Source organism: Anomaloglossus baeobatrachus (assembly GCF_048569485.1).
Source record: "Anomaloglossus baeobatrachus isolate aAnoBae1 chromosome 9 unlocalized genomic scaffold, aAnoBae1.hap1 SUPER_9_unloc_3, whole genome shotgun sequence".
Taxonomy (NCBI): Eukaryota; Metazoa; Chordata; class Amphibia; order Anura; family Aromobatidae; genus Anomaloglossus; species Anomaloglossus baeobatrachus.
In genome coordinates this window covers 1,264-289,621 of record NW_027441821.1, presented here as the reverse complement: position 1 = coordinate 289,621, position 288,358 = coordinate 1,264, and the positions used below count along the sequence as shown (strand labels likewise).

Genomic DNA, 288,358 nt, shown 5'->3' with positions numbered 1-288,358 from the left:
TGCCCTCAATGCCCCACCAGCCTGTGCCCTCAGTGCCCCCCAGTGCTGCCAGCCTGTGCCCTCAGCGCCCCCCTGTGCTGCCAGCCTGTGCCCTCAGCGCCCCCCAGCACCACGCCAGCCTGTACCCTCAGCGCCCTGCCAGCCTGTGCCCTCAGTGCTCCTCCAGTGCTGCAAGCCTGTGCCCTCAGCGCCCCGCCAGCCTGTGCCCTCAGCACCCCCCAGCACCACGCCAGCCTTTTCCCTCAGCGCCCCACCAGCCTGTGCCCTTCAGTGCCCCCCAGTGCTGCTAGCCTGTGGCCTCAGCGCCCCACCAGCCTGTGCCCTCAGCGCCACCCAGCACCACGCCAGCCTGTGCCCTCAGTGCCCCCCCACACTGCTGCCAGCATGTGCCCTCAGCGCCCCCCCGCAGTGCTGCCAGCCTGTGCCCTCTGCGCCCCCCGCAGTGCTGCCAGCTTATGCCCTCAGCACCCTCCAGTGTTGCCAGCTTGGGCCCTCAGTGTCTTCCAGCATTGCCAGCCTGTGCGCTAAGCATCCCTAGGGCCAGTATGTATGCCCCACAGGCCACCACTGTCAGTATCTATGCTCCACATGCCCCAGTAATGTGTATGCCCTCTACTGACCCCAGTAATGTCTATGCCACTTACTGACCTCAGTAATGTGTGTGCCCCCACTGACCCCAGTAATGTTTATGCCCCTAGTAATGTGTATGCCCCCCACTGACCCCAGTAATGTTTATGCCCCTAGTTTAGTGTATGCCCCCCCCACGGACCACAGTAATGTGTATGCCCCCCCCCCCCCCCCACTGACCTCAGTAATGTGTATGCCCCCCCACTGACCCCAGTAATGTGTATGCCACCCAAGTAACATGGATGCCCCCAGTGATGTCTATGCACCCTCAGTAATGTGTATACCCCCTGGTGACCCCAGTAACATATATGCCCCACCCAGGGCTGTCTATGCCCCGTGTGCTGTATTTGCCCCCAGCCATCATGCAGTGCGGCCTTCAAAGCCACATGCCCTGGAGGAGCTGGACGAAGACAAGCGGGGGAGGTGAGTAAGGCTGCTGCCAGCTTCCCCATATTAATACCTCTAATGTGTCTGTATGTATGATGTGTGTATGACTGTGTATAGATTTACGTCTGTTTATGTGAATTTTGTGAATTTTTCTTCAAATATATATCTATAACCTGGGGCCAGCCCTGCTGCTGGGTGTTAGTGACATAGAGGGGTAGAAGAAGTGGCCTGATGCTTCTAAGGACCCGTGCACACCTTCAGGGAGGACAGGAGATGCTGCATCCAGGACCCTGAACATGGGCAGCTGTGGTCTCCTGTGGAGAGCACTCGTAGCCCTGCAGGAGAGGACATGCTGCATCCAGGACCCTGAACATGGGCAGCTGTGGTCTACTGTGGAGAGCACTCGTAGCCCTGCAGGAGAGGACCTGCTGCATCCAGGACCCTGAACATGGGCAGCTGTGGTCTACTGTGGAGAGCACTCGTAGCCCTGCAGGAGAGGACCTGCTGCATCCAGGACCCTGAACATGGGCAGCTGTGGTCTCCTGTGGAGAGCACTCGTAGCCCTGCAGGAGAGGACATGCTGCATCCAGGACCCTGAACATGGGCAGCTGTGGTCTACTGTGGAGAGCACTCGTAGCCCTGCAGGAGAGGACCTGCTGCATCCAGGACCCTGAACATGGGCAGCTGTGGTCTCCTGTGGAGAGCACTCGTAGCCCTGCAGGAGAGGACATGCTGCATCCGGGACCCTGAACATGGGCAGCTGTGGTCTCCTGTGGAGAGCACTCGTAGCCCTGCAGGAGAGGACATGCTGCGGCCAGGACCCTGAACATGGGCAGCTGTGGTCTACTGTGGAGAGCACTCGTAGCCCTGCAGGAGAGGACATGCTGCGGCCAGCCTTGCAGAGCTGCTGGGTCATGGCTGCACTCCCAGTTCAGCTCTGGGCACAACAAATAATCCCTCACTGAGCCCCAGATCCCAAAAATGAAACTGTTACGGGTCACAGAAAATAGCAACAAAAGCAACTTTTTCTCTACAAATTTCCTTTTTTCCCTGTAGGTTTGGTAGCGGTGTACTCATGCTGACGTGGGGAATAATACTGCCAGCCCAGTTTTACCATATAGTGCGCATTAAAAAAAAACCCACAACATTGTGGAATTGCGCTTTTTTTGCAATTTCAACTCACTTTGAATTTTTCCCCATTTTGCAGTACAATATGGGGCACAATGAATGTTATTCTAAAATAAAACTCGTCCCGCACAGCCCTCATATGCCTATATTGATGGAAAAATAAAAAAAGTTATGGTACTTGGCAGAAAGGGAGGAAAAAACGGAAAACAGCCCAGCTATAGAGAGCTTAAAGGGGTTGTCCAGGCTTGAGGTCACTATCTACCTGCAGACTGTGGAGTCTTGATAGTGTCGCACCATTGTGATCACATGTCCAGCAGGCATAGCGCATAGTGCTGGCACTGGCAGGATTCAAAAGTCTGACTTTAAGGCTATGTGCGCACATTGCGTTTTTTCCCGCGTTAACGCTGCGTTTTGAACTGCAGTGTTTCAGTGCCAAATTGCATGCGTTCTGCATCCCCAGGAAAGTCACTCTCTCTGTCTCTCTCTCTGTCCGTCGGTCAGTCTCGCTCTCTCTCTCTCTGTCCATCGGTCGGTCTCTCCCCCCTCTCTATCATACTCACCGATCACAGGCGTGGCGCTGCACGGATGTCACACTGTTCCGGCGGCTTTTCCTCTTTTGAAAATGCCAGCCGCTCATTATTCCATCTCATATTCCCTGCTTTCCCCGCCCACCTGCACCTATGATTGGTTGCAGTCAGACACGCCCCCACGCTGAATGACAGCTGTCTTACTGCAACCAATCACAGCCGCCGGTGGGCGGGTCTATATTGTGCAGTAAAAAAAATAAATAATTAAAAAAAAAACTACGTGCGGTCCCCCTCCAATTTTGATACCAGCCAGGGTAAAGCCACACGGCTGAAGGCTGGTATTCTCTGGATGGGGAGCTCCACGTTATGAGGAGCCCCCCATCCTAACAATATCAGCCAGCAGCCGTCTGAAATTGCCGCATCCATTAGATGCGACAGTCCCGGGACTCTCCCCGGCTCATCCCGAATTGCCCTGGTGTGGTGGAAATCGGGGTAATAAGGAGTTAATGGCAGCCCATAGTTATCCCCGAGAACTTCCATGATTAACCTGTAAGTTAAAGAAAATAAACACATACACCCGAAAAAATCCTTTATTTGGAATAAAAGACAAAAAAACACCCTCTTTCACCACTTTATTAATCCCCAAATACCCTTCCAGGTCCGACGTAACCCATGTGAGGTCCCGCGACGCATCCAGCTCTGCTACATGAAGCTGACAGGAGCGGCTACAGACCACGATTGCTCTCTGTCAGCTCCACGCAGCAACTGAAGTGAGCCGCACGATCAGCGATGACGTCACTCAGGTTACCCGCGGCCACCGCTGGATTCTCCAACTGTGACAGCAAGTTGCCCAAGTGACTGAAGTGAGCTGCGCAATCAGCGATGACATCACAGGTGAGTTGCGGTCTCAGGTGGAGGACTCCAGCTGGCCGCGGGTAACCTGAGTGATGGCACTGCTGATCGCGCTGCTCACTTCAGTCACTCAGGGGATTTGCAGTCACCGGTGAGTCCTTCACGGGTGACCGCTAACCAGGATGTGACACACCGCGGGGTGACAATGAAGTCAGGTGAAGTTCATCCGAGTTCATTCTCATCGTGCGACTCTGTCTGCTGTCAGCGGGCATGTAGCAGAGCTGAATTGACTGGGGAACACACTGTCAAAAATGCATGTAAAACGCATGGAAAATGCATCCAAAATGCATGCGTTTTGAATGCATTTTTTTTTGACAAACACAGTGTTTACATTTGTCCTGTCTGCCAGAGGGTGCGTTCTTTTCCGCACTGCGCACATACCAAGCGGAGGTCACACTGGCATGTCACATGTGATGCGATATGCTAATGACCCTTGGCTCCTGCTGTGCTGTGAGCGTGAGCCATTACACTGTGATCTGATCCTGCGATCGGATCACAGCTGAGGAGGAGAGGGAGAGATTAAGGATGTCAGGCGTTCAGTTGGGATGAGCCCTGGGCCTTGCTGTCTTTTTAAAGGCGGCCGGATCAGCGGACGAGAGCACCCACTCACCCCCGTGTCTCCACAATTGGAACAATCAAAACAGTAAAGGGTGCTTTACACGCTGCGACATCGCTAACGATATATCGTCGGGGTCACGTCGTTAGTAACGCACATCCGGCGCCGCTAGCAATATCGCAGCGTGTGACACCAAGTAACAACGATCAACAATCGCAAAAACGTCAAAAATCGTTGATCGTTGACACGTCGCTCCTTTTCATAATATCGTTGCTACTGCAGGTACGATGTTGTTCGTCATTCCTGCGGCAGCACATATCGCTATGTGTGACACTGCAGGAACGACGAACATCTCCTTACCTGCGTCCACCGGCAATGAGGAAGGAAGGAGGTGGGAGGCATGTTCCGGCCGCTCATCTCCTCCCCTCCTCTGCTATTGGGCGGCCGCTTAGTGACGCCGCAGTGACGTCGCTATGACGCCGAACGCACCTCCCCCTTGAAGGAGGGATTGTTCAGCGGTCACAGCGACGTCGCAGAACAGGTATGTGCGTGTGACGCTGCCATAGCGATAATGTTCGCTACAACAGCAAACACCAAATGTCGCACGAACGACGGGGGCGGGTGCTATTGCGCTCGACATCGCTAGTGTGACGCCCTGCACTAGCCATGTCGTCCTAGGTAGTCCCATGCACACACACCCCCTCCCTAAAAAGGTGACAGCAGCCAAACTTAAAAACCTTGTCACCACCCTCCAGGTTTGATGTCCACACCAGGGGGGGTGGAGCCAGGTGGTTGGCTCCGCCCACCGAGGAGTTCACAGGTCTGGAGGTGGGAAAAAGACACAAGTTCAGTGTAGTAGATTAGCCTTGACAGTGAAGGAGATAGGTCAAGTTCAAGGGCAGACCTGTGACCAGGCCTGCCAATAGACTACTCAGGTGGCTGGGTTGGAGCCCAGTCACCTCTGGCAAGGAGGCAGATGGTGGTGGCCGCCTGCAGGAGCTGGGATTACAGCCGGTGGAACCGTAGGGACCGGGGTCGGGCAGTGGCCCGCCGGTACCGAACCGGGGAACCGATTGGAAACCGGAGCACCAGGAGGGGTACTCAGACCCAGTACGAAGCCCCGAACCGACAGGGCCGAGTCAAATCAACAGATTGAGGGCTGGACTTAAGGACCTATCCCACACAAGACCCGTTAGAAGACAACAGCCCAACCATACAGGGTAAAGCCACCGCCAAGGCATAGAGACCCAAAGGGCCAGCGTCTGCGGGCAAACTGGGCTCCACCAGCAACCCCAGAAGCGACTACCGTTGCTTAGGCATAGGAGTCAAACATTCATACAAAGAGGTGCAGGAGAAAGGCGGAAGCCACCAACCTATTCAGGGAGAAGCTGCGGGCCCCGTTCATCATCCCGTTTGGTTTACCACCATTGTGTCATAGTGAGTATACCAGTGCCTTCGGGCCGCGCACTGCTCCGCACCGCACCAGCATATGCCTGCACCCGCTCCCCCATCTCAGCACCTCCCTGGGGCCCCCGGGACCATCACTCCCCTACCCACGGAGGGGTCAACACAAAGCTGCGCAACATCGTCCCCGGGAGGCCTAGTTAACGGCAGCGGTGGTGTCCATCCATTCACCACAACCCGTGGGTGGCGTCACGAACTTACATCCCTTACAAACCACCGTGGCCCCTGGCCGTGGAACTTCCCCGTCAAGTCCCTGCATGTAGCGCCAACCCCCTTGCAGAGCGACGTGAGCCCCGGGTCCGTGAGGAGCTCAAGCCACCCACCGTACGAGCACGGATCCAAGCGGCTCAGCGGTTGCAGCCGAGCCCGCGGGGCGGTACACTAGCGATCTAGCGATGTTGCAGCGTGTAAAGCACCCTTAAGTCGCCTATATTCAATAATTCCTCCCATTAACCAAAAGCACAGTATTATTACAGATATTGTATCCAAGGGTATGTGCGCACTAGGCGTTTTTTTCACGCTGCGTTTTTATGTGCGTTTTTGTCTAAAAAACGCACCCGCGGCTAAAAAAACGCGGCAAAAACGCATGCGTTTTTGCCGCGATTTGGTGCGTTTTTTGCTGCGTTTTTGCTCACTGCGTTTTTAATCAGTGCACAATGCCATTAAAGATTGTTGATGAAAAAAAAAAAAAAAAAGGTCTGATGTCATTTCCTTCTTCAAAATGTTCATTGTATGCAGGAGAGCAGACAGCTGCAGAACTAGTGTATGCAGGAGAGCAGACAGCAGCTGCAGAACTACAAGTCTCAGCATCCTCCATTCACTAGTGTATGCAGGAGAGCAGACAGCAGCTGCAGAACTACAAGTCTCAGCATCCTCCATTCACTAGTGTATGCAGGAGAGCAGACAGCAGCTGCAGAACTACAAGTCTCAGCATCCTCCATTCACTAGTGTATGCAGGAGAGCAGACAGAAGCTGCAGAACTACAAGGCTCAGCATCCTCCTTCCAGGACTGTATGCAGTTTTTTGCCCAAAAAGAAAAAAAAAATGACATGGGCTTCGCCATATTTTTGTATGCTAGCCGGGTACAGCAGGCAGGTACGGGCTGCCCCCAACCCCCAGCTGCCTATTTGTACCCGGCTGGGAACCAAAAATATAGAGAAGCCCTTTTTTTTAATTATTTCATGAAATAATTAAAAAAAAAAAAATGACGTGGGCTTCGCCTAATTTTTGAGTCCAGCCGGGTACAACTAGGCAGCTGGGGATTGGAATCCACAGTGCAGGGTGCCCATGCTTTCTGGGCACCCCCACTGCGAATTGCAGTCCGCAGCCACCCCAGAAAATGGCGCTTTCATAGAAGCGCCATCTTCTGGCGCTGTATCCAACTCTTCCAGCTGCCCTGAAGCCGGGTGGCTAGCCGGGTAATAATGGAGTTAGGGCTAGCTGTATATTATCAGCTGGCCCTAAGCCCGAAATTCATGGTGTCACGCCAATATTAGACATGGCCACCATGAATTTCTAGTACAGATAAAAAAAAACCACAACACACAGAAAAATATTTTTATTAGAAATAAAACACAACACAATTAGTGACTCCATCTTTATTGAAATAAAGAACCCCCCTCCGCAGTAATCCTGGGTTAGGGTCCCGCGCCGTCCAATCAGGATCCAATATCATCTGATCGGTTTGCTGGAAGGCAAAGCGATCAGATGATGTGTCAGGATCAAGTGCCTGAATTCCATCACACATCAGCTGATTGTATAAAAGCCGATTATACAATCAGCTGATGCATCAGTAGAAAAAAAAAAAAAAAAAAATAATACTCACTTATGTGCTGTGCTGATTACCGGCAGCTCCTGGAGCGATCGATTGGACAGGAGTCTGATCCCGTCCGATCGCTGCAAGAGCTGCCGGTAATCAGCTGATGAAGTCCCCTGACGGCAGGATCAGCTGATAGCCGGCCGGGCGCCCGCGTCACCGCGATCACCTGATGCGTCAGGTGACTGCATCAGGTGATCCACCGCCAGGTCCTGCAAGCAAGGTCCTGCCCCGGGGAGACTGCACACAGCCAGAGCGGCGGGACCGGGAGGAGATGGGAGCGGGCATGGCACCGGGACCCTGCAGACAGGTGAGTATATATGACATTTTTTTTTTTCTACTGTTCACTTTGATTTTCGCCGCTGCCTCCACCTCCCGCCCAGACATGGCGCCGCACGGAGCTGACATGCACAGGACGGGAGGTGGAAGCAGCGGTGACGGTACCGGGAGGATTCATGCTTCTGTGTTTACCAACAGAAGGAATCCTCTTCCTGTACACGTCACTGTAGTACCCACCCCTTGTGTTTATAGCTGCGGCTATATGCATTTTTCATTGCGTTTTTAACATCTCATTGAATTCAATGGGTGAAAAACGCAGTGAAAAACGCAGAAATAATTGACATGCTGCGTTTTTGTGGTCACCACAAAAACGCAGCTAAAGAAAAACGCTGTGTGCGGACAGCACTTATGAAAACCCATTGACATTGCTGGGGAAGCAATGTCACTGCGTTTTCAGCACAAAAACGCGGTAAAAAACGCCGCTAAAAACGCGGCAAAAACGCCTAGTGCGCACAAGGCCTAACAGTTTCATTTTTGGGATCTGGGGCTCAGTGAGGGATTATTTGTTGTGCCCAGAGCTGAACTGGGAGTGCAGCCATGACCCAGCAGCTCTGCCAGGCTGGCCGCAGCATGTCCTCTCCTGCAGGGCTACGAGTGCTCTCCACAGTAGACCACAGCTGCCCATGTTCAGGGTCCTGGATGCAGCAGGTCCTCTCCTGCAGGGCTATGAGTGCTCTCCACAGTAGACCACAGCTGCCCATGTTCAGGGTCCTGGCCGCAGCATGTCCCCTCCTGCAGGGCTACGAGTGCTCTCCACAGGAGACCACAGCTGCCCATGTTCAGGGTCCTGGCCGCAGCATGTCCCCTCCTGCAGGGCTATGAGTGCTCTCCACAGTAGACCACAGCTGCCCATGTTCAGGGTCCTGGCCGCAGCATGTCCCCTCCTGCAGGGCTACGAGTGCTCTCCACAGTAGACCACAGCTGCCCATGTTCAGGGTCCTGGATGCAGCAGGTCCTCTCCTGCAGGGCTACGAGTGCTCTCCACAGTAGACCACAGCTGCCCATGTTCAGGGTCCTGGATGCAGCATGTCCTCTCCTGCAGGGCTACGAGTGCTCTCCACAGTAGACCACAGCTGCCCATGTTCAGGGTCCTGGATGCAGCAGGTCCTCTCCTGCAGGGCTACGAGTGCTCTCCACAGGAGACCACAGCTGCCCATGTTCAGGGTCCCGGATGCAGCGTGTCCTGTCCTCCCTGAAGGTGTGCACGGGTCCTTAGAAGCATCAGGCCACTTCTTCTACCCCTCTATGTCACTAACACCCAGCAGCAGGGCTGGCCCCAGGTTATAGATATATATTTGAAGAAAAATTCACAAAATTCACATAAACAGACGTAAATCTATACACAGTCATACACACATCATACATACAGACACATTAGAGGTATTAATATGGGGAAGCTGGCAGCAGCCTTACTCACCTCCCCCGCTTGTCTTCGTCCAGCTCCTCCAGGGCATGTGGCTTTGAAGGCCGCACTGCATGATGGCTGGGGGCAAATACAGCACACGGGGCATAGACAGCCCTGGGTGGGGCATATATGTTACTGGGGTCACCAGGGGGTATACACATTACTGGGGGTGCATAGACATCACTGGGGGCATCCATGTTACTTGGGTGGCATACACATTACTGGGGTCAGTGGGGGGGCATACACATTACTGAGGTCAGTGGGGGGGGGCATACACATTACTGTGGTCCGTGAGGGGGGCATACACTAAACTAGGGGCATAAACATTACTGGGGTCAGTGGGGGGCATACACATTACTAGGGGCATAAACATTAGTGGGGTCAGTGGGGGGGCATACACATTACTGAGGTCAGTGGGGGGGGCATACACATTACTGTGGTCCGTGGTGGGTGCATACACTAAACTAGGGGCATAAACATTACTGGGGTCAGTGGGGGGCATACACATTACTAGGGGCATAAACATTACTGGGGTCAGTGGGGGGCATACACATTACTAGGGGCATAAACATTACTGGGGTCAGTGGGGGGCATACACATTACTAGGGGCATAAACATTACTGGGGTCAGTGGGGGGCATACACATTACTAGGGGCATAAACATTACTGGGGTCAGTGGGGGCACACACATTACTGGGGTCAGTAGAGGGCATACACATTACTGGGGTCAGTGGGGGCACACACATTACTGGGGTCAGTGGGGGCACACACATTACTGAGGTCAGTAAGTGGCATAGACATTACTGGAGTCAGTAGAGGGCATACACATTACTGGGGCATGTGGAGCATAGATACTGACAGTGGTGGCCTGTGGGGCATACATACTGGCCCTAGGGATGCTTAGCGCACAGGCTGGCAATGCTGGAAGACACTGAGGGCCCAAGCTGGCAACACTGGAGGGTGCTGAGGGCATAAGCTGGCAGCACTGCGGGGGGCGCAGAGGGCACAGGCTGGCAGCACTGCGGGGGGGCGCTGAGGGCACATGCTGGCAGCAGTGTGGGGGGGCACTGAGGGCACAGGCTGGCGTGGTGCTGGGTGGCGCTGAGGGCACAGGCTGGTGGGGCGCTGAGGCCACAGGCTAGCAGCACTGGGGGGCACTGAAGGGCACAGGCTGGTGGGGCGCTGAGGGAAAAGGCTGGCGTGGTGCTGGGGGGCGCTGAGGGCACAGGCTGGCGGGGCGCTGAGGGCACAGGCTTGCAGCACTGGAGGAGCACTGAGGGCACAGGCTGGCAGGGCGCTGAGGGTACAGGCTGGCGTGGTGCTGGGGGGCGCTGAGGGCACAGGCTGGCAGCACAGGGGGGCGCTGAGGGCACAGGCTGGCAGCACTGGGGGGCGCTGAGGGCACAGGCTGGTGGGGCATTGAGGGCACAGGCTGATGTGGTGCTGGGGGGCACTGAGGGCACAGTCTGGCGTGGTGCTGGGGGGCGCTGAGGGCACATGTTGGCGGGGCACTGAGGACACAGGCTTGCAGCGCTGGGGGGGCACTGAGGGCACAGGTTGGCGGGGAGCTGAGGCTACAGGCTTGTGTGGTACTGGGGGCACTGAGGGCACAGGCTGATGGGGCACTGAGGGCACAGGCTGGCAGTACTGGTGGGGAGGGCGCTGAGGGCACAGGCTGGCAGCACTGGGGGGGATGCTGAGGGCAGAGGCTGGCAGCACTGGAGGGAAGGGCGCTGAGGGCACAGGCTTGCAGCACTGGGGGGGCACTGACAGCACAGGCTGGCAGCAAAGGGGGCGCTGAGGGCACAGGCTGGCAGCATTGGGGGACGCTGAGGGCACAGGCTGGCAGGGTACTGACTGTACAGGCTGGCGGGGCAAGGAGGGCACAGGCTGGCAGCACTGGGGGGCACTAAGGGCACAGGCTGGCAGCACGGGGGGCGCTGAGGGCACAGGCTGGCAGCATTGGGGGGGCACTGAGGGCACAGGCTGCTGGGGCGCTGAGGATACAGGCTGGCGTGGTGCTGGGGAGCGCTGAGGGTACAGGCTGGCGGAGCACTGAGAGCACAGGCTGGCAGCACTGGGAGGGCACTGAGCACAGGCTGGCAGCACTGGGGGGGCAGTGAGAGCACAGGCTGGCGTGGTGCTGGGGCCACTGAGGGCACAGGCTGATGGGGTGCTGAGGGTACAGGCTGGCGTGGTGCTGGGGAGCGCTGAGGGTACAGGCTGGCGGAGCACTGAGAACACAGGCTGGCAGCACTGGGGGAGCGCTGAGGGCACAGGCTGGCAGCACTGGGGGGGCATTGAGAGCACAGGCTGGCAGCACTGGGGGAGCGCTGAGGGCACAGGCTGGCGGGGCAGTGAGAGCACAGGCTGGCGTGGTGCTGGGGCCACTGAGGGCACAGGATGGCAGCACTGGGGGGCACTGAGGGCTCCTCTGGCTGCTTTCTCTGAGTCCCCTCTGTGTCTGCTTTTTCTATTGCAGGCACAGGGGGGACCTGAGAAGACACAAGTGCTGCTCCCCTGCTCTCTCCTCCTGCAGTCACACTGCACTCTCCCAGCTGCTGCACTTACCTCAGTTGCAGAACAAACGCTTTTGAAGCAGCCGCTGTGGACATGAGCCGGTCACATGTGAGGATCCTGGGTAGAAGGGGCAGGCAAAGGGGGCGTGGCCATCATCGAGCGAGCAGCAGGAGGGGACAAGGAAGGCATCCGAGAAGTGTGTGTGTCCACATTGAGAGGGGGCGTGGATGACAGCAAAGGGGCGTGGCCAGCAGCATAAATGCCATGGAAGGCATCCAGAGATTGTGGCCAGCATCCGGAGGGGCGTGGTCGGCAGAGTGTGGGGGCTTGGCAGCTAGTGATGGGCAGTCCGGCTCTTTTTGATGAGCCGGCTCATTCGGCTCGGCTCACCAAAAAGAATCGGCTCTTTCGGCTCAAAAAACGGCTCTTTTTTAAAAAAAAAACCCTCTGCTACACCTTGTGATGATACAGAACCTCCCCTGTACATTGGGAGCCTCATTCTACACCCTTGTATGTATCTAGTGAAGCAGTAAAAACAGTGTTTAGCATTATTGTTTCCGTTTCCTCAGATTGTCAGCTCTTCTGGACAGGGCCCGCGCTCCTCTTTTATGTGGTGTTTTTTGTACATGTCCTTTCTACATTAGTCAGTGCTCTGATATGTGTCGCTCCTACAAAAGATTATAATTCCTGAAAATAAAGGCGAGTTGCAATTACTGTGCTGCCTGTCACTATATGTGCAACACACACTGTACATACTGAACACAAAGGACACACATACATACACACATTGTACACACATACATACACACATTGTACACACACACTGTACATACTGAACACATTGTACACACATACATACACACATTGTACACACACACTGTACATACTGAACACAAAGGACACACATACATACACACATTGTACACACACACTGTACATACTGAACACAAAGGACACACATACATACACACATTGTACACACACACTGTACATACTGAACACAAAGGACACACATACACACACACATTGTACACACACACTGTACATACTGAACACAAAGGACACACATACACACACATTGTACACACATACTGTACATACTGAACACAAAGGACACACATACATACACACATTGTACACACACACTGTACATACTGAACACAAAGGACACACACACACACATTGTACACACATACTGTACATACTGAACACAAAGGACACACATACACACACTGTACACACACACTGTACACACTGAACACAAAGGACACACATACACACACACATTGTACACACACACTGTACACACTGAACACAAAGGACACACATACATACACACATTGTACACACATACTGTACATACTGAACACAAAGGACACACATACACACACACATTGTACACACACACTGTACATACTGAACACAAAGGACACACATACACACACACATTGTACACACACACTGTACATACTGAACACAAAGGACACACATACACACACTGTACACACACACTGTACACACTGAACACAAAGGACACACATACATACACACATTGTACACACATACTGTACACACTGAACACAAAGGACACACATACATACACACATTGTACACACATACTGTACACACTGAACACAAAGGACACACATACATACACACATTGTACACACATACTGTACATACTGAACACAAAGGACACACATACATATACACATTGTACACACACACTGTACACACTGAACACAAAGGACACACATACATACACACATTGTACACACATACTGTACACACTGAACACAAAGGACACACATACACACACTGTACACACACACTGTACACACTGAACACAAAGGACACACATACACACATTGTACACACACACTGTACATACTGAACACAAAGGACACACATACATACACACATTGTACACACATACTGTACACACTGAACACAAAGGACACACATACATACACACATTGTACACACACTGTACATACTGAACACAAAGGACACACATACATACACACATTGTACACACATACTGTACACACTGAACACAAAGGACACACATACATACACACATTGTACACACACACTGTACATACTGAACACAAAGGACACACATACATATACACATTGTACACACACACTGTACACACTGAACACAAAGGACACACATACATACACACATTGTACACACATACTGTACACACTGAACACAAAGGACACACATACACACATTGTACACACACACTGTACATACTGAACACAAAGGACACACATACATACACACATTGTACACACATACTGTACACACTGAACACAAAGGACACACATACACACACTGTACACACACACTGTACACACTGAACACAAAGGACACACATACACACATTGTACACACACACTGTACATACTGAACACAAAGGACACACATACATACACACATTGTACACACATACTGTACACACTGAACACAAAGGACACACATACATACACACATTGTACACACACTGTACATACTGAACACAAAGGACACACATACATACACACATTGTACACACATACTGTACACACTGAACACAAAGGACACACATACATACACACATTGTACACACACACTGTACATACTGAACACAAAGGACACACATACATACACACATTGTACACACACACTGTACATACTGAACACAAAGGACACACATACATACACACATTGTACACACATACTGTACACACTGAACACAAAGGACACACATACATACACACATTGTACACACACACTGTACATACTGAACACAAAGGACACACATACATACACACATTGTACACACATACTGTACACACTGAACACAAAGGACACACATACATACACACATTGTACACACACACTGTACATACTGAACACAAAGGACACACATACATACACACATTGTACACACATACTGTACACACTGAACACAAAGGACACACATACATACACACATTGTACACACACACTGTACATACTGAACACAAAGGACACACATACATACACACATTGTACACACATACTGTACATACTGAACACAAAGGACACACATACATACACACATTGTACACACACACTGTACATACTGAACACAAAGGACACACATTGTACACACATTGTACACACATACTGTACATACTGAACACAAAGGACACACATACATACACACATTGTACACACACACTGTACATACTGAACACAAAGGACACACATACATACACACATTGTACACACATACTGTACACACTGAACACAAAGGACACACATACATACACACATTGTACACACACACTGTACATACTGAACACAAAGGACACACATTGTACACACACACTGTACATACTGAACACAAAGGACACACATACACACATTGTACACACATACTGTACATACTGAACACAAAGGACACACATACATACACACATTGTACACACACACTGTACATACTGAACACAAAGGACACACATACATACACACATTGTACACACATACTGTACATACTGAACACAAAGGACACACATACATACACACATTGTACACACATACTGTACATACTGAACACATTGTACACACATACATATACACATTGTACACACATACTGTACATACTGAACACAAAGGACACACATACATACACACATTGTACACACACACTGTACATACTGAACACAAAGGACACACATACACACATTGTACACACACACTGTACATACTGAACACAAAGGACACACATACACACACACATTGTACACACACACTGTACATACTGAACACAAAGGACACACATACACACACACATTGTACACACACACTGTACATACTGAACACATTGTACACACATACATACACACATTGTACACACATACTGTACATACTGAACACAAAGGACACACATACATACACACATTGTACACACACACTGTACATACTGAACACATTGTACACACATACATACACACATTGTACACACATACTGTACATACTGAACACAAAGGACACACATACATACACACATTGTACACACACACTGTACATACTGAACACAAAGGACACACATACACACATTGTACACACACACTGTACATACTGAACACAAAGGACACACATACATACACACATTGTACACACACACTGTACGCACACCAACATATGGAAGCATAGGATACTGAATAGCAAAATCAGTTTATTACAACACAACCTGGAACAGAAATGTTTAAATGCTAACATAGCATGGGTCCACCTTCTGCTGGTGGTGCACAGCACTACAAATCCCAGCAAGTGGAACACAATATGGCAATGCAACACTAGTTACATACCAACTTTTTTAACAGTTAAGTGACAATAAATGTCATTGAGGTAGTATTGCACATAAAACAAATGTATAGAGGTTGTCCTGACTAACATTGATGGCCTGGCCTTACTATAGGTAATCAATGTGTGATGGCTGGAGGGCGGATGTGCGGTATCTAGCCGCTGTCACTACATACAAGATGGAGCACCTTCATAACAGCAAATCTGGCCAACATTAAGAAGAGCTGATCATCCGAGGTGTCGGGTGCGGCCCTACAGCAATCACACATTGATCAACTAAAGCAGAGGTGAGGACCTCCAGGTCTGGAGGGTGCAGGTCATGTGTTCAGGATTTCCTTATGGTACTGTCACACTGGTGGAGGATCGCCTCTGAACATGCCTGTAGTCCAGGCGAGGCAGGGGGCTATACTTTGTATGGCTCCCGTCATGTGTCAGAACACTATTGCTGCGTCACACTGGTGGAGGATCGCCTCTGAACATGCCTGTAGTCCAGGCGAGGCAGGGGGCTATACTTTGTATGGCTCCCGTCATGTGTCAGAACACTATTGCTGCGTCACACTGGTGGAGGATCGCCTCTGGACATGCCTGTAGTCCAGGCGAGGCAGGGGGCTATACTTTGTATGGCTCCCGTCATGTGTCAGAGCACTATTGCTGCGTCACACTGGTGGAGGATCGCCTCTGAACATGCCTGTAGTCCAGGCGAGGCAGAGAGCTATACTTTGTATGGCTCCCGTCGTGTGTCAGAGCACTATTGCTGCGTCACACGCGGCAATGTGTTCAGATCGCCTGCTCCTCATCGCCAGGTTCCCCAGCAGTGCTAGGCAACCTCCGAATTCAGGAGATGAGCGATGGCAGCGGGAAATTGCCCTGTCACACGAGGCGACACACTGGCGATGTCATTGTAACTTGACCATGCCTACTAAGTTGCAGCAACATCGCCAGTGATACCTCCCTGTCTGACGGGGTCTTTAGTATTGCACAGTTGATAATTGAATCATCTACACTGTGTGTGGCACTCAAGACCTGAAGTTTCCCATCTCTGAATTAAAGTAAGGGCCCTGTCACACATGTCAATGTGGTGGGCAACGTCGCTGATGACCGTGTGACCCCGCCCACCGCATCAACGTCACGGGTGAGATGTCATATGTGACGGTCTCACCTGCGACTTCTCCTGCAATGTCGCTGTGTGATGCCATAGCATCACACCAGTGTCTCCAGGAGCTATAGTGCAGCTCCTGAAGTCGCTGGTGTGAAGGTGTCACATGCAGCGATGTCGCTAGATTGCAGTTGCGTGGTTTTCGGTCCGGACCGAAAACTTCGCGACTGTGACCAGCGATAAATTGTGGGGCGATTTTTCCGGGTCACTCGTGGCGATGCACTCACGATATCGCTGCAGTGACATCGCTGTGGCGATATCGTGATACACATTAAGCTGCGGGGAAACCAGGAGAGGTAAGTACAGATTTATTTTTTAATGAGTACACGCTCGTCAGAGGATTATGGGGGAGGAGGGGGGTGCATTATAGTCTATGGCGAGTTGTGAGGCTGCATTATGCTATGTGGAAGGCTGTGAGGCTGCATTATACTATATGGAGGGCTGTGAGGCAGTATTATACTATATGGAGGATAATGGGGGTGCATTATTATAATTGGATGACTATGGGGGACTATGGGATGCATTATAATATATAAATGACTATGAGGGTGCATTGTGATATATGGAGGAATATGGGGATGCGTTATAATAATTGTATGACTATGGTGGTGGGAGGGGAACACCATATATACCAGGATAAGGGACATATATACACGGGGCCCATACATATGATCTGACCAACATGTGTGCGCACGGAGTGTGACGGGTGGGGGAGTGCCCAGGTCTACATTTCACACTGTGGCTCACCAGACTCTAGTTACGCCACTGATAATTAGGAAGCGATACAAAAAAAAGTGTTTTATAGATGTGTGCAGATGTCAGATCTATTTACATCTAAAAATACCAGGATTTGTTAACAGAAATAGAAAAAAAGTCTTAACTGCGAGAATTGTGACACCACAACGCCACAGACACATGCATATAGAGGCTAATGAATATGTTGTATGTAGTCACCAAACTAGTAAAAAAAATATCAATTGTGGTCACAAAAAAAATACACACACACACATGCACAGACACTCACACATGCACACACACACACACACACACACACACATACACACACACACACACACACACACACACACACACACACAGCAGCTTCCACTAAACATTGAAGGAATGGAGACATGGCTTATTATCAATAATTTTCTCTCTTTTATGCCAGAAAGAAAACCTTACAGGGTTAAATGAACATGTCAGGGGTCCATTGTTATCAGCAAACAAGCTGAGCCCCTCTCCTCCTACACATTACCATATGTGCCAGTCGAGGTCAGAAAACTTAACCCTAGCACATCATTCCCTGATACTCAATTGTGCCCACTGAACTAAAGGTCTAAGGTAAACTAAGGAAGGAAACTAAGGAAACTTAGGTGAACTAAGGAAGAACCACTATGTGTATAGCTTTAAGTGTCAGCTCCTGCCCAGAGTTTGTGTTTACTTTACTCTTCTTATCTCCTGCTTCCCCCTGAAGCAGAGAAAAAAAAAAAAAAAGCGGCTCTTTATGGCTCCTTCACTTTGATGATTCGGCTCATATCGTTCACTTCAAAGAGCCGGCTCAAAGAATCGGCTCGTTCACGAACGACACATCACTATTGGCAGCTGCTTATACTTGCACTGCGGGATACATAGCTCCCGGGCGTGAGAACGGGACTGAGGTATAAAATCGGGACTGTCCCGCTATATCCAGGAAGGTTGGGAGGTAGGATTTAATGGAGGTCTTGCTGCATCCTGGCAGTGCATTAGTCTTTTTGGCCTGGGCAGTTTACATCTGCCATTAGTCTGTGAGTATTGTCAGGATGGGGAGCCCCACATTATGGGGAGCCCACCACCCTAACAATATCAGTCAGCAGCCGCCCGGAATTGCCGCATCCATTAGATGCGACAGTCCCGGGACTCTACTCGGCTCATCCCGAATTGCCCTGGTGCGGTGGCAATCGGGGTAATAAGGAGTTAAATGGCAGCTTATAGCTGCCATTGAGTCAAAGGTTAATCATGGCAGGCATCTCCCCGAGATACCTTCCATGATTAACGTGTAAGTGAAAGTAAATAAACACACACAACGAAAAATCCTTTATTTGGAATAAAAGACAAAAAAAAAAACATTTACCACTTTATTAATATCCAAACACCCATCCAGGTCCGAAGTAATCCACATGACGCTCTCAGCTCTGCTACATGAAGCTGACAGAGAGCGTCGTAGAACATGACCGCTCTGTGTCAGCTCCACGCAGCAACTGAAGTGAGTTGCTGTCACTGGAGACTTCACTCAGGTAGTGCTTGCATGTGTGCGAGGATGATGAGTGCGGTAGTGCCGGGGTGTGTGCGGGGATGATGATGAGTGCAGTAGTGCCTGCATGTGTGCGAGGATGATGATGAGTGCGGTACTGCTTGTGTGTGCGGTGATGATGATGGGTGCAGTAGTGCCGGGGTGTGTGCGGGGATGATGATGAGTGCGGTACTGCTTGTGTGTGCGGTGATGATGATGGGTGCAGTAGTGCCGGGGTGTGTGCGGGGATGATGACGAGTGCAGTAGTGCCGGGGTAAGTGCGGTGATGATGATGGGTGCAGTAGTGCCGGGGTGTGTGCGGGGATGATGACGAGTGCAGTAGTGCCAGGGTGTGTGCGGGGATGATGACGAGTGCAGTAGTGCCGGGCTGTGTGCGAAGATGATTATCAGTGCGGTAGTGCTGGGGTGTGTGCAGGGATGATGATGAGTGCAGTAGTGTCGTGGTGTGTGCGGGGATGATGATGAGTGCGGTAGTGCCTACGTGTGTGTGGTGATTATGATGAGTGTGGTAGTGTCGGGTTGTGTGCGGGGATTATGATGGGTGCGGTAGTGCCGGGGTGTGTGCGGGGATGATGATGGGAGCGGTAGTGCCTGCATGTGTGCGGGGATGATGGGAGCGGTAGTGCCTGCGTGTGTGCGGGGATCATGGGTGCAGTAGTGACGGGGTGTGTGTGTGTGTGGGGGGGATCATAGGTGCAGTAGTGCCAAGGTGTGTGTCCAGTGTATAAATGCGGAGGATGGGGGGTGGAGCCGAGCGGGGCCATGGCGCTGAGGATGTCAGTGCCAGGGACTGCATGGCTGGGGACAAGTGACATGTTCAGTGTATACATGCGGAGGGCGGGGGGGACGGGTGGAGCAGAGTTACGCTGGTAACCATGGTACACAATCGGGTAACTATGCAAAGTGCTTTGCTTAGTTACCCGATGTGTACCATGGTTACCAGCGTACGCCGACTCCCGGCACGATCCCAGCAACGCAAGGGTATGAATCGGCTGGGTTGCCGGTGTGGGCTGCAGCAGTCACTGGGGAGTCCGTGTGGGTTCGGGGAAAGGTGTCGGGCGTCGCCCTGTCGAGCTGTAGTTCGTGCTGTTCACTTAGCTGAGCCGTCGGTCGCAGGCTCTTTAGCGCACGCTCTGTGGCGACGGTTGTCACTGTAGTGACGTCATTTTGGAGCAAGACAAACAGACAGAACTGTTGCACTAATTAATATAGGTGGGTAAATCCATTGCTTTGCACTGCAGCACTTCTCATCAACAACACCTAATTGAACCTGCACATTGCAGCTGCTAGCCTACTATCTTCAGTAAACGGCTGATTAAACTGGTTCATATATTATATATTAAATATTGCACTGACCCTATTATATAGCAGCTACATGGTGATTATAACCAATATTATATTGCACTGGCCCTCTGCTGTAAAGGTAATTTTTATGCAAATGCAAATAGCACTGTGAATTGGCACACTGATAAAATTACCACTGACTGTGAAGCATAATGACTAGAGATGAGCGAACCAGCCGCGGTTCGGCTCGAGCTCGGTTCGCCGAACCGAGGTCCCGTTCGAGTTCGGTTCGGCGAACGTTTGACGAACCGAACTCGAACCAATAGGAAAGAATGGGAGGCAATCACAAACACATAAAAACGCATTATAAATGTACACATACAGTTAATAAACATTGCCATAACACTTACCGGTGCCCGCGATGCGTCCTGCACTCTGTCTCATGTCACTATTCCTTCCGATGATCGCTGCGTCCTCCCGATAACCAGCACTGACAGGATCTTCCGTGACGTCGTCAAAATAGCCATGTGACCTGTCACGTGGCTATTATCTCATTGGCTACAGACTGGTCACATGGCTTTGATGTCATGTCCTGTCCTAGGTCCTGTCATTGCACTCTCCGGTACACGGTGCACATTTGTGTATCGCCGTGTACCGGCGACATGCTCTAGCACACGGTCGACTCCCCGTTCCGTTAGGGACCGGCTGACACAGCCGGTCATTAACGGAGATCACCGTTGCCATAGCAACGCAGTTAGCGGTGACGTCACCGCTAACCGCGGCTCCGGGAATCACATGATCGGAGCACCGTTGCTATGGTAACGCGTCTGTCAGCATTACTGCTGTTACCGCTAACAGCCAGCAGCACTGATCTCTCACGGAGTGAAGGCTGCACGGGAAGCAGCGTCTTCCCCCATGCAGCAGTGATGGAGCAGAGCTGCATTTGTTGAACGAGAAAGACAGAAGACCATGGATCGTGGAGGGCTGACAGTGAGTAATAAACATGGAGTCTCTAATGTGTCTGTGTATTTATTTCTATTAAAGTATTTTTTCTTTGTGTGGTGTCTTTTTTTTAACCCTTTATTGGAGATTCTTAATGGCCGGGTCAAACGTGCCTGACATTAAGAATCTCTGGCTTAATACTAGCTAGTAAAACAAAGCTAGTATTAACTCATTATTACTCAGCAAGCTTCAGGGCTGCTGGAAGAGTTGGATACAGCGCCAGATGATGGCGCTTCTATGAAAGCGCCATTTTCTGGGGCGGCTGCGGACTGCAATTCGCAGCAGAGGCGCCCAGAAACCTCGGGCTAACCTGTGCTGCAGATTTCAATCCCCAGCTGCCTAGTTGTACCTGGCTGGACACAAAAATAGGGCGAAGCCCACGTCATTTGTTTTTTAATTATTTCATGAAATAAGTGAAATAATTAAAAAAAACGGGCTTCCCTATATTTTTGGTTCCCAGCCAGGTACAAATAGGCAACTGGGGGTTGGAGGCAGCCCGTGGCTGCCTGCTGTACCTGGCTAGCATACAAAAATATGGCGAAGCCCACGTCATTTTTTTGGTGGCCAAAAAACTTCTGCATACAGTCCTTGATGGAGTATGCTGAGCCTTGTAGTTCTGCAGCTGCTGTCTGCTCTTCTCCATACAGACAGACAGCAGCTGCAGAACTACAAGGCTCAGCATACTCCATCCAGGACTGTATGCAGGAGTTTTTTGCCCCCTGAAAAAATTATGTGGGCTTCGCCATATTTTTGTATGCTAGCCAGGTACAGCAGGCAGGTACGGCTGCCCCCAACCCCCAGTTGCCTATTTGTACCCGGCTGGGAACCAAAAATAAAGGGAAGCCCTTTTTTTATTATTTCATGAATTTCATGAAATAATTAGAAAACAAATGACGTAGGCTTCGCCCCATTTTTGTGTCCAGCCAGGTACAACTAGGCAGCTGGGGATTGGAATCCGCAGCACAGGTTGGCCTGAGCTTTCTGGGCCCCACTGCTGCGAATTGCAGTCTTCAGCCGCCTCAAAAAATGGCACTTTCATAGAAGCGCCATCTTCTGGCGCTGTATCCAACTCTTCCAGCACCTGCCTGCTATAACTGGCTAGCATACAAAAATATGGCAAAGCTCAAGTTTTTTGGCAAAAAAAATAAAAAATGCTTCCCTGGATTTTCCATTGCCAGTGAAGGTAACACCAAGCAGTGGGGGTTAGCAGCCAGTAGCTGCTTGGATTACCCTTAGCTAGCAATACAAAAAATGCAGCGGGAGCCCATATATATTTTTTTTAATTATTTATTTAAATAACTAAAAACAAAATGGGCTTCCCTGTATTTTGATTGCTGGACATCACAGTGCTGTAAAAATAAATCTTTAAAAAAAATGACATAGCGCTCCGCGGTATTTTTGATTCTCAGCGCAGATAAAGCAGACAGCTATGGGTTGCCACCCACATCTGCCTGCCGTTACCTTGGCTGGCATTCAAAATACAGGGAAGCCCATTAATTTTTTCTATTAAAAAATAGTTAAAAAAAAAAAATGACGTTGGGTCCCCCCATTTTTGATAGCCAGCTAGCCTGAAAACCACAGCTGGCAGCTTTATCGTGGTTGGGGATCCAATGTGGAGGTCCCCTCAGGCTCTTTTTTTATAATTATTTTATAAATATTAATAATTACACAAAAAAAGTAGGGTCCCCCCCAAATTGGATCACCAGCCAAGGTAAAGCGGACAGCTGTGGTCTGGTATTCTCAGGGTGGGAAGGTCCATAGTTATTGGGCCTTCACAGCCTAAAAATAGCAGGCCGCAGGCACCCCAGACGTGGCGCATCCACTAGATCAGGGGGGGCACTTTGGCGACACCGGGGGACCGGAGGGGACCGGGGAGGAGATTTATCATGTTTGTTCATGCCAGATGGGAGATAAATAATTTTTTACCGACACTGTCATTTACTGTAACGTGATCATCGGTATACGGTGTATACCTGTGATCACGTGAGCGGGGACCGGAAAAACCGTCCTGAATCATGATCTCCAGGGTCTCAGCTACCCCTGAGACCCCCCTTCACTCCAGTGCCATTTTCTACTGCTTTTCACAGCGTAGAGCGCTCTGGTGATTTTCTTGTGCTTATACACTTCATATCAGTCTTTTCTGTCATTATAATGGCAGAAAGACACATAATGTCCCACTCTCCTGCATTTTGTAATTTTGCACCCTTTGGTGCCTTTCATGTGGCACTAAGGGGTGCTTAGCTTTGTATTTAGCCAAAAAAATGAAAAAAAAAATGACGTAGGGTTCCCCCTATTTTTGTAGTCAGCTAGGGTAAAGCAGACAGCTGGGGTCTGATATTCTCAGACTAGGGAGGTCCATGGTTATTGGACTCCCCCCAGCCTAAAAATAGCAGGCCGCAGCCGCCCCAGAAGTGGTGCATCCATTAGATGCGCCAATCCTGGTGCTTCGCCCCAGCTCATCCCGTGCCCTCGTGCGGTGGCAAACGGGGTAATATATGGGGTTAATACCAGATGTGTAATGTCACTTGGCATCAAGCCCTGGGGTTGGTGAGGTCAGGCGTCTATCAGATACCCGACATCACCAACCCAGTCAGTAATAAAAAAAAGACGACAAACACATTTTTATTTGAAAAAACACTCCCCAGTACATTCCCTCTTTAACCAATTTATTAGAAAGAAAAACAAATCCAGGTCTGGTGTAATCCAAGGGGTTGCCATGACGATCCACACTGTCCCAGTCAATGAAGAGCAGGATGTTCCCCATTGGCTGGGAGAGCAGTGCAGTGACTTGAGCTAACATCAATAGGTCAGCCCAGGTCACTGTAGGGGATGACAAGTGCTGCTGTCAGCGAGGTACATTACCTGCGCTGATCTCCTGCACTGCTGACAGCACCTGTCACTGAGTTCAATGACCGCCGCCTTCACAGCCAAGTATCGCGAGAGGCACGTGACGTCACCGCTAGTCAGTCTCGGGTCAGAAGCGAGAGAAGGTGATGTGACAAGCGGCGGCCATGGAGGACAGTGACAGCACTGAGGTCGGGACTTCATCACCGCAGGTAAGCCGAGCGGGACCATAAGTGCAGAGTGCCAGCTGGGCGGAGCCTAGTGGGGTAATGTGTGCAGAGTGCCAGGTGTGCAGAGTGCCAGGTGGGCGGAGCCTAGCGGGACCATGTGTGCAGAGTGCCAGGTGGGCGGAGCCTAGCGGGGTAATGTGTGCAGAGTGCCAGGTGGGCGGAGCCTAGCGGGGTAATGTGTGCAGAGTGCCAGGTGGACGGAGCCTAGCGGGACCATGTGTGCAGAGTGCCAGGTGGGCGAAGCCTAGCGGGACCATGTGTGCAGAGTGCCAGGTGGGCGGAGCCTAGCGGGGTAATGTGTGCAGAGTGCCAGGTGGGCGGAGCCTAGCGGGACCATGTGTGCAGAGTGCCAGGTGGGCGGAGCCTAGCGGGACCATGTGTGCAGAGTGTCAGGTGGGCGGAGCCTAGCAGGACCATGTGTGCAGAGTGCCAGGTGGGCGGAGCCATGTGTGCTGGCGGCGGAGTGCGAAGTGGGTGGAGCCTAGCGGGGTCATGTGGCGCTGAGGACGTCAGTGTCGTGGACTGCATGGCTGGGGACAGGTGAGTGTGTGTGTGTGTGTGTGTATGTATGTGTACATGCCGCGTGCAGGAGGGGGCGGAGCGAGCTGAGCGGGGAAGTGTCGGCTTTCTGCACACGTAACTAGGATAAATACCGGGTTACTAACCAAAGCGCTTTGCTTGGATACCGATGTTTATCTTGGTTACCAGCTTCTGGCAGGCTGCCAGCGATGGCTCCTGCACACTGTAGCTGTAAAAAGCCCTGCTTTTTGCTGCTAGAACCGTTCTCGAACGTAACTAGAACTATCGAACTTTAGCAAAAAGCTCGAGTTCTAGAACAGCCCCCAAAATCACTCGAACCGCGAACTGGAGAACCGCGAACCGCGCTCAACTCTTATAATGACAGACAGTCCTAAAGCACTTAAGCACTAGCCCTCTGTTGTTACAATGATTTTATCATATCTATGCAGACAGTGCAAATAAATCCACTTATATCCTCCAAAAAAGAATATACACGATGCTAATGCTCCTTATAAAAATACATCATTTTATTAAATTTTAAAATAAAAACAACATACATGGACATGAGTACAACAAGGTAGAGAGAAGTACAAATATAACTCCCACGAATTGGGGGGAGGGTGGGTAGAGACTTGCTTATCCCCCATGTACCATGGGGGATAGACATTCAGAATAATATATATCAGTCTGTGTGAAAATCGTCCTGTACCTTTAACCACAATACTAGCACTCAGCTGAGAGCTCTCACATGCCGGCGGCCGGGCGATCAGCTGAGAGCTCTCACATGCCGGCGGCCGGGCGATCAGCTGAGAGCTCTCACATGCCGGCGGCCGGGCGATCAGCTGAGAGCTCTCACATGCCGGCGGCCGGGCGATCAGCTGAGAGCTCTCACATGCCGGCGGCCGGGCGATCAGCTGAGAGCTCTCACATGCCGGCGGCCGGGCGATCAGCTGAGAGCTCTCACATGCCAGCGCTCGAGCACTCAGCTGAGAGCTCTCATATGCCGGCGGCCGGGCGATCAGCTGAGAGCTCTCACATGCCGGCGGCCGGGCGATCAGCTGAGAGCTCTCACATGCCGGCGGCCGGGCGATCAGCTGAGAGCTCTCACATGCCGGCGGCCGGGCGATCAGCTGAGAGCTCTCACATGCCGGCGGCCGGGCGATCAGCTGAGAGCTCTCACATGCCGGCGGCCGGGCGATCAGCTGAGAGCTCTCACATGCCGGCGGCCGGGCGATCAGCTGAGAGCTCTCACATGCCGGCGGCCGGGCGATCAGCTGAGAGCTCTCACATGCCGGCGGCCGGGCGATCAGCTGAGAGCTCTCACATGCCGGCGGCCGGGCGATCAGCTGAGAGCTCTCACATGCCGGCGGCCGGGCGATCAGCTGAGAGCTCTCACATGCCGGCGGCCGGGCGATCAGCTGAGAGCTCTCACATGCCGGCGGCCGGGCGATCAGCTGAGAGCTCTCACATGCCGGCGGCCGGGCGATCAGCTGAGAGCTCTCACATGCCGGCGGCCGGGCGATCAGCTGAGAGCTCTCACATGCCGGCGGCCGGGCGATCAGCTGAGAGCTCTCACATGCCAGCGGCCGAGCACTCAGCTGAGAGCTCTCATATGCCGGCGGCCGGGCGATCAGCTGAGAGCTCTCACATGCCGGCGGCCGGGCGATCAGCTGAGAGCTCTCACATGCCGGCGGCCGGGCGATCAGCTGAGAGCTCTCACATGCCGGCGGCCGGGCGATCAGCTGAGAGCTCTCACATGCCGGCGGCCGGGCGATCAGCTGAGAGCTCTCACATGCCGGCGGCCGACCGCTCAGCTGAGTGCCCTGACATGCCGACAGCCGAGCGCTCAGCTGAACGTTTGGCCACTGAGAAATAAAATAAAGTTTGTGATAAAAAAAAAAAAAAGCGCATGCGCAGTGAAAAATAAATGTTTCCGCTGCTCAAAAAAACGTTACATGCAGCGTTCCAACCGCCCGATGCAGCGTCAAAATAACGACGCTGCGTCATCCAGCGGATGCAACGCTGACACTTGCGTTACAGTGCGTCGTCCATACAAGTCTATGGAGAATAGCGCAGTGCGTTAACGGGCTGCGCTATTCTCCAAAGTGACGGACTCCGCTGAACGCAAGTGTGAAAGTAGCCTAAATCATTAACACAGTCCCAAGAATAGCATGAATATAAGTGCTGCTGGGCATTCCCACCACCGCACTAAGGAGACCGTCCGTAAATAAACTCGCTGTACAAAATCGGGTGTCAGTGTGGGTCGTGCTGTGAGTCGACAGGACGCTTACCATACATGCAGCTGCTATCGGTCACAGTCTGTAACCCGATGGCAAAAAAGAGCTCACTGCATGTCAGTATAAGCGGCTGCTGACCAGCCGTACACAGAATCAGTAAAGGTACACTAAACAATCATCAAGGCAGGACACATAGTATAGAAAATCAAAGTAACACACAGACCTGATCCAAAGTAGTTCAGTCACAAGCCCACCACGCCTCAATGCGTTTCACCACCTGGGCTTCGTCAGGAGGCAGATACCCAGGCAGAGAGTGTGATTATAGGCAGCTGCTGTTGGAGCGTGCAGTGAGGTATAACAGGTTAAACAACCGCGATCTTTAGCAGCGCTGGACATCCATGACGGTCATTAATTAAATTAAAGAAAAGCCCGGACGCCTGCCCTGAAGGGGCTCAAGGGAGGGCAACATGAGTGAGGAGGGATGCTAGGCCTGAGGGTTAGCAAGGGGTTAAAGTGTAGGGCATTTTGTGCGGGAAAAATGGGAGGTGGAGTTAGGCCGGTTTCACACAGCCGGCTTTTTGCCGTTTTGCCGGATGCGGCGCTCTCCCGTACAGTTAATACAGTACAGTGACAGCGCAACAAGCGCCGGTCACATGCTGTCATGTGACCGGTGCATGTGACCCGGAAGTTACAGCGCTGTCACTGTACTGTATTAACTGTACGGGAGAGCGTCGCATCCGGCAAAACGGCAAAAAGCCGGATGTGTGAAACCGGCCTTAAGTGCTGTGGGGACATGTAATTGGTCAGGGGGTTGTCAGTTGTGGGATAGTATATATAGGGCCGAATTATGAGGTGGGAGGTTCATTCACTACCTGGAAGACGTCCGGAATTGTTGCTGAATCGCTTGGATCCTGAAGATCGAGGGCCTCATGGTAACAGATGAAGAGGAGGAGCAGCTGCGGCGATGGTCCGGCGAAGTCGGCGGCGCTGTAGGTGGGACCCCTCTGCCTCCGAAGCGGCAGCGAAGACCGCGGCCTCCTTAGCGCCTCAGCCAGAGACGATGCCGAGGAGCCGACGGCGGAGAAGGAGCCCCAGCGGCAGACCCACGGCAGCGGCGGCGGATCCAGGAGACGGGACAACACGGGGCCTGGGCCGGAAGTCGGGCCGCGGGATCAAGGCAGCGTGGCGGTGAGTGACGTGGCCGGCCCCCCAACCACTTCCGGTTCGCGGCGCACAGTGGTGACGCGCGCGTCGCGGCTGCGTGGCCCGCCGCGCTCCCCTGCCCCGCCGCGCTCCCCTGCCCCGCCGCGCTTGCCTGCCCCGCTGCGGTCACGTGGGTCGGCGGTGTCACGTGGGTCGGCGGTGTCACGTGGGCTGGTGGCGCGGTCACGTGGGCCGGCGGCGCAGTCACGTGTGGATCCAGGAGAGAAGACGGAACCTGCATCGGAAGTCGGCAGCGGGGCGGTGAGTGACGTGACCGGCCTCCCCTCCACTTCCGGGTCGTGGCATGCACTGGTGACGCGCGCGTCGCGGCCACGTGACCCGGCGCGGTCACGTGGTCTGGCGATGCGGTCACGTGCTTCGGCGCCGGTGTCAGCTGACCCGGAAGTGTCAGCGATGAATCCTGCAGCGATCGGCGGCGGCTGCAGAGCAAGATGTGGGGAGGATTTCACGAACCCAGATGTCAGTCCGGCAGCGGTGCGGGCGGTGGTAAGTGACATCACTGGCCCTGACAGCTTCATATTGGTGCGGTGCAGGGGTCAGCGTGACACCATGGGCGACGCGGCCACGTGACCCGTGGCGCGGTGCGTGGTCTGGCGGCGTGAGCACCGGCCCCTGGCATCATGGCTATCCGGATCCACCAGAGGTTTAGCTCGAGTGGCCATACAGGGTCCACCGGGCAACGGCGGCATGTCAGTGCTGAGCCAGAGCCACACGTTGCTAGAACCTGATGGGTTGGGGGTGCCAAGCTACGGGGGGCCCCCGAGACTCTGAAGATGGGTTCGGCGGGGACCCAGGGGCGGTTGGATCCCTGCACGGAGGCAGTCTTACATCTGCGCGGCCGGAACCCCCGACTACGGCTCTGGGTCGGTGACCATCTCCTGAGGCGTCCTCCGGGTTGTGCAGCAGATTGATCTCACCGGCAGTTGCTGGCGAGGTCCCAGTCGCCTGTTTTCTGCCCAGGAGGAGGACAGCCTGCATCGTTCGGTGAGGTTTCCAACGGTGCTCGACGCGGAGGACACGTGACGGCTGTTCCGGGGGTTACCCCGGAGTCAGCCTGGTAAGCTTAAGGTTCACTTGCACCTCTTGTTTAGGTTTCAGTTCTTTGTAGGTGGTGGGGGTTTTCAAATGCTTCTGGTTGTTGGTTGGTCTTAAGTCGTACGTTCCGGGGCGTCGCGGGGTTTTAATACCTGATGTGGTTTTAAAGGGTGGACGGCCATGAGGCGGTACTACGGTGAGGTCCAGAGTGGTTTGGGGGTCGCGGGGATTAGCCACACCTCTGGGGGTTCCATAGCCCAGTAGCAGGTGTTGGTGGGGGGCCTTTTGGCGGATGGGTCTGCGGTCACGATTGGATCATTAAGAACCGTGGTGTTGTTCCCTGAGAGTGTGGCTATAGGTATTCATTCGGTATAGGTGACTCAGAAAAGGGGCTGAGTGGTTGTGCGGGGTTTTGTTGGCTGTTGTTAGACCGGCGGTACAGGGAGGTTGCTTAAAATCAGACGATGGAAGGGGGGGTGTTGTCTGCCGACATGACATTGGTTTTATCTTCTTTTGCTGCGGCAGCAGATCTTCATTGTTCATGGGGGTTGTTTCGAGGCAGGAAGGCTACCGGTTTAGGCATTATATACTTGTATGTTGTAATTTGAGTGTATTCGGTGCAGCAGGCTTTGTCCGGGGAATTGGTGCCTGTGTCTATGGCCGGTTATTGGAGTTGTAGGGGGTATAAGGGGTGGTTGGGGATCCCCCTCTGCCTAAACTGGATCTTCTCGGCAACTGTTCGTTGGTTGCCGCTGCTGTTAAGCGCCCACCTTGGGGTTCATTGGGGCGCATAAGTATCGAGTACAGTTTTGGTTGTGGGCTTACCACCCTATTGGTTCTTGTGATTGTCTGGGGTCCGGGCTGGTGGATGATGGATGGTACCAGTAAGGGGCTATTGATGGATTTGGGTACAGGGGCCAGGTACCGGGCTTCCGAGGTGCTCCTAGGTGTTGGGTTGTTCGTATATCCAAGGGGGCGTGGCTTTTATATTGCTGGTTACTTGGCGAAAATGTCGACGGTTGCTAATAGGCTTTTGGTGGATAGTTGGCTGCTTGTCGGGGCCCGAGTTATATGCGCGAGTAAGGCGCTTGGTGGCTTAACGGCATTTGACGGCGTATTTGCCGTTGCCTATGGGGACGGTTATCAGATGCCACTTTCCGGGTCTGCGTGGGAGAGACCTTTTCACTGGCTGGTACGCGGGCAGGTAAGGTGATTCTACTGGTCGTTTACCATGGTACAGGTGGTGGATTTGACAGGGTGTTGCTTTGTTTCCAGCCTTTGAACACACAGACGCCATGGCGGCAAGCGGTTCCTTATAGGAGATTTGGGTTTGTGATCACTACGGGCCTGGGGCTTTGGGCCGCTTGCTGGTCTAGGGGCCCAGGCTTGGGCTGGACTAGGCTAAAATTCCGTGACCAGGACTATTTGCCTGGTTGGATTTGTTTCCCATTGTGCAGCCCCGGCAGATTGGGGCTGGGATGCGTGAAGGACGGGTGACGACTGCGGGGGTGTTTGGCGTGTTGATCAGTGCGTCTGGGTTCACTGATGGTGTGGTTGGGTTTTACTCGCCGGTCTGGGAAGCCTGTTTGTAGTTGGCCATTTGCGCCAGTGCACTTGGCGGGTATGTGGCGCCCACGGGAGTGACACTTTGTATTGCTGTAGGGGGACCGTTTTCACCTAAGGGCAGCTGTCACATGATTGTGATTCAGTTTGTATGCCTGGTGAGTTTGATGCAGTGGTTTTATGTGCTGGACGTCAGGAGTATGACCGTCACATTGTGTAGCCAGTAAACGGTATTGGAGTGGTAATTGCGGTTAAGCAAGCAGCGAATATGGTCTTGTTGGCGGGGGTTGCGGCCGGTTCTGACACAAAAGATCTAGGGATTGAAATCTTTGTCGCTTGGGGTTTCAGGGTTTTGGAAGTGGGCGGTGGGTCGGGCGCCATTTCGGCGTACCCGGTGGATAATTTGCTGGGGGGTCTCCCCGGCGGGCATTTTCAGTACGGGTGATAGCAAGCAATTTGTTTGGATGCCGTAATTTGAATGAGATTAGCATCCAAGGCTCGTGGCATAAATAGGGCCTGGCGTTGGTTGTGGTAGTTTAAGGCTTAGTTATGGTTGGTGCCGGGTACTGCTGTATGCAGGGTTTGGCGAAAGGTGTGGTTAATGGTGCCCCCAGTCCTGGAATAGTAGGGTGGGTCTTTAGACTCTTTTGGTATCCCAGGTCGGGTCTTGGTCGCCCTCATGTGGTGGGCGTGTATTCAATGGGTCTTTTACTGGGGCAGTTACAGTAAGGAATTTCGTGTACATTTATCTTATAGGGGCGGCGTGTGCTTCTTTGTGGTTCAGGAATGCGATAACGGTCTTTCATGGTTGTGGTTAAACTCCTTTGGTACTTCGGGAAGAGCCTTATTGTCTTCTTGCGGTTGGAGAGTATTCAGCAGATATGTGGGCATTATAGTGGCGGCATTGAGAATAATTCATGTTCCTTTTTGTAAAGGGGTAGTGGCTTCGGCTACTTGTTTCAGGCTTCCTTTAAGGGATACGATTGGTTGTGATTATGCGGTTGGCCGCGGATGGTATGCCAGACCTTATACGTTGCGCGGGTTGTTGGGCAGGGCATGGCAGTTGGAGGTTGGAGGTGTGCTTCCTTTACTTTAGGTTTGGCGCATTGGCGATAGTAGTGGGGTCTTTTCAGACCTAGGATTGGTGATTGACTTGGTTTTGGTGTTGCCGGGGTGTCCAGGATAATTTATGGCTTGGTTTGGTAATGGTCATATAGTGAGGTAGATTAGGACGGGTGTTACTAATTAGGGAGGAGGGACCTCCGGATGATTTGACAGGGCACCTGTGTGGAACTGACTTGGGCGCGGAGAGGCCCCTGGTCTTGTTCCATTTCCTCAGGCATGACGGCCTTGGGCCCCCGGTATGCCGCCAAGGTGTAGTGCTCGGGTGTTCGGTTGCAATGGATCACTTGTTTGGAGGTTTGCCGGGTTTGTCGACATGGCAAGTTGTCAGGGAAATGCTGGAGATCAAGGAAACATGGCGTGTGCCCATTGTTACCATTAGGCAGGTCGGCTTTGCCGAATTATTAGTTGGGGTGCTTTTCGAGGTTCCTGCAGTGTTGCGGTCTCAATGAGGCCGAGTTCGCGTCCCATTCTTTCGGGGTCGGGTCGGCGACTCAGGCTGCTCGTTGGGGACTGGTCGCGCAGGCTTAGTGAAGGATCGGGCCCTGGGTGCCGGCTGGGTTCAGGTACATATTCGGTCAGTTCTTTTTGTGAAGATGGTTCGGGGCAGGGGAGTTTGTGTCTGTGGTGAATTGTGCGGTCTAATGGTGTTCGGTTTAGTCCCATTGGTATTGCAATTAAGGCTTGGGTTACTGGAGCCGTGGTCACGGCTCTGGTTGGTCTTTGGTGGTGGGACTCGCACGTACAAGGTGTCATACGTGCTCGCGGTGGCGTAAAGGAGGGGGGTATTTGAAGTCGGTGGATTGCACAAAGAGCGGGGGCGAACCCAGTGCAGGAATGGGTTACCCTTGGTGGTGCAATGGTATGGTTGGTTGGTCCCTGCTGTGCTCGGTCACAGCGGGACATGTTAACGTGGGACCCTGCTGTGCTGGGTCACAGCAGGGCATGTTAATGTGCTGGGTGTCTTCGAGCCAGTGTGGTGCGGCTGAGGGCACATGGTGGAGCAACACTCGGCTGGGTGTCCTCGAGCCGGTGTGGTGCGGCTGAGGGCACATGGTGGAGCAACACTCGGCTGGGTGTCCTCGAGCCGGTGTGGTGCGGCTGAGGGCACATGGTGGAGCAACACTCGGCTGGGTGTCCTCGAGTCGGTGTGGTGCGGCTGAGGGCACATGGTGGAGCAACACTCGGCTGGGTGTCCTCGAGCCGGTGTGGTGCGGCTGAGGGCACATGGTGGAGCAACACTTGGCTGGGTGTCCTCGAGCCGGTGTGGTGCGGCTGAGGGCACATGGTGGAGCAACACTCGGCTGGATGTCCTCGAGCCGGTGTGGTGCGGCTGAGGGCACATGGTGGAGCAACACTCGGCTGGGTGTCCTCGAGCCGGTGTGGTGCGGCTGAGGGCACATGGTGGAGCAACACTCGGCTGGGTGTCCTCGAGTCGGTGTGGTGCGGCTGAGGGCACATGGTGGAGCTGATGTTGCAATCATGTACAACGGGATTCTTCACTTACCCCCCCTCCTTTGCTGGTGGTTATGTTTTATGGAGTTATTACTATATTTATGAATAAAATGTTATTGATTATTTTGGTGATAATAAACGAGGCTGCTGTGGCATTTACATCCAATGTCACGCAGTCTGTGTCTTATTTTGGGTTGAGAAGCGGTAATACGTGGATAACTGGTTCGGGTCAGTACCGCAAGATAGGAACGTCTGACTGACGGCCCTAAGTCATGTACAGTGAGTTTATTTACGGACGGTCTCCTTAGTGCGGTGGTGGGAATGCCCAGCGGCACGTATATTCATGCTATTCTTGGGACTGTGTTAATGATTTATCTGGATGTTTAGGATGTATGCTAATTTCATTAATATACTGTAATATGATGGTTAGACAGTGCAAATAGCCTAGGTTTAGCATATAAAGTGCATTAAAGTAAATCAAGGAAAGTGCAGAGTGCAGGCAATGTAGCAAGAATTTATTCAAGTACAGACATTGTTAATCAGGATTAATGATTGATTAATTGATGAGAAGTGCTGCAGTGCAAAGAAATTAATTTACCCACCTATATTAATTAGTGCAACAGTTCTGATACTTTGTTATTGAGCTTTTGTAATAATATTGTATTTTGTGCTAAAGCATAGCTACTAGCATATTTATAACAGCGGTATTTTAATATCAGTTGGCTAGTGCAATATAACGTGTTAAAATGGATACCTATGACAACCCTTGAGCCTAGCACAATACACCTAAAGCATTGTTGGATCACTTATAAACTGCTATTTTTTATGTAATTTTCCTAAACTATATTAAGCCATATAAAGAATTGAACAGTGTTATAGAGAATTGTTATAGATTCTGGTATATACCCATGGTGTGATGAAAGTCCATACATTCCCAGAAGGAGTATACTCATATGCGTTGTTCAGTTTAAAGTTTTTTGTTTGTTTGTACACTGTCACAGATCACTCACATGGTCTTTTTAAAGAAACCTAATCAATAAAAATCTATTTTTATGTGCAACTACTCCCTTGTTTTTCTTGTTATATATGCTATATGGAGTTAGCATACTATTGAGCAGCTAACATGAAAATCGGGATTTTTTTGTGGAGACAGACAGACAGACAGACAGACACAGACAGAGACAGACAGAGACAGACAGAGACAGACAGACACAGACACAGACAGACAGACACAGACAGACAGACACAGACAGACAGACAGACACAGACAGACAGACACAGACAGACAGACAGACACAGACAGACACAGACAGACAGACAGACAGACACAGACAGACACAGACAGACAGACACAGACAGACAGACAGACACAGACAGACAGACAGACACAGACAGACAGACAGACACAGACAGACAGACACAGACAGACAGACAGACACAGACAGACAGACACAGACAGACAGACACAGACAGACACAGACAGACACAGACAGACAGACACAGACAGACACAGACAGACAGACACAGACAGACAGACACAGACAGACAGACAGACACAGACAGACACAGACAGACAGACAGACACAGACAGACAGACACAGACAGACAGACAGACACAGACAGACAGACACAGACAGACAGACACAGACAGACAGACACAGACAGACAGACACAGACAGACAGACAGACAGACAGACAGAATAAGGCAATTATATATAGAGATGTCTGTAATATTCCTAATTTGGCAAAAATTTCAAAAACAATTAATTTAAAAAAAATGAAATTCTCATTTACCTGTGCGGCCATAATACGCTGTCTTTCTGCAAGTAGGCTGCATTTTTTGCATTGGCAGTCCCTCCACATACAAAACCACTTGTGACCCTTCAAGGGAGATGAATAGCCATGGTTCCGGCAACGTTCACACTTAGGAAATCGTAAAGTCCATCCAGAAGAAACAGAGCTCCGCACCTGGCTAAATGGCTGTACGTTCTTGGGCATTGTAAATGTCAAATGAAGCTGTTCTCTCTATCTCATTCCCCAGAAATGATAAACTGCTAACCTTGGAATGAAATATACGGTAATTTGGTCTGGGAGTAAGCAAAGCAGAGAGTGACAAATGCCTCCCACATTTTTGCATAGAAGTTTCGAAAACACGGCGTGAAATTTGTGTTGCATTGATCCAACTGATAGTCACGGTATTAAAAGGAATGTGTCGTAAAAAGAAAAAAAATAACTGATAAAATGTAAAGTATTAATGTTTCAATATTATTTGTTTTTAATGGAGCAAAATGTAAAAAGTGTTTTTAAAAGTTTGATATTTTCCACTCTTAGGCTGTGTCCGCACTTTGCGTTGTCCTAGTTGCAGTTCTAAACGCATCCTCTGGCAGAAATTGCTTTTGCCAAAGTTGCTTTTGAGCATAGGATCACGGTAAATACGCATGCGTTTTTACTGCGTTTTAGCCGCGTTTTTAGCGCTTTTTATATGCTTTTCCATTGCGTTTAGACAGATGCGTTTTGAACATAAAGACACTGCTAAATAAAGTTTAAACAGTCAAACACAATGAAAAAAGGGAAAAAAAAGGAACACATAATTATTGAAATTATAACAAATAGTTATATTTCATATAATTATAGCGCTTTTATACTATTTATCGCTACAATAGCAATAAATTAATATTTTTCATTAATTTAATTGTCGAACTATGTGTGTGCGTAAAGGGACATATCATTTCATTATTTTGATGTCAGAAAAGCATGCGTTTATGTAGTCCAAAACGCATGCTTTCTGCAGGTAAAAAGCATGTAAAACGCTGGAATTTTGATGTAGCTTGCTTTTTACAACTTCTCATTGACTTCAATGTTAGCAAAACGCAGCCAAAATGGCAAAAACAATTGACATGCTGCTTTTTGAACGCAGAGTTTTTGCCCAAATTTATGCAAATTAAACGCAGCGTTTTGAACTGCAAAGTGCGCACAAGAAATCCACTTTTCCCATAGACTTTGCAGGAAAATCAAAATGCATGCATTTTGGCATGAAAACGCTGCAGTTCAAAACGCTGCTGAAACGCAGGTAAAAAAACGCAAAGTGCGGACACAGCCTTAAACACTTGGGGGAGCAGCTGCTGAATTCTTACTGTAGAAGTACTGTAGAACTAGCTCACATTACAGCTGCAGTAACAGTGGGTGGAATTTGCTCTCCTGTGTGTGATGTCACAGCTCCCCCTCCCAATCTGGGTGTTTCCAAAAGGATAAGGGAAGATGAAGATTAGGATCATAGTGCGGAGCCATTTTGTTGGTGACCGCAAAGTGATCCTAATGTTTAAAGTATTGGTACTAGAGAGGAAAAGAAGCAGGCATTGGCACTCAGCTCAATATAGAATGCATGACAATCAATATATAAATAACCAGAAATCTTTTCTTGAAAGCATACCCCAATAAAAACATTTAAAAGAACACCGGACAAAAGAATAACAATGATTAACTGTGGTGCTATACAATGATAAAAAGTATTAACCAGCAAAGAACAAAATAGCCATAGGACATATCGATGAGTCCATTCAGAAGATACAAAAACATATACACACAATGGCACAGCTGGAAAATAGCACAAATGAAATAACCCACCATACAGAACTACATCACTGTTGGAGCCTAAGTGAGCAAGATAGCAGTCAGAAGTCTGGTGAAACCCCCCCCCCCCCCATACCCAACGTGTGTGTCGCTCATCAAGTGAGCTTCATCAGGAGAGGATGTATGGTGGGTTATTTCATTTGTGCTATTTTCCAGCTGTGCCATTGTGTGTATATGTTTTTGTATCTTCTGAATGGACTCATCGATATGTCCTATGGCTATTTTGTTCTTTGCTGGTTAATACTTTTTATCATTGTATAGCACCACAGTTAATCATTGTTATTCTTTTGTCTGGTGTTCTTTTAAATGTTTTTATTGGGGTATGCTTTCAAGAAAAGGTTTCTGGTTATTTATATATTGATTGTCATGCATTCTATATTGAGCTGAGTGCCAATGCCTGCTTCTTTTCCTCTCTAGTACCAATTGTTTACAGCAGACTGTGCACCCTCATTTTCTTATATCGGTTGGCTGTGCATTCCCTTTTTCTTGCTCCTAATGTCTAAAGTATCACTGAACACCGCTGGCATAGTGCGCCACTGTATATTACGCTCCAATGTATACTGCGCCCCCCGCTTAATACTGCACTCTGCTGTATTCTGCACCCCGCTGTATACCATGCCCCGCTGTATGCCGCACCCCGCTGTATACCGCTTTCCTCAGTATACCGCGCTCCACTGTATTTCGCGCTCCCCAGTATACTTAAATATAACAAGAAAAGACAGAATACAGGACCATTGCCACCTCCTCAGTATACTGTACTCCACTGAGCTGCTAGGAGCGGAGGCTTGAGGTGAGCACACAAGAGCAGGGGAAGCGGCGGGGAGGAGAGCGTGGCGGCGGCGGTGGGTGGGTAGGGGTGGCGGGGAGAGCGGCAGGAGGGGAGTGTTGCGGCAACATGGAGAGTGGTGGTGGGGGAGGGGTGGCGGCAGGGAGAGTGGTGGGGGAGGATGAGAGTGTAGCAACAGCGGTGGGGGGAAGGTAGCGGCAGCGGACCAGCGCCTGTACTCACACATCCCGAACAGGTGACAGGGGGAAAGTGCAGCACACAGCATACGCTGTGAGCTCCACAAAGATGGCGGAGATATCCTCCCTCTGCTGTGATCTGGACAGTCCAGGGGGCGTGTGCAGCTGACAGCACGGTGCTTTCAGTGTTACAGAATAGGGATGGAGAACGACAACTGTCTTCTTTGCCGTATTTGAGGTAACTGTCGTTCCACACAGCAAATCCAAGATGGCCGCCCCCAGTGCTTCAGTAACAGTAGAATTAAATAAAAACTAAATAAGCAGTGAGTTTAATTTTGTATTAAAAATACTTGATTTCATAATCACTATTATTAATATAAAAATAAAAAAGCGTGACACCTGCCTTTTAACAGTCAGCATCTTTCACAAAGACTAATACATATTTTATGTATTATACTAAGCATCAGAATTCTACAATACTATGCGTACAATATGTATAAGTGAATGTCCATGCACTGCATAAGATATATACCGATGAGCTAAAGGGGAACAATGTTTTGAACTTTTGGCTTTCAGGCTCCATGTCTCACCATCCATTACAGGTTCGAATGTGAGGTTACCTTCATTTTATAGACAATCATCTTGGCTATCTCATACATGAATTTGACTTGCAACAATTTAGCATATGATTAGGTATGTAGAGTCTTGTCATGGCACTGCATTGTTACTGTTTTGTTCCTGGTGTTTGAAAAATATTTTTCTTCCTGTATACTACAAATTACAACTTGTTCTCACACTCCCTAATAGCTCAGTGTGGTATTAGGTTGATTCCCAAGCGAAACGTCACAGATTCAATTTGAGAATTCAAAGTGCTGCTGCGAATTGCGTCATTATTTACATGTGTCAGTCAACAGCTGCAGAGCCCAGTTGTTCCTACTTCCGGGTTGTCACGCTTCCCGGTCCCCTGGCCCCGTTCTCCGGTCCCCGTGGCCCGCTCCCCGCTCCCCGGCGGCGTCCCCTGCTCACCACTCCGGTCCTGGCCTCCTCGTCCCCGCCTGCGGCCTCCATGCGTCCAGCTCCCCGCTCCCGGCGCTCCTCTGCGACGTGGGACTCCCAGCCGGGCGCTCCTGCTTCCTCCTCACCGCTTCCTGGACTGGCTTCTGGCACACGGGCCTCGCGCATGCGCATTAGGGCGCGCGCGCGGTCATTGACCCTTTCTTAAAGGGCCAGCACCCAGAAACAGGATATTGCATAGACAGGTACAGGGTATAAAAGGTTTCTCTTTCCTGGTGGGCGGGGCCTGTTCTACGTGTTTAGTAAGCTAGTGTTCAGGTCCCCTATTGCTTTGCCTTGTGCTTTTGCCTGCATTAACCCTGTCCTGTCTCGTAGAGCCTGTCCTGCCACGCCAGCCGCTCCGAACCACGCTCATTCCCGTACCCTGACGGTGACTTCGGCGGATGTTCCACCATCTCTGCAGCTCCGCCAGTCTCCAGTCCCTGGCTCCGTTTGGTGACCCGTTCCATCGCTCAGCAAGTTCCGGATCCCACCTGACCTTACCACCTGGCCTCGGACTCTGAGCCTCGTCACCCGGACCACCGTCCAGAACTCCATCCACCTTTCCTGCTCCCCTACGGACTGTCCGGCTACCATTAGTGCTTCGGCTGCCGTGCACCCAGACCCTCTGGCGGGGTGACCTGCCTGGCTGCCTCCTCAAGAGAAACCGGTGTACGGTCCAGAGGTTCCACCACCCGGACGTTACACAGGTACTGCAATAGCATGGGCCATGTCATGCCCCATGTGATAAGGTCACATGACACACCTGCATCATGTCCAACGTGACCCATCACATGATGCACACATGTCGCCAGCCACGTGATCAGATTCAATGAGGTGCCTACATCAAATGTCAAATGACCCGATCCATTGCCCACACTCGTGTCATGGGTTAGGAGACCAATCAAGTGGGTATAATAATAGACAAGAGGGTCCAAGTTAGGGCCTGATGGTACACCAGGAGTCACACATAGGTGACCAATTAGAATCCCACCAGCCGAATTCAGGGGCCCTGTCACTGAGTGGAGCAAATAGTGCAGCATTGGGTTGTAATCTATATATAGGAGCCTATCAATCGCAAAAGGAAATAAAAACTCTGGTTAAAATAGTAGGTACAAAATGCGGAGATCAAATCCTGTCTATTCAAGAACAACATAGTTGGAGAATAGAAATTATATCAAATAAACCCATTGTAATTTTTAAAGGTAATACAAATGTCCTTGAAAATCAAAATTCCATTGTAACATTATGCATTTATTATTAACTGGGTTAACCAGGCAACAGAGTTCACCATGTGTAGTCATATATGACAAGACACATAACCCCCCAACTGGTATAAGCAGCGCTAACTGCAGCTAGGAATATCCAGAACCATCATAAACCAACCCTAATGAGGGTGAGTTCTATAAACAAATGATGTTTATAAGAAGATATATTGTGTTTCCCCAAAAATAAGACAGTCTTATATTATTTTTGGCCCCGTAAAATGTGCTAGGGCTTATTTTCAGGGTGGGGCTTATTCTCGGAGAAACACGGGTTGGGGGTAAGTTTAATTTAAACCCCCCAAAAAAAATAAATAGACACCCCCCCCCTTTCCCAGAAGAATCATACTCACCAGACCCCAGGTGTCTGCTTCGCTCCCATGTACTCCTGCGATCTTCAGCGGGCGCTCCAAGAAAGTATACTCCACAGCAATCCTCCTCTGCTTCCGGCCACCACTCACACACACATCAGATCGCGCATGCACTCACTCATACATCAGATTGCGCACATGTGCCGCCCCCACGTCAGCAGTCGGGCTGCTCGGATCCGGACCCGTAGTGGCTCGAGGGATTCTCCGGACCCGGGGGTCGCGCGGACACTCAAATAAAAAAGGGACGTATATGTACGAGGATTGCTGTAAGTACTTCGTGACGCCACCCACGGTGTGTGGTGAGATGTGGCACCACTGCTGCTGTTCGGGAGCGCCCGGGGGCGATGGGATAGCAGTTGGATATTAACCCCTCCGTGGGTAGGGATGGATGCCCCGGGGCTCAGTGTCCGGGATACAGGGAGCGATGCGGGCCGGAGATGGCGCGCCAGGCCGGATCGAGGAGTATTGGTGTACTCACTGTGGAATAAATGCACACGACTCTATTGATAAACCAAGGTGTCAGTGGCCATCTGCCGCGTTCGGGTGTACTCGGGTCCCACACCCGGTCGGTGTACCAATGTCCCTTTCTCCGGCATTTTGTTATTTTCCTCACTTTGGAACAACTCCGTCTGGAACGGGGAAGACCACTCCTAATATCTTCTGGTTGGGAAATGTGCCCGCAAAAACTGACCCTTGGGATTTCAGTGGATGATTCCGGACACCCTATCCCCCGCGGTGGGCTGCCGTTTCACTCTATCTGGGCTAACACTTCTGGAATAAGGCCTGCAACCTTGCTTCCGGCCTGGTGAATTAGAGAAGGGGCTTGCAACCTTCTTCTAACTAGGGTCCAGGTACCCCGCCTGTGCACGGTTTCCGGACCGGATCTCCGTGGTCGGTACCGGCGGGCTCCAACCCTGCCCTTGTCCACTCTGGATCTACCGCAACCGTATTCCCATCTCTTTTGGACATGGCCCACTGCTTGCCACCTAGGGCTGGTTCCTGCGCTTATCCTGCCACCCAGCTTATCAGGTAATTGTCCTGTCCTGTCTTAATCAGCTAACTGGCTGGTTGTCAGATGCCTTATGTTGGCGTTCTTTGTAAATAGCGTTCATTATATGAATGCATTAAGGCCACGTCACACTAAGCAACATCGCTAGCAACATCGCTGCTAACGAACAACTTTTGTGACGTAGCAGCGATGTCGCTGTGTGTGACATCCAGCAACACCCTGGCCCCTGCTGTGAGGTCGTTGGTTGTTGCTGAATGTCCTGGGCCATTTTTTAGTTGTTGCTCTCCCGCTGTGAAGCACAGATCGCTGTGTGTGACAGCGAGACAGCAACAACTAAATGTGCAGGCAGCAGGAGCCGGCTTCTGCGGAGGCTGGTAACCACGGTAAACATCGGGTAATCAAGAAGCCCTTACCGTGGTTACCCGATATTTACCTTCGTTAACTTACCAGCGTCCCCGCTCTCACGCTGCCAGTGCCGGCTCCCTGCTCTCTGCACACGTAGCCACAGTACACATCGGGTTAATTACCCGATGTGTAGTCTGTCTGTGTGCAGGGAGCAGAGAGCCGACACTGGCAGTGTGAGAGCGGCGGACGCTGGTAACGAAGGTAAATATCGGGTAACCAAGGTAAGGGCTTCTTGGTTACCCAATGTTTACCGTGGTTACCAGCCTCCGCAGAAGCCGCCTCCTGCTGCCTGCACACGTAGCAGAGTACACATCGGGTAATTAACCCGATGTGTACTGTGGCTAGGTGTGCAGGGAGCCAGCACTAAGCGGTGTGCGCTGGTAACCAAGGTAAATATCGGGTTTGTTACCCGATATTTATCTTAGTTACCAAGCGCAGCATCTTCCACGCGGCGCTGCTGGCTGGGGGCTGGTCACTGGTTGCTGGTGAGCTCACCAGCAACTCCTGTAGCAACGCTCCAACGATCCCTGCCAGGTCAGGTTGCTGGTGGGATCGCTGGAGTGTCGCTAGTGTGACATCTCACCAGCAACCTCCTAGCAACTTACCAGCGATCCCTATCAGGTTGGATGGTTGTTGGGATCACTGGTAAGTTGTTTAGTGTGACTGGGTCTTTAAGCTGGGGTCACACTAAACGACAGCGACAACAACGTCGCTGTTACGTCACCATTTTCTGTGACGTAGCAGCAACCTTGTAAGTCGCTGTTATGATCGCTGCTTAGCTGTCAAACAGCAGCCGAAGCAGCGATCATAACGACAGTGCTGCAACATGTGCAGAGAGCAGGGAGCCGCGCACACTGAGCGCTGGCTCCCTGCTCTCCTAGCTACAGTTCACATCGGGTTAATTACACAATGTGTACTGCAGCTACATGTGCAGAGAGCAGGAGCCGGCACTGGCACCGTGAGAGGGGCGGAGGCTGGTAACGAAGGTAAATATCGGGTAACCACCTTGGTTACCCGATGTTTACCTTGGTTACAGCTTACCGCAGCTGCCAGATGCCGGCTCCTGCTCCCTGCTCGCTTCATTTCGTCGCTCTCCTCGCTGTCACACACAGCGATCTGTGCGTCACAGCGGGAGAGCGACGACCAAAAAATGAAGCTGGACATTCAGCAACGAGCGGCGACCTCACAGCAGGGGCCAGCTCGTTGCTGGATGTCACACACAGCGGCAGCGACGTCGTTGTCGCTGTGTGTGACACCACCTTTAGACTATCTTTGATAATGGGGTAATCTTATTAACTCTGACAGCCACCCTGTGCTGCACTGGGAACATTGTGCCTGATTGTATGATCTAACGGCATGGGTTTGTATTTACACTTGCGGGCTGATTCCTGTGTTCCTCCTGCCACCCAGCTTATCAGGTAATTGTCCTGTCCTGTCTTAAGGCCCCTTTACACTAAACAACTTACCAGCGATCCCAACAACGATACAACCTGATAGGGATCGCTGGTAAGTTGCTAGGAGGTTGCTGGTGAGAGGTCACACAGTCAGACGCTCCAGCGATCCCACCAGCAACCTGACCTGGCAGGGATCGCTGGAGCATCGCTACACGGGTTGCTGGTGAGCTCACCAGCAACCAGTGACCAGCCCCCAGCCAGCAGCGACGCACTGAAGCGATGCTGCGCTTGGTAACTAAGGTAAATATCGGGTAACCAACCCGATATTTACCTTGGTTACCAGCGCACGCAGCTACACGTGCAGAGAGCAGGGAGCAGCGCACACTGCTTAGCGCTGGCTCCCTGCTCTCCTAGCTACAGTACACATGGGGTTAATTACCCGATGTGTGCTGTAGCTACACGTGCAGAGAGCAGGGAGCAGCGCACACTGCTTAGCGCTGGCTCCCTGCTCTCCTAGTTACAGCACACATGGGGTTAATTACCCGATGTGTACTCTGCTACACGTGCAAGGAGCAGGAGCCGGCACTGACAGTGAGAGCGGCGGAGGCTGGTAACGAAGGTAAATATCGGGTAACCAAGGACAGGGCTTCTTGGTTACCCGATGTTTACCGTGGTTACCAGTGTCCGTAGAAGCCGCCTCCTGCTGCCTGCACATTTAAGTCCCCTTTACACACTGAGACTTTGCTGCACAGCGGGAAACAAAGGACCAAAGAATGGTCCTGAACGATTTGTAGCGATCACAACTTCACAGCAGGGGCCAGGAGCTGATGTGTTTCACACACTGCAATGTCGCTGGGGAGGTCGCTGTAACGTCACAAAGCCGGTGACGTTACAGCGATGTCGTTTGCGATGTTGCAGGGTGTAAAGACACCTTTAATCAGTTAACTGGCTGGTTGTCAGATATCTTATATTTGCATTCTCTGTAAATAGCTTTCATTATATGAATACACTAGGCTAGCTTTGATAATGGGGTAATCTTATTAACTCTGACAGCCACCCTGTGCTGCACTGGGAACATTGTGCCTGATTATATGATCAACGGCATGGACTTGTATTAACACTTGCCGTATTCATATCAAACTTTGGGTGTTTTTAGCCCATTGGCTAAATGGATACTGATTCTTGTGTCCCCAATACACAGGGCAATTGTTGCACATACAGTAAATATAAAAAGAGATATGTCGCGGGCGGGGAGGAGGGTGTCAGCACACTACGCTCACCCCTTCTGCTCGGGTCCGGCGGCTGCTGCTCAGTGGTGGCTCGAGCGGTGGGCCGGATCCCGGGGGTTTCTCGAGCGGCGCTCCTCGCCCGTGAGTAAAAGGGGTTTGTTGGGTGTGGGGATTGTTTATTGTCCGTGACGCCACCCACGGTTGTGGTGATTTCACCACCGCTGCTCAATACGGGGATCCCGGGGATGGTGATGCGGAGCAGCCAGGTGTTGTGTTGCCCCTCCGTGGGTAGGGGTTGGTGATCACGGGGCCCGATGATGGCTTGGGAGGTGCAGGGCCTGGTGGGCGCAGGGACGCGGGGGCAGCGCTGTGCCTTGCGTCACTGTGGTACTCACTCAGCCTGAGACGTTGACACAGTTTTTACGGTAAACCAAACGGCTGGTAAGACGGTCCCACGGACGGCTGCACTTGCTCTCCCGGTAGGTGACGGTGATGTCCCTCTTCCTAGCACCCTTGTGTACTTGTTGGTTACGATGGGTCCCCACTGGTAACCCGCTCCCCGGCTTCAAGCTGGACCGGGGGAGCTCTACTCTTTGCCCGCAGGCGCTGGCCCTAAGAAACTGGTGCCTTGGCGGTGGCGGTGTCTCTCTTACACTGGCTGGGCTGTTGCCTTCAATCGGGACTTGGTTGTTGGGGGATCTACGTCCCCTTCACTGACGGATTTGGCAAATTCTGGCGACTCCAAGCCTTGCCGGGGTCCGAGAGGCCCCTGCCCTGGTGCTGACTGTCCTTCGGAACACTGCTCCAGACCGCCGGGCACACAGCCTCCGTGGTCCTTCCAGGAACTTCCAAACGGTCCCCCTCCAGACAGTCACCGCCGTTGCTGACCTTGCTGACCTGTCCTGCACACAGCTGGACTACTTCAGGCTTTCTCTCTGTCACCACTCTTGCTTTCCTCCTTTACCACTTTTCTTCCTTCTACTTTCACTTCCTTAACTCCTCTTAGCTGTTTACTCAAGCCCTGCCTGGGCTAATCTGCCTGGTTTCTCCTGCCTCCAGAGCTGTGAACTCCTCGGTGGGCGGAGCCAACCGCCTGGCCCACCCCCTGGTGTGTATCATCAGTCTCTGGAGGAAGGCAACAAGGATTTTTGGTTAGCTTAGATGTTCCTACCTGGGATGTAGGGTGTGGTGGTGTGTGACCTGTGTCCCCTAGCTTGCCCAGGGCGACACATTCCCCCTTAGCAAAATGCAGACCGTCCGCGGGCTGCCGTCCAACACCGGTTTTATTTTTCTGCAAAAGATAACATGGTAAAATAACATATGTACATTTTTAATAACTCTTCCCACAACGGGAGGCACATTTCTTTAACGTTGCATACCACTTTACGGTTACGGTTTCCGCTCTCTCCCACCCAAGCAACCTGGCCCTGATGCTGCCCCTAAAGCCCAGGCAGCACCCCTTGACCCACAGTCCAGCACACGGTACCCGAGCGGGATCTGTCCTTCCCTCCAGAGAGTAGCCACCGGTTCCTTTGGTGGCTGGGCCCCAGCCTGCTCTGCTGAGGGCCCTCCCTCCAACCTGCCTCTCCGGAGGCGGCATTGCGGAAACGGTAACGGCAAACAACATATTTACAAGCCACTTAACGTTTGTGGGTGCCCTGCAAGTTCACGGGCTTGTCCATGGATAGTTCCCATGCAAAACTTTTTAAACGGTCCCTACAGGGACAACGGTGCCGGCTCCAGCCGGTTGCAAATCACAAGCAAATCAGGTTATGTTCTCGGTATCATTTTCTTATCATTCTTTCAACTTTCCAAACTTTTAAACAACAAACACTCTTTACATTCACTGACCCCTTTACTCACAGAACGGTCTCCCTGTACCTAAGTGGAGGTCTACCTAGGTTGGAACGGGTGGACCTACGGGGACCGGTGTCAGTGGTGCTAGACAGTGGGGTAGAGGAAACAATCGGTTCCTCCTCCCTGCTATAGTGTGGAGCAGGCGGAGGTGTAGGGGAGCTGAGTACAGGTTCATCCCTGGGCACTGACACTGGTTCTGGCTCACGGTTAACCTCTTCCACTACTTCTTCATCCACGGGTTGTGGGAACAGTATCACTGGAAGGATCACCGCGCCGTTCTGTGTAGGCCAGTTTGCTGGGAAGTCACCCATTACAGTGTGGATTACCTCTGCTGCCTTCTCTGCTGGTGGAGGAACCGGTACTTCAGCCTCTGCCTCCAATGCTGGGGGGCACCTTTTTAGATGGTCCCGGGAAACTGTGGCCAGTGTGCCCCCTTGGTCACGACTGATCTGGTAGGCCTTCCCATCTCCCCATTCTGTGGGTTGTATGTCGTAAGGGACTTGCTCCCACTGATCATCCAGCTTGTGGGCCTTCCTCTTCCGTTTCAGCACTACATCTCCTGGCTGGAAAGGACCCGCGGACGCCTTCTGATTGAACCGGTGCTCCTGCTGTTCTCGACTTCGACTGAGGTTTTTCTCCACATACTCCTGGATTTGCCGGTATTGTGCTCTCCTCCGGCTTTCCCACTCCGCCGTCGAAGGGAGTGCTTCTGGGGCCTCCAACCCCATCTCCAGGTCCACCGGCAGGCGGCCAGGCCGAGCCCTCATCAGATACGCTGGGGTGCACTTTGTCGAGCTAGAGGGGATATTATTGTACATGTCGACCAAGTCGGGTAACTTTTCCGGCCACAGGTTCCGTTCTTCCAGCGGTAGCGTCTTGAGAAGCCCCAGGACCAAGTGGTTCATTTTCTCGCACATGCCGTTGGTTTGGGCGTGGTACGGAGTGGTCCGGATTTTCTTGCAGCCGTACAACTGGCAGAATTCGTGGAACACCTCTGCTTCAAAGGCCGGGCCTTGGTCAGTCAGCACCTTTTCGGGGTACCCATGGGGTCGGCAAAAATAAGCCTGGAACGCTCGAGCAGCAGTTCGACCAGTCAGGTCCTTAACGGGGACTACCACCATAAATCTTGAGTAGTGGTCTACAATGGTCAATGCGTAGGTGTACCCACTTCGGCTAGGGGTGAGCTTGACATGGTCTAGGGCGACCAACTCCAGCGGCTGATGGGTGACTATTGGATGTAAGGGTGCCCTCTGGCTAGTCTCGTCCTTTCTCCTCAGCGTACAAGGACCGCACTCTCGGCACCAGGCTTCCACCGATTCACGCATCCCACTCCAATAGAACCGCTCCCTCAACAGCATCTCCAGCTTCTTCCACCCGAAGTGGCCAGCACCATCATGGTATGCCCGCAGGACAGTAGCAACGTCAGCTTGAGGAATGACCAACTGGCATATTTTCTCATGGGTCTTCGGGTTGATCAGCTCACGGTACAGCCTCCCCTGGTGCAGGTAAAGCCGTTTCCGTTCCTTCCACAAGCGTTGGGCTTCGGCTGGAGCGGCAGGGTCTATTCCCGTAGCACCTTGTTCCACCAGAGTTTTGACAAGGCGAACAGCCGGCGCTTGGTCCTGAGCTTCCTGCCACTCTTGACTGGGCCGTGGGTCCAGATCCACTCGTTGCTGATGTACTTGTACCCTCTCAGTAGGCGGCTGGTGAAACGCAGGCAACTCGATCTCCTCGAGGTCGTCATCCTCGCACCCCTCTTCTGACAAATGGGGCATTCGGGAGAGTGCATCCGCATTTATGTTGACGCGACCGGCTCGGTACTTTATGGTGAAATCATAGTTGGCTAGCCGGGCTACCCACCGCTGCTCCAGCGCGCCCAACTTGGCCGTGTTCAGGTGAGTCAGCGGATTGTTGTCCGTAAACGCGGTGAATGTTGCTGCCGCCAAGTAGTGGCGGAACCGCTCCGTGATAGCCCACACCAACGCCAATAGCTCGAGCTTGAAGGAGCTATAGTTCTCAGGGTTCCTTTCGGTCGGCCGGAGTTTTCGGCTGGCATAGGCAATCACCTTCTCCTTCCCATCCTGGACCTGGGATAGGACCGCTCCTAGCCCCACGTTACTGGCGTCCGTGTGGAGGATGAACGGGCGCCCATAATCAGGGTACGCCAGGACCTCTTCTCCGGTCAAGGCCGCCTTCAACTGGCAAAAGGACTCCTCATGCTTGTCCTCCCACGACAGTGGGGCTCCAATGAGTCTACCACCTTTGGTCTGTCCCACGAGGAGGTCTTGCATGGGGGCAGCCATCTTCGTGTACCCCTTTATAAAGCGCCGATAGTACCCCACCAGACCCAGAAACTGCCTTACTTCCCTCACTGTAGTTGGTCTCGGCCAGCTCTGGATGGCAGTAATCTTCTCAGGGTCGGGGGCGACACCATCTGCACTCACCACATGCCCTAGATACTGCACCCGGGGTTTCAGCAGGTGGCATTTAGAGGGCTTCAATTTCATCCCGTACTTGGCAAGGGACGCGAACACCTCGGCCAGGTGCTCCAGATGGGCCTCATACGTCTGGGAATAAACAATCACATCATCCAAGTACAACAGGACGGTCTCGAAGTTTAAATGTCCCAGACAGCACTCCATCAGCCGTTGAAAGGTTCCGGGGGCATTGCACAGCCCAAACGGCATGCTATTGAATTCGCAGAGCCCCATCGGGGTGGTGAAGGCGGTCTTCTCCCGGTCCTCTGGGGCCACGGCCACTTGCCAGTATCCGCTGGTGAGGTCAAGGGTCGAGAAGTAGTTTGCAGTTCTCAGTGCAGCCAAAGACTCTTCAATACGAGGTAATGGATAGGCATCTTTATGGGTTATCTGGTTGATCTTCCGGTAGTCCACACACATCCGCATGGTACCATTCTTCTTCTTGACCAGTACCAACGGAGCGGCCCAGGGACTACAGCTGTCCCGAATAACCCCTGCCTCCTTCATATTCCTCAACATATCCTTGGCACACTGGTAATGTGCAGGGGGAATAGGTCTATACCTCTTTTTGATAGGGGGATGTTCACCGGTGGGGATGTGGTGTTGGACCCCCTTGATCTGCCCAAAGTCTAGGGGGTGCTTACTGAAAACCTGTTCGTACTCCTGCACCACCCTGTATACCCCTGCCCTGTGATGTGTAGGGGTATCATCAGTGCCTACATGTAGCTGTTGATGCCACTCCTTTGTCTCCCCCTGGGGTGGGGAAGTGCCGGTGGTAGGTGGGAGTGTGGATGGACTGGCTTCATGGATAGTGTGAGGGTCCAGGGTGAGCAGCTTGGCAATGGTGGCATACCGGGGAAGCCTGACTTCTTCCTCTCCACAGTTCAGCACTCTCACAGGCACTCTCCCTTTCTTCACATCCACCACCCCTCGGGCGGCCATTACAGTGGGCCAGTGCTCGGAAGGCATGGGCTCCATCATCGCAGGGTAGTCACGCCCCTGAGGCCCTACTGCTGCCCTACACCAGATCATCATCTCGCTCCTAGGGGGCACAGTCAATTGAGCAACATCCATCACTCTCACTCCACCAATCTCCCCTACTGTTGAGCTTACATGCTGGCGGTACATCAGGGCTCGGATCTCACGCTGCACAGCCCTCTGCCGGCTCCCTGCCGCTGTGGCGGCCAGCTGTTGTAATAGGGTTAACACATCAGCCATGCAGTGCTCCATCACATTGGTTCCCAGCACTATTTTCGGGTTATGATCACTGGGTTCATTCATGATCACAATCATACCCTGGTGTTGCAGTTCAGCTTGCCCCACTGTCATAGCTACTTGTTTATACCCCACCTGGGTCAATGGAAGTCCATTAGCGGCAATCAACGTTATACTATTGTCTGGGGGCGCCAGCTCGTCTATGGCCCAATACCGCTGGTACAACGTGTACGGTATGGTGGTTACCTGTGATCCAGTGTCCAAGAGAGCCATCACTGGTATGCCATCCACAGCCACGGGGATGATAGGGCGGGCCCCGATATATCGGTCTCGCCAGTCCGGGGGGCCACGATGTTCTACTCCTGAGGATTGGCCCGGGGCCCCAGGGGTTGCTCGTTTAACGGGCACTGTCGGAAGTAATGACCAGGCTTACGGCACTTGTAGCAGATTGGAGGTCGGCTCCGCGGGTTATTAGCACTTCTCCGCTGCATCCAGGGAACATCCTCGGGGCTGTCAGCAAGCTGTATCTGTGCTGGAGGCTGAGATCTGGTCAGAGGTTGTAGTGCAGCAAGGATCTTGGCGAGGTCTCCGTCCATGCGACGGACCTGGACGGCCAGTTCTTCCACTGTGCTGCTTGGGGCTGCAGGTATTGGAGAGGTTGGTTTGGCTGAGGCCGCCACAACGGGAGCCGTCTCGACGGGCCACGGGGCGGGTTCCATAACTTCGGCAGCTGGGGGCTGTAGTGCTTTAATGGCCCGCTCCTTTAACACAGCAAAGTCCACATCAGGGTGTTCCAGGGCCCACAGCCGGAGTTGTTTACGATCCTCAGGGGACCTCATCCCCTGCGCAAATTGCTCCACTAACATCTTGTTGCTATCCGCCTCATTAATAGGGTTCACCCGCTTCAGTGTGTGGAGGGCGGTCTGCAGACGTAGAGCATAGTCCCGAATGCTATCCCCAGCTCGTTGCCGGCACTGGTAAAACTGCATCCTGAGCTCAGCTTCAGTCCGGGTCTCGAAGGCAGTCTGTAGCTTCTCAAAGATGGTGGCTACAGAGAGCCGGTCCCCCTCGGCCCAGGTCTCCGCTTCCTGCTCCGCCGCACCGGTTAACTGGCCTAGCACTATCGCTGCACGTTGCTTATCAGTCAGGGGGTACAGCTCTAGCAACGGGTTAAGCTTTTTCCGGAAGGCCTGTAGGGCATCCGGTTTCCCATCATACTGCGGTAGCCAGGCAGCTCCGGGCGCATAGGGCAAGGAGAACGGCATGACCTGAGCGAGCGCGGGGGCCGCGGTACCTCCCGCCGGTGCGGCCGGGACCTGGGCAGGCCCATTCCCATCCGCGGGTGCCGCTGCGGCTGCGACCACCGCTCCTCCAGCGGCTCCGTCGGGCGCAGACATCTTGTTTCCGTCCCCCTTAGCTCTTTCCGGCCCCTCCTCTCTCGGGGCGGGGTTTTGGCCTTCGCGCCTCTACTACTCGAGAAGACGCTCGAGCGGGAACTTTTCGCGCCAAAGATGGCGGCTTCTGAAATTTTTCTGCCGGATACCTCCGGCTGTAACAAGGCGCACCTCTACCAGACGGCAGAGCGGTAAGATCCTGTTCGTGACGCCAAGTTGTCGCGGGCGGGGAGGAGGGTGTCAGCACACTACGCTCACCCCTTCTGCTCGGGTCCGGCGGCTGCTGCTCAGTGGTGGCTCGAGCGGTGGGCCGGATCCCGGGGGTTTCTCGAGCGGCGCTCCTCGCCCGTGAGTGAAAGGGGTTTGTTGGGTGTGGGGATTGTTTATTGTCCGTGACGCCACCCACGGTTGTGGTGATTTCACCACCGCTGCTCAATACGGGGATCCCGGGGATGGTGATGCGGAGCAGCCAGGTGTTGTGTTGCCCCTCCGTGGGTAGGGGTTGGTGATCCCGGGGCCCGGTGATGGCTTGGGAGGTGCAGGGCCTGGTGGACGCAGGGACGCGGGGGCAGCGCTGTGCCTTGCGGCACTGTGGTACTCACTCAGCCTGAGACATTGACACAGTTTTTACGGTAACCCAAACTGCTGGTAAGACGGTCCCACGGACGGCTGCACTTGCTCTCCCGGTAGGTGACGGTGATGTCCCTCTTCCTAGCACCCTTGTGTACTTGTTGGTTACGATGGGTCCCCACCGGTAACCCACTCCCCGGCTTCAAGCTGGACCGGGGGAGCTCTACTCTTTGCCCGCAGGCGCTGGCCCTAAGAAACTGGTGCCTTGGCGGTGGCGGTGTCTCTCTTACACTGGCTGGGCTGTTGCCTTCAATCGGGACTTGGTTGTTGGGGGATCTACGTCCCCTTCACTGACGGATTTGGCAAATTCTGGCGACTCCAAGCCTTGCCGGGGTCCGAGAGGCCCCTGCCCTGGTGCTGACTGTCCTTCGGAACACTGCTCCAGACCGCCGGGCACACAGCCTCCGTGGTCCTTCCAGGAACTTCCAAACGGTCCCCCTCCAGACAGTCACCGCCGTTGCTGACCTTGCTGACCTGTCCTGCACACAGCTGGACTACTTCAGGCTTTCTCTCTGTCACCACTCTTGCTTTCCTCCTTTACCACTTTTCCTCCTTCTACTTTCACTTCCTTAACTCCTCTTAGCTGTTTACTCAAGCCCTGCCTGGGCTAATCTGCCTGGTTTCTCCCGCCTCCAGAGCTGTGAACTCCTCGGTGGGCGGAGCCAACTGCCTGGCCCACCCCCTGGTGTGTATCATCAGTCTCTGGAGGAAGGCAACAAGGATTTTTGGTTAGCTTAGATGTTCCTACCTGGGATGTAGGGTGTGGTGGTGTGTGACCTGTGTCCCCTAGCTTGCCCAGGGCGACACAGATACATATAATGCCCAGCTATTATTAAAATTCCTGCTGGGGTCTGTGTAGGCTATATATGGTGTTTATATAAATGATAAATTGAGGCCAATATAGTCGATTGTTGTCTGGACAATTGCCCTGTGGGACTGGGTTACACAGCCTTATATGTGCTGATGTGACATATAATAAGCCTATGCCATTTATAATATAGCTGGTTGATCTTTGGCAGATATTCAGCAGGTACTGCGTGATTGTATGCTTAATTTTGTCATTTATTGACTTTTATTGTTGTGCCTCCATCTCTTGTTCCTTAAAGATCTATATATGTACAAATTTTTGTAATAAATACCTTGTAATAGGAATTGGGACTGTGTTCGCCTCTGTTTCTTGCTCTTTTCTTGTCTGTGGTATAGCGAATGTCCAACATAATTATTATAATCCATGTTTTATTGTGACCAAATATGTAAGAATATGAAGTTTTCACTGCATTTACTTTTGCCAGCTCGCCAGTAGACCAGGGCCACTACCCTGTCTACACTTCTCTAGGCTCAGCTTTCCTCTGACAGTCTGTCCGCGTCACTCCTTTCAACTTGAACTCCAAAACTAGATTAACTGGTCCCTGCCCTTGGATCCTAAAGACCTAAAGACCCCTAGGTGAAAATAGATGCTTCGGTCTATTAGAGCGCTATAGATTGGCTGCCAGTAGTTTGAATGAATTTTCTTTATTATGAGCTCCTGTTATTACACTACGCGTTTCTGCAATCCACTATTGCTTTCATCAGGTATAGCAGGAGCGCCTTACAAACATTACATTTATAGATAAAAAAAAAACACAAGTGACCTTCTGGGTGTGCCATTTATTAAATCATTAGATCATTAGCCCTTTAACCCTTATGGGAGCTAAAATCTTATAGTAGAATACTGGATAAAAAAATGAAAATTGGTTAAAAACATTAGGGCAGAAAAACCATTATATAGTGAAAAAATAATTTGTTTAAGATATATAAAGAAAAAAAATAAATAAATAAAAAATAATTTTTTTTTTATATATATATATATATATATATATATATATATCTCAAATCATTACAATGTGAAATGCTTTTCTACAGTTTTAAAAGATTACATAAAAAAGTTACATAAAAAAAATCGCATAAAAATACATAAAAAAAATGTATATTATGACTTACAGTCAGGGCCAGAAATATTTGGACAGTGACACAAGTTTTGTTATTTTAGCTGTTTACAAAAACATGTTCAGAAATACAATTCTATATATAATATGGGCTGAAAGTGCACACTCCCAGCTGCAATATGAGAGTTTTCACATCCAAATCGGAGAAAGGGTTTAGGAATCATAGCTCTGTAATGCATAGCCTCCTCTTTTTCAAGGGACCAAAAGTAATTGGACAAGGGACTCTAAGGGCTGCAATTAACTCTGAAGGCGTCTCCCTCGTTAACCTGTAATCAATGAAGTAGTTAAAAGGTCTGGGGTTGATTACAGGTGTGTGGTTTTGCATTTGGAAGCTGTTGCTGTGACCAGACAACATGCGGTCTAAGGAACTCTCAATTGAGGTGAAGCAGAACATCCTGAGGCTGAAAAAAAAGAAAAAATCCATCAGAGAGATAGCAGACATGCTTGGAGTAGCAAAATCAACAGTCGGGTACATTCTGAGAAAAAAGGAATTGACTGGTGAGCTTGGGAACTCAAAAAGGCCTGGGCGTCCACGGATGACAACAGTGGTGGATGATCGCCGCATACTTTCTTTGGTGAAGAAGAACCCGTTCACAACATCAACTGAAGTCCAGAACACTCTCAGTGAAGTAGGTGTATCTGTCTCTAAGTCACCAGTAAAGAGAAGACTCCATGAAAGTAAATACAAAGGGTTCACATCTAGATGCAAACCATTCATCAATTCCAAAAATAGACAGGCCAGAGTTACATTTGCTGAAAAACACCTCATGAAGCCAGCTCAGTTCTGGAAAAGTATTCTATGGACAGATGAGACCAAGATCAACCTGTACCAGAATGATGGGAAGAAAAAAGTTTGGAGAAGAAAGGGAACGGCACATGATCCAAGGCACACCACATCCTCTGTAAAACATGGTGGAGGCAACGTGATGGCATGGGCATGCATGGCTTTCAATGGCACTGGGTCACTTGTGTTTATTGATGACATAACAGCAGACAAGAGTAGCCGGATGAATTCTGAAGTGTACCGGGATATACTTTCAGCCCAGATTCAGCCAAATGCCACAAAGTTGATCGGACGGCGCTTCATAGTACAGATGGACAATGACCCCAAGCATACAGCCAAAGCTACCCAGGAGTTCATGAGTGCAAAAAAGTGGAACATTCTGCAATGGCCAAGTCAATCACCAGATCTTAACCCAATTGAGCATGCATTTCACTTGCTCAAATCCAGACTTAAGACGGAAAGACCCACAAACAAGCAAGACCTGAAGGCTGCGGCTGTAAAGGCCTGGCAAAGCATTAAGAAGGAGGAAACCCAGCGTTTGGTGATGTCCATGGGTTCCAGACTTAAGGCAGTGATTGCCTCCAAAGGATTCGCAACAAAATATTGAAAATAAAAATATTTTGTTTGGGTTTGGTTTATTTGTCCAATTACTTTTGACCTCCTAAAATGTGGAGTGTTTGTAAAGAAATGTGACAATTCCTACAATTTCTATCAGATATTTTTGTTCAAACCTTCAAATTAAACGTTACAATCTGCACTTGAATTCTGTTGTAGAGGTTTCATTTCAAATCCAATGTGGTGGCATGCAGAGCCCAACTCGCCAAAATTGTGTCACTGGCCAAAGATTTCTGGACCTAACTGTATCTATATTATACTCATAATCTGTTTAGTATCCGGTATGTTCCATGTATCTGCTTTATTACCTATTATTATACTTGGATATATTCTTCGTATTTTGGGAGGTGAGGGGATAGTTTCTCTTTTTTCCAGTAGATTCCTTATTATATTGAAGCATTATAAAAATTATTATAAAAATGATTATAAAAAATATTATTGTGAAGGATCATAAATTTGTAAAGTCTTTTCTTTCTCGGTTGTATCTGACTCCTCCTCTACATCCTCTCCTCCTCTTTTTCTCTTGGGGTGGCGTCCCGAAGCCACTTGAAAATAATGAGTAATTTTCATGTTGCCTGAATTATTATATCTAATAGGGATTTTTTCCATTTGGTTATCATTGTATATTTCTGTTGAAGTAGATGATACAATTAAATTCGATTGTATAGGATCCTGTGTACTTGTTTCTATTAGGGGTGCTTCACACACACGAGATCGCTGCTGAGTCACGGTTTTTGTGACGCAGCAGTGACGTCATTAGCGATCTCGCTGTGTGTGACACTGAGCAGTGATCTGGCCCCTGCTGTGAGATCGCTGCTCGTTACACACAGCCCTGGTTCGTTTTTTTTATTGCTGCTCTCCCGCTGTGACGCACAGATCGCTGTGTGTGACAGCGAGAGAGAGCGACGAAATGAAGCGAGCAGGGAACAGGAGCTGGCGTTTGGCAGCTGCGGTAAGCTGTAACCAGGGTAAACATCGGGTAACCAAGGTGGTTACCCGATATTTACCTTCGTTGCCAGCCTCCGCCGCTCTCACGCTACCAGCGCCGGCTCCTGCTCTCTGCACATGTAGCTGCAGTACACATCGGGTTAATTAACCCGATGTGTACTGTAGCTAGGAGAGCAAGGAGCCAGCGCTAAGCGGTGTGCGCGGCTCCCTGCTCTCTGCACATGTAGCTGCAGTACACATCGGGTTAATTAACCCGATGTGTACTGTAGCTAGGAGAGCAGGGAGCCAGCGCTAAGCGGTGTGCGCGGCTCCCTGCTCTCTGCACATGTAGCTGCAGTACACATCGGGTTAATTAACCCGATGTGTACTGTAGCTAGGAGAGCAGGGAGCCAGCGCTAAGCAGTGTGCGCGGCTCCCTGCTCTCTGCACATGTAGCGACGTTATGATCGCTGCTGCGTCGCTGTGTTTGACAACTAAGCAGCGATCATAACAGCGTCATACAAGGTCGCTGTTACGTCACAGAAAATGGTGACGTAACAGCGACGTCGTTGTCGCTGTCGCTATGTGTGAACCCAGCCTTGGAATAGATGGTATAATTAAATTAGATTGTATAGGATCCTGTGTGATTGTTTCTTCATGTACTGTTAATATTGATAGATTGGGGTATTGTGTAATATTTTCTATTGTTATACGTTCATTTTGTGTTTCATTAATTTGCGTTGGTGTATTCATTATAAAATTAGAGGCTTTAATGGTTTCTATATTGTTCATTTCCATATTGGGTGTCGGTGTTTCTTTATTGTTATTATTACAGAGTTCCTCTGTGTTATTCCCTTGGATGATCCCATCGAGATTAGAAGAACCAAACATAATGGGTGATTTATTTAGATCATATGAAAAGGATTTTTTATTATTAGTATAGGTCACTGGTTCATTACTATTTGTTTTATTGTTTTTTAATTTTGATCTATGTTGTTCATAATAAACTTTTTGTTTCTCAGATGTCAAATAGTTTATTGATTCTTTACATTTATCTTTTATACATTTATTTGTATTTTTATTATTTTTATTAGATCTAGCTTTGTTTTGATCTTTTTTCGCTTTATTATGATCCATATTGGTGTTCGTGGTTTCTATATTTACAGTTTCTATATTGATGGGGTTAGTTTCAATTTCCATGGTGCCATTATCTTTTTTTATTTTCAAGTCTATCCTTTATGTATTTTATGGCTTTTTTCTTGATTATTTATTCTTCATATTTATTCAGTGTGACTTTCATTATCAAATATATTTCTTTATATTATTTATTTCTTTCTCTGAGAATGAATAAAGATCCATATTTTTCTTTTCTATCTCGTTTAGTCTAATATTAACTTCTACATTGATTTCTGTATTATCTGTTTGATTGCCCAGTATATCAGTTATAAGTAATTCCCTATGCGATAATCTATTGTTTTTGAAGAAATCCATGTTTATCCTCTTATTTACAAAACGTGTATATGTGTGTGTCGCCCTGGACAAGCCAGGACGTCACAGGTACTGCAACAACACGCCCCACACCCCGGTTAGGAACACCAGAGTCAGACACAAAATCCTTGTTGCCTCCCTCCAGGGGCTGATTTCCACACCAGGTGGGGTGGAGCCAGGCGGTTGGCCCCACCCACTGAGGAGTTCACAGTCCTGGAGGCGGGAAAGGAAGGGAGTTGAGTTCCGTCAGGGAAAGTGAGAGGAGTAAAGTGGTAAAGGAGCAGACTGACAGTGTCCGGGTACGTGGCCCGGGCACATACAGCAAGGTTGGCAGACGGTGGTGACCGTCTGCAGGCGAGGCCGATTGACGCACAACCGTAAGGACCGGGGTCGGGCGGTGGCCCGCCGATACCGAACCGGGGAGCGAAGAGAAGCCAGCACCATTCGGCAGGGCCTACGGACCCCGACCAGGCTTGGAGTCGCCGTTAAATCAATCAAATCAGTCAGCGACGGGAACCTCCGGGGTTTCCCAGCAGAAAAGACCCGACTGAAGGCAACCGCTCAACCGTGAAGGGAAATACAGCTACCGCCACAGCTAGAGTTCCCAGGGCCAGAGCCTGCGGGCAAAAAGAGGCTCCTCTGGCAAACACACCGCTGGGGAGCGGGCTACCGGTGGGAAGCAATCGGGGCCGAAAACACAACACAGGTGCAGGGAGTTGACAGTCACCGCCAACCTACCGGGAGTGACCACCACAGCCGCCTGTGGGACCCATCCATCCAGCCGTTTGTTTTACCAGAGACTCCGTGTACGTTACTGGCTGAGTGAGTACCACCGTGCCGTCAGGCACTGCGCTGCCCCCCCCGCGACCCTGCACCTCACCAAACCCTGCCATCCACCTTCCAGTCACCATCACCGGGCCCCGGGACCACCAAATCCCCCTACCCACGGAGGGGAGAGAAACATCTCGGCTGCTCCCTGTCATCGCTCCCGGGATCCCCGTACAGAGCGGTGGTGGTGTTCCCAACCTCACCACACACCGTGGGTGGCGTCACGGATCACATCCCCAACTCAAACCGCCCCCCTTTCACTCACGGGCGAGGAGCGCCGCTCGAGTCCCCGGAGCCGGCCCACCGCTCGAGCCACCGAGCAGCGCCGGACCCGAGCGAGAGCGCAAGCGGCGGCGCCCTCCCCGCCCGCGACAACTTGGCATCACGAACATGATCTTTCCGCTCTGCCGTCTGATAGAGGTGCACCTTGTGTCCCGCCGGAGGTGTCCGGCCGAAAATTTTCAGAAACCGCCATCTTGGGCGCGAAAAGTTCCCCGCTCGAGCGTCTTCCCGAGCAGTGGAGGCGCGAAAGCCGAAGCTCCGCCCCTGAAGAGGAGGTGCCGGAAAGAAACCAAGGGGGGACGGAAACAAGATGTCTGCGGCCGACGGAGCCGCTGGAGGAGTGGTGGACGTAGCCGTAGGAGTGCCTGCGGATGGGAATGGGCCCAGCCGTACTCCGGCCGTAGGAGCGGCAGGGGCCGCGGCTCCCGCCCTTGCTCAGGTGATGCCGTTCTCCTTGCCTTATGTGCCCGGAGCTACCTGGCTGCTGCAGTACGACGGGAAACCTGACACTTTGCAGGTCTTCCGGAAGAAGCTTAGCCCGCTCCTAGAACTGTACCAACCGACTGATAAGCAGCGTGCAGCGGTAGTGCTGGGGCAGCTAACCGGCGCAGCTGAGCAGGAAACGGAGACCTGGGCCGAGGGGGACCGGTCCTCCGTGGCCGCTATCTTCGAAAAGCTACAGATTGCCTTCGAGACTCGCACCGGAGCTGAGCTGCGAATGCAGTTTTACCAATGCCGACAGCGGCCTACCGACAGTATTAGAGACTATGCCCTGCGTCTGCAAACTTCTCTCCATACGCTGAAGCGGGTGGATACCATCAATGATGCTGACAGTAACAAAATGCTGGTAGAGCAGTTCGTGCAGGAGATGAGATCCCCGGAGGACCGCAAACAGCTTCGGCTGTGGGCCTTAGAGCACTCTGATGTGGACTTTGCCGTGTTGAAAGAACGTGCCATTAAAGCTCTGCAGCCCCTGACGTCCGGTGTCCCTGGAGCGGCCCCGTGGCCGGCTGAGACGGCTCCCATCGTGGTAGCCCCTTCTCCCCCAGCTCCCGCAGCGTCTGCAAATTCTGGCAGAATAATGGAGGAACTGGCTGCCCAAGTCCGTCGCATGGATGGAGACCTCGCCAAAATCCTCGCCGCACTTCAGCCTCCAACGAGGCCCAGGCCCCTGGGGGGGTACAGCTCGCCGACCGACCAGAAGATGTCCCCTGGATGCAGCGGAGAAGGGCTAATGATCCACGGTATGGACCTCCGATTTGTTACAAGTGCAGCAAGCCCGGCCACTGCTCCCGACGGTGTCCGTTAAATGAGCAACCCCTGGGGCCAAGGGCCAATCCTCAGGAGTAGAACCCAGTGGCCCCCCCGACTGGCGCGACCGGTTCATCGGGGCCCGCCCCATCATCCCTCTGGCCGTGGACGGCGTCCCGCTGATGGCGCTCCTAGACACTGGATCTCAGGTAACCACGATGCCATATACACTGTATCAACGGTATTGGGGGGATGATGAACTTGCCCCTCCAGATGGCAGCATGACATTGATTGCCCTTGATGAAACTTTTACTGGATTTCCACTTATTTTATCAAATATCATCTCCACCACACAGGACAAGTTTGCATCTGTTATAGTTTTGGAGAAAATTGTGGTCATTTCATTTATGCGCGAAATGTGTTCAGATTTATTATTATTATTATTTATTTATAGAGCACCATTGATTCCATGGTGCTGTACATGAGAAGGGGGTTACATACAAAATACATATACAAGTTACAGTAGACAGACTAGTACAGAGGGAAGAGGGCCCTACCCTTGCGGGCTTACATTCTATAGGATTATGGGGAGGAGACAATAGGTAGGGTGTAGGTCAGGCGGCAGCTCCGCACGGTGGTCGGGCGGCAGCTCCGCACGGTGGTCGGGCGGCAACGAGTTCATTGTAGATTGTAGGCATTTCTGAACAGGTGGGTTTTCAGGTTCCGTTTGAAGTTTGCAAGGGTAGGGGATAGTCTGACGTGTTGAGGTAGCGAGTTCCAGGAGACTGGGGATGCTCGGGAGAAGTCTTGGAGTCGGTTGCGTGAGGAGCGAATGAGAGAGGAGGAGAGAAGGAGATCTTGGGAGGACCGGAGGTGACGTGTTGAAGTGTAGTGGGAGAGTAGTTCGGAGATGTACGGAGGGGAAAGATTATGCACAGCTTTGTAGGTCAGTGTTAGTAGTTTGAATTGGATACGGTGGAAGATTGGAAGCCAGTGGAGGGACATGCAGAGGGGAGAAGCGGGGTGGTATTGAGGAGAGAGGTGGATCAGTCGGGCAGCAGAGTTAAGGATGGACTGGAGAGGGGCGAGCGTGTTGGCAGGGAGGACACAGAGGAGGATGTTACAGTAGTCGAGGCGGGAGATTATGAGGGCATGCACTAGTGTGACGCCCTGGGCAAGCCAGGGGTCACAGGTCACAACACCACCACACTTGTTGCCTTCCTCCAGGGGCTGATGTCCACACAAGGGGGTGGGCCAGGTGGTTGGCTCCGCCCACCGAGGAGTTCACAGCCCTGGAGGCGGGAGAACCAGGCAATTGAAACCGAGCTGAGGGCTAGAGTGAAGTGAAGGAAGTGAAAGTAGAAGGAGGTTAAGTGAGCTCAGGGGAAAGCTTGAGTGTAGAGCTCAGAGTAGTTCAGCCAGGGAGAGCTGAAGTGAAAGTTGAGTAAAGCCTGAAGCTGGTCCGGGTGAGTGCCCCGGACCGAGACAGCAAGGTCAGCAGACGGCGGTGATTGTCTGGAGTGGGACTGCTCGGAGGTTGCTGGAAGGACCGCGGACGGGTGGTGACCCGGCGGTACCGGAGCAGTATACAAAGGACAGTCAGCACCAGGGCAGGGGCCTCTCGGATCCCGGTAAGGCTAGGAGTCGCCATAATTTGCCAAATCTGTCAGTGAAGGGGACCTCTGTCTCCTAACAACCAAGTCCCGACTGAAGGCAACAGCCCGACCATTGAGGGGAGACACCGCCACCGCCAGGGCACCAGTTTCCCAGGGCCAGTGCCTGCGGGCAAGAGTAGGGCTCCTTCGGCCCAGATTGAAGCCGAGGAGTGGGTAACCGGTGGGGACCCATCGCTACCAACAAAGAAACATTAGGTGCAAGGAAGAGTGACCGTCACCGTCAACTACTGGGGAAAGCAAGTGCAGCCGTCCGTGGGAACCGTCTTTCCAGCCGTGTGTTTTACCGAGAACTGTGTCATCGTCTCAGGCTGAGTGAGTACCACAGTGCCGCAAGGCACAGCGCTGCCCCCCGCGTCCCTGCACCCCAGCAAGCCCTGCATCACCCATCTCATCTCTGGGCCCCGGGACAACTACCCCCCTACCCACGGAGGGGAGAACCAACAACTTTGCTGCTCCCTGCCATCAGTCCCCGGGATCCCCATACAGAGCAGCGGTGGTGTTAACAAATCACCACAACCGTGGGTGGCGTCACGGACAATAAACTATCCCAAAACACCAAATCCCCTTTTCACTCACGGGCGAGGAGCGCCGCTCAAGTCCCCGGGATCCGGCCTGTCGCTGGCCTGTCGCTCGAGCCACCGAGCAGCAGTAGCAGCGGCCGGACCCGAGCAGTGGGAGAGCGCCGCGTCATCCTCCTCCGCCCGCGACACTAGCATTTTAGTAGATTGCAAATTGAGGAAAGGGCGGATTCTGGAAATATTTTTGAGTTGAAGACGGCAGGAGGTGGTGAGGGATTGGATGTGTGGTATGAAGGATAAGGCAGAGTCAAAGGTCACTCCGAGGCAGCGAACTTTGGGTACTGGCGAGAGCATGGTGTTATTTATTGTAATAGATAGATCAGGTGGAGAGTGTAGGTGAGACGGAGGAAAGATGATTAGTTCAGTTTTGGCCACATTGAGCTTTAGGAAGCGAGAGGAGAAGAAGGAGGATATAGCAGATAGACATTTCGGGATTTTGGACAGCAGAGATGTGGCATCTGGGCCAGAGAGGTAGATCTGGGTGTCGTCGGCATATAGGTGGTATTGGAAGCCATGGGAGTTTATGAGTTGTCCCAGGCCAAATGTGTAGATAGAGAAAAGTAAGGGTCCTAGGACAGAGCCTTGAGGGACGCCAACAGAGAGATGGTGGGATGAAGAGGTTGTGTGAGAGTGGGAGACACTGAAAGTGCGATTTGAGAGGTATGAAGAGATCCAAGAGAGGGCAAGATCTCTGACACCAAGGGAAGAGAGGGTCTGTAATAGGAGGGAGTGGTCAACGGTATCGAAGGCTGAGGACAGGTCTAGAAGTAGGAGTATAGAGAAGTGCTTGTTCGCTTTGGCAGTAAGCAAGTCATTTGTGATTTTAGTCAGGGCAGTTTCGGTAGAGTGATGTGGACGGAAGGCGGACTGTAGGTTGTCAAAGAGAGAGTTAGAGGAGAGGTGGGAGGAAAGTTCAGCATGGACATGCTGTTCCAGGAGTTTTGAGGCAAGTGGGAGTAGTGATATGGGGCGATAGCTGGTAGTAGAGGTTGGATCAAGGGAAGGTTTCTTTAGGATAGGTGTGACTGTTGCATGTTTAAAGGCAGAGGGGAAGGTTCCAGTCGTTAAAGATAGGTTGAAGAGATGGGTTAAGGCTGGAATAAGGATGGTGGTGAGGTTGGGAAGGAGGTGGGATGGCATGGGGTCAAGTGCGCAGGTGGTGAGGTGCGCTTTTGAGAGAAGACGTGCAAGCTCTCCTTCGGTGATGGTGGGGAGGAAGTTTATGGGAGAGGGGCAGTGGTCAGTTACATGAAGGGGTTGTGGTGGCTGAGCAGAGAAGACTTGCCTTATTAGGTCGATTTTTTCTTGGAAATAGGTGGCAAAGTCTTCTGCAGAAATGAGGGAGGTTGGAGGGGGCAGTGGTGGGCGAAGGAGGGAGTTGAAAGTGTTGAGGTTGTGTGTTAGAGAGGATATGAGGTTTCTGAAGTAATCGTGTTTAGCGGAGGTGAGGACTGAACGAAATGTGTGAATTGCATTTTTGAATGTGGTGAAGTCTTCCTGGGAGTGCGTTTTCTTCCACCGCCGCTCTGCAGCCCTAGACCTTTGCCGAAGTTTTTTAGTGAGGCTGTTGTGCCAGGGTTGTCTATTGATTCGTCTCACTCTGCCATGCACAAGGGGAGCGACTGAATCAATAGCTGATGTGAGGGTGGTGTTGTAGAAAGTGGTGGCACTGTCTGTGTCGTGAAGGGACGGTATGGAGGACAGTGGGAGGATAGAGTCGGCGAGGGTGTGCATGTTGAGGTGTGCAAGGTGCTGGACAGGGGGGGTAGGTGAGGAGGACAGGGCTGAAAAGGTCAGAAGATGGTGGTCAGATAGGGGGAGGGGGGAAGTTGTGAGGTCAGAAAGGGGACAGAGGCGGGTGAAGATAAGGTCTAGTGTGTGTCCATCTTTGTGGGTGGCAGAGGTGGACCACTGAGTTAAGCCAAAAGATGAAGCAAGGGAGAGGAGTTTGGAAGTAGCTGGTTGGCGAGTGTCAGTGGGGATGTTGAAGTCACCCATGATGATGGTGGGAATGTCAGCAGAGAGAAAGTGTAGAAGCCAGGCAGAGAAGTGGTCGAGGAAGGCAGTGGTGGCGCCCGGGGGTCTGTATATGACAGCCACTTGGAGGTTGGAGGGAGAATAGATTCGGACAGAGTGCACTTCAAAGGAAGGCAGGACAAGGGAGGGTAGAGGTGGGATTGTGGTGAAGCTGTAGTTGTTAGAAAGAAGGAGGCCCACTCCTCCACCTTGTCTATTGCCAGGGCGAGGAGTGTGGGAGAAGTGCAGGCCACCGTAGCATAGTGCAGCTGGGGAGGCAGAGTTGGATGGTGTCAGCCATGTTTCGGTGATGCCCAGAAAGGATAGATTGCTGGAGGTAAAGAGGTCGTGAATGATGTGCAGTTTATTACACACTGAACGGGCGTTCCAAAGCGCTCCTGAGAGAGGGGGCGGCGGAGTCGGTGAGAGGGGAATAGTTTTTATGTTGGATAGATTGCGGTAGTTACTATTATGTGGAGAGTGGTAGGTGGGTGATAAAGAGGGGTGTACCATCCGTGGGGGGCCAGGATTGGGGGCTATGTCACCAGCAGTGAGAAGGAGTAGAGAAAGAGAGAGCAGGTGGGAGAAGGAGAGTGGACGGCATGATCTGCGTGATATTAGGAGCGATCTGAGGTTCAGGAGTAGGTCAGCAGATGAGGACAGATGAGGAGGCAGGAGGGAGGGGGAGATGAATATTTGTTTAGAGGGTGCTGGGGTGTGGGGATAGCGAAGGAGAGTGAGGAGGAGAGGGGCAAGGACTGTGAGGGCATAGGTGAACATGGTGGGTGTAAGAATGTGATTTAACAAATAAGTTGTGTCAGTGGCAAACTTAGTTAGAAAGAGCTGAAGTTTACCTTCTGGTCACGTCTGGTTCATTTCTGGGGCACGCACACAGACCACGGTCATAGACCTAGTGCAGTACTTCTATACATGTCTCATTGACCCAGATGAACATCAGCTGACCAGCAGGCGTGAGGCACATGAAAGAATTACAAACAGGTAGGAACCACTCAAAGAAGAAAAAGGAAAAAAAATAAAATACAGACAGGATTTAACTAATTATACAACAGGAAAACAGCAGTTTAGCATACCAAAAGCAAAGGGACTTTAAATGTATATGCAGGTGAGGAGATTAAAGTCAAAGCAGGAAATGGGGACAGTGTTGCGGATGTATGTAAAGTGCTATGAAAATAGCGCTATATAAAGGAATATGTATTAAGTATATTCTTTTTTTAAAAAGTGTAATCATGCTACTGTAGCAATTATTGTTTCAAAGGAAAACAAATTGCTTTTAAAAGGACATGCATCAGTCTGACGTCTATTGGAGCCATGTACGTTGTGGCATCATAGAAAACATACTGCGGAATATGCAGACCACGAATCCAAAACGTAGCTTACCCTCCTCCCTCCCCCTTTCCAATAACTAGGCGTAGTGCATAGAGAGAGGTAAGGCAAATGGTGACTACTACAGAAATAAATTTAAAGATTAAATGTTTATTAATTAACACACAAACACATAAGTGAATAAAAGGAGGACACCGCACACTGGGGGGACACTAACGTCAGCTAGAATCAGGTTATTCAGTGTCCCTCCATTCTGCAGTACCCTCCTTTTTATTCACTTATGCAGGGGCGGACTGGCCCACCAGGAGGTCGGGAGAACCTCCGGTGGGCCCCTGCTATTGATAGCCACGCCCCCTAGGCCCCGCTCTTTACCTTACCAGTCACCTGCCAGACAGTTCTCCAGCCGCCTCCACCATCCCATCTGTCCTGCTGCTGGAGGCCTGTAGTGCAGCTGCCCCCCAAGTATGGTGAGTGGGCCCTGGCACCAAGCCTTTCAATCGTAAACTTTAGTGATCGTACAAGTTCTGTACGATCACTGAAGTTTTCGCAGTTGCAGGACCTTTAGTGACATCACATGTGTCATGTGACTCACCAAAGGTCCTAGAGCTGCACTGCAGGAGTCCCCAGGCCTGCACCAACCGCGCCGGTATTCAGATGTATGCGCGTCTTTCAGGTGCGCACAGGGTAAGTTCACACTGTTTTTCGCGACGTTTTTGCGCGTTTTTGCTCAGAAAACTGCATGAATTTGCTTCCCCAGCAAAGCCTGAGTTTTACTTTTTCCTGTCCGCACACAGCGTTTTTTTTTAGCTGCGTTTTTGTGGTGCCCACAAAAACGCAGCATGTCAATTATTTTTGCGTTTTTCACTGCGTTTTCTACCCATTGAGTTCAATGAGATGTTCAAAAACGCAATGAAAACCGCAAATTGCAAATATAGCTACTTTTTTATGACTAAAAACGCAGCTATAAACGCAAGGGGTGGGTAGTAAAGTGACATGTACAGGAAGAGGATTCCTTCTGTCAGTAAGCACAGAAGCGTGAATCCTCCCGGTACCGCCACCGCTGCTTCCATTTCCCGCCCGGTGTCATCTCCGCTCCCATGCGGCTGCTAAATCAAAAGTGAACAGTAGAAAAATCTCATACTCACCTGTCTGCAGACTCCCAGTGCCATGTCCCTCCAAGCTCCTCTCCCGGTACCGCCACCCCTGCTCCGGCTGTGTGCCGGCTCCCAGGCACGTACGATAGCTGCAGGACCTGGCGGTGATCACCTCATGCGGTCACCTGACACATCAGCTGATCGTAAGTCTTGCGGTGACGCCGGATTTTACCGCCCGGCCGGCTATCAGCTGATGCCGTTAGGAGGCTTCATCAGCTGATTACCGGCAGCTCCTGCAGCGGTCGGACGGGAGTCAGCACGGACGTGTGTAGTTATTTATTTATTTTTTTTGCACTGATGCATCAGCCTAGACTGTACAGTGAGCGAGCGCCGAGTGACTGATTCCCTGGCGCTTGCAGTCAGTTCATGACAACTGCAGACAGGCCGGGGTGATCTCCGGAGTTCAGGTGAGAGCACCGGAGATTAGCCCGGGATGTCTGCAGTTGTCATGAACTGAACCGCAAGTGCCGCAGTCACTCGGCGCTCGCTGTAAAGTCCAGGCTGCATGCCGGAGCTCAGATGAGAGCTCCGTAATGCAGTGCAGGTACCTGAATCCAGGCCTGGCATTACTGGAGTTTCCTCCGGTAGCCAGTCTGACGCTGCACTGAAGTGTGTAGTTTGTTGTTTTTGTTTTTGCACTGATGCATCAGCTGATTGTATAAAAGCCGTTTATACAATCAGCTGCTGTGTCATATGATTCAGGCCTTGAACCTGACACATCATCTGATCGCTTTGCCTTCCAGCAAACCGATCAGATGATATTGGATCCGGATTGGATGGCGCGGGACCCTTGACCCAGGATTACTGCGGAGGGGGGTTCTTTATTTCAATAAAGATGGAGTCACTAATTGTATTGTGTTTTATTTCTAATAAAAATATTTTTCTGTGTGTTGTGTTTATTTTTTATCTTTACTAGAAATTTATGGTGGCCATTTCTAATATTGGCGTGACACCATGAATTTCGGGCTTGGGGCCAGCTGGTAATACACAGCTAGCCCTAACCCATTATTACCCAGCGAGCCACCCGGCATCAGGGCAGCTGGAAGATTTGGATACAGCGCCAGAAGATGGCGTTTCTATGAAAGCGCCATTTTCTGGGGTGGCTGCGGACTGCAATTCGCAGTGGCGGTGCCCAGAAAGCTTGGGCACCCTGCATTGCGGATTCCAATCCCCAGCTGCCTAGTTGCACCTGGCTGGACACAAAAATTGGACGAAGTCCACGTCATTTTTATTTTATTATTTCATGAAATTCATGAAATAATTTAAAAAAAAAAAAAAAAGGGCTTACCTATATTTTTGGTTCCCAGCCGGGTACAAATAGGCAGCTGGGGGTTGGAGGCAGCCCATACCTGCCTGCTGTACCTGGCTAGCATACAAAAATATGGCGAAGCCCACGTCATTTTTTTGGGGGGCAAAGAAATCCTGCATACAGTCCTGGAAGGAGGATGCTGAGCCTTGTAGTTCTGCAGCTGCTGTCTGCTCTCCTGCATCCACTAGTGGATGGAGTAAGCTGAGCCTTGTAGGTCTGCTCCCCCTGACTCTCCCTCCAGCATACAGTTCTGGATGGAGCATGCTGAGCCTTGTAGTTCTGCAGCTGTCTGCTCTCCTGCATACACTAGTGGAGAATGAAGAACATATTGAAGAAGGAAATAACATCAGACCTTTTTTTCTTTTTTTTTTTCAACAATCTTTAATGGCAATGTTCACTGATAAAAAACGCATAAAAATGCAGTGAGCAAAAACACAGCAAAAAACACACCAAAACGTGGTAAAAACGCATGCGTTTTTGCGTCGTTCTTTTGCCGTTGGTGCGTTTTTGTGCGTTTTTTGCTGCAAAAAAAGTAGCGTCAAAAAGACGCAGTGTGTGAAAGCCGTAGGCTGCTTTCACACTACGTTTTTTTAACATGCGTCATGAACTTTTTTTAACGCAAAAACGGATCCAGTGCAAATGCGTTTTCATTTCAAAGCATTTGCAATGGACTCGCGTCAACATGTGTTCACGTGCGTTATAGTAAGGATCCAGCGAGTTGCAGTTTTTTAACTTTTTTCAAAAACGCTACTTGTAGCGTTTTTGAGCTGCGTCCAAATACTGCAAATTGCTGGATCCTGACTAAACAGCACACAAACGCATGTGAACGCTTGCATGCTGATAGACAGAATCTTGCTTGCAAAACTGAGCATGCCCAGAAACCAGCCTTGCATGATCAGTCTCTCTCTCCCCCTCCCTCTCTCCCCCTCCCTCTCTCTCCTCTCTCCCCGCCTGAGAGCGGAGGACGCTCGTAACCAAGGTAAATATCGGGTAACCGCGGGCTTAGTTACCCGATGTTTGGTTACGTGTGCAGGGAGCAGGCAGCCCTGCTCCTAGCAGCTGCAGACGCTCCTAACCAAGGTAAATATCGAATATCCAAGCAAGTTACCCGATGTTTACCTTGGTTACGTGTGCAGGGAGCAGGCAGCCCTGCTCCTAGCAGCTGCAGACGCTCGTAACCAAGGTAAATATCTGGTATCCAAGCAAGTTACCCGATGTTTACCTTGGTTACGAGCCTCCGCAGCTGTCAGATGTTGGCTCTCAGTCTTTCACGTTCAGTTCCCCTCACTCTCGATCACATGACTCCAATGCCTGCCCATAAACTTAAAGTGACTGGATCCTGCAAAATAAAACATGCGTTTGCATGCGTTTTTCTTTGCAAAAACAGGATCCGCTTTTGCAGCAAAAAAACATTCATGACGCATGCTAAAAAAACGTAGTGTGAAAGCAGCCTTACATTTGTACAGTGCGGCCGGTGATAGGAGGCAGAGCAGCGCTGCTCAGCCCGACACCGCGACGTACCGTCATCGCCGGGGCTGCAGAGGAGCACGCCTCAGTCCTGCACCGACATCATCATCACCGGGGCCACAGCTGCAGGAATGAAGAGGAGGACGCGCAGGCACAGGTAAGTGCTCCAGAGGAGCCGAAGATGTACTTTTATATGGGGGGCTGCGGGTGGGGGAGGAGCAGTGTTATTTTACAAGGGGCATTAAGAAGCGGTAGGGGACTTTATGGAGCATATTATGGGTCAGTGGGGGACATAATAGGGCAATGAGGGACACTATAGAGCAGTGGGGAACATAATAGGGCAGTGGGGGGCATTATAGGGCAGTGGGGGACACTATAGAGCAGTGGGGAACATAATAGGGCAGTAGGGGGCATTATAGGGGAGTGGGGGGCATTATAGGGGAGTGGGGGGCATTATAGGGGAGTGGGGGACATTATAGGGGAGTGGGGGACATTATAGGGCAGTGGGAGACATTATAGAGCAGTGGGGGACATTATAGAACAGTGGGGGACATAGGGCAGTGGGGGACACTATAAGGCAGTGGGGGACATAATAGGGCAATGAGGGACACTATAGAGCAGTGGGGGAACATAATAGGGCAGTGGGGAACATAATAGGGCAGTGGGGAACATAATAGGGCAGTGGGGAACATAATAGGGCAGTAGGGGACGTTATAGGGCAGTGGGGGACGTTATAGGGCAGTGGGGGACATTATAAGGCAGTGGAAGGACATTATAGGGCAGTGGGGAATATAATAGGGCAGTGGGGAACATAATAGGGCAGTGGGGAACATAATAGGGCAGTAGGGGACGTTATAGGGCAGTGGGGGACATTATAAGGCAGTGGAAGGACATTATAGGGCAGTGGGGGACATTATAAGGCAGTGGGGGACATTATAGGGTAATGGGGGGCCATTATGAAGCAAATTGGGACATCATAGGGCAATGGGGGACATTATGAGGCATCAAGGATTGTGGAGGCAGAATAGTATAATGAGGAGGGTGGGAATTTATACAGGGATGTAGTTGGGGGCGATATTATAGAAATGGCAAATTTTTGGGGGACATTTTGGAAAGGGGCACTTTGTGGGGCTATTTTGGAGAGGAGCAGTGTGTGGGTATATTTTGTGCAGGAAGCAATTAACAACCCCTTCTGATTCCACTTGTTTCCCCAGACATTATTAAATAAAAGGGGCCAGAATGAGGGACATACATTACTGGTTTATGGTGGCACTTGGGGCATAATTACTGTAGGGGCAAATTAGGGGACATTATTACTGATGAAATATAAGTTAATTTTGAGGATACTGTCTCCAATGGGGGAACAAGAGTCTGACGTGGTGTAGAAATTGGGGAAATAGTGATGAATGTGCTCTGGGAGTGATTGGCTATAGGTGACTTATTTTCTGTAGAGTCGTGTCATGGCAGGAAGAAGTGATGGCGGTCAGCACCGGATGAAGAGGAAAAGCGAAGATGAATAAAGTCAGCTAGAGACGTCACTGGTAAGTCAGTGTGTTACATGAACACACGCACTATACTGTACACTGTATACAGAGCTCCTGTGTATAATGTCACTGGTGAGCACTGTATTACCTATACACTATATACAGAGCTCATGTGCATTATGGCACTGATGATAATATTAGTGTTATTAGCATTGTAGCTTTTATTCATGATCATTATAATAGTATTATATGTCCTTGTGTGGTAGTAATATGTCGTCTGGTCATGTTATACTGATATTTGTCTCATGTGTGGTATTATTTGGTCATTATGTGGTGTGGTCATAGTGTCACGGTATTTCTCCCTTGTATGTGGTTGTATTCGGTCACTATGTGGTCTGATTATGGTGTGGCGGTATTACTTTCTTGTATGTAGTTATAGTCGGTCATTATGTGATGTGGTTATAGTGTTTCGGTATTTCTCCCTTGTATGTGGTAATATTCGGTTACTGTGTGGTCTAATTATGATGTGGTGGTATTACTCTCTGGTATGTGGTTGTTTTTGATCACTATGTGTTGGTAGTATGTTATCTGGTCATAGTGTCGCGGTATTTCTCCCTTGCATGCGGTATTATTCGGTCACTTTGTGGTCTGGTCACGGTGTGGTGGTATTTCTCTTTCTTTCTTTTATTTCTTGTATGTGGCTGTATTTGGTCACTGTTTGGTGGTAATATGTTGTCTGATCACTGTGTGGCGGTATTTATCCCTTTGTATGGGTTGTATTCGGTTACTATGTGGTGGTAATATGTGGTCTGGTCACGGTGGGGTTGTATTTTCCCCTTGTATATAGTATTATTGATTTTGGTATAGTGGATTGTGTTCTGTATGGAGGTCACAGTTTCTCTCTCTAAGGGGGAGATTATTTCCAGTAGAAATTAAATACTTAAACATTTAACCCCTCCCTGTCCTGTGACTATTACACTGCAGTAAATATGCACTTACAGAGATTCTCCAGTGAAAACAAGTATACACCTTTACTAAGGCCACGTGCACATGTTGAGTATTCAGTGAGTTTTTCTACCTCAGTATTTGAAGCCAAAACCAGGAGCAGTAAAATCAGAGAAAAAGTGTAATAGAAACACGGGCACCACTTCTGTATTTATCACCCACTCCTGGATTTGGCTACAAATACTGATGTAAGACACTGACAAAATACTGAAAGTGTGAATGTGGCCTCAGGATAAGTGATAACTTATTCATTTGTGTGGACCGATTGCTGGGACCTGCACCGATCGTGCAACTTTTATCCCACATTACACTGGAGCTCGTGTCCGACTCGACCCCTGATCCATTCATTCCCTCAGTGGCTGCGAGCGCTGCGCTTGTTACGCTTGTCTGGCAGCTCCACAGAGGATGAATGGAGCTGCGGTCACACATCCCACCCCACAGAGGATGAATGGAGCTGCGGTCACACATCCCATCCCACAGAGGATGAATGGAGCTGCAGTCACACATCCCACCCCACAGAGGATGAATGGAGCTGCGGTCACAGATCCCACCCCACAGAGAATGAATGGAGCTGCGGTCACACATCCCACCCCACAGAGGATGAATGGAGCTGCGGTCACACATCTCACCCCACAGAGGATGAATGGAGCTGCGGCCACACATCCCACCCCACAGAGGATGAATGGAGCTGCGGTCACACATCTCACCCCACAGAGGATGAATGGAGCTGCGGTCACACATCCCACCCCACAGAGGATGAATGGAGCTGCGGTCACACATCTCACCCCACAGAGGATGAATGGAGCTGCGGTCACACATCTCACCCCACAGAGGATGAATGGAGCTGCGGTCACACATCCCACCCCACAGAGGATGAATGGAGCTGCGGTCACACATCCCACCCCACAGAGGATGAATGGAGCTGCGGTCACACATCCCACCCCACAGAGGATGAATGGAGCTGCGGTCACACATCTCACCCCACAGAGGATGAATGGTGCTGCGGTCACACATCTCACCCCACAGAGGATGAATGGAGCTGCGGTCACACATCCCACCCCACAGAGGATGAATGGAGCTGCGGTCACACATCCCATCTGCTGCTGCAAAAAGTTCCCCAATCTTCCGATTGGTGCGTTTTCCACTGGTCTGGTTCTACCGATCAATAAGTTATCACCAACCGACACTGTGGATCAGTGATAACTTGTTTTCACCAAAGACCCCATTACTGCAAACTACTATAATTGTACATCCCAATTATGGTGCACAATATAGATGTGCAGGAGCTGCCTGTGTATACAGTCAAAGCAACACAATAATGGGGATAACACTAATGGGTGTTTATATTTAGCTGTAGGGTGGGCCTCTGGAGTCAATTCCCCTGGTGGGCCCCAGACACCCCAGTCCGCCCCTGCACTTATGTATTTGTTTGTGTTTACTAATAAACATTTAATCTTTAAATCTTTTCTTTCTTTTTTTTTGTCACTATTTGCCTTACCTCTATGCACTATGCCCAGTCATTGCGAGGTGGGGGGGGGAAGGGGGGTAGCTACTTTTTGGATTATTGCATGTTCAGGTGACTTGTATATTAAGGACTTTAATTTAATAAAAAATAAAAAAAAACCACGTCCGATCACTAGTCTGTTGCTGATATTCCATGGCTTTTCTGCTCTCCCCTAAAATAATAGATGTTTCTCTCTCTCCCTATGTTTGTGTGTAGGGAGAGAGCTTGTCAGGATAGTCTATCAGGGTAGAGAGAATTAATCACACAAACTCTGTTAATGGTATACAGATTTAAAAAAGCTCAAAGACGTCAAAGAATTAATAAAATTTTTTTTTCCTTTATTGAAATATCTTCTCTTTTATAAAAAAATATATATATATATAATTCCACAATATAGTACCCAAGGACAGGATAGTGAAGGTCATAGAGTAATTATCCCACACCAGCATATGGATTCAAGACATTAACATATCATAACACCTTACAATTAATTATACATGTATTAAGCTGCAGTGAAAATTTAATATTATCTCTCCTTTTTTTTAAAAAATTATTTAGTGATAATAATCACAGCAGCATACCATGTGGCATAAAAAGTGCATAAATTGACATTTGGTACAGAATCGTTAATCATTATATGTTTAAAATAGTGCTGTAGGATTTATCAGTTCCTCATAAAATATAAAATATCATATAAATAACGATTCCTCCCTGTGACAATTCTAAATCACAAAAATCAATTGAAAAAATGCAGAGTATTATGTATTAAATACCACATGCTAGTACGGGACTCCTGGTCATTAAGTTCGTTCCCTGTTCTGTGGACGTGTGGCAAAACATTACTATATTTCAACTTACAAAGTGACAAGCAAAATAGCTTGAATAAAGGTAATGAATCCACAAATCCACCGCAGAGAAAAAAAAACTGTTCATGCGTTACCTTATTAGAGACCTGAAATCCCCACGCCCCCTGAAGAAGAAACGGCGAAACATGTGTTGGGGTTGCAGGACGTGGATTTCAGGTCTCTAATAAGGTAACGCATGAACAGTTTTTTTTTTTTTCTCTGCGGTTTTCAATTGATTTTTGTGATTAATTCTGGTATAGAAGCTTTACCACTCAGGTGGGGAAGTGTGTTATAATAGGCAAGATTTTGTGAGTTACAGGGTAGAGAGAAGTCTGGGACCAGCCTCAGAATAGTGGTCCAAGGGCAGAATATCTGACTAAAACATACACTAATGCAGTATGTCAGCCAGTGACTGATTCATGTCCGCTGTGAGGAAGAGTGAATCTAATGACTGGGTCCTTTAAGCAATTTCTGTACTTTGATATTTGTGGGATTCCTCTTGATCAGTCACACATTTACATTTAGTGAGGCGAAACACTTATTACTGCACTTCTTCAATGTTTAACCCTCCGTCACATACAATATTGGTTCTAACGAGTTCACATACAATGTGACTGTCAGGCGCAGGCTAGAAAAATACCTATAATATCTAATGTTTGCAATTTCAGTGCTCTAAAAGTGATCAGTGACCTTCATAGGGATGTAATAAGAGACTACACATAATCAGGTGCAAAAAAACAAACATTTACTTAACCTAAAACTAATAACTCTGAAATACAAACATTTCAAAACTCCCGCCAAATAGTCCCCAGTTCGACTCTGTCAAAAAACTCTACAAAGAAAATTTATGGAAACCAACTTAATTTTAAGGTACTTTAAGTACTATTAAACACATATTCAATCAGAATTAGATCCTGAAGTTTCCCCAGAAAAATTACACTTGCAGAGCATGTGATGAATAAAAACATAAAATACCAACCTTATTGAGTGTGACGTGTTCACATACAATGAGCCTGAGAGATTAGCGCAGTTATATCTGTCCTCCTGAAGCTCTGCAATCCAACTGTGGTATGAGGTTTCACAGAGCTGCTAGAGACAGGAGACTACCTGGAGGGAGGGGATTTCCTCACAATCTGGTGAGGAGGGAGAAATGAAAGTAAAAGAGATGTGCCTGTCAGGCCTATTGTATGTGACAGAGGGTTAATGCTAAGTGGTTGCTGCTCAGTGTAGCTAGAAAGTGAAAATTGTAAAATGTTGCCACTTGCACAAAAAGATTACACGTAGATCCAGACCAGTGTTGTATTAACCACAACAGAAGTAAGGCCATACTAAATTCCTATAAACTGAGGATACACCATATAATGTTCCCCAGATGAGTACAAACGTTAAAAACACAGGAGAACAAAAAGATTCTGTACCAAAAAGAATAACGAAAACTGGTATATATCAAAAAATCTTTTATTAACAAAATACAAGAATTGCACATATGGTTCAGAATGGGGAAAGAAGGATTGGTACAAGTAACCCATGCAAGAGAACAGGGAATAAAAATTCAAGTATATTTATACACCCCCTGCATCCAAATAAACTCAAAATATGATGTTATAAAACAGACCTATGTACATATTAAAAAAAAAGTTAAGTATTGGTCAAGTAAAAACTGCAACCGTATACAAAGAATGTAGTTCTTAAATATCTAAATAGAACAATGACCGATTAGGAGCCTAATAAGGAGGTCAGAGCAGAGGCAAGAGAAAGTCTGTTACAAAAGTGATCCATAATGCATACACCTGATAAAGTGCAGTAGTGAGTTTAGATGGGTAGCAGGGGGGGGGAACCCCAACGATTGTTTCGCAGGAAGGCAGTTTTTTCCCAGGAGTGATGAAGAAGATATTTATCTGGGACTGTTATAGTACAGGCACAGATGTGCCTGGTTGCTAATGATTGCAGTCACTACGTCGCATGCTGAGACCGAACAACGGAAGGAGAAGCAGCACCGCCATATGCGGTGCATGCATGGGAGCCGGGACGCGTCATCATGGCTCCCTCGCATGAACAGTCGGCTTGGGTGCAGAATCTCCCTGATGCTTGGCTTTCAGCAGGCCGGGACACGCACGCAGCCGGAAACAAAGAGCCACCCTAGACAGTAATGGTGAAAAAGGAACCGGACCTAGATACAAAGCGTGCAATGGTAAATATAAACACATGAAGGATGCAATTAGAGACCATGTAATGGGCAAAACATATCATATTCAATTTCAGGATATTACAATTAAACCAATTAACCGTAAAAAAGGAAGGATCCTGAAATCGCAGAAAATGTTGGTTGAATCCAAATGATTAACATGAATTGGAGAAATGACTCACCAGCTCATTGAGGCCCATAGGAACAAGAGTGTTGAGAGTAACAATCCATTTAGACTCACGTTTCGTGAGAATCTTATGCAAATTCCCTCCTCGTACCCCACCATGTACATAGTCAATGCCCCGGATCTCAAGGGATTTAGGTTTACATTTGTGATGGGCCTTAAAATGCCGGGGGAGGGTTTTAAGCAGCGTAACATCCTCCACAGACTCTGCTGCCATAATGTCTCTAACGTGCTCCCTGACCCGTACGTGGAGCTCTCGTGATGTGAGGCCCATGTAGATTAGGAAGCACGGACAGTTTGTGTAATACAGTATGTGTGTGGTGTTACAGGAACTATACTGGTCGATGGAGAAAGTTCTACTGCCAGAAGAGAAAATGTAGTGGGGGGGGGGGGGGACTTGCGTAAGATTCTCGCACAACTGGAGTCTAAATAGATTCTTACTCTGAACACTCTTGTTCCTATGGGCCTCAATGAGGTGGGGAGTTACGCCCCTTTTGTGAGGCCGCTTGTTCCCATCCTGAGAGGTCCTCCCTTCTCGGCCATGTGCGATCTTGTTTATGGATCTGTAATTTGTGGGTGCTTTCTCTTCTGGCTTAATTTCGTTGTGTGCGTATACGCATGTGTGATCTTACCCTGATTAGCTGCAGCAGTCGATATCGTAGGAGACGTCTGCTGCAGCTAATCGGTAAGATCAGCTGTTCTCCAGTCCTGTTGTGCCCGCGCGCGCTCCCGCGGTCACAACAGATCTGAAGAAGCGAGAGCGCATGCGCCACCCTCTCATGCACCATAATACTGTGGACTTCAGAATCATGGCGCCGGAGATGAGCGCTATGCGCAGGCGCTAACTCCGATGCCGTGTAACTGAAGATTAGAAATTTACATACGGCCAGTGAGAGGGAGGAACGGGGGGGGGGGGTGAATACACGTGCATAACCCGCCCGGACATTAGCAGCGAGGTGCGCACGTCAATCAAAAAGTGCTTGAATTTTCAAACTTTATAAAGTTGAATTTCACAGCCTAAACACCCGAGCTGCCCACTAATGGTATGTACACACTGTGCCTGATAGTGCCAGCACTGCACTGGCTGCACCTTATATAGGAAAATGCTGATGTTTGGTTCTCTTTAAAGGACACACTGGGAGTTATAGATACAAATGTATATGGGTTGACCTGACATAATTGATGTACCATGTACAGATAGTAGTTCAGGTGATTTATTCATGCACTAATGCCAGTTCTAGTGATGAATACATGTGCTGTTATTGGTTCAGATTCTGTACAAATGTAAGGCTATGTGCACATGTGTGCGTAATTCATGCAGTTACGCTGTGCTACAAAGCTCTTCAGATCGCTGCAGAAAATTCTGCAGTGACTGTACGCAACGTGCGCACATAGCCTCACAATCTAACTTGTAATATTACATGATGCATGGCTGTGTTAAAGTGTTGGACCATCTGAAAAGTTGACGGTTACTACGTATTTAGGTTAGGAGCAGTAAAGAGTTGTCCAAGTTTGTGATAAGTCTGCAGTCACTCTAAAGGCTACTTTACACACTGCGATATCGTTCCCGATATCGCTAGTGTGGGTACCCGCCCCCATCTGTTGCGCGACACGGGCATATCGCTGCCCGTGCCGCACAACATCGCCCACAGCCGTCACACATACTTACCTGTCCGGCGACGTCGCTGTGACGGGCGAACCGCCTCCTTTCTAAGGGGGCGGTCCATGCGGCGTCACAGCGACGTCACTGAAACGTCACTGAACCGCCACCCAATCGCAGCGGAGGGGCGGAGATGAGCGGGACGTAACATCTCGCCCACCTCCTTCCTTCCGCATAGCGGCCGGGAGGCAGGTAGGGAGAGTTTCCTCGCTCCTGCTGCGTCACACGCAGCGATGTGTGCTGCCGCAGGAACGACGAACAACCTCGTTACTGCTGAAGTAACGATAATTGGGAATGGACCCCCGTGTCGCCGATTAGCGATTTTGCACTGTTTTGCAACGATGCAAAATCGCTAATCGATGTCACACGCAACGGCATCGCTAATGCGGCCGGATGTGCGTCACGAATTCCGTGACCCCAACGACTCCGCATTAGTGATGTCGTAGCGTGTAAAGCCCGCTTAAGACTAGATTTCTGAAATCTAAAAAAAAAAGAATTTTTATGCGTGCACACTAATAAATATTTTGAGGTGCCAGTTAACTGAGTAAACTCAAAGTCCAGACAACAATAGAAATCACTGCACTCTCAAGAAGTTGAAATCAAAATTGTGCTTTTTGTTTTCTAACTTTTGTTCCTTTTGATTTATCACTTTATTCTCTGCAGCTCTTTGTTTGCATGCAGCTCAAGCAAACATGATAACTTCCTATGCTGAACCTCAGTCAAGCTGGCACCGCCCAGCCCCGCCCTCTGCCCGCCCTCTACACACTCATTGGCTGTTAGTATTCTGCCCAGCACAGACCTCTCATGCTCCAGCAAAGATGGGCACATTACTATATTATATGTGCGGTGGGTGTGAGGTGATTGTGCTGCATAGATGAGATATCACTGCTCTGTATATCCAATCATTGGTAGTACAGGGCAGTGATCCTGCTTCTCTCATCTGCGACAGCACAATCACCTCACATCCACCGCACATATAATGTAGTAATGTGCCCATCCCTGTCCCCATACTATAGCAATGTGTTCCATCCCTTTCCCCATCCTGTAGTAATGTCCCCTTGGGCTCCTCTTCTTGTAGTGTCGCGGGCGGGGAGGGCGCTGCGCTCACCCACTGCTCGGGTCCGGCGCTGCTGCAGCTTGCTTGCTCGCTGCTCGAGCGGCGGGCCGGATCCGGGGCCTCGAGCGGCGCTCCTCGCCCGTGAGTGAAAAGGGGATTGGTTTTGGGGGTTTGATTGTCCGTGACGCCACCCACGGTTGTAGTGAGGTTGTGACACCACCGCTGCTCTGGACAGGGATCCCGGGAGCGATGACTGGGAGCAGCTTGCATGTTGGTTCTCCCCTCCGTGGGTAGGGGGTTGGTTGTCCCGGGGCCCGGTGAGGGTTAGGGATGGCAGGCGGGTTACGGGGCCTGGTGAGGTGCGGGGGCAGCGCTGTGCCGCACGGCACGGTAGTACTCACTCAGCCCATGACTAAGGCAAAGTCCTTGTTAAAACGCACACGGCTGGATGGACTGGGCCCACTGATGGCTGCGGTGGTTTCTGCTCCCGGTAGGTTGATGGTGACTGCCTTTCCCTGCACCTGTAGAATGTTTTGGTACTGATGGCTTCCCACCGGTAACCCGCTCCCCAGCTTGGATGGATGCTGAGGGAGCCCCTTTTGCCCGCAGGCTCTGGCCCTGGGAACTGTAGCCTTGGCGGTGACTGTGTTTCCCTTCACGGTTTGAGCTGTTGCCTTCAATCGGGTCTTGACTGCTGGGAAACCCCGGAGGTTCCCTTCGCTAACGGATTTGACCGGTTTTACGGCGACTCCAAGCCTGGTCCGTAAGCCCTGCAGAATGGTGCTGGCTTCTCTTCGCTCCCCGGTTCGGTACCAGTGGGCCACCGCCCAACCCCGGCCCTACGGTTCTGCGTCGATAGGCCTCGCCTGCAGACGGTCACCACCGTCTGCCAATCTTGCTGTATGTGCCCGGGCCACGCACCTGGACACGGTCAGTCAGTTCCTCCTTTGCTACTTCACTCCACTCCAAACTACACTCTGCACTTAACTGCCTTCCTTTTCCTGCCTCCAGGACTGTGTACTCCTCGGCGGGTGGGGACAGCCGCCTGGCCCACCCCCTGGTGTGGACATCAGCCCCTGGAGGGAGGCAACAAGGATTTTGTCTGACTTCGGTGTGCCTAGCCGGGGTGTGGGGTGTGTTGTTGTAGTTTCTTGACGACCTGGCTTGCCCAGGGCGCCACATTCCCCCTTAGTAAAATGCAGACCGTCTGCGGGCTGCCCGTCCATCACCGGTTTTATTTTTGTTGAACTGCAAAAGATAAAAACAGTAAAAACATGTAAGACAAGCATTTTCAATCTTCCCACATCGGGAGGTACATTCTTAAACGTTACTAAACGGTTGTCTTTATTAACGGTACGGCTTCCGCTCTTCTCCCACCCAAACAACCTGGCCCTGATGCTGCCCCTAAGCAAACGAGCAGCACCCCTTGACCCCAGTCCAGCACCAGATTGCCCGAGCGGGTACGGTCTCTTTCAGGGGACCCGCGTCCATTGGGACCCCTGAACCCCCGGAGGATCGCCACCGGTTACGGTAGTGGCGGGCCTGGGCCATCCCTTTCCTCCAGGCCCATACTCCCAAATCAGCCTCTCCGGAGGCGGTCACGGTATCAAGCCAACAAATATTTACATGCCACAAGTTTGTGGTTGCCCTGACAGTTCTCGGGCTTGTCCGTAGCAGTTTCTACGCAGTGGTTTCAAGAGGTCCTTCCGGGGACCAGTTGCCAGCAACGGCCGGTTCAATCAGTGTTGCAAATCAGATGAACTTCTTCTATTAATTTACTAATCATTCAAAAACTTTCAACAACATTGCTGGTGGTCCCAACGGGGACAACTTGCAGCGGAGCTCCGCTGCCATCACTGCTCATTTTCATCCTCCTCACCCGGCCCTGGGTGGAAGAACACGGGCACCAACCCCTCCAGCACATAGCAGGCGCGACGAGGAAGGGCCGCCCATTATCTGTTATTTCCGCTCCGGGGAATGTAAGTGGCCTCCATGCCATCCAGGGCGACGACTCCTTCGTCCTCCTCTGAAACAGGCTCTGTGTCAGGTCCGGAGTCACTATCATCTGTCCCTGCGCCAGGCGAGTTGCCGCCAGCTGCCGCAGTCTCCGGGCTCTCCACTCTTTCGGCTACCGTTACAAGGGGTGTACGCAAGACGGACCAGCATCAGCGGGGTGCACGGGCGGGGAAGACTGAGGCGGCATGGGGGCCAGGGGTAGACCGGGTCCCTCAGCCGCAGTGGCCGGTCCCTCGGGGACACAGGGACGTGGGTCACTCACCAGCTCCTCCATCATGGCCTCCATTCCGTACACCCGGGCGACCGCAGCTACCTCTTCCACCTCCGCGGTCCACTGCTCCATCAGCAGACATATCAGACTCCGGTAGCGTCGGCAGATCCCCGCCGTTCGGGCCCTGAGCCATGCCGCTGTTCCGGGCACCGGCTCCGTAACCTCTGCGTAGTTGGACGGAGCAGACATGTTGGTAGTGGTGCTTTCCAGGAACCAGAAAATCGCCGCAGAGTCCTGGCGTCCCTGCTTTCACAGCCGCGGTTCACATGCGGCCAGACGCCATCTGTCCCCCTTAGTCTTTTTCCAGCTCCTCCTCTACAGGGGCGGGGTTTCGGCTTTCGCACCTCCACTGCTCGAGGAGACGCTCGAGCGGGAATTTTTCGCGCCCAAGATGGCGGCTTCTCAAAATTTTCGTCCGGACACCTCCGGCGGTCACAAGGCGCACCTCTACCAGATGGCAGAGCGGTAAGATCCTGTTCGTGACGCCCAGTTGTCGCGGGCGGGGAGGGCGCTGCGCTCACCCACTGCTCGGGTCCAGCGCTGCTGCGGCTTGCTTGCTCGCTGCTCGGTGGCTCGAGCGGCGCTCCTTGCCCGTGAGTGAAAAGGGGATTGGTTTTGAGGGTTTGATTGTCCGTGACGCCACCCACGGTTGTGGTGAGGTTGTGACACCACCGCTGCTCTGGACGGGGATCCCGGGAGCGATGACTGGGAGCAGCTTGGATGTTGGTTCTCCCCTCCGTGGGTAGGGGGTTGGTTGTCCCGGGGCCCGGTGAGGGTTAGGGATGGCAGGCGGGTTACGGGGTCTGGTGAGGTGCAGGGTCGCGGGGACAGCGCTGTGCCGCACGGCACGGTAGTACTCACTCAGCCAATGATGAAGGCAAAGTCCTTGGTAAAACACACGGCTGGATGGACGGGGCCCACTCACGGCTGTGGTGGTTTCTGCTCCCGGTAGGTTGATGGTGACTGCCTTTCCCTGCACCTGTAGAATGTTTTGGTACTGATGGCTTCCCACCGGTAACCCGCTCCCCAGCTTGGATGGATGCTGAGGGAGCCCCTTTTGCCCGCAGGCTCTGGCCCTGGGAATTGTAGCCTTGGCGGTGACTGTGTTTCCCTTCACGGTTTGAGCTGTTGCCTTCAATCGGGTCTTGACTGCTGGGAAACCCCGGAGGTTCCCTTCGCTAACGGATTTGACCGGTTTTACGGCGACTCCAAGCCTGGTCCGTAAGCCCTGCCGAATGGTGCTGGCTTCTCTTCGCTCCCCGGTTCGGTACCGGTGGGCCACCGCCCAACCCCGGCCCTACGGTTCTGCGTCGATAGGCCTCGCCTGCAGACGGTCACCACTGTCAGCCAATCTTGTTGTATGTGCCCGGGCCACTCACCTGGACACGGTCAGTCAGTTCCTCCTTTGCTACTTCACTCTACTCCAAACTACACTCTGCACTTAACTGCCTTCCTTTTCCTGCCTCCAGGACTGTGTACTCCTCAGTGGGCGGGGCCAACCGCCTGGCCCACCCCCTGGTGTGGACATCAGCCCCTGGAGGGAGGCAACAAGGATTTTGTCTGACTTCGGTGTGCCTAGCCGGGGTGTGTTGTAGTTTCTGTGACGACCTGGCTTGCCCAGGGCGCCACAGTAGCAATGCTCTGTCCTGTAGAATTTCCCACTAGTCTGCCATACTTCACACACACAAATCCTTCTCACCAGTCCTGGTTCCCTTGGTGCCCTGTGTCCTGCCTCTTGCGGCCGCAGCCCCCTCATTGCTAATTGCGGCCTCTGTAGGGGCCGTGCAGTGAGCGTTTTATAGCAGAGGACTGATTTCCAGGCGCTGTGCAGGGACGCGCTCTCTATGCAGCTTCTCCAGTGATCTGCTGCTGGCCTCTGGCTGGCGGCTGATAACAGCTGTATACAGAGCTCGGCTCTGCAGATTGCCTGGGTATCTGTCATCTGTTATAAAGCGCTGACTGCACAGCCCCTGCACAGGCTGCGATCAGCAAGGGACCTGCATGCCACAAGCAGCTTCAGGGGCAGAAGCTGACGGCGCTTTATATCAGATGACAGATTCCCAGGCGCTCTGTATACAGCTTCTGCAATGATCCGCTGCTGGCCTCTGACCGGCGGATGATCATAGCTGTATACAGTGCTCCCATCTGCGCATCGTCAGTGAATCAGTCATCTGATATATAGCGCTGACTGCATAAGCCCCTTCACAGGCAGCGTTCAGCAAGGGGGCCATGGGCCTGCACGCCACAAGCAGCATCGGGGGCTGCATGCAGCGTACAGGCAGTGAGACCTCCTGCACTGAGATGTGTGGTAGGGTGCAGGGAAGGGGGGGGTTGGGCGGGACGCCACCCACTGTACCTGCCCAGCAGGGCGGCTACATGATGTCTCTTGTGATGCCCGTCTACAAGGCGAGCATAAGCTCCTGCACTTGTGGTCGTGACATCACAGGAAGCAGCAAAATCACGGTAGGAGCGATCACATGACTGCTCTGAGCCTGGGGAGAAGGGCTGACGGCAGGGCAGGTAAGTAGTCACTATCTACTTACCTGCACCAATGTAGCCTAATAGTGTAAGCATACCTCCCAACCGTCCCGGATTCTGCGGGACTTGCACGATTTATCAGGGCTGTCCCGCACTCCCGTGGCTCACAGCTGATGTCCCGCCTCCTCCCCTCAGTGGAGTGAATAAATTAAATTAAATTAATTTTTTCGGGGCGGCCGGGACTCGAACTCGTGAAGCTGTGAGTTCATTGTTTCAAAGGCAGCAGCTCTACCACTGAGCTACTGCCTCTATTGAAAGCAATAGGAAGATTTTGTTATCTTGACCTCTATACTGCAGGTCAGACACCAGAAGCAGGTTTTTCAGCTGCAAAGATGGATGGAGGGATGGATGAATGGAGGGATAGAGGGAGGGATGCATGGATGATAGAGGGATGAATGGAGGGATAGAGGGAGGGATGAATGGAGGGATAGAGACAGGGATGGATGATAGAGGGATGAATGGAGGGATGAATGGAGGGATAGAGGGAGGGATGGATGATAGAGAGATGAATGGAGGGATAGAGGGAGGGATGGATGGATGATAGAGGGATGAATGGAGGGATGAATGGAGGGATAGAGGGATGAATGGAGGGATAGAGGGATGAAAGGAGGGATAGAGGGAGGGATGGATGGATGATATAGGGATGAATGGAGGGATAGAAGGAGGGATGAATGGAGGGATAGAGGGATGAAAGGAGGGATAGAGGGAGGGATGGATGGATGATAGAGGGATGAATGGAGGGAGGGATAGAGGGAGGGATGGATGCATGGATGATAGAGGGATGAATGGAGGGATAGAGGGATGGATGGATGATAGAGGGATGAATGGAGGGATAGAGGGAGGGATGGATGATAGAGGGATGAATGGAGGGATAGAGGGATGGATGGATGATAGAGGGATGAATGGAGGGATAGAAGGAGGGATGAATGGAGGGATAGAGGGATGAAAGGAGGGATAGAGGGATGGATGATAGAGGGATGAATGGAGGGATAGAGGGAGGGATGGATGCATGGATGATAGAGGGATGAATGGAGGGATAGAGGGATGGATGGATAATAGAGGGATGAATGGAGGCATAGAGGGAGGGATGGATGGATGATAGAGGGATGAATGGAGGGATAGAGGGAGGGATGAATGGAGGGATAGAGGCAGGGATGGATGGATGATAGAGGGATGAATGGAGGGATAGAGGGAGGGATGGATGGATGATAGAGGGATGAATGGAGGGATAGAGGGATGAAACGAGGGATAGAGGGAGGGATGGATGGATGATAGAGGGATGAATGGAGGGATAGAGGGAGGGATGGATGGATGATAAAGGGATGAATGGAGGGATAGAAGGAGGGATGAATGGAGGGATAGAGGGATGAAAGGAGGGATAGAGGGAGGGATGGATGGATGATAGAGGGATGAATGGAGGGATAGAGGGAGGGATGGATGCATGGATGATAGAGGGATGAATGGAGGGATAGAGGGAGGGATGGATGGATGATAGAGGGATGAATGGAGGGATAGAGGGAGGGATGAATGGAGGGATAGAGGGAGGGATGGATGGATGATAGAGGGATGAATGGAGGGAGGGATGGGTGGATGAATGGAGGGATAGAGGGAGGGATAGAGGGATGAATGGAGGGATGAATGGAGAGATAGAGGGAGGGATAGAGGGAGGGATGGATGATAGTGGGATGGATGGATGATAGAGGGATGGATGATAGAGGGATATATAGATACACGACAGATAATAGATAGATAGAGATAGAATCATAGATAGATAGAATCATAGATAGATAGATAGATAGAATCATAGATAGATAGAGGGATAGAGATAGATAGATAGATAAATACTGTATCTCAATGTTGGTGAAAGAGTCAGATTCATTTGTTTCCATAAAACTACTATAAAGAAATGAGAAAAAAAATACAAATACAATTTATTTATTTATTTTTTTTATCTTCACCACCTTGGATTCAAACCAGCAACGTTCAAAACTTGTGTCCAGCAGCCTCCTGGCTTTCCTACCTGCTCTAGCTGTTGAGCCACTAGGATTAATGATGTCAGAGGGAGGATTTCACATAAATGAACCTACAATGCAGCCTCTTACACAGCAGATTACACAGGACACAGCTACATTGTACAGAGCAGCATCTCTATGTCCTGTATTCTAGAGGGAGAGGAAAAGAGGATTTTTTTTCTTCTAATAAAGTTACTAAAAATAATAAAAAAAAAATAGAATAATGTAATTTTATTGCACTTTTTTATAAAATAATAAACATCACAAATCAGCAAATAACATGGACATATTTGGTGTCCCTGTAATCGTAATGACCTGAACAACACAGCGATCAGATTATTTATGGGGATCGGTAAATGGCGGGAAAAAAAAGGCGCAATTTATTATTTTTCTTTATTAAAACCCATAAAAAATGTAATAAAAATGGATCACTGAGGCCGTGTTCACACATAGCGTAAATGCTGCATTTTTTCTGCAGGTGTCCACGCCATGAGTGCAATAACAATGTTCTCTGATTATTGCGTGTTTGCGGTATTTTTTATACATTGTCCCCCTTATTTGATACATGTTTGTTGCTGATGTGAATCCTGAAGCTTATAAAGAAAGAAACACCAAATCCGCACAGTTCAGCGGCGTCTTTCCACGCACCAGGAGCGGAGATTTCAGGACGTCTCATCCACTTTGCTTGGACAATTAGTCCATATTCACATGTAGTGTAAATGCTGCATTTTTTCCTGCTGTTGCTGTTTCTTTGCACATTTATTCTGCTGTGTTTAATTGTCCAAGTAAAGTGGATGTGATTCCATGAAAAGACGCCGCTGAATTCTGCGGTTTTCGGGGGGGGGGGGGGTTTCTCTGGAGGTTTCTATGTGGAGCTTAAAAAAATGCAGGAAAAAGCTTCTCTGAACATAAAAACAGTTAAAAACGCAGATTCACATCTGAACCAAAAACGCATTAAATAATGGAGAAAAGGCAGAAAAAATGCAGCAAAAATGGAAAAAACAGAGAAGATTGTTATTGTGTAGTTTGGTGCAGACAGAAACAAAAAGAAACAGAATTTATGCAACGTGTGAACACGGATTGATAGGCACAAATAAGCAACATGTCATATAGTGACACAGAAATATAAAAAAATTCTGACTGCTATGAATATGAATGAACAGTCCGGGGCATCTGCTGAATGACCCTTACTGCCAAATGGGTGTGGCTAGGGGTGTGGTCAAAATTTTGTTCACACATTCAGTATTTGGGCAGTTTTTTACTTCAGTATTTGTAGCCAAAACCAGGGAGTGGGACAGTAGTAGAAACTGGTCACCATTTCTATGTTTTTCACCCTCTCCTGGTTTTGGCTACAAATACTGAGGTAAAAATCTCACCAAATACAGAACGTGTGAACATGGCCTAATAAATCAGGGCGTCATCCACATTTATTCTGCAGCCAGACAGCGGACCCCAAACATCCAGCCAATGTCTTGTCCGGTCTTGTGGTGAAATGGGTGTCATGTCGGGATGTGACCGCATGTATGCACATCACATACTCGCAGTCATGCTCTTGTACTGCCCCCGTGTAAGCAGCAGAGCTGCTCGGATCCGCGGTGGCTCGAGGGACGTCTGGACCCAGGGGTCTCGCGGCCACTCGAATGAAGGGGGGGATTTACAGGGGGTATGGTATATTGAGAGTTCGTGACGCCACCCGTGGTGTGTGGTAAGATGGAGTACCACCGTTTCGGCTGGGAGTACCCGGTGGTGATGGAGTGGGCAGCCAAGTGTTTAACCCCTCCACAGGTAGGGGGGTTCCCGGGACTCGGTGGTGATGACAGGGAGGTGCCGTTGGGGAGGTAAGGGTCACTTGCGTACTCACTCAGTCCAATAACGCTGACACCGACAACTGTAGTAAACCAAAGTTCTGGACACCGCTGCCGCTGAGGGGGAGCACGCCTGGGTCCCATTTCTGTTGGTGTTGTCTGTTGATCTGTGACCTTTTCCCGTAGCATCTTGTTTCTTTCTGGTTGGTCCCCGTACCCTAAAACTAGTCGGGTCCCGCTCCCCAGTGTGGCTAACTGAGGGAGCTTGCTGTCAGGGTTCACGCTTGGGATTTCTTGGGCCGTATTTGTGGAAAGTCCTATCCCCCTCGTTGCTCTAGTACCCTGATTTTGGAGCGGGTGGAGAACGGATCTTGAAGGCTCCGTTCTCGTCGGGCGAATTGTAAGGTTGCCTGAAGCTACTCCCTGACCTAGGGTCCACGTACCCCGTCGTGCCCTGGTCCCAGCCCGGTGATGGTACAAGGCCGCCGGCTGTCCACCACGACAATGCCGTGCCCGTTGTCACGATCCCCTGCGACCGGGGGTCCAGCTCCTACCAGGCCCAGACCAACGTCTGCCACCTAGGCATAACAAGGAGCCCAGCTCCTGACCTCCTCTCACTTTCACCTCCAACACTACACTCTCCCTTCCTCTGACTGTCTCCTGACCTCCCCTTAACCAACCCCCCAAGTGGGCGACCCTATTCCACTCAGGCCGTCCACTGGTGTGTCTGGTGGGTGTGGTGCAGAGTGTTCCTAAGATTTTGATTAGCTGGTTTTGGCAACACCATTTGTTAGGGACCCGTAACGAAGGAGGAGGTGGATATTGCACAGAAGGGCAGATTGCACAATACCCTGTGACCACCTGATAGGCCAGGGCGTCACACTCTCGCCAGTAGAGAATCCCTGACAGTGTGCGGTGTGCACACTGTCAAGATCCAGAAGTCTGCAGTCACCTAGAGCAACTGCAGACTTTTACCACAAGACTAGACAACCCCTTTAAGAAATATCTTCAGTGTAATGAAGCCTGAGGAGTCCTGGAGGTGATGATACGACCACCACAAAGCGCTGATCTCACATCATCACATCTGTCTGACAGAAGGATCCACACAAGACTCGTACACAGAAGATCAGGGGTCAGGCCTCCAAGATGTTTGGGGAAACCTCCTGCCAAATGGAAAAGGTGTGCGCATGACCCAGAAGAAAGTGATGAAGAAAATGGCGGCTCTGAATATATGTATATGGGATTTACAGTTCTCTTTAGTTCATTCATTTTACATATTGTTAATTGCTAAAAATAAACAATTCTTATCACTTCTGCAGGATTTCTTCCATATCTGCCTAAACCTTTAGCACTGCCCTGGAGGAGGAGGAGAGAGGAAGAAAAGAGGAGGAGGAGGAGGAGAGAGGAAGAAAAGAGGAGGAGGAGGACCGAGGAAGAAAAGAGGAGGAGGAGGAGGAGGAGAGAGGAAGAAAAGAGGAGGAGGAGAGAGGAAGAAAAGAGGAGGAGGAGGAGGAGGAGAGAGGAAGAAAAGAGGAGAAGGAGGAGGAGGAGAGAGGAAGAAAAGAGGAGAAGGAGGAGGAGGAGAGAGGAAGAAAAGAGGAGGAGGAGCAGGAGAGAGGAAGAAAAGAGGAGGAGGAGGAGAGAGGAAGAAAAGAGGAGGAGGAGAAGGAGGAGAGAGGAAGAAAAGAGGAGGAGAGAGGAAGAAAAGAGGAGGAGGAGGAGAGAGGAAGAAAAGAGGAGGAGGAGGAGAGAGGAAGAAAAGAGGAGGAGGAGGAGGAGAGAGGAAGAAAAGAGGAGGAGGAGGAGAGAGGAAGAAAAGAGGAGGAGGAGAGAGGAAGAAAAGAGGAAGAGGAGAGAGGAAGAAAAGAGGAGGAGGAAAGAGGAAAAAAAGAGGAGGAGAGAGGAAGAAAAGAGGAGGAGGAGGAGAGAGGAAGAAAAGAGGAGGAGGAGAGAGGAAGAAAAGAGGAGGAGGAGAGAGGAAGAAAAGAAGAGGAGGAGGAGGAGAGAGGAAGAAAAGAGGAGGAGGAGAGAGGAAGAAAAGAGGAGGAGGAGGAGGAGGAGAGAGGAAGAAAAGAGGAGGAGGAGGAGAGAGGAAGAAAAGGGGAGGAGGAGGAGGAAAAGAGGAGGAGGAGGAGAGAGGAAGAAAAGAGGAGGAGGAGAGAGGAAGAAAAGAGGAGGAGGAGGAGGAGGAGGAGAGAGGAAGAAAAGAGGAGGAGGAGGAGAGAGGAAGAAAAGAGGAGGAGGAGGAGGAGGAGAGAGGAAGAAAAGAGGAGGAGGAGGAGGAGAGAGGAAGAAAAGAGGAGGAGGAGGAGAGAGGAAGAAAAGAGGAGGAGGAGGAGGAGGAAAAGAGGAGGAGGAGAGAGGAAGAAAAGAGGAGGAGGAGAGAGGAAGAAAAGATGAGGAGGAGGAGAGAGGAAGAAAAGAGGGGGAGGAGGAGAGAGGAAGAAAAGAAGAGGAGGAGGAGGAGGAGAGAGGAAGAAAAGAGGAGGAGGAGAGAGGAAGAAAAGAGGAGGAGGAGGAGGAGGAGAGAGGAAGAAAAGAGGAGGAGGAGGAGAGAGGAAGAAAAGAGGAGGAGGAGGAGGAAAAGGAGGAGAGAGGAAGAAAAGAGGAGGAGGAGAGAGGAAGAAAAGAGGAGGAGGAGGAGGAGGAGAGAGGAAGAAAAGAGGAGGAGGAGGAGAGAGGAAGAAAAGAGGAGGAGGAGGAGAGAGGAAGAAAAGAGGAGGAGGAGGAGAGAGGAAGAAAAGAGGAGGAGGAGGAGGAAAAGAGGAGGAGGAGAGAGGAAGAAAAGAGGAGGAGGAGAGAGGAAGAAAAGAGGAGGAGGAGGAGGAGAGAGGAAGAAAAGAGGAGGAGAGAGGAAGAAAAGAGGAGGAGGAGGAGAGCGGAAGAAAAGAGGATGAGGAGGAGAGAGGAAGAAAAGAGGAGGAGGAGGAGAGAGGAAGAAAAGAAGAGGAGGAGGAGGAGGAGAGAGGAAGAAAAGAGGAGGAGGAGAGAGGAAGAAAAGAGGAGGAGAATGGAAGAAAAGAGGAGGAGGAGAGAGGAAGAAAAGAGGAGGAGGAGAGAGGAAAAGAGGAGGAGGAGGAGAGAGGAAAAGAGGAGGAGGAAAGCAGGGAGGAGAGGGGAGCGGAGAGGAGGAGCGGAGAGGAGGAGAGGGGAGCGGAGAGAGAGAGACTGATCACGCCAGGCTGGTTTTCGGCCAAACAGGATCCTGTCTATCAGTATAGCACCGTTCACATGCGTTTGCTGTATAGTCAGGATCCAGTGATTTTGCAGTATTTGGACGCAGCTCAAAAACACTACAAGGAGCGTTTTTGAAAAAAGTTAAAAAACTGCAAGTCGCTGGATCCTCACTATAACGCACGGAAACGCAAGTGAACGCATGTTGTCGCAAGTCCATTGCAAATGCATTGAAATGAAAACGCATTTGCACTGGATCCGTTTTTGCGTTAAAAACCGTTCAGGACGCATGTTAAAAAAACGTAGTGTGAGAGCCGCTAACAAAAACAAAGCAGACCCCAAAACTATGTATGATTAGATTGTACTCGCTGATCAGATCACAAATACAGTTTGGTACATTGCAGAGCAGGGCGGGGACCGTGCGTCTCGGGTGACTACTCTGAGGCACGTTCCTGGTGGCTTCTCTGTGCCTCCGATCCTATTGGCTGTTGGGTCGTGTGTCTGTATATGGAGAGATCAGTCAGTCGTGGACTGAGAGAAGCCGTCACGGATCAGCCCCGGTTTGGTCAGTCTGTGGTCGGCCCTTTCACGTGAAGTCTTATAATGCTGCCAGACGCCCTGCCCAGGACCCGAGCAGCGTGAATCAGATGACGAGTTCCCTTTAAGTATCTGGATCTCTGCTGCACCTGTGTGTATCGGGCGCAGTAACTCACACATCATTTCCTGTTCTTTAGACGGGCTGATCGTCTGCCATCTTCCGTTTGGGCCGACCGCATATTTCACCCTCTGTAACGTGGTAATGAGGCACGATATTCCGGACCTGGGCACGATGTCGGAGGCGTACCCACACCTCGTCTTCCACAACTTCACCTCGCGGCTTGGACAGCGGGTGAGACCGGCTTCCTGGACCACCATATACATCAGTCGTTACTTTTCTAAACCTTTCCTTTCCTGCCTCCAGGTGTCCAATATCATGAAGTATTTATTCCCTGTGCCCAAGGATGACAGCAGGCGAGTGATAACTTTTGCAAATCAAGAGGACTACATTTCCTTCCGGTACATGCTGTGGACCAGGGCTGGGTGATCAGCACCCGCTGTGCCGGGGTCCTCCATAATAACCGCTGCTTCTTCCTGCAGGCACCACGTCTACAAGAAGACCGATCACCGCAATATTGAGTTGTCTGAGGTTGGGCCTCGGTTTGAGATGAAATGTGAGTAACAGTGAAAGATTTTTGCCAGGATCCGATTATCTCTTGTAGGATGAGCAGTGGTCTGCCATCCGCGGGTCTCAGGCTGGACAGAGTAGAGCCTGCCCGGTCCTGCGCACTATAAATGGTACAGACTGATCATTGCCATTAGTGAGGGGCTGTGATCTGGGCCCACGTCTTCAGCTTCGTAGCCTAGTTTCACACTTGCGTTGTTTTCCTTCAGTCACAATCCACCGTTTTGTAAAAGAGCGGAATCCGTTAAGTGATTCCGCTGCTTCCCATAGACTTGTATGGACGACGGATTGCGACTGATGGACCTGTGTTGCTTCCGCTGGCCGACGCTGCGTTGCTTCCGCCGGGCAAAAGGAACGCAGCATATAACGTTTATTGAGCGGCGGAATCCTTTATTTTTCACTGCACATGCTCATCATTTTTTTTTTAATCACAGAAACTTTGTTTTGTTTCTCGATGGCCAAACGATCAGCTGATCGCCCGGCAGCCGGCTTTTGAGAGCGCTCAGCTGATCGCCCGGCAGCCGGCTTTTGAGAGCGCTCAGCTGATCGCCCGGCAGCCGGCTTTTGAGAGCGCTCAGCTGATCGCCCGGCTTTTGAGAGCGCTCAGCTGATCGCCCGGCTTTTGAGAGCGCTCAGCTGATCGCCCGGCTTTTGAGAGCGCTCAGCTGATCGGCCGGCTTTTGAGAGCGCTCAGCTGATCGCCCGGCTTTTGAGAGCGCTCAGCTGATCGCCCGGCTTTTGAGAGCGCTCAGCTGATTGCCCGGCAGCCGGCTTTTGAGAGCGCTCAGCTGATTGCCCGGCAGCCGGCTTTTGAGAGCGCTCAGCTGATTGCCCGGCAGCCGGCTTTTGAGAGCGCTCAGCTGATTGCCCGGCAGCCGGCTTTTGAGAGCGCTCAGCTGATTGCCCGGCAGCCGGCTTTTGAGAGCGCTCAGCTGATCGCCCGGCTTTTGAGAGCGCTCAGCTGATCGCCCGGCAGCCGGGTGATCAGCTGATCGTTCACAATAGTCTGCCGCCGGTTTCCCAACGTGGTTTCTGACAAATGGATGGTCCAATTCATCATTTGTGTATATTGTACGCCCCTTTTCATCTTTTTTATCTGACATTTTTGACCCAAACTACTTAAAATAGTACATGGGATTCAAGAATTTTGCACAAAGCAAAAAAACTGCAACTCTTTAGTGGGAAATGTAACATTACGGGTAACACACGGGTACAATCTGATGTCATCACCCCTCCCCCTTCCTTTCCAAATGACTTGGTGGGATGAGAAGTATTATCACTGTTCAAACAAATATGTTGTAATATGATTTTATGTTCTAATAAAAATTTAATGTTTAAAAAAAAAAAAGTCACACAAAACAATTGCCAAAATAACTGGTGTATATAAAATCACTCGGGAGGGGGGGCTGGAGTGGGGTTAAGACAAATTTTTCCAACCATTTAAAAGTTTAATTTCATGACTTTGTGTAAGACGTCTGCAGAAGCCGCAATGACAGTAACAATCTGAAAAGAAACCTTAAGGCCCTGTGCGCACTAGACATTGACTTTTCCTAAGGCTATGTGCGCACTAGAAATGTGAAGTTTCTCAAGAAAATTTCTTGAGAAACTTCTGCCAGTGAAAGATTTCCGGACCTGCGGAAAAAATCCGCACCAAATCCGCATGCGTTTTTGCCGCGGATTTACCGCAGGTTTGTCCCTGCAATAAATAATAAAGATAATCGATAGACAGATAATGGATAGAGGGAAAGATGGATAGATGAATAGATAGATAGAGGGATAGATGAATAGATAGATAGAGGGATAGATGGATAGATAGATAGAGGGATAGATGAATAGATAGATAGATAGAGGGATAGATAGATAGATAGATAGATGGATAGATAGATAGATAGATAGATAGATGAGAAAAACCTATATAATGTTCCACCTCCCTGCATTTTCTAAGCTGGCACCCTTTAGTGACTTTCATGTGGCACTTAGGCTACTTTCACACCTCCGGTTTTTGCTATGCGGCACAATCCGGCACTTTGCATGAAAATCGCAACCGGTTTTTTTTTGCTGCCGGTTGCGATTTTCCTGCATAGACTTTAATTAGTGCCGCATTGTGCCGCATGGCCTTGCGTTCCGTCCGGTTTTTGCCGCATGCGGCAGATGTAGCCGATGCGGCGGCCGGATGGAACGTTGCCTGGCACGTTTTTTCGTGCGGCAAAAAAAAACGCATCGCGCCGCATTCGGCCGATGTGGCGCATTTTTCAATGCATGCCTATGGCGGCCGGATGCGGCGCGATGCGGCAATAACCGCATCCGGCCGCCGCATGCGGTTTTTGCCACTGCGCATGCTCAGTAGCATGCCGCAAGCGGCAAAGAAGGGAATTTTGTTTACTTACCGTAAATTCCTTTTCTTCTAGCTCCAATTGGGAGACCCAGACAATTGGGTGTATAGCTACTGCCTCCGGAGGCCGCACAAAGTACTACACTTAAAAGTGTAAGGCCCCTCCCCTTCTGGCTATACACCCCCCCGTGGGAGCACGGGTCCCTCAGTTTTAGTGCAAAAGCAAGAAGGAGGAAAGCCAATAACTGTTTCAAAAACAAATTCAATCCGATAGACAATATCGGAGAACACAACTTATCAACATGAACAACATGTGCACCCGAAAAACAAATACCCTAAGAAAAAAACAGGGGCGGGTGCTGGGTCTCCCAATTGGAGCTAGAAGAAGAAGGGAATTTTGTTACTTACCGTAAATTCCTTTTCTTCTAGCTCTTATTGGGAGACCCAGACGATTGGGGTATAGCTACTGCCCTCCGGAGGCCACACAAAGCACTACACAAAAAAGTGCAAGGCCCCTCCCCTTCTGGCTATACCCCCCCGTGGTATCACGGGTTCTCCAGTTTTAGTGCCAAAGCAAGAAGGAGGAAGCCAATAACTGGTTTAAACAAATTAACTCCGAATAACGTCGGAGAACTGAAAAACCGTTCAACATGAACAACATGTGTACCCGCAAACAACAAAACAATCCCGAAGGACAACAGGGCGGGTGCTGGGTCTCCCAATAAGAGCTAGAAGAAAAGGAATTTACGGTAAGTAACAAAATTCCCTTCTTCTTCAGCGCTCTATTGGGAGACCCAGACGATTGGGACGTCCAAAAGCTGTCCCTGGGTGGGTAAAGAGATACCTCATGTTAGAGCTGCAAAACAGCCCTCCCCTACGGGGGTGTCACTGCCGCCTGCAGGACTCTTCTACCTAAGCTGGCATCCGCCGAAGCATAGGTATGCACCTGATAATGCTTGGTGAAAGTGTGCAGACTCGACCAGGTAGCTGCCTGGCACACTTGTTGAGCCGAAGCCTGGTGTCGTAATGCCCAGGACGCACCCACGGCTCTGGTTGAGTGGGCTTTTAACCCTGAAGGAACCGGAAGCCCCGCAGAACGGTAGGCCTCTAGAATTGGTTCTTTGATCCATCGAGCCAGGGTGGCTTTAGAAGCCTGCAACCCCTTGCGCGGACCAGCGACAAGGACAAAAAATGCATCGGAACGGCGCATGGGCGCCGTGCGGGAAATGTAGATTCTGAGTGCTCTCACCAGATCTAGCAAACGTAAGTCCTTTTCATACCGGTGAACCGGATGAGGACAAAAGGAAGGCAAGGATATATCCTGATTAAGATGAAACGAGGATACGACCTTAGGGAGAAACTCCGGAATGGGGCGCAGCACTACCTTGTCCTGGTGGAACACCAGGAAGGGAGCCTTGGATGACAGAGCTGCCAGCTCCGACACTCGCCGAAGCGATGTGATCGCAACAAGAAACGCCACTTTCTGTGACAGGCGAGAAAAGGAAACTTCCTTCAGAGGCTCGAAAGGCGGCTTCTGGAGAGCAACTAGTACCCTGCTCAGATCCCATGGATCTAACGGCCGCCTGTACGGGGGCACAATATGACAGACCCCCTGCAGGAACGTGCGCACCTTAGGAAGACGTGCTAGACGCTTCTGAAAAAACACGGATAGTGCCGAGACTTGCCCTTTAAGGGAGCTGAGCGACAAGCCCTTTTCCAACCCCGATTGCAGGAAGGAAAGAAAGGTGGGCAATGCAAATGGCCAAGGGGATACTCTCTGTGCAGAGCACCAGGATAAGAAAATCTTCCACGTTCTGTGGTAGATCTTAGCAGACGTTGACTTCCTAGCTTGTCTCATTGTGGCTACGACTCCTTGAGATAATCCTGCGGACGCTAGGATCCAGGACTCAATGGCCACACAGTCAGGTTCAGGGCCGCAGAATTCTGATGGAAAAACGGCCCTTGGGACAGTAAGTCTGGTCGGTCTGGCAGTGACCACGGTCGACCGACCGTGAGATGCCACAGATCCGGATACCACGATCTCCTCGGCCAGTCTGGGGCGACGAGTATGACGCGGCTGCAATCGGATCTGATTTTTGCGCAGTACTCTGGGCAAGAGTGCCAGAGGTGGAAACACATATGTGAGCCGGAACTGCGACCAATCTTGCACTAAGGCTTCTGCCGCCAGAGCTCTGTGATCGCGAGATCGTGCCATAAATGCCGGGACCTTGTTGGTGTGCCGAGACGCCATTAGGTCGACGTCCGGCACCCCCCAGCGGCAACAGATTTCCTGAAACACGTCCGGGTGAAGGGACCATTCCCCCGCGTCCATACCCTGGCGACTGAGGAAGTCTGCTTCCCAGTTTTCTACGCCCGGGATGTGAACTGCGGATATGGTGGATGCTGTGTCCTCCACCCACATGAGGATTCGCCGGACTTCCTGGAAGGCTTACTGACTGCGCGTCCCTTCTTGGTGGTTGATGTATGCCACCGCTGTGGAGATGTCCGACTGGATTCGGATCTGCTCTCTTTCTAGCCACTTCTGGAAAGCTAGTAGGGTAAGATACCCTGCCCCGATTTCCAGAACATTGATCTGAAGGGTGGACTCCTGCTGAGTCCACGTCCCCTGAGCCATGTGGCGGAGACAAACTGCTCCCCACCCTGACAGACTCGTATCTGTCGTGACCACTATGAGGTGGGAATAAGCCACTATTGCAGATAGTCCTCGGCCGTCTGGGAAAGGGAGACTTTCCTGTCCAGGGAGGTTGACTGCCCGTTCCATTGGCGGAGAATGTCCCATTGCAGTTGGCGCAGATGAAACTGCGCAAAGGGAACTGCCTCGATGGCTGCCACCATCTTCCTTAGGAAGTGTATGAGGCGCCTTAAGGGGTGCGACTGGCCTTGAAGGAGAGACTGCACCTCTGTCTGCAGTGAACGCTGCTTGTTCAGCGGAAGCTTCACTATTGCTGATAGAGTATGAAACTCCATGCCGAGATACGTTAGTGATTGAGTCGGAGACAGATTTGACCTTGCCAAATTGATGATCCACCCGAAAGTCTGGAGAGTCTCCAGCGTAACATTCAGGCTGCGTTGGCATGCCTCGAGGGAGGGTGCTTTGACGAGTAGATCGTCCAAGTACGGGATCACCGGGTGTCCCTGAGAGTGCAAGACTGCTACCACTGCTGCCATGACCTTGGTGAACACCCGTGGGGCTGTCGCCAGACTGAATGGCAGAGCTACGAACTGAAGATGTTCGTCTCTTATCACAAAACGTAGAAAACGTTGGTGTTCCGTAGCAATTGGCACGTGGAGATAGGCATCTTTGATGTCTGTTGAGGCAAGGAAGTCTCCTCGAGACATTGAGGCAATGACGGATCGGAGGGATCCCATCCGGAACCGCCTGGCGTTCGCATGCTCGTTGAGCAGTTTCAGGACCAGAACAGGACGGAAGCAACCGTCCTTTTTTGTAGCCACAAAGAGATTGGAGTACAAACCCTCGCCCTCGTTCCTGAGGGGGGACAGGGATCACCACTCCTTCTGCTCTTAGAGCGTCCACCGCCTGCAGCAGAGCATCTGCTCGGTGGGGGGTGGGGCCGTTCTGAAGAATGGAGTCAGAGGACGAGAACAGAACACTGTCCTGTGCACGTGAGCACAATGTCCGTCACCCACCGGTCTGTGACCTGTGGCAGCTAAACGTCGCCAAAGGCGGGGGAGTCTGCCATCAACCGCGGATGCGGAGAGAGAGAGAGAGCTGAGAGTCCTGAGGAGGCCGCCTTGGTAGCGGTTCCTCCGACTGCCTTCCTTGGGCGTGATTGAGCCCGGCCGGAATCTGAGCCCGTCTGAGGTTTTGTAGCCCTTTTGCACGAGGACAATTGGAACCTGCCGGAGCTTGGGAAGGACCGAAACCTCGACTGTACTTTTAGGACAGTATAAACAGGGTAAGTCGCAGTGCAGACATTGCGGGGTTACGGACGCCTCTGCGGTACAGATGTCCCTGTGCTCAAGGCCAGCTGCGCAAGAACAGCTGAAAAGGTTAGGTTGCCTATACGGCTGTGGATGCCGGAGCAACCGACACGCCGATAGCTTCCTAGACAGATTTCAACCAGAGTCCATCTGTCTGTGAATGGCATCTTTAAGTGAAGCCCCATCTCCAGTGCAACTATGGCTCTAGATGCAAGCCTGGAGATTGGAGAATCCACCTTTGGACCCTGGGTCCAGCGCTGACCACGTCAGGGGAAAAGGGATAACGTGTATCCTAAAAACGTTTGGAGAAGACGCTTATCTAGTAAGCGTGGTGTTCCTGGACTGCTTCTCTGAAGTCAGCGTGGCCAGAAAAATACTCAATATCTGTGTGAGATACTGAAAAAGGACTTCTCCTGTTCGTCTCCTATCTCCACTGGGGGAGCTGAGGGAGAAAGATCCAACCTTCCATTGATGGACGGTATAGGATCATTCCGTATGGCGTTACCACCCGGTGTATCCGGATTGAGAGCGATGTCAGGATCAAAGCCCTGAAGAGCTGCCTTTTGGTCAAGTAGATTGCCCATGGCCTGTCTGGACTGCAAGTCTCTATATTATGACTACTCCGTCCCTGTCCATGGACAGGGTTGACAGGTGGTTTCTTTGGCCACGACTAGTAGAGACCCCGGCAGACGAAGTGCTAGAGACCCCGGCAGACGACGTGCTACAGGGGAGCATGCACACAATGGGACGGTGTCATGAACAGCATCCCATGTAGTAAAAACAGCACTGAAAATCTGTGTTGCTTTTTTGCCGCTGCCGACTAGCTATCTAGAAGTATATAGCCAAGATTGGTGACCGTACAGTGCAATGTATAGCATACAGGCATAAAGTACAAATGACCACTGCAGCACAAGCAATACAAGCAGCATAGAAGCCTGTGCCCTGGCACCCCTGCTCTTCTGCTGCTGTATACTAGTCATCTAGGGGAATATAGCCCAGAAGAGTGACCCTACAGTGCAATGTATAGCATACAAGCACAAGTACAAATGAACACTTTAGCACATGCAATACAAGCAGCATAGAAGCCTGTGCCCTGGCACCCCAGCTCTTCTGCTGCTGTAGACTGGTCATCCAGGGGAATATAGCCCAGAAGAGTGACCATACAGTGCAATATATAGCATACAAGCACAATACCAATGCACACTGCAGCCCATGCAATACAAGCAGCATAGAAAAAAACCTGTGCCCCAGCACCCTTGGTTTTCTGCTGCTGTAGTCTAGCCATTCCAGGAGAATATAGCTAAGACTAGCGACTGTACAGTGCAATGTATAGCATATAAGCATAAACACAAATGAACACCTCAGTCGTGCAATACAAGCAGCCTAGAAAGCCTGTGCCTTAGCACACCTGCTTTCCTGCTGCTGATGTGTCGCTCCCCAAGCGGGCATATAGCGACCTATGCAGTTAAAAACAACACATGTACACACTGCAGTATATATTGTGGTCAGCACTATGTGTGCCGCTTACCGCCCGCCTATAAGCGGGTGTATGGTCGCCACCGTCCTGCCTGGTTGCCGAAAGTCCGAGCTCGGACTGCAGTAATGGCTGCCGGCGTCTTCCCCAGCTCGTGTGAGGAGGGGCGGGCCGTGGGCGTGCCCCAAGGCAGAGCGGGAATCCGGCGTCCGACAGTGTGCAGTGAGAGGGCTGGAGCATGTAAATAAGGCTCCAGCCCTCGGCGCTGCTGATTGCTCAGCGTCTGTCCCCTTCCCTGAGTGACAGGGAGGGGGCGGGAACGAAGCGGCACTAGGCCGCAGAAGCCGGGGACTGGATTTATAAGCGCCGCCGCCGTAAAAGCGCGGTCGGCGCCCAGTCCCCGGCGAACTACAAGTCCCAGCCGCGCCGCCGCTCCCGGAGCGTCCGGCGCGGTAGTTCCCAAAACACAAAGTCACTCAGCAAAGCTGCAGTGACTGTAACCCATTACTGTCCCCGGCGCACTAGCACACCCAGCAAGTCTGGAGTGTGCTGTGTCCGTGTGACCGGGGACACAGAGTACCTGTAATGGTGCAGGGCCATGTCCCTGAACGGTACTCCAGCTCCGTATCCAGCAGGTTCAAATGGGTCTGTGGATGGAGCCCGGCGTCAGAGCTTTGAGGCCGGCAGGATCCCACTTCCTCAGAGCCCCCCAGGGGGATGTGGAAGGAAAGCAGCATGTGGGCTCCAGCCTCCGTACCAGCAATAGGTACCTCAACCTTACAACACCATCAACGGGTGAGAAGGGAGCATGCTGGGGGCCCTATATGGGCCCTCTTTTCTTCCATCCGAAATAGTCAGCAGCTACTGCTGACTAAAATCTGTGGAGCTATGCATGGATGTCTGACCTCCTTCGCACAAAGCTTGAAAACTGGAGAACCCGTGATACCACGGGGGGGTATAGCCAGAAGGGGAGGGGCCTTGCACTTTTTAGTGTAGTGCTTTGTGTGGCCTCCGGAGGGCAGTAGCTATACCCCAATCGTCTGGGTCTCCCAATAGAGCGCTGAAGAAAAGGAATTTACGGTAAGTAAACAAAATTCCCTTCTTCTTTGTCGCTCCTAATTGGGAGACCCAGACAATTGGGACGTCCAAAAGCAGTCCCTGGGTGGGTAAAAGAATACCTCGTGATAGGGCTGTCAAGCAGCCCTTTCTTACAGGTGGGCCACCGCCGCCTGAAGGACTTGTCTACCTAGGCTGGCATCCGCCGAAGCGTAGGTATGCACCTGATAATGCTTGGTAAAAGTGTGCAGACTCGACCAGGTAGCCGCCTGGCACACCTGCTGAGCCGTAGCCTGATGCCGTAATGCCCAGGACGCACCCACGGCTCTGGTAGAATGGGCCTTCAGTCCAGATGGAATCGGAAGCCCAGCAGAACGGTAGGTGTGAAGAATTGGTTCCTTGATCCACCGCGCAAGGGTGGATTTGGAAGCTTGCGACCCTTTATGCTGACCAGCGACCAGGATAAAGAGTGCATCCGAACGGCGCATAGGCGCCGTGCGGGAAATGTAGATCCTGAGTGCTCTCACCAGGTCCAACAGATGCAAACCCTTTTCAAATTGGTGAACTGGATGCGGACACAAGGATGGTAAAGTGATATCCTGATTGAGATGAAAGGAAGATACCACCTTGGGAAGAAACTCTGGTATTGGACGCAGAACTACCTTATCTTGGTGAAACACCAGGAAGGGAGATTTGCAAGATAACGCCGCCAGCTCGGACACTCTCCGAAGAGACGTGACCGCCACTAGAAAAGCCACTTTCTGTGAAAGCCGAGAAAAAGAAATCTCCTTCATAGGCTCGAAAGGCGGCTTCTGGAGAGCAATTAGAACCTTGTTCAGATCCCAGGGTTCCAATGGCCGCTTGTAAGGGGGAACGATATGACAAACCCCTTGCAGGAACGTGCGTACCTTAGGAAGTCGCGCTAGGTGTTTCTGAAAAAATACGGATAGCGCGGAAACTTGACCTTTAAGGGAGCTAAGCGACAAACCTTTTTCCAACCCAGACTGCAGGAAGGAAAGAAAAATAGGCAATGCAAATGGCCAGGGAGAAACTCCCTGGGCAGAGCACCAAGATAGGAATATCTTCCACGTCCTGTGGTAGATCTTGGCGGAGGATGGTTTCCTAGCCTGTCTCATGGTGGCAACAACTTCATGAGATAAACCTGAGGTCCCTAGGATCCAGGACTCAATGGCCACACAGTCAGGTTCAGGGCCGCGGAATTCAGATGGAAAAACGGCCCTTGAGACAGCAAGTCTGGACGGTCTGGTAGCGCCCACGGTTGGCCTACTGTGAGATGCCACAGATCCGGGTACCACGACCTCCTTGGCCAGTCTGGAGCGACGAGAATGGCGCGGCGGCAGTCGGACCTGATTTTGCGGAGCACTCTGGGCAACAATGCCAGAGGTGGGAACACATAAGGTAGCTGGAACTGCGACCAATCTTGAACTAAGGCGTCTGCCGCCAGAGCTCGGTGATCGTGAGACCGTGCCATGAAAACCGGGACCTTGTTGTTGTGCCGTGACGCCATCAGGTCGACGTCCGGCATCCCCCAGCGGCGACAGATCTCCTGAAACACGTCCGGGTGGAGGGACCATTCTCCTGCGTCCATGCCCTGGCGACTTAGAAAGTCTGCTTCCCAGTTTTCCACGCCTGGGATGTGAACTGCGGATATGGTGGATGCTGTGTCTTCCACCCACGTCAGAATCCGCCGGACTTCCTGGAAGGCTTGCCGACTGCGTGTTCCCCCTTGGTGGTTGATGTACGCCACCGCTGTGGAATTGTCCGACTGAATCCGGATCTGCTTGCCTGCCAGCCACTGTTGGAAGGCTCGCAGGGCAAGAAAAACTGCTCTGATTTCCAGAACATTGATCTGAAGGGTGGACTCTTTCTGAGTCCACGTACCCTGAGCCCTGTGGTGAAGAAACACTGCTCCCCACCCTGATAGGCTCGCATCTGTCGTGACCACCGCCCAGGATGGGGGTAGAAACGATCTTCCCTTTGACAATGAGGTTGGAAGAAGCCACCACCGGAGAGAGTCCCTGGCTGTCTGAGAGAGGGAGACATCCCTGTCGAGGGACGTCGACTTCCCGTCCCATTGGCGGAGAATGTCCCATTGTAGAGGGCGCAGATGAAACTGCGCGAAAGGGACTGCTTCCATTGCTGCCACCATTTTCCCTAGGAAATGCATGAGGCGCCTCAAGGAGTGCGACTGGCTCTGAAGAAGAGATTGCACCCCTGTCTGCAGCGAGCACTGCTTGTCCAGTGGAAGTTTCACTATCGCTGAGAGAGTATGAAACTCCATGCCAAGATATGTTAGTGATTGGGTCGGGGTTAGATTTGACTTTGAAAAGTTGACAATCCACCCGAACCTCTGGAGAGTCTTCAGTGCAGGTGTTCGCTTCCTATAACGAAGCGTAGAAAACGCTGATGCTCTGGCGCAATCGGTACGTGGAGATAAGCATCTTTGATGTCTATTGATGCTAGGAAATCTCCTTGAGACATTGAGGCGATGACGGAGCGGAGAGATTCCATCCGGAATCTCCTGGTTTTTACGTGTTTGTTGAGCAACTTTAGATCCAGGACGGGACGAAACGACCCGTCCTTCTTTGGCACCACAAACAAATTGGAGTAAAAACCGTGACCTTGTTCCTGAAGAGGAACGGAAGTCACCACTCCTTCCGCCTTTAGAGCGGCCACCGCCTGCAGCAGAGCATCGGCCCGGTCGGGCGGTGGAGAAGTTCTGAAGAAACGAGTTGGAGGACGAGAGCTGAACTCTATCCTGTACCCGTGAGACAGAATGTCCCTCACCCAACGGTCTTTGACCTGTGACAGCCAAATGTCGCCAAAGCGGGAGAGCCTGCCACCGACCGAGGATGCGGAGAGAGGAGGCTGAGAGTCATGAGGAAGCCGTCTTGGTAACGGTTCTTCCTGCTGTCTTTTTTGGGCGTGATTGAGTCCGCCAAGAATCTGAGCCTCTCTGATCCTTTTGAGTCCTTTTGGACGAGGAGAATTGGGACCTGCCTGAGCCTCGAAAGGACCGAAAACCAGACTGACCCCTCCTTTGTTGGGGTTTGTTTTGTCTGTGTTGAGGTAAGGATGAATCCTTACCCTTGGAGTGTTTAATGATTTCATCCAAACGCTCACCAAACAATCGGTCACGAGAAAAAGGCAAACTGGTTAAGCACTTCTTGGAAGCCGAATCTGCCTTCCATTCTCTCAACCATAGGGCTCTGCGTAAAACCACGGAGTTGGCTGACGCCACCGCCGTACGGCTCGTAGAGTCTAGGACAGCATTAATCGCGTAAGACGCGAATGCAGACATTTGAGAGGTCAATGGTGCCACCTGCGGAGCAGATGTACGTGTGACTGAGTCGACTTGCGTAAGCCCAGCTGAAATAGCTTGGAGTGCCCATACGGCTGCAAATGCTGGCGCCAACGACGCTCGAATAGCTTCATAGATGGATTTCAACCAGAGCTCCATCTGTCTATCAGTGGCATCTTTAAGTGCCGCTCCATCTTCTACTGCAACTAAGGATCTAGCTGCAAGCCTGGAGATTGGAGGATCCACCTTGGGACACTGGGTCCAGCCCTTGACCACGTCAGGGGGGAAAGGATAGCGTGTATCTTTAAGCCGTTTGGAAAACCGCTTATCAGGATAAGCGTGGTGTTTCTGGATTGCGTCTCTAAAGTCAGCGTGGTCCAGAAAAGAGCTTAATTTACGCTTGGGATATCTGAAATGGAATTTCTCATGCTGTGAAGCTGACTCCTCCGCAGGAGGAGCTGACGGAGAAATATCTAACATCTTATTGATGGACGCTATAAGATCATTCACTATGGCGTCACCATCCGGTGTATCCAGATTGAGAGCGGTCCCAGGATCAGAATCCTGGTCAGTTACATCCGCCTCATCACCCATAGATTCATCCCGCTGGGATCCTGACCAGTGAGACGAAGTTGAGGGCCCCTCATAGCGAGCCCGTTTAGGGTGTCTGGGACTGTCGTCCGAGTCAGAGACGTCACCCTGGGGTGCGTGTGACACCCCCGGAGCACGGAAGTGTTCCAGTTGAGGGGGACCAGGGAGCAATGATTCAACAGTGTCCGTGGTCTGAGTTACTGGTCTAGACTGCAATGTTTCAAGAATTTTAGACATGGTCATAGACAATCTGTCAGCAAAAGCTGCAAACTCCGTTCCTGTCACCTGGACAGCATTCACAGGTGGTACACTCTGGGTCACGTCCAGCAGAGGCCCCGGCTGTGCAAGTTGCACAGGGGCCGAGCACTGCACACAATGGGGGTCAGTGGAACCTGCCGGTAGAGCAGCCCCACATGCGGTACAGGCAGCATATAATGTCTGTGCCTTGGCACCCTTGCGTTTTGCGGACGACATGCTGTTGCCTCCTTGTAATCTAGGAGGGTATATAGCCGAGAATCACCAGCGACCGTACAGTACAAAGTATTTGCAAACACAAAATACTCAGTATACAAACGGCACAAGTGGGGGTGAGCCCTTGAGGGCTGCTTACCGCCCGCTGAACAGCGGGTATGAGGCCGTAGAATCCCGTGTCTGGGTCTCCCCGTCTCCCCTCTGCAGCTCAGCGTGCAGGCAGGAATGGCTGCCGGCGTTCTGTGAAGAGGGGCGGACCGTGGGCGTGCCACAAACAAAGTGCGGGAAACTGCGTCCTACTGTGCCTGGTGTGAGGGCTGGAGTATGTAAAAAAGACTCCAGCCCTCAGCGCTGATGCTCTGTACAGCGTCCCGCCCTCCTCCTGACTGGCAGGTGCGGAGGCGGGAACGAACGAACTAGGCCGCAAAAGCCGGGGACTGTAGTAATAAGCGCGGCCGTGATATATGCACGGTCAGCGCGGAAGTCCCCGGCGCACCACAAGTCCCAGCCGCGTCGCAGTCCCAGCGGCCGGCGCGACCGTTCTCCCTGAGTCTACCCACTCAGCTAAGCTGAAGTGAGGAAATGGCACAAGCGCAGCAGCGCTGTTGTCCCCTGCGCACTAACACACCCAGCAATGCTGCGGTGTGCGCGCGTATGCACGGGGACACAGAGTACCTTGACGGAGCAGGGCCATGTCCCTGACGATACTCAGCTCCATATCCAGCGGCTTCTCCAGGGGCTGCGGATGGAGCACGGTCTCAGTGCCTGGAGACCGGTAAAATCCCACTTCGCCCAGAGCCCTAATGGGGATGGGGAAGGAATCAGCATGTGGGCTCCAGCCTCCGTACCCGCAATGGGTACCTCAACCTTAACAAGCACCACCGACAGAAAGTGGGGTGAGAAGGGAGCATGCTGGGGGCCCTGTATGGGCCCTCTTTTCTTCCATCCGACATAGTCAGCAGCTGCTGCTGACTAAATAGTGGAGCTATGCGTGCGTGTCTGACCTCCTTCGCACAAAGCAAAAAACTGAGGGACCCGTGCTCCCACGGGGGGGTGTATAGCCAGAAGGGGAGGGGCCTTACACTTTTAAGTGTAGTACTTTGTGCGGCCTCCGGAGGCAGTAGCTATACACCCAATTGTCTGGGTCTCCCAATTAGGAGCGAAAAAGAAATATCCAACATTTTATTGATGGACGCAATAAGATCGTTCACTATGGCGTCCCCGTCTGGAGTATTAAGATTGAGAGCGCCCTCAGGATCAGAATCCTGATCAGCTACCTCCGCGTCATCAACCAGAGATTCCCCCCTCTGAGACCCTGCACAATATGATGATGTCGAGGGAATTGCCAAGCGAGCTCGCTTAGTCGGTCTGGGACTGGGGTCTGTGTCAGAGCCCTCAGCCAGGTTTCTATGATAATCCCCGGGGGGACATTGTTGGTCCAACTGAGGGGGGCCAGGGAACAATGATTCAACAGAGTCCCTGTGCTGAGATACCGGTCTGGACTGCAAGGCTTCTAGTATCTTAGCCATAGTCTCAGAGAGTTTATCCTTAAAGACTGCAAACTCCGTCCCTGTCACCTGGACAGTGTCAGCAGGTGAAGCCCCCTGGGCCCCCCCTAGCAGAGGCTCCGGCTGAGTAAGTGCAGCAGGGGCCGAGCAGTGCACACAGTGAGGGTCAGTGGAACCTGCCGGTAGCGGCGTCGTACATGCGGCGCAGGCAGCATAGTAAGCCTGTGTTTTGGCACCCCTGCCTTTTGTGGGCGCCATGCTATGTCTTCCCTGAGTAACACAATAGGGAATATAGCCAGAAAGCAACTGTGCACTATACAGTGTAAAATATCATAAACATATAATTACACTTCTGCACACTGGGGCTAGCACCACAGGTGCTGCTTACCGCCCGCTTAAAACGGTTGTGAGGCCACCATAATCCCTGCCTGGGTCTCCCAGAATTTGTCCCCCTCTGCAGCGTCCGAGGAGCTGACAGGAATGGCTGCCGGCGTCCTGAGGAGATGAGGGAGCCGTGGGCGTGACCCAGAAAGTGCGGGAACTGGTGCCTCACAGTGCACAGTGAGGGGGGTGGAGTATGCAAAGCATGCTCCAGCCCTCACTGCTGCACGTCTGTACAGCGTCCCGCCCTACCCCTGCCTGTCAGGGCTGTGGGCGGGAGGAGGAAACACTAGGCCGTACAAGCCGGGGACTCAAGTAATAAGCGCGGCTGCCATAAAAGCGCGGCCGCGAGGAAGTCCCCGGCGCACTACAAGTCCCAGCCGCGCCGCAGTGTTAAAACATGGCGGCGGCGGTAGTGCGGTAGTCCCCCTACATAAACACACTCAGCGACGCTGAGTGTGTAATGGCACATTAACCCGGTCAGCGCCGCGGTCCCCGGTGCACTAGCACACCCAGCAATGCTGGAGTGTTGCTGTGCGCGGTCCCCACAGGGACACAGAGTACCTCCAAGTAGCAGGGCCATGTCCCTGAACGATACCCGGCTCCTATCCAGCAGGCTCCACAGGAGTTGTGGATGAAGCACGGTCTCAGTGCCTGGAGACCGATAGGATCCCACTTCACCCAGAGCCCTAAGGGGGATGGGGAAGGAAAAGCAGCATGTGGGCTCCAGCCTCCGTACCCGCAATGGATACCTCAACCTTAACCACACCGCCGACAAGAGTGGGGTGAGAAGGGAGCATGCTGGGGGCCCTATATGGGCCCACTTTTCTTCCATCCGACATAGTCAGCAGCTGCTGCTGACTAATCTGTGGAGCTGTGCTGTGCATGTCTGCCTCCTTCGCACAAAGCAAAAAACTGAGGAGCCCGTGGGAGCACGGGGGGTGTATAGGCAGAAGGGGAGGGGCTTTACACTTTTAGTGTAATACTTTGTGCGGCCTCCGGAGGCATAGCCTATACACCTAATTGTCTGGGTCTCCCAATGGAGCGACAAAGAAAAAACGCATTTCTTCGGCGCTCCATTGGGAGACCCAGACGATTGGGTGTATAGCTACTGCCTCCGGAGGCCACACAAAGTATTACACTAAAAAGTGTAAGGCCCCTCCCCTTCTGGCTATACACCCCCCGTGGGATCACGGGCTGCTCAGTTTTCAAGCTTTGTGCGAAGGAGGTCAGACATCCACGCATAGCTCCACTGTTTTTAGTCAGCAGCAGCTGCTGACTATGTCGGATGGAAGAAAAGAGGACCCATATAGGGCCCCCAGCATGCTCCCTTCTCACCCCACTTTTGTCGGGTGTTTGTTAAGGTTGAGGTACCCATTGCGGGTACGGAGGCTGGAGCCCACATGCTGTTTTCCTTCCCCATCCCCCCTCAGGGCTCTGGGTGAAGTGGGATCTTACAGGTCTCCAGGCACTGAGACCGGGCTCCATCCACAGACCCAGAGAACCTGCTGGATATGGAGCTGAGTATCGTCAGGGACAGGGCCCTGCTACATTAAGGTACTCTGTGTCCCCGTACACATCGCGCACACACACACCAGCATTGCTGGGAGTGCTAGTGCGCCGGGGACAACAGCGCGGAGCGCTCGTGCTATTATTCAAGGCAGCTTTGCTGTGCGAATTTATGTATTGGGAACTGCCGCGCCGGGCCGCTGCTGGGTGTTTTTACACAGTGGCGCGGCTGGGACTTGTGGTGCGCCGGGGACTCCGCGCTGGCCGTGCACATAGGACGGCCGCGCTTATTACTCGAGTCCCCGGCTTTGCGGCCTAGTTTTCGTTTCGTTCCCGCCCCCAGCCCTGCCAGTCAGGGGAGAGGCGGGACGCTGTACAGAAAGTCAGCGCCGAGGGCTGGAGTCTGCTTTGCATTCTCCAGCCCCCTTCACTGGACACAGTGGGACGCCGGTTTCCCGCTCTTGCCTGGGGCACACCCACGGCCCGCCCCTCGTCACACGAGCTGGAGAAGGACGCCGGCAGCCATTCCTGCAGTCCGAGCTGGAGAACGGAGACAAGCTCTGGGCAACCAGTCACAGGACTCTGGCGACCCACACACCCGCTTATAGGCGGGCGGTAAGCAGCACCTGAAGTGCTGACCCCACTAAATACCGTTGTGTCCATTTGTATTTTATGCTTACACTGCACTGTAGGTCGCTATTTTTGGCTATATGCCCTCTTAGATGGCGAGACAACAGCAGCAAAAAGAAGGGAATTTTGTTACTTACCGTAAATTCCTTTTCTTCTAGCTCCTATTGGGAGACCCAGACGATTGGGTGTATAGCACTGCCTCCGGAGGCCACACAAAGCAATTACACTAAAAAGTGTAAGGCCCCTCCCCTTCTGGCTATACACCCCCAGTGGGATCACTGGCTCACCAGTTTTAGTGCAAAAGCAAGAAGGAGGAAAGCCAATAACTGGTTTAAACAAATTCACTCCGAAATAACCTCGGAGAACTGAAAACCATTCAACATGAACAACATGTGTACCCGAAAAACAACCAAAAATCCCGAAGGACAACAGGGCGGGTGCTGGGTCTCCCAATAGGAGCTAGAAGAAAAGGAATTTACGGTAAGTAACAAAATTCCCTTCTTCTTCGGCGCTCCATTGGGAGACCCAGACGATTGGGACGTCCAAAAGCTGTCCCTGGGTGGGTAAAGAAATACCTCATGTTAGAGCTGCAAAGACAGTCCTCCCCTACGGGGAGGCAACTGCCGCCTGCAGGACTCTTCTACCTAGGCTGGCGTCCGCCGACGCATAGGTATGCACCTGATAATGTTTGGTGAAAGTGTGCAGACTCGACCAGGTAGCTGCCTGGCACACCTGTTGAGCCGTAGCCTGGTGACGCAATGCCCAGGACGCACCCACGGCTCTGGTAGAATGGGCCTTCAGCCCTGATGGAACCGGAAGCCCAGCAGAACGGTAGGCCTCAAGAATTGGTTCTTTGATCCATCGAGCCAGGGTGGCCTTAGAAGCCTGCGACCCCTTGCGCTTACCAGCGACAAGGACAAAGAGTGCATCCGAACGGCGCAGGGGCGCCGTGCGGGAAATGTAGATTCTGAGTGCTCGCACCAGATCTAACAAATGTAAATCCTTCTCATACCGATGAACTGCATGAGGACAAAAAGAAGGCAAAGAGATATCCTGATTAAGATGAAAAGAGGATACCACCTTCGGGAGAAACTCCTGAATGGGGCGCAGCACTACCTTGTCCTGGTGGAAGACCAGGAAGGGAGCCTTGGATGACAGCGCTGCTAGCTCAGACACTCTCCGAAGAGATGTGATCGCTACCAGAAAAGCCACTTTCTGTGACAGTCTAGAAAGTGAAACCTCCTTCAGAGGCTCGAAGGGCGGCTTCTGGAGGGCAACTAGCACCCTATTCAGGTCCCATGGATCTAATGGTCGCTTGTACGGGGGTACGATATGACAAACCCCCTGCAGGAACGTGCGTACCTTAGAGAGTCGTGCTAGACGCTTCTGAAAAAAGACGGATAGCGCCAAGACTTGCCCCTTAAGGGAGCCGAGCGACAAACCTTTTTCTAACCCAGATTGTAGGAAAGAAAGAAAGGTAGGCAATGCAAATGGCCAGGGAGACACTCCCTGAGCAGAGCACCAGGATAAGAATATCCTCCACGTTCTGTGGTAGATCTTAGCGGACGTGGGCTTCCTAGCCTGTCTCATGGTGGCAACGACCCCTTGGGATAATCCTGAAGACGCTAGGATCCAGGACTCAATGGCCACACAGTCAGGTTCAGGGCCGCGGAATTCCGATGGAAAAACGGCCCTTGGGACAGTAAGTCTGGTCGGTCTGGTAGTGCCCACGGTTGGCCGACCGTGAGACGCCACAGATCCGGATACCACGCCCTCCTTGGCCAGTCTGGGGCGACGAGTATGACGCGGCTGCAGTCGGATCTGATCTTGCGTAGCACCCTGGGCAAGAGTGCCAGAGGTGGAAACACATAAGGGAGCCGGAACTGCGACCAATCTTGCACTAAGGCGTCTGCCGCCAGAGCTCTGTGATCGCGAGACCGTGCCATGAAGGTCGGGACCTTGTTGTTGTGCCGGGACGCCATTAGATCGACGTCCGGCCTTCCCCAGCGGCGACAGATTTCCTGAAACACTTCCGGGTGAAGGGACCATTCCCCTGCGTCCATGCCCTGGCGACTGAGGAAGTCTGCTTCCCAGTTTTCTACGCCGGGGATGTGAACTGCGGATATGGTGGAGGCCGTGGCTTCCACCCACATCAGGATCCGCCGGACTTCCTGGAAGGCTTGCCGACTGCGAGTCCCCCCTTGGTGGTTGATGTATGCCACCGCTGTGGAGTTGTCCGACTGAATTCGGATCTGCTTTCCTTCCAGCCACTGCTGGAAGGCTAGTAGGGCAAGATACACTGCTCTGATCTCCAGAACATTGATCGGAAGGGTGGACTCCTGCTGAGTCCACGTACCCTGAGCCCTGTGGTGGAGAAAAACTGCTCCCCACCCTGAGAGACTCGCGTCTGTCGTGACCACCGCCCAGGACGGTGGTAGGAAGGATCTTCCCTGTGACAATGAGGTGGGAAGAAGCCACCACTGCAGAGAGTCTTTGGCCGTCTGGGAAAGGGAGACTTTCCTGTCCAGGGATGTTGACTTCCCGTCCCATTGGCGGAGAATGTCCCATTGAAGCGGGCGCAGATGAAACTGCGCAAACGGAACCGCCTCCATTGCCGCCACCATCTTCCCGAGGAAGTGCATGAGGCGTCTTAAGGAGTGCGACTGACTTTGAAGGAGAGCCTGCACCCCAGTCTGTAGTGACCTCTGCTTGTCCAGCGGAAGCTTCACTATCGCTGAGAGAGTATGAAACTCCATGCCAAGATACGTTAGCGATTGGGTCGGTGACAGATTCGACTTTGAGAAGTTGATGATCCACCCGAACGTCTGGAGAGTCTCCAGTGCAACATTCAGGCTGAGTTGGCATGCCTCCTGAGAGGGTGCCTTGACAAGTAGATCGTCCAAGTAAGGGATCACAGAGTGTCCCTGAGAGTGCAAGACTGCTACCACTGCCGCCATGACCTTGGTGAACACCCGTGGGGCTGTCGCCAGACCAAATGGCAGAGCTACGAACTGAAGATGGTCGTCTCCTATCACGAAGCGTAGAAAACGTTGGTGCTCTGTAGCAATCGGCACGTGGAGATAAGCATCTTTGATGTCTATTGATGCTAGGAAATCTCCTTGAGACATTGAGGCAATGACTGAGCGGAGGGATTCCATCCGGAACCGCCTGGCGTTCACATGCTTGTTGAGCAGTTTTAGGTCCAGAACAGGACGGAATGAGCCGTCCTTTTTTGGCACCACAAAGAGATTGGAGTAAAAACCTTGTCCTTGTTCCTGAAGAGGAACAGGGACCACCACTCCTTCTGCTCTTAGAGAATTCACCGCCTGCAGAAGGGCATCTGCTCGGTCGGGATGTGGGGAAGTTCTGAAGAACCGAGGCGGAGGACGAGAACTGAACTCTATCCTGTACCCGTGAGACAAAATGTCTGTTACCCACCGGTCTTTGACCTGTGGCAGCCAAATGTCGCAAAAGCGGGAGAACCTGCCACCGACCGAGGATGCGGAGGGAGGCGGCCGAAAGTCATGAGGCAGCCGCCTTGGAAGCGGTACCTCCGGCTGCTTTCTTGGGGCGTGAGTGAGCCCGCCAGGAATCAGAGCTCCTTTGCTCTTTCTGAGTCCCTTTGGACGAGGCGAACTGGGGCTTGCCCGAGCCTCGAAAGGACCGAAACTTTGACTGCCACTTCCTCTGTTGAGGTTTGCTTGATCTGGGCTGGGGTAAGGAAGAGTCCTTACCTTTGGACTGTTTAATGATTTCCGCCAATTGCTCACCAAACAGTCTGTCTCCAGATAATGGCAAGCTGGTTAAACATTTTTTAGAAGCAGAATCTGCTTTCCATTCCTTTAACCACAAGGCTCTGCGCAAAACAACAGAGTTGGCGGAAGCCATTGCGGTACGGCTCGTAGAGTCCAGTACCGCATTAATAGCGTAGGTCGCAAACGCAGTCATTTGCGTAGTTAAGGACGCTACTTGCGGCACTGCTGGACGTATGAAAGAGTCCACCTGTGCCAAACCAGCTGAAATAGCTTGGAGCGCCCACACGGCCGCGAATGCTGGAGCAAACGACGCGCCAATAGCTTCATAGACAGATTTCAACCAAAGGTCCATCTGTCTGTCATTGGCATCTTTAAGAGAAGCCCCATCCTCCACTGCAACTATGGATCTAGCTGCAAGCCTGGATATTGGAGGGTCCACTTTTGGACACTGGGTCCAGCGTTTGACCACGTCAGGGGGAAAGGGATAACGTGTATCCTTAAGACGTTTGGAAAAACGCTTGTCCGGATTAGCATGGTGTTTCTGGATTGATGCTCTGAAGTCAGAGTGGTCCAGAAAGGTGCTCAATTTACGCTTGGGATACAGGAAATGGAATTTCTCCTGCTGGGCAGCTGCCTCCTCTGCTGAAGGGGCTGGGGGAGAGATATCCAACAGCCTATTGATGGCCGCTATAAGGTCATTTACCATGGCGTCACCATCTGGCGTATCCAAATTGAGTGCGGTGTCAGGGCTAGACTCCTGATCACCCACCTCTGTCTCATCATATAGAGACCCTTCTCGCTGAGACCCTGACCCGCGTGATGACGTGGAGGGTCTCTCCCAGCGAGCTCGCTTAGGCGGCCTGGGACTGTCATCGGAGTCAGAGCCCTCAGCCAGTGATGCCTGGGACCCCCGTGAAGTACGGATTAGTTCCAACTGAGGGGGACCGGGGAACATAGGGACAGTAGTGTCCATGGTCTGAGCAACTGGCCTGGACTGCAAGGTCTCCAGGATTTTTGTCATAGTCACAGACATCTTATCAGCAAAGACTGCAAATTCTGTCCCCGTCACCGGGGCAGGGTTCACAGGCGACTCTGCCTGGGCTACTACCACCATAGGCTCTGGCTGACGAAGTGCCACTGGGACTGAACATTGCACACAATGAGAGTCGTTGGAGCCTGCTGGTAGATTAGCCCCACATGCTGTACAAACAGTGTATACAGCCCGTGCCTTGGCACCCTTGCGTTTTGTGGATGACATGTTGTTGTCTTCCCAGAGCAATATAGGGTATACAGCCAAGAAGCGACCGTACAGTGCAGTATATATCTATAGATGACTGGTACAGGAAAAAGTACACCAATACACACTGTGGCACAAGAGGGGCCAGCACTAAAGTGCTGCTTACCGCCCGCTAAACGCGGGTGTGTGGTCCAGAAATCCCTAGTCTTGGGTCTCCCAGAGCCTGTGTCCGTCCTCCAGCCAGAACTGCATGCAGGAATGGCTGCCGGCGTCCTGTGGAGGGGGGGGCGGGCCCTGGGCGTGCCAGACCAAAAGCGGGAAACCTGTGTCCCACTGTGCCAAGTGAGAGGGCTGGAGCATGTAAATAAGGCTCCAGCCCTCGGCGCTGAGTAAACGTACAGCGTCTCTCCCCTTCCCTGATTGACAGGGAGGGGGCGGGAACGAAGCGGAGCTAGGCCGCAAAAGCCGGGGACTAAATTTATAAGCGCCGCCGCCGTAAAAGCGCGGTCGGCGCTAAGTCCCCGGCGCACTACAAGTCCCAGCCGCGCCGCCGCTCCGAGAGTGGCCGGCGCGGTAGTTCCCAGCACATGAAGTCACACAGCTAAGCTGCTGTGACTCAAACCCCAGCGTTACTGTCCCCGGCGCACTAACACACCCAGCAAGTCTGGTGTGTGCGTGCCCGCCTGAACGGGGACACAGAGTACCTGAAAGTTGCAGGGCCTTGTCCCTGAATGGTACACAGCTCCGTATCCAGCAGGTTCACTGGGTCTGTGGATGGAGCCCGGCCTCAGGGCTTGGGGGCCGGTAAGATCCCACTTCCACAGAGCCCCTCAGGGGGATGGGGAAGGAAAGCAGCATGTGGGCTCCAGCCTCCGTACCCGCAATGGGTACCTCAACCTTACGAACCACAAGTGGGGTAAGAAGGGAGCATGCTGGGGGCCGTATATGGGCCCTCTTTTCTTCCATCCGACATAGTCAGCAGCTACTGCTGACTAAACAGTGGAGCTATGCGTGGATGTCTGACCTCCTTCGCACAAAGCAGAAAACTGGTGAGCCAGTGATCCCACTGGGGGTGTATAGCCAGAAGGGGAGGGGCCTTACACTTTTTAGTGTAATTGCTTTGTGTGGCCTCCGGAGGCAGTGCTATACACCCAATCGTCTGGGTCTCCCAATGGAGCGCCGAAGAAAGCAAGGGTGCTAAGGCACAGGCTTTCTATGCTGCTTGTATTGCATGTGCTGAAGTGTTCATTTGTACTTATGCTTGTATGCTATACATTGCACTGTACGGTCGCTATTCTTGGCTATATTCTCCTAGAATGGCTAGACTACAGCAGCAAAAAAGCAAAGGTGCTAAGGCACAGTTTTTCTAGGCTGCTTGTATTGCATGTGCTGAAGTGTTCATTTGTACTTATGCTTGTATGCTATACATTGCACTGTACGGTCGCTATTCTTGGCTATATTCTCCTAGATGGCTAGTCTACAGCAGCAAAAAAGCAAGGGTGCCAAGGCACAGGCTTTCTAAGCTGCTCATATTGCATGTGCTGAAGTGCTCATTTGTACTTTATGCTTGTATGCTATACATTGCACTGTACGGTCGCTATTCTTGGCTATATGCTCCTAGATGGCTAGACTACAGCAGCAAAAAAGCAACACAGGCTTTCTATGCTGCTTTTACTGCATGTGATACTGTTCCACCGGCAGGTTCCACTGACCCCCATTGTGTGCAATGCTCCCCTGTAGCACTTGGTCAGCCGGGGTCTCTACTAGTGCAGTTTCGGCTGATAGATTGTCATGGGATAGTGACTTGCAGTCCAGACAGGCCATGGGCAATCTTGATCATTGCTCCCTGGCCACCCTCATTTGGAACAAAATCAGTGCTCCGGGGGGGTCCCAGGCATTCCAGGGTGAAGGCTCTGACACGGACGACAGTCCCAGACAGCCTAAGCGAGCTCGCTGGGAGCGGCACTCGGCTTCATCACTAGTCAGGGTCACAGCAGAGGACTCTCTGTATGATGAGGCAGACGTCGCTGATCAGGACTTTGATCCTGACACCGCTCTCAATCCGGATACACCGGATGGTGACGCCATGGCGAATGATCTTATAGCGTCCAGCAATGGCATGTTGGATATTTCTCCCCCAGCTCCTTCAGTGGAGGAGTCAGCTTCACAGCAGGAGAAATCCCATTTCAGTATCTCAAGCGTATATTGAGTACTTTTCTGGCCACGCTGACTTCAGAGAAGCAGTTCAGAATCACCACGCTTACCAGATAAGCGTTTTCTCCAAACGTATTAAGGATACACGTTATCCCTTCCCCCTGACGTGGTCAAGCGCTGGACCCAGGGTCCAAAGGTGGATCCCCCAATCTCCAGGCTTGCGGCTAGATCCATAGTTGCAGTGGAGATGGGACTTCACTTAAAGATGCCATTGACAGACAGATGGACCTCTGGTTGAAATCTGTCTATGAAGCTATCGGCGTGTCGGTTGCTCCGGCATTCGCAGCCGTATGGGCACTCTAAGCTATTTCAGCTGGTCTTGCGCAGCTGGTCTTGAGCACAGGTACATCTGTGCCGCAGGTAGCGTCCTTATCCTCGCAATGTCTGCATTGCGACTTACCCTATTAATGCTGTCCGAGAGAGACAGTCGAGGTTTCGGTCCTTCCCAGGCTCGGGCAGGTCCAAATTGTCCTAGTCCAAAAGGGCTCAAAAGGCTCAGAGGGGCTCAGATTCCGGGCGGGCTCAATCACGCCCAAGGAAGGCAGCCAGAGGAACCGCTTCCAAGGCGGTCTCCTCATGACTTTAAGCTCTCTCTCTCCGCATCTGCGGTTGGTGGCAGACTCTCTCGCCTTGGCGACATTTAGCTGCCACAGGTCACAGACCGGTGGGTGAGAGACATTGTGTCTCACGTGTACAGGATAGAGTTCTGTTCTCGGCCTCCGGCTCGATTCTTCAGAACTTCCCCACCTACCCACCGAGCCGATGCTCTTCTGCAGGCAGAAGGAGTGGTAATTCCTGTTCCTCTTCAGGAACAAGACACGGTTTTTCCTCCAATCTGATTGTGGGGGACCTAAAACTGCTCAACAAGCACGTGAAGGCCAGGCGGTTCCGGATGGCATCCCTCCGCTCCGTCATTGCCTCAATGTCTCAAGGAGATTTCCTAGCATCAATAGACATCAGGATGCTTATCTCCACGTGCCGATTGCTCCAGAGCACCAACGTTTGCTACGTTTCGTTATTGAAGACGAGCATCTTCAGTTCGTAACCCTGCCCTTCGGTCTGGCGACAGCCCTACGGGTTTTCACCAAGTTCAGGGCAGCAGTGAGAGCAGTCCTGCACTCTCAGGGTCACTCGGTGATCCTTCCTTGGACGATCGACTTGTCAAGGCACCCTCTCAAGAGGCATGCCAACACAGCCTGAACGTAGCGCTGGAGACTCTCCAGAGTTTCGGGTGGATCCTCAACTTCTCGAGGTTAAATCTGACACCGACCCAATCGCTGACATATCTGGGCATGGAGTGTCACGCTCCCTCAGCGATAGTGAAGCTTCCGCTGGACAAACAGCGTTCACTACAGACGGGGGTGCAGTCTCTCCTTCAAGGCCAGTCACACCCCTTAACACGCCTCATGGAGAGGCAGTCACTTTCGCGCAGTTTCATCTGCGTCCACTCCAATGTGACATTCTTTGCCAATGGGATGGGAAGTCGACGTCCCTAGAAGGAACGTCCCCCTTCTCAGACGGTCAAGGACTCTCTTCAGAGGAGTCCATCCTTCAAATCAATGTGCTGGAAATCTGGGCAGTGTATCTTGCCCTGCAAGCCTTCCAGCCGTGGCTGGAAAGCACACACATCCGAATTCAGTCGGACAACTCCACAGCGGTGGCATACATCTACCACCAAGGCGGAACACGCAGTCGGCAAGCCTCCCAGGAAGTCAGGCGGAGTCTGATGGGGGTGGAAGACAGAGCATCCACCATATCCGCAGTTCACATCCCGGGCGCAGAAAACTGGGAAGCAGACTTCCTCAGTTGCCAGGGTATGGACGCAGGGGAATGGTATCTTCTCCCGGACGGTTTTCAGGAAATCTGTCAACGCTGGGGGATGCTGAACGTCGACCTAACAGCGTCTCGGCACAACAACAAGGTTCCGATTTTCTTGGCGCGGTATCACGATCAAAGAGCTCTGGCGGCAGACGCCTTAGTTCAGGTTTGGTCGCAGTTCCAGCTAACCTATGTGTTTCCCCCTCTGACACTGCTGCCCAGAGGGCTACGCAACATCAGGTCCGTTTGCCGCCGCGCCATCCTCATCGCCACAGACTGGCCGAGGAGGTCGTAGTACCCGGATCTGTGGCATCTCACGGTCTGCCAACCGTGGGCACTACCAGCCCGGCCAGACTTACTGTCCCAAGGGCCGTTTTTTCCATCTGAATTCTACGGCCCTGAACCTGACTGTATGGCCTTTGAGTCCTGAATCCTAGCGTCTTCAGGATTATCTCAAGACGTCATTGCCACCATGAGACAGACTAGAAAACCGACGTCTGCCAAGATCTACCACAGGATGTGGAGGATATTCTTCTCTTAATGCTCTGCTCAGGGAGTGTCTCCCTGGCCATTTGCATTCCCTACTTTTCCTTCCTTCCTGCAATCTGGTTTGGAAAAAGGTTGTCACTCGGCTACCTTAAAGGACAAGTCTCAGCGCTATCTGTATTCTTCAGAAGCGCCTAGCACCACTTCCTCAGGTACACACGTTCCTGCAGGAGGTTTGTCACATTGTCCCTCTGTACAAACGGCCGTTAGACCCATGGGATCTGAACAGGGTACTAATTGCTCTCCAGAAGCCGCCCTTCGAGCCTATGAGGGATGTTTCACTCTCTCGACTTTCCCAGAAAGAGGCCTTTCTGGTAGCGGTCACGTCTCTTAGGAGAGTGTCCGAGCTAGCAGCGCTGTCATCCAAAAGCTCCCTTCCTGGTGTTTCACCAAGGCAAGGTAGTGCTGCGCCCGATTCCGGAGTTCTCCCTAAGGTGGTATCCCCCTTTCATCTCAATCAGGATATCTCCTTACCTTCCTTTTGCCTCATCCATTTCATCGATATGAAATGGATTTGCATTTGTTGGATCTGGTGAGAGCACTCAGAATCTACATTTCCCGCACGGCGCCTCTGCGCCGCTCGGATGCACTCTCTGTGCTTGTCGCTATTCAGCGTAAAGAGTCGCAGGCTTCCAAATCCACCCTGGCTCGATGGATCAAGGAACCAATTCTTGAAGCCTACTGTTCTGCTGGGCTTCCGGTTCCATCAGGGCTGAAAGCCCATTCTACCAGAGCCGTGGGTGCGTCCTAGGCATTACGGCACCAGGCTACGGCTCAGCAGGTGTGCCAGGTAGCTACCTGGTCGAGTCTGCACACTTTCACCAAGCATTGTCAGGTGCATACCTACGCTTAGGCGGATGCCAGCTTAGGTAGAAGAGTCCTGCAGGCGGCGGTTGCCTCCTTGTAGGGAAGGGCTGTTTTACAGCTCTAACATGAGGTATTAATTTACCCACCCAGGGACTGCTTTTGGACGTCCCAATCGTCTGGGTCTCCCAATGGAGCGCCGAAGAAGAAGGGAATTTTGTTACTTACCGTAAATTCCTTTTCTTCTAGCTCCAATTGGGAGACCCAGCACCCGCCCTGTTTCCTTCGGGATTTTTGGTTGTTCGGGTACACATGTTGTTCATGTTGAACGGGTTTCAGTTCTCCGATGTTACTTCGGATTGAATTTGTTTAAACCAGTTATTGGCTTTCCTCCTTCTTGCTTTAGCACTAAAACTGAGCAGCCCGTGATCCCACGGGGGGTGTATAGCCAGAAGGGGAGGGGCCTTACACTTTTTAGTGTAATACTTTGTGTGGCCTCCGGAGGCAGTAGCTATACACCCAATCGTCTGGGTCTCCCAATTGGAGCTAGAAGAAAAGGAATTTACGGTAAGTAACAAAATTCCCTTCTTTTTTTTAAACCCATAGGTTTTGCTGGGGAATGACTGTAGCAATGTTAAAAACATTTTCTGCAGCAAATCTGTGGTAAAAGCCGCAGCGTGTGCACAGGGCCTTAAAAAGCAGCAAATAGTTTGATGAATTTGTCGCAAACCACTGTCACTAAGGGAAGAGTCGGACGGGGATGGCAGGCTTGGACTGGCCGGCGGCTCTCCCCACCCGAGCACAACGGCCTCATGCTCCTCTATGCAGCAGTCACTCTTTGGTGGGGAGAGCCGCCGGCCAGTCCAAGCATTGCAATCCCCGTCCGAGTTATAAGATCGTCCGACTCTTCACAGATTAAAGCTTTGTGCCCACGGGACTCTGTACCAGTGGATTTTGCTGCTGAAAACCTGCGGATTTATCTCGATTTTCTAGATAAATCCGGAGGTTTTAGCAAGTACAGACACTCCCCATGTTATCCTATGGGACATGGGGAGTGCTGTGTCCATGCTGCGGTATGTGCGGCTGCAGAATATGCTGCAGATGTCCTGCAGCCGCACGTAACTACATGTCAATTATTCCTGCGGACGTTCCGCCTCTCCACTATGGAGACTTCCGTGGGTAAGTCACATGAATGTCCGCAGGTTTCCCGCAGATATTTCGTTGGAATCCCGTAGGTATGGATAGCTGCGGATTCCGGGGATCAGCTGCGGGAAACCTGCGGATATATCCGCGAGTACAGTGTCCCGGGGCCACATAGTCTAAGAGGTTTTCATGTAGAAACCCCTGTGAAATGCTGTGATGTATCAGGGCCCCAGTGTCAGCGCTCCGTACTTATCACCGGCTGTTACTCTTTGCAGTGTACATGATAAAGCTGGGCACCCTGGAGAATGAGGGCACGGCAGAGCTGGAGTGGCGCTGGCATCCATACACCAACACCGCTAAGAAGAGGAAATATCTCACCCAATGAATAGTATTTGTGTGTTACCTGTAAATAAAGATCTTTATATAAGGACGGGACGTGGAGAATCTCTTCAATGTAACTTATTTTATTGAGTGTAAACTGTAACCTACAGAGAACAAGTAACAGAATAACCACTAATAACTGCTAATAACCCCTAATAACTGCTAATAACCCCTAATACCTGCTAATAACCACTAATAACTGCTAATAACCCCTAATAACTGCTAATAACCCCTAATAACTGCTAATAACCACTAATAACTGCTAATAACCACTAATAACTGCTAATAACCCCTAATAACTGCTAATAACCCCTAATAACTGCTAATAACCCCTAATAACTGCTAATAACCCCTAATAACTGCTAATAACCCCTAATAACTGCTAATAACCACTAATAACTGCTAATAACCCCTAATAACTGCTAATAACCACTAATAACTGCTAATAACCACTAATAACTGCTAATAACCCCTAATAACTGCTAATAACCCCTAATAACTGCTAATAACCACTAATAACTGCTAATAACCCCTAATAACTGCTAATAACCACTAATAACTGCTAATAACCACTAATAACTGCTAATAACCACTAATACCTCTCCTATCCCATCGGCTGCTCCTTCCTCAGTACTCCTCTCCCTCTTCAGCCTCCTCGTCTACAGAGTCTATTCCCACTTCTTCGTAGTCCTTTTCCAGCGCGGCCAGATCTTCTCGGGCCTCGGAGAACTCTCCTTCCTCCATTCCCTCTCCCACGTACCAGTGCACGAAGGCTCGCTTGGCGTACATCAGATCGAACTTGTGGTCCAGCCGGGCCCAGGCCTCTGCGATGGCCGTAGTGTTGCTCAGCATGCACACAGCGCGCTGCACTTTGGCCAGGTCTCCCCCGGGCACCACTGTTGGGGGCTGGTAGTTGATTCCGACCTGAGGGGAGAGGTAATAAGCGGTGAGCTCTGACAGCCGGCTTCTATGCAGCGTAAGGAGACTCCCAACTCCCATTTGGCTGATTCTTCATTCATTTAGGCTAAGTTCACACTTCCGTTGTTTTGCTTCAGTCACAATCCATCGCCTTGAGGAATTACGGTATCCTGCAAAATATTTTGCAGGAATCCAGTTTTTCCCCATAGACTTCTATTAGCGACAGATTGTGACTGATGATGCTGCGTTGCATCCGCTGCGTGACGGTCAGTTGTTTTTTGACTGACCGCCGGGCGGGAGCAACGCAGCATGTAACGGTTTGATCCGTAGGATTTCGTGCGCATGCGCTCTCTGGCTCCCTGCACCCGTAACCAGGATACACATAGGGTTACTAACCAATGCGCTTTGGTTAGTTACCCGATATTTACACTGGTTACGTGTGCAGGGAGCCAGCGCTGAGCGGTGTATGCTGGTAACCAAGATAAATATCGGGTAACCAAGCAAAAATTGCTTTGCTTTTAACTGATATTTACCCTGGCCCTGGCCCTCGCCCTCCCCAGCCTGAGAATATCGGGCCGCCGCTGTGTGCTTACCCGGCTGGACGGTAAAAATACGGCGGAGCACACGCTTTTTTTTTTAATATGTACATTGGATTTCTATGTGTCTGTGCATTATATATGTATACTTCCTACACCACTGAAAATGGAGGAACTTCCTCTTCCTCTTCTAGTCACATCACGTCCTTGCAAAACACAGGGCAGTGATGTACACTATGTCCCGAAAAACGTGAAACAACGCGGGAATAACGCAGGAAAACGCAATGAAACGCACATGATTTGCTACCTGCGCTATTTCATGATTACATTGCAGTCAATGGAGTGAATAACGCAGCTACCTGCAGAAAAGAAGTGACTGCTCATTCTTTTTCTTAAGAAAATTATTTCGGTAGATTTTCTTAAGAAAAGAAGGGAATTTTGTTACTTACCGTAAATTCCTTTTCTTCTAGCTCCTATTGGGAGACCCAGACGATTGGGTGTATAGCACTGCCTCCGGAGGCCACACAAAGCATTACACTAAAAAGTGTAAGGCCCCTCCCCTTCTGGCTATACACCCCCAGTGGGATCACTGGCTCACCAGTTTTAGTGCAAAAGCAAGAAGGAGGAAAGCCAATAACTGGTTTAAACAAATTCACTCCGAAGTAACATCGGAGAACTGAAAACCATTCAACATGAACAACATGTGTACCCGAAAACAACCAAAAATCCCGAAGGACAACAGGGCGGGTGCTGGGTCTCCCAATAGGAGCTAGAAGAAAAGGAATTTACGGTAAGTAACAAAATTCCCTTCTTCTTCGGCGCTCCATTGGGAGACCCAGACGATTGGGACGTCCAAAAGCTGTCCCTGGGTGGGTAAAGAAATACCTCATGTTAGAGCTGCAAAGACAGCCCTCCCCTACGGGGAGGCAACTGCCGCCTGCAGGACTCTTCTACCTAGGCTGGCGTCCGCCGAAGCATAGGTATGCACCTGATAATGTTTGGTGAAAGTGTGCAGACTCGACCAGGTAGCTGCCTGGCACACCTGTTGAGCCGTAGCCTGGTGTCGTAATGCCCAGGACGCACCCACGGCTCTGGTAGAATGGGCCTTCAGCCCTGATGGAACCGGAAGCCCAGCAGAACGGTAGGCTTCAAGAATTGGTTCTTTGATCCATCGAGCCAGGGTGGCTTTGGAAGCCTGCGACCCTTTGCGCTTACCAGCGACAAGGACAAAGAGTGCATCCGAGCGGCGCAGGGGCGCCGTGCGGGAAATGTAGATTCTGAGTGCTCTCACCAGATCCAACAAATGTAAATCCTTTTCATACCGATGAACTGCATGCGGATAAAAGGAAGGCAAGGAGATATCCTGATTAAGATGAAAAGAGGATACCACCTTAGGGAGAAACTCCTGAATGGGGCGCAGCACTACCTTGTCCTGGTGGAACACCAGGAAAGGAGCTTTGGATGACAGCGCTGCTAGTTCAGACACTCTCCGAAGAGACGTGACCGCTACCAGAAAGGCCACTTTCTGTGAGAGTCGAGAAAGTGACACATCCCTCAGAGGCTCGAAGGGCGGCTTCTGGAGAGCAACAAGGACCTTGTTTAGATCCCACGGATCTAACGGCCGCCTGTACGGAGGTACGATATGACAAACCCCCTGCAGGAACGTGCGCACCTGAGAAAGTCGTGCTAGACGCTTCTGAAAAAACACGGATAGTGCCGAGACTTGCCCTTTAAGGGAGCCGAGCGACAAGCCCTTTTCCAACCCAGATTGCAGGAAGGAAAGAACGACAGGTAACGCGAATGGCCAGGGGGATACTCCTTGTGCAGAGCACCAGGATAAGAAAATCTTCCACGTTCTGTGGTAGATCTTAGCAGAAGTGGACTTCCTAGCCTGTCTCATGGTGGCCACGACCCCTTGGGGTAATCCTGAAGACGCTAGGATCCAGGACTCAATGGCCACACAGTCAGGTTCAGGGCCGCAGAATTCCGATGGAAAAACGGCCCTTGGGACAGTAAGTCTGGACGGTCTGGTAGTGCCCACGGTTGGCCGACCGTGAGATGCCACAGATCCGGGTACCACGACCTCCTCGGCCAGTCTGGGGCGACGAGTATGACGCGGCCGCAATCGGATCTGATCTTGCGTAACACTCTGGGCAAGAGTGCCAGAGGTGGAAACACATAAGGGAGCCGGAACTGCGACCAATCTTGCACTAAGGCGTCTGCCGCCAGAGCTCTTTGATCGCGAGACCGCGCTATGAAGGTCGGGACCTTGTTGTTGCGCCGAGACGCCATTAGGTCGACGTCCGGCACCCCCCAGCGGCGGCAGATTTCCTGAAACACGTCCGGGTGAAGGGACCATTCCCCTGCGTCCATGCCCTGGCGACTGAGGAAGTCTGCTTCCCAGTTTTCTACGCCCGGGATGTGAACTGCTGATATGGTGGATGCTCTTTCCTCCACCCACATCAGAATCCGCCTGACTTCCTGGAAGGCTTGCCGACTGCGTGTCCCTCCTTGGTGGTTGATGTATGCCACCGCTGTGGAGTTGTCCGACTGAATTCGGATCTGCTTTCCTTCCAGCCACTGCTGGAAGGCTAATAGGGCAAGATACACTGCCCTGATTTCCAGAACATTGATCTGAAGGGTGGACTCCTGCTGAGTCCACGTCCCTTGAGCCCTGTGGTGGAGAAAAACTGCTCCCCACCCTGACAGACTCGCGTCTGTCGTGACCACTGCCCAGGATGGGGGCAGGAATGATCTTCCCTGTGATAATGAGGTGGGAAGAAGCCACCATTGCAGAGAGTCCTTGGTCATCTGAGAAAGGGAGACTGTCCTGTCTAGGGAAGTTGTCTTCCCGTCCCATTGGCGGAGAATGTCCCATTGAAGTGGGCGCAGATGAAACTGCGCGAACGGGACTGCCTCCATTGCTGCCACCATCTTCCCTAGGAAGTGCATGAGGCGCCTTAAGGGGTGCGACTGACCCTGAAGGAGAGACTGCACCCCTGTCTGTAGTGACCGCTGCTTGTCCAGCGGAAGCTTCACTATCGCTGAGAGAGTATGAAACTCCATGCCAAGATACGTTAGTGATTGAGTCGGTGCCAGGTTTGACTTTGAAAAGTTGATGATCCACCCGAAAGTCTGGAGAGTCTCCAGCGCAACATTCAGGCTGTGTTGGCATGCCTCTTGAGAGGGTGCTTTGACAAGTAGATCGTCTAAGTAAGGAATCACCGAATGTCCCTGAGAGTGCAAGACTGCTACCACTGCCGCCATGACCTTGGTGAAAACCCGTGGGGCTGTCGCCAGACCAAATGGCAGAGCTACGAACTGGAGATGGTCGTCTCCTATCACGAAACGTAAAAAACGTTGGTGCTCTGTAGCAATCGGCACGTGGAGATAAGCATCTTTGATGTCTATTGATGCAAGGAAATCTCCTTGAGACATTGAGGCAATGACGGAGCGGAGGGATTCCATCCGGAACCGCCTGGTGTTCACATGCTTGTTGAGCAGCTTTAGGTCCAGAACAGGACGGAACGAGCCGTCCTTTTTTGGAACCACGAAGAGATTGGAGTAAAAACCTTGTCCTTGTTCCTGCAGAGGAACAGGGATCACCACTCCTTCTGCTCTTAGTGAGCACACCGCCTGCAGAAGGGCATTTGCTCGGTCGGGATGTGGGGAGGTTCTGAAGAACCGAGGCGGAGGATGATAACTGAATTCTATCCTGTACCCGTGAGACAAAATGTCTGCTACCCACCGGTCTTTGACCTGTGGCAGCCAAATGTCGCAAAAGCGGGAGAGCCTGCCACCGACCGAGGATGCGGAGGGATGAGGCCGAAAGTCATGAGGCAGCCGCCTTGGAAGCGGTTCCTCCGGTTGTTTTCTTGGGGCGTGAATGAGCCCGCCAGGAATCTGAGCTCCTTTGCTCCTTCTGAGTCCCTTTGGACGAGGAGAATTGGGTCTTGCTGGAGCCTCGAAAGGACCGAAACCTCGACTGCCACTTCCTCTGTTGAGGTTTGCTCGATCTGGGCTGGGGTAAGGAGGAGTCCTTACCCTTGGACTGTTTAATGATCTCAGCCAATTGCTCACCAAACAGTCTGTCTCCAGATAGTGGCAAGCTGGTTAAACATTTCTTGGAAGCAGAATCTGCTTTCCATTCCTTTAACCACAAGGCTCTGCGCAAAACCACAGAGTTGGCAGACGCCATTGAGGTACGGCTCGTAGAGTCCAGGACAGCGTTGATAGCGTAAGTCGCAAACGCAGACATTTGCGAGGTTAGGGACGCTACTCGCGGCACTGCTGGACGTATGATAGAGTCCACCTGTGCCAGGCCAGCTGAAATAGCTTGGAGTGCCCACACGGCCGCGAATGCTGGAGCAAACGACGCGCCGATAGCTTCATAGACAGACTTTAACCAAAGGTCCATCTGTCTGTCATTGGCATCTTTAAGTGAAGCCCCATCTTCCACTGCAACTATGGATCTAGCCGCAAGCCTGGAGATTGGGGGGTCCACCTTTGGACACTGGGTCCAGCGTTTGACCACGTCAGGGGGAAAGGGATAACGTGTATCCTTAAGACGTTTGGAGAAACGCTTATCTGGATAAGCATGATGTTTCTGGACTGATTCTCTGAAGTCAGAGTGGTCCAGAAAAGTACTCAATTTACGCTTAGGATACCGGAAATGGAACTTCTCCTGCTGTGCAGCTGCCTCCTCTGCTGAAGGGGCTGGGGGAGAAATATCCAACAGTCTATTGATGGCCGCTATAAGGTCATTTACCATAGCGTCACCATCAGGGGTATCTAGATTGAGAGCGGTGTCAGGATTAGATTCCTGATCACCCACCTCTGTCTCCTCATACAGAGCCTCGTCTCGCTGAGACCCTGACCAGTGTGATGACGGCGAGGGTCTTTCCCAGCGAGCCCGCTTAGGCTGCCTGGGACTGTCATCCGAGTCAGAGTCTTCAGCCTGTGATGCCTGGGACCCCCTTGAAGTACGGATTAGTTCCAACTGAGGGGGACCGGGGAGCATAGACACAGCAGTGTCCATGGTCTGAGAAACTGGCCTGGACTGCAAGGTTTCCAGGATTTTTGTCATAGTCACAGACATCTTATCAGCAAAAACTGCAAATTCTGTCCCCGTCACCGGGGCAGGGTTCACAGGCGTCTCTGCCTGGGCCACTACTACCATAGACTCTGGCTGTCGAAGTGGCACAGGGATTGAACATTGCACACAATGGGGGTCATTGGAACCTGCCGGTAGATTAGCCCCACATGCGGCACAAGCAGTGCATACCGCCTGTGCCTTGGCACCCTTGCGTTTTGCGGATGACATGTTGTTGTCTCCTCAGAGCAATGAGGGTATAAGCCAAGAAGCGACTGTACAGTGCAATATAAATATATATATGGTACAGGGAAAAAATGCACCAAATAACACTGTGGCACTAGTGGGGCCAGCACTTATGTGCAGCTTACCGCCCGCATAAACGCGGGTGTGTGGTCGCCAGAGTCCCTTGTCTGAGTCCCCCAGAGCCTGTGTCCGTTCTCCAGCCAGACTGCATGCAGGAATGGCTGCCGGCGTCCTGTGGAGAGGGGCGGGCCCTGGGCGTGTTGAGACCAAGAGCGGGAAACTTGCGTCCCCACTGTGCCCAGTGAGAGGGCTGGAGCATGTAAATAAGGCTCCAGCCCTCGGCGCTGATGAATCGTACAGCGTCTCTCCCTTGCCCTGATTGACAGGGTGGGGGCGGGAACGAAGCAGAGCTAGGCCGCAAAAGCCGGGGACTAGATTTATGAGCGCTGCCGCCGTAAAAGCGCGGGCAGCGCGAGTCCCCGGCGCACTACAAGTCCCAGCGGCGCCGCCGCTCCCCGGCCGGCGCGGTAGTTCCCAAGACATAAAATCACTCAGCTAAGCTGCAGTGACTCTAACCCGAGCGCGCAGCGCTAGTGCCCCCGGCGCACTAGCACACCCAGCAAGCCTGGAGTGTGCGTGGCCTGTCTGTGCGGGGACACAGAGTACCTGAACGTTGCAGGGCCTTGTCCCTGACTGTACTCAGCTCCTCCAGCAGGGTCTCTGGGTCTATGGATGGAGCTCGGCCTCAGGGTTTGGGGGCCGGTAAGATCCCACTTCCACAGAGCCCCTCAGGGGGATGGGGAAGGAAAGCAGCATGTGGGCTCCAGCCTCCGTACCCGCAATGGGTACCTCAACCTTACAAACCGCAAGTGGGGTGAGAAGGGAGCATGCTGGGGGCCCTATATGGGCCCTCTTTTCTTCCATCCGATAGAGTCAGCAGCTACTGCTGACTAAACAGTGGAGCTATGCGTGGATGTCTGACCTCCTTCGCACAAAGCAGAAAACTGGTGAGCCAGTGATCCCACTGGGGGTGTATAGCCAGAAGGGGAGGGGCCTTACACTTTTTAGTGTAATGCTTTGTGTGGCCTCCGGAGGCAGTGCTATACACCCAATCGTCTGGGTCTCCCAATGGAGCGCCGAAGAAAAGCTGTCGCTTGAGAAGTCAGAGACGCAACCTGCGGAGCAGAATTACGTGTGACTGCATTAATCTCAGCCAGACAAGCTGAGATAGCTTGTAGTGCCCACACGGCTGCAAAGGCCGGGGCAAAAGACGCGCCCGTGGCTTCATAGATGGATTTCATCAGGAGCTCTATCTGCCTGTCAGTGGCATCCTTCAGCGATGAGCCATCTGCCACCGATACTACAGATCTAGCCGCCAATCTAGAGACTGGAGGATCCACCTTGGGACACTGAGCCCAACCCTTAACTACGTCAGAGGGGAAGGGGTAACGTGTGTCAGTAAGGCGCTTAGTAAAGCGCTTGTCCGGAACCGCTCTGGGCTTCTGGACTGCATCTCTGAAGTTAGAGTGATCGAAAAAAGCACTCCGTGTACGTTTGGGGAACCGAAACTGGTGTTTCTCCTGCTGAGAAGCCGACTCCTCTACAGGTGGAGGCGGGGGAGACAGATCTAACACCTGGTTAATGGACGAGATAAGATCATTAACTAAGGCGTCCCCTTCAGGTGTATCAAGATTGAGGGCAACGTCAGGTTCAGAGCCCTGAGCTGCGACGTCCGCCTCGTCCTCTAGAGAGTCCTCGGGCTGGGAACCCGAACAGCGTGAAGAAGTCGGGGAAGATTCCCAGCGAGCCCACTTAGTCGGTCTGGGACTGAGATCCGGGCAGGAGTCCTCCGCGTGGGACCTAGGGCCCAACCTGGGAGCGCGCTGCGGCGCGGACCGAGAGGGGCCTGGAGGCGACGAGCTAACGGGGACCGGGGCCTGTGTAAGGACCGGTCTGGACGGCAAAGCTTCTAGCAGCTTGGCAGACCATTTGTCCATAGACTGAGTCATGGATTGCGAAAGTGACTCAGAGAGTTTCTCAGCAAACGCAGCAAACTCTGTCCCTGCCGCCTGGACAGGGGGAGCAGGGGGGTCTACATGAGCGGAGTGGCCCACTAGTGACCGAGGCTCCGGCTGAGCAAGCGAAATAGGGGTTGAGCATTGCTCACAGTGAGGGTAGGTGGAACCTGCAGGTAACATAGCCGCACAAGAGGTACAGGTCGCAAAAAAACCCTGTGCCTTAGCACCTTTGCTCCTTGTGGACGACATGCTGTTGTCTCCTAGGAGAGTGATCACTGAGGGTATATGGGAAGGGGTATACAGCCCGACCGAACAGAAATATGTATATAAATACGTATCTATTCCGGCACCCTGGGGGGGACCAGCACCGGGTGACCGGTGTGGCTTACCGACCGCTAAAAAGCGAGTGTGTGTCCTCCAGATTCCCTGCCTTAGGTCTCCCAGAGCTGCAGAGCTCTTCTCTGATAATCCTCCACCGGCAGAATGCCAAAAAACATGGCTGCCGGAGCTCTCAGGGGAGGAGTGGAGCCGTGGGCGGTGCTAGAAAGAAGGGAATTTTGTTACTTACCGTAAATTCCTTTTCTTCTAGCTCTTATTGGGAGACCCAGACGATTGGGGTATAGCTACTGCCCTCCGGAGGCCACACAAAGCACTACACTAAAAAGTGCAAGGCCCCTCCCCTTCTGGCTATACCCCCCCGTGGTATCACGGGTACTCCAGTTTTAGTGCCAAAGCAAGAAGGAGGAAGCCAATAACTGGTTTAAACAAATTAACTCCGAGAAACATCGGAGAACCGAAAAAACCGTTCAACATGAACAACATGTGTACCCGCAAACAACAAAAAAAAATCCCGAAGGACAACAGGGCGGGTGCTGGGTCTCCCAATAAGAGCTAGAAGAAAAGGAATTTACGGTAAGTAACAAAATTCCCTTCTTCTTCAGCGCTCTATTGGGAGACCCAGACGATTGGGACGTCCAAAAGCTGTCCCTGGGTGGGTAAAGAAATACCTCATGTTAGAGCTGCAAAAAAACAGCCCTCCCCTACGGGGATGTCACTGCCGCCTGCAGGACTCTTCTACCTAAGCTGGCATCCGCCGAAGCATAGGTATGCACCTGATAATGCTTGGTGAAAGTGTGCAGACTGGACCAGGTTGCTGCCTGGCACACCTGTTGAGCCGAAGCCTGGTGTCGTAATGCCCAGGACGCACCCACGGCTCTGGTTGAGTGGGCTTTTAGCCCTGAAGGAACCGGAAGCCCCGCAGAGCGGTAGGCCTCTAGAATTGGTTCTTTGATCCATCGAGCCAGGGTGGCTTTAGAAGCCTGCAATCCCTTGCGCGGACCAGCGACAAGGACAAAAAGAGCATCGGAACGGCGCATGGGCGCCGTTCGGGAAATGTAGATTCTGAGTGCTCTCACCAGATCTAGCAAACGTAAGTCCTTTTCATACCGGTGAACCGGATGAGGGTAAAAGGAAGGCAAGGATATATCCTGATTAAGATGAAACGAGGATACGACCTTAGGGAGAAACTCCGGAATGGGGCGCAGCACTACCTTGTCCTGGTGGAACACCAGGAAAGGAGCCTTGGATGACAAAGCTGCCAGCTCAGACACTCGCCGAAGCGATGTGATCGCAACAAGAAACGCCACTTTCTGTGACAGGCGAGAAAAGGAAACGTCCTTTAGAGGCTCGAAGGGCGGCTTTTGCAGAGCAACAAGTACTCTGTTCAGATCCCATGGATCTAACGGCCGCTTGTACGGGGGCACAATATGACAGACCCCCTGTAGGAACGTGCGCACCTTAGGAAGACGTGCTAGACGCTTCTGAAAAAAACACCGACAGTGCCGAGACTTGCCCTTTAAGGGAGCTGAGCGACAAGCCCTTTTCCAACCCCGATTGCAGGAAGGAAAGAAAGGTGGGCAATGCAAATGGCCAAGGGGATACTCTCTGTGCAGAGCACCAAGATAAGAAAATCTTCCACGTTCTGTGGTAGATCTTAGCAGACGTTGACTTCCTAGCTTGTCTCATTGTGGCTACGACTCCTTGAGATAATCCTGCAGACGCTAGGATCCAGGACTCAATGGCCACACAGTCAGGTTCAGGGCCGCAGAATTCTGATGGAAAAACGGCCCTTGGGACAGTAAGTCTGGTCGGTCTGGCAGTGACCACGGTCAACCGACCGTGAGATGCCACAGATCCGGATACCACGATCTCCTCGGCCAGTCTGGGGCGACGAGTATGACGCGGCTGCAATCGGATCTGATCTTGCGTAACACTCTGGGCAAGAGTGCCAGAGGTGGAAAGACGTATGGGAGCCGGAACTGCGACCAATCTTGAACCAATGCGTCTGCCGCCAGAGCTCTTTGATCGCGCGACCTCGCCATGAATGCCGGGACCTTGTTGTTGTGCCGGGACGCCATTAGGTCGACGTCCGGCACTCCCCATCGGCGACAGATTTCCTGAAACACGTCCGGGTGAAGGGACCATTCCCCTGCGTCCATGCCCTGGCGACTGAGGAAGTCTGCTTCCCAGTTTTCTACGCCGGGGATGTGAACTGCGGATATGGTGGAGGCCGTGGCTTCCACCCACATCAGAATCCGCCGGACTTCCTGGAAGGCTTGCCGACTGCGTGTCCCCCCTTGGTGGTTGATGTATGCCACCGCTGTGGAGTTGTCCGACTGAATTCGGATCTGCCTTCCTTCCAGCCACTGCTGGAAGGCTAGTAGGGCAAGATACACTGCTCTGATTTCCAGAACATTGATCTGAAGGGTGGACTCCTGCGGAGTCCACGTCCCCTGAGCCCTGTGGTGGAGAAACACTGCTCCCCACCCTGACAGACTCGCATCTGTCGTGACCACTGCCCAGGATGGGGGCAGGAAGGATCTTCCCTGAGACAATGAGGTGGGAAGGAGCCACCATTGTAGAGAGTCCTTGGCCGTCTGGGAAAGAGAGACTTTCCTGTCCAGGGACGTTGACTTCCCGTCCCATTGGCGGAGAATGTCCCATTGAAGTGGACGCAGATGAAACTGCGCAAAGGGAACTGCTTCCATGGCTGCCACCATCTTCCCGAGGAAGTGCATGAGGCGCCGTAAGGGGTGCGACTGGCCCTGAAGGAGGGATTGCACCCCTGTCTGTAGTGACCGCTGCTTGTTCAGCGGAAGCTTCACTCTCGCTGCTCGAGTATGGAACTCCATGCCAAGATACGTTAGTGACTGTGTCGGAGACAGATTCGACTTTGGAAAGTTGATGATCCATCCGAACGTCTGTAGAGTCTCCAGTGTAGCATGTAGACTGAGTTGGCATGCCTCTTGAGAGGGTGCCTTGACAAGTAGATCGTCTAGGTAAGGGATCACCGAGTGTCCCTGAGAGTGCAAGACCGCTACCACTGCCGCCATGACCTTGGTGAAAACCCGTGGGGCTGTCGCCAGACCGAATGGCAGAGCTACGAACTGAAGATGGTCGTTTCCTATCACAAAACGTAGAAAACGTTGATGTTCTGTAGCAATTGGCACTTGGAGATAAGCATCTTTGATGTCTATTGAGGCAAGGAAGTCTCCTTGAGACATTGAGGCCACGACAGAGCGGAGGGTTTCCATCCGGAACCGCCTGGCGTGCACATGTTTGTTGAGCAGCTTTAGATCCAGAACAGGACGGAACGAGCCGTCCTTTTTTGGAACCACAAAGAGATTGGAGTAAAACCCTCTCCCTTGTTCCTGAGGCGGTACAGGAACCACTACTCCTTCCGCTCTTAGGGAGTCCACCGCCTGCAGCAGGGCATCTGCTCGGTCTGGATGTGGGGAGGTTCTGAAGAACCGAGCTGGAGGACGAGAACTGAACTCGATTCTGTACCCGCGAGACAAAATGTCTGTCACCCACCGGTCTTTGACCTGTGACATCCAAATGACGGAAAAGCGGGAGAGCCTGCCCCCGACCGGAGATGCGGAGGGGGGGAGCTGGAAGTCATGAGGTAGCCGCTTTGGAAGCGGTTCCTCCATTTGCTTTCTTGGGGCGCGCGTGAGCCCGCCAGGAATCTGAGCTTCTTTGCGTCCTCTGAGTCCCTTTGGACGAGGAGAATTGTGTCTTGCCCGAACCTCGAAAGGACTGAAACTTCTGCTGCCATCTTTTCTGCTGAGGTTTGCTTGATCTGGGCTGGGGCAAAGAAGAGTCTTTACCCTTGGACTGTTTAATGATGTCAGCCAATGGCTCGCCAAACAGTCTATCTCTAGATAAAGGCAGGCTGGTTAAACATTTTTTGGAACCAGCATCTGCTTTCCAGTCCTTTAACCACAAGGCTCTGCGCAAAACTACCGAATTGGCGGACGCCATTGAGGTGCGGCTGGTAGATTCTAGGACCGCATTGATAGCGTAAGACGCAAACGCGGACATCTGCGAGGTAAGGGACGCCACTTGCGGCACCGCTGGATGTAAGATAGCATCCACTTTTGCTAACCCTGCTGAAATAGCTTGGAGTGCCCATACGGCTGCGAATGCTGGAGCAAACGACGCGCCGATAGCTTCATAGACAGATTTTAACCAGAGGTCCATCTGTCTGTCATTGGCATCCTTAAGTGAAGCGCCATCCTCCACTGCAACTATGGATCTAGCTGCAAGTTTGGAAATCGGGGGGTCAACTTTTGGACACTGGGTCCAGCGCTTGACCACATCAGGGGGGAAAGGAAAACGTGTATCCTTAGAACGTTTAGAGAAACGCCTTTCTGGATGAGCGTCGTGTTTCTGGATTGATTCTCTGAAGTCAGAGTGATCCAAGAAAGCACTCAATTTACGCTTGGGATAGAGGAAACGAAACTTCTCCTGCTCTGCAGCTGCCTCCTCTGCTGAAGGAGCTGGGGGAGAAATATCTAACAGTCTATTGATGGCTGAGATAAGATCGTTTACCATGGCGTCCCCATCCGGGGTATCCAGATTGAGAGGGGTTCCAGGATAAGACTCCTGATCACTCTCATCAGACGCATCACAGAGCGACTGATTGCGCTGAGACCCTGAGCAGTGTGATGACGTTGAGGGTCTTTCCCAGCGAGCTCGCTTAGGGTGGCTGGGGCTATCATCTGAGTCATAATACTCAGCCTGTGAAGCCGGGGACCCCCTTGCAGTCTGGATTAAATCCAACTGAGGGGGATTAGAGGACAGAGACCTCGCCGTGTCCATAGACTGAGCCCCAGGCATGGATTGCAAAGTTTCAAGGATTTTTGCCATAGTCACAGACATATTATCAGCAAAAACTGCAAAGTCTGTCCCTGACACCGGGGCAGGACTTACAGGCGTCTCAGCCTGGGTCACTATCTCTCCTGACTCCGGCTGGCGAAGCAGCACCGGATCTGAGCATTGCACACAATGGGGGTCCTTGGAGCCTGCTGGTAGAGCAGCCCCACATGCAGCACACGCAGTGTACACAGCCCTAGCCTTGGCAGCCTTGCGTTTTGTGGATGACATGTTGCTGCCTCCTCAGAGCGATCTGGGTATACAGCCAGGAAGCGACCTCACAGTGCAAGCAATAAGGAAATATATATATGTCCAGTGACACAGTACACTAATACACACTGAGGCACTAGAGGGGCCAGCTGAAAAGCCGCTTACCGCCCGCTTAAGAGCGGGTGTGTGATCTCCAAAGCCCCCTAGTCCAGGTCTCCCAGAGCCTTGCGTCCTTCCTCCAGCCAGACTGCATGTAATGGCTGCCGGCGTCCTGAGAGAGGAGGGGGGGCGGGCCCTGGGCGTTCCTGGCTAAGAGCGGGAAGCCTGCTTCCCTCTGTGCCTAGTGAGAGGGCTGGAGCATGTAAATCAGGCTCCAGCCCTCGTCGCTGCCGTGAAACAGCGTCTCTCCCCTACCCTGATTGACAGGGTGGGGGCGGGAACGAATCGGAGCTGCCGGCGTCCTAGGCCGCAAAAGCCGGGGACTAGATTTATAAACGCCACCGCCGTAAAAGCGCGGTCGGCGTGTCCCCGGCGAACTAAAAGTCACAGCAGCGCCGCCGGTCCAGCGGGGGTCGGCGCTGCGTTCCCACAACACAGAAAAAAGTCCCCCAGTTAAACTGTAGGAACACTAGCTCTAGCGTTACGGTCCTCGGCGCACTACAACACCCAGCCAGCCCGGAGTGTGTCTGTGCCTGCCGGGGACACAGAGTACCTGTATGATGCAGGGCCTTGTCCCTGATGGTACTCCTGCTCGGCATCCACCAGGTGCTATGGGTCTGTGGATGGAGCCCGGCGTCAGAGCTCTGAGGCCGGCAGGATCCCACTTCCACAGAGCCCTACAAGGGGATGTGGAAGGAAAACAGCATGTGGGGCTCCAGCCCCTGTACCAGCAATAGGTACCTCAACCTTACAACACCATCCACGGGTGAGAAGGGAGCATGCTGGGGGCCCTATATGGGCCCTCTTTTCTTCCATCCGAAATAGTCAGCAGCTACTGCTGACTAAAATCTGTGGAGCTATGCATGGAATGTCTGACCTCCTTCGCACAAAGCTTGAAAACTGGAGTACCCGTGATACCACGGGGGGGTATAGCCAGAAGGGGAGGGGCCTTGCACTTTTTAGTGTAGTGCTTTGTGTGGCCTCCGGAGGGCAGTAGCTATACCCCAATCGTCTGGGTCTCCCAATAGAGCGCTGAAGAAAGTGCGGGAATCTGGGGTCCCCACAGTGATCAGTGAGGGGGGAGGAAACATACAGGATGCTCCGGCCCTCACAGCCGACGTCAGGCCAGCCGTCCCGCCCTTACCCCTGACAGGCAAGCCCGGGGGCGGGATTTTAGCTACTAGGCCGCGATGAAGCCGGGGACTAAATTTAAGACCGCGGCCGACAAGCAGGCTCGGTCGGCGCGGAAGTCCGCCGGTCTTCCGAAATCAGCAGCTGCTGCAGCGTCCGGGAATAAGGCGCTCCATGCACAGTCCCCATGGGGACACAGAGTACCTTATACATGCAGGGCCCGATCCCTGAGGAAGAATATACTCCTGTCCAGCAGATTCCCACAGGGGCTGCGGAGGGAGCCCGGTCCCAGTGAATGGATGACCGGTTAGGATCCCACTTCTCCCAGAGCCACTAAGGGATGGTGAAGGAAAACGGCATGAGGCTCCGGCCTTTGTACCCGCAATGGGTACCTCAACCTTAACAGCACCGCCGACTTTAGTGGGGTGAGAAGGGAACATGCCGGGGACCCCGTGGGGGTCCTCTTTTCTTCCAACCGATATAACTAATCTGAGAATGCATGAGTGGATGTGTGCCTCCTTCCACACAAAGCATAAAACTGAGGAGCCCGTGATGCACGGGAGGGTGTATAGGCAGAGGGGAGGGGTTACACTTTTAAAGTGTAATACTTTGTGTGGCCTCCGGAGGCAGAAGCTATACACCCAATTGTCTGGGTCTCCCAATGGAGCGACAAAGAAAAAGCGGGTAAAAACGCAGTGTGCGCACAGGGCCTAATGGAGTCTTCAGACTTGGTATATTGATGACCTTTCCTTGGCACGGACATGCCATCACTTTATTATCAGTAGGGTTATACTTCTAGGACCCCCCACAATCCTGAGACTGAAGGGGCTAAGATGTCAATGTGTAGGAAAATTAGTGAGGATCCGCTTCAATCTCACAATCTGCACCCCACTAGTCATGTGATGGTATATCTTTTCTATAGGCTTCACTTTATTATATGGGTTTTTCCACCAATCTAATTCTGTGCTCATATTCTCGGCACTGGTAATGACACTGTCCATTTAGGCCGGTGTGGGTGGGTTTCTAATACTAACCTTGAATCCTGTTGGGCACCAGTCTACAAACTGAATAGTGCGTTTTGTCTTAATGGTTGCGATGGCGGCGTTGACATCCTTGGGGACCACGTCCCCCCTGTATAACATGCAGCAGGCCATGTATTTGCCGTGGCGGGGGTCACACTTCACCATCTGGTTTGCAGGCTCAAAGCAGGCATTGGTTATTTCGGCCACGGACAGCTGCTCGTGGTAGGCCTTCTCTGCAGAGATGACAGGCGCGTACGTGACCAGCGGGAAATGGATACGTGGATATGGAACCAGGTTTGTCTGAAATTCGGTGAGATCAACATTTAATGCCCCATCAAACCTCAGCGAGGCAGTGATGGACGACACGATCTGCCCAATGAGACGGTTGAGATTTGTGTATGTTGGACGTTCAATGTCCAAGTTTCGGCGACAAATATCATAAATGGCCTCATTGTCCACCATAAAGGCACAATCTGAATGCTCCAGCGTGGTGTGTGTGGTCAGTATGGAGTTGTATGGCTCCACCACTGCTGTGGACACTTGCGGTGCTGGGTAGATTGCAAACTCAAGCTTGGACTTCTTGCCATAATCTATAGAGAGTCTCTCCATCAGAAGAGATGCAAATCCTGAGCCTGTGCCGCCTCCAAAGCTGTGGAAAATGAGGAAACCTTGTAATCCGGTGCACTGGTCAGCCTGCGAGAGAAGATAGTGCCATATTACACATAACGGTCATAACCAAAGCCTTCCATGTTCTCTATGTATAGATCAGTGCTGATCATAGAGGCCGTAGAGGAGCCTCAGTCACCATCACAGCCCTGCGATCATGTAACGCCAGCTTCATACAGTGCGTCCACCCATCTCCTGTATACACCGCACCTATATACAGTGTGTCCACCCATCTCCTGTATACACCGCACCTATATACAGTGCGTCCACCCATCTCCTGTATACACCGCACCTATATACAGTGCGTCCACCCATCTCCTGTATACACCGCACCTATATACAGCGTGTCCACCCATCTCCTGTATACACCGCACCTATATTTAATGTGTCCACCCATCTCCTGTATACACCGCACCTATATACAGTGTGTCCACCCATCTCCTGTATACACCGCACCTATATACAGTGTGTCCACCCATCTCCTGTATACACCGCGCCTATATACAGCGTGTCCACCCATCTCCTGTATACACCGCACCTATATACAGCGTGTCCACCCATCTCCTGTATACACCGCACCTATATACAGCGTGTCCACCCATCTCCTGTATACACCGCACCTATACAGAGCGTGTCCACCCATCTCCTGTATACACCGCACCTATACAGAGCGTGTCCACCCATCTCCTGTATACACCGCACCTATATACAGTGTGTCCACCCATCTCCTGTATACACCGCACCTATACAGAACGTGTCCACCCATGTCCTGTATACACCGCACCTATATACAGTGTGTCCACCCATCTCCTGTATACACCGCACCTATATACAGTGCGTCCACCCATCTCCTGTATACACCGCACCTATATACAGTGTGTCCACCCATCTCCTGTATACACCGCACCTATATACAGTGTGTCCACCCATCTCCTGTATACACCGCACCTATATACAGTGCGTCCACCCATCTCCTGTATACACCGCACCTATATACAGTGTGTCCACCCATCTCCTGTATACACCGCACCTATATACAGTGCGTCCACCCATCTCCTGTATACACCGCACCTATATACAGTGTGTCCACCCATCTCCTGTATACACCGCACCTATATACAGTGTGTCCACCCATCTCCTGTATACACCGCACCTATACAGAGCGTGTCCACCCATGTCCTGTATACACCGCACCTATATACAGTGTGTCCACCCATCTCCTGTATACACCGCACCTATATACAGTGCGTCCACCCATCTCCTGTATACACCGCACCTATATACAGTGTGTCCACCCATCTCCTGTATACACCGCACCTATATACAGTGTGTTCACCCATCTCCTGTATACACCGCACCTATATACAGTGCGTCCACCCATCTCCTGTATACACCGCACCTATATACAGTGTGTCCACCCATCTCCTGTATACACCGCACCTATATACAGTGCGTCCACCCATCTCCTGTATACACCGCACCTATATACAGTGTGTCCACCCATCTCCTGTATACACCGCACCTATATACAGTGTGTCCACCCATCTCCTGTATACACCGCACCTATATACAGTGCGTCCACCCATATCCTGTATACACCGCACCTATATACAGCGTGTCCACCCATATCCTGTATACATCGCACCTATATACAGTGTGTCCACCCATCTCCTGTATACACCGCACCTATATACAGTGTGTCCACCCATCTCCTGTATACACCGCACCTATATACAGTGTGTCCACCCATCTCCTGTATACACCGCACCTATATACACAGTGTGGCCACCCATCTCCTGTATACACCGCACCTATATACAGTGTGTCCACCCATCTCCTGTATACACCGCACCTATATACAGTGTGTCCACCCATCTCCTGTATACACCGCACCTATATACAGTGTGTCCACCCATCTCCTGTATACACCGCACCTATATACAGCGTGTCCACCCATCTCCTGTATACACCACACCTATATACAGTGTGTCCACCCATCTCCTGTATACACCGCACCTATATACAGTGTGGCCACCCATCTCCTGTATACACCGCACCTATATACAGTGTGTCCACCCATCTCCTGTATACACCGCACCTATACAGAGCGTGTCCACCCATCTCCTGTATACACCGCACCTATATACAGTGTGTCCACCCATCTCCTGTATACACCGCACCTATACAGAGCGTGTCCACCCATCTCCTGTATACACCGCACCTATATACAGTGTGTCCACCCATCTCCTGTATACACCGCACCTATACAGAGCGTGTCCACCCATCTCCTGTATACACCGCACCTATATACAGTGTGTCCACCCATCTCCTGTATACACCGCACCTATATACAGTGTGTCCACCCATCTCCTGTATACACCGCACCTATATACAGCGTGTCCACCTATCTCCTGTATACACCGCACCTATATACAGCGTGTCCACCCATCTCCTGTATACACCGCACCTATATACAGCGTGTCCACCCATCTCCTGTATACACCGCACCTATATACAGTGTGTCCACCCATCTCCTGTATACACCGCACCTATATACAGCGTGTCCACCCATCTCCTGTATACACCGCACCTATATACAGTGTGTCCACCCATCTCCTGTATACACCGCACCTATATACAGTGCGTCCACCCATCTCCTGTATACACCGGACCTATATACAGTGCGTCCACCCATCTCCTGTATACACCGCACCTATATACAGTGTGTCCACCCATCTCCTGTATACACCGCACCTATACAGAGCGTGTCCACCCATCTCCTGTATACACCGCACCTATATACAGTGTGTCCACCCATCTCCTGTATACACCGCACCTATACAGAGCGTGTCCACCCATCTCCTGTATACACCGCACCTATATACAGTGTGTCCACCCATCTCCTGTATACACCGCACCTATATACAGTGTGTCCACCCATCTCCTGTATACACCGCACCTATATACAGCGTGTCCACCTATCTCCTGTATACACCGCACCTATATACAGCGTGTCCACCCATCTCCTGTATACACCGCACCTATATACAGCGTGTCCACCCATCTCCTGTATACACCGCACCTATATACAGTGTGTCCACCCATCTCCTGTATACACCGCACCTATATACAGCGTGTCCACCCATCTCCTGTATACACCGCACCTATATACAGTGTGTCCACCCATCTCCTGTATACACCGCACCTATATACAGTGCGTCCACCCATCTCCTGTATACACCGGACCTATATACAGTGCGTCCACCCATCTCCTGTATACACCGCACCTATATACAGTGTGTCCACCCATCTCCTGTATACACCGCACCTATATACAGTGTGTCCACCCATCTCCTGTATACACCGCACCTATATACAGTGCATCCACCCATCTCCTGTATACACCGCACCTATATACAGTGCGTCCACCCATCTCCTGTATACACCGCACCTATATACAGTGTGGCCACCCATCTCCTGTATACACCACACCTATATACAGTGTGTCCACCCATCTCCTGTATACACCGCACCTATATACAGTGTGTCCACCCATCTCCTGTATACACCGCACCTATATACAGCGTGTCCACCCATCTCCTGTATACACCGCACCTATATACAGTGTGTCCACCCATCTCCTGTATACACCGCACCTATATACAGTGTGTCCACCCATCTCCTGTATACACCGCACCTATACAGAGCGTGTCCACCCATCTCCTGTATACACCGCACCTATATACAGTGTGTCCACCCATCTCCTGTATACACCGCACCTATATACAGTGTGTCCACCCATCTCCTGTATACACCGCACCTATATACAGCGTGTCCACCTATCTCCTGTATACACCGCACCTATATACAGCGTGTCCACCCATCTCCTGTATACACCGCACCTATATACAGCATGTCCACCCATCTCCTGTATACACCGCACCTATATACAGTGTGTCCACCCATCTCCTGTATACACCGCACCTATATACAGCGTGTCCACCCATCTCCTGTATACACCGCACCTATATACAGTGTGTCCACCCATCACCTGTATACACCGCACCTATATACAGTGCGTCCACCCATCTCCTGTATACACCGGACCTATATACAGTGCGTCCACCCATCTCCTGTATACACCGCACCTATATACAGTGTGTCCACCCATCTCCTGTATACACCGCACCTATACAGAGCGTGTCCACCCATCTCCTGTATACACCGCACCTATATACAGTGTGTCCACCCATCTCCTGTATACACCGCACCTATACAGAGCGTGTCCACCCATCTCCTGTATACACCGCACCTATATACAGTGTGTCCACCCATCTCCTGTATACACCGCACCTATATACAGTGTGTCCACCCATCTCCTGTATACACCGCACCTATATACAGCGTGTCCACCTATCTCCTGTATACACCGCACCTATATACAGCGTGTCCACCCATCTCCTGTATACACCGCACCTATATACAGCGTGTCCACCCATCTCCTGTATACACCGCACCTATATACAGTGTGTCCACCCATCTCCTGTATACACCGCACCTATATACAGCGTGTCCACCCATCTCCTGTATACACCGCACCTATATACAGTGTGTCCACCCATCTCCTGTATACACCGCACCTATATACAGTGCGTCCACCCATCTCCTGTATACACCGGACCTATATACAGTGCGTCCACCCATCTCCTGTATACACCGCACCTATATACAGTGTGTCCACCCATCTCCTGTATACACCGCACCTATATACAGTGCATCCACCCATCTCCTGTATACACCGCACCTATATACAGTGCGTCCACCCATCTCCTGTATACACCGCACCTATATACAGTGTGGCCACCCATCTCCTGTATACACCACACCTATATACAGTGTGTCCACCCATCTCCTGTATACACCGCACCTATATACAGTGTGTCCACCCATCTCCTGTATACACCGCACCTATATACAGCGTGTCCACCCATCTCCTGTATACACCGCACCTATATACAGTGTGTCCACCCATCTCCTGTATACACCGCACCTATATACAGTGTGTCCACCCATCTCCTGTATACACCGCACCTATACAGAGCGTGTCCCCCCATCTCCTGTATAGACCGCACCTATATACAGTGTGTCCACCCATCTCCTGTATACACCGCACCTATACAGAGCGTGTCCACCCATCTCCTGTATACACCGCACCTATATACAGTGTGTCCACCCATCTCCTGTATACACCGCACCTATACAGAGCGTGTCCACCCATCTCCTGTATACACCGCACCTATATACAGTGTGTCCACCCATCTCCTGTATACACCGCACCTATATACAGTGTGTCCACCCATCTCCTGTATACACCGCACCTATATACAGCGTGTCCACCTATCTCCTGTATACACCGCACCTATATACAGCGTGTCCACCCATCTCCTGTATACACCGCACCTATATACAGCGTGTCCACCCATCTCCTGTATACACCGCACCTATATACAGTGTGTCCACCCATCTCCTGTATACACCGCACCTATATACAGCGTGTCCACCCATCTCCTGTATACACCGCACCTATATACAGTGTGTCCACCCATCTCCTGTATACACCGCACCTATATACAGTGCGTCCACCCATCTCCTGTATACACCGGACCTATATACAGTGCGTCCACCCATCTCCTGTATACACCGCACCTATATACAGTGTGTCCACCCATCTCCTGTATACACCGCACCTATATACAGTGTGTCCACCCATCTCCTGTATACACCGCACCTATATACAGTGCATCCACCCATCTCCTGTATACACCGCACCTATATACAGTGCGTCCACCCATCTCCTGTATACACCGCACCTATATACAGTGTGGCCACCCATCTCCTGTATACACCACACCTATATACAGTGTGTCCACCCATCTCCTGTATACACCGCACCTATATACAGTGTGTCCACCCATCTCCTGTATACACCGCACCTATATACAGTGTGTCCACCCATCTCCTGTATACACCGCACCTATATACAGTGTGGCCACCCATCTCCTGTATACACCGCACCTATATACAGTGTGTCCACCCATCTCCTGTATACACCGCACCTATATACAGTGTGTCCACCCATCTCCTGTATACACCGCACCTATATACAGTGTGGCCACCCATCTCCTGTATACACCGCACCTATATACAGTGTGGCCACCCATCTCCTGTATACACCGCAACTATATACAGTGTGTCCACCCATCTCCTGTATACACCGCACCTATATACAGTGTGTCCACCCATATCCTGTCCACCGCCATTAACTTGAGAACGGCGGCAGCTATAGGCATAGAAGTGGTGTCTAGGTATAGTAAAGTAGCCATGCGCTACGCAATGAAGCCACCTATAGCGCCACCTGGTGGAAAGAAGGGAATTTTGTTTACTTACCGTAAATTCCTTTTCTTCTAGCTCCAATTGGGAGACCCAGACAATTGGGTGTATAGGCTATGCCTCCGGAGGCCGCACAAAGTATTACACTAAAAGTGTAAAGCCCCTCCCCTTCTGCCTATACACCCCCCGTGCTCCCACGGGCTCCTCAGTTTTGGTGCAAAAGCAAGAAGGAGGAAAAAATTATAAACTGGTTTAAAGTAACTTCAATCCGAAGGAATATCGGAGAACTGAAACCATTCAACATGAACAACATGTGTACACAAAAAAACAGGGGCGGGTGCTGGGTCTCCCAATTGGAGCTAGAAGAAAAGGAATTTACGGTAAGTAAACAAAATTCCCTTCTTCTTTGTCGCTCCATTGGGAGACCCAGACAATTGGGACGTCCAAAAGCAGTCCCTGGGTGGGTAAAATAATACCTCGTAATGGAGCCGTAAAACGGCCCCTTCCTACAGGTGGGCAACCGCCGCCTGAAGGACTCGTCTACCTAGGCTGGCATCCGCCGAAGCATAGGTATGCACCTGATAGTGTTTCGTGAAAGTGTGCAGGCTCGACCAGGTAGCCGCCTGACACACCTGCTGAGCCGTAGCCTGGTGCCTCAAAGCCCAGGACGCGCCCACGGCTCTGGTAGAATGGGCCTTCAGCCCTGCGGGAACCGGAAGCCCAGCAGAACGGTAAGCTTCGAGAATTGGCTCCTTGATCCACCGAGCCAGGGTTGATTTGGAAGCCTGTGACCCTTTACGCTGGCCAGCGACAAGGACAAAGAGTGCATCCGAGCGGCGCAGGGGCGCCGTACGAGAAATGTAGAGTCTGAGTGCTCTCACCAGATCTAACAAGTGCAAATCCTTTTCACATTGGTGAACTGGATGAGGACAAAAAGAGGGTAAGGAGATATCCTGATTGAGATGAAAAGGGGATACCACCTTGGGGAGAAATTCCGGAACCGGACGCAGAACCACCTTGTCCTGGTGAAACACCAGGAAAGGGGCTTTGCATGACAGCGCTGCTAGCTCAGACACTCTCCGAAGTGAAGTGACTGCTACTAGAAAAACCACTTTCTGCGAAAGGCGTGAGAGAGAAATATCCCTCATTGGCTCGAATGGTGGTTTCTGAAGAACCATCAGCACCCTGTTCAGATCCCAGGGTTCTAACGGCCGCTTGTAAGGAGGAACGATGTGACAAACCCCCTGCAGGAACGTGCGTACCTGTGGAAGTCTGGCTAGGCGCTTCTGGAAAAAACACAGAGAGCGCTGAGACTTGTCCCTTAAGGGAGCCGAGCGACAAACCCTTTTCCAGTCCAGATTGAAGGAAGGACAGAAAAGTGGGCAAGGCAAAAGGCCAGGGAGAAAAACCCTGAGCAGAGCACCATGACAGGAAAATTTTCCACGTCCTGTGGTAGATCTTGGCGGACGTTGGTTTCCTAGCCTGTCTCATAGTGGCAATGACCTCTTGAGATAATCCTGAAGACGCTAGGATCCAGGACTCAATGGCCACACAGTCAGGTTGAGGGCCGCAGAATTCAGATGGAAAACCGGCCCTTGAGACAGCAAGTCTGGTCGGTCTGGTAGTGCCCACGGTTGGCCGACCGTGAGATGCCACAGATCCGGGTACCACGACCTCCTCGGCCAGTCTGGAGCGACGAGGATGACGCGGCGGCAGTCGGCCCTGATCTTGCGTAACACTCTGGGCAACAGTGCCAGCGGAGGAAACACATAAGGGAGCTGAAACTGCGACCAATCCTGAACTAAGGCGTCTGCCGCCATAGCTCTGGGATCTTGAGACCGTGCCATGAACGTCGGTACCTTGTTGTTGTGCCGGGACGCCATGAGGTCGACGTCCGGCACCCCCCAGCGGCAACAGATCTCCTGAAACACGTCCGGGTGAAGGGACCATTCCCCTGCGTCCATGCCCTGGCGACTGAGATAATCTGCTTCCCAGTTTTCCACGCCCGGGATGTGAACTGCAGAGATGGTGGAGGCCGTGGCTTCCACCCACATCAAGATCCGCCGGACTTCCTGGAAGGCTTGCCGACTGCGTGTGCCGCCTTGGTGGTTGATGTATGCCACCGCTGTGGAATTGTCCGATTGAATTCGGATCTGCTTGCCTTCCAGCCACTGCTGGAACGCTTTCAGGGCAAGGTACACTGCCCGTATTTCCAGAACATTGATCTGAAGTGAGGACTCTTGCCGGGTCCACGTACCCTGAGCCCTGTGGTGGAGAAAAACCGCTCCCCACCCTGACAGACTCGCGTCCGTCGTGACCACCTCCCAGGATGGGGGTAGGAAGGATTTCCCCTTCGATAATGAAGTGGGAAGAAGCCACCACCGAAGGGAAGCTTTTGTCGCCTGAGAGAGAGAGACGTTCCTGTCGAGGGACGTCGGCTTCCTGTCCCATTTGCGTAGGATGTCCCATTGAAGAGGACGCAGGTGAAACTGCGCGAAAGGGACTGCCTCCATTGCTGCCACCATCTTCCCCAGGAAGTGCATGAGGCGCCTCAAGGGGTGTGCCTGACCTTGAAGGAGAGATTGTACCCCCTTCTGTAGCGACTGCTGCTTGATCAGCGGAAGCTTCACTATCGCTGAGAGGGTATGAAACTCCATGCCAAGATATGTCAGCGATTGGGCCGGTGTCAGATTTGACTTTGGAAAATTGATGATCCACCCGAAACTCTGGAGAGTCTCCAGAGTAGCGTCGAGGCTGTGTTGGCATGCCTCTTGAGAGGGTGCCTTGATCAGGAGTTCGTCCAAGTAAGGGATCACCGAGTGACCCTGAGAGTGGAGGACCGCTACTACAGTAGCCATAACCTTGGTGAAAACCCGTGGGGCTGTTTCCAGGCCGAACGGCAGTGCCACGAACTGCAGGTGTTCGTCTCCTATGGCGAAGCGCAAGAAGCGCTGGTGCTCTGGAGCAATCGGTACGTGGAGATAAGCATCTTTGATATCGATCGATGCAAGGAAATCTCCCTGGGACATTGAGGCGATGACGGAGCGGAGGGATTCCATCCGGAACAGCCTGGTCTTTACGTGTTTGTTGAGCAGTTTCAGGTCCAGGACAGGACGGAAAGACCCGTCCTTCTTTGGGACCACAAACAGGTTGGAGTAACAACCGTGACCCTGTTGCTGAAGAGGAACAGGGACCACCACTCCTTCTGCCTTCAGAGTGCCCAGCGCCTGCAGAAGAGCCTCGGCTCGCTCGGGAGGCGGGGATGACCTGAAGAATCGAGTCGGGGGACGAGAGGTGAACTCTATCTTGTAACCGTGAGACAGAATGTCTCTCACCCAGCGGTCTTTTACCCGTGGCAGCCAGGTGTCGCAAAAGCGGGAGAGCCTGCCACCGACCGAGGATGCAGATTGCGGAGGCCGAAAGTCATGAGGAAGCCGCTTTGGTAGCGGCACCTCCTGTGGTCTTTTTTGGACGTGACTTAGACCGCCATGAATCAGAGTTCCTTTGATCTTTCTGAGGCCTTTTGGACGAGGAGAATTGGGACCTGCCCGCGCCCCGAAAGGACCGAAACCTCGACTGCCCCCTCCTCTGTTGGGGTATGTTCGGTTTGGGCTGGGGTAAGGATGTATCCTTTCCCTTGGATTGTTTGATGATTTCATCCAAACGCTCGCCAAACAATCGGTCGCCAGAAATTGGCAAACTAGTTAAGCGCTTTTTGGAAGCAGAATCTGCCTTCCATTCCCGTAGCCACAAGGCCCTGCGGAGTACCACCGAATTGGCGGATGCAACCGCCGTACGGCTCGCAGAGTCCAGGACAGCATTAATAGCGTAAGACGCCATTGCTGACGTCTGAGCGGTTATGGACGCCACCTGCGGCGCGGAAGTGCGTGTGGCTGCGTCAATTTGCGCTTGACCTGCTGATATAGCTTGTAGCGCCCATACGGCTGCGATTGCTGGGGCAAAAGAAGCGCCGATAGCTTCATAGATGGATTTCAACCAGAGCTCCATCTGTCTGTCAGTGGCATCTTTGAGTGAAGCCCCATCTTCAACTGCAAGTATGGATCTAGCCGCCAGTCTGGAGATTGGAGGATCCACCTTGGGACACTGAGTCCAACCCTTGACCACGTCAGGGGGAAAGGGATAACGTGTATCCTTAAGGCGCTTAGAAAAACGCTTATCTGGACAATCATGGTGATTCTGGACTGCCTCTCTGAAATCAGAGTGGTCCAGAAACATACTCGGTGTACGCTTGGGAAACCTGAAACGGAATTTCTCCTGCTGAGAAGCTGACTCCTCCACCGGAGGAGCTGAGGGAGAAATATCCTGATGGACGCAATAAGGTCGTTCACTATGGCGTCCCCGTCCGGAGTATCAAGATTGAGAGCGGCCTCAGGATCAGAATCCTGATCAGCTGTCTCCGCATCATCAACCAGAGATTCCCCCCGCTGAGACCCTGCACAATATGATGATGTCGAGGGAAAATCTAAGCGAGCTCGCTTAGTCGGTCTGGGGCTGGGGTCTGTGTCAGAACCCTCAGCTTGGGATCCATGAGATACCCCGGGAGGACATTGTTGGTCCAGCTGAGGTGAGCCAGGGAACAAAGATTCAACAGAGTCCCTGTGCTGAGATACCGGCCTGGACTGCAAGGCTTCTAGTATCTTAGCCATAGTCTCAGAGAGTTTTGCAAACTCCGTCCCTGTCACCTGAACAGTGTTAGCAGGTGGCTCCCCCTGGGCCCCCCCTAGCAGAGGCTCTGGCTGAGCAAGTGCCACAGGGGCCGAACAGTGCACACAATGAGGGTCAGTGGAACCTGTCGGTAGCGGGGTCGTACATGCGGCGCAGGCAACATAGTAAGCCTGTGTTTTGGCACCCCTGCCTTTCGTGGGCGCCATGCTATTATCTTCCCTGAGCAACACAATAGGGTATATAGCCAGAAATCAACTGTGCACCATACAGTGTAAAATAAACATATAATGTTACACTACTGCACAATGGGGCTAGCACCACAGGTGCTGCTTACCACCCGCTTAAAGCGGTTGTGAGGCCACCAGAGTCCCTGCCTGGGTCTCCCAGATTTTGTCCCCCTCTGCAGCGTCCGAGGAGCTGACAGGAATGGCTGCCGGCGTCCTGAGGAGAGGAGGGAGCCGTGGGCGTGACCCAGAAAGAGCGGGAGCTGGTGCCTGCACTGTGCACAGTGAGGGGAGTGGAGTATGCAAAGCATGCTCCCGCCCTCAGTGCTGCTCGTTCTGAGCAGCGTCCTGCCCTTCCCCTGCCTGTCAGGGCTGGGGGTGGGAGGAAAGGAACTAGGCCGCAAAAAGCCGGGGACTCTAGTAATAAACGCGGCCGCCGTAAAAGCGCGGCCGGCGTGGAAGTCCCCGGCGCACTACAAGTCCCAGCCGCCCCGCAGTGATTCCATGGCAGCGGCGGTCAGTGCGGCAGTCCCTATACATAAACACACTCAGCAACGCTGAGTGTGTAATGGCACCTATTAACCCGGTCAGCGCCGCGGTCCCCGGTGCACTAGCACACCCAGCAAAGCTGGAGTGTTGCTGTGCGCGGTCCCCACCGGGATACAGAGTACCTCCAAGTAGCAGGGCCATGTCCCTGAACGATACCCGGCTCCTATCCAGCAGGCTCCACAGGAGTTGTGGATGAAGCGCGGTCTCAGTGCCTGGAGACCGATAGGATCCCACTTCCACCAGAGCCCTGAGGGGGATGGGGAAGGAAAACAGCATGTGGGCTCCAGCCTCCGTACCCGCAATGGATACCTCAACCTTACAACACCGCCGACAAGAGTGGGGTGAGAAGGGAGCATGCTGGGGGCCCTATATGGGCCCACTTTTCTTCCATCCGACATGGTCAGCAGCTGCTGCTGACCAATCTGTGGAGCTGTGCGTGTGTGTCTGACCTCCTTCGCACAAAGCAAAAAACTGAGGAGCCCGTGGGAGCACGGGGGGTGTATAGGCAGAAGGGGAGGGGCTTAACACTTTTAAGTGTAATACTTTGTGCGGCCTCCGGAGGCATAGCCTATACACCCAATTGTCTGGGTCTCCCAATGGAGCGACAAAGAAACAGCATGTGGGCTCCAGCCTCCGTACCCGCAATGGATACCTCAACCTTAACAACACCGCCGACAAGAGTGGGGTGAGAAGGGAGCATGCTGGGGGCCCTATATGGGCCCACTTTTCTTCCATCCGACATAGTCAGCAGCTGCTGCTGACTAATCTGTGGAGCTGTGCTGTGCATGTCTGCCTCCTTCGCACAAAGCAAAAAACTGAGGAGCCCGTGGGAGCACGGGGGGTGTATAGGCAGAAGGGGAGGGGCTTTACACTTTTAGTGTAATACTTTGTGCGGCCTCCGGAGGCATAGCCTATACACCCAATTGTCTGGGTCTCCCAATGGAGCGACAAAGAAACAACGGGCGTAGCATTTTTATCTCGAAAACGGAACGAAATAGAGAAAAGAAGGGAATTTTGTTACTTACCGTAAATTCCTTTTCTTCTAGCTCCAATTGGGAGACCCAGACGATTGGGTGTATAGCTACTGCCTCCGGAGGCCACACAAAGTATTACACTAAAAAGTGTAAGGCCCCTCCCCTTCTGCATATACACCCCCCGTGGGATCACGGGCTGCTTCAGTTTTAGTGCAAAAGCAAGAAGGAGGAAAGCCAATAACTGGTTAAACAATTCAATCCGAAGGAACATCGGGGAACTGAAACCATTCAACATGAACAACATGTGTACCCGAACAACCAAAAATCCCGAAGGAACAGGGGCGGGTGCTGGGTCTCCCAATTGGAGCTAGAAGAAAAGGAATTTACGGTAACAAAATTCCCTTCTTCTTCGGCGCTCCATTGGGAGACCCAGACGATTGGGACGTCCAAAAGCAGTCCCTGGGTGGGTAAATTAATACCTCAAGTTTGGACTGTAAAAACAGCCCTTCCCTACATGGAGGCAACCGCCGCCTGCAGGACTCTTCTACTTAGGCTGGCATCCGCCTAAGCGTAGGCATGCACCTGATAACGCTTGGTGAAGGTGTGCAGACTCGCCCAGGTAGCCGCCTGGCACACCTGCTGAGCCGTATCCTGGTGCCGTAATGCCCAGGACGCACCCACGGCTCTGGTAGAATGGGCCTTCAGCCCTGATGGAACCGGAAGCCCAGCAGAACGGTAGACTTCAAGAATTGGTTCCTTGATCCATCGAGCCAGGGTGGATTTGTAAGCCTGCGACCCTTTGCGCTGACCAGCGACAAGTACAAAGAGTGCATCCGAGCGGCGCAGGGGCGCCGTGCGGGAAAAGTAGATTCTGAGCGCTCTCATCAGATCCAACAAATGCAAATCGAATTCATATCGATGAACTGGATGAGGACAAAAGGAAGGTAAGGAGATATCCTGACTGAGATGAAAGGGGGATACCACCTTAGGGAGAAACCCCGGAATCAGGCGCAGCACTACCTTGTCTTGGTGAAACACCAGGAAGGGAGCTTTGGATGACCACGCTGCTAGCTCGGACACTCTCCGAAGAGATGTGACCGCTACCAAAAAGGCCACTTTCTGTGAAAGTCGAGAAAGTGAAACATCCCTCAGAGGCTCAAAGGGCGGCTCCTGGAGAGCAATTAGTACCCTGTTCAGATCCCATGGGTCTAACGGCCTCTTGTACGGAGGGACAATGTGACAAACCCCCTGCAGGAACGTGCGTACCTGAGGAAGACGTACTATGCGCTTCTGAAAGAATACAGACAGCGCTGGGACTCGTCCGTTAAGGGAGCCGAGCGACAAACCTTTTCCCAAACCAGATTGCAGGAAGGAAGGAAAAGTAGGCAATGCAAATGTCCAGGGAGACACTCCCTGAGCAGAGCACTAAGATAAGAGTATCTTCCACGTCTTGTGGTAGATCTTGGCAGACGTCGGCTTCCTAGCCCGTCTCATGGTGGCAATGACGTCTTGAGATAATCCTGAAGACGCTAGGATCCAGGACTCAATGGCTACACAGTAAGGTTCAGGGCCGTAGAATTCAGATGGAAAAAACGGCCCTTGGGACAGTAAGTCTGGCCGGTCTGGTAGTGCCCACGGATGGCCGACCGTGAGATGCCACAGATGCGGGTACCACGACCTCCTCGGCCAGTCTGGGGCGACGAGGATGGCGCGGCGGCAATCGGAGCTGATCTTGCGTAGCCCTCTGGCAACAGTGCCAGAGGGGGAAACACATAGGGTAGCTGGACCTGCGACCAATCCTGAACTAAGGCGCCTGCCGCCAGAGCTCCTTGATCGTGAGACCGCGCCATGAAAATCGGGCCCTTGTTGTTGTGCCGAGACGCCATTAGGTCGACATCCGGCCTCCCCCAGCGGCTACAGATTTCTTGAAACCCGTCCGGGTGCAGAGACCATTCCCCTGCGTCCATGCCCTGGCGACTGAGGAAGTCTGCTTCCCAGTTTTCTACGCCCGGGATGTGAACTGCGGATATGGTGTATGCTCTGTCTTCCACCCACATCAGGATCCGCCGGACTTCCTGGGAGGCTTGCCGACTGCGTGTTCCGCCTTGGTGGTTGATGTATGCCACCGCTGCGAAGTTGTCCGACTGAATTCGGATCTGTTTGCCTTCCAGCCTCTGCTGGAAGGCTTGCAGGGCAAGATACTCTGCCCAGATGTCCAGAACATTGATCTGAAGGGTGGACTCCTCTGAAGAGAGTCCTTGCCCGTCTGAGAAAGGGGTACGTTCCTGTCTAGGGACGTCGACTTCCCATCCCATAGGCGAAGAATGTCCCATAGAAGTGGACGCAGATGAAAACTGTGCGAAAGGGACTGCCTCTGCATGAGGTGTCTTAAGGGGTGTGACTGGCCTTGAAGGAGAGACTGCACCCCCGTCTGTAGTGAACGCCGTATGTCCAGCGGGAGCTGCACTATCGCTGAGAGAGTGTGAAGCTCCATGCCAAGATATGTCAGCGATTGGGTCTGTGACAGATTTAACTTTGAAAAGTTTATGATCCACCCGAAACTCTGGAGAGTCTCCAGCGCCACGTTCAGGCTGTGTTGGCATGCCTCTTGAGAGGGTGCCTTGACAAGTAGATCGTCCAAGTAAGGGATCACAGAGTGACCCTGAGAGTGCAGGACTGCTCCCACTGCTGCCATGAACTTGGTGAAAATCCGTGGGGCTGTCGCCAGACCGAAGGGCAGGGCTACGAACTGAAGATGCTCGTCTTCAATAACGAATCGTAGCCAACACCGGTGCTCTGGAGCAGTCGGCACGTGGAGATAAGCATCATGATGTCTATTGACGCTAGGAAATCTCCTTGAGACATTGAGGCAATGACGGAGCGGAGGGATTCCATCCGGAACCGCCTGGTTTTCACGTGCTTGTTGAGCAGTTTTAGGTCCAAAACGGAACGGAAAGAGCCGTCCTTTTTTGGTACCACAACCAGATTGGAGTACAACCCGTATCTTGTTCCTGAGGAGGAACAGGGATTACCACTCCTTGTGCCTGCAGAAGAGCATCGGCTCGGTCGGGAGGTGAGGAATTTCTGAAGATCTAGCCGGAGGACGAGAACAGAACTCTATCCTGTACACGTGAGACAAAATGTCTCTCACCCACCGGTCTTTGACCTGTGGCAGCTAAATGTCGCCAAAGCGGGAGAGTCTGCCACCGACCGCGGATGCGGAGAGAGAGGGCTGAACGTCATGAGGAAACCGCCTTGGTAGCGGTTCCTCCGGCTGCCTTCCTTGGGCGTGATTGAGCCCGCCAGGAATCTGCGCCTCTCTGAGCCTTTTGAGTCCTTTTGGACGAGGACAATTGGGACCTGCCCGAGCCTGGGAAGGACCGAAACCTCGACTGTCCCTTCCTCTGTTGGGTGTTGTTTGATCTGGGCTGGTGTAAGGAAGGGTCCTTACCCTTGGACTGTTTAATGATTTCATCCAATCGCTCACCAAACAGTCTGTCACCAGATAATGGCAAACTGGTTAAGCACTTTTTTGGAAGCAGAATCTGCATTCCATTCCCTCAACCACAAGGCTCTGCGTACAAACCACGGAGTTGGCGGACGCCACTGACGTACGGCTCGTAGAGTGCAGGACAGCATTAATAGCGGAAGTCGCAATGCAGACATTGCGAGGTTAAGGACGCCATCTGCGGCACAGATGTACATGTGACAGTGTCCACGTGCGCAAGACCAGCTGAAATAGCTTGGAATGCCCATACGGCTGCGAATGCCGGAGCAACCGACACGCCGATAGCTTCATAGACAGAATTCAACTAGAGGACCATCTGTCTGTCAATGGCATCTTTAAGTGAAGTCCCATCTTCCACTGCAACTATGGATCTAGCCGCAAGCCTGGAGATTGGGGGATCCACCTTTTGACACTGGGTCCAGCGCTTGACCACGTCAGGGGGAAAAGAAGGGAATTTTGTTACTTACCGTAAATTCCTTTTCTTCTAGCTCCTATTGGGAGACCCAGACGATTGGGTGTATAGCACTGCCTCCGGAGGCCACACAAAGCAATTACACTAAAAAGTGTAAGGCCCCTCCCCTTCTGGCTATACACCCCCAGTGGGATCACTGGCTCACCAGTTTTAGTGCAAAAGCAAGAAGGAGGAAAGCCAATAACTGGTTTAAACAAATTCACTCCGAAGTAACCTCGGAGAACTGAAAACCGTTCAACATGAACAACATGTGTACCCGAAAAACAACCAAAAATCCCGAAGGACAACAGGGCGGGTGCTGGGTCTCCCAATAGGAGCTAGAAGAAGAAGGGAATTTTGTTACTTACCGTAAATTCCTTTTCTTCTAGCTCTTATTGGGAGACCCAGACGATTGGGGTATAGCTACTGCCCTCCGGAGGCCACACAAAGCACTACACTAAAAAGTGCAAGGCCCCTCCCCCTCTGGCTATACCCCCCCCGTGGTATCACGGGTTCTCCAGTTTTAGTGCCAAAGCAAGAAGGAGGAAGCCAATAACTGGTTTAAACAAATTAACTCCGAATAACGTCGGAGAACTGAAAAACCGTTCAACATGAACAACATGTGTACCCGCAAACAACCAAGAAATCCCGAAGGACAACAGGGCGGGTGCTGGGTCTCCCAATAAGAGCTAGAAGAAAAGGAATTTACGGTAAGTAACAAAATTCCCTTCTTCTTCAGCGCTCTATTGGGAGACCCAGACGATTGGGACGTCCAAAAGCTGTCCCTGGGTGGGTAAAGAGATACCTCATGTTAGAGCTGCAAAACAGCCCTCCCCTACGGGGATGTCACTGCCGCCTGCAGGACTCTTCTACCTAAGCTGGCATCCGCCGAAGCATAGGTATGCACCTGATAATGTTTGGTGAAAGTGTGCAGACTCGACCAGGTAGCTGCCTGGCACACCTGTTGAGCCGAAGCCTGGTGTCGTAGCGCCCAGGACGCACTCACGGCTCTGGTTGAATGGGCTTTCAGCCCTGAAAGAACCGGAAGCCCTGCAAAACGGTAGGCTTCCAGAATTGGTTCTTTGATCCATCGAGCCAGGATGGCTTTAGAAGCCTGCAACCTCTTGCGCGTACCAGCGACAAGAGCATCGGAACGGCGTACGGGCGCCGTGCGTGAAATGTAGATTCTGAGTGCTCTCACCAGATCTAGCAAACGTAAATCATTCTCATACCGGTGAACCGGATGAGTGCAAAAGGACGGTAAGGAGATATCCTGATTAAGATGAAACGAGGATACTACCTTAGGGAGAAACTCCGGAATGATGCGCAGCACTACCTTGTCCTGGTGAAACACCAGGAAGGGAGCCTTGGATGACAGAGCTGCCAGCTCAGACACTCGCCGAAGCGATGGGATCGCAACGAGAAACGCCACCTTCTGTGACAGGCGAGAAAAGGAAACTTCCTTCAGAGGCTCGAAAGGCGGCTTCTGGAGAGCAACTAGAACCCTGTTCAGATCCCATGGATCCAACGGCCGCTTGTACGGGGGTACGATATGACAAACCCCCTACGGGAACGTGCGCACCTTAGAAAGACGTGCTAGACGCTTCTGAAAAAACACGGATAGTGCTGAGACTTGCCCTTTGAGGGAGTCTAGCGACAAGCCCTTTTCTAACTCCTATTGTAGGAAGGAAAGAAAGATAGGCAATGCAAATGGCCAGGGAGACACTCCCTGAGTAGAGCACCAGATTAAGAAAAACTTTCCACGTTCTGTGGTAGATCTTAGCAGACGTGGGCTTCCTAGCCTGTCTCATGGTGGCAACGACCCCTTGGGATAATCCTGAAGACGCTAGGATCCAGGACACACAAGCCACACAGTCAGGTTCAGGGCCGCAGAATTCCGATGGAGAAAACGGCCCTTGAGACAGTAAGTCTGGTCGGTCTGGTAGTGACCCCGGTCGGCCGACCGTGAGATGCCACAGATCCGGGTACCACGATCTCCTCGGCCAGTCTGGTGCGACGAGTATGACGCGGCTGCAATCGGATCTGATTTTTGCGCAGTACTCTGGGCAAGAGTGCCAGAGGTGGAAACACATATGTGAGCCGGAACTGCGACCAATCTTGCACTAAGGCGTCTGCCGCCAGAGCTCTGTGATCGCGCGATCGTGCCATAAATGCCGGGACCTTGTTGGTGTGCCGAAACGCCATTAGGTCGACGTCCGGCCCCCCCCCCAGCGGCAACAGATTTCCTGAAACACGTCCGGGTGAAGGGACCATTCCCCCGCGTCCATGCCCTGGCGACTGAGGAAGCCTGCTTCCCAGTTTTCTACGCCCGGGATGTGAACTGCGGATATGGTGGATGCTGTGTCCTCCACCCACATGAGGATTCGCCGGACTTCCTGGAAGGCAGCTGACTGCGTGTCCCTCCTTGGTGGTTGATGTATGCCACCGCTGTGGAGATGTCCGACTGGATTCGGATCTGCTCCCTTCTAGCCACTTTTGGAAAGCTAATAGGGTAAGATACCCTGCCCCGATTTCCAGCACATCGAACTGAAGGGTGGACTCCTGCTGAGTCCACGTCCCCTGAGCCATGTGGCGGAGACAAACTGCTCCCCACCCTGACAGACTCGTATCTGTCGTGACCACTGCCCAGGATGGGGGCTATGGCAATGAGGTGGGAATAAGCCACTATTGCAGAGAGTCCTCGGCCGTCAGGGAAAGGGAGACTTCCCGTCCAGGGAGGTTGACTGCCCATCCCATTTGCGGAGAATGTCCGATTGCCGTTGGCGCAGATGAAACTGCGCAAAGAGAACTGCCTCGATGGCTGCCACCATCTTCCTTAGGAAGTGCATGAGGCGCCTTAAGGGGTGCGACTGGCCTTGAAGGAGAGACTGCACCTCTGTCCGCAGTGAACGCTGCTGGTTCAGCGGAAGCTTCACTATGGCTGATAGAGTATGAGACGCCATGCCGAGATACGTTAGTGATTGAGTCGGAGACAGATTTGACCTTGCCAAATTGATGATCCACCCGAAAGTCTGGAGAGTCTCCAGCGTAACATTCAGGCTGCGTTGGCATGCCTCGAGGGAGGTTGCTTTGACGAGTAGATCGTCCAAGTACGGAATCACCGGGTGTCCGTGAGAGTGCAAGACTGCTCCCACTGCTGCCATGACCTTGGTGCCCACCCGTGGGGCCCAGACTGAATGGCAGAGCTACGAACAGAAGATGTTCGTCTCCTATCACAAAACGTAGAAAACGTTGGTGCTCCGTAGCAATTGGCACGTGGAGATAGGCATCTTTGATGTCTGTTGAGGCAAGGAAGTCTCCTCGAGACATTGAGGCAATGACGGATCGGAGGGATCCCATCCGGAACCGCCTGGCGTTCGCATGCTCGTTGAGCAGTTTCAGAACCAGAACAGGACGGAAGGAACCGTCCATTTTTGGAGCCACAAAGAGATTGGAGTACAAACCCTCGCCCTCGTTCCTGAGGGGGGACAGGGATCACCACTCCTTCTGCTCTTAGAGCGTCCACCGCCTGCAGCAGGGCATCTGCTCGGTGGAGAGGTGGGGCCGTTCTGAAGAATGGAGTCGGAGGACGAGAACAGAACACTGTCCTGTGCACGTGAGCACAATGTCCGTCACCCACCGGTCTGTGACCTGTGGCAGCTAAATGTCGCCAAAGGCGGGGGAGTCTGCCATCAACCGCGGATGCGGAGAGAGAGAGAGAGCTGAGAGTCATGAGGAGACCGCCTTGGTAGCGGTTCCTCCGGCTGCCTTCCTTGGGCGTGATTGAGCCCGGCCGGAATCTGAGCCCGTCTGAGGTTTTGTAGCCCTTTTGCACGAGGACAATTGGGACCTGCCCGAGCTTGGGAAGGACCGAAACCTCGACTGTACTTTTAGGACAGCATTAATAGGGTAAGTCGCAGTGCAGACATTGCGGAGTTACGGACGCCTCTGCGGTACAGATGTACATGTGCTCAAGGCCAGCTGCGCAAGAACAGCTGAAAAGGTTAGGTTGCCTATACGGCTGTGAATGCCGGAGCAACCGACACGCCGATAGCCTCCTAGACAGATTTCAACCAGAGTCCATCTGTCTGTGAATGGCATCTTTAAGTGAAGCCCCATCTCCAGTGCAACTATGGCTCTATATGCAAGCCTGGAGATTGGAGAATCCACCTTTGGACCCTGGGTCCAGCGCTGACCACGTCAGGGGAAAAAAGGGATAACGTGTATCCTAAAAACGTTTGGAGAAGACGCTTATCTGGTAAGCGTGGTGTTCCTGGACTGCTTCTCTGAAGTCAGCGTGGCCAGAAAAATACTCAATATCTGCGTGAGACACTGAAAAGGAACTTCTCCTGTTCGTCTCCTATCTCCACTGGGGGAGCTGAGGGAGAAAGATCCAACCTTCCATTGGTGGACGGTATAGGATCATTCCGTATGGCGTTACCACCCGGTGTATCCGGATTGAGAGCGATGTCAGTATCAAAGCCCTGAAGAGCTGCCTTTTGTTCAAGTAGATTGCCCATGGGTGCAAGTCTCTATATTATGACTACTCCGTCCCTGTCCATGGACAGGGTTGACAGGTGGTTTCTTTGGCCACAACTAGTAGAGCCCCGGCAGACGAAGTGCTAGAGACCCCGGCAGACGACGTGCTACAGGGGAGCATGCACACAATGGGACGGTGTCATGAACAGCATCCCATGTAGTAAAAACAGCACTGAAAACTGTGTTGCTTTTTTGCCGCTGCCGACTAGCTATCTAGAAGTATATAGCCAAGATTGGTGACCGTACATTGCAATGTATAGCATACAGGCATAAAGTACAAATGACCACTGCAGCACAAGCAATACAAGCAGCATAGAAGCCTGTGCCCTGGCACCCCTGCTCTTCTGCTGCTGTATACTAGTCATCTAGGGGAATATAGCCCAGAAGAGTGACCCTACAGTGCAATGTATAGCATACAAGCACAAGTACAAATGAACACTGCAGCACATGCAATCCAAGCAGCATAGAAGCCTGTGCCCTGGCACCTCTGCTCTTCTGCTGCTGTAGACTGGTCATCTAGGGGAATATAGCCCAGAAGAGTGACCATACAGTGCAATGTATAGCATACAAGCACAAGTACAAATGCACACTGCAGCCCATGCAATACAAGCAGCATAGAAAAAAACCTGTGCCCCAGCACCCTTGGTTTTCTGCTGCTGTAGTCTAGCCATTCCAGGAGAATATAGCTAAGACTAGCGACTGTACAGTGCAATGTATAGCATATCAGCATAAACACAAATGAACACCTCAGTCGTGCAAAACAAGCAGCCTAGAAAGCCTGTGCCTTAGCACACCTGCTTTCCTGCTGCTGATGTGTCGCTCCCCAAGCGGGCATATAGCGACCTATGCAGTTAAAAACAACACATGTATACACTGCATATATATTGTGGTCAGCACTATGTGTGCCCTTACCGCCCGCCTATAAGCGGGTGTATGAACGCCACTGTCCTGCCTTGGTGCCCCGAGCTCTGCAGTAATGGCTGCCGGCTTCTTCCCCAGCTCGTGTGAGTAGGGGCGGGCCGTGGGCGTGCCCCCAAGGCAGAGCGGGAATCCGGCGTCCGACAGAGTGCAGTGAGAGGGCTGGAGCATGTAAAAAGGCTCCAGCCCTCGGCGCTGCTGATTGCTCAGCGCCTGTCCCCTTCCCTGAGTGACAGGGAGGGGGCGGGAACGAAGCGGCACTAGGCCGCAGAAGCCGGGGACTGGAGTTATAAGCGCCGCCGCCGTAAAAGCGCGGTCGGCGCCTAGTCCCCGGCGAACTACAAGTCCCAGCCGCGCCGCCGCTCCCGGAGCGTCCGGCGCGGTAGTTCCCAAAACACAAAGTCACTCAGCAAGGCTGCAGTGACTGTAACCCTTTACTGTCCCCGGCGCACTAGCACACCCAGCAAGTCTGGAGTGTGCTGTGCCTGTGTGTACGGGGACACAGAGTACCTGTAATGGTGCAGGGCCATGTCCCTGAACGGTACTCCAGCTCCGTATCCAGCAGGTTCAAATGGGTCTGTGGATGGAGCCCGGCGTCAGAGCTTTGAGGCCGGCAGGATCCCACTTCCTCAGAGCCCCTCAGGGGGATGTGGAAGGAAAGCAGCATGTGGGCTCCAGCCTCCGTACCAGCAATAGGTACCTCAACCTTACAACACCATCCAGGGGTGAGAAGGGAGCATGCTGGGGACACTATATGTGTCCTCTTTTCTTCCATCCGAAATAGTCAGCAGCTACTGCTGACTAAAATCTGTGGAGCTATGCATGGATGTCTGACCTCCTTCGCACACAAAGCTAAAACTGGAGAACCCGTGATACCACGGGGGGGGTATAGCCAGAGGGGGAGGGGCCTTGCACTTTTTAGTGTAGTGCTTTGTGTGGCCTCCGGAGGGCAGTAGCTATACCCCAATCGTCTGGGTCTCCCAATAGAGCGCTGAAGAAAAGGAATTTACGGTAAGTAACAAAATTCCCTTCTTCTTCGGCGCTCCATTGGGAGACCCAGACGATTGGGACGTCCAAAAGCTGTCCCTGGGTGGGTAAAGAATACCTCATGTTAGAGCTGCAAGACAGCCCTCCCCTATATGGAGGCAACTGCCGCCTGCAGGACTCTTCTACCTAGGCTGGCGTCCGCCGAAGCATAGGTATGCACCTGATAATGTTTGGTGAAAGTGTGCAGACTCGACCAGGTAGCTGCCTGGCACACCTGTTGAGCCGTAGCCTGGTGTCGCAATGCCCAGGATGCACCCACGGCTCTGGTAGAATGGGCCTTCAGCCCTGATGGAACCGGAAGCCCAGCAGAACGGTAGGCTTCAAGAATTGGTTCTTTGATCCATCGAGCCAGGGTGGCCTTAGAAGCCTGCGACCCTTTGCGCTTACCAGCGACAAGGACAAAGAGTGCATCCGAACGGCGCAAGGGCGCCGTGCGGGAAATGTAGATTCTGAGTGCTCTCACCAGATCTAACAAATGTAAATCCTTCTCATACCGATGAACTGCATGAGGACAAAACGAAGGCAAAGAGATATCCTGATTAAGATGAAAAGAGGATACCACCTTCGGGAGAAACTCCTGAATGGGGCGCAGCACTACCTTGTCCTGGTGGAAGACCAGGAAGGGAGCCTTGGATGATAGCGCTGCCAGCTCAGACACTCTCCGAAGAGATGTGATCGCTACCAGAAAAGCCACTTTCTGTGATAGTCTAGAAAGTGAAACCTCCCTCAGAGGCTCGAAGGGCGGCTTCTGGAGGGCAACTAGTACCCTGTTCAGATCCCATGGATCTAACGGCCGCTTGTACGGGGGTACGATATGGCAAACCCCCTGTAGGAACGTGCGCACCTTAGGAAGGCGTGCCAAACGCCTCTGAAAAAAGACGGATAGCGCCGAGACCTGACCTTTAAGGGAGCCGAGCGACAAACCTTTTTCTAACCCAGATTGCAGGAAAGAAAGAAAGGTAGGCAATGCAAATGGCCAGGGAGACACTCCCTGAGCAGAGCACCAGGATAAGAATATCCTCCACGTTCTGTGGTAGATCTTAGCGGACGTGGGCTTCCTAGCCTGTCTCATGGTGGCAACGACCCCTTGGGACAATCCTGAAGACGCTAGGATCCAGGACTCAATGGCCACACAGTCAGGTTCAGGGCCGCAGAATTCCGATGGAAAAACGGCCCTTGGGACAGTAAGTCTGGTCGGTCTGGTAGTGCCCACGGTTGGCCGACCGTGAGCTGCCACAGATCCGGATACCACGCCCTCCTCGGCCAGTCTGGGGCGACGAGTATGACGCGGCTGCAATCGGATCTGATCTTGCGTAGCACTCTGGGCAAGAGTGCCAGAGGTGGAAACACATAAGGGAGCCGGAACTGCGACCAATCTTGCACTAGGGCGTCTGCCGCCAGCGCTCTTTGATCGCGAGACCGTGCCATGAAGGTTGGGACCTTGTTGTTGTGCCGGGACGCCATGAGGTCGACGTCCGGCCTTCCCCATCGGCGACAGATTTCCTGAAACACGTCTGGGTGAAGGGACCATTCCCCTGCGTCCATGCCCTGGCGACTGAGGAAGTCTGCTTCCCAGTTTTCTACGCCGGGGATGTGAACTGCGGATATGGTGGAGGCCGTGGCTTCCACCCACATCAGAATCCGCCGGACTTCCTGGAAGGCTTGCCGACTGCGTGTCCCCCCTTGGTGGTTGATGTATGCCACCGCTGTGGAGTTGTCCGACTGAATTCGGATCTGCCTTCCTTCCAGCCACTGCTGGAAGGCTAGTAGGGCAAGATACACTGCTCTGATTTCCAGAACATTGATCTGAAGGGAGGACTCCTGCTGAGTCCACGTACCCTGAGCCCTGTGGTGGAGAAAAACTGCTCCCCACCCTGAGAGACTCGCGTCCGTCGTGACCACCGCCCAAGACGGTGGTAGGAAGGATCTTCCCTGTGATAATGAGGTGGGAAGAAGCCACCACTGCAGAGAGTCCTTGGCCGTCTGGGAAAGGGAGACTTTCCTGTCCAGGGATGTTGACTTCCCGTCCCATTGGCGGAGAATGTCCCATTGAAGTGGGCGCAGATGAAACTGCGCAAACGGAACCGCTTCCATTGCCGCCACCATCTTCCCGAGGAAGTGCATGAGGCGTCTTAAGGAGTGCGACTGACTTTGAAGGAGAGCCTGCACCCCAGTCTGTAGTGACCTCTGCTTGTCCAGCGGAAGCTTCACTATCGCTGAGAGAGTATGAAACTCCATGCCAAGATACGTTAGTGATTGGGTCGGTGACAGATTTGACTTTGAGAAGTTGATGATCCACCCGAACGTCTGGAGAGTCTCCAGTGCAACAGTCAAGCTGAGTTGGCATGCCTCTTGAGAGGGTGCCTTGACCAGTAGATCGTCCAAGTAAGGGATCACAGAGTGTCCCTGAGAGTGCAAGACTGCTACCACTGCCGCCATGATCTTGGTGAACACCCGTGGGGCTGTCGCTAGACCAAATGGCAGAGCTACGAACTGAAGATGGTCGTCTCCTATCACGAAGCGTAGAAAACGTTGGTGCTCTGTAGCAATCGGCACGTGGAGATAAGCATCCTTGATGTCTATTGATGCTAGGAAATCTCCTTGAGACATTGAGGCAATGACTGAGCGGAGGGATTCCATCCGGAACCGCCTGGCGTTCACATGCTTGTTGAGCAGTTTTAGGTCCAGAACAGGACGGAATGAGCCGTCCTTTTTTGGCACCACAAAGAGATTGGAGTAAAAACCTTGACCTCGTTCCTGAAGAGGAACAGGGACCACCACTCCTTCTGCTCTTAGAGAATTCACCGCCTGCAGAAGGGCATCTGCTCGGTCGGGATGTGGGGAAGTTCTGAAGAACCGAGGCGGAGGCCGAGTACTGAACTCTATCCTGTACCCGTGAGACAAAATGTCTGTTACCCACCGGTCTTTGATCTGTGGCAGCCAAATGTCGCAAAAGCGGGAGAGCCTGCCACCGACCGAGGATGCGGAGGGAGGCGGCCGAAAGTCATGAGGCAGCCGCCTTGGAAGCGGTACCTCCGGTTGCTTTCTTGGGGCGTGAGTGAGCCCGCCAGGAATCAGAGCTCCTTTGCTCTTTCTGAGTCCCTTTGGACGAGGAGAATTGGGGCTTGCCCGAGCCTCGAAAGGACCGAAACTTTGACTGCCACTTCCTCTGTGGAGGTTTGCTTGATCTGGGCTGGGGTAAGGAGGAGTCCTTACCTTTGGACTGTTTAATGATTTCCGCCAATTGCTCACCAAACAGTCTGTCTCCAGATAATTGCAAGCTGGTTAAACATTTTTTAGAAGCAGAATCTGCTTTCCATTCCTTTAACCACAAGGCTCTGCGCAAAACTACAGAGTTGGCGGATGCCATTGAGGTACGGCTCGTAGAGTCCAGTACCGCATTGATAGCGTAGGCCGCAAACGCAGACATTTGCGTAGTTAGGGACGCCACTTGCGGCACTGCTGGACGTATGAGAGAGTCCACCTGTGCCAGACCAGCTGAAATAGCTTGGAGCGCCCACACGGCCGCGAATGCTGGAGCAAACGACGCGCCGATAGCTTCATAGACAGATTTCAACCAAAGGTCCATCTGTCTGTCATTGGCATCTTTAAGTGAAGCCCCATCCTCCACTGCAACTATGGATCTAGCTGCAAGCCTGGATATTGGAGGGTCCACTTTTGGACACTGGGTCCAGCGTTTGACCACGTCAGGGGGAAAAGGATAACGTGTATCCTTAAGGCGTTTAGAAAAACGCTTGTCCGGATAAGTATTGTGTTTCTGGACTGATTCTCTGAAGTCAGAGTGGTCCAGAAAAGTACTCAATTTACGCTTGGGATACAGGAAATGGAATTTCTCCTGCTGTGCAGCTGCCTCCTCTGCAGAAGGGGCTGGGGGAGAAATATCCAACAGCCTATTGATGGCCGCTATAAGGTCATTTACCATGGCGTCACCATCTAGCGTATCCAAATTGAGTGCGGCGTCAGGACAAGACTCCTGATCACCCACCTCTGAACCCTCATATAGGGACCCTTCTCGCTGAGACCCTGATCCGCGTGATGACGTGGAGGGTCTCTCCCAGCGAGCTCGCTTAGGCGGACTGGGACTGTCATCGGAGTCAGAGCCCTCAGCCTGTGATGCCTGGGACCCCCTTGAAGTACGGATTAGTTCCAACTGAGGGGGACCGGGGAACATAGACACAGCAGTGTCTATGGTCTGAGCAACTGGCCTGGACTGCAAGGTCTCCAGGATTTTTGTCATAGTCACAGACATTTTATCAGCAAAGACTGCAAATTCTGTCCCCGTCACCGGGGCAGGGTTCACAGGCGTCTCTGCCTGGGCTACCACCACAATAGGCTCTGGCTGACGAAGTGCCACTGGGACTGAACATTGCACACAATGAGAGTCGTTGGAGCCTGCTGGTAGATTAGCCCCACATGCTGTACAAGCAGTGTATACAGCCCGTGCCTTGGCACCCTTGCGTTTTGCGGATGACATGCTGTTGTCTCCTCAAAGCAATATAGGGGTATACAGCCAAGAAGCGACCTTACAGTGCAGTATATAAATATATCTAGACACAGCAGTGTCTATGGTACAGCGAAAAATATAACACTGTGGCACTAGTGGGGCCGCACGTATGTGCTGCTTACCGCCCGCTTAGCGCGGGTGTGTGGTCGCCAGAACCCCTAGCCTGGGTCCCCCAGAGCCTGCGTCCGTTCTCCAGCCAGACTGCATGTGTATAATGGCTGCCGGCGTCCTGGGGAGCTGCAAGCCTGGGGGCGGGCCTAGGGCGTGCACAGAGAAAAAGCGCGAAGCCTGTGTCCTACTGTGCTCAGTGAGAGGGCTGGAGCATATAAATCGTGCTCCAGCCCTCGGCGCTGCCGATTGAACAACGTCTCTCCCCTACCCTGATTGACAGGGTGGGGGGCGTTAACGAAGCGGAGCAAGCCTGGGGTGTGCGTGGCCTGCCATACGGGGACACAGAGTACCTGAAAGTTGCAGGGCCTTGTCCCTGAACGGCACTCCCGCTCCACATCCAGCAGGTTCTATGGGTCTGTGGATGGAGCCCGGCCTCAGGGCTTGGTGGCCGGTAAGATCCCACTTCCTCAGAGCCCTTCAGGGGGATGGGGAAGGAAAGCAGCATGTGGGCTCCAGCCTCCGTACCCGCAATGGGTACCTCAACCTTACAAACCACAAGTGGGGTAAGAAGGGAGCATGCTGGGGGCCCCATATGGGCCCTCTTTTCTTCCATCCGATATAGTCAGCAGCTACTGCTGACTAAACAGTGGAGCTATGCGTGGATGTCTGACCTCCTTCGCACAAAGCAGAAAACTGGTGAGCCAGTGATCCCACTGGGGGTGTATAGCCAGAAGGGGAGGGGCCTTACACTTTTTAGTGTAATTGCTTTGTGTGGCCTCCGGAGGCAGTGCTATACACCCAATCGCCTGGGTCTCCCAATGGAGCGCCGAAGAAAGGATAACGTGTATCCTTAATACGATTGGAGCACACTTATCTGGATAAGTGTGGTGTTTCCGGATTGCTTCTCTGAAGACAGAGTGGCCAGAAAAGTACTCAATATACGCTTGAGATACTGAAAAGGGATTTCTCCTGCTGTGAAGCTGACTCCTCCACCGGAGGAGCTGAGGGAGAAATATCCAACATTCCATTGATGGACGCTAGAAGATCATTCACTATGGCGTCACCATCCGGTGTATCCGGATTGAGAGCGGTCTCAGGATCAGAGTCCTGATCAGCTACGTCTGCCTCATCATACAGAGAGTCCTCCTGCTGGGACCCTAACCAGTGATGAAGCCGAGTGCCGCTCCCAGCGAGCTCGCTTAGGCTGTCTGGGACTGTCGTCCGTGTCAGAGCCTGCGCCCTGGGATGCATGGGACCCCCCCGGAGCACTGATTTGTTCCAAATGAGGGTGGCCAGGGAGCATTGTATCAACATTGCCCATGGTCCGTCTGGACTGCAAAGTCTCTAAGATGTTAGTCACAGTCACAGACAATCTATCAGCCGAAACTGCAACTCCGTCCCTGTCCCTGGACAGGGTTCACCGGTGGTTTCTTTGGCCACCTCTAGCAGAGACCCCGGCTGACCAAGTGATACAGGGAAGCATTGCAGACCATGGGGACAGTGGAACCTGCCGTGTGGAACAGTATCACGTGCAGTACAAGCAGCATAGAAAGCCTGTGCCTTGGCACCCTTGCTTTTTTGCTGCTGTTGTCTAGCCATCTAGAAGTATATAGCCAAGAATAGCGACCGTACAGTGCAATGTATAGCATACAAGCAGAAAGTACAAATGAACACTTCAGCACATGCAGTACAAGCAGCATAGAAAACCTGTGCCTTAGCACCCTTGCTTTTTTTTTTTTTTTTTTTGCTGCTGTTGTCTAGCCATCTAGGAGAATATAGCCAAGAATAGCGACCGTACAGTGCAGTGTATAGCATTAGTGGGGTCAGCACTTCAGGTGCCGCTTACCGCCCGCACAAAAGCGGGTGTGTGGTCGCCCGAATCCTGTAACTGGTTGCCCAGAGCTTGTCTCCCTTCTCCAGCCCAGACTGCGTGCAGGAATGGCTGCCGGCGTCTTGTGAAGAGGGGCGGGCCGTGGGCGTGCCGCAGACAAGAGCGGGAACTGGCGTCCCACTGTGTCCAGTGAAGGGGGCTGGAGAATGCAAAGCAGACTCCAGCTCTCGGCGCTGACTTTCTGTACAGCGTCCCGCCCCTCCCCTGACTGACAGGGCTGGGGGCGGGAACGAAGCGAAAACTAGGCCGCAAAGCCGGGGACTCGAGTAATAAGCGCGGCCGTCCTTGTGCACGGCCAGCGCGGAAGTCCCCGGCGCACCACAAGTCCCAGCCGCGCCACAGTGTAAAACACCCCGCAACGGCCGGCGCGGCAGTTTCTAACACATAAATTCACTCAGCTAAGCTGCAGTGAATAATAGCACAAGCGCTCCGCGCTGTTGTCCCCGGCGCACTAGCACTCCCAGCAATGCTGGTGTGTGTGTGCGCGATGTGTACGGGGACACAGAGTACCTTAATGTAGCAGGGCCCTGTCCCTGACGATACCCAGCTCCATATCCAGCAGGATCTCCGGGTCTGTGGATGGAGCCCGATCTCAGTGCCTGGAGACCGGTAAGATCCCACTTCACCCAGAGCCCTGAGGGGGGATGGGGAAGGAAAACAGCATGTGGGCTCCAGCCTCCGTGCCCGCAATGGGTACCTCAACCTTAACAAACACCCGACAAAAGTGGGGTGAGAAGGGAGCATGCTGGGGGCCCTAGTATGGGCCCTCTTTTCTTCCATCCGACATAGTCAGCAGCTGCTGCTGACTAAAACAGTGGAGCTATGCGTGGATGTCTGACCTCCTTCGCACAAAGCATAAAACTGAAGCAGCCCGTGATCCCACGGGGGGTGTATATGCAGAAGGGGAGGGGCCTTACACTTTTTAGTGTAATACTTTGTGTGGCCTCCGGAGGCAGTAGCTATACACCCAATCGTCTGGGTCTCCCAATGGAGCGCCGAAGAAAAAGTGAATTACAAAGTTGTAGGGCATCATCAATTCAATAGGAATCCACACCTTGCATACAGAAATGCTATGATATGAAACCCATGACCCCCCAAAACATTGAATGCTGGTCACGCATATGGCGCTCATTAGTGGCCCCCGTCAGCTACAATGCACATCTGGACTCTGCACAGCATACTGTATCTGGCTGCACGCTGTGCAATATGGCAGGTGACACGTTTGCACAAGCATCTGTGATACGTGGTGGTAGGTCCTGCAATGTTGGGGGAGGGGTCGCATACACCGGCTGTTTGATGTGACCTCACAGAAACAAGTCCAATGGGGTCAGGTCAGGTGAGCGGAGGCCACTCCACACAGCCACCATACCCAATGACTTGTAGGAAGGTCTCCATGAGGTATCGCTTCACGTCCGCAGCCTTGTGAGGTTTACACCTTCTAATCATAGCATTTCTGTGCAAGGTGTGGATTCCTATTGAATTGATGATGCCTACAACTTTGTAACTCACTTTTTTTCTCTATCTCGTTCCGTTTTAGAGATAAAAATGCTAACTCCGTTGTTTTCCACCAGGTGGCGCTATAGGTGGTGTCATTGCGTAGCGCATGGCTACTTTACTATACCTAGACACCACTTCTATGCCTATAGCTGCCGCCGTTCTCAAGTTAATGGCAGTGGACAGGATATGGGTGGACACACTGTATATAGGTGAGGTGTATAAAGGATATGGGTGGACACACTGTATATAGGTGCGGTGTATACAGGATATGGGTGGACACACTGTATATAGGTGAGGTGTATACAGGATATGGGTGGACACACTGTATATAGGTGCGGTGTATACAGGATATGGGTGGACACACTGTATATAGGTGAGGTGTATACAGGATATGGGTGGACACACTGTATATAGGTGCGGTGTATACAGGATATGGTTGGACACACTGTATATAGGTGCGGTGTATACAGGATATGGGTGGACACACTGTATATAGGTGCGGTGTATACAGGATATGGGTGGACACACTGTATATAGGTGCGGTGTATACAGGATATGGGTGGACACACTGTATATAGGTGCGGTGTATACAGGAGATGGGTGGACACACTGTATATAGGTGCGGTGTATACAGGAGATGGGTGGACACACTGTATATAGGTGTGGTGTATACAGGATATGGGTGGACACACTGTATATAGGTGCGGTGTATACAGGATATGGGTGGACACACTGTATATAGGTGCGGTGTATACAGGATATGGGTGGACACACTGTATATAGGTGCGGTGTATACAGGATATGGGTGGACACACTGTATATAGGTGCGGTGTGTACAGGATATGGTTGGACACACTGTATATAGGTGCGGTGTATACAGGATATGGGTGGACACACTGTATATAAGGCTGTTGAGGTCGGGTCTGGAGACCCCTGGCCGGGCCATTTGCTGACCGCGAATCTGATGTGTGACAGATCTAATACTAATTGTATAAGGTGCAAATTAGTGAAGACAAAACTGTTCGGTGCTCGGGACAAGCATTTTGATGCTTGGAAGTCAATGGGGGACCTGCATTTTTCAGCAAGATTTTCCATAAAAATGCTCGAGTTCCCCATTGACTTCCGTTATACCCAGTAATCGAGTACCAAGCATCAAAATGCTCATTACGAGCACTGAACAGTTCACTCATCACTTCCGCAAATTAACACTAAATACGTAAATGAGGACTCGGCAGCGCAGACAGTTGCTTTTGCCACTCACCAACTTGCGTATACGATCTAGGACCAAATCGACTATCTCCTTTCCGATGGTGTAATGTCCCCGAGCGTAGTTGTTGGCAGCATCTTCCTTTCCTGTGATGAGCTGTTCGGGGTGGAACAGTTGGCGGTATGTGCCGGTGCGCACCTCATCTGTACAGGAACGTATGTGATAAGTAACAACCCGTTATTCTGGGAGATACGCGACGTGATCTGAAGGCAGTGATCAGATCCGAGCTAATCTATATCCCGCCATAACTTCTGCTTTACTTATATATCTGGCTCTTTCTGACAATCAGACACTACTGATCTCTACAATCAAACAGAAATTGTTAGCGCAAATTCACGTATGTGAGGCTTTTCCCAAAATCTACAATTAAAGGGGTCAATTCAGCGGTAAAAATCTGCAGCAGAAATTCAGATGCTGAATGTCACCAGGACGTATCCTTGTCTGTTAATTTTACCTGTGAAAATGTCAGATGCTGGCGTCGCAGCCAAAAAGTACTACTTACCAACCACCGTGGGCTCCAGATCCACAAACACCGCCCTGGGGGAATGTTTTCCGGCTCCTGTCTCACTGAAGAATGTGTGGAACGAGTCGTCTCCTCCACCGATGGTTTTATCGCTGGGCATCTGTCCATCGGGCTGAATCCCATGTTCCAGGCAGAAGAGCTCCCAGCATGCATTGCCAATCTGAACTCCGGCCTGGCCCACGTGGATAGAAATGCACTCACGCTGCGAGAAAAACAGATTCCTGTAGTCAATGTCGATGTTCTTTGAAATTTGGAAAACCAATATGTCTTTAAGGCTATGTGCGCACTAGAAATGTGAAGTTTCTCAAGAAAATTTCTTGAGAAACTTCTGCCAGTGAAAGATTTCCGGACCTGCGGAAAAAATCCGCACCAAATCCGCATGCGTTTTTGCCGCGGATTTACCACAGGTTTGTCCCTGCAATAAATAATAAAGATAATCGATAGACAGATAATGGATAGAGGGAAAGATGGATAGATGAATAGATAGATAGATAGAGGGATAGATAGATAGATGAATAGATAGATAGATAGAGGGATAGATAGATGAATAGATAGATAGATAGAGGGATAGATAGATAGAGGGATAGATAGATAGATAGAGGGATAGATAGATAGATAGAGGGATAGATAGATAGATAGAGGGATAGATAGATAGATAGATAGAGGGATAGATAGATAGAGGGATAGATGGATAGATAGATAGATAGATAGAGGGATAGATAGATAGAGGGATAGATAGATAGATAGATAGATAGATAGATAGAGGGATAGATAGATAGAGGGATAGATAGATAGATAGATAGAGGGATAGATAGATAGATAGAGGGATAGATAGATAGATAGAGGGATAGATAGATAGAGGGATAGATAGATAGATAGAGGGATAGATAGATAGAGGGATAGATGGATAGATAGATAGATAGAGGGATAGATAGAGGGATAGATAGATAGATAGAGGGATAGATAGAGGGATAGATAGAGGGATAGATGGATAGATAGATAGATAGATAGATGGATAGATAGATAGATAGATAGATAGAGGTATAGATAGAGGGATAGATAGATAGATAGATAGATAGATGGATAGATAGATAGATAGAGGGATAGATAGATAGATGGATAGATAGAGGGATAGATAGAGGGATAGATAGATAGATAGATAGATAGAGGGATAGATAGATAGATGGATAGATAGAGGGATAGATAGAGGGATAGATAGATAGATAGATGGATAGATAGATAGATAGATAGATAGAGGGATAGATAGATAGATGGATAGATAGAGGGATAGATAGAGGGATAGATAGATAGATAGATGGATAGATAGATAGATAGATAGATAGATAGATAGATAGAGGGATAGATAGATAGATAGATGGATAGATAGAGGGATAGATAGATAGATAGATGGATAGATAGATAGATAGAGGGATAGATAGATAGATAGATAGAGGGATAGATAGATAGATAGATAGAGGGATAGATAGATAGATAGATAGATAGAGGGATAGATAGATAGATAGATAGAGGGATAGATAGATATATAGATAGATAGATGGATAGATAGATAGAGGGATAGATGGATAGATAGATAGAGGGATAGATAGATAGATAGATAGATAGAGGGATAGATAGAGGGATAGATAGATAGAGGGATAGATAGATAGATAGATAGATAGATAGATAGATGGATAGATAGATAGATAGATAGATGAGAAAAACCTATATAATGTTCCACCTCCCTGCATTTTCTAAGCTTGCACCCTTTAGTGACTTTCATGTGGCACTTAGGCTACTTTCACACCTCCGGTTTTTGCTATGCGGCACAATCCGGCACTTTGCATGAAAATCGCAACCGATTTTTTTTGCTGCCGGTTGCGATTTTCCTGCATAGACTTTAATTAGTGCCGCATGGCCTTGCGTTCCGTCCGGTTTTTGCCGCATGCGGCAGATGTAGCCGATGCAGCGGCCGGATGGAACGTTGCCTGGCACGTTTTTTCGTGCGGCAAAAAAAAACCGCACCGCGCCGCATTCGGCCGATGCGGCGCATTTTTCAATGCATGCCTATGGCGGCCGGATGCGGCGCGATGCGGCAATAACCGCATCCGGCCGCCGCATGCGGTTTTTGCCACTGCACATGCTCAGTAGCATGCCGCAAGCGGCAAAAACCGGACTGGCCGCACAGGAAAAACGTATGCAAAGGATGCAGTGTTTTCACCGCATCCGTTGCATAGCTTGCACAGCCGGATTGAGCCGCAGAGCTCAAGCCGGATGTGTGAAAGTAGCCTAAAGGGTGCTTAGCCTTGTATTTAGCCATAAAATAAATAAATAATTAAAAAAAAATGACGTGAGGTCCCCCCATTTTTTGTAGCCAGCTAGGGTAAAGCAGACAGCTGCAGCCTGCAGACCACCGCTGGCAGCTTCACCTTGGCTGATAATCCAAAACAGTGGGCACCCCACGCTGTTATTTTAAATTATATAAATAATTTAAAACAAAAAACGTGGGGTCCCCCCCATATTGGATCACCAGCCAAGGTAAAGCGGACAGCTGGGGTCTGATATTCTCAGACTAGGGAGGTCCACTGTTATCGGACACTCCCCAGCCTAAAAATAGCAGGCCGCAGCCGCCCCAGAAGTGGCGCATCCATTAGACATGCCAATCCTGGCGCTTTGCCCCAGCTCATCCCGCGCCCTGGTGCGTTGGCAAACGGGGTAATATATGGGGTTGATGCCAGATGTGTAATGTCACCTGGCATCAAGCCCTGGGGTTGGTGAGGTCAGGCGTCTATCAGATACCCGACATCACCAACCCAGTCAGTAATAATTAAAAAATAGACAACAAAAAAAGTTTTATTTGAAAAGAAGGGAATTTTGTTACTTACCGTAAATTCCTTTTCTTCTAGCTCCTATTGGGAGACCCAGACGATTGGGTGTATAGCACTGCCTCCGGAGGCCACACAAAGCAATTACACTAAAAAGTGTAAGGCCCCTCCCCTTCTGGCTATACACCCCCAGTGGGATCACTGGCTCACCAGTTTTAGTGCAAAAGCAAGAAGGAGGAAAGCCAATAACTGGTTTAAACAAATTCACTCCGAAGTAACCTCGGAGAACTGAAAACCATTCAACATGAACAACATGTGTACCCGAAAAACAACCAAAAATCCCGAAGGACAACAGGGCGGGTGCTGGGTCTCCCAATAGGAGCTAGAAGAAAAGGAATTTACGGTAAGTAACAAAATTCCCTTCTTCTTCGGCGCTCCATTGGGAGACCCAGACGATTGGGACGTCCAAAAGCTGTCCCTGGGTGGGTAAAGAAATACCTCATGTTAGAGCTGCAAAGACAGCCCTCCCCTACGGGGAGGCAACTGCCACCTGCAGGACTCTTCTACCTAGGCTGGCGTCCGCCGAAGCATAGGTATGCACCTGATAATGTTTGGTGAAAGTGTGCAGACTCGACCAGGTAGCTGCCTGGCACACCTGTTGAGCCGTAGCCTGGTGACGCAATGCCCAGGACGCACCCACGGCTCTGGTAGAATGGGCCTTCAGCCCTGATGGAACCGGAAGCCCAGCAGAACGGTAGGCCTCAAGAATTGGTTCTTTGATCCATCGAGCCAGGGTGGCCTTAGAAGCCTGCGACCCCTTGCGCTTACCAGCGACAAGGACAAAGAGTGCATCAGAGCGGCGCAGGGGCGCCGTGCGGGAAATGTAGATTCTGAGTGCTCTCACCAGATCTAACAAATGTAAATCCTTTTAATACCGGTGAACCGGATGAGGACAAAAGGAAGGTAAGGAGATATCCTGATTAATATGAAACGAGGATACTACCTTAGGGAGAAACTCCTGAATGGGGCGCAGCACTACCTTGTCCTGGTGGACCACCAGGAAGGGAGCCTTGGATGACAGCGCTGCTAGCTCAGACACTCTCCGAAGAGACGTGATCGCTACCAGAAAGGCCACTTTCTGTGATAGTCGAGAGAGTGAAACATCCGTCAGAGACTCGAAAGGCGGCTTCTGGAGAGCAACTAGTACCCTGTTCAGATCCCATGGATCTAACGGCCGCTCGTACGGGGGGACGATATGACAAACCCCCTGCAGGAACGTGCGTACCTGCGGACGTCGTGCTAGACGCTTCTGAAAAAACACCAATAGCGCCGAGACTTGCCCTTTAAGGGAGCCGAGCGACAAGCCCTTTTCCAACCCAGATTGCAGGAAGGAAAGAAAAGTAGGCAATGCCAATGGCCAGGGGGACACTCCTTGTACAGAGCACCAGTAAAAGAAAATCTTCCACTTCCGTGGTAGATCTTAGCAGACGTGGGCTTCATAGCCTGTCTCATGGTGGCAACGACCCCTTGGGATAATCCTGAGGACACTAGGATCTAGGACGCAATGGCCACACAGTAGGTTCAGGGCCGTAGAATTCAGATGGAAAAACGGCCCTTGGGACAGTAAGTCTGGCCGGTCTGGTAGTGCCCACGGTTGACCGACCGTGAGATGCCTGTCGCCAGAGCTCTTTGATCGTCATGAAAACCGGGACCTTGCTGTTGTGCCGATTCGTGAAACCCGTCCGGGTGCAGAGACCATTCTCCTGCGTCCACGCCCTGGTGACTGAGGAAGTCTGCTTCCCAGTTTTCTACGCCCGGGATGTGAACTGCGGATATGGTGTATGCTCTGTCTTCCACCCCTAGCAGAATCCGGCGGACTTCCTGGGAGGCTCGCCGACTGCGTAGTCCGCCTTGGTGGTTGATGTATGCCACCGCTGTGGATTGTCCGACTGAATTCGGATCTGTTTGCCTTCCAGCCACTGCAGGAAGTCTTGCAGGGCAATATACACTGCCCAGAGCTCCAGACAATTGATCTGAAGAGTGGACTCCTCTGAAGAGAGTCCTTGATCGTCTGAGAAAGGGGGACGTTCCTGTGTAGGGACATCGACTTCCCCTCCCATTAGCGAAGAATGTTCTATTGAAGTGGACGCAGATGAAACTGCGTGAAAGGGACTGCCTCTGGATGAGGTGTCTCCTTGAAGGAGAGACTGCACCCCCGTCTGTAGTGACCGCTGTTTGTCCAGTGGAAGCTTCACCATCGCTGAGAGAGTGTGAAACCCCAAGCTAAGATATGCCAGCGATTGGGTTTAACTTTGAAAAGTTGAGGACCCACCCGAAACTCTGGGAAGTCTCCAGCGCCATGTTCAGGCTGTGTTGGCATGCCTCTTAAAAGAGTGCCTTGACAAGTAGATGGTCTAAGTAAGGGATCACAGGGTGACCCTGAGAGTGCGGGAGTGGTCCCACTGCTGCCATGAACTTGGTGAAAACCCGTGGGGCTGTCGCCAGACCGAAGGGTAGGGCTACGAACCGAAGATGCTCGTCTTCAATAACGAATCGTAGCAAACGCCGGTGCTCTGGAGCAATCGGCACGTGGAGATAAGCATCCTGATGTCTATTGATGCTAGGAAATCTCCTTGAGACATTGAGGCAATGACGGAGCGGAGGGATTCCATCCGGAACCGCCTGGTTTTCACGTGCTTGTTGAGCAGTTTAAGGTCCAGAACGGAACGGAAGGAGTCGTCCTATGTTGTCACCCCGACCAGATCGGAGTAAAAAGTGTCTCTTGTTCCTGAGGAGGAACCGGGATTACGACTCCTACTGCCTGCAGAAGAGCCTCGGCTCGGCCGGTGAGGAAGTTTTTGCGACAAACTGTCTCTCACCCACCGGCCATTGACCTGTGGCAGTTAAATGTCGCTAAAGCGGGGGAGTCTGCCACCGACCGCGGACGCGGAGAGAGAGGGCTGAAAGTCATGAGGAAACCGCCTTGGTAGCGGTTCCTCCGGCTGCCTTCTCCGGGCGTGATTGAGCCCGCCAGGAACCTGCGCCCCTCTGAGCCTTTTGAGTCCTGTTGGACGAGGGCAATTGGGACGTGCCCGAGCCTGGGAAGGACCGAAACCTCGACTGTCCCTTCTCCTGATGGGTCTTGTTTGATAGCTGGGGTAAGGAAGAATCCGTACCCTTGGACAGTTGAATGATTTAATCCAACCGCTCACGAAACAGTCTGTCACCAGATAAAGGCAATCTGGTTAAGCACTTTTGTGGAAGCAGCATCTGCTCCAATCCCTTAACACTAGGAGCGTAACAACACGGAGTTGGCGGACGCCACTGACGTACGGCTCGTAGAGTCCAGGACAGCATAAACAGCTTGAGTCGCAATGCTGACATTGCGAGGTGAAGGACGCTACTGCGGCCAAGATGTACATGTGACCGCGTCCCTCTGCGCAATACTAGCTGAAATAGCTTGGAGTGCCTCTATGGCTGCGAATGCCGGGGCAACCGACCCGCCGATAGCTTCATAGACAGATTGCAACCAGAGGGCTATCTGTCTGTCAATGGCATCTTTAAGTGAAGTCCCATCTTCCACTGCAACTATAGATCTAGCCGCAAGCCTGGAGATTGGGGGATCCACCCTTGGAGCGCTTGAGCACGTCAGGGGGGAAGAGACAGCGCGTATCCTCAATACGGTTGAAGAAACGCTTATCGGGATAAGCGTGGTGTTCCTGGACTGCTTCTCTGGAGTCAGAGTGACCAGAAAAGTACTCAATATACGCTTGAGATACCGAAATAGGGATTTCTTCTGCTGTGAAGCTAACCCCTCCACTGGAGGAGTTGAGGGAGAAATACCCAACCTTCCATTGATGGACGCTATAAGATTATTCACTATAGCGTCACCATCCGGTGTATCCGGATTGAGAGCGGTCTCAGGATCAGAGTCCTGAACAGCTACGTCTGCATCATCATACAGAGAGTACTGTGATGAAGTCGAGGGCCGTTCTTAGGGAGCTCGCTTAGGCCGTCTGGGACTGTCGTCCGTGTCAGAGCATGCACTCTGGGATGCATGGGACCCTCCTGGAGCCATGATTTGTTTCGAAATCAGGGTGGCCAGGGGCATTGAATCAACATTGCCCAAGGTCTGTCTGGACTGCAAAGTCTGTAAGATGTTAGTCATAGTCACAGACAATAAATCAGCGGAAACTGCAACTCCGTCCCTGTCCCTGGACAGGGATCACAGGTGGTTCTTTTGGCCACCTGTAGCAGAGACCCCGTTGAGTAATTGCACACACTGGGGGTCCTGGAACAGTATCGCATGCAGTACAAGCAGCATAGAAAGCCTGTGCCTTGGCACCCATGCTTTTTTTTTTTTTTTTTTTGCTGTTGCTGTCTAGCCATCTAGGAGCATTAGCCAAGAATAGCGACCGTACAGTGCAATGTATAGCATACAAGCATGAAGTACAATAAACACTTCAGCACATGCAGTACAAGGAGCATAGAAAGCCTGTGCCTTGGCACCTTTGCTTTTCTGCTGCCGTTGTCTAGTTATTCAGGAGCATTAGCCAAGAAAAGCGACATACAGTGAATGTATAGCATACAAGCATGAAAATAACCACTGCAGCACATGCAATCCAAGCAGCATTGAAAGCTTGTGCCTTAGCACCCTTGCTTTTCTGCTGCTGTTGTCTAGTCATCAAGGAGCATTAGCCAAGAATAGCGACATGCAGTGAATGTACAAGCATGAAAATAAACTCTGCAGTACATGCAATCCAAGCAGCATTGAAAGCTTGTGCGTTAGCACCATTGCTGTTTGCTGCCGCTGTCTAGCCATCTAGGCGGGTAGACAGCCAAGAATAGCCCTTACAGTGCAATGTAAAGCATACAAGCATAAAGGACACATGACACTGCAGCACATGCAAGACAAGCAGCATATAGAGTCTGTGCTTTAGCACCCCTGATCTTTTGCTGCTGTCTCTAGGTCTGCATCCTGAATAGCGACCGTACAAAAGTACAACAGGACACTTCGGCATTAGTGGGTCAGCACTTTAGTTGCCGCTTACCGCCCGCACAAAAGCGGGTGTGTGGCGCCGGAATCCTGTGCTGGTAGCTCAGCGCTTGTCTCCGTTTTCCCGCTCTGCGTGCCGGAATGGCTGCCGGCGTCCAGAGGAGAGGGGCGGGCCGAGGGCGTGCCCGAGACAAGAGCGGGAACCCGGCGCCCACTGTGTCTAGTGAAGGGGGCTGGAGAATGCAAATAAGGCTCCAGCCCTCGGCGCTGCTATAGAACAGCGTCTCTCCCTTTCCCTGAGTGACAGGGTGGGGGCGGGAACGAAGCGGCGCTAGGCCGCAAAAGCCGGGGACTAAAGTTAGAGGCGCCGCCGCCGTAGAAGCGCGGTCGGCGCGTCCCCGGCGCACTACAAGTCGCAGCTGCGCCGCCGCTCCAGGGGCGGTCGGCGCGGCGGTCCCCACACGTAAAGTCCCCCAGTAATCTGCAGGGACTATAAGCCCAGCGCACAGCGCTACAGTCCCCGGCGCACTAGCACACCCAGCAAGCCTGGAGTGTGCGTGGCCTGCCATACGGGGACACAGAGTACCTGAAAGTTGCAGGGCCTTGTCCCTGAACGGCACTCCCGCTCCACATCCAGCAGGTTCTATGGGTCTGTGGATGGAGCCCGGCCTCAGGGCTTGGTGGCCGGAAAGATCCCACTTCCTCAGAGCCCCTCAGGGGGATGGGGAAGGAAAACAGCATGTGGGCTCCAGCCTCCGTACCAGCAATAGGTACCTCAACCTTACAAACCGCAAGTGGGGTGAGAAGGGAGCATGCTGGGGGCCCTAGTATGGGCCCTCTTTTCTTCCATCCGACATAGTCAGCAGCTACTGCTGACTAAACAGTGGAGCTTATGCATGGATGTCTGACCTCCTTCGCACAAAGCTTGAAAACTGGTGAGCCAGTGATCCCACTGGGGGTGTATAGCCAGAAGGGGAGGGGCCTTACACTTTTTAGTGTAATTGCTTTGTGTGGCCTCCGGAGGCAGTAGCTATACACCCAATCGTCTGGGTCTCCCAATGGAGCGCCGAAGAAAACACTCCCCAAAACATTCCCTCTTTAACCAATTTATTGAAAAGAGCACAATCAATTCCACGTCCGGCGTAATCCAATAAGGGGGGGGGCACGGCGATCCATACCATAGTCGCTGTCCCAGTCAATGAAAAACAGAATGTTCCCCATTGGCTGGGAGAGCAATGCAGTGACCTGAGCTAACATCAATAGGTCAGCTCAGGTCACTGCAGGGGATGACGAGCGCTGCCATCAGGAGCATAGATGAGATCATTACCTTCTGTGATCATCTCCTGTACTGCTGACGTCAGCGCTGTCACTGACTTATCGCGAGAGCCCGTGACGTCACCACTAGTGACAGTCTCGGGCCGCTCGCGAGACGGGCATAGACAGCAGTGACCGCGGTGACGTCAGGAGGCAGGAGATCGTCACAGCAGGTAATGATCTCACCTCCTGACAGCAGCGATCGTCATCCCCGCGGCTCCCAGCACTGCAGGATGTCAGTGTCTGCCTGCGCTGCCGTGTGACAGGCTGCTGACACTGCGGGCAGACACTGACACTGCAGTGCAGGCAGCCGCGAGGCCGGAGCAGGACACACACTGCACGGGCACCTGGAGGTCGCATGGAAGCGCTTCTGTGCGGCGTCCAGGGAGTGTGACGTGTGTTTACTCTGCTCCTCTTCCTGGCATAATGACATCGCTTCCTGCAAAACCGCAGGCAGCGATGGGCATTACCGCAGGTAAATCGCGGCTATTCCGGGGGTATACCGCACATCATTGCTACCTGCGGAATACCCCCGGAATACCGCAGGTACCTGCGGAAATTAATGGACATGCACATTTTCTCAAAAAAGTTTCTCGAGAAAATTTTCTCAAGAAATTTTCTTGAGAAAAATCCGCACAGTGCGCACAACTATTTTTTTTTCTCATTGAATTTCATGGGAAATGTCTGCACAAAGATTGCAGACATTTCTCAAGAAATTTCCGGGGCAAATCCGCGGGAAAAACGGTCTAGTGCGCACATAGCCTAAGGCTGCTGAACGCCGTGTGCACAGGGCCAGCAGCATGCAAATGTGGCCAGTGCCTAATGGTCTTGGGTTCGGGCAGCACCAAGAGGAAACTACCGGACCCACTCTGCCCAGGTCTGAATTTGCAATATTTGCTGTACATTGATGGCAGATGTCCACGCAATGGAGCAGAGACCAAAGAAAGGCAATTTAGCCTCTTAAAGGGGTTGTTCACCACTCAGACAACTCCTTCTCAATCACTGTTTCCCATGTTATTTGGTTTGGTTTTTTTTTTAGAAAATAACATATTTGGTATAAATTTTAGAACTAATAAAATCTAAGAATAACTACATACCAAAATGAAAAAAAACCCATATCTATCTATATCTATATAAATTGAATAAAACAAGATCTGAAAGTCATATGGATCCCGAAAGGTAGTGATAAAGTCTACAGCTCACGCCCAAAAAAAAGTGCTCATACACCTTTATCAAATGAAAATGACACCGGCCATAGACCTCTATGGTGACACCTGCATAGACCTCTGTGATGACACCTGCCATAGACCTCTGTGGTGACACCTGCATAGACCTCTGTGATGACACCTGCCATAGACCTCTGTGGTGACACCTGCCATAGACCTCTGTGGTGACACCTGCCATAGACCTCTGTGGTGACACCTGCCATAGACCTCTGTGGTGACACCTGCCATAGACCTCTGTGGTGACACCTGCCATAGACCTCTGTGGTGACACCTGCCATAGACTTCTGTGATGACACCTGCCATAGACCTCTGTGGTGACACCTGCCATAGACCTCTGTGGTGACACCTGCCATAGACCTCTGTGGTGACACCTGCCATAGACCTCTGTGGTGACACCTGCCATAGACCTCTGTGGTGACACCTGTCAGAGACCTCTGTGGTGACACCTGTCATAGACCTCTGTGGTGACACCTGTCATAGACCTCTGTGCTGACAACTGCCATAGACCTCTGTGGTGACACCTGCCATAGACCTCTGTGGTGACACCTGTCATAGACCTCTGTGGTGACACCTGTCATAGACCTCTGTGGTGACACCTGTCATAGACCTCTGTGGTGACACCTGCCATAGACCTCTGTGATGACACCTGCCAAAGACCTCTATGGTGACACCTGTCATAGACCTCTATGGTGACACCTGTCATAGACCTGTGGTGACACCTGCCATAAACCTCTGTTATGACACCTGCCATAGACCTCTACGGTGACACCTGCCATAGACCTCTGTGATGACACCTGCCATAGACCTCTGTGGTGACACCTGCCATAGACCTCTGTGGTGATACTAGCCATAGACCTCTGTGGTGACACCTGCCATAGACCTCTGTGATGACACCTGCCATAGACCTCTGTGGTGACACCTGCCATAGACCTCTATAGTAACACCTGCCATAGACCTCTGTGGTGACACCTGCCATAGACCTCTGTGGTGACACCTGCCATAGACCTCTGTGGTGATACTAGCCATAGACCTCTATAGTGACACCTACCATAGACCTCTGTGGTGACACCTGCCATAGACCTCTATGGTGACACCTGCCATAGACCTCTGTGATGACACCTGCCATAGACCTCTGTGGTGACACCTGCCATAGACCTCTGTGGTGACACCTGCCATAGACCTCTGTGGTGACACCTGCCATAGACCTCTGTGATGACACCTGCCATAGACCTGTATGGTGACACCTACCATAGACCTCTGTGGTGACACCAGCCATAGACCTCTATGGTGACACCTGCCATAGACCTCTGTGGTGACACCTGCCATAGACCTCTATGGTGACACCTGTCATAGACCTCTGTGGTGACTCCTGCCATAGACCTCTGTGGTGACACCGGCCATAGACCTCTGTGCTGACAACTGCCATAGACCTCTGTGGTGACACCTTCCATAGACCTGTGATGACACCTGCCATAGACCTCTGTGGTGACACCTGTCATAGACCTCTGTGGTGACACCTGCCATAGACATCTGTGGTGACACCTGCCATAGACCTCTATGGTGACACCTGTCATAGACCTCTATGGTGACACCTGTCATAGACCTGTGGTGACACCTGCCATAAACCTCTGTTATGACACCTGCCATAGACCTCTATGGTGACACCTGCCATAGACCTATGTGATGACACCTGCCATAGACCTCTATGGTGACACCTGCCATAGACCTCTGTGGTGACACCTGCCATAGACCTCTATGGTGACACCTGTCATAGACCTGTGATGACACCTGCCATAAACCTCTGTTATGACACATGCCATAGACCTCTATGGTGACACCTTCCATAGACATGTGGTGACACCTGCCATAGACCTCTGTGATGACACTGGCCATAGACCTCTATGGTGACACCAGCCATAGACCTCTGTGGTGACACCTGCCATAGACCTCTGTGGTGACACCTTCCATAGACCTGTGATGACACCTGCCATAGACCTCTGTGATGACACTGGCCATAGACCTCTATGGTGACACCTTCCATAGACCTGTGATGACACCTGCCATAGACCTCTATGGTGACACCTGCCATAGACCTCTGTGGTGACACCTGTCATAGCCCTCTGTGGTGATACTGGCCATAGACCTCTATGGTGACACCTTCCATAGACCTGTGATGACACCTGCCATAGACCTCTATGGTGACACCTGCCATAGACCTCTATGGTGATACTGGCCATAGACCTCTGTGATGAGACTCCAGTTAAGGTACACATTACACAGCCGGCTCTTCATGTCTTCTGCGCCAATCATAGGTCTGATTATAACAGACAGATAGCCAATCACAGACGGGAATTGTGGGAGGTGGGCTTGTCTCCTCTTGTCTTGTCACTGATGCAGCCTCGCCCCCAGCAATCATAGTGCGTCATGGCCCCCACTAATGGCCCTCACCACGAGACCTTATCCCCTGCTTCTATTAGCTGAGCCGGGGCTCCGCAGTGAGCTGCGGGTGGACGCCATGTCTTACCATAGTTATCTCCGCAGAGGTATGTCCAATGGGGTATGTTTGTTCCTCCGCTTCACGTCTCTTCTCCTCACCTCACACCGCGCAGCTCCAGTAACCAACTGTCGCGTCTCCCGCCCGCTGCCCCTGCTTATAAGACTCATGCGGTGCGCTCGAGCGTGTCTGCCTCTACTGATTGGATGAAATTGCAATGAGGGCGGGAAATTATAACCAGTCAATCTCCAGTTATCCATACAGGTAGCGCGTGCAGGCTGTGATTGGTTGCTAGGCAGCTGGGGACAGCAGTGATTGGTTGGCTGCTTATGGACTCACTGCGCGGGAAGATTGTTTCTAACGGTCGCTTGAGGGTTACCTCAGTTGAGGGTTACCTCAAGCGACCGTTAGAAACAATCTTCCCGCGCAGTGAGTCCATAAGCAGCCAACCAATCACTGCTGTCCCCAGCTGCCTAGCAACCAATCACAGCCTGCACGCGCTACCTGTATGGATAACTGGAGATTGACTGGTTATAATTTCCCGCCCTCATTGCAATTTCATCCAATCAGTAGAGGCAGACACGCTCGAGCGCACCGCATGAGTCTTATAAGCAGGGGCAGCGGGCGGGAGACGCGACAGTTGGTTACTGGAGCTGCGCGGTGTGAGGTGAGGAGAAGAGACGTGAAGCGGCGGAACAAACATACCCCATTGGACATACCTCTGCGGAGATAACTATGGTAAGACATGGCGTCCACCCGCAGCTCACTGCGGAGCCCCGGCTCAGCTAATAGAAGCAGGGGATAAGGTCTCGTGGTGAGGGCCATTAGTGGGGGCCATGACGCACTATGATTGCTGGGGGCGAGGCCGCATCAGTGACCGTTGAAAGGAGACAAGACCACCTCCCACAATTCCCGTCTGTGATTGGCTATCTGTCTGTTATAATCAGACCTGTGATTGGCGCAGAAGACATGAAGAGCCGGCTGTGTAATGTGTACCTTAACTGGAGTCTCATCACAGAGGTCTATGGCAGGTGTCACCATAGAGGTCTATGGCAGGTGTCACCACAGAGGTCTATGGCAGGTGTCATCACAGGTCTATGGAAGGTGTCACCATAGAGGTCTATGACAGGTGTCACCACAGAGGTCTATGGCAGGTGTCACCACAGAGGTCTATGGCTGGTGTCACCATAGAGGTCTATGGCCAGTGTCATCACAGAGGTCTATGGAAGGTGTCACCATAGAGGTCTATGGCATGTGTCATAACAGAGGTTTATGGCAGGTGTCATAACAGGTCTATGGCAGGTGTCACCATAGAGGTCTATGGCAGGTGTCACCACAGAGGTCTATGGCAGGTGTCACCATAGAGGTCTATGGCAGGTGTCATCACATAGGTCTATGGCAGGTGTCACCATAGAGGTCTATGGCAGGTGTCATAACAGAGGTTTATGGCAGGTGTCACCACAGGTCTATGACAGGTGTCACCATAGAGGTCTATGACAGGTGTCACCATAGAGGTCTATGGCAGGTGTCACCACAGAGGTCTATGGCAGGTGTCACCACAGAGGTCTATGACAGGTGTCACCACAGAGGTCTATGGCAGGTGTCATCACAGGTCTATGGAAGGTGTCACCACAGAGGTCTATGGCAGTTGTCAGCACAGAGGTCTATGGCCGGTGTCACCACAGAGGTCTATGGCAGGTGTCACCACAGAGGTCTATGACAGGTGTCACCATAGAGGTCTATGGCAGGTGTCACCACAGAGGTCTATGGCAGGTGTCACCATAGAGGTCTATGGCTGGTGTCACCACAGAGGTCTATGGCAGGTGTCACCATACAGGTCTATGGCAGGTGTCATCACAGAGGTCTATGGCAGGTGTCACCACAGAGGTCTATGGCAGGTGTCACCACAGAGGTCTATGGCAGGTGTCACCACAGAGGTCTATGGCAGGTGTCATCACAGAGGTCTATGGCAGGTGTCACCATAGAGGTCTATGGCAGGTGTCACCATAGAGGACTATGGCAGGTGTCACCATAGAGGTCTATGGCAGGTGTCACCATAGAGGTCTATGGCAGGTGTCATCACAGAGGTCTATGGCCAGTGTCATCACAGAGGTCTATGGCAGGTGTCACCACAGAGGTCTATGGCAGGTGTCACCATAGAGGTCTATGGCAGGTGTCACCATAGAGGACTATGGCAGGTGTCACCATAGAGGTCTATGGCAGGTGTCACCATAGAGGTCTATGGCAGGTGTCATCACAGAGGTCTATGGCAGGTGTCATCACAGAGGTCTATGGCAGGTGTCACCATAGAGGTCTATGACAGGTGTCACCATAGACGTCTATGGCAGGTGTCATCATAGAGGTCTATGACAGGTGTCACAATAGAGGTCTATGATAGGTGTCATCACAAAGGTCTATGGTAGGTGTCACCATAGAGGTCTATGGCAGGTGTCAGCATAGAGGTTTATGGCAGGTGTCATCACAGAGGTCTATGGCAGGTGTCACCACAGAGGTCTATGGTAGGTGTCACCACAGAGGTTTATGGCAGGTGTCACCACAGAGGTCTATGGCAGGTGTCACCACAGAGGTCTATGGCAGGTGTCATCACAGAGGTCTATGGCAGGTGTCACCATAGAGGTCTATGGCAGGTGTCACCATAGAGGTCTATGGCAGGTGTCACCATAGAGGTCTATGGCCAGTATCACCATAGGGGTCTATGGCAGGTGTCATCACAGAGGTCTATGGCAGGTGTCACCACAGAAGTCTATGGCAGGTGTCATCATAGAGGTCTATGGCAGGTGTCACAATAGAGGTCTATGATAGGTGTCATCACAGAGGTCTATGATAGGTGTCACCATAGAGGTCTATGGCAGGTGTCACCATAGAGGTCTATGGCAGGTGTCATCACAGAGGTCTATGGCAGGTGTCACCACAGAGGTCTATGGCAGGTGTCACCACAGAGGTCTATGGCAGGTGTCACCACAGAGGTCTATGGCAGGTGTCACCACAGAGGTCTATGGCAGGTGTCACCACAGAGGTCTATGGCAGGTGTCATCACAGAGGTCTATGGCAGGTGTCACCATAGAGGTCTATGGCAGGTGTCACCATAGAGGTCTATGGCAGGTGTCACCATAGAGGTCTATGGCCAGTATCACCATAGGGGTCTATGGCAGGTGTCATCACAGAGGTCTATGGCAGGTGTCACCACAGAGGTCTATGGCAGGTGTCACCATAGAGGTCTATGGCCAGTGTCATCACAGAGGTCTATGGCAGGTGTCACCATAGAGGTCTATGGCAGGTGTCATCACAGGTCTATGGAAGGTGTCACCATAGAGGTCTATGACAGGTGTCACCACAGAGGTCTATGGCAGGTGTCACCACAGAGGTCTATGGCAGGTGTCACCACAGAGGTCTATGGCAGGTGTCATCACAGAGGTCTATGGCAGGTGTCACCATAGAGGTCTATGGCAGGTGTCATAACAGGTTTATGGCAGGTGTCACCACAGGTCTATGACAGGTGTCACCATAGGGGTCTATGACAGGTGTCACCATAGAGGTCTATGGCAGGTGTCACCACAGAGGTCTATGGCAGGTGTCACCACAGAGGTCTATGACAGGTGTCACCACAGAGGTCTATGACAGGTGTCACCACAGAGGTCTATGGCCGGTGTCACCACAGAGGTCTATGGCCGGTGTCACCACAGAGGTCTATGGCAGGTGTCACCACAGAGGTCTATGGCAGGTGTCACCACAGGTCTATGACAGGTGTCACCATAGAGGTCTATGACAGGTGTCACCATAGAGGTCTATGGCAGGTGTCACCACAGAGGTCTATGGCAGGTGTCACCACAGAGGTCTATGGCCGGTGTCACCACAGAGGTCTATGGCAGGTGTCACCACAGAGGTCTATGGCAGGTGTCACCACAGGTCTATGACAGGTGTCACCATAGAGGTCTATGGCAGGTGTCACCATAGAGGACTATGGCAGGTGTCACCATAGAGGTCTATGGCAGGTGTCACCATAGAGGTCTATGGCAGGTGTCATCACAGAGGTCTATGGCAGGTGTCATCACAGAGGTCTATGGCAGGTGTCACCATAGAGGTCTATGACAGGTGTCACCATAGACGTCTATGGCAGGTGTCATCATAGAGGTCTATGACAGGTGTCACAATAGAGGTCTATGATAGGTGTCATCACAGAGGTCTATGGTAGGTGTCACCATAGAGGTCTATGGCAGGTGTCAGCATAGAGGTTTATGGCAGGTGTCATCACAGAGGTCTATGGCAGGTGTCACCACAGAGGTCTATGGTAGGTGTCACCACAGAGGTCTATGGCAGGTGTCACCACAGAGGTCTATGGCAGGTGTCACCACAGAGGTCTATGGCAGGTGTTATCACAGAGGTCTATGGCAGGTGTCACCATAGAGGTCTATGGCAGGTGTCACCATAGAGGTCTATGGCCAGTATCACCATAGGGGTCTATGGCAGGTGTCATCACAGAGGTCTATGGCAGGTGTCACCACAGAAGTCTATGGCAGGTGTCATCATAGAGGTCTATGGCAGGTGTCACAATAGAGGTCTATGATAGGTGTCATCACAGAGGTCTATGATAGGTGTCACCATAGAGGTCTATGGCAGGTGTCACCATAGAGGTCTATGGCAGGTGTCATCACAGAGGTCTATGGCAGGTGTCACCACAGAGGTCTATGGCAGGTGTCACCACAGAGGTCTATGGCAGGTGTCACCACAGAGGTCTATGGCAGGTGTCACCACAGAGGTCTGTGGCAGGTGTCATCACAGAGGTCTATGGCAGGTGTCACCATAGAGGTCTATGGCAGGTGTCACCATAGAGGTCTATGGCAGGTGTCACCATAGAGGTCTATGGCAGGTGTCACCATAGAGGTCTATGGCCAGTATCACCATAGGGGTCTATGGCAGGTGTCATCACAGAGGTCTATGGCAGGTGTCACCACAGAGGTCTATGGCAGGTGTCACCATAGAGGTCTATGGCCAGTGTCATCACAGAGGTCTATGGCAGGTGTCACCATAGAGGTCTATGGCAGGTGTCATCACAGGTCTATGGAAGGTGTCACCATAGAGGTCTATGACAGGTGTCACCACAGAGGTCTATGGCAGGTGTCACCACAGAGGTCTATGGCAGGTGTCACCACAGAGGTCTATGGCAGGTGTCATCACAGAGGTCTATGGCAGGTGTCACCATAGAGGTCTATGGCAGGTGTCATAACAGGTTTATGGCAGGTGTCACCACAGGTCTATGACAGGTGTCACCATAGGGGTCTATGACAGGTGTCACCATAGAGGTCTATGGCAGGTGTCACCACAGAGGTCTATGGCAGGTGTCACCACAGAGGTCTATGACAGGTGTCACCACAGAGGTCTATGACAGGTGTCACCACAGAGGTCTATGGCCGGTGTCACCACAGAGGTCTATGGCCGGTGTCACCACAGAGGTCTATGGCAGGTGTCACCACAGAGGTCTATGGCAGGTGTCACCACAGGTCTATGACAGGTGTCACCATAGAGGTCTATGACAGGTGTCACCATAGAGGTCTATGGCAGGTGTCACCACAGAGGTCTATGGCAGGTGTCACCACAGAGGTCTATGGCCGGTGTCACCACAGAGGTCTATGGCAGGTGTCACCACAGAGGTCTATGGCAGGTGTCACCACAGGTCTATGACAGGTGTCACCATAGAGGTCTATGACAGGTGTCACCATAGAGGTCTATGGCAGGTGTCACCACAGAGGTCTATGGCAGGTGTCACCACAGAGGTCTATGACAGGTGTCACCACAGAGGTCTATGGCAGGTGTCATCACAGGTCTATGGAAGGTGTCACCACAGAGGTCTATGGCAGTTGTCAGCACAGAGGTCTATGGCCGGTGTCACCACAGAGGTCTATGGCAGGTGTCACCACAGAGGTCTATGACAGGTGTCACCATAGAGGTCTATGGCAGGTGTCACCACAGAGGTCTATGGCAGGTGTCATCATAGAGGTCTATGGCTGGTGTCACCACAGAGGTCTATGGCAGGTGTCACCATACAGGTCTATGGCAGGTGTCATCACAGAGGTCTATGGCAGGTGTCACCACAGAGGTCTATGGCAGGTGTCACCACAGAGGTCTATGGCAGGTGTCACCACAGAGGTCTATGGCAGGTGTCATCACAGAGGTCTATGGCAGGTGTCACCATAGAGGTCTATGGCAGGTGTCACCATAGAGGACTATGGCAGGTGTCACCATAGAGGTCTATGGCAGGTGTCACCATAGAGGTCTATGGCAGGTGTCATCACAGAGGTCTATGGCCAGTGTCATCACAGAGGTCTATGGCAGGTGTCACCACAGAGGTCTATGGCAGGTGTCACCATAGAGGTCTATGGCAGGTGTCACCATAGAGGACTATGGCAGGTGTCACCATAGAGGTCTATGGCAGGTGTCACCATAGAGGTCTATGGCAGGTGTCATCACAGAGGTCTATGGCAGGTGTCATCACAGAGGTCTATGGCAGGTGTCACCATAGAGGTCTATGACAGGTGTCACCATAGACGTCTATGGCAGGTGTCATCATAGAGGTCTATGACAGGTGTCACAATAGAGGTCTATGATAGGTGTCATCACAGAGGTCTATGGTAGGTGTCACCATAGAGGTCTATGGCAGGTGTCAGCATAGAGGTTTATGGCAGGTGTCATCACAGAGGTCTATGGCAGGTGTCACCACAGAGGTCTATGGTAGGTGTCACCACAGAGGTCTATGGCAGGTGTCACCACAGAGGTCTATGGCAGGTGTCACCACAGAGGTCTATGGCAGGTGTCATCACAGAGGTCTATGGCAGGTGTCACCATAGAGGTCTATGGCAGGTGTCACCATAGAGGTCTATGGCAGGTGTCACCATAGAGGTCTATGGCCAGTATCACCATAGGGGTCTATGGCAGGTGTCATCACAGAGGTCTATGGCAGGTGTCACCACAGAAGTCTATGGCAGGTGTCATCATAGAGGTCTATGGCAGGTGTCACAATAGAGGTCTATGATAGGTGTCATCACAGAGGTCTATGATAGGTGTCACCATAGAGGTCTATGGCAGGTGTCACCATAGAGGTCTATGGCAGGTGTCATCACAGAGGTCTATGGCAGGTGTCACCACAGAGGTCTATGGCAGGTGTCACCACAGAGGTCTATGGCAGGTGTCACCACAGAGGTCTATGGCAGGTGTCACCACAGAGGTCTATGGCAGGTGTCATCACAGAGGTCTATGGCAGGTGTCACCATAGAGGTCTATGGCAGGTGTCACCATAGAGGTCTATGGCAGGTGTCACCATAGAGGTCTATGGCCAGTATCACCATAGGGGTCTATGGCAGGTGTCATCACAGAGGTCTATGGCAGGTGTCACCACAGAGGTCTATGGCAGGTGTCACCATAGAGGTCTATGGCCAGTGTCATCACAGAGGTCTATGGCAGGTGTCACCATAGAGGTCTATGGCAGGTGTCATCACAGGTCTATGGAAGGTGTCACCATAGAGGTCTATGACAGGTGTCACCACAGAGGTCTATGGCAGGTGTCACCACAGAGGTCTATGGCAGGTGTCACCACAGAGGTCTATGGCAGGTGTCATCACAGAGGTCTATGGCAGGTGTCACCATAGAGGTCTATGGCAGGTGTCATAACAGGTTTATGGCAGGTGTCACCACAGGTCTATGACAGGTGTCACCATAGGGGTCTATGACAGGTGTCACCATAGAGGTCTATGGCAGGTGTCACCACAGAGGTCTATGGCAGGTGTCACCACAGAGGTCTATGACAGGTGTCACCACAGAGGTCTATGACAGGTGTCACCACAGAGGTCTATGGCCGGTGTCACCACAGAGGTCTATGGCCGGTGTCACCACAGAGGTCTATGGCAGGTGTCACCACAGAGGTCTATGGCAGGTGTCACCACAGGTCTATGACAGGTGTCACCATAGAGGTCTATGACAGGTGTCACCATAGAGGTCTATGGCAGGTGTCACCACAGAGGTCTATGGCAGGTGTCACCACAGAGGTCTATGGCCGGTGTCACCACAGAGGTCTATGGCAGGTGTCACCACAGAGGTCTATGGCAGGTGTCACCACAGGTCTATGACAGGTGTCACCATAGAGGTCTATGGCAGGTGTCACCATAGAGGACTATGGCAGGTGTCACCATAGAGGTCTATGGCAGGTGTCACCATAGAGGTCTATGGCAGGTGTCATCACAGAGGTCTATGGCAGGTGTCATCACAGAGGTCTATGGCAGGTGTCACCATAGAGGTCTATGACAGGTGTCACCATAGACGTCTATGGCAGGTGTCATCATAGAGGTCTATAACAGGTGTCACAATAGAGGTCTATGATAGGTGTCATCACAGAGGTCTATGGTAGGTGTCACCATAGAGGTCTATGGCAGGTGTCAGCATAGAGGTTTATGGCAGGTGTCATCACAGAGGTCTATGGCAGGTGTCACCACAGAGGTCTATGGTAGGTGCCACCACAGAGGTCTATGGCAGGTGTCACCACAGAGGTCTATGGCAGGTGTCACCACAGAGGTCTATGGCAGGTGTTATCACAGAGGTCTATGGCAGGTGTCACCATAGAGGTCTATGGCAGGTGTCACCATAGAGGTCTATGGCAGGTGTCACCATAGAGGTCTATGGCCAGTATCACCATAGGGGTCTATGGCAGGTGTCATCACAGAGGTCTATGGCAGGTGTCACCACAGAAGTCTATGGCAGGTGTCATCATAGAGGTCTATGGCAGGTGTCACAATAGAGGTCTATGATAGGTGTCATCACAGAGGTCTATGATAGGTGTCACCATAGAGGTCTATGGCAGGTGTCACCATAGAGGTCTATGGCAGGTGTCATCACAGAGGTCTATGGCAGGTGTCACCACAGAGGTCTATGGCAGGTGTCACCACAGAGGTCTATGGCAGGTGTCACCACAGAGGTCTATGGCAGGTGTCACCACAGAGGTCTGTGGCAGGTGTCATCACAGAGGTCTATGGCAGGTGTCACCATAGAGGTCTATGGCAGGTGTCACCATAGAGGTCTATGGCAGGTGTCACCATAGAGGTCTATGGCAGGTGTCACCATAGAGGTCTATGGCCAGTATCACCATAGGGGTCTATGGCAGGTGTCATCACAGAGGTCTATGGCAGGTGTCACCACAGAGGTCTATGGCAGGTGTCACCATAGAGGTCTATGGCCAGTGTCATCACAGAGGTCTATGGCAGGTGTCACCATAGAGGTCTATGGCAGGTGTCATCACAGGTCTATGGAAGGTGTCACCACAGAGGTCTATGGCAGGTGTCACCACAGAGGTCTATGGCAGGTGTCACCACAGAGGTCTATGGCAGGTGTCATCACAGAGGTCTATGGCAGGTGTCACCATAGAGGTCTATGGCAGTTGTCATAACAGGTTTATGGCAGGTGTCACCACAGGTCTATGACAGGTGTCACCATAGGGGTCTATGACAGGTGTCACCATAGAGGTCTATGGCAGGTGTCACCACAGAGGTCTATGGCAGGTGTCACCACAGAGGTCTATGACAGGTGTCACCACAGAGGTCTATGACAGGTGTCACCACAGAGGTCTATGGCCGGTGTCACCACAGAGGTCTATGGCCGGTGTCACCACAGAGGTCTATGGCAGGTGTCACCACAGAGGTCTATGGCAGGTGTCACCACAGGTCTATGACAGGTGTCACCATAGAGGTCTATGACAGGTGTCACCATAGAGGTCTATGGCAGGTGTCACCACAGAGGTCTATGGCAGGTGTCACCACAGAGGTCTATGGCCGGTGTCACCACAGAGGTCTATGGCAGGTGTCACCACAGAGGTCTATGGCAGGTGTCACCACAGGTCTATGACAGGTGTCATCACAGATTTCTATTGCAGGTGTCACCACAGAGGTCTATGGCAGGTGTCACCACAGTCATCACAGAGGTCTATGGCAGGTGTCACCATAGAGGTCTATGGCAGGTGTCACCATAGAGGTCTATGGCAGGTGTCATCACAGAGGTCTATGGCAGGTGTCACCATAGAGGTCTATGGCAGGTGTATGGCAGGTGTCACCACAGAGGTCTATGGCAGGTGTCACCACAGAGGTCTATGGCAGTTGTCACCACAGAGGTCTATGGCAGTTGTCAGCACAGAGGTCTATGGCAGGTGTCACCATAGAGGTCTATGGCAGGTGTCACCACAGAGGTCTATGGCAGGTGTCATCACAGAGGTCTATGGCAGGTGTCATCACAGAGGTCTATGCAGGTGTCACCACAGAGGTCTATGGCAGGTGTCATCACAGAGGTCTATGGCAGGTGTCACCATAGAGGTCTATGGCAGGTGTCATAACAGAGGTTTATGGCAGGTGTCACCATAGAGGTCTATGACAGGTGTCACCATAGAGGTCTATGACAGGTGTCACCATAGAGGTCTATGGCAGGTGTCACCACAGAGGTCTATGGCAGGTGTCACCACAGAGGTCTATTGCAGGTGTCACCACAGAGGTCTATGGCAGGTGTCACCACAGAGGTCTATGGCAGGTGTCACCACAGAGGTCTATGGCAGTTGTCACCACAGAGGTCTATGGCAGGTGTCACCACAGAGGTCTATTACAGGTGTCACCACAGAGGTCTATGGCAGGTGTCACCACAGAGGTCTATGCAGGTGTCACCACAGAGGTCTATGGCAGGTGTCACCACAGAGGTCTATTGCAGGTGTCACCACAGAGGTCTATGGCAGGTGTCACCACAGAGGTCTATGGCAGGTGTCACCACAGAGGTCTATGGCAGTTGTCACCACAGAGGTCTATGGCAGGTGTCACCACAGAGGTCTATTACAGGTGTCACCACAGAGGTCTATGGCAGGTGTCACCACAGAGGTCTATGGCCGGTGTCACCATAGAGGTCTATGGCCAGTGTCATCACAGAGGTCTATGGCAGGTGTCACCATAGAGGTCTATGGCAGGTGTCATCACAGGTCTATGGAAGGTGTCACCACAGAGGTCTATGGCAGGTGTCACCACAGAGGTCTATGGCAGGTGTCACCACAGAGGTCTATGGCAGGTGTCATCACAGAGGTCTATGGCAGGTGTCACCATAGAGGTCTATGGCAGTTGTCATAACAGGTTTATGGCAGGTGTCACCACAGGTCTATGACAGGTGTCACCATAGGGGTCTATGACAGGTGTCACCATAGAGGTCTATGGCAGGTGTCACCACAGAGGTCTATGGCAGGTGTCACCACAGAGGTCTATGACAGGTGTCACCACAGAGGTCTATGACAGGTGTCACCACAGAGGTCTATGGCCGGTGTCACCACAGAGGTCTATGGCCGGTGTCACCACAGAGGTCTATGGCAGGTGTCACCACAGAGGTCTATGGCAGGTGTCACCACAGGTCTATGACAGGTGTCACCATAGAGGTCTATGACAGGTGTCACCATAGAGGTCTATGGCAGGTGTCACCACAGAGGTCTATGGCAGGTGTCACCACAGAGGTCTATGGCCGGTGTCACCACAGAGGTCTATGGCAGGTGTCACCACAGAGGTCTATGGCAGGTGTCACCACAGGTCTATGACAGGTGTCATCACAGATTTCTATTGCAGGTGTCACCACAGAGGTCTATGGCAGGTGTCACCACAGTCATCACAGAGGTCTATGGCAGGTGTCACCATAGAGGTCTATGGCAGGTGTCACCATAGAGGTCTATGGCAGGTGTCATCACAGAGGTCTATGGCAGGTGTCACCATAGAGGTCTATGGCAGGTGTATGGCAGGTGTCACCACAGAGGTCTATGGCAGGTGTCACCACAGAGGTCTATGGCAGTTGTCACCACAGAGGTCTATGGCAGTTGTCAGCACAGAGGTCTATGGCAGGTGTCACCATAGAGGTCTATGGCAGGTGTCACCACAGAGGTCTATGGCAGGTGTCATCACAGAGGTCTATGGCAGGTGTCATCACAGAGGTCTATGCAGGTGTCACCACAGAGGTCTATGGCAGGTGTCATCACAGAGGTCTATGGCAGGTGTCACCATAGAGGTCTATGGCAGGTGTCATAACAGAGGTTTATGGCAGGTGTCACCATAGAGGTCTATGACAGGTGTCACCATAGAGGTCTATGACAGGTGTCACCATAGAGGTCTATGGCAGGTGTCACCACAGAGGTCTATGGCAGGTGTCACCACAGAGGTCTATTGCAGGTGTCACCACAGAGGTCTATGGCAGGTGTCACCACAGAGGTCTATGGCAGGTGTCACCACAGAGGTCTATGGCAGTTGTCACCACAGAGGTCTATGGCAGGTGTCACCACAGAGGTCTATTACAGGTGTCACCACAGAGGTCTATGGCAGGTGTCACCACAGAGGTCTATGGCCGGTGTCACCACAGAGGTCTATGGCCGGTGTCACCACAGAGGTCTATGGCCGGTGTCACCACAGAGGTCTATGGCAGGTGTCACCACAGAGGTCTATGGCAGGTGTCACCACAGAGGTCTATGGCAGGTGTCACCACAGAGGTCTATGGCAGGTGTCACCACAGGTCTATGGCTGGTGACACCACAGAGGTCTATGGCAGGTGTCACCATACAGGTCTATGGCAGGTGTCATCACAGATTTCTATTGCAGGTGTCACCACAGAGGTCTATGGCAGGTGTCACCACAGTCATCACAGAGGTCTATGGCAGGTGTCACCATAGAGGTCTATGGCAGGTGTCACCATAGAGGTCTATGGCAGGTGTCATCACAGAGGTCTATGGCAGGTGTCACCATAGAGGTCTATGGCAGGTGTCACCATAGACGTCTATGGCAGGTGTCATCATAGAGGTCTATGGCAGGTGTCACAATAGAGGTCTATGATAGGTGTTATCACAGAGGTCTATGATAGGTGTCACCATAGAGGTCTATGGCAGGTGTCACCATAGAGGTCTATGGTAGGTGTCATCATAGAGGTCTATGGCAGGTGTCACAATAGAGGTCTATGATAGGTGTCATGACAGAGGTCTATGATAGGTGTCACCATAGAGGTCTATGGCAGGTGTCACCATAGAGGTCTATGGCAGGTGTCATCACAGAGGTCTATGGCAGGTGTCACCACAGAGGTCTATGGCAGGTGTCACCACAGAGGTCTATGGCCGGTGTCACCACAGAGGTCTATGGCAGGTGTCACCACAGAGGTCTATGGCAGGTGTCACCACAGAGGTCTATGGCAGGTGTCACCATAGAGGTCTATGACAGGTGTCACCATAGAGGTGTATGGCAGGTGTCACCATAGAGGTGTATGGCAGTTGTCACCACAGAGGTCTATGGCAGTTGTCACCACAGAGGTCTATGGCAGTTGTCACCACAGAGGTCTATGGCAGTTGTCAGCACAGAGGTCTATGGCAGGTGTCACCACAGAGGTCTATGGCAGGTGTCATCACAGAGGTCTATGGCAGGTGTCATCACAGAGGTCTATGCAGGTGTCACCACAGAGGTCTATGGCAGGTGTCATCACAGAGGTCTATGGCAGGTGTCACCATAGAGGTCTATGGCAGGTGTCATAACAGAGGTTTATGGCAGGTGTCACCATAGAGGTCTATGACAGGTGTCACCATAGAGGTCTATGACAGGTGTCACCATAGAGGTCTATGGCAGGTGTCACCACAGAGGTCTATGGCAGGTGTCACCACAGAGGTCTATTACAGGTGTCACCACAGAGGTCTATGACAGGTGTCACCACAGAGGTCTATGGCAGGTGTCACCACAGAGGTCTATGGCAGTTGTCACCACAGAGGTCTATGGCAGGTGTCACCACAGAGGTCTATTACAGGTGTCACCACAGAGGTCTATGGCAGGTGTCACCACAGAGGTCTATGGCAGGTGTCACCATAGAGGTCTATGGCAGGTGTCACCATAGACGTCTATGGCAGGTGTCATCATAGAGGTCTATGGCAGGTGTCACAATAGAGGTCTATGATAGGTGTTATCACAGAGGTCTATGATAGGTGTCACCATAGAGGTCTATGGCAGGTGTCACCATAGAGGTCTATGGCAGGTGTCATCATAGAGGTCTATGGCAGGTGTCACAATAGAGGTCTATGATAGGTGTCATGACAGAGGTCTATGATAGGTGTCACCATAGAGGTCTATGGCAGGTGTCACCATAGAGGTCTATGATAGGTGTTATCACAGAGGTCTATGATAGGTGTGACCATAGAGGTCTATGGCAGGTGTCACCATAGAGGTCTATGGCAGGTGTCATCATAGAGGTCTATGGCAGGTGTCACAATAGAGGTCTATGATAGGTGTCATCACAGAGGTCTATGGCAGGTGTCACCATAGAGGTCTATGACAGGTGTCACCATAGAGGTGTATGGCAAGTGTCACCACAGAGGTCTATGGCAGGTGTCACCACAGAGGTCTATGGCAGTTGTCACCACAGAGGTCTATGGCAGTTGTCAGCACAGAGGTCTATGGCAGGTGTCACCATAGAGGTCTATGGCAGGTGTCACCACAGAGGTCTATGGCAGGTGTCATCAGAGAGGTCTATGGCAGGTGTCATCACAGAGGTCTATGCAGGTGTCACCACAGAGGTCTATGGCAGGTGTCATCACAGAGGTCTATGGCAGGTGTCACCATAGAGGTCTATGGCAGGTGTCATAACAGAGGTTTATGGCAGGTGTCACCATAGAGGTCTGTGACAGGTGTCACCATAGAGGTCTATGACAGGTGTCACCATAGAGGTCTATGGCAGGTGTCACCACAGAGGTCTATGGCAGGTGTCACCACAGAGGTCTATTACAGGTGTCACCACAGAGGTCTATGACAGGTGTCACCACAGAGGTCTATGGCAGTTGTCACCACAGAGGTCTATGGCAGTTGTCACCACAGAGGTCTATGGCAAGTGTCACCACAGAGGTCTATGGCAGGTGTCACCACAGAGGTCTATTACAGGTGTCACCACAGAGGTCTATGGCCGGTGTCACCACAGAGGTCTATGGCCGGTGTCACCACAGAGGTCTATGGCAGGTGTCACCACAGAGGTCTATGGCAGGTGTCACCACAGAGGTCTATGGCAGGTGTCACCACAGGTCTATGGCTGGTGTCACCACAGAGGTCTATGGCAGGTGTCACCACAGGTCTATGGCAGGTGTCACCATAGAGGTCTATGGCAGGTGTCATCATAGAGGTCTATGGCCAGTATCACCATAGGGGTCTATGGCAGGTGTCATCACAGAGGTCTATGGCAGGTGTCACCACAGAGGTCTATGGCAGGTGTCACCATAGAGGTCTATGGCCAGTGTCATCACAGAGGTCTATGGCAGGTGTCACCATAGAGGTCTATGGCAGGTGTCATCACAGGTCTATGGAAGGTGTCACCATAGAGGTCTATGACAGGTGTCACCACAGAGGTCTATGGCGGGTGTCACCACAGAGGTCTATGGCAGGTGTCACCACAGAGGTCTATGGCAGGTGTCATCACAGAGGTCTATGGCAGGTGTCACCATAGAGGTCTATGGCAGGTGTCATAACAGAGGTTTATGGCAGGTGTCACCACAGGTCTATGACAGGTGTCAACATAGAGGTCTATGACAGGTGTCACCACAGAGGTCTATGGCAGGTGTCACCACAGAGGTCTATGACAGGTGTCACCACAGAGGTCTATGGCAGGTGTCACCATAGAGGTCTATGGCAGGTGTCACCACAGAGGTCTATGGCAGGTGTCATCACAGAGGTCTATGGCAGGTGTCATCACAGAGGTCTATGCAGGTGTCACCACAGAGGTCTATGGCAGGTGTCATCACAGAGGTCTATGGCAGGTGTCACCACAGAGGTCTATGGCAGGTGTCACCACAGAGGGCTATGGCAGGTGTCATCACAGAGGTCTATGGCAGGTGTCACCATAGAGGTCTATGGCAGGTGTCATCACAGAGGTCTATGCAGGTGTCACCATAGAGGTCTATGGCCGGTGTAATTTTCATTTGATAAAGGTGTATGAGCACTTTTTTTTGGGCGTGAGCTGTAGACTTTATCACTACCTTTCGGGATCCATATGACTTTCAGATCTTGTTTTATTCAATTTATATATATATAGATATAGATAGATATATGTTTTTTCTTTGTCACTCCATTGGGAGACCCAGACAATCGGGTGTATAGCTTCTGCCTCCGGAGGCCACACAAAGTATTACACTTAAAAGTGTAAAGCCCCTCCCCTTCTGCCTATACACCCCCCCGTGCATCACGGGCTCCTCAGTTTTTATGCTTTGTGCGAAGGAGGCACACATGCACGCAAGCTCCACAATTTAGTCAGCAGCAGCTGCTGACTATATCGGATGGAAGAAAAGGGGGCCCATAACAGGGCCCCCAGCATGCTCCCTTCTCACCCCACTCTGGTCGGCGGTGTTGTTAAGGTTGAGGTACCCATTGCGGGTACATAGGCAGGAGCCACATGCTGTTTTCCTTCCCCATCCCTTAAGGGCTCTGGGTGAAGTGGGATCCTAATCGGTCACCAGGCACTGGGACCGTGCTCCCTCCGCAGCCCCTGGGGAATCTGCTGGACAGGAGCCGGGTATCTTCAGGGACAAGGCCCTGCTACTGTGAGGTACTCTGTGTCCCCTTGGGGACGGCGCATGGAGCGCTTGTGTCATACACGCTGCAGCACTGCTGGGTGTGTTAGTGCGCCGGGACTACCGCGCTGACCGCGCTTGTTTGCCGGCCGCGCTTATAACTTTAGTCCCCGGCTTCTGCGGTCTAGTACCGCATATTCCCGCCCCCAGGCCTGCCAGGCAGGGGTAGGGCGGGACGCTGCACTGGACGTCAGCGCTGAGGGCTGGAGCATACTTTGTATCCTCCTCCCCCCTCACTGAGCACAGTGGGGCACCAGATTCCCGCACTTTCTAGGGCACGCCCACGGCCCCCTCCTCCTCACAGAACGCCGGCAGCCATTCCTGTCAGCACTTCTGAAGCTGGAGAGGAGAGACAACACGGCTCTGGGAGGCCCAGGCAGGGAATCTGGTGGTCACACAACCGCTTTGGGCGGTCGGTAAGCAGCACCTGTTTCTAGGTGCTGGCCCCACTGAGTGCCGAAGTGTATATATATATATATATATGCTTATATGCTATACATTTACTCTGTACGGTCGCACTGTTGGTTTTTGGCTATATACCCTCCCGGATTGTACTCAGAGGAGACAACAGCATGTCGTCCGCAAAAAGCAAGGGTGCCAAAGCACAGGCTTACTTTGCAACCTGTACCTCATGTGCGGCTATGCTACCGGCAGGTTCCACTGACCCTCATTGTGTGCAATGCTCGGCCCCTGCGGCACTTACTCAGCCGGAGCCTCTGCAACTGGTGGCCCAGGTGGATCCACCTGCTACCACTATCCAGGTGACAGGGATGGAGTTTGCAGTATTCGCTGACAAACTTTCTGAGAGTATGGATAAATGGTCTGCTCAGATACTAGAAGCCTTGCAGTCCAGGCCGGTAACACAGGCCCCGGGCACTGTTGAATCATTGACCCCAGGCCCCCCTCTGTTGGAGCAGCAAAGTGCTCCTGGGGCGACTCATAGGTCCCAAGGTGAGGTCTCTGACACGGACCGCAGTCCCAGACCGCCTAAGCGGGCTCGCTGGGAGCCTCCCTCGACTTCATCACACTGCTCAGGGTCTCAGCAGGAGGACTCTCTAGAGGATGAAGCGGAGGTGGCAGATCAGGATTCTGATCCTGAAGCCGCTCTCAACCTAGATACACCTGAAGGTGACGCCATAGTGAATGACCTTATAGCGACCATCAATCAGGTGTTGGATATTTCTCCCTCAGCTCCTCCGGTGGAGGAGTCAGCTTCTCAGCAGGAGAAATTCCGTTTTAGGTTTCCCAAGCGTACAATGAGTACGTTTCTGGATCACTCCGACTTCAGAGAGGCAGTCCAGAAACACCGAGCTTGTCCAGATAAGCGCTTTTCAAAGCGCCTTAAGGACACACGTTATCCCTTCCCACCTGACGTTGTCAAGGGTTGGGCTCAGTGTCCCAAGGTGGATCCTCCAGTCTCCAGACTGGCGGCTAGATCCATAGTTGCAGTGGAAGATGGGGCTTCACTCAAAGATGCCACTGACAGACAGATGGAGCTCTGGTTGAAATCCATCTATGAAGCTATCGGCGCGTCCTTTGCTCCGGCATTCGCAGCCGTATGGGCACTCCAAGCTATCTCAGCTTGTCACTCACAGATTAATGCAGTCACACGTGCCTCTACTCCGCAGGTGGTGTCCTTAACCTCTCAGGCGTCGGCGTTTGCGTCCTACGCCATTAATGCTGACCTGGACTCTGCGAGCCGTACGGCGGTAGCATCCGCCAATTCAGTGGCAGTCCGCAGGGCCATGTGGCTACGTGAATGGAAGGCAGACTCTGCTTCCAAAAAGTTCTTAACCGGTTTGCCATTGTCTGGCGACCGCTTGTTTGGTGAGCGATTGGATGAAATCATTAAACAATCCAAGGGAAAGGACTCATCCTTACCCCAGTCCAAACCAAACAGACCTCAACAACGGAAGGTACAATCGAGGTTTCGGTCCTTTCGGCCCGCGGGCAGGTCTCAATTCTCCTCGTCCAACAGGCCACAGAAGGGTCAGACGAACTCCGATTCTTGGCGGTCTAAGTCACGCCCTAAAAAGACCGCCGGAGGAACCGCTCCCAAAGCGGCCTCCTCATGACTTTCGGCCTCTTCACACCGCATCCTCGGTCGGTGGCAGGCTCTCCCGCTTTTGCGACGCCTGGCTGCCACAGGTACAAGACCGTTGGGTGAGAGACATTCTGTCTCACGGTTACAGGATAGAGTTCAGCTCTCGTCCCCTGACTCGATTCTTCAGAACATCTCCGCCTCCCGAGCGAGCCGAGGCTCTTCTTCAGGCGGTGGGCACTCTGAAGGCAGAAGGAGTGGTGATCCCTGTTCCTCTTCAGCAACAGGGTCACGGTTTTTACTCCAACTTGTTTGTGGTGCCAAAAAAGGACGGATCTTTCCGTCCTGTTCTGGACCTAAATCTGCTCAACAAACACGTAAAAACCAGGTGGTTCCGGATGGAATCGCTCCGCTCCGTCATCGCCTCAATGTCCCAAGGAGATTTCCTAGCATCAATCGACATCAAAGATGCTTATCTCCACGTGCCGATTGCACCAGAACACCAGCGTTTCCTGCGTTTCGCCATAGGGGACGAACACCTTCAGTTCGTGGCACTGCCTTTCGGCCTGGCGACAGCCCCACGGGTCTTCACCAAGGTCATGGCAACAGTGGTAGCAGTCCTACACTCTCAGGGTCACTCGGTGATCCCTTACTTAGACGATCTGCTTGTCAAGGCACCCTCTCGAGTGGCATGCCAACACAGCCTGAGCATTGCTCTGGAAACTCTCCAGAGATTCGGGTGGATCATCAATTTCCCAAAGTCAAATCTGACACCGGCCCAATCGCTGACATATCTCGGCATGGAGTTTCATACTCTCTCAGCGATAGTGAAGCTTCCGCTGGACAAACAGCGGTCACTGCAGACAGGGTTGCAATCTCTCCTTCATGGTCAGTCACACCCCTTGAGGCGCCTCATGCACTTCCTAGGGAAGATGGTGGCAGCAATGGAGGCAGTTCCTTTTGCGCAGTTTCACCTGCGTCCCCTTCAATGGGACATTCTCCGCAAATGGGACAGGAAGTCGATGTCCCTCGACAGGAACGTCTCCCTTTCTCAGGCAGCCAAAACCTCCCTTCGGTGGTGGCTTCTTCCCACTTCATTGTCGAAGGGGAAATCCTTCCTACCCCCATCCTGGGAGGTGGTCACGACGGACGCGAGTCTGTCAGGGTGGGGAGCGGTTTTTCTCCACCACAGGGCTCAGGGTACCTGGACTCAGCCAGAGTCCTCCCTTCAGATCAATGTTCTGGAGATAAGGGCAGTGTATCTTGCCCTAAAGGCGTTCCAGCCGTGGCTGGAAGGCAAGCAGATCCGAATTCAGTCGGACAACTCCACCGCGGTGGCATACATCAACCACCAAGGCGGAACACGCAGTCGGCAAGCCTTCCAGGAAGTCCGGCGGATTCTGCTGTGGGTGGAAGCCACAGCCTCCACCATATCCGCAGTTCACATCCCGGGCGTAGAAAACTGGGAAGCAGACTTTCTCAGTCGCCAGGGCATGGACGCAGGGGAATGGTCCCTTCACCCGGACGTGTTTCAAGAGATCTGTTGCCGCTGGGGTACGCCGGACGTCGACCTAATGGCGTCTCGGCACAACAACAAGGTACCAGCGTTCATGGCACGGTCTCAAGATCCCAGAGCTCTGGCGGCAGACGCCTTAGTTCAGGATTGGTCGCAGTTTCAGCTCCCTTATGTGTTTCCTCCTCTGGCACTGCTGCCCAGAGTGTTACGCAAGATCAGGTCCGACTGCCGCCGTGCCATCCTCGTCGCTCCAGACTGGCCGAGGAGGTCGTGGTACCCGGATCTGTGGCATCTCACGGTGGGCCAACCGTGGGCACTACCAGACCGACCAGACTTGCTGTCTCAAGGGCCGTTTTTCCATCTGAATTCTGCGGCCCTCAACCTGACTGTGTGGCCATTGAGTCCTGGATCCTAGCGTCTTCAGGGTTATCTCAAGACGTCATTGCCACTATGAGACAGGCCAGGAAACCAACGTCCGCCAAGATCTACCACAGGACGTGGAGGATATTCTTATCCTGGTGCTCTGATCAGGGTTTTACTCCCTGGCCATTTGCCTTGCCCACTTTTCTGTCCTTCCTTCAATCTGGACTGGAAAAGGGTTTGTCGCTCGGCTCCCTTAAGGGACAAGTCTCAGCGCTCTCTGTGTTTTTTCAGAAGCGCCTAGCCAGACTTCCACAGGTACGCACGTTCCTGCAGGGGGTTTGTCACATAGTCCCTCCTTACAAGCGGCCGTTAGAACCCTGGGATCTGAACAGGGTGCTGATGGCTCTTCAGAAACCACCTTTCGAGCCAATGAAGGATATTTCTCTTTCACGCCTTTCGCAGAAAGTGGTCTTCCTAGTAGCAGTCACATCACTTCGGAGAGTGTCTGAGCTAGCAGCGCTGTCATGCAAAGCTCCTTTCCTGGTGTTTCACCAGGACAAGGTGGTTCTGCGTCCGGTTCCGGAATTTCTCCCTAAGGTGGTATCCCCCTTTCATCTCAATCAGGATATCTCCTTACCTTCTTTTTGTCCTCATCCAGTTCACCAATGTGAAAAGGATTTGCACTTGTTAGATCTGGTGAGAGCACTCAGACTCTACATTTCTCGTACGGCGCCCCTGCGCCGCTCGGATGCACTCTTTGTCCTTGTCGCTGGCCAGCGTAAAGGGTCACAGGCTTCCAAATCAACCTTGGCTCGGTGGATCAAGGAACCAATTCTCGAAGCTTACCGTTCTGCTGGGCTTCCGGTTCCCTCGGGGCTGAAGGCCCATTCTACCAGAGCCGTGGGTGCGTCCTGGGCTTTGCGGCACCAGGCTACGGCTCAACAGGTGTGTCAGGCGGCTACCTGGTCGAGCCTGCACACTTTCACGAAACACTATCAGGTGCATACCTATGCTTCGGCGGATGCCAGCCTAGGTAGGCGAGTCCTTCAGGCGGCGGTTGCCGACCTGTAGGAAGGGGCCGTTTTACGGCTCTATTACGAGGTATTATTTTACCCACCCAGGGACTGCTTTTGGACGTCCCAATTGTCTGGGTCTCCCAATGGAGCGACAAAGAAGAAGGGAATTTTGTTTACTTACCGTAAATTCCTTTTCTTCTAGCTCCAATTGGGAGACCCAGCGCCCGCCCCTGTTCCCTTCGGGCTGTTGTTCTTTGTGTACACATGTTGTTCATGTTGAATGGTTTTCAGTTTTCCGAACTTCCTTCGGATTGATTTTACTTTAGACCAATTTATAAGTTTCCTCCTTCCTGCTTTTGCACCAAAACTGAGGAGCCCGTGATGCATGGGGGGGTGTATAGGCAGAAGGGGAGGGGCTTTACACTTTTAAGTGTAATACTTTGTGTGGCCTCCGGAGGCAGAAGCTATACACCCGATTGTCTGGGTCTCCCAATTGGAGCTAGAAGAAAAGGAATTTACGGTAAGTAAACAAAATTCCCTTCTTTTTCATTTTGGTATGTAGTTATTCTTAGATTTTATTAGTTCTAAAATTTATACCAAATATGTTATTTTCTAAAAAAAAACAAACAAATAACATGGGAAACAGTGATTGAGAAGGAGTTGTCTGAGTGGTGAACAACTACTTTAAGAGGCTAAATTGCCTTTCTTTGGTCTCTGCTCCATTGCGTGGACATCTGCCATCAATGTACAGCAAATATTGCAAATTCAGACCTGGGCAGAGTGGGTCCGGTAGTTTCCTCTTGGTGCTGCCCGAACCCAAGACCATTAGGCACTGGCCACATTTGCATGCTGCTGGCCCTGTGCACACGGCGTTCAGCAGCCTTAAAGACATATTGGTTTTCCAAATTTCAAAGAACATCGACATTGACTACAGGAATCTGTTTTTCTCGCAGCGTGAGTGCATTTCTATCCACGTGGGCCAGGCCGGAGTTCAGATTGGCAATGCATGCTGGGAGCTCTTCTGCCTGGAACATGGGATTCAGCCCGATGGACAGATGCCCAGCGATAAAACCATCGGTGGAGGAGACGACTCGTTCAACACATTCTTCAGTGAGACAGGAGCCGGAAAACATTCCCCCAGGGCGGTGTTTGTGGATCTGGAGCCCACGGTGGTTGGTAAGTAGTACTTTTTGGCTGCGACGCCAGCATCTGACATTTTCACAGGTAAAATTAACAGACAAGGATACGTCCTGGTGACATTCAGCATCTGAATTTCTGCTGCAGATTTTTACCGCTGAATTGAGCCCTTTAATTGTAGATTTTGGGAAAAGCCTCACATACGTGAATTTGCGCTAACAATTTCTGTTTGAATGTAGAGATCAGTAGTGTCTGATTGTCAGAAAGAGCCAGATATATAAGTAAAGCAGAAGTTATGGCGGGATATAGATTAGCTCGGATCTGATCACTGCCTTCAGATCACGTCGCGTATCTCCCAGAATAACGGGTTGTTACTTATCACATACGTTCCTGTACAGATGAGGTGCGCACCGGCACATACCGCCAACTGTTCCACCCCGAACAGCTCATCACAGGAAAGGAAGATGCTGCCAACAACTACGCTCGGGGACATTACACCATCGGAAAGGAGATAGTCGATTTGGTCCTAGATCGTATACGCAAGTTGGTGAGTGGCAAAAGCAACTGTCTGCGCTGCTGAGTCCTCATTTATGTATTTAGTGTTAATTTCTTTGTCGCTCCATTGGGAGACCCAGACAATTGGGTGTATAGCTTCTGCCTCCGGAGGCCACACAAAGTATTACACTTTAAAAGTGTAACCCCTCCCCTCTGCCTATACACCCTCCCGTGCATCACGGGCTCCTCAGTTTTATGCTTTGTGTGGAAGGAGGCACACATCCACTCATGCATTCTCAGATTAGTTATATCGGTTGGAAGAAAAGAGGACCCCCACGGGGCCCCCGGCATGTTCCCTTCTCACCCCACTATGTCGGCGGTGCTATTAAGGTTGAGGTACCCATTGCGGGTACAAACGCCGGAGCCTCATGCCGTTTTCCTTCACCATCCCTTAGTGGCTCTGGGAGAAGTGGGATCCTGACCGGTCATCCATTCACTGGGACCGGGCTCCCTCCGCAGCCCCTGTGGGAATCTGCTGGACAGGAGTCTATTCATCCTCAGGGACCGGGCCCTGCATCTATAAGGTACCCTGTGTCCCCATGGGGACTGTGCATGGAGCGCCTTCTTCCCGGACGCTGCAGCAGCTGCTGATTTGTGAAGACCGGCGGACTTCCGCGCCGACCGCGCCTGCTTGTCGGCCGCGGTCTTAAATTTAGTCCCCGGCTTCATCGCGGCCTAGTAGCAAAAATCCCGCCCCCGGGCCTGCCTGTCAGGGGTAAGGGCGGGACGGCCGGCCTGACGTCGGATGTGAGGGCCGGAGCATCCTGTATGTTTCCTCCCCCCTCACTGATCACTGTGGGGACCCCAGATTCCCGCACTTTTCTAGCACCGCCCACGGCTCCACTCCTCCCCTGAGAGCTCCGGCAGCCATGTTTTTGGCATTCTGCCGGTGGAGGATTATCAGAGAAGAGCTCTGCAGCTCTGGGAGACCTAAGGCAGGGAATCTGGAGGACACACACTCCGCTTTTTAGCGGTCGGTAAGCCACACCGGTCACCCGGTGCTGGTCCCCCCCAGGGTGCCGGAATAGATACGTATTTATATACATATTTCTGTTCGGTCGGGCTGTTTACCCCTTCCCATATACCCTCAGTGATCACTCTCCTAGGAGACAACAGCATGTCGTCCACAAGGAGCAAAGGTGCTAAGGCACAGGGTTTTTTTGCGACCTGTACCTCTTGTGGGGCTATGTTACCTGCGGGTTCCACCTACCCTCACTGTGAGCAATGCTCGACCCGTTTCGCTTGCTCAGCCGGAGCCTCGGTCACTAGTGGGCCACTCCGCTCAGGTAGACCCCCTTGCTCCCCCTGTCCAGGCGGCAGGGACAGAGTTTGCTGCGTTTGCTGAGAAACTCTCTGAGTCACTTTCACAATCCATGGCTCAGTCTATGGACAAATGGTCTGCCAAGCTGCTAGAAGCTTTGCAGTCCAGACCGGTCCTTACACAGGCCCCGGTCCCCGTTAGCTCGTCGCCTCCAGGCCCCTCTTGGTCCGCGCCGCAGCGCGCTCCCAGGTTGGGCCCTAGGTCCCACGCGGAGGACTCCTGCCCGGACCACAGTCCCAGACCGACTAAGTGGGCCCACTGGGAATCTTCCCCGACTTCTTCACGCTGCTCGGGTTCCCAGCTCGAGGACTCTCTGGAGGACGAGGCGGACGTCGCAGCTCAGGGCTCTGAACCTGACGTTGCCCTCAATCTTGATACACCTGAAGGGGACGCCATAGTAAATGACCTTATCTCGTCCATCAACCAGGTGTTAGATCTGTCTCCCCCGCCTCCACCTGTAGAGGAGTCGGCTTCTCAGCAGGAGAAACACCAGTTTCGGTTCCCCAAACGTACACGGAGTGCGTTTTTCGATCACTCTAACTTCAGAGACGCTGTCCAGAAGCCCAGAGCGGTTCCGGACAAGCGCTTTACTAAGCGCCTTACTGACACACGTTACCCCTTCCCCTCTGACGTAGTTAAGGGTTGGGCTCAGTGTCCCAAGGTGGATCCTCCAGTCTCTAGATTGGCGGCTAGATCTGTGGTATCGGTGGCAGATGGCTCATCGCTAAAGGATGCCACTGACAGGCAGATAGAGCTCCTGGTGAAATCCATCTATGAAGCCACAGGCGCGTCTTTTGCCCCGGCCTTTGCAGCCGTGTGGGCACTACAAGCTATCTCAGCTTGTCTGGCTGAGATTAATGCAGTCACACGTAATTCTGCTCCGCAGGTTGCGTCTCTGACTTCTCAAGCGTCAGCTTTTTCTTCCTACGCCATGAACGCAGTCCTAGACTCTGCTAGCCGTACAGTGGTGGCATCCGCTAACTCTGTGGCAGTCCGCAGGGCCATGTGGCTGCGCGAATGGAAGGCAGACTCGGCCTCCAATAGGTTCTTAACCGGTTTGCCGTTTTCTGGTGACCGATTGTTTGGCGAACGATTGGATGAGATTATTAAGGAATCCAAGGGAAAGGACTCCTCCTTACCCCAGTCCAAACCTAAGAGACCTCAGCAACGGAAAATTCAATCGAGGTTTCGGTCCTTTCGTCCCTCCGCCAAGTCACAATCCGCTTCGTCCAGCAGGCCGGAGAAAGGCCAGAGGAACTCCTATGCGTGACGGTCTAAGTCACGCCCCCAAAAGGCCGCCGGAGGCGCTGCCTCCAAGGCGGCCTCCTCATGACTCTCGGCATCCCCGAACCGCATCCTCGGTCGGTGGCAGGCTCTCCCGCTTTTGCGACGCCTGGTGGCCACATGTTCAAGACCGATGGGTGAGAGACATTCTGTCTCACGGTTACAGGATAGAGTTCAGCTCTCGTCCTCAGACTCGTTTCTTCAGAACCTCTCCGCCCCCCGCTCGGACCGACGCACTTTTTCAGGCAGTGGACACTCTGAAGACAGAAGGAGTTGTGATCCCTGTTCCCCCTCGGGAACATGGTCGCGGCTTTTACTCCAACTTGTTCGTGGTGCCAAAGAAGGACGGATCATTCCGTCCCGTTCTGGACCTCAAACTGCTCAACAGACACGTGAGCACCAGACTGTTTCGGATGGAATCTCTCCGCTCGTTCATCGCCTCGATGTCACAAGGAGACTTCCTAGCATCGATCGACATCAAGGATGCTTATCTCCATGTGCCGATCGCACCCGAACATCAACGCTTCTTGCGTTTTGCCATCGGGGACGAGCACCTTCAGTTCGTGGCATTGCCTTTCGGCCTGGCGACAGCCCCACGGGTGTTCACCAAAGTCATGGCATCCGTTGTGGCGGTTCTACACTCTCAGGGCCACTCGGTGATTCCCTACTTAGACGATCTCCTAGTCAGGGCACCTTCTCGGGCGGCGTGTCAACACAGCCTTACAGTCGCTCTGGCGACTCTCCAGCAGTTCGGGTGGATAATCAACTTCCCAAAATCCCAGTTGACACCGACCCAATCACTGACTTACCTCGGGATGGAGTTTCATACACAGTCAGCGGTAGTCAAGCTACCGCTGGACAAACAGCTTTCTCTGCAGGCAGGGGTGCGATCTCTTCTTCGGGGTCAGTCATACCCCTTGAGACGCCTCATGCACTTCCTGGGGAAGATGGTGGCAGCGATGGAGGCAGTGCCGTTCGCGCAATTCCATCTGCGGCCACTCCAATGGGACATTCTCCGCAAATGGGACAGGAGGTCGACTTCTCTCGACAGGAACGTCTCTCTGTCCCTTGGAACCAAGACGTCTCTTCAGTGGTGGCTCCTTCCCAATTCTCTATCGCAAGGAAAATCCTTCCTACCCCCAACCTGGGCTGTGGTCACCACGGACGCGAGCCTGTCAGGGTGGGGAGCGGTTTTCCTCCACCACAGGGCTCAGGGAACCTGGACTCCGGTAGAGTCCTCCCTTCAGATCAATATTCTGGAGATAAGGGCGGTGTATCTAGCCTTATTGGCCTTCCATCGGTGGCTGGAGGGCAGACAGATCCGAATACAGTCGGACAACGCCACTGCCGTCGCATACATCAACCATCAGGGCGGCACGCGCAGTCGTCAGGCCTTCCAGGAAGTCAGGCGGATTCTGCAGTGGGTGGAGGCCACAGCCTCCACGATCTCCGCAGTTTACATCCCGGGCGTAGAAAACTGGGAAGCAGATTTTCTCAGTCGTCAGGGCATGGACGCAGGGGAATGGTCTCTTCACCCAGACGTGTTTCGAGAGATCTGTCGCCGCTGGGGAACGCCGGACGTCGATCTCATGGCGTCACAACACAACAACAAGGTCCCGGCCTTCATGGCACGGTCTCAGGATCACAGAGCTCTGGCGGCGGACACATTAGTTCAGGATTGGTCGCAGTTTCGACTGCCTTATGTGTTTCCCCCTCTGGCGATGCTGCCCAGAGTGTTACGCAAGATCAGGTCCGACTGTCGTCGCGCCATTCTCGTCGCTCCAGATTGGCCGAGGCGATCGTGGTACCCGGATCTGTGGCATCTCACGGTGGGTCAACCGTGGGCGCTTCCAGACCGCCCAGACTTGCTGTCACAAGGGCCGTTTTTCCATCTGAATTCTGTGGCCCTCAACCTGACTTTGTGGCCATTGAGTCCTGGCTCCTAGCGTCCTTAGGGTTATCTCAGGATGTCATTGCCACTATGAGACAGGCCAGGAAACCAACGTCCGCCAAGATCTATTACAGGTCTTGGCGGATCTTCTTATCCTGGTGCTCTGATAATGGTTTTTCTCCCTGGCCGTTTGCCTTACCCACTTTTCTTTCATTCTTTCAATCCGGAATGGACAAGGGTTTGTCACTCGGCTCTCTCAAGGGACAAGTATCGGCGCTCTCCGTATTTTTTCAAAAGCGCCTGGCCAGACTTCCGCAGGTCCGCACGTTCCTGCAGGGAGTTTGCCACATAGTCCCACCATACAAGCGTCCGCTGGAACCCTGGGACCTTAACAGGGTGCTAACGGCTCTTCAGAAACCACCTTTCGAGCCGCTGCGGGATGTCTCTCTATCACGTCTTTCGCAGAACGTGGCTTTTCTAGTGGCAGTTACATCACTCCGAAGAGTGTCGGAGCTTGCAGCGCTGTCATGCAAAGCCCCCTTCCTGGTGTTTCACCAGGATAAGGTGGTTCTGCGTCCTGTCCCGGAATTTCTCCCTAAGGTGGTATCCCCTTTTCATCTCAACCAGGATATCTCCTTGCCTTCATTTTGCCCTAATCCAATTCACCAATGTGAAAAGGATTTGCACTCTTTGGATCTAGTGAGAGCACTCCGGTTCTACGTGTCTCGCACGGCGCCCCTGCGCCGTTCAGACGCGCTCTTTGTCCTTGTCGCTGGCCAGCGTAAGGGGCACTTTGCACACTGCGACATCGCAGGTGCGATGTCGGTGGGGTCAAATTGAAAATGACGCACTTCCGGCATCGCATGCGACATCGCAGTGTGTAAAGGCTGGATGATACGATTAACGAGCGCAAAAGCGTCGTAATCGTATCATCGGTGCAGCGTCGGCGTAATCCATGATTACGCTGACGCGACGGTCCGATGTTGTTCCTCGCTCCTGCGGCTGCACACATCGCTGTGTGTGAAGTCGCAGGAGCGAGGAACGTCTCCTACCGGCCTCACTGCGGCTTCCGTAGGATATGCGGAAGGAAGGAGGTGGGCAGGATGTTGACATCCTGCTCATCTCCGCCCCTCCGCTCTGATTGGCCGCCTGCCGTGTGACGTCGCAGTGACGCCGCACGACCCGCCCCCTTAACAAGGAGGCGGGTCGCCGGCCACAGGGACGTCGCACGGCAGGTGAGTGTGTGTGTGAAGCTGGCGTAGCGATAACTTTCGCTACGCCAGCTATCACCACATATCGCTGCTGCGACGGGGGCGGGCACTATCGCACTCGGCATCGCAGCATCGGGCTGCGATGTCGTAGTGTGCAAAGCCCGCCTAAGGGTTCGCAGGCTTCCAAGTCAACCTTGGCTCGGTGGATCAAGGAACCGATTCTTGAAGCCTACCGTTCTTCTGGGCTTCCGCTTCCTTCAGGGTTGAAAGCCCATTCTACCAGAGCCGTGGGTGCGTCCTGGGCATTGCGGCACCGGGCGACGGCTCAGCAGGTGTGTCAGGCGGCTACCTGGTCTAGTCTGCACACTTTCACGAAACACTATCAGGTGCATACCTATGCTTCGGCAGATGCCAGTCTAGGTAGGCGAGTCCTTCAGGCGGCGGTTGCCCACCTGTAAGAGGGGGCCGTTGTCGGCTCTTTTTATCCGGGTATTCTTTTACCCACCCAGGGACTGCTTTTGGACGTCCCAATTGTCTGGGTCTCCCAATGGAGCGACAAAGAAGAAGGGAATTTCTTTGTCGCTCCATTGGGAGACCCAGACAATTGGGTGTATAGGCTATGCCTCCGGAGGCCGCACAAAGTATTACACTAAAAGTGTAAAGCCCCTCCCCTTCTGCCTATACACCCCCCGTGCTCCCACGGGCTCCTCAGTTTTTATGCTTTGTGCGAAGGAGGCAGACATGCACGCACAGCTCCACAGATTGGTCAGCAGCAGCTGCTGACTATGTCGGATGGAAGAAAAGTGGGCCCATAACAGGGCCCCCAGCATGCTCCCTTCTCACCCCACTCTTGTCGGCGGTGTAGTTAAGGTTGAGGTATCCATTGCGGGTACGGAGGCTGGAGCCCACATGCTGTTTTCCTTCCCCATCTCCCTTAGGGCTCTGGGTGAAGTGGGATCCTATCGGTCTCCAGGCACTGAGACCGTGCTTCATCCACAACTCCAGAGGAGCCTGCTGGATAGGAGCCGGGTATCGTTCAGGGACATGGCCCTGCTACTTGGAGGTACTCTGTGTCCCCGTAGGGACCGCGCACAGCAACACTCCAGCATTGCTGGGTGTGCTAGTGCACCGGGGACCGCGGCGCTGACCGGGTTAAATGTGCCATTACACACTCAGCGTCGCTGAGTGTGTTTGTGTATGGGGACTACCGCGCTGACCGCCGCTGCCATGGTTAACACTGCGGCGCGGCTGGGACTTGTAGTGCGCCGGGGACTTCCGCGCCGGCCGCGCTTATACGGCGGCCGCGCTTATTACTCGAGTCCCCGGCTTTTGCGGCCTAGTCTTTTTTCCTCCCGCCCCCAGCCCTGACAGGCAGGGGAAGGGCAGGACGCTGTACAGACGAGCAGCAATGAGGGCTGGAGCATGCTTTGCATACTCCATCCCCCTCACTGTGCACAGTGGGGCACCAGTTCCCACACTTTCTGGGTCACGCCCACGGCTCCCTCTTCTCCTCAGGACGCCGGCAGCCATTCCTGTCAGCTCCTCGGACGCTGCAGAGGGGGACAAATTCTGGGAGACCCAGGCAGGGATTCTGGTGGCCTCACAACCGCTTTAAGCGGGTGGTAAGCAGCACCTGTGGTGCTAGCCCCATTGTGCAGAAGTGTAATTATAAATTATATGTTTATGGTATATACTTTACACTGTATGGTGCACAGTTGATTCTGGCTATATACCCTATTGTGTTGCTCAGGGAAGACAATAGCATGGCGCCCACAAAAGGCAGGGGTGCCAAACCACAGGCTTACTATGCTGCCTGCGCCGCATGTACGACCCCCGCTACCGGCAGGTTCCACTGACCCTCATTGTGTGCTCTGCTCGGCCCCTGCTGCACTTACTCAGCCGGACCCTCTGCTAAGAGGGGCCCAGGGGGAGCCACCTGCTGACACTATCCAGGTGACAGGGACGGAGTTTGCAGTCTTTAAGGATAAACTCTCTGAAACTATGGCTAAGATACTAGAAGCCTTGCAGTCCAGACCGGTATCTCCGCACAGGGACACTGTTGAATCATTGTTCCCTGGCCCCCCTCATTTGGACCAACAATGTCCCCCCGGGGTATCTCATAGATCCCAGGCTGGGGGCTCTGACACGGACCCCAGCCCCAGACCGATTAAGCGAGCTCGCTTGGAAATTCCCTCGACATCATCATATTGTTCAGGGTCTCAGCGGGGGGAATCTCTGGTTGATGACGCGGAGACAGCTGATCAGGATTCTGATCCTGAGGCCGCTCTCAATCTAAATACTCCGGACGGGGACGCCATAGTGAACGATCTTATTGCGTCCATCAGTCTAATGCTGGATATTTCTCCCTCAGCTCCTCCGGCGGAGGAGTCAGCTTCTCAGCAGAAGAAATTCCGTTTCAGGTTTCCCAAGCGTACACCGAGTCTGTTTCTGGACCACTCTGATTTCAGAGAGGCAGTCCAGAATCACCATGATTGTCCAGATAAGCGTTTTTCTAAGCGCCTTAAGGATACACGTTATCCCTTTCCCCCTGACGTGGTCAAAGGTTGGACTCAGTGTCCCAAGGTGGATCCTCCAATCTCCAGACTGGCGGCTAGATCCATACTTGCAGTGGAAGATGGGGCTTCACTCAAAGATGCCACTGACAGACAGATGGAGCTCTGGTTGAAATCCATCTATGAAGCTATCGGCGCTTCTTTTGCCCCAGCATTCGCAGCCGTATGGGCGCTACAAGCTATATCAGCAGGTCAAGCGCAAATTGACGCAGCCACACGCACTTCCGCGCCGCAGGTGGCGTCCATAACCGCTCAGACGTCGACATTTGCGTCTTACGCTATTAATGCTGTCCTGGACTCTGCGAGCCGTACGGCGGTTGCATCCGCCAATTCGGTGGTACTCCGCAGGGCCTTGTGGCTACGGGAATGGAAGGCAGATTCTGCTTCCAAAAAGCGCTTAACCAGTTTGCCAATTTCTGGCGACAGATTGTTTGGCGAGCGTTTGGATGAAATCATCAAACAATCCAAGGGAAAGGATACATCCTTACCCCAGCCCAAACCGAACATACCCCAACAGAGGAGGGGGCAGTCGAGGTTTCGGTCCTTTCGGGGCGCGGGCAGGTCCCAATTCTCCTCGTCCAAAAGGCCTCAGAAAGATCAAAGGAACTCTGATTCATGGCGGTCTAAGTCACGTCCTAAAAAGACCACCGGAGGTGCCGCTACCAAAGCGGCTTCCTCATGACTTTCGGCCTCCTCAATCCGCATCCTCGGTCGGTGGCAGGCTCTCCCGCTTTTGCGACACCTGGCTGCCACGGGTAAAAGACCGTTGGGTGAGAGACATTCTGTCTCACGGTTACAAGATAGAGTTCACCTCTCGTCCCCCGACTCGATTCTTCAGGTCATCCCCGCCTCCCGAGCGAGCCGATGCTCTTCTGCAGGCGCTGGGCACTCTGAAGGCAGAAGGAGTGGTGGTCCCTGTTCCTCTTCAGCAACAGGGTCACGGTTTTTACTCCAACCTGTTTGTGGTCCCAAAGAAGGACGGGTCTTTCCGTCCTGTCCTGGACCTGAAACTGCTCAACAAACATGTAAAGACCAGGCGGTTCCGGATGGAATCCCTCCGCTCCGTCATCGCCTCAATGTCCCAAGGAGATTTCCTTGCATCGATCGATATCAAAGATGCTTATCTCCACGTACCGATTGCTCCAGAGCACCAGCGCTTCTTGCGCTTCGCCATAGGAGACGAACACCTGCAGTTCGTGGCACTGCCGTTCGGTCTGGCAACAGCCCCACGGGTTTTCACCAAGGTTATGGCTACTGTAGTAGCGGTCCTCCACTCTCAGGGTCACTCGGTGATCCCTTACTTGGACGATCTGCTGATCAAGGCACCCTCTCAAGAGGCATGCCAACACAGCCTCGACGCTACTCTGGAGACTCTCCAGAGTTTCGGGTGGCTCATCAATTTTCCAAAGTCAAATCTGACACCGGCCCAATCGCTGACATATCTTGGCATGGAGTTTCATACCCTCTCAGCGATAGTGAAGCTTCCGCTGATCAAGCAGCGTTCACTACAGACAGGGGTACAATCTCTCCTTCAAGGTCAGGCACACCCCTTGAGGCGCCTCATGCACTTCCTGGGGAAGATGGTGGCAGCAATGGAGGCAGTCCCTTTCGCGCAGTTTCACCTGCGTCCTCTTCAATGGGACATCCTACGCAAATGGGACAGGAAGCCGACGTCCCTCGACAGGAACGTCTCTCTCTCTCAGGCGACCAAAGCTTCCCTTTGGTGGTGGCTTCTTCCCACTTCATTATCGAAGGGGAAATCCTTCCTGCCCCCATCCTGGGAGGTGGTCACGACGGACGCGAGTCTGTCAGGGTGGGGAGCGGTTTTTCTCCACCACAGGGCTCAGGGTACGTGGACCCAGCAAGAGTCCTCACTTCAGATCAATGTTCTGGAAATACGGGCAGTGTACCTTGCCCTGAAAGTGTTCCAGCAGTGGCTGGAAGGCAAGCAGATCCGAATTCAGTCGGACAATTCCACAGCGGTGGCATACATCAACCACCAAGGCGGCACACGCAGTCGGCAAGCCTTCCAGGAAGTCCGGCGGATTTTGATGTGGGTGGAAGCCACGCCTTCCACCATCTCGGCAGTTCACATCCCAGGCGTGGAAAACTGAGAAGCAGATTATCTCAGTCGCCAGGGCATGGACGCAGGGGAATGGTCCCTTCACCCGGACGTGTTTCAGGAGATCTGTTGCCGCTGGGGGGTGCCGGACGTCGACCTCATGGCGTCCCGGCACAACAACAAGGTACCGACGTTCATGGCACGGTCTCAAGATCCCAGAGCTCTGGCGGCAGACGCCTTAGTTCAGGATTGGTCGCAGTTTCAGCTCCCTTATGTGTTTCCTCCTCTGGCACTGTTGCCCAGAGTGTTACGCAAGATCAGGGCCGACTGCCGCCGCGCCATCCTCGTCGCTCCAGACTGGCCGAGGAGGTCGTGGTACCCGGATCTGTGGCATCTCACGGTCGGCCAACCGTGGGCACTACCAGACCGACCAGACTTGCTGTCTCAAGGGCCGTTTTTCCATCTGAATTCTGCGGCCCTCAACCTGACTGTGTGGCCATTGAGTCCTGGATCCTAGCGTCTTCAGGATTATCTCAAGAGGTCATTGCCACTATGAGACAGGCCAGGAAACCAACGTCCGCCAAGATCTACCACAGGACGTGGAAAATTTTCCTGTCGTGGTGCTCTGCTCAGGGTTTTTCTCCCTGGCCTTTTGCCTTGCCCACTTTTCTGTCCTTCCTTCAATCTGGACTGGAAAAGGGTTTGTCGCTCGGCTCCCTTAAGGGACAAGTCTCAGCGCTCTCTGTGTTTTTCCAGAAGCGCCTAGCCAGACTTCCACAGGTACGCACGTTCCTGCAGGGGATTTGTCACATCGTTCCTCCTTACAAGCGGCCGTTAGAACCCTGGGATCTGAACAGGGTGCTGCTGGTTCTTCAGAAACCACTATTCGAGCCAATGAGGGATATTTCTCTCTCACGCCTTTCGCAGAAAGTGGTTTTTCTAGTAGCAGTCACTTCTCTTCGGAGAGTGTCTGAGCTAGCAGCGTTGTCGTGCAAAGCCCCTTTCCTGGTGTTTCACCAGGACAAGGTGGTTCTGCGTCCGGTTCCGGAATTTCTCCCCAAGGTGGTATCCCCCTTTCATCTCAATCAGGATATCTCCTTACCTTCTTTTTGTCCTCATCCAGTTCACCAATGTGAAAAGGATTTGCACTTGTTAGATCTGGTGAGAGCACTCAGACTCTACATTTCTCGTACGGCGCCCCTGTGCCGCTCGGATGCACTCTTTGTCCTTGTCGCTGGCCAGCGTAAAGGGTCACAGGCTTCAAAATCAACCCTGGCTCGGTGGATCAAGGAGCCAATTCTCGAAGCTTACCGTTCTGCTGGGCTTCCGGTTCCCTCAGGGCTGAAGGCCCATTCTACCAGAGCCGTGGGCGCGTCCTGGGCTTTGAGGCACCAGGCTACGGCTCAGCAGGTGTGTCAGGCGGCTACCTGGTCGAGCCTGCACACTTTCACGAAACACTATCAGGTGCATACCTATGCTTCGGCGGATGCCAGCCTAGGTAGACGAGTCCTTCAGGCGGCGGTTGCCCACCTGTAGGAAGGGGCCGTTTTACGGCTCTATTACGAGGTATTATTTTACCCACCCAGGGACTGCTTTTGGACGTCCCAATTGTCTGGGTCTCCCAATGGAGCGACAAAGAAGAAGGGAATTTTGTTTACTTACCGTAAATTCCTTTTCTTCTAGCTCTAATTGGGAGACCCAGCACCCGCCCCTGTTTTTTTGTGTACACATGTTGTTCATGTTGAATGGTTTCAGTTCTCCGATATTCCTTCGGATTGAATTTACTTTAAACCAGTTTATAATTTTTTTCCTCCTTCCTGCTTTTGCACCAAAACTGAGGAGCCCGTGGGAGCACGGGGGGTGTATAGGCAGAAGGGGAGGGGCTTTACACTTTTAGTGTAATACTTTGTGCGGCCTCCGGAGGCATAGCCTATACACCCAATTGTCTGGGTCTCCCAATTGGAGCTAGAAGAAAAGGAATTTACGGTAAGTAAACAAAATTCCCTTCTTGCGGAAGTGATGAGTGAACTGTTCAGTGCTCGTAATGAGCATTTTGATGCTTGGTACTCGATTACTGGGTATAACGGAAGTCAATGGGGAACTCGAGCATTTTTATGGAAAATCTTGCTGAAAAATGCAGGTCCCCCATTGACTTCCAAGCATCAAAATGCTTGTCCCGAGCACCGAACAGTTTTGTCTTCACTAATTTGCACCTTATACAATTAGTATTAGATCTGTCACACATCAGATTCGCGGTCAGCAAATGGCCCGGCCAGGGGTCTCCAGACCCGACCTCAACAGCCTTATATACAGTGTGTCCAGCCATATCCTGTATACACCGCACCTATATACAGTGTGTCCAACCATATCCTGTATACACCGCACCTATATACAGTGTGTCCACCCATATCCTGTACACACCGCACCTATATACAGTGTGTCCACCCATATCCTGTATACACCGCACCTATATACAGTGTGTCCACCCATCTCCTGTATACACCGCACCTATATACAGTGTGTCCACCCATCTCCTGTATACACCGCACCTATATACAGTGTGTCCACCCATATCCTATATACACTGCACCTATATACAGTGTGTCCACCCATATCCTGTATACACCGCACCTATATACAGTGTGTCCACCCATCTCCTGTATACACCGCACCTATATACAGTGTGTCCACCCATATCCTGTATACACCGCACCTATATACAGTGTGTCCACCCATATCCTGTCCACTGCCATTAACTTGAGAACGGCGGCAGCTATAGGCATAGAAGTGGTGTCTAGGTATAGTAAAGTAGCCATGAGCTACGCAATGAAACCACCTATAGCGCCACCTGGTGGAAAACAACGGAGTTAGCATTTTTATCTCTAAAACTGAACGAGATAGAGAAAAAAAGTGAGTTACAAAGTTGTAGGCATCATCAATTCAATAGGAATCCACACCTTGCATACAGAAATGCTATGATTAGAAGGTGTAAACCTCACAAGGCTGCGGACGTGAAGCGATACATCATGGAGACCTTCCTACAAATCATTGGGTATGGAGGCTGTGTGGAGTGGCCTCCGCTCACCTGACCTGACCCCATTGGACTTCTTTCTGTGAGGTCACATCAAACAGCAGGTGTATGCGACCCCTCCCCCAACATTGCAGGACCTACGACGACGTATCACAAATGCTTGTGCAGACGTGTCACCTCCATATTGCACAGCGTGCAGCAAGATACAGTATGCTGTGCAGAGGCCAGATGTGCATTGCAGCAAGATACAGTATGCTGTGCAGAGGCCAGATGTGCATTGCAGCCAGATACAGTATGCTGTGCAGAGTCCAGATGTGCATTGCAGCCAGATACAGTATGCTGTGCAGAGGCCAGATGTGCATTGCAGCAAGATACAGTATACTGTGCAGAGTCCAGATGTGCATTGCAGCCAGATACAGTATGCTGTGCAGAGGCCAGATGTGCATTGCAGCAAGATACAGTATACTGTGCAGAGGCCAGATGTGCATTGCAGCCAGATACAGTATGCTGTGCAGAGGCCAGATGTGCATTGCAGCAAGATACAGTATGCTGTGCAGAGGCCAGATGTGCATTGCAGCAAGATACAGTATGCTGTGCAGAGGCCAGATGTGCATTGCAGCCAGATACAGTATGCTGTGCAGAGGCCAGATGTGCATTGCAGCAAGATACAGTATGCTGTGCAGAGGCCAGATGTGCATTGGAGGAAGATACAGTATGCTGTGCAGAGGCCAGATGTGCATTGCAGCCAGATACAGTATGCTGTGCAGAGGCCAGATGTGCATTGCAGCAAGATACAGTATGCTGTGCAGAGGCCAGATGTGCATTGCAGCCAGATACAGTATGCTGTGCAGAGGCCAGATGTGCATTGCAGCAAGATACAGTATGCTGTGCAGAGGCCAGATGTGCATTGCAGCAAGATACAGTATGCTGTGCAGAGGCCAGATGTGCATTGCAGCTGACGGGGGCCACTAATGAGCGCCATATGCGTGACCAGCATTCAATGTTTCTTTGTCGCTCTATTGGGAGACCCAGACAATTGGGTGTATAGGCTATGCCTCCGGAGGCCGCACAAAGTATTACACTCAAAAGTGTTAAGCCCCTCCCCTTCTGCCTATACACCCCCCGTGCTCCCACGGGCTCCTCAGTTTTTTGCTTTGTGCGAAGGAGGCAGACATCCACGCATAGCTCCACAGATTGGTCAGCAGCAGCTGCTGACCATGTCGGATGGAAGAAAAGTGGGCCCATATAGGGCCCCCAGCATGCTCCCTTCTCACCCCACTCTTGTCGGTGGTGTTGTAAGGTTGAGGTACCCATTGTGGGTACGGAGGCTGGAGCCCACATGCTGCTTTCCTTCCCCATCCCCCTCAGGGCTCTGGGTGAAGTGGGATCTTACCGGTCTCCAGGCACTGAGACCGTGCTCCATCCACAGCTCCTAAGACTCTGCTGGATAGGAGCCGGGTATCGTTCAGGGACATGGCCCTGCTACTTGAAGGTACTCTGTGTCCCTGTGGGGACCGCGCACAGCAACACTCCAGCATTGCTGGGTGTGCTAGTGCACCGGGCCGCGGCGCTGACCGGGTTAATGTGCCATTACACACTCAGCGTCACTGAGTGTGTTTATGTAGGGGGACTACCGTACTACCGCCGCCGCCATGTTTTTAACACTGAGGCGCGGCTGGGACTTGTAGTGCGCCGGGGACTTCCGCGCGGCCGCGCTTTTATGGCAGCCGCGCTCATTACTTGAGTCCCCGGCTTGTACGGCCTAGTGTTTCCTCCTCCCGCCCACAGCCCTGACAGGCAGGGGAAGGGCGGGACGCTTTACAGACGAGCTGCAGTGAGGGCTGGAGCATGCTTTGCATACTCCACTCCCCTCACTGCACTGTGAGGCACCAGTTCCCGCACTTTCTAAGGGTCACGCCCACGGCTTCCTCCTCTCTCAGGACGCCGGCAGCCGTGCCATTACACACTCAGCATCGCTGAGTGTGTTTATGTAGGGAGACTACCGCGCTGACCGCCGCCGCCATGTTTTGACATTGAGGCGCGGCTGGGACTTGTAGTGCGCCGGGGACTTCCGCGCGGCCGCGCTTTTACGGCGGCCGCGTTTATTACTCGAGTCCCCGGCTTTTGCGGCCTAGTCTTTCTTCCTCCCGCCCACAGCCCTGACAAGCAGGGGAAGGGCGGGACGCTGCACAGGATGAGCAGCACTGAGGGCTGGAGCATGCTTTGCATACTCCACCCCCCTCACTGTCCTCTCCTCAGAAGCCGGCAGCCATTCCTGTCAGCTCCTTGAATGCTGCAGAGGGGGACAAATTCTGACAGACCCAGGCAGGGACCCTGGTGGCCTCACAACCGCTTTATGCGGGGGGTATGCAGCATCTGTGGTGCTAGCCACATTTGTGCAGGAGTGTAATTTTAAATCATATGTTTATAAGATATGCTTTACACTGTATGGTGCACAGTTGATTCTGTATATATATTGTGTTGCTCAGGGAAGTCAACAGCATGGCGCCCATAAAAGGCAGGAGCGCCAAACCACAGGCTTACTATGCTGCCTGCGCCGCATGTACGACCCCTCTGCCGGCAGGATCCACTGAGCAATCCAGACCGGTATCTCAGCACAGGGGCACTGTTGAATCATTGCTCCCTGGCCCACCTCAGTTGGACCAGAGGTCTCCCCGGGGTGTCTCATAGATCCCAGAGTGAGGTCTCTGATACAGACCCCAGCCCCTGACCGTCTAAGCGAGCTCGCTGGGAAATTCCCTCGACATCTTCATATTGGTCAGGGTCTCAGCGGGGGGAATCCCTGGATGATGAAGCGGAGACAGCTGATCAGGATTCTGATCCTGAGGCCGCTCTCAATCTTGATACGCCTGACGGGGACGCCATAGTGAACGATCTTATAGCGTCTATCAATCAAAGATGCCACTCACAGGCAGATGGAGCTCTGGTTGAAATCCATCTATGAAGCTATCAGCGCTTCTTTTACACCAGCATTTGCAGCCGTATGGGTGCTACAAGCTATCTCAGCAGGTCAAGCGCAAATTGACGCAGCCACACAGACGTCGGCATTTGCGTCTTACGCTATTAATGCTGTCCTGGACTCTGCGAGCCGTATGGCGGTTGCTTCCGCCAATTCGGTGGTACTCTGCAGGGCCTTGTGGCTACGGAACTGGAAGGCAGATTCTGCTTCCAAAAAAGCGTTTAACCAGTTTGCCAATTTCTGGCGACCGACTGTTTGGCGAACGTTTGGATGAAATCATCAAACAATACAAGGGAAAGGATACATCTTTACCCCAGCCCAAACCGAACATACCCCAACAGAGGATGGGGCAGTCGAGGTTTCGGTTCTTTCGGGGCGCGGGCAGGTCCCAATTCTCCTCGTCCAAAAGGCCTCTGAATAGATCAAGGGCTCTCCGATTCATGGCGGTCTAAGTCAAAAAGACCACCGGAGGTGCCGCTACCAAAGCGGCTTCTTGATGGCTTTCGTTCTCCTCAATCCGCATCCTCGGTTGGTGGCAGGCTTTCCCGCCTTTGCGACTCCTGGCTGCCAAGGGTAAAAGACCGTTGGGCGAGAGACATTCTGTCTCACGGTTACAAGTTAGAGTTCGCCTCTCGTCCCCCGACTCGATTCTTCAGGTTATCCCCGCCTCCCGAGCGAGCCGAGGCTCTTCTGCAGGCGCTGGGCACCCTGAGGGCAGAAGGAGTGGTGGTCCCTGTTCCTCTTCAGCAACAGGGTCACGGGTTTTTCTCCAACCTGTTTGTGGTTACAAAGAAGGACGGGTCTTTCCGTCCTGTCCTGGACCCGTAACTGCTCAACAAACACGTATAGACCAGACGGTTCCGGATGGAAACCCTCCGCTCCGTCATCGACTCAATGTCCCCAGAAGATTTCCTTGCATCGATCGATATCAAAGATGCTTTTCTCCACGTACCGGTGGCTCCAGAGCACCAACGCTTCTTGCGCTTCACCATAGGAGACGAACACCTGCAGTTCGTGGCACTGCAGTTCGGCCTGGCTACAGCCCCACGGGTTTTCACCAAGGTCAGGGCTACAGTAGTTGCGGTCCTCCACTCTCAGGGTCACTCGGTGATCCCTTACTTGGACGATCTGCTGATCAAGGCACCCTCTCAAGAGGCATGCCAACACAGCCCCGACGCTTCTCTGGGGGCTCTCCAGAGTTTCCGGTGGATCATCAATTTTCCAAAGTCAAATCTGACACCAGCCCAATCGCTGACATATCTTGGCATGGAGTTTCATACCCTATCGGCGATAGTGAAGCTTCCGCTGATCAACAAGCGTTCACTACAGAAAGGGGTGCAATCTCTCCTTCAAGGTCAAGCACACCCCTTGAAGGGCCTCATGCACTTCCTGGGGAAGATGGTGGCAGCAATGGAGGCAGTTCCTTTCGCGCAGTTTCACCTGCGTCCTCTTCATTGGGACATCCTACGCAAATAGGACAGGAAACCGACGTCCCTCGACAGGAACGTCTCCCTCTCTCAGGCAACCAAAGCTTCCCTTAGGGGGTGGCTTTCTTCCCACTTCATTATCGCATGGGAAATCCTTCCTACCCCCATCCTGGGAGGTGGTCACGACGGACGCGAGTCTGTCAGGGTGGGGAGCAGTCTTTCTCCACCACAGGGCTCAGGGTACGTGGACTCAGCAAGAGTCCTCGCTTCAGATCAATGTTCTGAAGATCAGGGCAGTGTATCTTGCCCTAAAAAGTGTTCCAGCAGTGGCTGGAAGGCAAGCAGATCCGAATTCAGTCGGACAACTCCACAGTGGTGGCTTACATCAACCACCAAGGCGGAACACGCAGTCGGCAAGCCTTCCAGGAAGTCCGGCGGATTTTGATGTGGGTGGAAGCCACGGCCTCCACCATCTCCGCAGTTCACATCCCGGGCGTCGAAAACTGGGAAGCAGACTTTCTCAGTCGCCAGGGCATGGACGCAGGGGAATGGTCTCTTCACCCGGGCGTGTTTCAGGAGATCTGTTGCCGCTGAGGGAGGCCGGACGTCGACCTAATGGCGTCCCGGCACAACAACAAGGTCATGGCATTCATGGCACGCTCTCACGATCACAGAGCTATGGCGGCAGACGCCTTAGTTCGGAATTGGTCGCAGTTTCAACTCCCTTATGTGTTTCCTCCGCTGGCACTGTTGCCCAGAGTGTTACGCACGATCAGGGCCGACTGCCGCCGCGCCATCCTCGTCACTCCAGACTGGCCGAGGAGGTCGTGGTACCCGGATCTGTGGCATCTCACGGTAGGCCAAACGTGGGCACTACCAGTCCGACCAGACTTGCTGTCTCAAGGGCCGTTTTTCCATTTGAATTCTGCGGCCCTCAACCTGACACTGTGGCCATTGAGTCCTAGATCTAGCGTCTTCAGGATTATCTCAAGAGGTCATTGCCACTATGAGACAGGTTAGGAAACCAACGTCCGCCAAGATCTACCACAGGACGTGGAAAAATTTCCTGTCGTGGTGCTCTGCTCGGGGTTTTTCTCCCTGGCCTTTTGCCTTGCCCATTTTTCTGTCCTTCCTTCAATCTGGACTGGAAAAGGGTTTGTCGCTCGGCTCCCTTAAGGGACAAGTCTCAGCGCTCTCTGTGTTTTCTTCGGCGCTCCATTGGGAGACCCAGACGATTGGGTGTATAGCTACTGCCTCCGGAGGCCACACAAAGTATTACACTAAAAAGTGTAAGGCCCCTCCCCTTCTGCCTATACACCCCCCGTGGGATCACGGGCTGCTTCAGTTTTATGCTTTGTGCGAAGGAGGTCAGACATCCACGCATAGCTCCACTGTTTAGTCAGCAGTAGCTGCTGACTATATCGGATGGAAGAAAAGAGGGCCCATACTAGGGCCCCCAGCATGCTCCCTTCTCACCCCACTTTTGTCGGGTGTTTGTTAAGGTTGAGGTACCCATTGCGGGTACGGAGGCTGGAGCCCACATGCTGTTTTCCTTCCCCATCCCCCTGGAGGGCTCTGGTGAAGTGGGATCTTACCGGCCTCCAGGCTCTGAGGCCGGGCTCCATCCACAGACCCGGAGATCCTGCTGGAATGGAGCGGAGTATCGTCAGGGACAGGCCCTGCAACGTTAAGGTACTCTGTGTCCCCGTACAGTCTATGCACAGACACACTCCAGCGTTGCTGGGTGTGTTAGTGCGCCGGGGACAGTAGCGCTGCGCGCTTGGGCTTTACTCACTGCAGCTTAGCTGAGTGAGTTTATGTGTCGGGAACTACCGCGCCAGCCGCTGCTGGAGCTGCGGCGCGGCTGAGACTTGTGGTGCGCCGGGGACTTTCGCGCTGCCGCGCTTTTACGACGGCAGCGCTTATAAATCTAGTCCCCGGCTTTTGCGGCCTAGTTACGTTTCGTTCTCGCCCCCAACCCTGCCAGTCAGGGAAGGGGCGAGACGCTGTACAATGATCAGCGCCGAGGGCTGGAGTCTTATTTACATACTCCAGCCCTCTCACTGGGCACAGGGGGACGCCAGTTTCCCGCTCTTGTCTGGGGCACGCCCACGGCCCGCCCCTCTTCACAGGACGCCGGCAGCCATTCCTGCAGGCAATCTAAGCTGGAGAACGGACACAGGCTCTGGGAGACCCAGCAAAGGGATTCTGGCGACCACTTACCCGCTTATGCGGGCGGTAAGCAGCACCTTGGTGCTGACCCCACTATTGCCACAGTGTTTTTTTGTGTACTTTATCCTTGTACTTATATTTGCAAGACCATACACAGACACACGCCAGCATTGCTGGGCGTGTTAGTGCGCCGAGGACAACAGCGCTGCGCGCTTGGACTATACTCACTGCAGCTTAGCTGAGTGAGTTTATCTGTGGGAAACTGCCGCGCTGGAGGCTGCGGCGCGGCTAAGACTTGTGGCTGTACGGTCGCTTCTTGGCGATATACCCCTAGATAGCTCTGAGGAGACATCAGCATGTCGTCAGCATAGAGCAAGGGGGCCAAGGCACAGGCTTTCTATGCTGTCTGTACCGCACGTGAGGCTGTTTTACCGGCAGGTTCCACTAACCCCTAATGGGTAGAGTCTCTGCTAGTGGTGGCCCAGAGAGGGCCACCTGTGAAACTGTCCAGAGGACAGAGTTTGCAGTTTTTTTGCTGATAAAATGTCTTGGACTATGAACAAAATTCTAGCAACTTTGCAGTCCAGGGCGGTGACTCAGACCAAGGGCATTGTTGAATCAAGGCTCCCCGGTCTCCCTCAGTTGGAACTAATCCGTGCTCCAAGGGGGTCCCATACATCCCAGACTGAAGGCTCTGACACGGACGACAGTCCCAGACAGCCTAAGCGAGCCCGCTGGGAGAGACCCTCGACTTCACACACTGGTCAGGGTCTCAGCGAGAGGATTCTCTGTATGATGAGGTAGCTGGTCAGGTTTCTGATCCTGAGACCGCTTTCATTCTGGATGCTCCTAATGGGACGCCATGGTGAATGATCTCATAGCGCCCATCAATACACTGGTGGATATTTCTCCCTCAGCCCCTCCAGTGGAGGAGGCAGCTTTAGCAGGAGAAATTCCATTTCAGGTATCCCAAGCGTAAATTCAGTACTTTTTGGGCCTCTCTGACTCAGAGGAGCAGTCCAGAAATGCTACGCTTATCCAGACAAGCTTTTCTCCGCCGCGCCATCCTCCATAGTTGCAGTGGAAGATGGGACTTCACTTAAAGATGCCATTGGCAGACAGATGGACCTCTGGTTGAAATCTGTCTGTGAAGCTATCGGCGTGTCGTTTGCTCCGGCATTCGCAGCCGTATGGGCACTCCAAGCTATTTCAGCTGGTCTTGCGCAGATAGACACTGTCACACGTACATCTGTGCCGCAGGTGGCGTCCTTAACCTCGCATGCATTGCGACTTACGCTATTCATGCTGTCCTGGACTCTACGAGCCGTACGCCGGTGGCATACGCCAACTCCGTGGTTTTGCGCAGACCCTTGGGGTTAAGGGAATGGAAGGCAGCTCCTGCTTCCAAAAAGGGCTTAACCAGTTTGCCATTATCTGGTGACAGACTGTTGGCTGAGCGATTGGATGAAATCATTAAACAGGCCAAGGATAAGGATTCTTCCTTACACCAGCCCAGATCAAAAAAAAAACAAAAAAAAAAAACCCAAGGAAGGACAGTCGACATTTCGGTCTTTCCAGGCTCGGGCTGGTCCCAATTTTCCTAGTCCAAAAGGACTCAAAAGGCTCAGAGGGGCTCAGACTCCTGGCAGGCTCAATCACGACCAAAGAAGGCAGCCGGAGGAACCGCTACCAAGGCGGTTTCCTCATGACTTTCAGCTCTCTCTCTCCGCATCCGCGGTCGGTGGCAGACTCTCCCGCTTTGGCGGCATTTAGCTGCCACAGGTCAAAGACCGGTGGGTGAGAGACTTTTTGTCTCATGTGTACAGGATAGAGTTTTGTTCTCGTCCTCCGGCTCGATTCTTCAGAACTTCCCCACCTCTCGACCGAGCCGATGCTCTTCTGCAGGCAGAAGGAGTGATAATCCCTGTTCCTCTTCAGGAACAAGATCACGGTTTTTACTCCAATCTGGTTGTGGTGCCAAAAAAGGACGGCTCTTCCGTTCCGTTCTAGACCTAAAACTGCTCAAAAAGCAGTGTAAACCAGGCGGTTCCGGATGGAATCCCTCCGCTCCGTCATTGCCTCAAGGTCTCAAGGAGATTTCCTAGCATCAAGAGACATCAGGATGCTTATCTCCACGTGCCGATTGCTCCAGAGCACCAGCGTTTGCTGCGATTCGTTATAGAAAACGAGCATCTTCAGTTCGTAGACCTGCCCTTAGGTCTGGCGACAGCCCCACGGGTTTTCACCAAGGTCACGGCAGCAGTGGTAGCAGTCCTGCACTCTCAGGGTCACTCTGTGATCCCTTACTTGGACGATCTACTTGTCAACGCACCCTCTCAAGAGGAATGCCAACGCAGCCTGAACGTTGCGCTGGAGACTATCCAGAGTTTCGGGTGGATCATCAATTTTTCAAAGTTAAATCTGACACTGACCCAATCACTGACATATCTTGGCATGGAGTTTCATACTCTCTCAGCGATAGTGAAGCTTCCGCTGGACAAACAGCGTTCACTACAGACGGGGGTGCAGTCTCTCCTTCAAGGCCAGTCACACCCCTTAAGACGCCTCATGCACTTCCTAGCGAGGATGGTAGCAGCAATGGAGGCAGTCCCTTTCGCGCAGTTTCATCTGCGTCCACTTCAATGGGACATTCTCCGCCAAAGCGATGGGAAGTCGACGTCCCTAGACAGTAACGTCTCCCTTTCTCAGACGGTCAAGGACTCTCTTCAGTGGTGACTTCTTCCCACCTCATTGTCAAAAGGAAGGTCCTTCCTACCCCCATCCTGGACGGTGGTCACGACAGACGTGAGTCTGTCAGGGCGGAGAATAGTCTTTCTCCACCACAGGGCTCAGGGTACGTGGACTCAGCAGGAGTCCATCCTTCAGATCAATGTTCTGGAAATCTAAGCAGTGTATCTTGCCCTGCAAGCCTTCCAGCAGTGGCTGGAATGCAAACAGATCCGAGTTCAGTCGGACAACTCCACAGCGGTAGCATACATCAACCACCAAGGCAGAATACGCAGTCGGCAAGCCTCCCAAGAAGTCCGGCGGACTCTGATGTGGGTGGAAGACAGAGCATCCACCATATCCGCAGTTCACATCCTGGGCGTAGAAAACTGGGAAGCAGACTTCCTCAGTCGCCAGGGTATGGACGCAGGGGAATGGTCTCTGCACCCGGACGGGTGTCAGGAAATCTGGGGCCTTCGGGGGAGGCCGGACGTCGACCTAATGGCGTCTAGGCACAACACCAAGGTCACGAGTTTTCATGGTGTGGTCTTACGATCAACGAGCTCTGGCGGCAGGCGCCTTAGTTCAGGATGGGTCGCAGTTCCAGCTACCCTATGTGTTTCCCCCTCTGGCACTGTTGCCCAGAGTGCTACGCAAGATCAGCTCCGATTGCCGCCGCGCCATCCTCGTCGCCCCAGACTGGCAGAGGAGGTCGTGGTACCCGGATCTGTGGCATCTCACAGTCGGCCAGCCGTGGGCACTACCAGACCGGCCAAACTTACTGTCCCAAGGGCCGTTTTCCATCTGAATCCTACGGCCCTGAACCTGACTGGGTGGCCATTGAGTCCTGGATCCTAGCGTCTTCAGGATTATCTCATGACGTCATTGCCACCATGTGACGGGCTAGGAAGCCGACGTCTGCCAAGATCTACCACTGGACGTGGAAGATATTCTTACCTTAGGGCTCTGCTCAGGGAGTGTCTCCCTGGCCATTTGCATTGCCTACTTTTCTTTCCTTCCTGCAATCGGGTTGGGAAACAGGTTTGTTGCTCGGCTCCCTTAAAGGACAAGTTCCAGCGCTGTCTGTATTCTTTCAGAAGCGCCTAGCACGACTTCCTCAGGTACGCACGTTCCTGCAGGGGGTTTGTCACATTGTCCCTCCGTACTGGGCCGTTAGACCCATGGGATCTGAACAGGGTACTAATTGCTCTCCAGAAGCCGCCCTTCGAGCCTCTGAGGGATGTTTCACTTTCTCGACTTTCACAGAAAGTGGCCTTTCTGGTAGCGGTCACGTCTCTTCGGAGAGTGTCCGAGCTAGCAGCGCGGTCATCCAAAGCTCCCTTCCTGGTGTTTCACCAAGACAAGGTAGTGCTGCGCCCGATTCCGGAGTTTCTCCCTAAGGTGGTATCCCCTTTTCATCACAATCAGGATATCTCCTTACCTTTCTTTTTGTTCTTATCCATTTCATCGATATGAAATGGATTTGCATTGTTGGATCTGGTGAAGAGCACTCAGAATCTACATTCCCGCACGGCGCCCCTGCGCCGATCGGATGCACTCTTTGTCCTTGTCACTGGTCAGCGCAAGGGGTCGCAGGCTGCCAAATCCACCCTGGCTCGATGGATCAAGGAACCAATCCTTGAAGCCTACCGTTCTGCTGGGCTTCCGGTTCCATCAGGGCTGAAGGCCCATTCTACCAGAGCCGTGGGTGCGTCCTGGGCATTACGGCACCAGGCTACGGCTCAGCAGGTGTGCCAGGCGGCTACCTAGGCGAGTCTGCACGCCTTCACCAAGCGTTATCAGGTGCATGCCTACGCTTAGGCGGATGCCAGCCTAAGTAGAAGAGTCCTGCAGGCGGCAGTTGCCTCCATGTAGGGAAGGGCTGTTTTTACAGTCCAAACTTGAGGTATTAATTTACCCACCCAGAGACTGCTTTTGGACGTCCCAATCGTCTGGGTCTCCCAATGGAGCGCCGAAGAAGAAGGGAATTTTGTTACTTACCGTAAATTCCTTTTCTTCTAGCTCCAATTGGGAGACCCAGCACCCGCCCGTTCCTTCGGGATTTTTGGTTGTTCGGGTACACATGTTGTTCATGTTGAATGGTTTCAGTTCTCCGATGTTCCTTCGGACTGAATTTGTTTAACCAGTTATTGGCTTTCCTCCTTCTTGCTTTTGCACTAAAACTGAAGCAGCCCGTGATCCCACGGGGGGTGTATAGGCAGAAGGGGAGGGGCCTTACACTTTTTAGTGTAATACTTTGTGTGGCCTCCGGAGGCAGTAGCTATACACCCAATCGTTTGGGTCTCCCAATTGGAGCTAGAAGAAAAGGAATTTACGGTAAGTAACAAAATTCCCTTCTTTTCCAGTAGCGCCTAGCCAGACTTCCACAGGTATGCACGTTCCTGCAGGGGGTTGTCACATCGTTCATCCTTACAAGCGGCCGTTAGAACCCTGGGATCTGAACGGGGTGCTGATGGTTCTTCAGAAACCACCATTCGATCCAATAAGGGATATTTCTTTCTCACGCCTTTCGCAGAAAGTGATTTTCCTAGTAGCAGTCACTTCACTTCGGAGAGTGTCTGAGCTAGCAGCGTTGTCGTGCAAAGCCCCTTTCCTGGTGTTCACCAGGACAAGGTGGTTCTGCGTCCGGTTCTGGAATTTCTCCCAAGGGTGGTATTTCATCTCAATCAGGATATCTCCTTACCATCTTTTTGTCATCATCCAGTTCACCAATGTGAAAAGGATTTGCACTGGTTAGATCTGGTGAGAGCACTCAGGCTCTACATTTCTCGTACGGCGCCCCTGCGCCGCTCGGATGCACTCTTTGTCCTTGTCGCTGGCCAGCGTAAAGGGTCACAGGCTTCCAAATCAACCCTGGCCCGGTGGATCAAGGAACCAATTCTCGAAGCTTACCGTTCTGCGGGGCTTCCGGTTCCCTCAGGGCTCTAGGCCCATTCTACCAGAGCCGGGGGCGCGTCCTGGGCTTTGAGGCACCAGGCTACGGGTCAGCAGGTGTGTCAGGCGGCTACCTGGTCGAGCCTGCACACTTTCACGAAACACTATCAGGTGCATACCTATGCTTCGGCGGATGCCAGCCTAGGTAGACGAGTCCTTCAGGCGGCGGTTGCCCACCTGTAGGAAGAGGCCGTTTTACGGCTCTATTACGAGGTATTATTTTACCCACCCAGGGATTGCTTTTGGACATCCCAATTGTCTGGGTCTCCCAATAGAGCGACAAAGAAGAAGGGAATTTTGTTTACTTACCGTAAATTCCTTTTCTTCTAGCTCTAATTGGGAGACCCAGCACCCGCCCCTGTTTTTTTGTGTACACATGTTGTTCATGTTGTTTGGTTTCAGTTCTCCGATATTCCTTCGGATTGAATCTACTTTACACCAGTTTATAATCTTTTCCTCCTTCTTGCTTTTGCACCAAAACTGAGGAGCCCGTGGGAGCACGGGGGGTGTATAGGCAGAAGGGGAGGGGCTTAACACTTTTGAGTGTAATACTTTGTGCGGCCTCCGGAGGCATAGCCTTTACACCCAATTGTCTGGGTCTCCCAATTAGAGCTAGAAGAAAAGGAATTTACGGTAAGTAAACAAAATTCCCTTCTTTGGGGGGTCATGGGTTTCATATCATAGCATTTCTGTATGCAAGGTGTGGATTCGTATTGAATTGATGATGCCCTACAACTTTGTAATTCACATTTTTTCTCTATTTCGTTCCGTTTTCGAGATAAAAATGCTACGCCCGTTGTTTTCCACCAGGTGGCGCTATAGGTGGCTTCATTGTGTAGCGCATGGCTACTTTACTATACCTAGACACCACTTCTATGCCTATAGCTGCCGCCGTTCTCAAGTTAATGGCGGTGGACAGGATATGGGTGGACGCGCTGTATATAGGTGCGGTGTATACAGGAGATGGGTGGACACGCTGTATATAGGTGCGGTGTATACAGGAGATGGGTGGCCACACTGTATATAGGTGCGGTGTATACAGGAGATGGGTGGACACACTGTATATAGGTGCGGTGTATAGAGGATATGGGTGGACACACTGTATATAGGTGCGGTGTATACAGGAGATGGGTGGACACGCTGTATATAGGTGCGGTGTATAGAGGATATGGGTGGACACACTGTATATAGGTGCGGTGTATACAGGAGATGGGTGGACACGCTGTATATAGGTGCGGTGTATACAGGAGATGGGTGGACACACTGTATATAGGTGCGGTGTATACAGGAGATGGGTGGACACACTGTATATAGGTGCGGTGTATACAGGAGATGGGTGGACACGCTGTGTATAGGTGCGGTGTATACAGGAGATGGGTGGACACACTGTATATAGGTGCGGTGTATACAGGAGATGGGTGGACACACTGTATATAGGTGCGGTGTATACAAGAGATGGGTGGACACACTGTATATAGGTGCGGTGTATACAGGAGATGGGTGGACACACTGTATATAGGTGCGGTGTATACAGGAGATGGGTGGACACACTGTATATAGGTGCGGTGTATACAGGAGATGGGTGGACACACTGTATATAGGTGCGGTGTATACAGGAGATGGGTGGACACACTGTATATAGGTGCGGTGTATACAGGAGATGGGTGGATGCACTGTATATAGGTGCGGTGTATACAGGAGATGGGTGGACACACTGTATATAGGTGCGGTGTATACAGGAGATGGGTGGACACGCTGTATATAGGTGCAGTGTATACAGGAGATGGGTGGACACGCTGTATATAGGTGCAGTGTATACAGGAGATGGGTGGACACACTGTATATAGGTGCGGTGTATACAGGAGATGGGTGGACACACTGTATATAGGTGCGGTGTATACAGGAGATGGGTGGACACACTGTATATAGGTGCGGTGTATACAGGAGATGGGTGGCCACACTGTGTATATAGGTGCGGTGTATACAGGAGATGGGTGGACACACTGTATATAGGTGCGGTGTATACAGGAGATGGGTGGACACACTGTATATAGGTGCGGTGTATACAGGAGATGGGTGGACACACTGTATATAGGTGCGGTGTATACAGGAGATGGGTGGACACACTGTATATAGGTGCGGTGTATACAGGAGATGGGTGGACACGCTGTATATAGGTGCGGTGTATACAGGAGATGGGTGGACACGCTGTATATAGGTGCGGTGTATACAGGAGATGGGTGGACACGCTGTATATAGGTGCGGTGTATACAGGAGATGGGTGGACACGCTCTGTATAGGTGCGGTGTATACAGGAGATGGGTGGACACTCTGTATAGGTGCGGTGTATACAGGAGATGGGTGGACACTCTGTATATAGGTGCGGTGTATACAGGAGATGGGTGGACGCACTGTATGAAGCTGGTGTTACATGATCGCAGGGCTGTGATGGTGACTGAGGCTCCTCTACGGCCTCTATGATCAGCACTGATCTATACATAGAGGACATGGAAGGCTTTGGTTATGACAGTTGTGTGTAATATGGCACTATCTTCTCTCGCAGGCTGACCAGTGCACCGGATTACAAGGTTTCCTCATTTTCCATAGCTTTGGAGGCGGCACAGGCTCAGGATTTGCATCTCTTCTGATGGAGAGACTCTCTATAGATTATGGCAAGAAGTCCAAGCTTGAGTTTGCAATCTACCCAGCACCGCAAGTGTCCACAGCAGTGGTGGAGCCATACAACTCCATACTGACCACACACACCACGCTGGAGCATTCAGATTGTGCCTTTATGGTGGACAATGAGGCCATTTATGATATTTGTCGCCGAAACTTGGACATTGAACGTCCAACATACACAAATCTCAACCGTCTCATTGGGCAGATCGTGTCGTCCATCACTGCCTCGCTGAGGTTTGATGGGGCTTTAAATGTTGATCTCACCGAATTTCAGACAAACCTGGTTCCATATCCACGTATCCATTTCCCGCTGGTCACGTACGCGCCTGTCATCTCTGCAGAGAAGGCCTACCACGAGCAGCTGTCCGTGGCCGAAATAACCAATGCCTGCTTTGAGCCTGCAAACCAGATGGTGAAGTGTGACCCCCGCCACGGCAAATACATGGCCTGCTGCATGTTATACAGGGGGGACGTGGTCCCCAAGGATGTCAACGCCGCCATCGCAACCATTAAGACAAAACGCACTATTCAGTTTGTAGACTGGTGCCCAACAGGATTCAAGGTTAGTATTAGAAACCCACCCACACCGGCCTAAATGGACAGTGTCATTACCAGTGCCGAGAATATTAGCACAGAATTAGATTGGTGGAAAAACCCATATAATAAAGTGAAGCCTATAGAAAAGATAAACCATCACATGACTAGTGGGGTGCAGATTGTGAGATTGAAGCGGATCCACTAATTTTCCTACACATTGACATTTTAGCCCCTTCAGTCTCAGGATTGTGGGGGGTCCTAGAAGTATAACCCTACTGATAATAAAGTGATGGCATGTCCGTGCCAAGGAAAGGTCATCAATATACCAAGTCTGAAGACTCCATTAGGCCCTGTGCGCACACTGCGTTTTTACCCGCTTTTTCTTTGTCGCTCTATTGGGAGACCCAGACAATTGGGTGTATAGCTACTGCCTCCGGAGGCCACACAAAGTATTACACTTAAAAGTGTAAGGCCCCTCCCCTACTGCCTATACACCCCCCGTGGGATCACGGGTTCCTCAGTTTTCATGCTTTGTGCGAAGAAGGCTAACATCCACGCATAGCTCCACTGTTTTAGTCAGCAGCAGCTGCTGACTTTGTCGGATGGAAGAAAAGAGGGCCCATACTAGGGCCCCCAGCATGCTCCCTTCTCACCCCACTTTTGTCGGAGGTGTTTGTTAAGGTTGAGGTACCCATTGCGGGTACGGAGGCTGGAGCCCACATGCTGCTTTCCTTCCCCATCCCCTTAGGGCTCTGGGTGAAGTGGGATCCTATCGGTCTTCAGGCACAGGAGACCGTGCTCCGTCCACAGCCCTGGGGATCTGCTGGACATGGAGCTGAGTATCGTCAGGGACAAGGCCCTGCTACATTAAGGTACTCTGTGTCCCCGTACAAATCGCGCACACACACACCAGCATTGCTGGGTGTGTTAGTGCGCCGGGGGCAGCAGCGCAGCGCGCTCGTGCTATACTCACTACAGCTTGCTGAGTGAGTTTATGTGTTAGGAACTACCGCGCCGACCGCTGATGGCGGTTTTTACAGCAGCGCTGCGACGCGGCTGGGACTTGTGGTGTGCCGGGGACTTCCGCGCTGGCCGCGCTTATACGGCGGCCGCGCTTATAAATCAAGTCCCCGGCTTTTGCGGCCTAGTTCCGTTTCGTTCCCGCCCCCAGGCCTGCCAGTCAGGGGAAGGGCGGGAAGCTGTGCTGAACTTCAGCGCCGAGGGTTGGAGTCTGCTTAGCATACTCCAACCCCCCTCACTGGGCACAGTGGGACGCCAGTTTCCCGCACTTTGTCTGGGGCACGCCCACGGCCCGCCCCTCTTCACAGGACGCTGGCAGCCATTCCTGTTTGCAGTCTCAGTGGAGAAGGGAGACAAGCTCTGGGAGACCCAGACACGAGATTCTGGCGACCACACACCCGCTTGGAGCGGGCGGTAAGCGGCACCTCGGGTGCTGACACCACTTGTGCCGAAGTGTTCATTTGTATATGCTTGTATTCTATACATTGCCCTGTACGGTCGCTATTCTTGGCTATATACCCTCCTAGATTGCTAGACAACATGTCGTCCGCAAAAGGCAAGGGGGCCAAGACACAGGCTTTCTATGCTACCTGTACCATATGTGCGGCTGTTCTACCGGCTGGTGCCACTGACCCCCATTGTGTGCAATGTTCGGCCCCTGTGGCACTTGCTCAGCCGGGGCCTCGGCTAGAGGTGGCCCAAGGAGAACCACCTGTGAACACTGTCCAGGTGACAGGGACGGAATTTGCAGTTTTTGCTGATAGATCGTCTGTGACTATGACTAAAATCCTTGAGACTTTGCAGTCCAGACCGGTACATCAGACCATGGGCACTGTTGATTCAATGCTCCCTGGCCCCCCTCATTTGGAACAAATCCGTGCTCCGGGGGGGTCCCATGCATCCCGGGGTGATGGCTCTGACACGGACGACAGTCCCAGACAGCCTAAGCGAGCTCGCTACGAGCGACCCTCGACTTCATCTCACTGGTCAGGGTCCCAGCAAGAGGACTCTCTATATGATGAGGCAGAGGTAGCTGATCAGGAGTCTGACCCTGAGACCGCTCTCAATCTGGATACACCTGATGGGGACGCAATAGTGAATGATCTCATAGCGTCCATCAATAAAATGTTGGATATTTCTCCCACAGCTCCTCCAGTGGAGGAGTCAGCTTCACAGCAGGAGAAATTCCATTTCAGGTATCCCAAGCGTAAATTGAGTACTTTTCTGGACCACTCTGACTTTAGAGAGTCAGTCCAGAAACACCACGCTTATCCGGATAAGCGTTTCTCCAAACGACTTAAGGATACACGTTATCCCTTTCCCCCTGAGGTGGTCAAGAGCTGGACCCAGTGTCCAAAGGTGGATCCCCCAATCTCCAGGCTTGCGGCTAGATCCATAGTGGCAGCGGAAGATGGGGCTTCACTTAAAGATGCCACTGACAGACAGATGGAACTCTGGTTGAAATCCATCTATGAAGCTATCGGCGCGTCGTTTGCTCCAGCATTCGCAGCCGTATGGGCACTCCAAGCTATTTCAGCTGGTTTGGCGCAGATTGACACTGTCACACGTACATCTGGTCCGCAAGTAGCGTCCTTAACCTCCCAAATGTCTGCATTTGCGTCTTACGCTATTACTGCTGTCCTAGACTCTACGAGCCGTACGGCAGTGGCGTCCGCCAACTCCGTGGTTTTACGCAGAGCCTTGTGGTTAAGGGAATGGAAGGCAGATTCTGCTTCCAAGAAGTGCTTAACCAGTTTGCCATTTTCTGGTGACAGACTGTTTGGTGAAAGATTGGATGAAATCATTAAACAGTCCAAGGGTAAGGACTCATCCTTACCTCAGCCCAGACCAAATAAACCCCAACAGAGAAAGGGACAGTCGAGGTTCCGGTCCTTTCGAGGCTCGGGCAGGTCCCAATTCTCCTCGTCCAAAAGGACTCAAAAGGATCAGAGGAGCTCAGATTCTTAGCGGGCTCAGTCACGCCCAAAAAAGACAGCCGGAAGACCCGCTACCAAAGCGGCTTCCTCATGACTTCCGGCCTCCTCCCTCCGCATCCTCGGTCGGTGGCAGGCTCTCCCGCTTTGGCGACATTTGGCTGCCACATGTCAAAGACCGTTGGGTGAGAGACATTCTGTCTCACGGGTACAGGATAGAGTTCAGTTCTCGTCCTCCAACTCGATTCTTCAGAACTTCTCCGCCTCCCGGCCGAGTCGATGCTCTTCTGCAGGCGGTGTGCTCTTTAAAGGCAGAAGGAGTGGTGATCCCTGTTCCTCTTCAGGAACAAGGTCACGGCTTTTACTCCAATTTGTTTGTGGTACCAAAAAAGGACGGGTCTTTCCGTCCTGTTCTGGACCTAAAACTGCTCAACAAGCATGTGAAAACCAGGCGGTTCCGGATGGAATCCCTCCGCTCCGTCATCGCCTCAATGTCTCAAGGAGATTTCCTAGCATCAATAGACATCAAAGATGCTTATCTCCACGTGCCGATTGCTCCAGAGCACCAGCGTTTTCTACGCTTCGTTATAGGAGACGAACACCTTCAGTTCGTAGCCCTGCCTTTCGGTCTGGCGACAGCCCCAAGAGTCTTCACCAAAGTCATGGCAGCAGTAGTAGCAGTCCTGCACTCTCAGGGTCACTCTGTGATCCCTTACTTGGACGATCTACTTGTCAAGGCACCCTCTCAAGAGGCATGCCAACACAGCCTGAACGTTGCGCTGGAGACTCTCCAGAGTTTCGGGTGGATCATCAACTTTTCAAAGTCAAATCTCACCCTGACCCAATCGATAACATACCTTGGCATGGAGTTTCATACTCTCTCAGCGATAGTGATGCTTCCGCTGGACAAACAGCGTTCACTACAGACAGGGGTGCAATCTCTCCTTCAGGGCCAGTCGCACCCCTTGAGACGCCTCATGCACTTCTTGGGGAAGATGGTAGCAGCAATGGAGGCAGTCCCTTTCGCGCAGTTTCATCTGCATCCACTACAATGGGACATTCTCCGCCAATGGGACGGGAAGTCGACGTCCCTAGACAGGAACGTCTCCCTTTCTCAGGCGACCAAGGATTCTCTTCATTGGTGGCTTCTTCCCACCTCATTGTCAATAGGAAAGTCTTTCCTACCCCCATCTTGGGCGGTGGTCACAACGGACGCGAGTCTATCAGGGTGGGGAGCAGTTTTTCTCCACCACAGGGCTCAAGGTACGTGGACTCAGCAAGAGTCCACCCTTCAGATCAATGTTCTGGAAATCAGAGCAGTGTACCTTGCCCTACAAGCCTTCCAGCAGTGGCTGGAAGGCAAGCAGATCCGAATTCAGTCGGACAACTCCACAGCGGTGGCATACATCAACCACCAAGGAGGGACACGCAGTCGGCAAGCCTTCCAGGAAGTCCGGCGGATTCTGACGTGGGTGGAAGACACGGCATCCACCATATCCGCAGTTCACATCCCGGGCGTAGAAAACTGGGAAGCAGACTTCCTCAGTCGCCAGGGTATGGACGCAGGGGAATGGTCTCTTCACCCGGACGTGTTTCAGGAAATTTGTCGCCGCTGGGGAATGCCGGACGTCGACCTAATGGCGTCCCGGCACAACAACAAGGTCCCGGCCTTCATGGCACGGTCTCACGATCTCAGAGCTCTGGCGGCGGACGCCTTAGTTCAAGATTGGTCGCAGTTCCGGCTACCTTATGTGTTCCCACCTCTGGCACTGTTGCCCAGAGTGCTACGCAAGATCAGGTCCGACTGCCGCCGCGCCATCCTCGTCGCTCCAGACTGGCCAAGGAGATCGTGGTTCCCGGATCTGTGGCATCTCACGGTAGGACAACCGTGGGCACTACCAGACCGGCCAGACTTGCTGTCTCAAGGGCCGTTTTTCCATCAGAATTCTGCGGCCCTGAGCCTGACTGTGTGGCCATTGAGTCCTGGATCCTAGCGTCTTTAGGATTATCTCAAGAGGTCATTGCCACCATGAGACAGGCTAGAAACCTAACCTCTGCCAAGATCTACCACAGGACGTGGAAGATATTCTTATCTTGGTGCTCTGCTCAGGAAGTTTCTCCCTGGCCATTTGCTTGCCTACTTTTCTTTCCTTCCTGCAATCCGGGTTGGAAAAAGGTTTGTCGCTCGGCTCCCTTGAGGGACAAGTCTCTGCGCTATCTGTATTTTTTCAGAAGCGCATAGCACGACTTCCTCAGGTACGCACGTTCCTGCAGGGGGTTTGTCATATCGTCCCTCCTTACAAGCGGCCGTTAGAGCCCTGGGATCTGAACAAGGTTCTAATTGCTCTTCAGAAGCCGCCTTTCGAGCCTATGAGGGATGTTTCCCTGTCTCGCCTTTCTCAGAAAGTGGCTTTTCTAGTAGCGGTCACGTCTCTTCGGAGAGTGTCCGAGCTAGCAGCGCTGTCATGCAAATCTCCCTTCCTGGTATTTCACCAGGATAAGGTGGTGCTGCGCCCGATTCCGGAGTTTCTCCCTAAAGTGGTATCCCCTTTTCATCTCAATCAGGATATCTCCTTACCTTCTTTGTGTCCTCGTCCAGTTCATCAATGTGAAAAGGATTTGCATATGTTGGATCTGGTGAGAGCACTCAGAATCTACATTTCCCGCACGGCTCCTCTGCGCCGCTCGGATGCACTCTTTGTCCTTGTCGCTGGCCAGCGTAAAGGGTCGCAAGCTTCCAAATCCACCCTGGCTCGGTGGATCAAGGAACCAATTCTTGAAGCTTACCGTTCTGCGGGGCTTCCGGTTCCCTCAGGGCTAAGAGCCCATTCTACCAGAGCCGTGGGTGCGTCCTGGGCATTACGGCACCAGGCTACGGCTCAGCAGGTGTGTCAGGCGGCTACCTGGTCAAGTCTGCACACTTTTACCAAGCATTATCAGGTGCATACCTATGCTTCGGCGGACGCCAGCCTAGGTAGACAAGTCCTTCAGGCGGCGATTGCCCACCTGTAGAAAAGGGTCGTTTTTACGGCCCTATCATGAGGTATTATTTTACCCACCCAGGGATTGCTTTTGGACATCCCAATTGTCTGGGTCTCCCAATAGAGCGACAAAGAAGAAGGGAATTTTGTTTACTTACCGTAAATTCCTTTTCTTCTAGCTCTAATTGGGAGACCCAGCACCCGCCCCTGTTTTTTTGTATACACATGTTGTTCAGGTTGAATGGTTTCAGTTCTCCGATATTCCTTCGGATTGAATTTACTTAAACCAGTTTATTGGCTTTCCTCCTTCTTGCTTTTGCACTAAAACTGAGGAACCCGTGATCCCACGGGGGGTGTATAGGCAGTAGGGGAGGGGCCTTACACTTTTAAGTGTAATACTTTGTGTGGCCTCCGGAGGCAGTAGCTATACACCCAATTGTCTGGGTCTCCCAATTAGAGCTAGAAGAAAAGGAATTTACGGTAAGTAAACAAAATTCCCTTCTTTTGTGCGTTTTTGCTGCAGAAATTTGAGAAAATGGTTGTGCCTTTCTGCAGACATTCCCCAGCAAAACCTATGGGGAAAAAAAATAGCTGTGCGCACACTGCGTTTTTTCTTAAGAAAATCTACCGAAATAATTTTCTTAAGAAAAAGAATGAGCAGTCACTTCTTTTCTGCAGGTAGCTGCGTTATTCACTCCATTGACTGCAATGTAATCATGAAATAGCGCAGGAATAGCGCAGGTAGCAAATCATGTGCGTTTCATTGCGTTTTCCTGCGTTATTCCCGCGTTGTTTCACGTTTTTCGGGACATAGTGTACATCACTGCCCTGTGTTTTGCAAGGACGTGATGTGACTAGAAGAGGAAGAGGAAGTTCCTCCATTTCTTTGTCGCTCTATTGGGAGACCCAGACAATTGGGTGTATAGGCTATGCCTCCGGAGGCCGCACAAAGTATTACACTCAAAAGTGTTAAGCCCCTCCCCTTCTGCCTATACACCCCCCGTGCTCCCACGGGCTCCTCAGTTTTATTGCTTTGTGCGAAGGAGGCAGACCTGCACACATAGCTCCACAGATTGGTCAGCAGCAGCTGCTGACCAGGTCGGATGGAAGAAAAGTGGGCCCATATAGGGCCCCCAGCATGCTCCCTTTTCACCCCACTCTTGTCGGCGGTGTTGTTAAGGTTGAGGTATCCATTGCGGGTACGGAGGCTGGAGCCCACATGCTGTTTTCCTTCCCCATCCCCCTCAGGGCTCTGGGCGAAGTGGGATCTTATCGGTCTCCAGGCACTGAGACCGTGCTTCATCCACAACTCCTGTGGAGCCTGCTGGATAGGAGCCGGGTACCGTTCAGGGACATGGCCCTGCTACTTGAAGGTACTCTGTATCCCTGTGGGGACCGCGCACGGCAACACCTCAGCTTTGCTGGGTGTGCTAGTGCACCGGGGACCGCGGCGCTGACCGGGTTAAACTGTGCCATTACACACTCAGCGTCGCTGAGTGTGTTTATATGTAGGGGCTACCGCGCTAACCGCCGCTGCCATGGGAAACTGCGGCGCGGCTGGGACTTGTAGTTCGCCGGGGACTTCGGCGCCGGCCGCGCTTTTACGGCGGCCACGCTTATACTCGAGTCCCCGGCTTTCTTGCGGCCTAGTTTCTTTTTCTCCCGCCCCCAGCCCTGACAGGCAGGGGAAGGGCGGGACGCTGCACGGAACGAGCAGCACTGAGGGCTGGAGTATGATTTCCATTCTCCACCCCCCTCACTGTGCACAGTGTGAGCACCAGTTCCCGCACTTTCTCGGCCACGCCCACGGCTCCCTCCTCTCGTCAGGACGCCGCAGCCATTCCTGTCAGCTCCTCCGACGCTGCAGAGGGGGACAAACCCTGGGAGACCCAGACACGGTCTCTGGTGGCCTCACAACCGCTTTAGGCGGGTGGTAAGCAGCACCTGTGGTGCTAGCCCCATGGTGCTGTAGTGTATTGATACATTATTTGTTTATAGTATACTCTTTCACTGTATGAGCACAGTTCATTCTGGCTATATACCCTATTGTGTTACTCAGGGAAAACAATAGCATGGCGCCCACAAAGGCAGGGGTGCCAAAACACAGGCTTATTATGCTGCCTGCGCCGCTTGTACGACCCAGCTGCCGGCAGGTCCCACTGACCCTCATTGTGTGCAATGTTCGGCCCCTGTGGCACTTCTTCAGCCAGAGCCTCTGCTAAGAGGGGCCCAGGGGGAGCCACCTGCTGACACTGTCCAGGTGACGGGGACTGAGTTTGCAAAACTCTCTGAGACTATGGCTAAGATACTAGAAGCCTTGCAGTCCAGGCCGGTATCTCAGCAAAGGGACTCTGTTGAATCATTGTTCCCTGGCCCCCCTCAGTTGGACCAACAATGTCCTCCCGGGGTATCTCATACATCCCAGGCTGAGGGTTCTGACTTAGACCCCAGTCCCAGACCGACTAAGCGAGCTCGCTTAGAATTTCCCTCGACATCATATTGTTCAGGGTCTCAGCGGGGGGAATCTCTGGTTGATGATGCGGAGACAACTGATCAGGATTCTGATCCTGAGGGCGCTCTCAATCTTAATACTCCAGACGGGGACGCCATAGTGAACGATCTTATTGCGTCCATCAATCAAATGCTGGATATTTCTTCGGCGCTCCATTGGGAGACCCAGACGATTGGTGTATAGCTACTGCCTCCGGAGGCCACACAAAGCATTACACTAAAAAGTGTAAGGCCCCTCCCCTTCTGGCTATACACCCCCAGTGGGATCACTGGCTCACCAGTTTTCTGCTTTGTGCGAAGGAGGTCAGACATCCACGCATAGCTCCACTGTTTAGTCAGCAGTAGCTGCTGACTATATCGGATGGAAGAAAAGAGGGCCCATATAGGGCCCCCAGCATGCTCCCTTCTCACCCCGCTTGTGGTTTGTAAGGTTGAGGTACCTATTGCTGGTACGGCGGCTGGAGCCCACATGCTGTTTTCCTTCCACATCCCCCTGAGGGGCTCTGAGGAAGTGGGATCTTACCGGCCCCAAAGCCCTGAGGCCGGGCTCCATCCACAGACCCATTGAACCTGCTGGATACGGAGCTGGGTACCGTTCAGGGACATGGCCCTGCACCATTCAGGTACTCTGTGTCCCCGTACACACAGGCACAGCACACTCCAGACTTGCTGGGTGTGCTAGTGCGCCGGGGACAGTAAAGGGTTACAGTCACTGCAGCCTAGCTGAGTGACTTTATGTATGGGGAACTACCGCGCCGGACGCTCCGGGAGCGGCGGCGCGGCTGGGACTTGTAGTGCGCCGGGGACTTAGCGCCGACCGCGCTTTTACGGCGGCGGCGCTTATAAATCCAGTCCCCGGCTTTTGCGGCCTAGCTCCGCTTCGTTCCCGCCCCCACCCTGTCAATCAGGGTAGGGGAGAGACGCTGTACAATCAGCAGCGCCGAGGGCTGGAGCCTTATTTACATGCTCCAGCCCTCTCACTGGACACTGTGGGACGCCGGTTTCCCGCTCTGACTTGGGGGCACGCCCACGGCCCGCCCCTACTCACACGAGCTGGAGAAGGACGCCGGCAGCCATTCCTGCAGTCCGAGCTGAGAGATCGGACTCTGGGCAACCAGGCACAGGACTAGGGCGACCACACACCCGCTTATAGGCGGGCGGTAAGCGGCACCTGAAGTGCTGACCCCACTAAATACCGCATTTGTCCATTTGTATTTTTATGCTTATACTGCATAGGTCGCTATTTTTGGCTATATGCCCTCTTAGATGGCGACACATCAGCAGCAGGAAAGCAGGGGTGCTAAGGCACAGGCTTTCTAGGCTGCTTGTATTGCATGTACTGAAGTGTTCATGTGTATTTATGCTTGTATGCTATACACTGCACTGTACGATCGCTAGTCTGGGCTATTTTCGCCTAGAATGACTAGGCTACAGCAGCAGAAAAGCAAGGGTGCTGAGGCACAGGTTTTTTCTATGCTGCTTGTATTGCAGGGGTTGCAGTGTTCATTTGTACTTATGCTTGTATGCTATACATTGCACTGTATGGTCGATATTCTGGGCTATATTCCCCTAGATGGCTAGTCTACAGCAGCAGAAAAGCAGGGGTGCCAAGGCACAGGCTTTCTATGCTGCTTGTATTGCATGTGCTGCAGTGTTCATTTGTACTTTATGCTTGTATGCTATACATTGCACTGTACGGTCGCCATTCTTGGCTCTATATCCTAGATGGCTAGCCGGCAGCAGCATATAAGCAACACAGGCTTTCGATGCTGTTTTTACTGCATGTGATACTGTTCCACGGCACTGAACCCCATTGTGTGCAATGCTCCCCTGGAGCACTTGGTCAGCCGGGGTCTCTACTAGACGTGGCCAAAGGAACCACCTGTCAACCCTGTCCAAGGACAGGGATGGAGTTGCAGTGGGATAGAGACTTGCAGTCCGGACAGGCCATGGGCAATCTGGATCATTGCTCCCTGGCCACCCTCATTGGGAATAAAATCGGTGCTCCGGGGGGGGGGGTCCCAGGAGGCTCTCTGTATGATGAGGCAGACGTAGCTCATCAGGACTTTGATCCTGACAACGCTCTCAATCCGGATACACCGGATGGTGACGCCATAAGGAATGATCCTATAGCGTCCATCAATGGAATGTTGGATCTTTCTCCCTCAGCTCCCCCAGCGGAGGAGTCAGCTTCACAGCAGGAGAAGTCCCATTTCAGTAGCTCAAACGTATATTGAGTATTTTTCTGGCCACGCTGACTTCAGAGAAGCAGTCCAGGAACACCACGCTTACCAGATAAGCGTTTTCTCCAAACGTATTAAGGATACACGTTATCCTTTTCCCCCTGACGTGGTCAAGCGCGGGACCCAGGGTCCAAAGGTGGATTCTCCAATCTCCAGGCTTGCGGCTAGAGCTATAGTTGCAGTGGAGGGACTTCACTTAAAGATGCCAGACAGATGGACTCTGGTTGAAATCTGTCTATGAGGCTATCGGCGTGTCGGTTGCTCCGGCATTTACAGCCGTATGGGCACCCTAAGCTTTTCAGCTGTTCTTGCACAGCTGGTCTTGAGCATATGTACATTTGTGCCGCATGGGCGTCCGTAACCTCGCAATGTCTGCATTGCGACTTACCCTATTAATGCTGTCCTGGAAGGACAGTCGAGGTTTCGGTCCTTCCCAAGCTCGGGCAGGTCCCAATTGTCCTCGTCCAAAAGAGCTGAAAAGCCTCAGAGGGGCTCAGTTTCCGGGGGCTCAATCACGCCCAAGGAAGGCAGCCGGAGGAACCGCTACCACGGCGGTCTCCTCATGACTCTCAGCTCTCTCATCTCTCCGCATCCGCGGTTGACAGCAGACTCGCTCGCCTTTGGCGACATTTGGCTGCCACAGGTCGCAGACCGGTGTGTGAGGGACATTGTGCCCACGTGCACAGGACAGAGTTCTGTTCTCGTCCTCCGACTCGATTCTTCAGAACGTCCCCACCTCCCCACCGAGCCGATGCTCTTCTGCAGGCAGAAGGAGTGGTAATCCCTGTTCCTCTTCAGGAACAAGACACGGTTTTCCTCCAATCTGGTTGTGGTGCCAAAAAAGGATGGCTCTTTCCGTTCCGTTCTGGACCTAAAACTGCTCAACAAGCACGTGGAGGCCAGGCGGTTCCGGATGAAACCCTCCGCTCCGTCATTGCCTCAATGTCTCAAGGATATTTCCTAGCATCAATAGACATCAAAGATGCTTATCTCCACGTGCCGATTGCTACAGAGCACCAATGTTTTCTACGTTTCGTGATGGGAGACGACCATCTTCAGTTCGTAGCTCTGCCATTCGGTCTGGCGACAGCCCCACGGGTGTTCACCAAGGTCATGGCGGCAGTGGTAGCAGTCTTGCACTCACAGGGACACTCTGTGATCCCTTACTTGGACGATCTACTTGTCAAGGCACCCTCTCAAGAGGCATGCCAACTCAGCCTGAATGTTGCGCTGGAGACTCTCCAGACGTTCGGGTGGATCATCGACTTCTCAAAGTCAAACCTGTCACCGACCCAATCACTAACGTATCTTGGCATGGAGTTTCATACCCTCTCAGCGCTAGTGAAGCTTCCGCTGGACAAGCAGCGGTCACTACAGACTGGGGTGCAGACTCTCCGTCAAGGTCAGTCGCACTCCTTAAGACGCCTCATGCACTTCCTTGGGAAGATGGTGGCGGCAATGGAGGCGGTTCCGTTTGCGCAGTTTCATCTGCGTCCTCTTTATTGGGACATTCTCCGCCAATGGGACGGGAAGTCAACATCCCTGAACAGGAAAGTATCCTTTTCACAGAAGGACTCTCTGCAATGGTGGCTTCTTCCCACCTCATTATCACAGGGAAGATCCTTCCTACCACCGTCTTGGGCGGTAGTCACGACAGACGCGAGTCGGTCAGGGTGGGGAGCAGTTTTTCTCCACCACAGGGCTCAAGGTACGTGGACTCAGCAGGAGTCCACCCTTCAGATCCATGTTCTGGAAATCAGAGCAGTGTATCTTGCCCTACTAGCCTTCCAGCAGTGGCTGGAAGGAAAGCAGATCCGAATTCAGTCGGACAACTCCACAGCGGTGGCATACATCAATCACCAAGGAGGGACACGCAGTCGGCAAGCCTTCCAGGAAGTCCGGCGGATTCTGATGTGGGTGGAAGCCACGGCCTCCACCGTATCCGCAGTTCACATCCCCGGCGTAGAAAACTGGGAAGCAGACTTCCTCAGCCGCCAGGGCATGGACGCAGGGGAACGGTCCCTTCACCCGGACGTGTTTCAGGAAATCTGTAGCCGCTGGGGAAGGCCGGACGTCGACCTAATGGCGTCCAGGCACAACAACAAGGTCCCAACCTTCATAGCACGGTCTCGCGATCACAGAGCTCTGGCGGCAGACGCCTTAGTGCAAGATTGGTCGCAGTTCCGGCTCCCTTATGTGTTGCCACCTCTGGCACTCTTGCCCAGAGTGCTACGCAAGATCAGATCCGACTGCAGCCGCGTCATACTCGTCGCCTCAGACTGGCCAAGGAGGGCGTGGTATCCGGATCTGTGGCATCTCACGGTCGGCCAACCGTCGGCACTACCAGACCGACCAGACTTACTGTCCCAAGGGCCGTTTTTTCCATCGGAATTCTGCGGCCCTGAACCTGACTGTGTGGCCATTGAGTCCTGGATCCTAGGGTCTTCAGGATTATCCCAAGGGGTCGTTGCCACCATGAGACAGGCTAGGAAGCCCACGTCCGCTAAGATCTACCACAGAACGTGGAGGATATTCTTATCCTGGTGCTCTGCTCAGGGAGTGTCTCCCTGGCCTTTTGCATTGCCTACCTTTCTTTATTTCCTGCAATCTGGGTTAGAAAAAGGTTTGTCGCTCGGCTCCCTTAAAGGGCAAGTCTCGGCGCTATCCGTCTTTTTTCAAAAGCGTCTAGCACGGCTTCCTAAGGTGCGCACGTTCCTGCAGGGGGTTTGTCATCTTGTACCCCCGTACAAGCGGCCGTTAGATCCATGGGATCTGAACAGGGTACTAGTTACCCTCCAGAAGCCGCCCTTCGAGCCTCTGAGGGAGGTTTCACTTTCTAGACTATCACAGAAAGTGGCTTTTCTGGTAGCGATCACATCTCTTCGGAGAGTGTCTGAGCTGGCAGCGCTGTCATCCAAGGCTCCTTTCCTGGTCTTCCACCAGGACAAGGTAGTGCTGCGTCCCATTCAGGAGTTTCTCCCGAAGGTGGTATCCTCTTTTCATCTTAATCAGGATATCTCTTTGCCTTCTTTTTGTCCTCATGCAGTTCATCGGTATGAGAAGAATTTACATTTGTTAGACCTGGTGAGAGCACTCAGAATCTACATTTCCCGCACGGCGCCCCTGCGCCGCTCCGATGCACTCTTTGTCCTTGTCGCTGGTAAGCGCAAAGGGTCGCAGGCTTCCAAAGCCACCCTGGCTCGATGGATCAAAGAACCAATTCTTGAAGCCTACCGTTCTGCTGGGCTTCCGGTTCCATCAGGGCTGAAGGCCCATTCTACCAGAGCCGTGGGTGCGTCCTGGGCATTGCGACACCAGGCTACGGCTCAACAGGTGTGCCAGGCAGCTACCTGGTCGAGTCTGCACACTTTCACCAAACATTATCAGGTGCATACCTATGCTTCGGCGGACGCCAGCCTAGGTAGAAGAGTCCTGCAGGCGGCAGTTGCCTCCCCGTAGGGGAGGGCTGTCTTCGCAGCTCTAACATGAGGTATTTCTTTACCCACCCAGGGACAGCTTTTGGACGTCCCAATCGTCTGGGTCTCCCAATGGAGCGCCGAAGAAGAAGGGAATTTTGTTACTTACCGTAAATTCCTTTTCTTCTAGCTCCTATTGGGAGACCCAGCACCCGCCCTGTTGTCCTTCGGGATTTTTGGTTTTTTTCGGGTACACATGTTGTTCATGTTGAACGGTTTTTCAGTTCTCCGATGTTACTCGGAGTGAATTTGTTTAACCAAGTTATTGGCTTTCCTCCTTCTTGCTTTTGCACTAAAACTGGTGAGCCAGTGATCCCACTGGGGGTGTATAGCCAGAAGGGGAGGGGCCTTACACTTTTTAGTGTAATGCTTTGTGTGGCCTCCGGAGGCAGTAGCTATACACCAATCGTCTGGGTCTCCCAATAGGAGCTAGAAGAAAAGGAATTTACGGTAAGTAACAAAATTCCCTTCTTCTCCCTCAACTCCTCCGGCGGAGGAGTCAGCTTCTCAGCAGGAGAAATTCCGTTTCAGGTTCCCCAAGCGTACACCGAGTATGTTTCTAGACCACTCTGATTTCAGAGAGGCAGTCCAGAATCACCATGCTTGTCCAGATAAGCGTTTTTTCTAAGCGCCTTAAGGATACACGTTATCCTTTTCCCCCTGACGTGGTTAAAGGTTGGACTCAGTGTCCCAAAGTGGATCCTCCAATCTCCAGACTGGCGGCTAGATCCATACTTGCAGTGGAAGATGGGGCCTCGCTCAAAGATGCCACTGACAGGCAGATGGAGCTCTGGTTGAAATCCATCTATGAAGCTATCGGAGCTTCTTTTGCCCCAGCATTCGCAGCCGTATGGGCGCTACAAGCTATCTCAGCAGGTCAAGCGCAAATTGAAGCAGCCACATGCACGTCCGCGCCACAAGTGGCATCCATTACCACCCAGACCTCGGCATTTGCGTCTTACGCTATTAATGCTGTCCTGGACTCTGCGAGCCGTACGGCGGTTGCGGCCGCCAATTCGGTGGTACTCCGCAGGGCCTTGTGGCTACGGGAATGGAAGGCAGATTCTGCTTCCAAAAAGCGCTTAACCAGTTTGCCAATTTCTGGCGACAGGCTGTTTGGCGAGCGTTTGGATGAAATCATCAAACAATCCAAGGGAAAGGATACATCCTTACCCCAGCCCAAACAGAACATACCCCAACAGAGGAGGGGGCAGTCGAGGTTTCGGTCCTTTCGGGGCGAGGGCAGGTCCCAATTCTCCTTGTCCAAAAGGTCTCAGAAAGAACAAAGGAACTCTGATGCATGGCGGTCTAAGTCACGTCCTAAAAAGACCACCGGAGGCGCCGCTAACAAAGCGGCTTCCTCTTGACTTTCGACCTCCTCTAGTAGCATCCTCGGTCGGTGGCAGGCTTTCCCGCTTTTGCGACACCTGGCTGCCACAAATAAAAGACCGCTGGGTGAGAGACATTCTGTCTCACGGTTACAAGATAGAGTTCACCTCTCGTCCCCCGACTCGATTCTTCAGGCATCCCCGCCTCCCGAGCGAGCCGAGGCTCTTCTGCAGGCGCTGCGCGCTCTGAAGGTAGAAGGAGTGGTGATCCCTGTTCCTCTCCAGCAACAGAGCCACGGTTTTTACTCCAACTTGTTTGTAGTCCCAAAGAAGGACGGGTCTTTCCGCCCGGTCCTGGACCTGAAACTGCTCAACAAACACGTAAAAGCCAGACGGTTCAGGATGGAATCCCTCCGCTCCGTCATCGCTTCAATGTCCCAAGGAGATTTCCTTGCATCGATCGATATCAAAGATGCTTATCTCCACGTACCGATTGCTCCAGAACACCAGCGCTTCTTGCGCTTCGCCATAGGAAACGAACAACTGCAATTCGTGGCACTGCCGTTCGGCCTGGCAACAGCCCCACGGGTTTTTACCAAGGTTATGGCTACTGTAGTAGCGCTCCTACACTCGCAGGGTTACTCGGTGATCCCGTACTTGGACGATCTGTTGATCAAGGCACCTCTCAAGAGGCATGCCAACGCAGCCTCGACGCTGCCCTGGAGACTCTCCAGGGTTTCGGGTGGATCATCAATTTTCCAAGGTCAAATCTGACACCGGCCCAATCACTGACGTATCTTGGCATGGAGTTTCATACCCTCTCAGCGATAGTGAAGCTTCCGCTGATCAAGCAGCAGTCACTACAGACAGGGGTACAATCTCTCCTTCAAGGCCAGTCACACCCCTTGAGGCGCTTCATGCACTTCCTGGGGAAGATGGTGGCAGCAATGGAGGCAGTCCCTTTCGCGCAGTTTCACCTGCGTCCCCTTCAATGGGACATCCTACGCAAATGGGACAGGTAGTCGACGTCCCTCGACAGGACCGTCTCCCTCTCTCAGGCGACCAAAGCTTCCCTTCGGTGGTGGCTTCTTCCCACTTCATTATCGAAGGGGAAATCCTTCCTACCCCCATCCTGGGAAGTAGTCACGACGGACGCGAGTCTGTCAGGGTGGGGAGCGGTTTTTCTCCACCACAGGGCTCAGGGTACGTGGACCCAGCAAGAGTCCTCGCTTCAGATCAATGTTCTGGAAATACGGGCAGTGTATCTTGCCCTGAAAGCGTTCCAGCAGTGGCTGGAAGGCAAGCAGATCCGAATTCAGTCGGACAATTCCACAGCGGTGGCATACATCAACCACCAAGGCGGCACACGCAGCCGGCAAGCCTTCCAGGAAGTCCGGCGGATTTTGATGTGGGTGGAAGCCACGGCCTCCACCATATCCGCAGTTCACATCCCAGGCGTGGAAAACTGGGAAGCAGATTATCTCAGTCGCCAGGGCATGGACGCAGGGGAATGGTCCCTTCACCCGGACGTGTTTCAGGAGATCTGTTGCCGCTGGGGGGTGCCGGACGTCGACCTCATGGCGTCCCGGCACAACAACAAGGTACCAATGTTCATGGCACGGTCTCAAGATCCCAGAGCTATGGCGGCAGACGCCTTAGTTCAGGATTGGTCGCAGTTTCAGCTCACTTATGTGTTTCCTCCGCTGGCACTGTTGCCCAGAGTGTTACGCAAGATCAGGGCCGACTGCCGCCGCGCCATCCTCGTCGCTCCAGACTGGCCGAGGAGGTCGTGGTACCCGGATCTGTGGCATCTCACGGTCGGCCAACCGTGGGCACTACCAGACCGAACAGACTTGCTATCTCAAGGGCCGTTTTTCCATCTGAATTCTGCGGCCCTCAACCTGACTGTGTGGCCATTGAGTCCTGGATCCTAGCGTCTCCAGGGTTATCTCAAGACGTCATTGCCACTATGAGACAGGCTAGGAAACCAACGTCCGCCAAGATCTATCACATGACGTGGAAAATTTTTCTGTCATGGTGCTCTGCTCAGGGTTTTTCTCCCTGGCCATTTGCATTACCTACTTTTCTGTCCTTCCTTCAATCTGGACTGGAAAAGGGTTTGTCGCTCGGCTCCCTTAAGGGACAAGTCTCAGCGCTCTCTGTGTTTTTCCAGAAGCGCCTAGCCAGACTTCCACAGGTACGCACGTTCCTGCAGGGGGTTTGTCACATAGTTCCACCTTACAAGCGGCCGTTAGAACCCTGGGATCTAAACAGGGTGCTGATGGCTCTTCAGAAACCACCATTCGAGCCAATGAGGGATATTTCTCTCTCACGCCTTTCGCAGAAAGTGGTCTTCCTAGTAGCAGTCACTTCACTTCGGAGAGTGTCTGAGCTAGCAGCGTTGTCGTGCCAAGCCCCTTTCCTGGTGTTTCACCAGGACAAGGTGGTTCTACGTCCGGTTCCGGAATTTCTCCCTAAGGTGGTATCCCCCTTTCATCTCAATCAGGATATTTCCTTACCTTCTTTTTATCCTCATCCAGTTCACCAATGTGAAAAGGATTTGCACTTGTTAGATCTGGTGAGAGCACTCAGACTCTACATTTCTCGTACGGCGCCCCTGCGCCGCTCGGATGCACTCTTTGTCCTTGTCGCTGGCCAGCGTAAAGGGTCACAGGCTTCCAAATCAACCCTGGCTCGGTGGATCAAGGAGCCAATTATCGAAGCTTACCGTTCGGCTGGGCTTCCGGTTCCCTCAGGGCTGAAGGCCCATTCTACCAGAGCCGTGGGCGCGTCCTGGGCTTTGAGGCACCAGGCTACGGCTCAGCAGGTGTGTCAGGCGGCTACCTGGTCGAGCCTGCACACTTTCACGAAGCACTATCAGGTGCATACCTATGCTTCGGCGGATGCCAGCCTAGGTAGACGAGTCCTTCAGGCGGCGGTTGCCCACCTGTAGGAAAGGGCCGTTTTACGGCTCTCTTACGAGGTATTATTTTACCCACCCAGGGACTGCTTTTGAACGTCCCAATTGTCTGGGTCTCCCAATAGAGCGACAAAGAAGAAGGGAATTTTGTTTACTTACCGTAAATTCCTTTTCTTCTAGCTCTAATTGGGAGACCCAGCACCCGCCCCTGTTTTTTTGTGTACACATGTTGTTCATGTTGAATGGTTTCAGTTCTCCGATATTCCTTCGGATTGAAGTTACTTTAAACCAGTTTTTAATTCTTTTTCCTCCTTCTTGCTTTTGCACCAAAACTGAGGAGCCCGTGGGAGCACGGGGGGTGTATAGGCAGAAGGGGAGGGGCTTAACACTTTTGAGTGTAATACTTTGTGCGGCCTCCGGAGGCATAGCCTATACACCCAATTGTCTGGGTCTCCCAATTAGAGCTAGAAGAAAAGGAATTTACGGTAAGTAAACAAAATTCCCTTCTTTCAGTGGTGTAGGAAGTATACATATATAATGCACAGACACATAGAAATCCAATGTACATATTAAAAAAAAAAGCGTGTGCTCCGCCGTATTTTTACCGTCCAGCCGGGTAAGCACACAGCGGCGGCCCGATATTCTCAGGCTGGGGAGGGCGAGGGCCAGGGTAAATATCAGGTAAAAGCAAAGCACTTTTTGCTTGGTTACTCGATATTTATCTTGGTTACCAGCATACACCGCTCAGCGCTGGCTCCCTGCACACGTAACCAGTGTAAATATCGGGTAACTAACCAAAGCGCATTGATTAGTAACCCGATGTGTATCCTGGTTACGGGTGCAGGGAGCCAGAGAGCGCATGCGCACGAAATCCTAAGGATCACGCTGCTTAAAAAATGTTACATGCTGCGTTGCTCCCGCCCGGCGGTCAGTCAAAAAACGACTGACCGTGACGCAGCGGATGCAACGCAGCATCATCAGTCACAATCTGTCGCTAATAGAAGTCTATGGGGAAAAACTGGATTCCTGCAAAATATTTTGCAGGATACCGTAATTCCTCAAGGCGATGGATTGTGACTGAAGCAAAACAACGGAAGTGTGAACTTAGCCTAAATGAATTAAGAATCAGCCAAATGGGAGTTGGGAGTCTCCTTACGCTGCATAGAAGCCGGCTGTCAGAGCTTACCGCTTATTACCTCTCCCCTCAGGTCGGAATCAACTACCAGCCCCCAACAGTGGTGCCCGGGGGAGACCTGGCCAAAGTGCAGCGCGCTGTGTGCATGCTGAGCAACACTACGGCCATCGCAGAGGCCTGGGCCCGGCTGGACCACAAGTTCGATCTGATGTACGCCAAGCGAGCCTTCGTGCACTGGTACGTGGGAGAGGGAATGGAGGAAGGAGAGTTCTCCGAGGCCCGAGAAGATCTGGCCGCGCTGGAAAAGGACTACGAAGAAGTGGGAATAGACTCTGTAGACGAGGAGGCTGAAGAGGGAGAGGAGTACTGAGGAAGGAGCAGCCGATGGGATAGGAGAGGTATTAGTGGTTATTAGCAGGTATTAGTGGTTATTAGCAGTTATTAGTGGTTATTAGCAGTTATTAGTGGTTATTAGCAGTTATTAGTGGTTATTAGCAGTTATTAGGGGTTATTAGCAGTTATTAGGGGTTATTAGCAGTTATTAGGGGTTATTAGCAGTTATTAGTGGTTATTAGCAGGTATTAGTGGTTATTAGCAGTTATTAGGGGTTATTAGCAGTTATTAGTGGTTATTAGTAGTTATTAGTGGTTATTAGCAGTTATTAGGGGTTATTAGCAGTTATTAGGGGTTATTAGCAGTTATTAGGGGTTATTAGCAGTTATTAGTGGTTATTAGCAGTTATTAGGGGTTATTAGCAGTTATTAGGGGTTATTAGCAGTTATTAGTGGTTATTAGCAGTTATTAGTGGTTATTAGCAGTTATTACGGGTTATTAGCAGTTATTAGTGGTTATTAGCAGTTATTAGGGGTTATTAGCAGTTATTAGGGGTTATTAGCAGTTATTAGGGCTTATTAGCAGTTATTAGGGGTTATTAGCAGTTATTAGTGGTTATTAGCAGTTATTAGTGGTTATTAGCAGTTATTAGTGGTTATTAGCAGTTATTAGGGGTTATTAGCAGTTATTAGTGGTTATTAGCAGTTATTAGTGGTTATTAGCAGTTATTAGGGGTTATTAGCAGTTATTAGTGGTTATTAGCAGTTATTAGTGGTTATTCAGTTACTTGTTCTCTGTAGGTTACAGTTTACACTCATTAAAATAAGTTACATTGAAGAGATTCTCCACGTCCCGTCCTTATATAAAGATCTTTATTTACAGGTAACACACAAATACTATTCATTGGTGAGATATTTCCTCTTCTTAGCGGTGTTGGTGTATGGATGCCAGCGCCACTCCACCTCTGCCGTGCCCTCATTCTCCAGGGTGCCCAGGTTTATCATGTACACTGTAAAGAGTAACAGCCGGTGATAAGTACGGAGCGCTGACACTGGGGCCCTGATACATCACAGCATTTCACAGGGGTTTCTACATGAAAACGTCTTAGGCTATGTGGCCCCGGGACACTGTACTCGCGGATATATCCGCAGGTTTCCCGCAGCTGATCCCCGGAATCCGCAGCTATCCATACCTACGGGATTCCAGCGAAATATCTGCGGGAAACCTGCGGACATTCATGTGACTTACCCACGGAAGTCTCCATAGTGGAGAGGCGGAACGTCCGCAGGAATAATTGACATGTAGTTACGTGCGGCTGCAGGACATCTGCAGCATATTCTGCAGCTGCACATACCGCAGCATGGACACAGCACTCCCCATAGGATAACATGGGGAGTGTCTGTACTTGCTAAAACCTCCGGATTTATCTAGAAAATCCAGATAAATCCGCAGGTTTTCAGCAGAAAAATCCACTGGTACAGAGTCCCGTGGGCACAAAGCCTTAATCTGTGAAGAGTCGGACGATCGTATAACTCGGACGGGGATTGCAGGCTTGGACTGGCCGGCGGCTCTCCCCACCAAAGAGTGACTGCTGCATAGAGGAGCATGAGGCCGTTGTGCTCGGGTGGGGAGAGCCGCCGGCCAGTCCAAGCCTGCCATCCCCGTCCGACTCTTCCCTTAGTGACAGAGGTTTGCGACAAATTCATCAAACTATTTGCTGCTTTCTTTGTCGCTCTATTGGGAGACCCAGACAATTGGGTGTATAGGCTATGCCTCCGGAGGCCGCACAAAGTATTACACTTAAAAGTGTTAAGCCCCTCCCCTTCTGCCTATACACCCCCCGTGCTCCCACGGGCTCCTCAGTTTTTTGCTTTGTGCGAAGGAGGTCAGACACGCACGCACAGCTCCACAGATTGGTCAGCAGCAGCTGCTGACCATGTCGGATGGAAGAAAAGTGGGCCCATATAGGGCCCCCAGCATGCTCCCTTCTCACCCCACTCTTGTCGGTGGTGTTGTAAGGTTGAGGTATCCATTGCGGGTACGGAGGCTGGAGCCCACATGCTGTTTTCCTTCCCCATCCCCCTCAGGGCTCTGGTGGAAGTGGGATCCTATCGGTCTCCAGTCACTGAGACCGCGCTTCATCCACAACTCCTGTGGAGCCTGCTGGATAGGAGCCGGGTATCGTTCAGGGACATGGCCCTGCTACTTGGAGGTACTCTGTATCCCGGTGGGGACCGCGCACAGCAACACTCCAGCTTTGCTGGGTGTGCTAGTGCACCGGGGACCGCGGCGCTGACCGGGTTAATATGTGCCATTACACACTCAGCGTTGCTGAGTGTGTTTATGTATAGGGACTGCCGCACTGACCGCCGCTGCCATGGAAACACTGCGGCGCGGCTGGGACTTGTAGTGCGCCGGGGACTTCCACGCGGCCGCGCTTTTACGGCGGCCGCGTTTATTACTAGAGTCCCCGGCTTTTTGCGGCCTAGTTCCTTTCCTCCCACCCCCAGCCCTGACAGGCAGGGGAAGGGCGGGACGCTGCTCAGAACGAGCAGCACTGAGGGCTGGAGCATGCTTTGCATACTCCACTCCCCTCACTGTGCACAGTGCAGGCACCAGCTCCCGCTCTTTCTGGGTCACGCCCACGGCTCCCTCCTCTCCTCAGGACGCATTCCTGTCAGCTCCTCGGACGCTGCAGAGGGGGACGAAGTCTGGGAGACCCAGGCAGGGACTCTGGTGGCCTCACAACCGCTTTAAGCGGGTGGTAAGCAGCACCTGTGGTGCTAGCCCCATTGTGCAGTAGTGTAACATTATATGTTTATTTTACACTGTATAGTGCACAGTTGATTTCTGGCTATATACCCTATTGTGTTACTCAGGGAAGATAATAGCATGGCGCCCACGAAAGGCAGGGGTGCGAAAACACAGGCTTATTATGTTGCCTGCGCCGCATGTACGACCCCGCTACCGACAGGTTCCACTGACCCTCATTGTGTGCACTGTTCGGCCCCTGTGGCACTTGCTCAGCCAGAGCCTCTGCTAGGGGGGGCCCAGGGGGAGCCACCTGCTAACACTGTTCAGGTGACAGGGACGGAGTTTGCAAAACTCTCTGAGACTATGGCTAAGATACTAGAAGCCTTGCAGTCCAGGCCGGTATCTCAGCACAGGGACTCTGTTGAATCTTTGTTCCCTGGCCCACCTCAGCTGGACCAACAATGTCCTCCCGGGGTATCTCATGGATCCCAAGCTGAGGGTTCTGACACAGACCCCAGCCCCAGACCGACTAAGCGAGCTCGCTTAGATTTTCCCTCGACATCATCATATTGTGCAGGGTCTCAGAGGGGGGAATCTCTGGTTGATGATGCGGAGACAGCTGATCAGGATTCTGATCCTGAGGCCGCTCTCAATCTTTTACTCCGGACGGGGACGCCATAGTGAACGACCTTATTGCGTCCATCAATCGTATGTTGGATATTTCTTCGGCGCTCTATTGGGAGACCCAGACGATTGGGTGTATAGCACTGCCTCCGGAGGCCACACAAAGCAATTACACTAAAAAGTGTAAGGCCCCTCCCCTTCTGGCTATACACCCCCAGTGGGATCACTGGCTCACCAGTTTTCTGCTTTGTGCGAAGGAGGTCAGACATCCACGCATAGCTCCACTGTTTGTAGTCAGCAGTAGCTGCTGGCTATATCGGATGGAAGAAAAGAGGGCCCATATGGGCCCCCAGCATGCTCCCTTCTCACCCGCGGTGGTGCTTGTAAGGTTGAGGTACCTATTGCTGGTACAGAGGCTGGAGCCCACATGCTGTTTTCCTTCCACATCCCCTGGAGGGCTCTGTGGAAGTGGGATCTTGCCGGCCCCCAAGCCCTGGGGCCGGGCTCCATCCACAGACCCAGAGAACCTGCTGGATTTGGAGCGGGAGTGCCGTTCAGGGACAAGGCCCTGCAACTTTCAGGTACTCTGTGTCCCCGGACACTCTCAAGGCTTGCTGAGCGTTATAGTGCGCCGGGGACAGTAGCGCTGTGCGCGGGGGTTAGGTCACTGCAGCTTTGCTGAGTGACGTTACATGTTGGGAACTACTGCGCCGACCGCTACTGGAGCGGCGGCGCAGCTGCGACTTGTGGTGCGCCGGGGACTTTGCGCCGACCGCGCTTTTACGGCGGCGGCGCTTCTAACTTTAGCCCCCGGCTTCTGCGGCCTAGCGCCGCTTCGTTCCCGCCCCAACCCTGTCAATCAGGGTAGGGGAGAGACGCTGCTCAATTGGCAGCGCCGAGGGCTGGAGCTTTATTTACATGCTCCAGCCCTCTCACTAGGCACAGTGGGAAGCAGGCTTCCCGCTCTTCGTCTGTATACGCCCAGGGCCCGCCCCCCCTCTCCACAAGGACGCCGGCAGCCATTACACATGCGGTCTGGCTGGGGAAAGGCAGCAGGCTCTGGGAGACCCAGACTAAAGGGATTTCGGCGACCACACACCCGCTCCTAAGCGGGCGGTAAGCTGCACTTTAGTGCTGGCCCCACTAGTGCCTCAGTGTTATATTAGTGTACTTTTTTCTTGGTACCATATATATATATATAGTTGCACTGTAAGGTCGCTTCTTGGCTGGACACCCTGTACTGCTCTGAGGAGGCAGCAACATGTCATCCGCAAAACGCAAGGGTGCCAAGGCACAGGCTGTGTACACTGTTTGTACTGCATGTGGGGCTAATCTACCAGCAGGCTCCAACGACTCTCATTGTGTGCAATGTTCAGTCCCAGTGGCACTTCGTCAGCCAGAGCCTATGGTGGTAGTGGCCCAGGCAGAGACGCCTGTGAACCCTGCCCCGGTGACGGGGACAGACTTTGCAGTTTTTGCTGATAAAATGTCTGTGACTATGGCAAAAATCCTGGAGACCTTGCAGTCCAGGCCAGTTGCTCAGACCATGGACACTGCTGTGTCTATGCTCTCCGGTCCCCCTCAGTTGGAACTAATCCATACTTCAGGGGGGTCTCAAGCATCACAGGCTGAAGTCTCTGACTCAGATGACAGTCCCAGGCAGCCTAAGCGAGCTCGCTGGGAAAGACCCTCCACGTCATCACACTGCTCAGGGTCTCAGCGACAAGAGTCTCTCTGTGATGAGACTGAGGACGGTGATCAGGATTCTAATCCTGAGGCCCCTCTCAATCTGGATGCCCCTGATGGTGACGCCATGGTTAATGACCTTATATCGGCAATTAATAGACTGTTGGATATTTCTCCCCCAGCCCCTTCTGCAGAGGAGGCAGCTGCACAGCAGGAGAAGTTCCATTTCCTATATCCCAAGCGTAAATTAAGTGCTTTTTTGGACCACTCTGACTTCAGAGAATCGATCCAGAAACACGACGCTCATCCAGACAAGCGTTTCTCTAAACGTTCTAAGGATACCCGTTATCCTTTTCCCTCTGAGGTGGCCAAACGCTGGACCCAGTGTCCAAAGGTGGATCCCCCAATTTCCAAGCTTGCGGCTAGATCCATAGTCGCAGTAGAGGATGGCGCTTCACTTAAAGATGCCAACGACAGACAGATGGACCTTTGGTTGAAATCTGTCTATGAATCTATCGGCGCGTCGTTTGCTCCAGCATTCGCGGCCGTGTGGGCACTCCAAGCTATTTCAGCTGGTTTAGCACAGGTGGATGCTTTCATACATCCAGCAGTGCCGCAAGTGGCGTCCCTAACTTCGCAAATGTCTGCGTTTGCGACCTATGCTATCAATGCTGTCCTAGAATCTACGAGCCGTACCGCTATGGCGTCCGCCAATTCTGTGGTTTTGCGCAGAGCCTTGTGGTTAAAGGACTGGAAAGCAGATGCTGGTTCCAAAAAATGCTTAACCAGCTTGCCATTATCTAGAGACAGACTGTTTGGTGAGCCATTGGCTGAAATCATAAAACAGTCCAAGGGTAAGGACTCTTCCTTACCACAGCCCAGAGCAAGTAAACCTCAACAGAAAAAGTGGCAGTCGAGGTTTCGGTCCTTTCGAGGCTCGGGCAAGGCCCAATTCTCCTCGTCCAAAAGGACTCAGAAAGAACAAGGGAGCTCAGATTCCTGGCGGGCTCACTCACGCCCCAGGAAAGCAAATGGAGGAACCGCTTCCAAGGCGGCAACCTCATGACTTTCGGCCTCCTCCCTCCGCATCCTCGGTCGGTGGCAGGCTCTCCCGCTTTTGCGACATTTGGCTGTCACAGGTCAAAGACCGGTGGGTAACAGACACTCTGTCTCGCGGGTACAGAATCGAGTTCAGTTCTCGGCCTCCACTTCGGTTCTTCAGAACCTCCCCACACCCCAACCGAGCAGATGCCCTGCTGCAGGCGGTGGACTCTCTAAGAGCAGAAGGAGTCGTGATCCCTGTCCCCCCTCAGGAACGGGGGCGAGGATTTTACTCCAATCTCTTTGTGGTTCCAAAGAAGGACGGCTCCTTCCGTCCTGTTCTGGACCTAAAACTGCTCAACAAGCATGTGAATGCCAGGCGGTTCCGGATGGAATCCCTCCGCTCAGTCATTGCCTCAATGTCTCAAGGAGATTTCCTAGCATCAATAGACATCAAAGATGCTTATCTCCACGTGCCGATTGCTACAGAGCACCAATGCTTTCTACGCTTCGTGATAGGAGACGACCATCTTCAGTTCGTAGCTCTGCCATTTGGTCTGGCGACAGCCCCTCGGGTGTTCACCAAGATCATGGCGGCAGTGGTAGCAGTCTTGCACTCTCACGGACACTCTGTGATCCCTTACTTGGACGATCTACTTGTCAAGGCACCCTCTCAAGAGGCATGCCAACTCAGCCTCAATGTTGCACTGGAGACTCTCCAGGCGTTCGGGTGGATCATCAACTTCCCAAAGTCAAATCTGTCACCGACCCAATCACTAACGTATCTTGGCATGGAGTTTCATACTCTCTCAGCGATAGTGAAGCTTCCGCTGGACAAGCAGAGGTCTCTACAGACTGGGGTGCAGGCTCTCCTTCAAAGTCAGCCGCACTCCTTAAGACGCCTCATGCACTTCCTCGGGAAGATGGTGGCGGCAATAGAGGCGGTTCCGTTTGCGCAGTTTCATCTGCGTCCACTTCAATGGGACATTCTCCGCCAATGGGACGGGAAGTCAACATCCCTGGACAGGAAAGTCTCCCTTTCCCAGACGGCCAAAGACTCTCTGCAGTGGTGGCTTCTTCCCACCTCATTATCACAGGGAAGATCCTTCCTACCACCGTCTTGGGCGGTGGTCACGACAGACGCGAGTCTGTCAGGGTGGGGAGCAGTCTTTCTCCACCACAGGGCTCAGGGTACGTGGTCTCAGCAGGAGTCCACCCTTCAGATCAATGTTCTGGAAATCAGAGCAGTGTATCTTGCCCTTCTAGCCTTCCAGCAGTGGCTGGAAGGAATGCAGATCCGAATTCAGTCGGACAACTCCACAGCGGTGGCATACATCAACCACCAAGGGGGGACACGCAGTCGGCAAGCCTTCCAGGAAGTCCGGCGGATTCTGATGTGGGTGGAAGCCACAGCCTCCACCATATCCGCAGTTCACATCCCCGGCGTAGAAAACTGGGAAGCAGACTTCCTCAGTCGCCAGGGCATGGACGCAGGGGAATGGTCCCTTCACCCAGACGTGTTTCAGGAAATCTGTCGCCGCTGGGGGGTGCCGGACGTCGACCTAATGGCGTCACGGCACAACAACAAGGTCCCAACCTTCATGGCACGGTCTCGCGATCAAAGAGCGCTGGCGGCAGACGCCCTAGTGCAAGATTGGTCGCAGTTCCGGCTCCCTTATGTGTTTCCACCTCTGGCACTCTTGCCCAGAGTGCTACGCAAGATCAGATCCGATTGCAGCCGCGTCATACTTGTCGCCCCAGACTGGCCGAGGAGGGCGTGGTATCCGGATCTGTGGCAGCTCACGGTCGGCCAACCGTGGGCACTCCCAGACCGACCAGACTTACTGTCCCAAGGGCCGTTTTTCCATCGGAATTCTGCGGCCCTGAACCTGACTGTGTGGCCATTGAGTCCTGGATCCTAAAGTCTTCAGGATTGTCCCAAGGGGTCGTTGCCACCATGAGACAGGCTAGGAAGCCCACGTCCGCTAAGATCTACCACAGAACGTGGAGGATATTTTTATCCTGGTGCTCTGCTCAGGGAGTGTCTCCCTGGCCATTTGCATTGCCTACCTTTCTTTCTTTCCTGCAATCTGGGTTAGAAAAAGGTTTGTCGCTCGGCTCCCTTAAAGGTCAGGTCTCGGCGCTATCCGTCTTTTTTCAGAGGCGTTTGGCACGCCTTCCTAAGGTGCGCACGTTCCTACAGGGGGTTTGCCATATCGTACCCCCGTACAAGCGGCCGTTAGATCCATGGGATCTGAACAGGGTACTAGTTGCCCTCCAGAAGCCGCCCTTCGAGCCTCTGAAGGAGGTTTCACTTTCTAGACTATCACAGAAAGTGGCTTTTCTGGTAGCGATCACATCTATTCGGAGAGTGTCTGAGCTGGCAGCACTATCATCCAAGGCTCCCTTCCTGGTCTTCCACCAGGACAAGGTTGTGCTGCGCCCTATTCAGGAGTTTCTCCCGAAGGTGGTATCCTCTTTTCATCTTAATCAGGATATCTCTTTGCCTTCGTTTTGTCCTCATGCAGTTCATCGGTATGAGAAGGATTTACATTTGTTAGATCTGGTGAGAGCACTCAGAATCTACATTTCCCGCACGGCGCCCTTGCGCCGTTCGGATGCACTCTTTGTCCTTGTCGCTGGTAAGCGCAAAGGGTCGCAGGCTTCTAAGGCCACCCTGGCTCGATGGATCAAAGAACCAATTCTTGAAGCCTACCGTTCTGCTGGGCTTCCGGTTCCATCAGGGCTGAAGGCCCATTCTACCAGAGCCGTGGGTGCATCCTGGGCATTACGACACCAGGCTACGGCTCAACAGGTGTGCCAGGCAGCTACCTGGTCGAGTCTGCACACTTTCACCAAACATTATCAGGTGCATACCTATGCTTCGGCGGACGCCAGCCTAGGTAGAAGAGTCCTGCAGGCGGCAGTTGCCTCCCCGTAGGGGAGGGCTGTCTTGCAGCTCTAACATGAGGTATTCTTTACCCACCCAGGGACAGCTTTTGGACGTCCCAATCGTCTGGGTCTCCCAATAGAGCGCCGAAGAAGAAGGGAATTTTGTTACTTACCGTAAATTCCTTTTCTTCTAGCTCTTATTGGGAGACCCAGCACCCGCCCTGTTGTCCTTCGGGATTGTTGGTTTGTTTGCGGGTACACATGTTGTTCATGTTGAACGGTTTTCAGTTCTCCGATGTTACTCGGAGAGAATTTGTTTAAACCAGTTATTGGCTTTCCTCCTTCTTGCTTTTGCACTAAAACTGGTGAGCCAGTGATCCCACTGGGGGTGTATAGCCAGAAGGGGAGGGGCCTTACACTTTTTAGTGTAATTGCTTTGTGTGGCCTCCGGAGGCAGTGCTATACACCCAATCGTCTGGGTCTCCCAATAAGAGCTAGAAGAAAAGGAATTTACGGTAAGTAACAAAATTCCCTTCTTCTCCCTCAGCTCCTCCGGTGGAGGAGTCAGCTTCCCAGCAGGAGAAATTCTGTTTCAGGTTTCCCAAGCGTACACCGAGTATGTTTCTGGACCACTCTGATTTCAGAGAGGCAGTCCAGAATCACCATGCTTGTCCAGATAAGCGTTTTTCTAAGCGCCTTAAGGATACACGTTATCCCTTTCCCCCTGACGTGGTCAAAAGTTGGGCTCAGTGTCCCAAAGTGGATCCTCCAATCTCCAGACTGGCAGCTAGATCCATACTTGCAGTGGAAGATGGGGCTTCACTCAAAGACGCCACTGACAGGCAGATGGAGCTCTGGTTGAAATCCATCTATGAAGCTATCGGCGCTTCTTTTGCCCCAGCATTCGCAGCCGTATGGGCGCTACAAGCTATCTCAGCAGGTCAAGCGCAAATTGACGCAGCCACACGCACGTCCGCGCCACAGGTGGCGTCCATAACCACTCAGACGTCGGCATTTGCGTCTTACGCTATTAATGCTGTCCTGGACTCTGCGAGCCGTACGGCGGTTGCAGCCGCCAATTCGGTGGTACTCCGCAGGGCCTTGTGGCTACGGGAATGGAAGGCAGATTCTGTTTCCAAAAAGCGCTTAACCAGTTTGCCAATTTCTGGCGACCGATTGTTTGGCGAGCGTTTGGATGAAATCATCAAACAATCCAAGGGAAAGGATACATCCTTACCCCAGCCCAAACCGAACATACCCCAACAGAGGAAGGGGCAGTCGAGGTTTCGGTCCTTTCGGGGCGCGGGCAGGTCCCAATTCTCCTCGCCCAAAAGGCCTCAGAAAGATCAAAGGAACTCTGATGCATGGCGGTCTAAGTCACGTCCTAAAAAGACCACCGGAGGTGCCGCTACCAAAGCGGCTTCCTCATGACTTTCGGCATCCTCACTCCGCATCCTCGGTCGGTGGCAGGCTCTCCCGCTTTTGCGACACCTGGCTGCCACGGGTAAAAGACCGTTGGGTGAGAGACATTCTGTCTCACGGTTACAAGATAGAGTTCACCTCTCGTCCCCCGACTCGATTCTTCAGGTCATCCCCGCCTCCCGAGCGAGCCGAGGCTCTTCTGCAGGCGCTGGGCATTCTGAAGGCAGAAGGAGTGGTGGTCCCTGTTCCTCTTCAGCAACAGGGCCACGGTTTTTACTCCAACTTGTTTGTGGTCCCAAAGAAGGACGGGTCTTTCCGACCTGTCCTGGACCTGAAACTTCTCAACAAACACGTAAAGACCAGGCGGTTCCGGATGGAATCCCTCCGCTCCGTCATCGCCTCAATGTCCCAGGGAGATTTCCTTGCATTGATCGATATCAAAGATGCTTATCTCCACGTACCGATTGCTCCAGAGCACCAGCGCTTCTTGCGCTTCGCCATAGGAAACGAACACCTGCAGTTCGTGGCACTGCCGTTCGGCCTGGCAACAGCCCCACGGGTGTTCACCAAGGTTATGGCTACTGTAGTAGCGGTCCTCCACTCTCAGGGTCACTCGATGATCCCGTACTTGGACGATCTATTGATCAAGGCACCCTCTCTAGAGGCATGCCAACACAGCCTCGACGCTACCCTGGAGACTCTCCAGAGTTTCGGGTGGATCATCAATTTTCCAAAGTCAAATCTGACAACGGCCCTATCGCTGACATACCTTGGCATGGAGTTTCATACCCTCTCAGCGATAGTGAAGCTTCCGCTGATCAAGCAGCGGTCACTACAGACAGGGGTACAATCTCTCCTTCAAGGTCGGTCACACACCTTGAGGCGCCTCATGCACTTCCTGGGGAAGATGGTGGCAGCAATGGAGGCAGTTCCTTTCGCGCAGTTTCACCTGCGTCCTCTTCAATGGGACATCCTACGCAAATGGGACAGGAAGCCGACGTCCCTCGACAGGAACGTCTCCCTCTCGCAGGCGACCAAAGCTTCCCTTCGGTGGTGGCTTCTTCCCACTTCATTATCGAAAGGGAAATCCTTCCTACCCCCATCCTGGGAGGTGGTCACGACGGACGCGAGTCTGTCAGGGTGGGGAGCGGTTTTTCTCCACCACAGGGCTCAGGGTACGTGGACCCAGCAAGAGTCCTCGCTTCAGATCAATGTTCTGGAAATACGGGCAGTGTATTTTGCCCTGAAGGCGTTCCAGCAGTGGCTGGAAGGCAAGCAGATCAGAATTCAGTCGGACAATTCCACAGCGGTGGCATACATCAACCACCAAGGCGGCACACGCAGTCGGCAAGCCTTCCAGGAAGTCCGGCGGATTTTGATGTGGGTGGAAGCCACGGCCTCCACCATCTCTGCAGTTCACATTCCAGGCGTGGAAAACTGGGAAGCAGATTATCTCAGTCGCCAGGGCATGGACGCAGGGGAATGGTCCCTTCACCCGGACGTGTTTCAGGAGATCTGTTGCCACTGGGGGGTGCCGGACGTCGACCTCATGGCGTCCCGGCACAACAACAAGGTACCGGCGTTCATGGCACGGTCTCAAGATCCCAGAGCTCTGGCGGCAGACGCCTTAGTTCAGGATTGGTCGCAGTTTCAGCTCCCTTATGTGTTTCCTCCGCTGGCACTGTTGCCCAGAGTGTTACGCAAGATCAGGGCCGACTGCCGCCACGTCATCCTCGTCGCTCCAGACTGGCCGAGGCGGTCGTGGTACCCGGATCTGTGGCATCTCACGGTCGGCCAACCGTGGGCACTACCAGACCGACCAGACTTGCTATCTCAAGGGCCGTTTTTCCATCTGAATTCTGCGGCCCTCAACCTGACTGTGTGGCCATTGAGTCCTGGATCCTAGCGTCTTCAGGGTTATCTCAAGACGTCATTGCCACTATGAGACAAGCTAGGAAACCAACGTCCGCCAAGATCTACCACAGGACGTGGAAAATTTTCCTGTCGTGGTGCTCTGCTCAGGGTATTTCTCCCTGGCCTTTTGCCTTGCCCACTTTTCTGTCCTTCCTTCAATCTGGACTGGAAAAGGGTTTGTCGCTCGGCTCCCTTAAGGGACAAGTCTCAGCGCTCTCTGTGTTTTTCCAGAAGCGCCTAGCCAGACTTCCACAGGTACGCACGTTCCTGCAGGGGGTTTGTCACATCGTCCCTCCTTACAAGCGGCCGTTAGAACCCTGGGATCTGAACAGGGTGCTGATGGTTCTTCAGAAACCACCATTCGAGCCAATGAGGGATATTTCTCTCTCACGCCTTTCGCAGAAAGTGGTTTTTCTAGTAGCAGTCACTTCACTTCGGAGAGTGTCTGAGCTAGCAGCGCTGTCATGCAAAACCCCTTTCCTGGTGTTAAACCAGGACAAGGTGGTTCTGCGTCCGGTTCCGGAATTTCTCCCTAAGGTGGTATCCCCCTTTCATCTCAATCAGGATATCTCCTTACCTTCTTTTTGTCCTCATCCAGTTCACCAATGTGAAAAGGATTTGCACTTGTTAGATCTGGTGAGAGCACTCAGACTCTACATTTCTCGTACGGCGCCCCTGCGCCGCTCGGATGCACTCTTTGTCCTTGTCGCTGGCCAGCGTAAAGGGTCACAGGCTTCCAAATCAACCCTGGCTCGGTGGATCAAGGAGCCAATTATCGAAGCTTACCGTTCGGCTGGGCTTCCGGTTCCCTCAGGGCTGAAGGCCCATTCTACCAGAGCCGTGGGCGCGTCCTGGGCTTTGAGGCACCAGGCTACGGCTCAGCAGGTGTGTCAGGCGGCTACCTGGTCGAGCCTGCACACTTTCACGAAGCACTATCAGGTGCATACCTATGCTTCGGCGGATGCCAGCCTAGGTAGACGAGTCCTTCAGGCGGCGGTTGCCCACCTGTAGGAAGAGGCCGTTTTACGGCTCTCTTACGAGGTATTATTTACCCACCCAGGGACTGCTTTTGGACGTCCCAATTGTCTGGGTCTCCCAATGGAGCGACAAAGAAGAAGGGAATTTCTTCGGCGCTCCATTGGGAGACCCAGACGATTGGGTGTATAGCACTGCCTCCGGAGGCCACACAAAGCATTACACTAAAAAGTGTAAGGCCCCTCCCCTTCTGGCTATACACCCCCAGTGGGATCACTGGCTCACCAGTTTTCTGCTTTGTGCAAAGGAGGTCAGACATCCACGCAATAGCTCCACTGTTTAGTCAGCAGTAGCTGCTGACTCTATCGGATGGAAGAAAAGAGGGCCCATATAGGGCCCCCAGCATGCTCCCTTCTCACCCCACTTGCGGTTTGTAAGATTGAGGTACCCATTGCGGGTACGGAGGCTGGAGCCCACATGCTGCTTTCCTTACCCATCCCCCTGAGGGGCTCTGTGGAAGTGGGATCTTACCGGCCCCCAAACCCTGAGGCCGAGCTCCATCCACAGACCCAGAGACCCTGCTGGAGGAGCTGAGTACAGTCAGGGACAAGGCCCTGCAACGTTCAGGTACTCTGTGTCCCCGCACAGACAGGCCACGCACACTCCAGGCTTGCTGGGTGTGCTAGTGCGCCGGGGGCACTAGCGCTGCGCGCTCGGGTTAGAGTCACTGCAGCTTAGCTGAGTGATTTTATGTCTTGGGAACTACCGCGCCGGCCGCTCCGGGAGCGGCGGCGCCGCTGGGACTTGTAGTGCGCCGGGGCCTCGCGCTGCCCGCGCTTTTACGGCGGCAGCGCTCATAAATCTAGTCCCCGGCTTTTGCGGCCTAGCTCTGCTTCGTTCCCGCCCCCACCCTGTCAATCAGGGAAAGGGAGAGACGCTGTTCTATAGCCAGCGCCGAGGGCTGGAGTCTTATTTACATACTCCAGCCCTCTCACTGGGCACAGTGGGGACGCAAGTTTCCCGCTCTTGGTCTCAACACGCCCAGGGCCCGCCCCTCTCCACAGGACGCCGGCAGCCATTCCTGCATGCAGTCTGGCTGGAGAACGGACACAGGCTCTGGGGGACTCAGACAAGGGACTCTGGCGACCACACACCCGCGTTTATGCGGGCGGTAAGCTGCACATAAGTGCTGGCCCCACTAGTGCCACAGTGTTATTTGGTGCATTTTTTCCCTGTACCATATATATTTATATTGCACTGTACAGTCGCTTCTTGGCTTATACCCTCATTGCTCTGAGGAGACAACAACATGTCATCCGCAAAACGCAAGGGTGCCAAGGCACAGGCGGTATGCACTGCTTGTGCCGCATGTGGGGCTAATCTACCGGCAGGTTCCAATGACCCCCATTGTGTGCAATGTTCGGTCCCTGTGCCACTTCGTCAGCCAGAGTCTATGGTAGTAGTGGCCCAGGCAGAGACGCCTGTGAACCCTGCCCCGGTGACGGGGACAGAATTTGCAGTTTTTGCTGATAAGATGTCTGTGACTATGACAAAAATCCTGGAAACCTTGCAGTCCAGGCCAGTTTCTCAGACCATGGACACTGCTGTGTCTATGCTCCCCGGTCCCCCTCAGTTGGAACTAATCCGTACTTCAAGGGGGTCCCAGGCATCACAGGCTGAAGACTCTGACTCGGATGACAGTCCCAGGCAGCCTAAGCGGGCTCGCTGGGAAAGACCCTCGCCGTCATCACACTGGTCAGGGTCTCAGCGAGACGAGGCTCTGTATGAGGAGACAGAGGTGGGTGATCAGGAATCTAATCCTGACACCGCTCTCAATCTAGATACCCCTGATGGTGACGCTATGGTAAATGACCTTATAGCGGCCATCAATAGACTGTTGGATATTTCTCCCCCAGCCCCTTCAGCAGAGGAGGCAGCTGCACAGCAGGAGAAGTTCCATTTCCGGTATCCTCAGCGTAAATTGAGTACTTTTCTGGACCACTCTGACTTCAGAGAATCAGTCCAGAAACATCATGCTTATCCAGATAAGCGTTTCTCCAAACGTCTTAAGGATACACGTTATCCCTTTCCCCCTGACGTGGTCAAACGCTGGACCCAGTGTCCAAAGGTGGACCCCCCAATCTCCAGGCTTGCGGCTAGATCCATAGTTGCAGTGGAAGATGGGGCTTCACTTAAAGATGCCAATGACAGACAGATGGACCTTTGGTTAAAGTCTGTCTATGAAGCTATCGGCGCGTCGTTTGCTCCAGCATTCGCGGCCGTGTGGGCACTCCAAGCTATTTCAGCTGGCCTGGCACAGGTGGACTCTATCATACGTCCAGCAGTGCCGCGAGTAGCGTCCCTAACCTCGCAAATGTCTGCGTTTGCGACTTACGCTATCAACGCTGTCCTGGACTCTACGAGCCGTACCTCAATGGCGTCTGCCAACTCTGTGGTTTTGCGCAGAGCCTTGTGGTTAAAGGAATGGAAAGCAGATTCTGCTTCCAAGAAATGTTTAACCAGCTTGCCACTATCTGGAGACAGACTGTTTGGTGAGCAATTGGCTGAGATCATTAAACAGTCCAAGGGTAAGGACTCCTCCTTACCCCAGCCCAGATCGAGCAAACCTCAACAGAGGAAGTGGCAGTCGAGGTTTCGGTCCTTTCGAGGCTCCAGCAAGACCCAATTCTCCTCGTCCAAAGGGACTCAGAAGGAGCAAAGGAGCTCAGATTCCTGGCGGGCTCATTCACGCCCCAAGAAAGCAACCGGAGGAACCGCTTCCAAGGCGGCTGCCTCATGACTTTCGGCCTCATCCCTCCGCATCCTCGGTCGGTGGCAGGCTCTCCCGCTTTTGCGACATTTGGCTGCCACAGGTCAAAGACCGGTGGGTAGCAGACATTTTGTCTCACGGGTACAGGATAGAATTCAGTTCTCATCCTCCGCCTCGGTTCTTCAGAACCTCCCCACATCCCGACCGAGCAAATGCCCTTATGCAGGCAGTGTGCTCACTAAGAGCAGAAGGAGTGGTGATCCCTGTTCCTCTGCAGGAACAAGGACAAGGTTTTTACTCCAATCTCTTCGTGGTTCCAAAAAAGGACGGCTCGTTCCGTCCTGTTCTGGACCTAAAGCTGCTCAACAAGCATGTGAACGCCAGGCGGTTCCGGATGGAATCCCTCCGCTCCGTCATTGCCTCAATGTCTCAAGGAGATTTCCTTGCATCAATAGACATCAAAGATGCTTATCTCCACGTGCCGATTGCTACAGAGCACCAACGTTTTTTACGTTTCGTGATAGGAGACGACCATCTCCAGTTCGTAGCTCTGCCATTTGGTCTAGCGACAGCCCCACGGGTTTTCACCAAGGTCATGGCGGCAGTGGTAGCAGTCTTGCATTCTCAGGGACATTCGGTGATTCCTTACTTAGACGATATACTTGTCAAAGCACCCTCTCAAGAGGCATGCCAACACAGCCTGAATGTTGCGCTGGAGACTCTCCAGACTTTCGGGTGGATCATCAACTTTTCAAAGTCAAACCTGGCACCGACTCAATCACTAACGTATCTTGGCATGGAGTTTCATACTCTCTCAGCGATAGTGAAGCTTCCGCTGGACAAGCAGCGGTCACTACAGACAGGGGTGCAGTCTCTCCTTCAGGGTCAGTCGCACCCCTTAAGGCGCCTCATGCACTTCCTAGGGAAGATGGTGGCAGCAATGGAGGCAGTCCCGTTCGCGCAGTTTCATCTGCGCCCACTTCAATGGGACATTCTCCGCCAATGGGACGGGAAGACAACTTCCCTAGACAGGACAGTCTCCCTTTCTCAGATGACCAAGGACTCTCTGCAATGGTGGCTTCTTCCCACCTCATTATCACAGGGAAGATCATTCCTGCCCCCATCCTGGGCAGTGGTCACGACAGACGCGAGTCTGTCAGGGTGGGGAGCAGTTTTTCTCCACCACAGGGCTCAAGGGACGTGGACTCAGCAGGAGTCCACCCTTCAGATCAATGTTCTGGAAATCAGGGCAGTGTATCTTGCCCTATTAGCCTTCCAGCAGTGGCTGGAAGGAAAGCAGATCCGAATTCAGTCGGACAACTCCACAGCGGTGGCATACATCAACCACCAAGGAGGGACACGCAGTCGGCAAGCCTTCCAGGAAGTCAGGCGGATTCTGATGTGGGTGGAGGAAAGAGCATCCACCATATCCGCAGTTCACATCCCGGGCGTAGAAAACTGGGAAGTAGACTTCCTCAGTCGCCAGGGCATGGACGCAGGGGAATGGTCCCTTCACCCGGACGTGTTTCAGGAAATCTGCCGCCGCTGGGGGGTGCCGGACGTCGACCTAATGGCGTCTCGGCACAACAACAAGGTCCCGACCTTCATAGCGCGGTCTCGCGATCAAAGAGCTCTAGCGGCAGACGCCTTAGTGCAAGATTGGTCGCAGTTCCGGCTCCCTTATGTGTTTCCACCTCTGGCACTCTTGCCCAGAGTGTTACGCAAGATCAGATCCGATTGCGGCCGCGTCATACTCGTCGCCCCAGACTGGCCGAGGAGGTCGTGGTACCCGGATCTGTGGCATCTCACGGTCGGCCAACCGTGGGCACTACCAGACCGACCAGACTTACTGTCCCAAGGGCCGTTTTTCCATCGGAATTCTGCGGCCCTGAACCTGACTGTCTGGCCATTGAGTCCTGGATCCTAGCGTCTTCAGGATTATCCCAAGGGGTCGTTGCCACCATGAGACAGGCTAGGAAGCCCACGTCTGCTACGATCTACCACAGAACGTGGAAGATATTCTTATCCTGGTGCTCTGCACAAGGAGTATCCCCCTGGCCATTCGCGTTACCTGTCTTTCTTTCCTTCCTGCAATCTGGGTTGGAAAAAGGCTTGTCGCTCGGCTCCCTGAAAGGGCAAGTCTCGGCACTATCCGTGTTTTTTCAGAAGCGTCTAGCGCGACTTTCTAAGGTGCGCACGTTCCTGCAGGGGGTGTGTCATATCGTACCTCCGTACAGGAGGCCGTTAGATCCGTGGGATCTAAACAAGGTCCTTGTTGCTCTCCAGAAGCCGCCTTTCGAGCCCCTGAGGGATGTGTCACTTTCTCGACTCTCACAGAAAGTGGCATTTCTGGTAGCGGTCACGTCTCTTCGGAGAGTGTCTGAACTAGCAGCGCTGTCATCCAAAGCTCCTTTCCTGGTGTTCCACCAGGACAAGGTAGTGCTGCGCCCCATTCAGGAGTTTCTCCCTAAGGTGGTATCCTCTTTTCACCTTAATCAGGATATCTCCTTGCCTTCCTTTTATCCGCATGCAGTTCATCGGTATGAAAAGGATCTACATTTGTTGGATCTGGTGAGAGCACTCAGAATCTACATTTCCCGCACGGCGCCCCTGCGCCGCTCGGATGCACTCTTTGTCCTTGTCGCTGGTAAGCGCAAGGGGTCGCAGGCTTCAAAAGCCACCCTGGCTCGATGGATCAAAGAACTAATTCTTGAAGCCTACCGTTCTGCTGGGCTTCCGGTTCCATCAGGGCTGAAGGCCCATTCTGCCAGAGCCGTGGGTGCGTCCTGGGCATTACGACACCAGGCTACGGCTCAACAGGTGTGCCAGGCAGCTACCTGGTCGAGTCTGCACACTTTCACCAAATATTATCAGGTGCATACCTATGCTTCGGCGGACGCCAGCCTAGGTAGAAGAGTCCTGCAGGCGGCAGTTGCCTCCCCGTAGGGGAGGGCTGTCTTTGCAGCTCTAACATGAGGTATTTCTTTACCCACCCAGGGACAGCTTTTGGACGTCCCAATCGTCTGGGTCTCCCAATGGAGCGCCGAAGAAGAAGGGAATTTTGTTACTTACCGTAAATTCCTTTTCTTCTAGCTCCTATTGGGAGACCCAGCACCCGCCCTGTTGTCCTTCGGGATTTTTGGTTGTTTTTCGGGTACGCATGTTGTTCATGTTGAACGGTTTTCAGTTCTCCGACGTTACTTCGGAGTGAATTTGTTTAAACCAGTTATTGGCTTTCCTCCTTCTTGCTTTTGCACTAAAACTGGTGAGCCAGTGATCCCACTGGGGGTGTATAGCCAGAAGGGGAGGGGCCTTACACTTTTTAGTGTAATGCTTTGTGTGGCCTCCGGAGGCAGTGCTATACACCCAATCGTCTGGGTCTCCCAATAGGAGCTAGAAGAAAAGGAATTTACGGTAAGTAACAAAATTCCCTTCTTTGTTTACTTACCGTAAATTCCTTTTCTTCTAGCTCTAATTGGGAGACCCAGCACCCGCCCCTGTTTTTTTGTGTACACATGTTGTTCATGTTGAATGGTTTCAGTTCTCCGATATTCCTTCGGATTGAAGTTACTTTAAACCAGTTTATAATTCTTTTTCCTCCTTCTTGCTTTTGCACCAAAACTGAGGAGTCCGTGGGAGCACGGGGGGTGTATAGGCAGAAGGGGAGGGGCTTAACACTTTTAAGTGTAATACTTTGTGCGGCCTCCGGAGGCATAGCCTATACACCCAATTGTCTGGGTCTCCCAATTAGAGCTAGAAGAAAAGGAATTTACGGTAAGTAAACAAAATTCCCTTCTTTTAAGGCCCTGTGCACACGCTGCGGCTTTTACCACAGATTTGCTGCAAAAAATGTTTTTAACATTGCTACAGTCATTCCCCAGCAAAACCTATGGGTTTAAAAAAAAATGTGTTTTTTTTATACCTGTGGAATTAATGTGCATGTCACTTCTTTTCCGCAGGCACCTGCAGTTTTTGCCATAGATAATGGTAAAACTCCGCAGGGAACAACCTGCGGAAAAACAGCATGCGGATTTCGTTGCGGTTTTGGTGCGTTTTTTAGCGCAGGTGCGGGATTCTTTCAGAGGGTCCGGATTTTCCCTTAGAAAAAGTCAATGTCTAGTGCGCACAGGGCCTTAAGGTTTCTTTTCAGATTGCTACTGTCATTGCGGCTTCTGCAGACGTCTTACACAAAGTCAGGGAAATAAACTTTTAAATGGTTAGAAAAATTCATCTTAACCCCACTCCAGCCCCCCCTCCCGAGTGATTTTATATACACCAGTTATTTTGGCAATTGTTTTGTGACATTTATTTTTTTTTTAAACCTTAAATTTTTATTAGAACATAAAATCATATTACAACATATTTGTTTGAACAGTGATAATACTTCTCATCCCACCAAGTCATTTGGAAAGGAAGGGGGAGGGGTGATGACATCAGATTGTACCCGTGTGTTACCCGTAATGTTACATTTCCCACTAAAGAGTTGCAGTTTTTTTGCTTTGTGCAAAATTCTTGAATCCCATGTACTATTTTAAGTAGTTTGGGTCAAAAATGTCAGATAAAAAAAAGATGAAAAGGGGCGTACAATATACACAAATGATGAATTGGACCATCCCGTCAGAAACCACGTTAAGGGGAAAAAAAAAAATGCTTTTCTGGACCAGAAATTGGGTGATGGGAATCTATGAGCTCAAAAAGCTACTGATCACGTCTGAAGTCTCAGATCTCCGCTATATTGAGGTCACCATCATATTGTAAACACTGCACTTGTAAGGCTAGTTTCACACTTGGGTTGAACGGCATCCGTTGCATAAAGTGGCGCAACGGATCGTACAAAACAACCAACGGAATCTGCTTTTTTTTTTTTTTTTTTTTACAGTTTTACCGGCGGCGGACTATTGTGAACGATCAGCTGATCACTCTCAAAAGCCGGCTACCGGGCAATCAGCTGATCGCTCTCGAAAGCCGGGCGATCAGCTGAGCGCTCTCGAAAGCAGGCTGCCGGGCGATCAGCTGAGCAGTCTCAAAAGCCGGCTGCCGGGCGATCAGCTGAGCAGTCTCAAAAGCCGGCTGCCGGGCGCTCAGCCAATTGCTCTCAAAAGCCGGCTGCCGGGCGATCAACTGATTGTTTTGTCTCTCGATGGCCGAACAAAGTTTCTGTGATTAAAAAAAAATGCTGAGCATGTGCAGTGAAAAATAAAGGATTCCACCGCTCAAAAAAACGTTATATGCTGCGTTCCTTTTGCCCAGCGGAAGCAACGCAGCGTCGGCCAGCGGAAGCAACACAGGTCCATCAGTCGCAATCCGTCGTCCATACAAGTCTATGGGAAGCAGCGGAATCGGATTCCGCTGTTTTCTAAAACGGTGGATTGCGACTGAAGGAAAACAACGCAAGTGTGAAACTAGCCTACGAAGCTGAAGACGTGGGCCCAGATCACAGCCCCTCACTAATGGCAATGATCAGTCTGTACCATTTATAGTGCGCAGGACCGGGCAGGCTCTACTCTGTCCAGCCTGAGACCCGCGGATGGCAGACCACTGCTCATCCTACAAGAGATAATCGGATCCTGGCAAAAATCTTTCACTGTTACTCACATTTCATCTCAAACCGAGGCCCAACCTCAGACAACTCAATATTGCGGTGATCGGTCTTCTTGTAGACGTGGTGCCTGCAGGAAGAAGCAGCGGTTATTATGGAGGACCCCGGCACAGTGGGTGCTGATCACCCAGCCCTGGTCCACAGCACGTACCGGAAGGAAATGTAGTCCTCTTGATTTGCAAAAGTTATCACTCGCCTGCTGTCATCCTTGGGCACAGGGAATAAATACTTCATGATATTGGACACCTGGAGGCAGGAAAGGAAAGGTTTAGAAAAGTAACGACTGATGTATGTGGTGGTCCAGGAAGCCGGTCTCACCCGCTGTCCAAGCCGCGAGGTGAAGTTGTGGAAGACGAGGTGTGGGTGCGCCTCCGACATCGTGCCCAGGTCCGGAATATCGAGCCTCATTACCACGTTACAGAGGGTGAAATATGCGGTCGGCCCAAACGGAAGATGGCAGACGATCAGCCCGTCTAAAGAACAGGAAATGATGTGTGAGTTACTGCGCCCGATACACACAGGTGCAGCAGAGATCCAGATACTTAAAGGGAACTCGTCATCTGATTCACGCTGCTCGGGTCCTGGGCGGGGCGTCTGGCAGCCTTATAAGACTTCACGTGAAAGGGCCGACCACAGACTGACCAAACCGGGGCTGATCCGTGACGGCTTCTCTCAGTCCACGACTGACTGATCTCTCCATATACAGACACACGGAGAGACCCAACAGCCAATAGGATCAGAGGCACAGAGAAGCCACCAGGAACGTGCCTCAGAGTAGTCACCCGAGACGCACGGTCCCCGCCCTGCTCTGCAATGTACCAAACTGTATTTGTGATCTGATCAGCGAGTACAATCTAATCATACATAGTTTTGGGGTCTGTTTTGTTTTTGTTAGCGGCTTTCACACTACGTTTCTTTGTCGCTCCATTGGGAGACCCAGACAATTGGGTGTATAGCTATGCCTCCGGAGGCCACACAAAGTTCTACACTAAAAGTGTAAAGCCCCTCCCCTTCTGCCTATACACCCCCCGTGCTCACGGGCTCCTCAGTTTTTATGCTTTGTGCGAAGGAGGCAGACATCCACGCATAGCTCCACAGCTTAGTCAGCAGCAGCTGCTGACTAGGTCGGATGGAAGAAAAGAGGGCCCATAACAGGGCCCCCAGCATGCTCCCTTCTCACCCCACTTTGTTGGCGGTGTTGTTAAGGTTGAGGTACCCATTGCGGGTACACAGGCAGGAGCCACATGCTGTTTTCCTTCCCCATCCCTTAATGGGCTCTGGGTGAAGTGGGATCCGGATCGGTCTCCAGGCACTGGGACCGTGCTCCCTCCGCAGCCCCTGGGAATCTGCTGGATAGGAGCCGGGTATCGTCAGGGACAAGGCCCTGCTACTGTGAGGTACTCTGTGTCCCCGTGGGGACAGCGCATGGAGCGCTGGTGCCACACACATTGCAGCACTGCTGGGTGTGTTAGTGCGCCGGGGACTATCGCGCATGGAGCGCTTGTGCCATACACTTTCCAGCTCGGCTGGGTGTGTTAGTGCGCCGGACATGGAGCACTTGTGCCAGACACTTTCCAGCACTGCTGGGTGTGTTAGTGCGCTGGGCATGGAGCGCTTGGGCCAGACACTTTCCAGCACGGCTGGGTGTGTTAGTGCGCCGGACATGGGGCGCTTGTGCCAGACACTTTCCAGCACTGCTGGAGGTGTTAGTGCGCCGGGGGACTACCGCGTGGCCGCGCTTATTGCCGGCCGCGCTTATAACTTTAGTCCCCGGCTTCTGCGGCCTAGTGTCGTTTATTCCCGCCCACAGGCCTGCCAGTCAGGGGAAGGGCGGGACGCTGCACAGATCGTCAGCGCCGAGGGCTGGAGCATACATTTGTATCCTCCTCCCTCCTCACTCAGTACACTGGGGCACTAGATTCCCGCACTTTTCTTGGGCACGCCCACGGTCCCCTCCTCCCCACAGAACGCCGGCAGCCATTCCTGTCAGCGATTCAGATGCTGGAGAGGAGAGACAACACAGGGAGACCCAGGCAGGGAATCTGGTGATCACACAACCGCTCTCAGCGGTCGGTAAGCAGCACCTCTGGTGCTGGCCCCACTGAGTACCGAAGTGTATATATATATATAGGCTTATAGGCTATACATTGCACTGTATGGTCGCTCTGTTTATTTTTGGCTATATACCCTCCTGGTTGTTCTCAGAGGAGACAACATGTCATCTGCAAAAAGCAAGGGTGCCAAAGCACAGGCGTACTTTGCAACCTGTACCTCTTGTACAGCTGTACTACCGGCAGGTTCCACTGACCCTCATTGTGTGCAATGCTCGGCCCCTGTGGCACTTACTCAGCCGGAGCCTCTGCTACAGGTGGCCCAGGTGGAACCACCTGCTACCACTGTCCAGGTGACAGGGACGGAGTTTGCAGCCTTTGCTGACAAACTGTCTGAGAGTATGGATAAATGGTCTGCTAAAATACTGGAAGCATTGCAGTCCAGACCGGTGATTCAGGCCCCGGGCACTGTCCAATCCTTGACCCCTGGTCCCCCTCATTTGGAACAGCAAAGTGCCCCTGGGGTAACCCATAGGTCACAGGGTGAGGTCTCTGACACGGACCGCAGTCCCAGGCCGCCCAAGCGGGGTCGCTGGGAAATTCCCTCCACTTCATCACACTGTTCAGGGTCCCAGCAGGGGGACTCTCTGGAGGATGAAGCGGAGGTATCAGATCAGGATTCTGATCCTGAAGCCGCTCTCAACCTAGATACACCTGAAGGTGACGCAGTAGTGAATGACCTTATAGCGACCATCAATCAGGTGTTGGATATTTCTCCCCCAGCTCCCCCAATTGAGGAGTCTGCTTCTCAGGAGAAATTCCGTTTCAGGTTTCCAAAGAGTACATTAAATATGTTTCTGGATCACTCTGACTTCAGAGAGGCAATCCAGAAAAACCGAGACTGTCCAGACAAGCGTTTTTCCAAGCGCCTTAAGGACACACATTATCCCTTCCCCCCCGAGGTTGTTAAGGGCTGGACTCAGTGTCCTAAGGTGGATCCTCCAATCTCCAGACTGGCGGCTAGATCCATAGTTGCAGTGGAAGATGGGGCTTCACTCAAAGATGCCACTGACAGACAGATGGAACTATGGTTGAAATCCATCTATGAAGCTATAGGCGCGTCTTGCGCTCCAGCATTCGCAGCCGTATGGGCGCTCCAAGCTATCTCAGCTTGTCAGGCGCAGATTAATGCTGTAACACGTACATCTGCCCCGCAAGTGGTGTCCTTAACCAATCAGGCGTCGGCGTTTGCGTCCTACGCCATTAATGCTATCCTGGACTCGGTGAGCCGTACGGCGGTGACATCCACCAATTCGGTGGTACTCCGCAGGGCCATGTGGCTACGTGAATGGAAGGCAGACTCTGCTTCCAAAAAGTTCTTAACCGGTTTGCCATTGACTGGCGACCGCTTGTTTGGTGAGCGATTGGATGAAATCATTAAACAATCCAAGGGAAAGGATTCATCCTTACCCCAGTCCAAACCAAACAGACCTCAACCACGGAAGGTACAATCGAGGTTTCGGTCCTTTCGGACCGCGGGCAGGTCTCAATTTTCCTCGTCAAAAGGGCCTCAGAAAGGTCAGAGGAACTCCGATGCATGGCGGTCTAAGTCACGTCCTAAAAAGACCGCCGGAGGAACCGCTCCCAAAGCGGCCTCCTCATGACTTTCGGCCTCCTCAAACCGCATCCTCGGTCGGTGGCAGGCTCTCCCGCTTTTGCGACACCTGGCTGCCACAAGTAAAAGACCGATGGGTGAGAGACATTCTATCTCACGGTTACAGGATAGAGTTCAGCTCTCGTCCTCCGATTCGTTTCTTCAGAACATCTCCGCCCCCCGACAGAGCCGAGGCTCTTATGCAGGCGGTGGGCACCCTGAAGGCGGAAGGAGTGGTGATCCCTGTTCCTCTTCAGCAACGGGGTCACGGTTTTTACTCCAACTGGTTCGTGGTGCCAAAAAAGGACGGATCCTTCCGTCCCGTTCTGGACCTAAAACTGCTCAACAAGCATGTGAAAACCAGGCGGTTCCGGATGGAATCGCTCCGCTCCGTCATCGCCTCAATGTCCCAAGGAGATTTCCTGCATCAATAGACATCAAAGATGCTTATCTCCACGTACCGATTGCACCAGAGCATCAGCGCTTCCTGCGCTTCGCCATAGGGGACGAACACCTTCAGTTCGTGGCACTGCCTTTTGGCCTGGCGACAGCCCCACGGGTCTTCACCAAGGTCATGGCAACAGTGGTGGCAATCCTACACTCTCAGGGACACTCGGTGATCCCTTACTTAGACGATCTCCTTGTCAAGGCACCCTCTCAAGGGGCATGCCAACACAGCCTGAACATTGCTCTGGAAACTCTCCAGAGTTTCGGGTGGATCATCAATTTTCCAAAGTCAAATCTGACACCGGCCCAATCACTATCATATCTTGGCATGGAGTTTCATACTCTCTCAGCGATAGTGAAGCTTCCGCTGAACAAACAGCGTTCACTACAGACAGGGGTGCAATCTCTCCTTCATGGTCAGTCACACCCCCTGAGGCGCCTCATGCACTTCCTAGGGAAGATGGTGGCAGCAATGGAGGCAGTTCCTTTTGCGCAGTTTCATCTGCGCCCTCTTCAATGGGACATTCTCCGCAAATGGGACAGGAAGTCGACGTCCCTCGACAGGAACGTCTCCCTTTCTCGGGCAGCCAAAGCTTCCCTTCAGGGGTGGCTCCTCCCCACTTCTCTGTCGAAGGGGAAATCCTTCCTGCCCCCATCCTGGGCGGTGGTCACGACGGACGCGAGCCTGTCAGGGTGGGGAGCGGTCTTTCTCCACCACAGAGCTCAGGGGACTTGGACTCAGACAGAGTCCTCCCTTCAGATCAATGTTCTAGAGATAAGGGCAGTGTATCTTGCCCTAAAGGCGTTCCAGCCGTGGCTGGAAGGCAAGCAGATCCGAATTCAGTCGGACAACTCCACAGCGGTGGCATACATCAACCACCAAGGCGGGACACGCAGTCGGCAAGCCTTCCAGGAAGTTCGGCGGATTCTGCTGTGGGTGGAAGCCACAGCCTCCACCATATCCGCAGTTCACATCCCGGGCGTAGAAAACTGGGAAGCAGACTTTCTCAGTCGCCAGGGCATGGACGCAGGGGAATGGTCCCTTCACCCGACGTGTTTCAGGAGATCTGTTGCCGCTGGGGAATGCTGGACGTCGACCTAATGGCGTCCCGGCACAACAACAAGGTCCCGACATTCATGGCACGGTCTCAAGATCACAGAGCTCTGGCGGCAGACGCCTTAGTTCAGGATGGTCGCAGTTTCAACTCCCTTATGTGTTCCCTCCTCTGTCACTGTTGCCCAGAGTGTTACGCAAGATCAGGGCCGACTGCCGCCGCGCCATCCTCGTTGCTCCAGACTGGCCGAGGAGGTCGTGGTACCCGGATCTGTGGCATCTCACGGTCGGCCAACCGTGGGCACTACCAGACCGACCAGATTTGCTGTCTCAAGGGCCGTTTTTCCATCTGAATTCTGCGGCCCTCAACCTGACTGTGTGGCCATTGAGTCCTGGATCCTAGCGTCTTCAGGGTTATCTCAAGAGGTCATTGCCACTATGAGACAGGCTAGGAAACCAACGTCCGCCAAGATCTACCACAGGACGTGGAAAATTTTCTTGTCATGGTGCTCTGCTCAGGGTTTTTCTCCCTGGCCTTTTGCCTTGCCCACTGTTCTTTCCTTCCTTCAATGCGGATTGGAAAAGGGTTTGTCGCTTGGCTCCCTTAAGGGACAAGTCTCAGCGCTCTCTGTGTTTTTTCAGAAGCGCCTAGCCAGACTTCCACAGGTACGCACGTTCCTGCAGGGGGTTTGTCACATCGTCCCTCCTTACAAGCGTCCGTTAGAACCCTGGGATCTAAACAGGGTGCTGATGGTTCTTCAGAAACCACCATTCGAGCCAATGAGGGATATCTCTCTCTCACGCCTTTCGCAGAAGGTGGTTTTTCTAGTAGCAGTCACTTCACTTCGGAGAGTGTCTGAGCTAGCAGCGCTGTCATGCAAAGCCCCCTTCCTGGTGTTTCACCAGGACAAGGTGGTTCTGCGTCCGGTTCCGGACTTTCTCCCTAAGGTGGGTATCCCCCTTTCATCTCAATCAGGATATCTCCTTACCCTCTTTTTGTCCTCATCCAGTTCACCAATGTGAAAAGGATTTGCACTTGTTAGATCTGGTGAGAGCACTCAGATTCTACATTTCTCGTACGGCGCCCCTGCGCCGCTCGGATGCACTCTTTGTCCTTGTCGCTGGCCAGCGTAAAGGGTTACAGGCTTCCAAATCAACCCTGGCTCGATGGATCAAGGAACCAATTCTCGAGGCTTATCGTTCCTCGGGGCTTCCGATTCCCTCAGGGCTGAAGGCCCATTCTACCAGGGCCGTGGGAGCGTCCTGGGCTTTGCGGCACCAGGCTACGCTCAGCAGGTGTGTCAGGCGGCTACCTGGTCGAGCCTGCACATTTTCACGAAACACTATCAGGTGCATACCTATGCTTCGGCAGATGCCAGCCTAGGTAGGCGAGTCCTTCAGGCGGCGGTTGCCCACCTGTAGGACGGAGCCGGTTGCGGCTCTATTATGAGGTATTATTTACCCACCCAGGGACTGCTTTTGGACGTCCCAATTGTCTGGGTCTCCCAATGGAGCGACAAAGAAGAAGGAATTTTGTTTACTTACCGTAAATTCCTTTTCTTCTAGCTCCAATTGGAGACCCAGCACCCGCCCCTGTTTTTTGTGTACACATGTTGTTCATGTTGAATGGTTTCAGTTCTCCGATATTCCTTCGGATTGAATTTACTTTAAACCAATTTATAATTTTTTCCTCCTTCTTGCTTTTGCACCAAAACTGAGGAGCCCGTGAGCACGGGGGGTGTATAGGCAGAAGGGGAGGGGCTTTTACACTTTTAGTGTAATACTTTGTGTGGCCTCCGGAGCATAGCCTATACACCCAATTGTCTGGGTCTCCAATTGGAGCTAGAAGAAAAGGAATTTACGGTAAGTAACAAAATTCCCTTCTTTTTTAACATGCGTCCTGAACGGTTTTTAACGCAAAAACGGATCCAGTGCAAATGCGTTTTCATTTCATGCATTTGCAATGGACTTGCGACAACATGCGTTCACTTGCGTTTCCGTGCGTTATAGTGAGGGGTCCAGCGACTTGCAGTTTTTTAACTTTTTTCAAAAGACGCTCCTTGTAGTGTTTTTGAGCTGTGTCCAAATACTGCAAAATCGCTGATCCTGACTATACAGCTAGACGCATGTGAACGTTGCTATACTGATAGACAGGATCCTGTTTGGCCGGAAGACGAGGAGAGGGCGATATAGAGGCGAGCGGAGAACGAAAGAGAACGGAAGAGAAAGAGGGGAAGAGAGAGACAAGACGAAGACAGCGGCCGGAGGAGAGGAGAAGAGAGAAGAAAGAAAGAAGAGGAAGAAGGGAGAGAGACAAGACGAGGGGAGAGTGACAGAGAGAGAAAGAGGGGGAGGAGCGGAGAGAGAAGAAAGAGAGGGGAGAGAGGAGAGAGAAGAGCCGAGACGGGAAGAGAGAAGAAGAGAGGAGGAAGAGAGACGAGAGAGGAGAGAGAGAAGAGAGAGAGCGACGGAGAGAGAAGAACGAAAGAAGAGAGGAGGCGAGAGAGGAGAGAGAGAGCAAGAAGAAGAGACGCGAGGAGCGAAGAAGAAGCGAAGGAGCGACACGAGAGAAGCAGAAGAGAAGAGGAGAAGAGAGAAGACGCGAGAGAGGAAGAGAAGACGACGAGGCAGGAAGAGAGGAAGAAGAAGAGAGGAAGGAAGAGAGAAGAAGAAGAGAGGAGGAAGAGAGAAGAAGAAGAAGAGGAGGAGGAAGAGAGAAGAAGAGAGACAGAAGAAGAGGAGGAAGAGAGAAGAAGAAGAGAGGAGGCGAGAGAAGCACGCGAGGAGGAAGAGAGAAGAAGAAGAGAGGAGGAAGAGCGAAGAAGAAGACGAAGAGAGAAGGAAGAGAGAAGAAGAAGAGAGAGAGAAGCGAGACAGCCGAGAGGAGGAAGAGAGAACGAAGAAGCGAGAAGAAGCGCAGAAGAAGAGAGGAGGAAGCGAGAAGAAGAAGAGAGGAGGAAGAGAGAAGAAGAGAGAGAAGGAAGAGAGAAGAAGAAGCGCGAGCGAAGAAGAAGAGAGAAGAAGAGAGAGGAAGAGAGAGCAAGAAGAGAGGAGGAAGAGAGAAGAAGAAGAGAGGAGGAAGAGAGAAGAAGAAGAGAGGAGGAAGAGAGACGAAGAAGCAGAGGAGGAAGAGAGAAGAAGAGAGAGAGGAGAGAGCAGAAGACAAGAAGAGAAAAGAAGAGAGGAGAGAGAAGAGAAGAGAGAAGGCGGAGAGAGAAGAAGAGAGGAGGAAGAGGAGGAAGAGCGAAGACAGAAGAGAGGAGGAAGAGAGAAGAAGAAGAGAGGAGGAAGAGAGAAGAAGAAGAGAGGAGGAAGAGAGAAGAAGAAGAAGAGCGGAGGAAGAGAGACGAAGAAGAGAGGAGAAGAGAGAAGAAGAAGAGAGAGGAAGCGAAGAAGAAGAGAAGAAGAAGAGAGGAGGAAGAGAGAGAGAAGAGAGGAGGAAGAGAGAAGAAGAAGAAGAGAGGCGGAGAGAGACGAAGCAGAGAGGAGGAAGAGAGAAGAAGCAGAGCCGGAGGAAGGAAGAGACGAAGAAGAAGAGAAGAGAGGAGGAGAGAGAAGAAGAAGAGAGAGGAAGAGAGACAGAGGAAGAAGAAGAGCGCAGAAGAGAAGAGAGAGAGAAGAAGAAGCGAGGAG

General features: G+C 52.3%; 4 protein-coding genes across 5 annotated transcripts; 2 read left to right on the top strand and 2 right to left on the bottom strand.

Moving 5' to 3' along the window:
- Positions 1–93,021: 93,021 nt before the first annotated feature.
- Positions 93,022–122,717, top strand: LOC142259767 (U3 small nucleolar ribonucleoprotein IMP4-like). Its single transcript, XM_075331878.1, has 4 exons — positions 93,022–93,206; positions 93,279–93,373; positions 93,455–93,528; positions 122,569–122,717. Exons 1-4 carry the CDS (start codon positions 93,117–93,119, stop codon positions 122,676–122,678), a joined length of 369 nt encoding a protein of 122 aa, XP_075187993.1. The 5' UTR covers positions 93,022–93,116; the 3' UTR covers positions 122,679–122,717.
- Positions 122,718–123,225: 508 nt separating this feature from the next.
- On the bottom strand, positions 123,226–186,059 carry LOC142259769 (tubulin alpha-3 chain-like). Of its 2 annotated transcripts, none has more exons than XM_075331880.1 (5): positions 185,943–186,059; positions 172,969–173,191; positions 172,461–172,609; positions 139,236–139,916; positions 123,226–123,598 (listed from the first exon to the last, which is right to left on the bottom strand). In XM_075331880.1, the coding sequence occupies exons 1-5, from the start codon at positions 186,009–186,011 to the stop codon at positions 123,302–123,304; spliced, it is 1,419 nt and encodes a 472-aa protein (XP_075187995.1). In that variant the 5' UTR covers positions 186,012–186,059; the 3' UTR covers positions 123,226–123,301. The 2 variants fall into 2 exon arrangements, with proteins under 2 accessions (XP_075187995.1, XP_075187996.1); XM_075331881.1 differs by having other exon boundaries at positions 185,872–185,981.
- Positions 186,060–208,372: 22,313 nt separating this feature from the next.
- LOC142259768 (tubulin alpha chain, testis-specific-like) lies at positions 208,373–258,004 on the top strand. Its single transcript, XM_075331879.1, has 4 exons — positions 208,373–208,592; positions 208,952–209,100; positions 237,306–237,986; positions 257,583–258,004. Exons 1-4 carry the CDS (start codon positions 208,472–208,474, stop codon positions 257,877–257,879), a joined length of 1,248 nt encoding a protein of 415 aa, XP_075187994.1. The 5' UTR covers positions 208,373–208,471; the 3' UTR covers positions 257,880–258,004.
- Positions 258,005–258,697: 693 nt separating this feature from the next.
- On the bottom strand, positions 258,698–279,992 carry LOC142259771 (U3 small nucleolar ribonucleoprotein IMP4-like; the record flags this gene model as incomplete). Its single annotated transcript, XM_075331882.1, has 4 exons — positions 258,698–258,851; positions 279,516–279,589; positions 279,671–279,765; positions 279,838–279,992. Coding segments are annotated over 4 exons (437 nt in total), but the record flags the coding sequence as incomplete, so codon positions are not given.
- Positions 279,993–288,358: the final 8,366 nt, after the last annotated feature.

What these genes read in the sequence shown, in the direction of transcription:
- LOC142259767 (XM_075331878.1), top strand. Translation starts at nt 93,117, where the DNA reads ATGAGGCACGATATTCCGGACCTGGGCACGATGTCGGAGGCGTACCCA. An exon ending in CCTCGCGGCTTGGACAGCGG is followed by an intron (nt 93,207 to 93,278) that starts GTGAGACCGGCT and finishes TCCTGCCTCCAG; the next exon opens with GTGTCCAATATCATGAAGTA. An exon ending in GAGGACTACATTTCCTTCCG is followed by an intron (nt 93,374 to 93,454) that starts GTACATGCTGTG and finishes TTCTTCCTGCAG; the next exon opens with GCACCACGTCTACAAGAAGA.
- LOC142259769 (XM_075331880.1), bottom strand. Translation starts at nt 186,011, where the DNA reads ATGAGTCTTATAAGCAGGGGCAGCGGGCGGGAGACGCGACAGTTGGTT. An exon ending in TCTGGAGCCCACGGTGGTTG is followed by an intron (nt 172,610 to 172,968) that starts GTAAGTAGTACT and finishes GTTCCTGTACAG; the next exon opens with ATGAGGTGCGCACCGGCACA. An exon ending in TAGATCGTATACGCAAGTTG is followed by an intron (nt 139,917 to 172,460) that starts GTGAGTGGCAAA and finishes CTTCTCTCGCAG; the next exon opens with GCTGACCAGTGCACCGGATT.
- LOC142259768 (XM_075331879.1), top strand. Translation starts at nt 208,472, where the DNA reads ATGCCCAGCGATAAAACCATCGGTGGAGGAGACGACTCGTTCAACACA. An exon ending in TCTGGAGCCCACGGTGGTTG is followed by an intron (nt 208,593 to 208,951) that starts GTAAGTAGTACT and finishes GTTCCTGTACAG; the next exon opens with ATGAGGTGCGCACCGGCACA. An exon ending in GGTGCCCAACAGGATTCAAG is followed by an intron (nt 237,987 to 257,582) that starts GTTAGTATTAGA and finishes CTCTCCCCTCAG; the next exon opens with GTCGGAATCAACTACCAGCC.